Consider the following 266,611-nt stretch of genomic DNA (forward strand, 5'->3'; position numbering starts at 1 on the left):
ATGTATCAGTATTATTCTCTAGGTAATGCAGATGGCACAATTCTTATCTCTGACCTTGACCAAAAAGATTTCATTGCTTTATTGCTCATGATTGTAGAAGTATTCACGTGTCTGGTTTTCCTTAATTCAACCTTTTTTAAAAAATTGAAGTATAGTTGATTTACAATTTTCACATATACTGCAAAGTGAGTTAGTTATACACATACATGTATATATATATGTGTGTGTAAGTATACACACACACACACACACACACACACACACACAGAGGCTTCCCTGGTGGCTCAGATGGTAAAGCATCTACTTGCAATGGGGGAGACCTGTATTTGATCCCTGGGTTGGGATGATCCCCTGGAAGAAGGCATGGCAACCCACTCCAGTGTTCTTGCTGGAGAATCCAGCAAGAATCCCCACGGACAGAGGAGCTTGGCAGACTACAGTCCACGGTGTCACAAACAGTTGGACATGACTGAGAAATTAAGCACAGGATATAGGCAGATGCTGCTGCTGCTGCTGTTGCTGAGTCACTTCAGTCGTGTCCGACTCTGTGCGACCCCATAGACGGCAGCTCACCAGGCTCCCCCGTCCCTGGGATTCTCCAGGCAAGAACACTGGAGTGGGTTGCCATTTCCTTCTCCAATGCATGAAAGTGAGAAGTGAAAGTGAAGTCGCTCAGTCGTGTCCGACTCTTAGCGATCCCATGGACTGCAGCCTACCAGGCTCCTCTGTCCATGGGATTTTCCAGGCAAAAGTACTGGAGTGGGGTGCCAGTGCCTTCTCCGAGGCAGATATTAGATATTCTTTTTCAGATCCTTTTAAAAAAGTTTTATTTTATATTGGAGTAAAGTTGATTTACAGTGTTACATTAGTTTCAAGTGTAGAGCAAAGTGATTCAATTATATAAATATATACGCAAGTATCTATTCTTTTTCAAATTATTTTCCCATTTGGTTTATTACAGAATATTGAGCAGAGGTCCTTGTGCTATACAGTAAGTCCTTTTTGCTTATCTATCTTATATATAGTACTATGTATATATTAATTCCAAACTCCTCACTTATCCCTTCCCCTTCCCCCTTTGGTAAACATCAGTTTGTTTTCTATGTCTGTGCATTTTATTTTTTAAATTGAAGTAGAGTTAGTTTAAATATTATATTCGTCTCAAGGGTACAAGATAGTGACTCAGATTTTTTATATATTATAGTTATTATAAAATGTATATTTCCTTTGATCTAGCAATCTCATTATTAGCAATTTTTCTTGTGCACACACAGAAACAGTTTCCAATACACATGTAAAAGATCTTTACTGAACACAGTTTGTTAAAGAAAGCAATAAAAAAGATAAATAGAAATGTCCATTGGTGGGTGAATGAGAAAATAAGTTTAATCAATACATACTGTAGAATACTTTCTAATCACTAAAAAGAAAATAAGTAGATCTATCTGTACTAAAAATATACACACATAAATACATAGAATATATATATATATATTTAGAATAAATATGTACATATTTGGTGGCTCAGTGGTAACGAATCCATCTACCAATTCAGGAGATATGGTTTGATCCCTGGTCCAGGAAGATCCCCCTAGATGAGGAAATGGCAACCCACTCTAGTATTCTTGCCTGGGAAATCCCATGGACAGAGGAGCCTGGTGGGCTACATTTCATGGGGTCATAGAGTTGGACACGACTTAGTGGCTCAACGACAACAATATATACTTGTCGGGGACTGGGAGAATAAGTGCTGGAACTACTGCTTAAAAACAAAAGAGAAGTTGCTAATTGATGACCATTTATCTCTCAATCTGTCCACTTTTTCCTGGACAATCTTGGTAGTAAACGTCCTGGATTTAGTGGGCAATGTTGCTATTCCCCCAGATTTCTTGGACACCCTTTTAGGTCTTCTCTGAGGGTAGAGGGCATGCCCTGAGATCTGCATTCAGTGGCCAGGGTCCCCTTTCAGAGAGCTGCTCTGGGGCCTCTGGAGCAGATTTGCCAGCAGATGCTATGAGCAGAAGTACCTGGAAGTTTCCTACTCTTCACCCCAACTACTGGTAAACAGTGGCTGTTGAGTAGGAGAATTTATGAAAGCCTGGCTTCCTCACCTCTGGAATACCTTTTTAGCCATCACTTTCATTCCTGTTGGTCTCTGGGATCAGGCTAAAGCTTATCCAGTGGTAGGACTCAAGCCTCTGGTCCCCTCTGTGCTTGGCTTCCCCTTTTTACTCTGACCTGCTTCCCTCGTTTCCTTATCTACCCATCTCCCCCAAGTGTCCCTCCTTAAGGAATCCCTTGCAAGTGAATCCTGGTCTCAGCATGTGCTTCTGGGGAACCAGACCTAAGACCCTCTCCACTCACATGCTGGTCCCATGCAAGAGCTGCTTCCTGCCAGCCTGCCTTCCCTAAAATATGGTAAGACCTTGGACAATTCCAGATCTTTTTAAATATTTAATATGAGAAAACAAAAGTAGTTAATTCAGAGGAGACAGTGCAATTCTATCTTTAAAAGTATATGAACATTGTTGCCTACCAAGACAAGTTCCAACTTTAGATGTTGGCCTTTTCATGATATAATGCCAAGTTCTCATGAAGCGATGATACGATAGGACTGCTCAGACCAAGATGCTGGCCCCGCGCCTTCCTTTCTGGAATTGCTCAGCCAGTGGATCTAAGACATAGATGCCTTAGGCCCTTTCTTTGGGCTTTCTCAGCTTTCTCTGCCAATTATGCTTTGGTTTTGTACCCTTGTTCATCAGGAAGCAGTTTACCGCATTTAGTATCAAGCAAGTGCCAACCAAACTAAAGTGGATTTCTTCCCAGGGATGAGAGATGCGTGGTTAAGAAGAATCAATTTCATGAGTAATTTCTCAGCTCCATCTGATGACTTTTAGTAATCACAAATTGAGAGTGTGAAATGAGATTAGATTATAGGAAAAACAATTTTTGTTGCAGCAAGTTTGGTGGTCTCTGCTGACGTTTCTTTAATTATTCCAAACAGCTTTATCATGATCATATTTGATAGAATACAAGCTAGCACAAGAGCTTGTAGCCTGTATAACATGCTTGAGACTAAGCCAAACATATAATTAAAGTAGTTTCATTCTATGAGATTTCCATTCTATGGAAAATTTTTTTTCCACAGAATTTGTAATTTGGGGTGTTTTGCATTCACTACAGAAATTGTAGTGTATACAAACTGTACATTGTAACTTATTGTCAGTTACCACCTATTTTTTAAGGTAAAAGGTAAAGATATACAAAAAGGTATACAATACCCCAAAGGTAAAAGGATACAATTTCATGAGCTTTGAGAAATGCTTATACCCATGCGACCACAACCTTATCAAGGTAGAATGTTACTATTTCTGGAAAATTCTCCCATACCTCTTCTTGGAGAGTTACCACCTCTCCTCACAAACAGAGGCAACCACTGGTATGTTTGTTTGTCTCAGTTGTTGTTTATACCATTAATTAATTTTGTCTGCTCTAAAACTGCAAATCCCTGGACTCATACAGTACATACACTTTTGTATCTAGTGTTCACTTAACATAATATTTTGGAGAGTCTTCTATGTTTTCGAATGTAGAAGCAATTCATTTTCTTTTTTTTTTTTTTTTCGTTTCATACATGATATTTTACATGTTTCAATGCCATTCTCCCAAATCTTCCCACCCTCTCCCTCTCTCACAGAGTCCATAAGACTGTTCTATACATCAGTGTCTCTTTTGCTGTCTCGTACACAGGGTTATTGTTACCATCTTTCTAAATTCCATATATATGCATTCGTATACTGTATTGGTGTTTTTCTTTCTGGCTTACTTCACTCTGTATAATAGGCTCCAGTTTCATCCACCTCATTAGAACTGATTCAAATGTATTCTTTTTAATGGCTGAGTAATACTCCATTGAGAAACCATCCATTAAATGAAGATACTAACATTTGCTGATGCAATATGTTGTTGATGGACATTGGGGTTGTTAAGAGCATTTGTCTATTATGAATAAGCCTGCCACAAACAGTTTTTGTGGATGTGTGGTTTCATTTCTCTTGGATAAATATATAGGAATGCAATGGCTGGGTCATACTCTAAGTGCATATTTAATTGTGTAAGAAAGAGCCAGGTCTTTCCCCAAGTTTATTGTATCATTTTATATTCTTACCAGCCATGTATAAAAGTTCTGGTTGCTTGCAACATAGCATAAGATGTCGGAGAAGGCAATGGCACCCCACTCCAGTACTCTTGTCTGGAAAATCCCATGGATGGAGGAGCCTGGTGGGCTGCAGTCCATGGGGTCGCTAAGAGTCGGACACGACTGAGCGACTTCACTTTCACTTCTCACTTTCATGCATTGGAGAAGGAAATGGCAACCCACTCCAGTGTTCTTGCCTGGAGAATCCCAGGGATGGCGGAGCCTGGTGGGCTGCCATCTATGGGGTCGCACAGAGTCGGACATGACTGAAGCGACTTAGCAGCAGCAGCAGCATAAGACATGAGGATTTCCACTTTAGCCAATCTCATAGGTGCATGGTGGTATTTCACTGTGGTTTTAATTTGTATTTCTCTGATAACTAATAATTTTGACTCCTTTATAAGTGCCTTTTAGTCATTCATAAATTCTTTCTGAAATATCTATTAGAAGGCTTATAAAATGGAATTACTTGTCTTTTTAACTATTGAGTGGTAGAGGTTCTTTATGGGCTTTCCCAAAGGCTCAGTGGTAAAGAATCCACCTGCAATGCAGGAGGTGTGGGTTCGATCTCTGGGTTCAGAAGATCCCTTGGAGTAGGACATGGCAACCCACTCCAGTATTCTTGCCTAGAGAATCCCATAGAAAAAAGGAGTCTGGCGGGCTACAGGTCCATGGAGTCTCAAAGAGTCAGACATGACTAAAGTGATTTAGCACACACAACACAGGGGTTCTACAGTATAATTTTTTTTTTCACTTTTGAATTTTATGACTATGTTTTATGACTAAATTCTGTGGCTTGCTTGTTCATTTGATTAATAGAATCTTTTGATGAAAATATTTTAATTTTAATAGTATTTTAGTCATTTTTGCTTGATTGTTATTGCTTTTTATGTCATACTTAAGAAATCTTCACCTACCCATAGTCAAAAAGACACTCTCCTATGGTTTTCTCCAGATTTGTGACTTTAGCGTTTATGCTTAGGGCTATGATCCATCTCAAATTAAATTTTTCTGCTTAGTATGATGCCTGAGGGTGGAGTTGAAGTAAATTCTTTTTTTAAATTTTACTATCCTTAGAGGATAGTATTTCAACACTATTTGTTGATAAAAGGTTCCTGTAATTTCAGGATAGCTGAAGACAGCAGTTGCTGCTTTGGTCCCTGTCTTCCAATACTTCCTCCTCAAATACCACAGAAAAATAAAAGGATTTGAAAAAACTACCTCTTCTCAAACTTGAAGACAGAGAATGCTTATCCCACAACATAACTGGAGAATTTAAATGCAAAAGGGTAAAATTCTAGTGAACAGTCTGTCCTTTGCTTATCCTACTTTAAAGTTTTGTGGCAAGAAAAAGCAGGCCAAGAAACTGTGGGAAGAAACCGGGGAGAAAGGGATGGTCCTAGAATTGATCTTAACCATCACCAAAAAGAGGAATGCACTCTGAGTCTGAAGAAAATCAAAATACAAAATGAAGGAGTTTCTAGGACTTCCCTGGAGGTCCAGTGGTTACAGATTTGACCCCTTGTTAGGGAATTAGACCCCACACACTGTATGATGTGGCCAATAAAGTAATTAATTAATGCAATTACTTTATTTAAAAAATGAAGGCATTTCCTGGTAGACCAGACATGGAAGGGACGTAAACACATGCATGAAAAAAATAAAATTAGAAAATAAGCATGATGTAAAGTGACCTTTGAAGCACAACTTCTAGAGAGGAAAATTGTAAAACCCAAAGGGAGAAGCAGCACTTCAGAGTTCGGTGGTGAAGGAGGAAAAAGCAAAGGGAGAAATTTGGCAGGAGTCCCGCAAGAACACACGAGACAGCAAGTATCAGAAAACAAGCCATCCCTCTCTCTCTCTATCAGAATAACCCACTGACGAATCTTGACTTTGCCTCACTGAATGAAGTTAATACCTGTGAAGCAGGAATCTTGCAAACCTTTCCAGTGCTGTAGACATGAAGAGAAAAAGAAATAAATCTTTATAGAATTTTGAAAAATTAGAAAACAAATTCCAATACACCTTGATGAGGGACAATTCTCCCCTCTAAAAAGAATCATGAAGCAGAGTCACCCAATAATCCCTCAGAATGGTAGCTGACTTTATAGTTTGCAGACCGAAAGGGATTTACTATTTAGTACTGCTATGGTCTGAATGTTTGTGACCCCTCAAAATTTGGAAATTGAATTCCTAATCTCCAAGGTGATTAAATCATAAGGTAGAGCCCTCATGAATGAGATTAGAGCCTCATAACCAGTCAATCCTAAAGGAAATCAACCCTGAATATTCATTGGAAGGACTGAAACTGAAGCTCCAATACTTAGGCCACCTGATGGAAAGAGTTAACTCACTGGAAAAGACTGTGATGCTGGGAAACATTGAAGGCAAAAGAAGAAGGGGGCAGCAGAGGATGAGATGGTTAGATAGCATCACTGACTCAATGGACATGAATCTGAGCAAACTTGGGGAAATAGTGAGGGACAGAGGATCCTGGTGTGCTGCAGTCCATGGGGTCAAAAGAAGTCGGACATGTCTTAGCAACTGAACAACAATAAATGTTGGGCTTTAAGGAAATGGAAGAAGATAAGTCGCGGTTACTAGATACTAAATACCAAATATTTTCTAACAGTGATACCGAGTTTTTCTCAATGAATATCCAGACAAAATATTAAAAGAATGGCCAGAAAAGACTTTGATACTGGAACTAAAATCCAAGAGGAAATATCACACATATAAGGATAACAAGATTTTACATAAAATAGACTGGGAAGACTTCCACCTAAGAGAATTTAGAAACTTGTGCTACCATTAAAATTTAAAAAATGTTCATATTTCAAGGAAGATGAAAATCTAGGTTGCAAGTGATACGTGACTGTAAGTATAATATTGGGAATTGCAATATGATATTTTCAAAGGCAAACCAAAGAATGGTTTTCACATTGTCTGAGAGGATATGACTGTTTACTAAGAATTTGTCAGCATTATAGACTGCAGACATAACAACAGTCTCCTCCTGTTTGGAGGACACAAATATTCAAGTCATTAAGCAATATGCCCTTTGAGGAAGAAAGGCAGTTTAACACTGTCATGTTTCGTAATTAACTGTTCAGTTCAGTTCAGTCACTCAGTCATGTTCAACTCTTCGAGACCCCTGGACTCCAGCACACCAGGCTTCTCTGTCCATCACCAATTCCCAGAGCCTGCTGAAACTCATGTCCATCAAATCAGTGATGCCATCCAACCATCTCATCCTCTGTCATCCCCTTCTCCTCTCACCTTCAATGTTTCCCAGCATCAGGTCTTTTCCAATGAGTCAGTTCTTCACATCAGGTGGCCAAAGTATTGGAGTTTCAGCTTCAGCATCAGTCCTCCCAATGCATACTCAGGACTGATTTCCTTTAGGATGGACTGATTTTATCTTGCAGTCCAAGGGCCTCTCAAGAGTCTTCTCCAACACCACAATTCAAAAGCGTCAATTCTTCGGCACCCAGCTTTCTTTATAGTCCTACTCTCACACCCATTCATGACTACTGGAAAAACCATAGCTTTGACTAGATGGACCTTTGTTGGCAAAGTAACGTCTCTGCTTTTTGATATGCTGTCTAGGTTGGTCATAGCTTTTCTTCCAAGGAGCAAGCATCTCTTAATTTCACAGCTGTAATCACCATCTGCAGTAATTTTGGAGCCCTCAAAAATTGGAGAAGGCAATGGCAACCCACTCCAGTACTTTTGCCTGGAAAATCCCATGGATAGAGGAGCCTGGTAGGTTGCAGTCCATGGGGTCGCAAAGAATCGGACACAACTGAGTGACTTTCACTTTTCACTTTCATGCATTGGAGAAGGAAACGGCAACCCACTCCAATGTTCTTGCCTGGAGAATCCCAGGGACGGTGGAGCCTGGTGGGCTGCTGTCTATGGGGTCACACAGAGTCGGACACAACTGAAGAGACTTAGCAGCAGCAGCAAAAATAAAGTCTCTCACTGTTTCCCCAACTATTTAGCATGAAGTGATGGGACCAGATGCCATGATCTTAGTTTTCTGAATGTTGAGTTTTAAGCCAACTTTTTCACTCCCCTCTTTCATTTTCATCAAGAGGCTCTTTAGTTCTTCTTTGCTTTCTGCCATAAGAAACATAATTAACTGTTTTTTAAATTATTATATTTATATATAATATATATAATTTTAAGTTAATATAATTAACTGTTACTATTGTCTAAATGATGTGCAAACATAAGAAACATCCATCTTCCCACTGTTGATTCAACAACCAAAACTACACTGTAAGCATTTGAAGGTTGTGTTTCTCTTATCACTGCAACATCAGTGCCAGGACACTGTCTAGAAACTAAGAGACACTCAATAAAATTAGTTTAAAAAAAAAAAAAAACACAAAGAATAACACTCAGGTGCTCTTGTTTTCATCTTTTTACCTCCATTACCTGGCATCTGGTAGCAGTTCAGTAAATATTTATGGAATGATCCTAACCCGTTTTCCTTAAAATGGTGAACTGCTGCTGCTACAGCTAAGTCACTTCAGTCGTGTCCGACTCTTAGCGACCCCATGGACTGCAGCCCACCAGGCTCCTCCATCCATGGGATTTTCCAGGCAAGAGTACTAGACTGGGGTGCCATTGCCTTCTCCGAAAATGGTGAACTAGAAACTGTAGATTTAAAATAAGGATATACAATAAAATGTCAGGGGTCATTGGCCAAGAAAACCATGTTTTGATAGGAGCCCTAAAATATGACTTTATTCTGAATAATGCATTGAACTTATCCTACTGATGCTTTTTGATAATTATCTAATTTAATCTTTGTTAATAAAGGCCTACTTATTGGTAGAAATTATGTTGATGAAGGTTTCTACCCCTCAACTGTACATATAGTAAAATCTAGTGTTTTTATTAATAAATCTGACTTGTTTTGCTGTTTTGATAATAGAAGAGATGTAGATTTTGAGTGATTGCTCCACTTGTGTGGTTGTATGAACCACCTACAAGCTAATTGTTCTACAACCTGTCAATTTCTGCTTCTCTCAAGTTCTACACTTATCAGCCCAACAGACAAAGAGAAATTTTCACTTCCATTCTTTATGAAACACTCCAGATGAGCCCAATGTGGAATTTGCTGTCTTCTTCCCAATCATTGTCCAGGGTCTAGTATCCCCATGCCAATTCATGGCTTCAACAAATTCCCCAAGCTAGTAAGTTTCAGCATCTTTTCGCTATTTCCCTCAGGATTACCCTTCACTGGACCTGGAGTAAAACATATTAACAAGGTAATGTGGTACAGAGCTAAGTCAAGAGGTGTCAGATGTGGGAGTTGATAACTCCTTGTTCCTTCCCAATTTAACATTGACTCTTTATAAAAACCTCTCTTGGAGAGTGGATCAATACCTGAATTCATTTTGTTGCCAAATACATATGGAAGGACTGTGCTTAACAGTTAATTGCAAAAAAAAACTTATTACTGAAGAGGAAAATCCCTAAATTCTCTTTTGATCTGTGGGTTTGTGTGAACAAAACTTGGGTCTGCTCACCCACACACAGTAAAGCCAATGTACTGACATTAAGTTGTGATGAAGGAAAGTACAGCATTTATTGCAGGTACGAATACAAGGAGACCAGGATAGCTGGGTGCTCAAAAAGCCTGAACCCTCCAATGGACTTTGGCAAAGCATTTTTTTTTTAAACTTTTTATTTTGTATGGGTGTGTAGCCAATTAGCAACATTATGATAGTTTCAAGTGAACAGCAGAGTAACTCAGCCATACACATGCATGTATCCATTTTCCCCTATACTCACCTCCCATTGAGGCTGAAAGTGAAAGTGTTAGTTTCTCAGTTGTGTCTGATCCTTTGTAATCCCATGGATTGTAGCCACCAGTCTCCTCAGTCCATGGAGTTCTCCAGACAAGAATACTGAAGTGGGTTGCTATTTCCTTCTCCAGGGAATCTTCCTGATCCAGAGTTCAAACCTGAGTCTCCCATATTGTAGGCAGATTCATTACCATATGGCAAAGCATTTTTAAAAGCCAGGTGAAGGAAGGGGGTTTCAGGGTATATGATCAGCTCATGCACAGTTCTCTGATTGGTTGGAAGATGTGGTAACAAGACAGTGTCATGGGGGTCAGCATTATCAATCCTTAAGCTCCCATAGGCCTGGGGGCTACATGCTCATGGTCATCAAGTGGTTAATATCTTCCATTGGGTGGGAATTTCAGCATCTGTAAAACAACTCAGGAAATGCGCATCAGATACTATTAGGTGGGTACTTCAGGGAGGAGCTACAGCAGAGGATATGGGGGAGGAGGTCTGTCCCCCTAGGGTTCTGCTTGGGTACAGGTTTTTAAATATTTTTGCAATTTCCTCTCCCCTGATGATGGGATCTTCTCATTTTGAGGACCAAAGAGGACTGTTTCCTCTAACTACCGAAATCTGACTATTCCTTCAAGGCTTACTCAACCTCTGTCATGAAGCCTTGCTGAATTATTCAAATCTTCCCTGGGACTTCAATGCCAAAAGTAATCTCTACTACTTAAAAGACACCAATCATGCACCACTTCCTATTTCAAATTACTAGTAAACATTCTTGGATGTTAGGCTCCTGAATGAAGGGTTACATGTGTGTAACTCTAGGTGCCCCATGGCTGCAGAAAAATAATTTACACAAGATAAGAATTTATTCAATGCAGTGAATAGTTTGGTTTTTGTGTTTTTCCAGGGATGGCCGGAGGGTTTTTGTTTCACTGTGATTATACCTATCTTTTCTTGCATATTCCTTTCTATAAATTCTGTAAATTCTGGCTTGGATTTATTTGTTGGATAGTTTGTGAGATAGTGTCGAGGTTCAGAGGGAAGCAGGCTGTGCACATAGCATCTACAACTGGTTGTTGCTGTTGTTGTTTAGTCACTTTAGTGTCTGACTCTTTGCAACCCCATGGAATGTAGTTCATCAGGGTCCTCTGTCAATGGGATTTCCCAGGCAACAATACTGGAGTGGGTTGCTATTTTCTTCTCCAGAGGATTTTCCCAACCCAGAGATCGAACCCCAGTGTCCTGAATCTCCTGCTTGATAGGCAGGTTCTTTACCACTGAGCCAGAAGGGAAGCCCTCTAAAACTGGACTTTAGCAAAATGGTCTGTCCTTAAACAGATGGAGCTGCGGTGTCATAGTTAGGAAAACTGAGACAGAAATTCTCTCTTTGACTAAACTCAAATATGATTTTTGGAAGCGGAAGACTGTCTCTGGGTTGTCCTAGCCCCCGGCACCGCCTGGAGCTCCTGTCTGGAAAAGCTTAAGGCCACCAAAACAATTTACCTTTGTTCCAGCTCACACCTGAGGATAGGCCCCCAGAGCACTTATTAACAAAAACAAACAAACTGACTATAGTCAAGTCTTCCTCTGTCCCTTTGAGGTATATATATATATATATATATATATATATATATGTCTCCCCTACAACCAAAGGTGTCTTTTTCAAGGACTTGAAAGCCATTCCTTTGAAATGTAATCATCAGGAAGGATGGGGCCCCTGTCTGCTCTTTGTGGGAAGACAGGATCTCAACTTCAATAAGTGCTAGCTGGAAGGCACAGCTGGCCTCAAGGCAGCCTTGACATTGACCTCTTACCCAATTTTTAATAATGTTTCAATTCCCTGACTCTGCTTGGGTCTCTGCTTATCCCCACTCCACTCCCTCACTCTTCCTTTAAAATCCCCAGTCACCTCCCCACCAATCCAAGTAGAGCTAAACTTATTCTGCAGTCTCTCCAACTGCAGGAGTTATCACTATCGAAGATGTTTTTACCATCTTTAACCAGCATCTGGCTTTGTCTTTGACAGGCAGCTGTTGTGCAGCTTGTGGAAAATACTTTGCTGAATTGCTTGTGTGGTTAACTGTACAATCCACTGAGAGACAGTCCACTTTTTGTCCTCTGTGTATTTCATAGTCTTGCAAATACTGTCTACAATTAGCACAGTTTTAAATCTGTCCTTATCACTACTATTCGGACACTACTAGTCTAGTTAATCTTTCTAGTTACGGATTTGTAGAACTCTGAACTGGATGTAAAAATATTTTCTCTCCCCTTTAGTGATCAGCAGAATTGAGTTATTCTGCACATGGCTCATTTGGAAGCCAATTGTTTGTGTTCAAAATATACAGATTATTTGTTGCAGTCATGTGGTAGTTAGAGTGACTATTTCATGTCTGACACCCAATAAGAAACTATTGCTAATGTGATCAACTGTGATTTGTTCTGCCAACATAAACACGTGTATTTTGCAATTTTTAATATGACCCAAGAAAAATATATCTATATAGTATATATGTAGGTCTGTATGTTTGAGTGTGTTTTGTTTTAGTGAGGAGGTAAGCAGAATAGAACTTGTTAAGCTTTAAGATTTACAATAAAAACAGATGTTACTTATTATTTTTATACTATGAGTACATTATATACATTTATGTACATTATACTTAATCATTACAACAGAAAAGTAGGCAGTACTTTTCTGACTTCAAAATAAAGGCAGTGAGACACAAGAGAGGCTTGTAGCAAGGAATTTAAACCTAAATCTGTGCTCTTTCTACTATGCCTCTTTCTACTATCCCTCCCGACTAACGTATAGTCAGTAGTTTGGAAAGTAAGAACTTTTTGTTGAACTGTTCTCATGAATTTGCTGGCAGAGTCCACAGCACTGAAAAACTGTAAAGGGAAATCCCTGACTCAAACTTAGAAACCAAAAAAAAAAAAAAAAAAAAGAGCATTTATTGGCTGTTGCTTAACAAACAGAGCCAGAATAATTTCAAAAATAATTTAACTACGTTCTATGATGACTGTTTATTCCAAATTTAGAAATCCAGAGGACTGTGGAGAAAGGTGAAAACGTGGCTGTTTTGCACACTTAGAGTGAATATGTTGTATACTGTTTTTTAATGTTGTAAAGAATTTTCCTAGGAGGTATGTTAAAATTAAACAAAGGAAAAAACAGCTGTGACAAAGGAAATTGGTGGGAAAATAAAATAAAAACAAAAATATCATCCATAAATAGAAGTTAAATATTCAGCTTGTTAAGTTTTGACTCTTTTATAGTCGGTAATTTATTTTATTCTGAGATATGGTGCTAAAGTACAAATAACTCTGCCTTTTTTTCCCAGTGTGTTATCACTTATGTTTGCCTCTGCTGTGGCTTACAAGTCTCTGTAGTTAAACTTCACTAACCTACTGAGAGCAGTAACAAATGTTCCACACTTAATAAAATGAGTTTGCCTGTTTGATATAATAAGCTGTCCCTGGGACTTCCCTGTGGTCCAGTGGTTCAGACTCTGTGTTTCCACTGCAGGCAGTGTGGGTTCAATCCTTGGTGGAGAAACTAGGGTTCTCATGCAGCAGTTCAGCCAAAATAAATAAATAAACAGATACGTAAATAAAATACTCTTGAAACACATAAGAAAAAACTCAATTTTTTTAAAAAAAGTTGTTTTATCCAAAGAATTACTAGTCTTATGAATAAAATCAGAGAAGGCAATGGCACCCCACTCCAGTACTCTTGATTGGAAAATCCCATGGACGGAGGAGCCTGTTAGGCTGCAATCCGTGGGGTCACTAAGAGTCGGACACGACTGAGCGACTTCCCTTTCACTTTTCACTTTCATGCATTGGAGAAGGAAATGGCAACCCACTCCAGTGTTCTTGCCTGGAGAATCCCAGGGACGGGGGAGCCTGGTGGGCTGCCGTCTATGGGGTCGCACAGAGTCGGACACAACTTAAGTGACTTAGCATAGCATAGCATGAATAAAGTATATATTATATCAGAGTTTGTCGTAACTTTCTAAGGTCAAGTGTGACATAAACTTTTTTTTTTTAAGTCAGGAACTGAATTTTATATCTCTGAAGGCTTCTAGATGAGACCACTAGATGGGACTTAATTTTAAAGATCATATTAAAATTAGAATCCCTAATAAGAACTCTTTTAGACTTTAGAATTAAACATAATTCAGCACAATTGTGAAATTTCTCATTTTTGGCTTTGTTTTTCACCTGCCATCTTAGGTCCATCATCTGGAACTCTATACATTAAACTGGTGAAAAATAGATTGCTAAGAGAAAACATGAACAGAATTTTAGTAAGGTGCGTGACACATGTGCAAGTGAGAATACTCAGTGATGAGTAACCCAAAGGAGTGGTTAGAAGTTTGGTGTGTGTTTTTTTTAATCTTTATTGAAAATGTTGCAATAGTATTGTTTCTGTTTTATGGTGGTTTCTTTTTTGGGTGGGAGGGCCTGAGGCATGAGGGATCTTAGCTCCCCAACCAGGAATCTAACCTTCAGCCCCTGCACTGAAAGGAGAAATTTTAACCACTGGACCGCCACGGAAGTCCCAGAAGTTGCATTTGTACACCATCCTAGGCTAGAGGAAGTAAATAGGCTTTGAGGGTTGGGAATTCTGAGTAAGCACAAGTCATGGGAAGATGCCCAAGAAAAGTATGGTAAGTAAGGATCATTTAGCATTTGTAACCCAGACCCATCAGAATCTACTGGTGAGTTGAGCTGTCTTTTTCCTGGTACAGGAAAGCAATATACCTTTACAAATGGAAATTTCCTTTACACAGGGAAAACTTGTGCCCCATTTTTAGAGCACTTCCCCAGTTTCATGGTTCTCACTGGCTTTTAGCTGAAAATAAGTGAAAATGCGAAAGTGTTAGTCGTTCAGTCATGTCTGACTCTTTGTGATCCCATGGACTGTAGACAGTCAGGCTCCTCTGTCCACGGAATTCTCCAGGAAAGAATACCGGAGTGGGTAGACATTCTCTTCTCCAGGGGATCTTCCTGACCGAGTGATAGAACCTGAGTCTCCTGCATTACGGGTAGATTCTTTACTGTTGAGCCACCAGGGAAGCCCTGGCTCAAAAAATCTAAATGCTACAGAGGCAAATTTTGTGGTGGAATATTCTGGTACAGTTCAGTTCAATTCAGTCACTCAGTTGTGTCTGACTCTTTGCAACCCCATGGATTGCAGCACGCCAGGCCTCCCTGTCCATCACCAACTCCCAGAGCTCACTCAAACTCATGTCATTTGAGTCGGTGATGCCATCCAGCCATCTCATCCTCTGTCATCCCCTTTTCCTCCCTCCTTCAATCTTTCCTAGCATCAGAGTCTTTACTGACTAAACAACAACAACAATCTCTTTAAATAACCTAGAAAATCCAATTCGTTGTTGTTTTATCTTTGTGTACATAAAGGCAGAGCAGTAGAATGATTGATGAGGGAGTCTTGTATCTGTCAATGTTCTTTATTGCAGGACTCATGGGCATCATGGCAGCTTGGCTTTGGATGTCTAACTTTGGTTTGAGACAAGAAATATAACAGCACTTTTACTTTGCTTCTTTTATTATGATAATTTTTTTCATTTTCTCTGTTAATAAAGAGCTTCTGCTTAGTTTCATAGTTCTTCATCAAATGCTTTTTTAATTTCTCATGCTTTGTATCCTCTTATTGTATTTTCTAATCAACCTTTAAAGTGAAATCATATCATTCATGGTGAAAAACCCAAAAAACTGAAATAATTTTCACTACCAAGAAGGTTATTTTTTCAGTCTTGTTTCCTTCTTCCTCCTCTCTCTGCCTCCCGCTCTCCATTCTTCTGCTCACTTTTTTCCTTCCTTGTTTCTTTCCTTTCCCCATCTCGACACTTTTTTGAATATATTTCAAGTATATTGAATGTTAATGTCTTCTGGACTTTTGACTCTGTCCCCTCCTTCCCCCAAGTAATCTAGTTTCATCTTGAAGAGTTTTCCCAATTGTCCTGTTTCTCATTGCTCCCTTATTCAGCACGTGTTATAACTAAAAGAAGTCAGGATTAGCATTGTATGTGATATAAATTAGCTGGGTCCTCTAACTTGATTACTTAAAATATTCTCAATTATCTCTGCTCTTGACTTTTTTCCCTCCTGCCCTTGACCTTATTTTACTTTTCTTGCCCTATGAAGTTGTATGTAAACATATTGTAAAGAAGACAACTTTATTTTTAAACTTTCTCATTGTTGTGGTTTCTCAAAAATGGAAACAAGCCCTGGTCTAAAAGCCCTAGTTGGGCAGTGTGTGGACTCTTTGCTACCCCATGGACTGCAGTATGCTGAGTTTCCCTGTCCTTGACTATCTCCTGGAGCTTGCTCACACTCATGTTCATTGAGTCAGTGATGCTATCCAATCATTTCATCCTCTTCTTCCCCCTTCTCCTCCTGCCTTCAATCTTTGCCAGCATCAGGGTCTTTTTCATTGAGTCAGTTCTTTGCATCAGGTGGTCAAAATATTGGAACTTCAGCATCAGTCCTTCTAATATATATTCAGGGTTGATTTCCTTTAGGACTGACTGGTTTGATCTCCCTGCAATACAAAGGGACTCTCAAGAGTTTTCTCCAGCACCTCAGTCCCAATCTCCCAATTCAACCTGTCCCTCTCTCATTTTCTAGCTTTCTTATTTCTTATCTCTCCACCTTTGCAGAATAATGTGATTTGTTTACAGTGTGTTATATAAAGCTTCTTTTTTTTTTAAAAAAAAGTCTTCTTCACATATAGATATTCTTCTTTTTCCAATACTTATTTTTGGATTCTATTCAGTGGGATATATTTGACTTTATGCTCTCAGATTTCAAATAAATGCAGTCTTATAGACCACAAAGGAATAATTATTAATTATATCAAGTGACTTTGCAGGAGGGAAATACTTAGAAACCTAAGTGGAGCTTTTAAGGACCTTTTAATCTAATCTACACCACTTTGTCATATTTTTATCAATTCTCTTACAGAGATATTTACTGTACATTTGAGGAGATGGATAAATATAAACAGAAGATAGAGATTAACCTAACTTAGGTTGACTAAGAAAAAGAAGGGTTACTTGAATTGGTCTTTAAGGAATGACTGAAATTTCAGTAACTCCAAGTAGATTAGTACTATCCCAGGTGTGAAAAACTATATGAGTAAATTTTGTATGACGTTTTGTCAAGATATCAAGTTTCCTGGTATGGTTTGTTTTCAGGATATTTGTAGAGGTTGGGTAAAGAGAAATATTTATTGCTTTGGGTTGATCATAAAGAGCTTAGAAAACATGCTTAGAGGTTAAGACATTATTCCATTGTCTCCAGAAAAATCATCAAATATCTAGAATGAGGAGAATGATAAGATTAAATCTGTACTTTGAAAAAAAATGCTCTTTTCTTAAGCACTGCTGCTGCTGCTGCTGCGTCACTTCAGTCATGTCCGACTCTGTGCGACCCCATAGATGGCAGCCCACCAGGCTCCCCCGTCCCTGGGATTCCCCAGGCAAGAATGCTGGAGTGGGTTGCCATTCTTCTCCAATGCATGACAGTGAAAAGTGAAAGTGAAGTCACTCAGTCGTGTCCAACCCTCAGCGACCCCATGGACTGCAGCCCACCAGGCTCCTCCGTCCACGGGATTTTCCAGGCAGGAGTACTGGAGTGGGGTGCCATTGCCTTCTTAAGCCCTAGCAGCCTCTAAAAGACCATGCAATTTATTTATGTACTATGTTTATTTTCTGTTTTTCAGACTGAACAAAAATTTTTTTGTCTGAGTTTTAAAAATGCTTCCAAATAACTAGTACATGCATGGTTCAGAGAAGATACTCAGGAAATATTTGGTAAATGAGAGAACAGATACACAATTTGGGAACTTAATTCTGGTGATAAGGTGAAGGGCACGCACATACACATTGTCGGGAGATCCTGATTTTATTCAGTCTCCAGCTTGATAGGTTCACTTACTCACTCTTCAACTCACATCCTGCATTTCCTTCTTGCTAATCCTCTCCCTTTTACTCATAGGAAAATTTTCAATGGCCCAACCCTGCTCATCACCTGCTTGACTCTCACCCATGGGAAGGAATAGCTTGAACCTCGTACACCTGGGTCAATACTTTTTTTTTTTTTGCCTTCTTAGGGCAATTACTTTACCTATATGTGAAATGTGCACAGAAATACTACTTCATAGAATTTCTACGAGGCTAAAATGAGAAATCATAAAATTCCTAGGAAAGTATCCAGCATACTATATTATTATTGTTTGGTCTCTAAGTCACATTTTGTGATCCCATGGACTGTAGCTTCTCTGTCCATGGGATTTCCTAGGGAAGAATACTGGAGTGGGTTGCCATTTCCTCCTCCAGGGATCTTCCTGGCATTTTACAGATGCTCACTAAATGTTGGTTTCCTTAACTTTCCATCCTTCACGGACTCAAGTCTCTAGCAGATCCTTAAAGTCTTTCCCATCAGAGATCACAGCAACTGTTGTCAGTTTTGAAGTATTCAATACACCCTTCATCACACCCTCTGTGATCATGTCATTTGATTAGCATCTGACTCTCTTTGACTCAGAGCCGGGCACAGCCATGTATTCTAGCTGTTTCTGAATATGTGTGTGGTACATCACTTCATTCCTGTTTGAGTCTTTGAGATCCTATGGACTGTAACTCGCCAGGCTTCTCTGTCCATGGGATTCTCCAGGTGAGAATACTGGAATGGGTTGCCATTTCCTTTCCCAACGGATCTTCCTGACCCAGGGATCGAATGATTGTCTCTTATGTCTCCTGTATTGGCAGGCGGGTTCTTTACCACTGGTGCCGGGGAAGCCTGGTAGAAGAACAGAAGTAGCTCAGCTTCTGAATGTACACAGATTCAAAGTGTTACCACATCTGATTCTTTGTCTTTGGTCATCAGACTGGAACTACTAACACATAAGCTTATGCACAGTGAATGTTTGTATGTGTTGTGTCTGCCTGCATTGCACTAGTGATATTAGTGAAAGTTGTTCAGTTGTGTCCGACTCTTTGCGACCCCATGGACTATACAGTCCATGGAATTCTCCAGGCCAGAATACTGGAGTGGGCAGCTGTTCCCTTCTCCAGGGGATCTTCCCAACCCAGAGATCAAACCCAGGTCTCCTATATTGCAGGCGGATTCTTTACCAGCTGAGCCACAAGGGAACCCCAATACTACTGGAGTGGGTAGCCTTCCCTTCTCTAGGGGATCTTCCTGACCCGGGAATCAAACCACGGTCTCCTGCATTGCAGGTGGGTTCTTTACCAACTGAGATATTAGGGAAGCCCTGCATTGCACTCAGTTCAGTTCAGTTCAGTCGCTCAGTTGTGTCTGACTCTTTGCAATTGCATTGCTTCTGCTGCTGCTAAGTCATTTCAGTCGTGTCTGACTCTGTGCGACCCCATAGACGGCAGCCCACCAGGCTCCCCCGTCCCTGGGATTCTCTAGGCAAGAGCACTGGAGTGGGTTGCCATCCCCTTCCCCAATTGCACTACTTTATATTTAATCTTCCTAACATTTTGTTCTTTCAGTATTATCAGGTTGACCAAAAAATTCATTGTGGTTTTTTCATAAAATCTTACAGAAAACCTCAAATGAAACTTTTGGCCAACCCAGTATTTACTGAGACCCTACTATCTAGGTAATAGAGATAAAATATTTTCTCTACCTCATGAAATTTACAATACCATAGAATAATATATATATATATATTTTTTTTAGCTACTTACTCTTATTACTAATGTGACTGCTTTACCTACGTGCAAAGAATTCTCTGGAGAGCACACCATGAAATTTCAATAATTTCAATAAACCTCGCTGGGTTTTTATCTGAAGGACAACACAAGAAAGTTAGATTGTGTTCTTATCAATTTTTCTTGCATCTATATGCTGCCGTTGTTATATAGATTTCAGGTCTTCTGGGCTATTATATCAGTATTCAGTGATACTGGTTTTGTAGTCTCATTGTTTTTCAGTCACTCAGTTGTGTCTGACTCTTTGTGACCCCATGGACTGCAGCACAACAGGCTTCCCTGTCCCTCACTATCTCCTGGAGCTTGCTCAAACTTATGTCCAACCAGTCGATGATGCCATCCAACCATCTCGTCCCCTGCCGTCCCTTCTCCTCCTGCTTCAATCTTTCCCAGCATCAGGGTCTTTTCCAATGAGTCAGCTCTTCGCATCAGGTGGCCAAAGTACTGGAGCTTTAGCTTCAACATTGTCCTTCCAATGAATATGCAGGGTTGATTTCCTTTAGCTTTGACTGGTTTGATCTCCTTGCAGTCCAAGGGGCTCTCAAGAGTCTTCTCCAACACCACAGTTCGAAAGTATCAATTCTTTGGTGCTCAGCCTTCTTTATGAGTGTGAGATTATTTTGGCTTTCATTAATCAAGTCTTTAAATTATTCGAATAAGAGTATTAGATCTAATTCTGTCAGAGGTGAGTTGCTATTCTTATTCAAGATGCTACGTTAACATATATGTTGCTTTTTTAGTGTATTTATATTATGTGAATTTATGCATATACATATTTATACTGTATGCTTATTGCTTGCTATTTCTTTGTTAAATTATGAGCTACTTGAGAACAAGTACTCTATTACTCATTTTATAAATTATTTTAGCTTTCTGCATGATGGCACATTTGAAGTAGATGGTCATTTCCTCTTAGAAGTTGCTGATAATGAAAGATGACAGAAAATTTATTTTTCTCTTACTTGAGAATTCATATTTTAGTTCTGTACTTGGAGTAAGGAACATGAAGATGGGTATGGTTGTTTATTATAAAATTTGTATTTCTCAATGTTCATTTGGAATTTAAAATCTTAAGATAACAATTCCCATTTATTACATTGTATTTCTACACAATAAATATCTTGAATTTCTATATATTAGAAATTCAGAGAGCCAATCAAAATTGTTTTAAATATAGGTTATAATAAAGGAGAATCATTATCTAACTTTTAATGCAAGATAAAATATTCATTTCTGTTCTTTTAACCAGGTTTTAACACAAACTGTGCTTTGAAAAATATTATTATACAGTAGTATTAATAGCTCAATTTTCTTCAGTTCAGTTCAGTTCAGTTGCTCAGTCATGTCCAACTTTTTGCGACCCCATGAATCACTGCACGCCAGGCCTCCCTGTCCATCACCAACTCCCGGAGTTCACTCAAACTCATGTCCATTGAGTTGATGATGCCATCCAGCCATCTCATCCTCTGTCGTCCCCTTCTCCTCCTGTCCCCAATCCCTCCCAGCATCAGAGTCTTTTCTACTGAGTTAACTCTTCACATGAGGTGGCCAAAGTACTGGAGTTTCAGCTTTATCATCAGTCCTTCCAATGAACACCTATGACCGATCTCCCCTAGGATGGACTGGTTGGATCTCCTTGCAGTCCAAGGGATTCTCAAGAGTCTTCTCCAAAACCATAGTTCAAAAGCATCAATTCTTCGGCACTCAGCTTTCTTCACAGTCCAACTCTCACATCTATACGTGACCACTGGAAATACCATAGCCTTGACTAGACGGACCTTTGTTGGCAAAGTAATGTCTCTGCTTTTCAATATGCTATCTAGGTTGGTCATAACTTTTCTTCCAAGGAGTAAGCGTCTTTTAATTTCATGGCTGCAGTCACCATCTGCAGTGATTTTGGAGCCCAAAAAAATACAGTCTGACACTGTTTCCACTGTTTCCCCATCTATTTCCCATGAAGTGATGGGACCAGATGCCATGATCTTAGTTTTCTGTATGTTGAGCTTTAAGCCAACTTTTTCACTCTCCTCTCTCACTTTCATCAAGAGGCTTTTTAGTTCCTCTTCACTTTCTGCCGTAAGGGTGGTGTCATCTGCATATCTGAGGTTATTGATATTTCTTCTGGAAATCTTGATTCCAGCTTGTGCTTCTTCCAGCCCAGAGTTTCTCATGATGTACTCTGCATAGAAGTTAAATAAGCAGGATGACAGTATACAGCCTTGACGTAGTTCTTTTCCTATTTGGAACCAGTCTGTTGTTCCATGTCCAGTTCTAACTGTTGCTTCCTGACCTGCATATAGGTTTCTCAAGAGGCAGGTCAGGTGATCTGGTATTCCCATCATTTCAGAATTTTCCACTGTTTATTGTGATCCACACAGTCAAAGGCTTTGGCATAGTCAATAAAGCAGAAATAGATGTTTTTCTGGAACTCTCTTGCTTTTTCCATGATCCAGCAGATGTTGGCAATTTGATCTCTGGTTCCTCTGCCTTTTTGAAAACCAGTTGGAACATCTGGAAGCTCACGGTTCACGTATTGCTGAAGCCTGGCTTTGAGAATTTTGAGCATTACTTTACTAGCATGTGAGATAAGTGCAATTGTGCAGTAGTTTGAGCATTCTTTGGCATTGCCTTTCTTTGGGATTGGAATGAAAACTGACCTTTTCCAGTCCCGTGGCTACTACTGAGTTTTCCAAATTTGCTGGCATATTGAGTGCAGCACTTTCACAGCATCATCTTTCAGGATTTGAAATAGCTCAACTGGAATGCCATCACCTCTGCTAGCTTTGTTCATAGTGATGCTTTCTAAGGCCCACTTGACTTCACATTCCAGGATGTCTGTCTCTAGGTGAGTGATCACACCACTGTGATTATCGGGCCGTGAAGCTCTTTTTGTACAATTCTGTGTATTCTTGCCACCTCTTCTTGATATCTTCTGCTTCTGTTAGGTCCATACCATTTCTGTCCTTTATCGAGCCCATCTTTGCATGAAATGTTCCCTTGGTACCTCTAATTTTCTTGAAGCGATCTCTAGTCTTTCCCATTCTATTGTTTTTCTCTATTTCTTTGCATTGATCGCTGACAAAGACTTTCTTATCTCTCCGTGCTATTCTTTGGAACTCTGCATTCAGATGCTTCAGTTACCTTTAAGTAAACCCAAGTTAGAGAAATACTCTGGTACTTGAATGGTACTTTTAAAGCAAGTGCAATAAAAAAATCTCCAAAAAAAAAGTAATGATTAGGTGTTTTTAACGATGGCAATGTATACATCTTCTGACAGTTGGCATAAATATCTATTGTTCTATGAGAAAGTTAATGCAAAATCATATATGAAGACTTTTTTTTAATCAAACACTTATTTAAATAGTTAGAAAAAAGTTGTCTTAAAAATAAGTCTGTTAATTTGCTTCCCCAAATTTTATATATATATATATATATATATATATATGTGTGTGTGTGTGTATACCTTGTGTGCATATATGTATCTATGGGTACATCTGTATATCTACATGTATTTCTTTTGTGAGCTTGTCTATGATTTTTTCCAGACCTTGAAATAAATTCCAGAACCTCTGCCTTAGATGAAGCTGCAAAAGTTGCAAAGATGAAGAAATGTTCAAAACCAATATTTAACATCTGTGTAAGGAGATTGAGATGGCTAATTGAAAATAAAAAAAATTAACTGATTAGCAAAGCTGGTGAAAGTGGACCAGATGTTTTGGATATTCAGTTATTATGTCCTTGATTTTCTGTTTTGCTTGGAAAAGAAGAAAGGCACAGAACCATAGGAAAGAGAAGCCATGTGAAACAGAGAAATCAGTAAGCTTATGTGAAAAAACCTTTCTTATAAAATGGATTTCTGTTCAATCCAGCCATAACAGAGAGTTTTAGGGCAGCAAAGCATTTTTAACAGCAGTAATGGATAAAATTTGACAGACCTCTTTACAATGAGAAGCTGATAATACTTTTTTTATTGATCAGATGAACACTTAGAATAACAACAAACACCCATTTTTACAATAAGTACCCATTTTTGAGAAGATACCAACTTATTTGTGGGCATTCATGCAGCAATAAACTTTGCTAGGAATTATATATAATAGTTTAATCAAGCATTGATACTAAAGCTGGGAGGGATAAATTCAGAGTTTGAGATTATCATATGCTCACTACTATATAGAAAATAGATATCAACAAAGATATACTGTATATCACAAGGAACTAGACTCAATATTCTGTAATAACCAATATGGGAAAAGAATCTGAAAAAAGAGTGGATATACGTATAACTGAATCACTTTGCTGTACACCTGAAACATAGCATTGTAAATCGACTATATGCCAATATAAAATTTTTAAAATGTAAATTCATACTAACAAACTCTTAATTTTATGCTATTAAAAATATAAAATATTTTATCAAAATTAAACATTCTAAGACCTATTTTCCACCTCTCAAGAAAAAGTCTACTCTGATTTCCCAGGCAGTTCTAATCAGGTGGGTCTGCTTGGCCACCTTTGTGCCTTCGTCGCTTTTATTTCAAGAACCCTTTACTGAGTGTGAATTGTTTATCAAGCATTAATTAGATGCTACTGCTACAAAGGTAGCAAAGAACTTCTGTCTTCAGGGAGATCAGTCCAGGGCAGACAGAGGAGAAACACAATTACAATGCATTGCTGTAAGTGTGGGAAAGGAATATTGAGGATAATTGCAGGGATCTGGGAACCAAGAAGAGAGGAATTCAGCCCCCAGATGGAGCATGCTGTGACTGGTAGTGGGTGTGCCATGAGGAGGGGGCAGACTCTGGTAGGTGATGATGCCTGAGATGAGTTTAAGGAATCAGAACACCTGGAAAGTTCAGAAAGGGAGCAAATTTTCAGGAAATGGAAAAAAACACAAATATAAGGTGGTGTGAAGTGTATGGAAAATTTAAACATGGTAAGAATGACCAGGACGTAGGACATGGATAGTGCAACTGGAGTTGGAGAACTGGGAAAGTCGGACCACAATCTACCAAAGTTATTCTGCTGAAAAATTGTTGTGAGGCTTCCTGTTGTGTTCATGATGTTTTCCACAGTCCTAAGTGTGGCATCCAGACCTCACAGCCTCTCTGTCGGTGTCACGTCACTGATCATCACTGGGACCCTTCTCATCCCCATCTTTCTGCTTCCTCCCATTGGTACCTGAGGGGCATCCCTAGTGGCTCAGAAGGTAAAGAATTTGCCTGCAATGCAGGGGACCTGGGTTTGATCCCCGGGTTAGGGAAGTCCCCTGGAGAAGGGAATGGCAACCCACTCCAATATTCTTGCCTGGAGAATTCCATGGACAGATAGAGGAGTCTGGCAGGCTACAGTCCATGGGATCACAAAGAATTGGACACAACTGATCGACTAACACGGTTGGTTATCCATTTTAAATATAACAGTGTGTACATGTCCATCTCAAACTCCGTAACTATCTCTATCTCCCATCCTTCTTCTTTGTTATCCCCCATTCTTCCTCCTTGAAAACCCTAAGTTCTTCTCTAAGTCTGTGAGTCTGTTTCTGATTTGTAAATAAGTTCGTTTGTATCACTTCTTTTTAGATTCCACATATAAATGATATTATATGATATTTCTCTGTCTGACTTACTTCATTTAGTATGATCATCTCTAGGTCCATCCATATTGCTGCAAATGGTATTATTTCATTCTTTCTAATGGCTGAGAAGGAGAAGGCAATGGCACCCCACTCCAGTACTCTTGCCTGGAAAATCCCATGGATGGAGGAGCCTGGTGGGCTGCAGTCCATGGGGTTGTGAAGAGTCAGACACAACTCAGCGACTTCCCTTTCACTTTTCACTTTCATGCATCAGAGTAGGCAATGGCAACCCACCCCAGTGTTCTTGCCCAGAGAATCCCAGGGACAGGGGAGCCTGGTGGGCTGCCGTCTATGGGGTCGCACAGAGTCGGACACGACTGAAGCGACTTAGCAGCAGCAATGGCTGAATAATATTCCATGGTATGTATGTACCACATAGTCCTTATCCATTCATCTGTTGATGGACATTTAGGTTGCTTCCATTTTAGAAATCTCAGTAGTCAACTTGCCCAGATACTGGGCTTTGTTGTATTTGAAAGATATTAAACTGTTTGGAGAATACTTCTTTTTTTTAAATATTTAATTAATTTATTTATTTGGCTGAGTCAGGTCTTAGTTGCAGCATGCAGGATCTTCGTTGTGGTCCATGGACTGTCTAGCTGTAAGCAGATGGGCTCCAGAGTGCTCAAGCTCAGTAGTTGTGGTATGTGACCTTAGTTGCTCTGAGGCATGTGGGATCTTAGTTCCCTGCCCAGGAATTGAGCCTGCATTCTCTGCTTTGTAAGGTGGATTCTTAACCACTGGACCACCAAGGAAGTCTCTGGAAAATGCTTCTTTTGTCAAAGTTTTTTATTTAAGTCTATAGCCTATTGGGATCTCCAAAATCTTAAATCTCAATGTCTCAATAACGACAACTCTTACTTTACATTTCCATTCTTTGTCACCAATGCTGAACCACCTTGGAGCAAAATCGTGCCATTGGCAGAACAGAGATGAGGTGAGTAGAAGGAAATGCAAAGGAGGAAAAGCACGTTCATCCCATCCTGTACATCTTACCAAGCTGTGCTGATGAGGCTGTGGTGCTGGGAGGAAGGGCACAAGGTCCCAGGGTCTTGATCTTTTAATGATAGAGGTGGAAGTTCATGAGGGAACCACAGAGTGGAACTATAGCAGGAAATACTTCAAAACCAGAAGGGGCTTGGGGCTGTTGCCATAAAGCAGAGCAAGAAAGTCAACCATGAAAAGGAAACATTAAATTCAACTGAGAAACTAAGGAAGGGCAATGTCACAGCAGAATTACTAAAGGCACCCACAACTTCCCTGAATATTTTAGCTTCCTTTACAATCAATCAATGGTATTACTCATTTGTTTCTCTGTTTAATCAGAGGAAAGATTTATGGCAGAAAATAATTAGATGGTATGGTACTCCTTGGGCTTCCCTGGTGGCTCAGATGGTAAAGAGTCTGCCTGAAGTGTGGGAGACTTGGGTTCGATCCCTGGGATGGGAAGATCCTCTGGAGAAAGAAATGGCAACCCACTCCACTATTCTTGCCTGGAAAATCTCACAGATGGCAGGCTACATGGGTTCTCAGAGTCAGACACAACTGAGCGACTTCACTATATATGTATGATACTCCTTAAGGACGATAGGACGAAAGGTGTACATTGCTAGCTGGGATAATATTTCTTCTGGTTTTTATATAAGGAAAGCACATTGAGAAAATTTAGATTAGGTCTTGATAATAGCAAAGGCTTCCCTGGTGGCTCAGATGGTAAGGAATCTGTCTGCAATGCAAGAGACCTAGCTTCAGTCCCTGGGTTGGGATGATCCCCTGGAGAAGGGAATGGCCACCTACTCCAGAGTTCTTGCCAAGAGAATTCCAAGGCCAGAGGAGTCTGGTGGGCCACAGTCCATGGGGTTTCAAAGAGTCTGAGCCACTAACACTAAACACTAACTAATAATAAGCATATGCTATAGAATGAAAGCAAAACAAATTCTATGTCTTGGACTTTTGAGCCTAAAAGCCTTTGCTGAAATTTAAAATCAAAGTCAAAAGATTGATCCATGGGGAGAAGGTATAATGATGAATACCACAATGATTGTGTTGAAAGATTTCATTTGAATTCAAATCACCCGGGATTTTGTTAAAGTGTGGATTCTGGTTTGGTAGGTGGGGGCAGGGCTTGAGCTTCTGCATTCCTCATAAGCTCATGGCCTTAGTCATAGATAACTTTTGAACAAGATGCTGTAGAAAAGCTCTTGGAGAGACTTAATTGGCCTACCTGGGTGTCAAAATTGTCATGGGTGTCTTTGGACTTGCATTTTTTCAAATGCATTTTAGAATTAGCTTATGTAGTGAAGGTGGCAGAAAATGCTATCCTAAAATATGCCACTTGGCATCAGGATTATTTTGAGCTAAAGGCACTTGTAAAACAGTTACCAAAGGTAGCTCCCCCTCTTTCTGCCTGAAACTGGAAGCTAAAATTCCAATATGAGGTTTGCCTTCTCTGTAACAGGAGAAAAGAAACATTCTTATCACCAGAGAAGCTGAATTGAGCCCTAGAAAAATCTGTGCAAATAGACTTTGAAACATAATTCTTATTTTTCATTAACCTCCCTAATACATTTTAGCTACTTTTTTCTTTTTGTTTTTGGCTGCTGCTGCTGCTAAGTCATTTCAGTCGTGTCCGACTCTGTGCGACCCCATAGACGGCAGCCCACCAGGCTCCCCCGTCCCTGGGATTCTCCAGGCAAGAACACTGGAGTGGGTTGCCATTTCCTTCTCCAATGCATGAAAGTGAAAAATGAAAGTGAAGTCACTCAGTCGTGTCTGACTTTTGGCTGCTACTCTTTGTTTAATACTTCATGGCAAATAGATGGGGAAACAGTGAAAACAGCGGCTGACTTTATTTTTCTGGGCTCCAAAATCACTGCAGATGGTGATTGAAGCCATGAAATTAAAAGACACTTACTCCTTGGAAGGAAAGTTATGACCAACCTAGAGAGCATATTAAAAAGCAGAAACATTACTTTGTCCACAAAAGTCTGTCTAGTCAAGGATATGGTTTTTCCAGTGGTCATAGATGTGAGAGTTGGACTATAAAGAAACCTGAGCACTGAAGAATTGATGCTTTTGAACTGTGGTGTTGGAGAAGCATCTTGAGAGTCCCTTGGACTGCAAGAAAATCCAACCAGTCCATCATAAAGGAGATCAGTCCTGGGTGTTTATTGGAAGGACTGATGTTGAAGCTGAAACTCCAATACTTTGGCCACCTAATGCGAAGAGCTGACTCGTTTGAAAAGATCCTGATGCTGGGAAAGATTGAGGGCAGGAGGAGAAGGGGATGACAGAGAATGAGATGGTTGGATGGCATTACTGACTCAATGGACATGGGTTTGGGTGGACTCCAGGAGTTGGTGATGGACAGGGAGGCCTGGCATGCTGTAGCTCATGGGATCGCAAAGAGTTGGACATGAATGAGCGACTGAACTGAACTGAATATATAAATGTTTGGTTCTACTTGCTCCTTCTTTGGGTCTTTATTTTCTTATGGGGCTGTGATGTACATGGAAATATCTATATATTAATACTTTTCTCCTGTGAATTTGTCTTCTCAGCCCAGTCTAAGACTCTAAGAGGGTCCAGGGAAAGTTTTTCACCCTCTTTCAGTAGCTTCGTGAATAATTCCCTGGATATTTTGATTGGAGTTACATTTGATTTGTAGATATAGTGAGTAGAAATGGAAATATATATAACATTAAATCTTCCCACTCTATTAGTGTCTTTCTTGAATTATATAAATTTTATGTCCATCTGTGAGATTTTGTAATTTTTTGGTATAGCAGTTATATATTTCTTTTAATGATTTTTTCCTCTAGAAACACCATGTTTGTTGCTACCATCACAAATAGAATCTTTTTATATTATTGCATTTTCTAATGGGTTGTTGCTGATGTGTAAAACACCACCCACTTCTTCATATTGATCTTTTCCTCATAATTCATGCAAAACCCTTTAGTTTGTTCTCACAGGTGGTTTATATATTTTTTCAAAATTTTCCTATGAAAGCAACTGTTTACAGTTGACAGTTCTGTCTCTTCCTTTCTTCTCTCCTACCCTTTATTTCTTTAATTAAAGAATTTCTGTTTTTAACTGGTGAGGAATTCCAATCTGACAATTTTTGTTGATATAATCACAATAGACATTGTTGCTCATTCTTCTCTTAATGGATGATATAGCTATTAGTTCCTAGAAAAGTTAAAATTATTATCTACCCCAGGAAACTTTCACCTACCATTTCCACTGCCAAGGATGCTGTTTTGTACATATTCTTCCCAATTCTTTCTTTTTTTTTTTTTAATTTATTTTTTTTTGGGGGGAGGGGATTCAATTCTAATTTTATTTTATTTTTAAACTTTACAATATTGTATTGGTTTTGCCAAATATCGAAATGAATCCGCCACAGGTCTCACCTGTGAATAATTCATGACTCTTTCATGAATAATGATACAGGAACCCATGACAAGAACTAAGTAACTTAATCAATTGAGGGGCCACTTATTGGCCTCAACCTGAAAGGCACAGAGATGATTGTGGCTTTAGTCAGACTGGTATTGAAGATTTCCTTTTTTCTCTTTCATTTCTTAAACAAATTACTTCAGGGTTGTAAACATGACCACAGCCTGCTTTTTACAAGTTTACCAACTCCATGAGATGGGAACTTTTTCTCTTTTAAGGCATCTGATTCTGATTGCCCTCTTTGGGATTAGGTGCTCATCCCCAAGCCAATGACTGTTACAGGGGAAGAGGTCCCATCCTATCTCCACAGTAGGTGGAATAGGCACCTTCTTGGCAAATGGTCTGTCCAAAATTTTTCAGCACCAAGAATAAATAGCTCACAAATCAGGCTGGATAGACCAAAATATCTGAGGTCCACTAAACTTGATCAGAGGTATCTTTCCTGACACCAGCTCATCCTTTAATTCTTTCCCTAAGCAACCCCTGAATCTGGAAGATCCTCTGGAGAAGAGAATGACTACTGCAATCCGGTATTCTTGCCTGGAGAATCCCATGGTCAGAGAAGCCTACTGGGCTACAGACCATGGTGTCACAAAGAGTTGGACACGACTGAGCGACTAACACTTTCACTTTCCCTAAGCCCTTTATGACCTATATATCACCGATCCTGATTTAGAATTTCAATTTAGGCATATATCTTGAATTAGAATGTAAGCTCCATGACAAAAGGGACATGGAGTTCCTTGTTACCTGTTGCATCTCCAGGATATATGTTGATGGGTGTTACATGGGAGGAATTCAATAAATCTTTTGTTAAAAAGAATGACTTAACTATAAATAATAAGAATCCATGATTGAGAAGAATAACCTTCTAATACTGAGATGACTCAGTATTTTAGTTTTTTTTTTTTTTTAAGTTGATAAGAGAAAGTAGAACATTAGCATTTTAGTTCTCTTTTGAAAGACAATCTGTTGACAGTTAGATGTCTACTCTTGGCCTAGGAGAGCTATGACAGTCACCATGAACTTGAATAAATTGAAGGCTGATCTACATGCACAATTTTTAAGTTTTATTATTTTTATAGCTACATCTTGCTTTAAACACATATATTTAAATGTATGTGTTTAAGTATAGGTGCTCTTGCTGTTATCTTCAGTATGCTAACTTCTCTAAAAGCCTTCATTGTCATGTCTATAAAAATGGAGTCTTAATGCCCACTTCATAGAATATCATGAAGATTAAATGAGACAAAGTATTTTTTAAAACTAAGTGCAATACTTTGCAATAGTGGGATTTTTTGAAAATGATCATTCTTATTGTAATTGTTTCTTGCCTTTTGGTATAGAGTGTGTTTGGGGGTATAATTTGTTTCAACCATGATAGAGGTGGCTGGCTTCCCACATAAACCATCTTTGATATATAATCTTTGGCAAGTATAATGCTTATATATATAGGATTTCTGGTATAATCCTCTGTGTTTAGGTTAACAGCTTCTTTCATATGGCAATTTTAGTATATGTGCTGCCAAAGTGAGCACTAAGGATCATATTGCAGAGGACACAGTGACTAAGCAGAAAAGAAAAAAAAGAGTTGGGGTCATTTTATTCTAAGATGTCAGTGCTCAATGGCAGGCATTCCAGCCTCAGGAATTAGGATGTTCACATGGGTGGTGGAGGACAGGATACTAGGAGCTAAATTTCCATTTCCCAATCATCCAAATGTCATTCCTTTCATCTGGCTTATAAAATGTTTTCTAGGGTTATTACAAATCAACATATTAAATGGGTTTATCATTAAATCAACATATTAAATGGGTTTATCATTAAAGATATTGGCTTACATGTAGCATCATCTAAAACATGCCAAGCAAAACAGCAAGTAAAAACAAGGGCAAATTGTTCCAAGTAGCAGCAATAGTCTGAGCTGCCCGAATCCGCTTAATGGACGGTTTCATTTTGAAAGGTCCACTCTTTCACCTGAGCCAGATACATTCTTGCTCCCCGATTCACCACTTAGCTTTGCCCTTCTAGAACTTTCTAAGTGAAGACATAAAGTAGGCTGGAAAGAGAGCTCATCAGTGGAAAATCGTGGGATATCAATTTTACAGGGAGACCTTCCTGGATGTGAAAGTCCTACAGGAAGGTGAAAACTACCTGGAACCAAAAGCTAGAGAGGCACACAGTATTGAAGGCCAGGCTTCAGAGCAAAGACCTGCAGGACAATAGAGACAATCAGAGAAGCAGGTTAAGATGTTCCAGTCTATTCCTCAAAACAGATTTTGTTTTCCCAGGTGGACCATTGGTAAAGAATCTGCCTGTCAGTGCAGGAAACAGGGGGTCTATCCCTGGGTTGAGAAGATCCTCTGGAGGAAGAAATGGCAACCCACTCCAGTATTTTTGTCTGGAAAATCCCATGGACAGAGGGCCTTGGGAGTCTACAGCCTATGGGGTCACAAAGAGTAGGGCATGACTGAGTATGCAAACAGACACACACACAAAGTGTGCATTATAAGAATGAGAGAGACATACCAGCAGGAAGCAAATAAAGTAAGTCAGACTGAAGCATATAAGGGCTATCAGTCTGTAAGATCTGTCATTGGTGCTATGCACCTGTTGTCTGATTTTCCAAAGTTTGTGGATTTCCTATTTTTCTTTTTATCCTTATTTATCTCTAGCCACTTGGGTACTTTCCAACTGCATAAGGATTTGATGTATCTTCCTCAGAAATTTCACGTTTTTTCCTGGTCTTTTCTTGTTCATTCACTTTATTGCCTGCTTTTCAATTTAGTGACTTTTCTAATTTTCTTTTATTCCCATGCTTATCCGGATATGGGTTTCCTGTTCATCATGACCTTCAATGCCGGTTTCAGCCTGTTAAGTTTTGCCTGTGTGATGATTCATTTCCTGGATCATGGGACAAGGATAGGTGGACTTTTCAAACCCTGCAGTGGGCAGCCAGAAGGAATTGAGAAGTAGTGTGCACGGTCCCTAGGGTGGATGAAGAGGGAGAAGCTTCTGCTAAAGGGGGAAAGTAACTGCTTTCCAAAACTTTTGGCTCTTACATACTTTTATCCAAATCCAGCCTGGCTGATCATAATTTGTTTGAATTCATGCATTATCCTCCTAAGTGTCCTTTCTGTCACCACTCTTTGTAACTCATCTATCACAAAGAAGCCTGATGGTTTTTCCTAAGACAAAGGATGTGTGGTTCTCCTCCAACAACACGTTTTTCTTGCTTTCCATTATCTAAGAGAAAACTCTCTTATCTCTACGAAATCCAAGCTTGACTATCAGGATCTTCATAGTTTTATCCCAACACCATCTTTCTAACCTGTGAAAGCGAAAGTCGCTCAGTCGTGTCTGACTGTTTGTGATCCATTGACTGTATGGTCCATGGGATTCTCCAGGCCAGAATACTGGAGTGGGTAGCTTTTCCCTTCACCAGAGGATCTTCCCAACCCAGCGATCAAACCCAGGTCTCCTGCATTGCAGGCAGATTCTTTACCACCTGAGCTATCCGGGTAGCCTTCCAACCTGGAATCTCACCAAATCCATCATTATTCTTTCCACTCCATGAACTCACATCCAACAGAACTTCTCCAGGCCACTTGTGCTAGTTTCTGATTTTTCAACATCACACAAGTTTCCTAAACACAGGATAGCTTTCTTCTATTGCCTCACTTCATCTTTTTTTCCCTTATGTTTACTTACTGATTGATTTTTGGCTGCACTGGGTCTTCACTGTTGCTCTCAGGCTTCCTTTAGTTGTGGAGAGCAGGGGCCACTCTTTTGTTGTGGAGTACAGGCTCTAGGAGTGAGAGCCTGGGTAGTAGTGGTGCAGAGGCTTAGTTGTTCTGTGGCATGTGGGATCTTCCTGGATCGGGGATTTTGAGCCCATGTCCCCTGCATTGGCAGGTGGATTCTTAACCACTGGGCCACCAGGGAAGTCCTTCACTCATCTTTTAAACCTCAAAGATCACCTCTTCTTCCCACACTAACTATTTGAAATACTAATTCACATTTAATGCATTTTCTTCATACCTTCTCTGACAGTTGCTCTCACCCTTTTATTCTTCTCATCCTTCTCTTCCTTTCCATTTCCTTCTTTCAACTGTTGGCAAAAATAATTAATCTATAATTGATTATAATAGGAATAGAAAAGAGATTTATTTGAGTCAAACTGAGGACTATAGTTTGGAAGACAGCCTCTCAGATAACTCTGAGGAATTGCTCTGGAGAAGCATGGTTTTCAGCACAGTTTTAGATCTTGTCAGAACACAGAACATCAAACAAGTCAGGTGTACATTCCTTCAAGTTTTCATAAAAATAGAAAAGCATATATACAGCGAGTGAGTAAGACCAGTATGTCATATGAGAAGGGAGTCTTATCATTGAAGGAGGCCCAGTATTAGTGACCCAGGAAGGGAGGCATTTAATTTTTATTTTTAACATGAATATTCTTTGAAACAGTGAAAGTCAAAGTAAAGTCGCTCAGTCGTGTCTGATTCTTTGGAGACCCCATGGACTGTAGCCCACCAGGCTCCTCTGCCAATGGGATTTTCCAGGCAAGAGAACTAGAGTGGGTTGCCATTTCCTTCTCCAGGGCATCTTCCTGACCCAGGGATCGAACCCGGGTCTCCCACATTGTAAGCAGACACTTTACCATCTGAGCCACCAGGGAACATTCTTTACTTCTGCTCAATGCACTTTTTCCTTTAATTAAAGCAGAGGTACAGTGTATGTTTGATAGCCCACAAAAAGGCAATTTTAGTTAGCATAAAATTCTAATTAAATCATAAATAAACCAAAATTAGTTCCCCATACCTTAAAATGTGAAAACTGCTTTCATAATGACAGATATTTTTGGAGCATGTGCTCTGCCAGATGGTGTGTTAAACGGAAGCCTGCGATCCCCATCCTCAAGGAGCTCACCGTTTCAGCACAACTCATCATATATTACTTGTTGTCCGCCACTGGTTGTAAACTGCTTGCAGGGCAGGAACTGACTTGTTGTTTTCACATTTTCAGTAACACTCAGTACAGAAGAGGCCACAGAATAGATTGCCAGAAATATTTCTGGAAAGAATAACCAAAGAAGTTAATGGAGTTTTTAAAATAAAAAGTTTTTTTCTCAGACTCATAGACTTAGAGAATGAACTTATGGTTGCCTGTAGGAGGAATGAGGGGAAAGAATAATCAGAGCATTTGGGATGGACATGTACACACAGCTATATTTAAAATGGATAACCAACAAAGACCTACTGTATAGCATAGGGAGCTCTGCTCAATGTTATGTGGCAGCCTGGATGGGAGGGGGGTCTGCGGGAGAATGGATACGTGTAAATGTATGGCTGAGTCCCTTGACTGATGGTTCACCTGAGACTATCACAACGTTGTTAAACAGCTGTACTCCAATACAAAATAAAAAGTTAAAATGACTTTTTCTAGCTGTATTATGTATATTTAATATGTCTTTCTAATCAATTTGATAAAACAAACACAAACACTATCATATCATGTGTATGATCTCATTTATACTTCACAGCCCTCTGAAAAAGGGCATTATTATCCTTATTCTATAGTTGAGGAAACCAAGGTATAAGTGGTCACTTACAGAAGACTTTAGCTCCTGAGATCGCAATCTTTTGCTCTCTCAGTTGTCTCCAGGATGTCTTCTGGCTGTTGTTCAGTCACTAAGTCTTGTGTAACTCTTTGCCATCCCGGGGACTGCAGCACACCAGGTTCCTCTGTCTTTCACTATCTCCCAGAGATGCTCAAATTTATGTCCACTGAGTCGGCGATGCTATCTAGCCGTCTCATCCTCTGCCTCCCTCTTCTACTCTTGTGGTCTCTCTTTGTAATCACTGGAACTATTGAAAACAAAGTACTTTTGTCATATATGTACATTAAATCTCAAATGGCCTAATACTCATCTAATGTATTGTGATTTTTTATGAAAGAAGAAATGTCTCATCTCAGAAAGAAAAAAGGAACATGGAATGTTATATTACTAAACACACAAATCATTTTAAATATTGAAAACAAGAGTGGATAAACAAGGTCCTATTATAGAACACAGGGAAATATATCCAATATCCTGTGATAAACCATAATGGAAAAGTATATGAAAAGAAATATATATATATATTTGTATAACTGAATCACTTTGCCATACAGTGGTAATTAACACAACATTGTAAATCAGTTATATGCCCATAAAATAAATTTTAAAAGAATGTGTAATAAAGCTACTTTAAGGTGTAGACCAGAGTTATTATTTTCTTGAGATCATCTCAACCTGGTACAAAATGTTCCTACTTTAAATTTCAAACAGGTTCACAGTTAATTTCACAATAATTTGTCACCTTGCCTTAAGTAATGAGCTTCTGGAGGCTTACACCCACTAGGACACTGGGTGTGTCCTAATGATGAGGAGATGCCTAATAAAAGTACAATGAATCTGTACCAATAGAGGTTGGGTGTTGCCGAGGTACCATCACAGGAAGAGTGGTTTTACAATTTATTCTGCTATTATACTCTTCTTTAATTTGGTCTACATGCTGCTAGAAAGTTAAACAAATGCTATTAACACATTTTTAGCCTGTTTAGTGCTTGCATATACTGATTTAAATCTTAAAAGGAAGCACATGGCTTCAAACATATGGAAAGATTTTTCTGCTGCAAATATTAAATATAAATATTAATATTTATAAATATTATGAGTAAAGGCAAATGTATAATACAAATACAAAATACAGTATGAAAATGCCTATCTTGCTCAACCTTATGATCAGTGTTATAGTAAAATTAATATAAATATACATAAGTATATGTCAAGCCAGGCTTCAACAGTGTATGAACCATGAACTTCCAGATGTTCAAGCTGGATTTAGAAAAGTCAGAGGAACCAGAGATCAAATTGCCAACATCCGTTGGATCATAGAAAAAGCAAGAGAGCTCCAGAAAAACATCTACTTCTGCTTTATTGACTATGCCAAATCCTTTGACTGTGTGGATCACAACAAACTGTGGAAAATTCTTCAAGAGATCAGAATGCCAGACCACCTGACCTGCCTTCTGAAAAATCTGTATGCAGGCCGAGAAGCAACAGTTAGAACTGGACATGGAACAACAGACTGGTTCCAAATAGGAAAAGGAGTACGTCAAGGCTGCATATTGTCACCCTGCTCATTTAACTTATATGCAGAGTACATCATGAGAAATGCTGGGCTGGAAGAAGCACAAGCTGGAATCAAGATTGCTGGGAGAAATATCAAGAACCTCAGATATGCAGAGGACACCACCCGTATGGCAGAAAGTGAAGAGGAACTGAAGAGCCTCCTGATGAAAGTGAAAGTGGAGAGTGAAAAAGTTGGCTTAAATCTCAACATTCAGAAAACTAAGATCATGGCAACCAGTCCCATCACTTGATTGCAAATAGATGAGGAAACAGTGGAAACAATGTCAGACTCTATTTGGGGGGGCTCCAAAATCACTGCAGATGGTGATTGCAGCCAGGAAATTAAAAGACACTTGCTCCTTGGAAGAAAAGCTATGACCAACCTAGAGAGCATATTAAAAAGCAGAGACATTACTTTGCCAACAAAGTTTTGTCTAGTCAAAGCTATGATTTTTCCAGTAGTCGTGTATGGATGTGAAAGTTGGACTATAGAGAAAGCTGAGCGCCGAAGAATTGATGCTTTTGAACTGTGGTGTTGGAGAAGACTCTTGAGAGTCCCTTGGACTGCAAGGAGATCCAACCAGTCCATCCTAAAAGGAATCAGTCCTGAATATTCATTGGAAGGACTGATGCTGAAGCTGAAGCTCCAATACTTTGGTCACCTGATGCGAAGAATTGACTCATTGGGAAAGATCCTGATGCTGGGAAAGATTGAAGGAGGGAGGAGAAGGGGACAGACAGGGGATGAGATGGTTGGATGGCATCACTGACTCAATGGACATGAGTTTGAGTAAATTCCGGGAGTTGGTGATGGACAGGGAAGCCTGGTGTGCTGCAGTCCATGGCGTCGCAAAGAGTTGGACACAACTGAGTGACTAAACTGACTGACTGACTGATACATAAGTATTTATATATCTATTTAACATACAGATTATATGCTATAAGGCTGAATGAGGTGGGCATTATATATTATACTTTTGCCTTTCTTGAGGGCCTTGTCTCAAATATGTTCACAATTTTACTTGTTCAGAAATATTTATGGAGTATAACTAGCTATTAGCTGATGTTTTAGTCACAGGTATACTGATATAAAAAAAAAATTAAGTTTGATCTCAAGGAACTTGGGCTTCCTTGATGCTCAGTTGGTAAAGAATCTGCCTGCAATGTAGGAGACCCCAGTTCGATCCCTGGGTAGGGAAGATCCGCTGGAGAAGTGACAGGCTACCCACTCCACTATTCTGGCCTGGAGAATTACATGAACTGTATAGTCATGGGCTTGCAAAGAGTCGGACATGACTGAGCGACTTTCACTTTTTAAGGAACTCAGGAAATTTGGCGAGATGGTCAAGAAAATAATAACAGAGAAAAGCAGTTTTAACAGATGTATACACTGAGTATTCTGGAAATCAAGAAAAAGAGACTCAGAGAAAAGCCTTAGTTTACTATTAAACATATTCAACATGCTTCTATAATTCATTTGGTATCATTTTCCAAGGGGAATTTAGTATTATAAGATGATAATGACATGATATTAACCGCAAATATTGGAATGCCAAACTCAGAATGACAGGTATAAAAATGCCCTGACATCTGGTAACACTTGGAAATTTGTAAGTAATTTAATATTTTTGGAGCTAAAGATATGTATAAGTCCCAGGTGAGAGAGATGGCTGGAGTAGTAGGATGTCAGTGACAGAGTTCCAGCAGAGAATTTTAAGCAGTGATGTGACATGATCAAAGCGTATCTTTCTTTTTTAGAATTAACCTTTGAGACTGGTTGAGGGGTGACTAAAACCTGCAGTATGGAAATGATTTAGAATCCATATGAGAAAAGATCAAGATCTGAATGATAATCATGTCAGAGGGAATAGATACAAAATTACTAAAACACATGAGTGAGTGAAGTCGCTCAGTCGTGCCCGACTCTTTGCGACCCCATGGACAGTAGCCTGGCCCAAGCTCCTCCGTCCATGGGATTTTCCAGGCAAGAGTACTGGAGTGGGTTGCCATTTCCTTCTCCAGGGAATCTTCCCGACCCAGGGATCAAACCCAAGTCTCCCGCATTGTAGACAGACACTTTACCATCTGAGCCACCATAGAAATGAATAAATCAAAGAGTGGATGGTGAGAATGAAAACACTTCAGATAGCTTGAACATTTAGAGCACACTTTAGTGATGCTTATGAGAGAGAACGCAAGAAGTTGCGTAGTTTAGTTAAGTCTGGCCTTGTGCTATGTGTTCAGTCGTGTCTGACTCTTTGCAACCCCATGGACTGTAGTCCGTCAGTTCTTCTGTCCATGGAATCTTCCAGGCACAAAAATACTGGAGCCAGTTGCCATTGCTTACTCCAGGGGATCTTCCAGATCCAGGGATCGAATCCAGGTCTCTTGCATCTCCTGCCTTGGCAGGCAGGTTCTTTAGTGCTAGCGCTACCTGGGATGCCCAAGTCTGGCGTTAGAAATGAGTTTAATGTGAGTTTAATGAATTTGGAACCCAGGTCAGGAAACTGGGCCGTCAACAATGATCTGAGAGTAGTTATCACATGGGTGATAGTTGAAGCTGGTTTTTTTTTTTTTTGGATGGAATTTTCTGAGAATTACACATAATGTGAAATGAAATGAGAGTCACAATTGAAGACAGCAGCCATTGAAAGGTCCATGAAAATCAAGGATTAAAATGTCTATTCGGTTTGACCATGTTAAAATTGCCTTTGGGAGATAAATTTAGATAGAGTAAGTAGAGCTAGCACCAGATATAAGTGCGATATAGATATTAATTACTGATATATAAAAATCATTCTTTAAAATCTTTTATTTTAAGGCAATCTGATGATTTTAATAAATGAGAAAATTTATGAATAAATATGGCAATGCTATTATTTTATGTCTTGGAGATCACTGTCATGCTCCATGTAAATAATTGAATGACTCTCAAAAAATATTTATCACATAGGGACAAGAAGTTTTCCAAACTTTTATCAGTATTTCAGTGGTGAATTCACCATTGGCTGATTTGAGGAGCACCAAGGACTCTGTTTTGAAGATACTCTATATTACAGCAGGAAGCTTACCTCAAAATCCAAGAGTTTTCATAGAATTAGGGAGGAATAGGTCTCTGCTCCAGTGGAAGTAAAAATTTCCCAGTAGAACAGCAAGTTTCATCAGTGTTCCTTACCAATGAAAAAGTTAATAGATTTTCTAGTGGATGAGGCTTTTTTTTTTCCAAATCATAGAATTTGAGTAGGATTGCTGGTTGTGTTTATTTCTCATTATTTGTTTATTTATTTATTTTCTCATGTGTTTCTTGAGTTCAGCTCTTATTTCTCTTCATGAAACTTCCAAGAGCAATAACTGTGTTGAAAGTCTTAATTTATTCCATTTGGGTTTTTTTCCTGATGTTTTAATTCTTTGTTCTAAGCATATCTTTTCTTAGTTAACTTTTGTATCTGTTTTCATGGAAACTTTTAATTTCTCACTGGATATTCTGTACACTTAGACTCTTTCATCATTTATTTGTTCTGCTTTTTCTGATTTTGGATATTATATCCAAACAGACATGGAACAAATCTCTCACAGGGAAAAAAAAAAACCTTTTGCAGTCACTGTAATAGCATGGCAAGAAAGTGCAAGGTGATCAAAAATAAACCAAAAGATTGAATCTTAAAAACTTAAAGTATAAAGTTTGTAAATAAATAAAAACCTAAAGTAACCAGTAACTAAGTAATAAGAAGACTTAATGGGAAATAATTGGATTTACTTTTCTGGACTTAACACATGTATACCTGTGGCAGATTCATTTTGATATTTGGCAAAACTAATACAGTTATGTAAAGTTTAAAAATAAAATAAAATTAAAAAAATAATAATATTCAAGAGGAAAAATAAACTAAGTATTTATGTTTATGACCTATATACTTCTGGATCTCTAACAACAACAACAAAAAATTTAGGATAATTCAGTTCAGTTCAGTTCAGTCACTCAGTCATGTCCGACTCTTTGCGACCCCATGAATTGCAGCACACCAGGCCTCCCTGTCCATCACCAACTCCCGGAGTTCACTCAGACTCATGTCCATTGAGTCAGTGATGCCATCCAGCCATCTCATCCTCTGTCGTCCCCTTCTCCTCCTGCCCCCAATCCCTCCCAGCATCAGAGTCTTTTCCAATGAGTCAACTCTTCGCATGAGGTGGCCAAAGTACTGGAGTTTCAGCTTTAGCATCATTCCTTCCAAAGAAATCCCAGGGCTGATCTCCTTCAGAATGGACTGGTTGGATCTCCTTGCAGTCCAAGGGACTCTCAAGAGTCTTCTCCGACGCCACAGTTCAAAAGCATCAATTCTTCGGCGCTCAGCCTTCTTCACAGTCCAACTCTCACATCCATACATGACCACAGGAAAAACCATAGCCTTGACTAGACGGACCTTTGTTGGCAAAGTAATGTCTCTGCTTTTGAATATGCTATCTAGGTTGGTCAATTACCTTTCAGTATTTAAATTCTAATATTTTCAAACAACATAATTTTGCTTTCTTACTATATCACACTTGTTGTGTCACTAAGTCATGTCCGACTCTTTGAGACCCCATGGACTACAGCCCACAAGCTCCTCTGTCCATGGGACTTCTCAGGCAGGAATACTGGAGTGGGTTGCAATCTCCTTCTCCAGGTTATCTTCCCGACCCAAGGATCAAACCTGCATCTCCTCCTGAATTGCAGGCAGATTTTTTACCACTGAGCCACCAGGGAAGACCTTTCTTACATTAATGCTCAATTTTAAAAAGTTAAATAATAAGAAAACTCATCCTCTGAGCATAAAGATTGACTGCAACTTAACTATGTCATGTATATAGAGTACATGCTTAGTAATTTATGAAATAATTTTAATACATGACAATCCTATGTCACTGCCTTAGAATGGTCATACCAAGTAGCAGTGGATATATTTACACCATGGTCAAAGTCTAGTGCATCCTTAGGATTCAATAAATATGTTTTTTAAAACTTGAATGTATTACAGTCTTGTCATTTGACTAATAATGCACATATGACTCAGTCCCAAAGAATATGAGGAGCATGGTGACTACATTATGTCCAGATCACCACTGATAAGACATGTGAGATCCACAATAGTTTAGATTGTACTCATCAACTAGAAGCCTCTGTTTAACAAGGAAAACAAAATAAAACATAATTTTCAAAAATATGAGAAGGTTAAGAGTCACTATTATCAGAGATCTTACCTTTTGAACACAGTATGCCCATATTGAATGCATTTCTGAGATGTTTGCTCAGTTGAATCAAATTTTGAGTTGCTATTTTTAGCATCTTGCTAACTGAATTGACTGACCTTTTTAGCCCAAACAGCTGAGCCGTGTTTGCTTGTAGATGGCATTTTTACCAGCTATTCTTGGACTGAAAAGCGCTCTGCACTCTGTGGTCTCAGCAATTCTGTTTATTGTATTTCTAAATACTATAATAAAAAATCAACAAGTACCGTTCTATTTATACAATGAACTATTATTTTGCCATAAAAAGAAGTAAAATATTGATTCATTTCACAACACGGATGAATCTTGAAAACAGTGCTTAGTAAAAAAACTCAGACACCAAAGGTCAGGTGTTGTAAGATTTAATTTACACAAAATGTTCAGAATACACAAATCCACAGAGATAGATCACTGGTTGCCAGTTGGTAGGGGAATGGTAGGAGGAAATGGGGGAATGACTGATAGCAGGTATGGGACTATTTTTTAAGGCAATGGAATGTTCTGGAAGTAGATAATGATGGTGGTTACATAACTATGAATATGCTAAAGCCCAGTGAGTTGTACAGTTTAGTCTGTGGTATGGGAAAGATATTTCAATTAAATTTTATAAAAACTAGCTAGAGCTTTCAGTCTTTACCTTTTGACTATTAAGCACTGGTTCACTCAAAGTGTATTTTTAACCTGTTTTGCAATTTATCCTTAAAAAGTGTTTTTCCTAAAGGTAAATATGTGAGGTGGTGGCTCTATTAACTTGATTGTGGACCTCCTCTTACAATGCATATGCGTATCAGATCATCTTGTCGTAGGCTTTTTATACTTCAGTAAAGCTGGTGGGGAGAAGGATCTAATGAGACGAAAGACTTGGAAAACTGCAGCCAGAGCAGAGAGGGCTTGGAAAATATAGGTATATGAACAATAAGTAGCCTGGTGAAAAGTAATATGAAGGAAATAGAAAGATGATTTAGGGATTTCTTCTATGCTTCTAAAATGCCATCTTAATTATGAGAGCGTAGACCACTTTTATTTCCTCATATTAAAACTTCTCTACTCAGGGACTACTCTGGTGGTCCAGTGTTTAAGAAACCATCTTGAAATGCAGGGGACATGGGGTTGATTTCTGATTGGGCAACTATGATCCCACATGCCACAGAGCAACCAAGCCCACTCACTGCAACTAGAAAGGCCATGAGCCGCGACAAAGATCCCACTGCTACAACTCAGGCCTCATGCAGCCAAACAAATAAATATTAAAAAAACAAAAACAAAAACTTCCCTGCTCAAATCAGAAACATCCAGGGCACTTTAAAGCAACAATAACAACAACAAGAAAAAGAATGTATTTTTCTTGTGCTGATCATAGTACTAAAGTGGTATGAATTGAAAACCCTGTGGTCAGGCTGTAACTGATGTAATTTGAGGAAAGTTCAATTTAAGGGGCATCCCAAGAATGATACTGGTGGTAGTTTTGAGTTATCAGGACCTGTTTCAATAAGTGCTATGAAAGATGTAATGTATGGTGAAAAAAATAGAAGTGCTCTATTGAAGTGACCATGGTGGGAGTTTTAGTGGGCAAATGTGTGCCAGAGCTAGACTTGGTTTGTGTACCACATCTATGGAAATACAGCTCCAAATTCTACAGTTAACTCTGTTTGAGGGATCTTCATATGTACAAGACTGGATCAGCAAAGGGACATGCAATCCCTGACATCTGATGTTATTTCCACAAGTTTTTACCTAGTCCCATTTCATTTTGGTGACATGACTGGTGAATAACAGTATGCTGCTGCTGCTGCTAAGTCGCTTCAGTCGTGTCCGACTCTGTGCGACCCCATAGACAGCAGCCCACCAGGCTCCACCGTCCCTGGGATTCTCCAGTCAAGAACACTGGAGTGGGTTGCCATTTCCTTCTCCAATGCATGAAAGTGAAATGTGAAAGTGAAGTCGTTCAGTCGTGTCCGACTCTTAGCGACCCCATGGACTGCAGCCCACCAGGCTCCTCCATCCATGGGATTTTCCAGGCAAGAGTACTGGAGTGGGGTGCCATTGCCTTCTCCGGAATAACAGGATAAGTCCTCCTAAATGAATGTTTTACTTCTCTTAAAACTGGTGGTGGAATGATTTATAAACTTTTTCTTTACCCGTAAATGGTTGCATCTCACCAGTGACACTGTTCATCATTTAGAATACTTTCGGGTTTCACCCCCTTTCCTAAAAGAAACCTTAATGTTTTCTTGTCTTACTTTTTATGACTTCCCTGGTAGCTCTGCTGGTAAAGAATCTGCCTGCCAGTGCAGGAGACCCAGAAGCATGGGTTCAATCCCTGGGTTGGGAAGATCCTCTGGAGGAGAGCATGGCAACCCACTCCAGTATTCTTGCCTGGGAAATTCCATGGACAGAGGAGCCTGGCGGGCTACAGTCCACGGGGTTGCAAAGAGTCGGACATGTCTGAGCAACCGAGCACACATTAGCATTTCCAACTGTCTGGCATCCAGTCAGTTGTGGAAGAGTGAGTTGACATGAAACAAAGCACACAGAAGTGGAACTTGAAAGTTGAAATGCAGATGATGGTTAGACCCCTGCATATGTTCTCTTGTCTTCAGATTTAACATATATCCTCAGTGGTGCTGACTCTGTATTTATACTTCTTATATTAGCTCAGGAGCAACTGCATGGCTCCCAGCAAGAATCCCTGATAAAACTGGAATGGAGTTGAAAAATAAAATGGGTACCATGGCAAGTTTCTCTCTGTGACACTGGAATTTCTCTTCAACAGCTGATACTCATTTTAACTTTGTATTTCTTTCATGATATAGGTGTCTCAGACTCTATAGTGAAATTGTCACTCCAGAAAGATATTAGTATTTATCTTAGAACTTCTGATCACAGCAAACCAGGGTCTTCTTATCGCCATGTGAAGATCAAGAACAAGGACCAACTGAGAGGACAGGTCTGGTTTCTGAAGTTACTGGGATCCAAAGCATGAAGCAAAATTGCCTGTATCTTTAGGCTCCATTTCATCACTTGCAACATAGGGTTTTGAATAGGTTATCCCTCAAAACTCTGCTAATAAATCTGTTAAAGAGCAGGATTATACTGATTTGTACAATTTACTTTCAGTCTATATAAATACACTCTTGTATGAAAATATTGCCCTAAATACTCAATGAAATGACATCTAAAATTCCCAAACCAATGGGAGGGAGCCATCTTGTGGTTTAGACCCAAAGCAGCTTACATTTATAAATGGAAAGAATGTATATTCTTTGCAAATATAATAAATAACAAATATATATGTATGTATAATATTGTTATACATAATAAATACATTATGAACATAATCTAAAGTCTTCATTTACAGGAAATTTAAAGAAAATTCTGAATATGAGTAATTATTCTTTAAACAATTCTGGGAACTTATTTGAAACCAAGGGTACATAGGGCCTAGCACAAGATGGTTGTGATTTATTTTCTTATTTAGCAAAGACATTTCAGTATGTACTGAGTTAGTAGTTGTAATGCTTACTGAAGATGCCAAAGGTGTTTTGGCCATCTCACTTAGGAAATAATGGAGAATAATGATATTAAAACAGACAATTATATGTTACCTTTATATTCCGTAATTACTTTTCTGAGTCATAAAAATCAAGCACATTGACCAGTTAGAGAGTTAATTATGCTGATAATGGCATGTGAACTTTTGATAGTTTGTTGCTTAAGAAGACAATGTAAAACACATATTAAAGGCATACATGTTTATCATAAATAATACCAATGTAATGTAAAAGTTAATAAAATATGTTAATAATATTAAATACTATAATATTAATATTACTTCTTAAATTTCCCTTTTAGAAACTAAATTATATTGTCTGTCAGGTGAATAAGTCATATGAATATATTTTCCCTAGGTGTGTTTCTTTAAATAAATAAAATAACATTTTTTACATATCCCAATATTTTCACTAGTCAATTTTGCAGACAGTATGAAAGAGACATTTTTAACATAACCAATTTAGCATCAGCAAATAGATTCTGATTTTTCAGACTCAAAGTATATTACAAAGACTATATTATTTCTAGTTATTTCTCATGCTTCCTCTTTTTCATTCAACATGGAAAAAATGGCATCAATAATATGAATTGGAAAAGTATTTTAATTTATTAAATGCCACACATTAAGTTCCTTAATTTTAGAAAAGGTTGAGTCTTGTATAGAGATTACTTATTGCTCATAAACAGTACTAACATGAAGTGTGCATGAAATAAGCTTCTGATCCATGACACATGGTTCCTGCAAATGTTTTCTTTCTTGCTTTGCTCCTGAATGTGGAAGCAGCTTTCCTGATCACCACCGCTTGGGGTTTCCACTGCCTAATCAGGAGGAACTCAGGAAGATTTTTTGATGATGATGGAAACAAAGAAAGATAGTATTACTCAGAGATAATATTACCAACAGGTAGACTTCTGGTATTTATTAAATATGAAGCAACCAATTAAAACATTATTTCTTTCAAGGGATGCAATAAACCATTGTCAGCCTCCTAGCGGCAATTTCCAAGTAACTAAAAAAAAAACAAAACTATACTGTTGGATTTTCTACTCTGTTTCAAATAATTTGGAAATTGAATAAATTCCCTTGCTTTCTTATTTACATTTCATTCCATATTTTTTGACTAGTCACTTAGTAAATGCAAGGTTGCACTCACAAGAATGATCTTTCATAGAATAAATATTTCAAGCTAGGTCATTCTGTACAAAATTAGTTTTTTGGAGAAAAGTAACTGTTTCAAAAAAGACCCTATAAATCTATAAATATGATTACTTCTGTAACAATTTAAAAGAGTCTAATTTATTTATTTACTCTGAAGAAAATGAATCTGACATTATCTCAAAAGATTGAGCGATTATTTTTTGGATGGCTTAAACAGAGACCCATTTGGAAGACCAGGAGCCACGAAGCTAGACAAGCAGATGTTGTCATTAGATTTCTAATTAGTATACCTTGTTTGGAGAATAAGTCTTTAGTCCGCTAATGCCTCTTGTCACATCTGGGACCATGAGTGAGAAAAACCCCAAGTTCCCAGTGTCCTGAGTGGGCTTTTCAGAGCAGCACACCACTGGGGTAAAGACTGCTTGCTGAGAAAACGTGGTAAGACAACACACAGGGTCAAATATAAGGAAACAATAGCAAGATAGCTACATATTTTCAGTGTACCATGGTTCAGTGAATGATAGTCTCATTCCAATTTAATTTTTCCAAGAACAGGTAATTAGCAATGGAAACTGTACAAAGTTAGAAACAAGAAATACATATATGAGGGAAAATAAGTTTATCAAGAAAACAATTGTCAGCAAGAGTAAATTGGAATAAAATACCAAGAAAAAAACAAACAATTCAGTGGTACTGAAAATAGAAAATATAAGAGAATAATGAAAATATTTTAAACCATGAAAATACACATTGATTTTTTTAAGTTATAGTTTATCAATAAGTTGTGCACATGATGCTTATTCATATACATTTTGGTTAAACGTCTTTCACCCATGGATATCTCTAGCACTTAATACTTAGAGATGACCTTGCTTGAGAATAATGGGGATTCTTGAGAATAAATGGGGAGTTAAACTATAACTCATGTGGCCTTCAGGGCCAAAGAACAAAATGATCATTAATCATTGAGTAATTAGGAAACAGTAATCAATAACAAATCAGTAATATAACAATAACAAATCAGACTAATATTCTTATCTATAGATTTTCCACCAGATGCATAAAACATGTCACTCTGAGATGCCAGTTGAGAAACAGTCTGGGGTCGGTTTTCCAACCCCAGGATCATATCTTGTTTTCAGGATTATGAACTGTCCCCTCTGGACTTGTTCCAAGAGTCTCATGCCTGGTAGCATCCAGTTTATCAATAATAATACATTTATTTTTTGGCCCTTGCTGGGGCCTGCTTTTCTTTTATTCTTCCTGTCTCCTACAATGACAGCATTTCAGTCAAGAGTTTCCACTGACACTGTGGTGTGAACCATTCAACTGCAACTCAAGAAGTTAGGAAAGGCCAGGTCATTAAGGAAAACACAATGCCAACGTGGCAAGCAGTTTCCAGTCCATCAATTTTCCTGAACCTTGGGCATTCCATAAATACAAAACTACATTTAAATTATAAGTACTTTGAAAATGAGAGACCAATTATCATAGAGCATATCGCAATAATTTCTTAATTTCTGACATCTTAATTTTTCTTATTTCTTTGCCAACTATTGTATTATCACTAAACTCTAGCATCACTGTTTAGAGGAAAACACCACACCAAAATTCTAAAAATAGAAGAGACCAACATTCTATTCTGAAATGGTCTCTATGGGTAAATTAAATAGAAGTGGTTTATTCAACAAAGAGATTTTAAGGAAAAGACTTTCAAACAAACAAAACTTATTAAAAAATAATGTGAAATAATTTTTCTAGATAGTCATACATCTTCTCTCATTCTATTCTAAGTTGAAAAGTTCCATTCACCAGCCTCTTTACTGTACTTTTTCTGTAATGATATACATATTGTCTTCTCTGAATGGTGTATTACCAAGTTTGTAATCTCTGTATAATAACTTCCATCAGAAATGCAGAAAACATGACCCTTTCATAAAACTCAAAAAAATGGGACAAAAGAGTTATTCATATTGAAAAGAGTTAATTTTTATTGTTTCTGATCAAATTATCTACACTTACATGATAAATATTATATACTGCACATGAGCTAATGACTCTGATTTGAGAATTTGTAACTTTCAGAATTGAAGTAAAGATCATACAAAGAGGAACAAGTTGATAAAACAATGCATACAATTTTAAATATATTTTCAGCATAGTTTCCTGAAAAATATGATATCATCTGGACAGGAAAGTAGACAGACATCAGACTCAGGAAGACGTGTTTTAAATCTACAGAAAAAAAAACAACACCATAGAATAGCTGTACTTTTTTTGGTAGTCTTTTAAACAACTTGGCTCATGAATAATAAATCACTGTATATGACATTATAATAGTACATTGAAAATATATGGCACATTTTCTTTTCATTTTGTTTTCCACAGCAGGTTATATAATATTCATAGAAAGGCTGTCTAGTTCTATTTTTCCCAAGTATCATAATCTATCATACATTAAAATACAAATTTAAGGAAAAGCCATTGCATAATTCATAGAAATGAAAGTGAAGGAGTGCAAAATTATTCAAGCATGTTCAATACAGTTTCACTCTGAACCTTTCCTGACCTTTGATCCACAGGTTCTTACTCTTCATTTACATTACAAGCCAGACTAATGAATATGTAGTGGGTTTGCCTGAAGACACCTTGGCTAAAACCATTCCAAAAAAAAAAAAAAAAAAGTCAACAATTAAAACAACTTCATTCATTAAATTTTTACTACATTGATAGCTTTGCTCTGAAAATACTATGTTTGACTGATAAAGTGAAAGTGTTAGTCACTGAATCGTGTCTGACTCTTTGAGACCCCGTGAACTGCAGCCCACCAGGCTCCTCTGTCCATGGGATTCTCCAGGGAAGAAAACTGGAGTATGGGACTTCCTTGGTGGTCTGGCAGTTAAGACTCCCAATGCAGGGAGCCCAGGTTTGATTCCTAGTCAGGGAACTAGATCCCACATGCCACAACTAGGACCTGGTGCAACCAAATTTTAAAAAAGAAAAGAATACTGGACTGGGTAGCCATTCTCTTCTCCAAGGGATCTTTCCGACCCAGGGATCAAATCCCGGTCTCCTACATTATAGGCAGATTCTTTACATCTGAGCCACCAGGGAAGTCCCATTAGGGTTTTTGTTTTTTTTCTTAACAGATTCATATCATGAAATACATTGTTAACCACTTAATTGAAAATATTGCCACATTATAGGAAGACATTTAAAGTTACTACAAATGATTCACATAGAATTTTATCAATTTCTATTTATTGATAAAGATAATTTTAAATTTCATTGTTTTATGCACCTGAAGCATCTCATTGTTGAACACAAAGTATATCGATAATTTACTTAAATTAGAATAAAGCTAGTGATAGGGGATTAAAAAGGAATATTGATGAAGCCCCCACACAGGAAGTAGATATGAAAAAACACATGAGGCACTGTCCTTAAGGGGATGGGGGAGACTTAGTTGGAATATATTAAGTAAAAGTCATTTCTTGATAAACTTTTTTTTTAATCACTTAAAGCTATGTTACAGCAGAAGAGGTTGCATTCAGAGTAATGAACTCTCTGTTGCTCTAAGTGTTTCAGGAGAATGTAGATAATTTTGTACCAGGAATGTGCCAGAGATGGCGAAGATTCTGACACTGGAAGGAAAGCTGAACTGAAACAACTCAAAGGTTTATTTTTAATTTTTACTTGTAAGGACATAAATGAGAAATAATTACAGTGAATATGAAGAAAGAAACATTATAAAACATTCAGTGATAAATTGAGGATTATTAGAAGAATAGGTTTGTGTATGTTCATGTCAATTGTTCTCACTTGTGGAACTCTTGTCAATAACCCAGAATTCCATACTTACTCTGAACATACTGAATTCAACGCTCACAACAATGCCAGGTACCTAGAAGGTGCTTCAGGAATGTTTGTTAAACCAATGATTGAATTATAAACTCTCATGTTGAACACCAGCATGTATACATGTTTAAAAATGTGTGTAAGGGATATTAAGGTACAGCCAGGAATCAAAATCACCATTTTTTAAAATAATACTCTACCACCATCAAAACTCTTTTAGTGTGTTTTATGTGTAGTACTAGTTATTACTGATTGTCTTTCGGAAGAACTGATGACAAATATTTAGTCATTCTTCAAACACAGTCCAAGCAGTGTTTTAGAATTCTATCATTAATGGCTGGAGAAAAATTTGACCCACATAGCTTTGTTCTTATGTTGTTGAGCCAAAATATTCTGGTTTCATAAATAAGAGATGGCCAAATCAAATGACTACACTGCTCGTGTTTCCCACCAGAAATCACTGATATTGCAAAACACATCACAGAATTAAGAGCATCTTCCTAGAAAAGCTGACTTTCTTTGCATTTCCAATTTGAAAACATTTATCCCACGAACAGCAGCAATGATAAGTGTGTGTGCGCACACACACACACATATGTGTTAGGGAGAAGGGAAGAAAAGAGATGAGGGCAACATGAAAATTATAGAAGGAAGAATGAGTAAGAGTATCCTAGCAACTGGCTCAGGATTCTGTTTTTAGGCTGATTTCTGATAGAAGCTTCTCCAGAATATTTTCCCTGCCCGAGTTATTTTCAAATCCTCGGGGGCTATATTTTACACATGGACTCTAGGCATCCTTGTTATCAAAGAACATGTGCTTCACTTTTTAGGTAATTAGAACAACAGCCGTTTCCTTATGGAAGTTGAGTATATTTTTAAAGAGGAATGGTGGCTGGGATAAAAGTTTAATTTTAAAGTTATTGAATTAACAGAGTTCCTTCCTATTGTGTCCTACTCATTTATTCACAGAGAGTTTATATACCAATAAGAATAAAACGAGATTGCTGTATTTTATCACTCTTTGTTGGGCCTTCCCTCGTAGCTTAGATGGTAAAGGCTCTGCCTTCAATGCAGGAGACCCAGGTTCAATCCCTGGGTTGGGAAAATCCCCTGGAAAAGGGGATAGCTACCCACTCCAGTATTTCTGTCTGGAGAATCCTGTGGACAGAGGAGCCTGGCAGGCTGGCAGTCCATGGGGTCTCAAAGAGTCAGACACGACTGAGTAACTAACACTTCCACTTCACTTTTCATCACTCTTTGTAGTACTTGAACCAGAAAATAAAAACCAATGCATCTGCTGAGGAAGACAGATCAGATATTATGGGTATTTTATTTGTATTCAATCAAGGGAGAACCTGTGTGTTCATATACACTATAGTTTCTAAAATATTTAATTGAGAACACCCTACTGTCTTCCAGACACAGACTTTAACTCTTATCATTTTTTAGCATCCCTCATTAAAGAGATGAGCTGGTGAACTTCAAGGTCTAAAATACGTCATGGAAACTGAGACGGTGACTGTTTGCTTAGTTAAAGGTTGTTATTCACTGATCATTGGGATGGACAAGATTGTTTCTGCACTGCTATGAATGGTCCCAAGAAGAGGATACAGTAAGGAATTATGTAGGCATTGTGGAGAAGAAGATTTGGTTGCCGTTATATTCAAAATTTCAGTATTTTTTGGAATTCTAATCCTCATGGTCTTACCTTTCCACTGCCCATTGCTCAGCAAGGTTCAGCTAAGGAAAATGGTCTTGTCAAAAAATATTGGAAAAATGGCACCAGAAAATCCTTTAGTTTTGCTTGAGCAAATTAGACAGTTCAGGATACAGTTTTAAGAAATATTGAAATTTGTCACTTTAAAAAGTTGTGCAGTTTTTGCAACTCAATTCTTTTCTGAAATGCACACGACGGTGGCAAGTTTTCATAGTCTGCCGGAGCTGCTGCTGCTGCTAAAAGTTCCAACACCTCTATAATTGCATCTAACTCAGTCCAAAAGTCAAGGGGAGGCAATATAATGATCTAGTTTAAAAACTGAATACCCAAATGAACAAGCAAAATGTCATTATCATAATTGTGCTTGACAAGTAAATATAACTCAAAAGACAAATTTATAGTTACAAAGGTGCAGAAACTATTCTTTGAGTCACTGAAACAATTTCCAACTAATCCCTTAAATGAACTCACATAAATATTAATGCACAGGCTCAGTTTCATTGATGATATTTTCCTTGGATAGACTGTTAAAATTAAAATGCCTTGAGGTGGAACCCATATTTATTCTCTTAATGTGTTTCAGTCAAGTTCATTACCTTGCAGTCTTTGCCTTGTCAGCATTAATGAGTATGGACAGACAGACTATATAAAAGTCAGTGCTCTGTCCTTAGGGTGTTTTGCTTTTCTTTACTAGGTCAGCATCAACTAGATGAGAAATACAGATGGTATATGCTCGTAAATTTTGAGAACTTTTCCTGTTATCTATGTTTCAAGGTCTGTGAAATCTATTTAGAGTTGGAGACAGGACCTCAAAGATTACTAATGATTCATTGGTCTAAGAACTGTGGCTTATATGCCTTCTGAGTTTCATTCTGAGAGGGCTCTAACAGGTTGTTAGGGGACACCTGTGAATGTCCATGTTGCCCACTTCCTATTTATTTAATATTGAAAGAATTTTCTATGTTTAATATTGGCAAGTCCCATCTTTCCTTGAGTACTTTTCATGGAATGTGTACTTTGTAGATGAAAGAACAATTTAGCTGCCAATATAACTCAGTCTTCCAAAGTGAAGCAGGTTGAGGTATATCATGTTAAGAATAGAAAAGTATCTTTTTAAAAACAGGGTGAAAGTCATTCAGAAAAGAGAATGTATAGTATGGAGGGTACACTTATTTTTCTCTTAAAATCTTAAAAACTACATAAGTTGCACAGAGTGCTAAAACAGTTACAAACTTTCTCTCTTCCATCAAACATGCAGCCTCATTTTCTCACTGTTTTGCCCTAAAATGTCCATTATCTTCCGTAAGATCCTGGGAATTTATAAGCACAATGTATGTATCCATATTTTAGGGATATACAGATTGAAAGCATCTGTAATTTAAAATTAAAGTAAAAGTTTTTAGAATGAATAAACCTATAGAATAGAAATTGACTATAGGATAAGTAGGCAGAACAGTCCCTTAAATTCAGCAGCTGGGAGTAGCGTAGCCTCTCCAGGTGAGTAAGTGTTCTGGAGAAACATCCAAAAAGTATGGAGACGTTTTAGAAACCCTTGGCTTTCTGCTTCTACAGCAACTTTCTGGAATCTGTTTTAAATAGTAAAGAAAGTTCTACGTCCTCACTATAGTTAAACTCCAATTCTAATAGCTGGGAAAGAAAAAGATGTTACATAGTATATGTTGAGGTATCAATACAAGGTTTCCTAAAATTCACATGTAACTACAGATTTCAGTGGTTGAGATACAAAATTAGAAAAAAAGTGAAGCAAACTGCATGTAGAAAAATAACAAACTTCTTAATGTGACCATTTCAAAATGCTTCAGAATATCCATATTAGAATTTCAACCTATGTGTGGGTACCCAGGGCATATGCACACATTATAATTTTCACATCATTAATAGATTTGCAATTGGCTTAATTTGAAATATCAGGATTTGACACAGGGCTCATTTAGGCAAATACTGCCTTAGGATGCTAATTACAATAAAGTTTCACCATTTTAAAGGGTATCTAGGAGTTCATTTTAAAGGGTATCTTCGGGAGTTGGTAATGGACAGGGAAGCCTGGTGTGCTGCAGTCCATGGGGTCACAAAGAGTCGGACACAACTGAGCTGATCTGAATTGAGGAGTTCGTTAAAGGGGACAGGTTCCTTTAAACTTTTTGGATTCAGATATATTTGTGATGTCACTGTTGCCATAGGAGTGAAATATCAGAGTATTTTAAATTTTTTTGGCTGTACCATGCGGCATGTGGGATCTTAGCTACCTTATCAGAGATTAAACCTGTGTCCCCTGCATTGGAAGCACAAAGTCTTAATCACTGGACTGCCAGGAGCTCCATTTTAAATTAAAAAAATTTTTTTTTCAGAGTATTTTCTTTGCATAGGGAGATAATGTTAAGTACATATACCTAAGTAAAATTTAATTCTTTTGAGATAAAGAGATTTCTACCATATCAACACCCTTGCTTAAAAAGCTGTTTCATGGCTAGTATTTTTACATTCTAAGTTTCAAGCTTAAAAAAAGAGACACTTTTAATATTCTCAAATGTAAAAACAAGTGATGTTCATAAATTTCTTTAGGGGCATAGGTTCATTGCCTATGTCTATGCATGTCTAAGCAAACATTGTACATTTGCTTTTGGCAGAATTCAATTAATTTAGGCAATGATGAAGAACTTTAGAAATAAGATGTATGAAGTATAGAAAAATGTGTTCAAGTATTTCAGAGATATGTTGAGACAACACATAGTTTATCATCGATTCAAACCCACTAGCTTATCCTCAGAAAACACAAACAACATATCTACCTTTAATCTACCTTTAGTACAAGAATATAGTTCCATGGTTTTGGTTCATAAACAGTGAAGAAGGACATGTCGAGATGCAGAGTCCTCAAAATAAAGTACATAGTAGTATCTTCTGCTGTGGCATTTTCATTTAAGGGCAACCCTTTTTTCCCCCTAATTGTATTTTAAATTACCTACAAAATAAGAAACTTTGGAGTTTTAGCAACAAAAAATGCCAAATATACATTATTTTTAAATTTACTTTTTTTAAAGTACAATTAGGTAGACCAAAGTTCGATAACATTGAAACATTTCAGCTTTAAATGGCAGCTCTTGCTTTTAGTTTAATAATAAAGATCAGAAAATAGTTCTGGCTTGTTCAAAAGTGCCTTATTTATCCCTCTTAAATCTGAGTTAGTTGTTTTCTTCATGATTAAATCTTTCTCTGTCAGTAATTTGGCTTGAGTTTCCATCTAGAGAATCTGACCAGTAATTAAACATTTTTAAAAAGGATTGTAGAGCTTTTTAAAAATACAATACTAATGATAAAAATAATGCAAAAAATGGCAAAACTGGAAAAGAATCCGAGTCTGGTTCAATTTAACCCCAAAACTCTATCATATATTTTCACTTAATTACACTGCATGAAATGAGTTAATGCCCCATTGTAGTTGAAATAATTCCATGGGGTTGCTGATAAGTTTTAAGTAAAATTTTTATTTAGAATTATTCACAACTAATGGATGTATTATATATTGAAATTATTAATTCAGAAATACAAAGCAATCAATTCTCATTTATAGAAGTGACATTTATATAATTTAGAATTAAAATCTTCCTTCCTTATATTTAGGGCTACGATTTGGAACCCATATAACTTTGATGGGAAGTCTGTTCTTATTTTAAAAAATCTCCCTAAATTTATTTTGGTTTTTATTAAATTCATTTTTAAAAAAATGTAAATACTATAATCTCATTGAATTTTAAAGTCTCATTCTAAACTAAAATATAAAAGTCTTACTGAACTTTGTTCAACTATATCAAAACAATAAACATAATTACTTACAGATGATTAAGCAACTATTAAAAATCTAACAAAACAAAGATGCTGGCTTGAATTTTTTCAGTGTTTGGCAACAAAGAAAAATACATAGCTATAACACTTGTTAAAAACAATTGTGTTTTTAGTATATCTACATTCATTCACAGATATATAAAGTTAAGAAAAGTAGATTTTATGTATAATATGATTGCTTAGGCCATTAAAAACATTTCCAAAGAGGAAAATTTGATATTTCAAACAATTAAATTTAGTACATAAACAATAAAAGTTTTTTACTTTAATCTCCTGATTTTAATTTTCTATTACTTAAGTTGGTTCTATAGCATTTGTATGTACAATTTTCTATATTATTGAGTGAATTTGTCACTTAACTATCATATTTTTCTATTTTGTAACTACAAGTATAAGAAAATACTTTAAAGCCTCAAGCTACATTTTTAAAATCTTCAACATTTCCTGTTTTTCCTTTTTAAAAGTTTTCTGTGCAAATTTTACTTTTGTGTTATTTAATACTGAATTGAAAAATCAAAGAATTTCAAAGCAATTTTCACATGTACTGTTATGTGACATCATATTACATACAAACACATTGACAATAATATGTCCACTTGTAAAATTTACTGTGAAAGAACAGATAATCTTAATGAAATAGAATCCCAATAATACATATATTTTGTATTCATTAAAGGAATCATAACTGCCTCATGACTTTGCATAGCAAGTCATAATAACACCTTTCCATATGTCACTTGAGCACAATGGTCATCATTTGTATACCACACACACACACACACACAAACACCCTTATGGCAAAAAGCCTTCCTTCTGAGTTGACACACTGAGTTTGTACACTTGCACACTCCCCGAGACTTAATCTTGCTGCTGATGAATATCCTCATGCCTAAGAATTTTATAGATAACCCAGTAGAAAATATTAAAAATCAAAAAGGCTAATGGGAAGCAGGCTCGGGAGATGGTGTCAATCTTCTTGGCCCGGTCGATAAAGACCTTCCTCATCTCATCTGGGCTCTTCGGCATTACTTGGACAGGATGGTTGGGGCCCTTTGGGGTCACACCTTCTTTGGTTTGCAGACATGGCCCCATTCCATAAGCTGTGAAGCTGAACTGGCTTTCCCTTATCTCATCATCCTGTCAAAAGAAAAAGAGAAGCACTGAAGTCATAGAATAAGGCAAGGCATGTATAACAAGTGCTTCAGAACCATAACTAAGGCTTTATCATGATAAATGATAACATTACTATAATGAAAAGATAAAGCATATCAAGGTGAGTTGACTTTTGTTCCTATTCAAGTTTTAATGATTTATCCTGCTGTATCATATAGATGAGTCTATTCAATAAAACTCTCAAGTGTTATGTTTTAATGGAAAAACTAAATATTCTGGTATTCTCTACATATTGCCAGACCACCTAAATAAACTGGGCAAGGAAAAATTCTATGTGGCTAATAAGTTATCCAACATCTGTTGGGTCATCGAAAAAGCAAGAGAGTTCCAGAAAAACATCTACTTCTACTTTATTGACTATGCCAAAGCCTTTGACTGTGTGGATCACAAGAAACTGGAAAATTCTTCAAGAGATGAGAATACCAGACCACGTGACATGCCTCTTGAGAAATCTGTATGCAGGTCAAGAAGCAACAGTTAGATCTGGACATGGAACAACAGACTGGTTCCAAATCAGGAAAGGAGTATGTCAAAGCTGTATATTGTCACCCTGCTTATTTAACTTATATGCAGAATACACCATCATGAGAAATGCTGGACTGGATGAAGCACAAGCTGGAATCAAGATTACCAGGAGAAATATTAATAACCTCAGATATGCAAATGACCACACCCTTATGGCAGAAAGTGAAGAAGAACTAAAGAGCCTCTTGATGAAAGTAAAAGAGGAGAGTGAAAAAGCTGGCTTAGGGTGATGGTGGCCTCATAGAATGAATTTGGAAGTTTACCTTCCTCTGCGATTTTCTGGAAGAGTTTGAGTAGGATAGGTGTTAGCTCTTCTCTAAATTTTTGGTAGAATTCAGCTGTGAAGCTGGTCCTGGGCTTTTGTTTGCTGGAGAATTCTGATTACAGTTTCAATTTCCGTGCTTGTGATGGGTCTGTTAAGATTTTCTGTTTCTTCCTGGTTCAGTTTTGGAAAGTTGTACTTTTCTAAGAATTTGTCCATTTCTTCCAAGTTGTCCATTTTATTGGCATATAGTTGCTGATAATAGTCTCTTATGATCCTTTGTATTTCTGTGTTGTCTGTTGTGATCTCTCCATTTTCATTTCTAATTTTATTGATTTGGTTTTTCTCCCTTTGTTTCTTGATGAGTCTGGCTAACGATCTGTCAATTTTATTTATCTTTTCAAAGAACCAGCTTTTGGCTTTGTTAATTTTTGCTATGGTCTCTTTTGTTTATTTTGCACTTATTACTGCCCTAATTTTTAAGATTTCTTTCCTTCTACTAACCCTGGGGTTCTTCATTTCTTCCTTTTCTAGTTGCTTTAGGTGTAGAGCTAGGTTATTTATTTGACTTTTTTCTTGTTTCTTGAGGTAAGCCTGTATTGCTATGAACCTTCCCCTTAGCACTGCTTTTACAGTGTCCCATAGGTTTTGGGTGGTTGTGTTTTCATTTTCATTCATTTCTATGTATATTTTGATTTCGTTTTTAATTTCTTCTGTGATTTGTTGGTTATTCAGCAGTGTGTTTGTTGTTCAGCCTCCATATGTTGGAATTTTTAATAGTTTTTCTCCTGTAATTGAGATCTAATCTTACTGCATTGTGGTCAGAAAAGATGCTTGGAATGATTTCAATTTTTTTCAATTTACTAAGGTTAGATTTATGGCCCAGGATGTGATCTATCCTGGAGAAGGTTCCGTGTGTGCTTGAGAAAAATGTGAAATTCATTGTTTTGGGATGAAATGTCCTATAGATATCAATTAGGTCTAACTGGTCTATTGTATCACCCTAATACCAAAACCTGACAAAGATGCCACAAAAAAAGAAAACTACAGCCCAATATCACTGATGAACATAGATGAAAAAATCCTTAACAAAATTCTAGCAAACAGAATCCAACAACACATTAAAAAGATCATACACCATGACCAAGTGGGCTTTATCCCAGGGATGCAAGGATTCTTCAATATCCACAAGTCAATCAATGTAATACACCACATTAACAAATTGAAGAGTAAAAACCATATGATTATCTCAATAATCATATTCATAATCATAATCATAGAAAGCCTTTGGCAAAATTCAACAACCATTTATGATAAAAACCCTCCAGAAAGCAGAAATAGAAGGAACATACCTCAACATAATAAAAGCTATATATGACAAACCCACAGCAAACATTATCCTCAATGGTGAAAAATTGAAAGCATTTCCCCTAAAGTCAGGAACAAGACAAAGGTGCCCACTCTCACCACTACTATTCAACATAGTTTTGGAAGTTTTGGCCACAGCAATCAGAGCAGAAAAAGAAATAAAAGGAATCCAGATTGGAAAAGAAGAAGTAAAACTCTCACTGTTTGCAGATGACATGATCCTCTACATAGAAAACCCTAAAGACTCTGCTAGAAAATTACTAGAAATAATCAATGACTATAGTAAAATTGCAGGATATAAAATCAACACACAGAAATCCCTTGCATTCCTATACACTAACAATGAGAGAACAGAAAGAGAAATTAAGGAAATATTCCATTCACCATTGCAACAAAAAGAATAAAATATTTAGGAATATAGCTACCTAAAGAAACAAAAGACCTATATATAGAAAACTATAAAACACTGGTGAAAGAAATCAAAGAGGACACAAATAGTTGGAGAAATATATCGTGTTCATGGATTGGAAGACTCAATATAGTGAAAATGTGTGTACTACCCAAAGCAATCTATAAATTCAATTCAATCCCTATCAAGCTACCAACAGTATTTTTCAGAGAACTAGAACAAATAATTTCACAATTTGTATGGAAATATGAAAAACCTCGAATAGCCAAAGCAATCTTGAGAAAGAAGAATGGAACTGGAGGAATCAACCTGCCTGACTTCAGGCTCTACTACAAAGCCACAGTCATCAAGACAGTACGGTACTGGCACAAAGACAGAAATATAGATCAATGGAACAAAATAGAAAGCCCAGAGATAAATCCACACACCTATGGACACAATCAAAAAATGGGCCAAAGAACTAAACAGACATTTCTCCAAAGAAGACATACAGATGGCTAACAAACACATGAAAAGATGCTCAACATCACTCATTATTAGAGAAATGCAAATCAAAACCACAATGAGGTACCATTTCATGCCAGTCAGAATGGCTGCTATTCAAAAGTCTACAAGCAATAAATGCTGAGGAGGGTGTGGAAAAAAGGGAACCCTCTTACACTGTTGGTGGGAATGCAAACTAGTATAGCCACTATGGAGAACAGTGTGGAGATTCCTTAAAAAACTGGAAATAGAACTGCCTTGTGACCCAGCAATTCCACTGCTGGGCATACACACCAAGGAAACCAGAATTGAAAGAGACACGTGTACCCCAGTGTTCATCGCAGCACTGTTTATAATAGCCAGGACATGGAAGCAACCTAGATGTCCATCAGCAGATGAATGGATAAGAAAGCAGTGGTACATATACACAATGGAATATTACCCAGCCATTAAAAAGAATACATTTGAAACAGTTCTAATGAGGTGGATGAAACTGGAGCCTATTATACAGAGTGAAGTAAGCCAGAAAGAAAAACACCAATACAGTATACTAATGCATATATATGGAATTTAGAAAGATGGTAATGATAACTTTGTATGCAAGACAGCAAAAGAGACACAGATGTATAGAACAGTCTTCTGGACTCTGTGGGAGAGGGAGAGGGTGGGATGATTTGGGAGAATGGCACTGAAACATGTATACTATCATATGTGAAACGAATCGCCAGTCCAGTTTCGATGCATGAGACAGGGCACTCGGGGCTGGTGCACTGGGATGACCCAGAGGGATAGGATGGGGAGGGAGGTGGGAGGGAGGTTCAGGAAGGGGAACACATGTACATCCATGGCAGATTCATGTCAATGTATAGCAAAACTAATACAATATTGTAAAGTAATTAGCCTCCAGTTAAAATAAATAATTTTTTTTTAAAAAGCTGGCTTAATACTCAACATTTAGAAAACTAAGATCATGGCATACAGTCCTATCACTTCATGGCAAATAGATGGGGAAACAGTGGAAACAGTGTCAGACTCTATTTTGGGGGGCTCCAAAATCATTGCGGATGGTGACTGCAGCCAGGAAATTAAAAGACGCTTGCTCCTTGGAAGAAAAGTTATGACAGACCTAGACAGTATATTAAAAAGCAGAGACATTACTTTATCAAAGGTCCGTCTAGTCAAAGCTATGGCTTTTCCAGACTCATTTGAAAAGACCCTGATGCTGGGAAAGTTTGAAGGCGGGAGGAGAAGGGGATGACAGAGGATAAAATGGTTGGATGGCCTCACCAATTCAATGAACATGAGTTTGAGTAAACTCCGGGAGTTGTTGATGGACAGGGAAGCCTGGCGTGCTACAGTCCATGGGGTCACAAAGAGTTGGACACCACTGAGCGACTGAACTGAATTGATTAAGTTATGTTGTGTCTAGGAATGTTCATGTACTACATTTTTCCTCATCATGTGTTTAAATGGGTGCATATATGTTGTTAAAGGGAAAATACCAGGATCACTGACTGAATTTTTCTTTTTTTTGTGGAGGCAAGCTTTTTAATGCTTGTTTCCTACAACTTCATGTTACTTCATTGGGAAATACAGCTTAGATAGACAACACTGCTGGGTTATTGTTATTCTCCTTGATGTTTTATGCTAACCCATTTGGAATACTATCAGATGGTCAGATATCCTAGTTGATATACAATTACTTTTCAGGTATATTGGTTTAGTTGAAATTATGAAGGAAACCTGGCAGAAATTGGTTTCATGTTAAAGAAAATTATAACATGATAAAAAGTTATGTTCTAAAAAGTAATGTTAATTTTCTCCTAAATGCTCAAATTGAAGAGAATTCATCATGTATGTATATGAAAAGAAAATTTTAAAGAAAAATTACTTAATTAAAAGATGATAAATTAAATATTTTGTAAGAGGAAAATATGGTAATTAATCATTTATAATGAAATTCATTCATGAATAATTTAAAGTATTTGTTTAGAATATAACAGTAGGTAGCTGCCTACTTATTAAAAGATGACATCCTGTAAAGTTATTATATCTCTATCCTTATAGTAATAGAATGGTAAATTAAGAGTTAAAAGTAATTAATTGGCCCACATTCTCAAAAAATTATTTTAGGTCTATGAAAGTACAGTCTCAAAGAGCAGTATATTATAAAATATTAAAGTGAAAAACAGAAATTAAGATGAATTCCAAAATTAAGGAGATGATGTAATAATTCATGAAATAATTTCTTGGGGAATTGTTACATAAAACAATTTCACCTGTAAAAACAGAAACATTATTATTGGAAAATATCTCAACTGTAAGATGTATAAGCTGGAATCAAGACTGCCAGGAGAAATATCAATAACCTCAGACATGCAGGTGACACCACCCTTATGGAAGATAGTGAAGAAGAACTAAAGAGCCTCTTGATAAAAGTGAAAGAGGAGAGTGGAAAAAGTTGGCTTAAAACTTTATTTGGCAAAGCCAATACAATATTGTAAAGTTTAAAAATAAAATAAAATTTAAAATCTGAAAAAAAAAAAACAACTCAACATTCAGAAAACTAAGATCATGGCATCTGCTCCCATCACTTCATGGCAAACAGATGGGGAAACAGTGGAAACAGTGTCAGACTTTATTTTTTGGGCTCCAAAATCACTGCAGATGGTGACTGCAGCCATGAAATTAAAACACGCTTGCTCCTTGGAAGAAAAGTTATGACCAAACTAGATAGCATATTAAAAAGCAGAGACATTACTTTGCCAACAAAGGTCTGTCTAGTCAAAGCTATGGTTTTTCTGGTAGTCATGCATGGATGTGAAAGTTGGACTATAAAGAAAGCTGAGCACCTAAGAATTGATCCTTATGAACTGTGGTGTTGGAGAAGACGCTTGAGAGTCCCTTGAACTGCAAGGAGATCCAAGCAGTCCATCCTAAAGGAAATCAGTCCTGAATAGTCATTGGAAGGGCTGATGCTGAAGCTGAAACTCCAATACTTTGGTCACCTGATGCGAAGAACTGACTCTTTAAAAGACCCTTATGGTGGGAAAGACTGAAGGTGGGAGGAGAAGGGGACCACAGAGGATGAGATGGTTGGATGGCATCACCGACTCAATGAACATGAATTTGAGTACGCTCCGGGAGTTGTTGATGGACAGAGAAGCCTAGCATGCTGCAGTCCATGGGATCACAAAGAGTCAGACATGACTGAGCAACTGACCTGAACAAAAGATGTATAAGTAATTGACTTTTGAGTAAATAAGTGTGAAATGAAATTGATGACCCAAAGTACACATAACTGTTGTAATCTTACAAAAAAACTGGAAACTGATTTCCCAGTAGTCTTTAAAAAGGATGTTCATTTATACAGCCAATAGTTTCACTTCTGTGGGATTGTTAAGGCTAAATAACTGTTTTCTTTGATTTTTCTTTTTCTTTATGGAGAAATAATTGACACAGAATTGTATAAATTTAAGGTGTAGTGTGTAATGGTTTGACTTACATATATTGTGAAATGATTACCACAGTAGGTTTAGTGAACATCCATCATCTCACATAGACTAAAAAAGAGAAAAAAATTATCTTTGTGGTGAGAACTCTCAGGGTCTATTCTGTTAAAAACTTTCCTGTATGTCATATGTGCTATATCTTACAGCAGTGTTAACTACAGTTGTGTTGTACATTATGTCCCTAGGGCTTATATATTTAAAGCTGGAAGTCTGTACCTTCTAACCGTATTCTTCCACTGACCATCTGTTCTAGAGAACTGAGTATTTTCAAACCTTCAGAGAGCTCCCCACATAGACTCTTATCTCAAAACAGAGAAAATCCTCTTCAGATTTAACATATGTCATGAACAACTATAAGTTTCTCATCTGTGTCTTTGCAGTGAACTCTGAGTAAAGGGTTAATGCCAGGTCTCGCTGTTGAGGACTGCAGAGAAACACTAGTACTTCCAGCATCATTTCCTTGAAAACAATGGCCTAAAGGTAGCAGGAATGAGGAGCTTGTGCCCTGTGCTGTGGCTCCTGCCCTGGGGGAGCTGTGTGGTGGCCCGAAGACTGTGGGGCCAAAAACGCTCTTGAGTGGCTGCCCCCACTTCCACTCCCGAGATGGGGATGCTGTGTCTGGTGTGTTGCCTGCCTTGTCTGCTCCTAGAGGACTGAGTAAACACAATATCAGGTTAAAGTCTATTGTGTCTGGAGGGTCTGACTGACAGTTTGAACCCAAAACCTCAGCGGTGGTGACGGAAGGTGACCTGGCTTTCAGATCCTTTCAGCCTCAATGTGGCCCAAGTTTCTGGGAGGGAGTTCTGATGAGAACTTGACCCTGATCCTCCTTGAGTTTGAGATAGCAAACCCTGCAGGGAAAATACTGGGGATAAATCATACTGTTGGGAGATGGATGACACAGCTGTATGCCCTGTTGAATTGATCGTTGAAAGAAAACCAATTGGAAACTAGGTTATAAAACAGGGGAAAGTGGCTCAAGATACAATTGATAATTGATCATCTCTGTGCAACTTGGCTTCCCAGGTGGCTCTAGTGGTAAACAACCTGACTGCAATGCAGGAGACATAAGAGATGCGGGTTCCATCCCTGGGTCAGGAAGATTCCCTGGAGGAGGGTATGGCAGTCCACTCTAGTATTCTTGCCTGGGAAACCCCATGGATAGAGAAGCCTGGCAGGCTACAGTCCATGGGAGTCTCAAAGAGTCAAACATGACTTAGTGACTAAACAAAAATTAATAATAATAATAGAAGGAAAATAAATTAGATTCCTCAAGCCTTATCCTCTGACCTACGCTCTGGTAGACATGGTGATTCAGGGAATCCCCTAGGCCTGGGTTCCCAGGTGGCTCTTCTTTGGGCAAAGAAGGAGGGTATGTATGATTTGTGGAGAGGTTTAGCCTAGCAGCTGACATGCTGGGTTTCACTGATGGGAAAAAAAAAAAAAATCTGGCCCATTCAGAAGAAAGAGCTTGGCCAGAGGAGAATCTGTCTATCAGCTCTCTTGAGGTGACTTTTAAAAGAACAAAAATTGACAGGATTCCTATGAAAGTTTTCCTGACAGGTTGTCACCAGTCGGGAGGAAGGAAATGGTTTCAAGTTCCTGCAGCTGCTTCCCTTAAGGAACCCCGTTCAGTCTGCTGTTTTCATCTCAGAAGTTAATCCAGTGATGCCAATGGGAATGCAAACAAAAGGGGCTGACAGGACGGCTGAATTGACTTCATCTGCAAAGACAGAAAGGGTCCGAAGGCCAAGTTCTCCTTGCCCAGTTCTGAGTGGGGTCCCAGGCTGTGCCATGGTTAGCATAGAATAGCTGTGGGTGGTAAACACAGCTCTTTGGGACTGTGGAAACCGGTGTACCATGTGCAGTCAGACTGTTGAAAAATGAGAAGATGATATTAAGAATAATATTAAGAAGCTGGTGGGCACAGTGATGCTGGGTTCGTAGGCATCATGGTCATAGCAGAATGACCATGATGACATGCAGATAGCAAAATAAGGGACTAAGATATATCCACTGGGCTTCCCTTGTAGCTCATGGACAGAGGAGCCTGGCAGCCTATAATTGATGGGGTTGCAGGAGCTGGACACGACTTAGCAACTAAACCACCACCAAGATATATCCCTGATAGCTCAGTTGGTAAAGAATCCATCTGCAATGCAGGAGACCCTGTTTTGATTCCTGGGTTGGAAAGCTCCTCTGGAGAAAGGGAAAGGCTATCCACTCCAGTATTCTGGCCTAGAGAATTCCAAGGACTGTATAGTCCATGGGGTTGCAAATAGTCAGACTTGACTAAGCAACTTTCACTTTCACTTTCAAGATACATCCAGTAGGTGGCATCAGCCAAAGACTAAATGTATTAATATAATTGGAAAGGATGTGACCATAGATGAAGGACCTGGCCATTTTCTGTCTTGAGCCTAATCTTGGGCTGTTGTTCCTTGTGCCTGCTGCGTGCAGTCATATCCAACTCTTTGACGGCTGAACACTTGAGTTCACTAAGGAAATGCCCCCCCAACAGCCTCTACCAGGATGGACATGGCAAAAACTGTTTAGGAGTTTCATTATAGGAATTCCAGGGTAGAATTAATTAGGTGATAGAGTCCCCATCTAGTTGCTGGCTCAGAAGGGGACTATGTGCCAAGGCGGATATCTTACATTGGCCTTTGACATAGTCATGGTGGTCAACAAACCATGAAGCAATGGATATAACATGTCCCTCTGTTGCCCACTGAAGCCATTGATGTGGTCAGAGCTTGTCCAGAATATTAACAAGATTAAAAAAAAAAATTGCTCGGGATTGCTTTTGGATTGAATCTCCCGAGGACAAGCGCTAACACAAAGCTGACAGATGGAATGCCACTAGGGTCTTTGCCCAGGGCTCTTGGAGGAGTCAACTGACTATAGAAGAAATAGGGCTTCCCTGGTGGCTCAGACGGTCAAGAATCTGCCTGCAGTGTGGGAGATCCAGGTTCAATCGCTGGATTGGGAAGATCCCCTGGAGAAGGGAATGGCTACCCACTCCAGTATTCTTGCCAGAAGAACTCCACGGACAGAGGAGTCTCACAGGCCACAGTCCATGGAGTCACAAAGAGTTGGACACAACTGAGTGACTTTGAGACAGAGAGTCCATATTGGGCTTTGTTTACACTATAACAAAAGCCACAGCTGAAAATACTATTTATGGCTTGAAACAGGTCCTTTCATATCAGTCTGGGCCCCTGGAATAGATCTCTTTGGATAAAGGAACACATTTACAAATGATCAGTGTATAAAATGGCCCAAGAGCACAACATAATAAGGGTATATCAAATTCCATCAGCTCACAGAGCAGTGGTTGAAACAGAAATTAAAACCTTATTACTAGGGACTTCCCTGGTAGTCCAGTGGATAAGACTCTGATCATAAACAATAGAAGCTATATTGAAAACAAATTCAATAAAGACTTTAAAAATGGCCCACACAAAAAATAAAAATTAAAAAAAAAAAGAAAGAAACACCATTATCACTAAACACAGGATGGTCAGGACATGAACAGTTGCCTGGTTGGGTCACTGGACGAGTACGCAGACCACGCAGTGATAAGAAGAAGCAAATGCCTTTAGAAAGGTTTCTGGTTTCTGGTAGTGAATGTGTGTGTGTGTCTGGCAGTGGGGGGTTGGGGGATAGGAAGGCTATTACTTAACTCTGTCCCACCTCACAGATTTCCCTTTTGTATCACCTGATATCATGGTTTTGGGTCCACGATTGTATTTTCCAGTTGAAGGGCTCATTTCTACTCATCATACTATATGTATTTATTTAGATTAGAAAGCCATTCATGCACTCTGTGGAAGAGGGATCTAAACGTCCTATGTGCTTGAGTAGCTGGAAGGCCTCCCACTTAGATGAAGACACTTTATCTGCTGTCTCTCTTGTTTCTTATCCTACTGAAAAGCTGAGCAAATGACATATGAGATCAAAGCTTATTTCTGTCTTGAAAGTACAAATGCCTCCTCAAACCTGTAATCAGAGCTATGGAGCTGCACTGACAAAGCTACTTTACTTTGGATATTGATTTTAATAGAAAATGACACTTTTGAAAAACTGAAACTTCAACATCATCATGCAGCATTGGCCTAGCGTGAAAGCTGGCCACAATTTGTAAAACGACCATATTCTATGTGCATGCAATAATGACAGTCCAGGCCAGGACAAGACTTCGCACACTGAGGTCCATGCAACAGCTGTCTCAGAATCATTTGGAGGCATGGCTGAGATCCAGTTTTATGGATCTCAATTGCACAGATTTGCACTCATTAACATTTAGGTTGTCTCTGTCATCTGCATTTCCAAATTCTCCAGGTGATCATAATGCTCAAATATGTAGAAACAAAAATTCCCAAAAGACACAATGCAGCTATCCTAGTTAGCTGGAATTCATGGTGATGTAACATTTTTTGAATTCCTCTAACACTTTCTATTTTTTTTTTATTAGTTTTGCCATACATCAACATGAATCCGCCATGGGTGTACACATGTTCCCAATCCTGAACCCCCCTCCCACCTCCCAATCCCACTGCTGGGCATACACACCAAGGAAACCAGAATTGAAAGAGACACGTGTACCCCAATGTTCATTGCAGCACTGTTTATAATAGCCAGGACATGGAAGCAACCTAGATGTCCATCAGCAGATGAATGGATAAGAAAGCTGTGGTACATATACACAATGGAGTATTACTCAGCCATTAAAAAGAATACATTTGAATTAGTTCTAATGAGGTGAATGAAACTGGAGCCAATTATACAGAGTGAAGTAAGCCAGAAAGAAAAACACCAATACAGTATACTAATGCATATACATGGAATTTAGAAAGATGGTAACGATAACCCTGTATGCAAGACAGCAAAAGAGACACAGATGTATAGAACAGTCTTCTGGACTCTGTGGGAGAGGGAGAGGGTGGGATGATTTGGGAGAATGGCATTGTAACACTTTCTAATTTAAATTTAAAGTGGTAGTTTATGAAAACATACTCTGTAATGACATTTGATGCTTTTGAACTGGGGTGTTGGAGAAGACTCTTGAGAGTCCCTTGGACTGCAAGGAGATCCAACCAATCCATCCTAAAGGAGACCAGTCCTGGGTGTTCATTGGAAGGACTGATGCTGAGGCTGAAACTCCAATATTTTGGCTACCTCATGCAAAGAGTTGACTCATTGGAAAAGACCCTGATGCTGGGAGGGGCTGGGGGCAGGAGGAGAAGGGGACGACAGAGGGTGAGATGTCTGGATGGCATCACTGACTCCATGCACATGAGTTTGGGTGAACTCTGGGAGTTGGTGATGGACAGGGAGGCCTGGCGTGCAGCAATTTATGAGGTCACAAAGAGTCAGACACGACTGAGTGACTGAACTCAACTGAATGACATTTGGGCTAGTACTGAGATATTATTTTATTTTTCAACAATTCCTGTTTTTAAGTAAGGCTGTGTCTAGGAGAGGCTGAATGTAAGGCTATTTATGTGAACTATATCTTTATTCATTTTTAAATTTATGATGGACCAAAGAATATTTTAGGAATAGAATTTTGACAATTACATTTTATAATGTGATTTGGTGCTGTATTGTTTTCAAAAGCATCTGGGATATGATTTCACTAATAAATATATCACCAGTGGCTTTTCTATTAATTTTGGAGGTGAATAAATAGAAATCTTCCATTTCAGTAAAAATATTTCCCTTGTTAAAACCTGTCATTCAAACATTTATGGGGGGCTTTCCAGGTGGCACAGTGGTAAAGAACCTGCCTGCCAATGCAAGAGACGCAGGTTTGATCCCTGGGGCAAGAAGGTCCCCTGGAGTAGAAATGGCAGCCCCTTCCAGTATTCCTGCCTGGAAAATTCTATGGACAGAGGAGCCTGGTGGGATACAGTTGATGAGGCCGCAGAAAGTCAGACATGACTGAGCAACTAAGCACATAACTAAAAAGTACATCAAGTTATTTTACGACAACTAATTTTTCTGCTTTGTAAAACTCAGTCAAAAGATTATCCTGTGTTTATGTATGTTTACAAGTGCAGTGATATTCTTTATTCCAATTAGCACTCAAATATTTTTTTGAGATAATTCAATTTTCTGGAGCTACCTTCAGCTTGGCTTTCTAATAGAGTGAAGGTCACAAAAGCAAGGTTTAGACAAACATCTAAAACTTTTGACTCACTATAGGTTAGCTAGTGTTTAAAGTTCACGAAATTAAGCCCCTTTACAACTCAAAATATAGACAATAAGAAATATTAGATAGAACGAATTAAAAATGAACTAAAGAACATGGCTGATTCAAAAAGTAAAATTGAAGAAACAGCTTAGTTTATCCACAAGCCAATCGTCTCAATATGCTTCAAGAAAGTTAGAAGGAGAGGCAATAAAAAATATAAAAAGTCATTTTGTTGGTGTGTGGTTCTTTCTACTGGAGGACCTGTTTTCACTAAATATGGAAATGAGAAAAACTTTTCAGTAATTAAGCAACAATACCATACTGTGAAACATTCTCAGTGCTTTTCTGCCTTATTTAGAGAATTATGCCAAAGATTGACTCATGTAACATGCATATTATAACTAGAATTATTACAGAAAGAAAATTCATGGGCAGATATAGTAATTCAATTGAATTTCTTCATCTTTATCATCAAACATGATACACTATCATATATATGAGAAAAGAATTAATTTCCTATCCTCTTCTTAGTTTTAAAATAGCAACAAAAAATATTATTTATTTGCTGGCATGGTGAAAGCATGAAGATTGCTAGTGAGTAGTTACAAATCATTAATCATATAAGACAGCCTGAATGATGATTAATTATGACAATTGCTGTGAGATAAAACAGCATTAAACATGTTACTTTCATCCTGATGTTTCCCCTGGGCTGCTGCTGCTGCTAAGTCGCTTCAGTCGTGTCTGACTCTGTGCGTCCCCATAGACGGCAGCCCACCAGGCCCCCCCATCCCTGGGATTCTCCAGGCAAGAACACTGGAGTGGGTTGCCATTTCCTTCTCCAATGCATGAAAGTGAAAAGTGTAAATGAAGTCACTCAGTCGTGTCCAACTCTGTGTGGCCCCATAGACAGCAGCCCCCCAGGCTCCTCCATCCATGGGATTTTCCAGGCAAGAGTACTGGAGTGGGGTGCCACTGCCTTCTCCGTGTTTTCCCCCTAGTGGATACCTTTGAGATGTTCTTTATACAATGAAGATGCTAAGTAAATTATCTTAAAGGTTGTTTTGTTTAAATAACTTTCTGTAACTTTTAATTGTCAAATAGGAAAATGACAGAAGAAGGAAAAGTAAATTGATATTAATTCACATTTATATGATTTCAAAATATGTAGACTTTTAAAAAAATGTTTTTTAAATTTTTTGAAAATTGCTAATTAACAAAACAATGGCTTGTTTTTGTTAAGAGAAATAAGTATCACTTAGAAAATTTTAAGGCAAGGTGAAATATGTGAATGAATTAAAAGTTGTTCTCTAGAATAAGTATCAGCCTAAAACAAAAATCCTGTTTAATATATCTGTGTACATTTCTGTATCACCCACCCAAATATGGAAGGCTTAAAAGAATACAACTATGTATGATGTTAAAAATACTTTAGACTTACAAGTCAATTGTCAATATAAAATTCCTTGAAATTTAGCTTCCAGGAGAACCTTGCATTTATTATAGATGACATATGAATTAGCTGGGCTTCCCAGGTGGCTCAGACAGTAAAGAATTAGCCTGCAATGCAGGAGACCCAGGTTCAGTCTCTGGGTCAGGAAGATACGCTGGAGAAGGGGATGGCTACCCACTCCAGTATTCCTGCATGGAGAATCCCATGGATAGAGGAGCCTGGCGGGGCTGCAGTCCATGGGATCACAAAGAGTCAGATCAGCTGAGCCATACTGATACTACTGATACTACTTCCACTTTCATGAAGTAGTTATAAATTAGCCAAATTTATGCTTGGTGTATTGAATTTAAATTCAGAAATGGTTTGGAGAGTATTGAATGGTAAAATGTAAGCTTAAAAGGATGAATATTTTAGGTGAAACTTTATGAAAACATGATATGTATACATACATATGGGAATTGAAAAGTCAGTGAAATAATATTTTTTAAAAATCTGCATATCTGTCTCTAACTTAATGTTCTAGATTCTTTCAGTGCCAACTTATCATCATAGGGTGACATAAGATAATATTTTACAGTAGATAGCATATATAAAAAGCAGTGTGCCTATTCTATTTAACTGTGTGATGGAAGTCACTATACAGTGTGTGAACTGAAGTAGAGACTATATTATTGTATTGAATATTATTTTCCTAAACAAATATTTCAGAGGGGATAGAGCTCTAAGAAATAGTTGTATTTAACATACACTCGGAATACTTGTTGCAGGAAATAATCAAATTTCTATAATTTTTATTTTACATAAGAAGAAATTTCTAACCCCTGTGCCTCAGTCATTCAAGTAAAATTTAGTTTGAAATTGTTGAGAAACTACTTTTTTTCAAGTATATATCAAATACTTACCTATTGAAAGAATATCTTCTATTTTAGAATATAGCATAAACTGACCTCCAATGGAAACTTTAGAAAATAATTCCATGTATACAGGTACTACATTGCTTCCAACCATGAAGCCTCATCCCTTCAACCAAAATAGTATACATATATATTTATAATTGGGCTTCCCTGGTGGCTCAGTAGTTAAGAATCTGCCTGCAATGCAAGAGACCCAGGTTCAATCCCTGAGACAGGAAGATTCCTTGAAGAAGGGGATGGCAATCCAGTCCGATATGCTTGCCTGGAAAATTCCATGGACAGAGGAGCTTGGTGGGCTACAGTCCACGGGGTCACAAGGAATCGGACACAACTGAGCAACTAACACTTTTTTCATGTTTTTCATATTTATATCTGTCCTAAATTTATATTTATTTTCATAATTATATTCTAGACCTCACAAGGCAGAAAAATCAATTATTTGTTATTCTTAATAGTTACCTTGAGTTATTTTTTAAAGTAATACAGGACATAAATACATACATAAATAAGATTTTGTACAGATAATCAAAATACAGTCAATTATTTTAAAAAGAAAACAAGCAAAAATATACACTTGGCAATTAGTTTTTGAATCTAGAATTTGTGGTCCATTCTTACTTCATTTGCATACACAAGTAACAATTAATATACAAGAATAAGCAGGAAGATACACCAGAACACCATGTATATGTATTGTCGCTCAGCAAACTTTCATTATTACATTGCAAAGCAAAAGCTGCATGAAATGCATTAAAGCAATCCCATATCATCCATATTTCTCAACAAGTTACATATGTTCAGAAATATTTCAGCATGGGTTTAAACCCTCCAGGACTAAAGTAATGATATCATACATGGGAAGAGCAACTTCTAACCAAAATACTTTTGTATCATGCATACACCCACACACACACAGCACTAGGGATAAGCATTTATGGCAAGGTGCGGTGGTGTGTGATTGGCACACAGCAGGCTAGAACAGTGTGGGGTGGGGAAATTTGGATACAAGTGCGAACGTGTATTCTTTCACAGTATACAAAAAGGATCCCTTGTACCTTTACAGGGGAAAAGGTAAGGCGTAAAAGATCGCATGCAGTGCCTAGGCCAAATGCTAAACCAAGTTAAAACTTTCCCTGGAATAATATGTTTATCAGTGTAAAGCCCTTTGTTATGTGAAGTTTTCTATAATGGGGCAATTTTATTTACTGCCCCGTCTGCCAAATTAAAATACTATGAAAAACATGCAAATCAGTACTCATGAAAAGAAAGGATATTCGGTTAATTTTTAGACTTATCTTGATTATGTTAATTTAATGATTTAGATTGCTTAGACTGTCACTAAGCAAAGTATATACTTTGGTTTTTTTTTTTAATGATGAATTCATTTGGCCCAGAGGACTATTAGGTTGAGAAAAATTGTTTTCAAAAAGTGAAAATGATCAACCTTAATTATCATCAACCTGAATAATAATTAGAATGTTATAAAATAAATGTGATGCATATATTTCTAATCAAATGTATTTGCATTTATTGTATTTGTAAAATGTATTTGTATTTTCTTAAATAATACAGTTAGTAAACCATATTGTTTCTTTTTTAAAAAATAAGTATTTATTGACTGTTAGCAAAGGAAATCTGTATTTTCATCAGAGTTATTTTTGTACTGTTTTGTCAGGCAATATCTAATTGAATATATATTTCATACTAACATTCCTTATATACTATTTAGTTACTGAAAATTTAAATATATACCTCTCCCAAAGAGACAACTATGTGTTATGAAAATTCAAGGCAATGAATTTTTAAAGAAAATTAGTTAGGATAATCACATAAAACTAATTCGATCATGTGAATTTTCCCCCCAGGGATGAAAATTGAAGAAGTAGGTAGCTACAGTGGGAACAACTATGAATTTTAGTAGAAAAGAAAAATAGTTGAGGAAGTATTATAATATAGGAATATATAACATAGGAATATAATTAATAACTGCTTTAAAATAATCTTTGGTCTAGATACTTGTTATGAAATTAAGATCATTTCACTATTCATCTAACAGTATGTCTGTTGGGTATTCACCCAATTCTGTCTATTCTTAACTGAGATTTGTGGTAAAAATCATCTGGAGAGGTATTTTTAAATACACTTTATTCCAGAAATTTTAATTTAGTAGGCTGGACTGTTTGGATATGATTTCCTAAGCTAAATTCTTGGGTTTGGGTATATTTAAAATTTAATTAGAGTGATATATTATGGATCTCCAAGTCAAATTACTAATATGCTCTACTGTAGATTACATTTCTAAACACTTAGCCATTCTAATTGGAGGTGCACCCTTGTTATCTATTTTTAATCAAACATTTCCAAGGATGCTGAAATCAAAATAAAATAATAAAAAAAAAACAAAATCATTCATTTACTCTAAAGAATCTCAACATATATTAACATTAAAAATAGTTTGTAAAGATACATAAGTTAGATAAAGCATTTTATTTTTGCCTTATTTTTAGGCCTGTATTTTCTGGCAAGAGGAGCTGTTTTTAGAACTTATTTGTACAAATAAATGTCCCATCTATTTTGCAACTACTTTTGTCAAAGTGTATGATTATTTTCTCTACAGAGAATATTATAAGATACATGTGATATTTCTGTTTAATATATATTTTTAAATTATTTTGACCAAACAAATAACTCAGTTCATAGAATGAAAGATAACATTTCAAAATTTTTTTACTGAGTGAAGAGAGACAACGGGAATTGTTAGAAAAAGAGAATATCCTGAGCTGAAGGGGATTGGTGGCTGTTCAGCTCTAAGTGTGCAGGGCTCTGTGTTTCCCCACCCAACACTGCCTGAGTGCAGAGGATGCTGTCTGCTTTTTTTTAACTGATGACCGCATTCTACTTAAAGTTAAGAAAATGAATTTACCGTGTCTGAGAAACGGTAAAACTTCTCCAGTGCAAAAGCTTCTGTCTGTGGGAAGGTAAAGTGGACCAACAGGGATTGAGAAACCAGAGAATCAAGTCATAGATGGTTAAAATATAATTGCACAATTGGCTTTCATTGCACAGATTATCTTAACAAACGTATGTATCAATTAATAGTTTCTCACATACACAAGCTATCCAGCCCCAGAGTATGAACTAAAAAAAAAAAAATGAATTTCTTTACTGCACTATATCTTAATTATAATATATGTTCACTAAGTATTTCAAATGGTGATTAGAAATATAATCAGATGTTACTATTTTTGCACTTCGACACTTTTCTAGAGTGCCAATCACTAGAAAAATTAATCTTGCTGTCTTTCTGTGAGCTAAATAATAAAGGATGTCAAATATCTTTATCCCAATACACTTACAGGTGGTAAAACTGAATAAAGAGTTGCTGTGGTATGGATTTTTTAAGGAGGAACCAGAAATGAGTGTCTAAGTTTGTAGAGCATTATCTTATCCATTGGCTGCTCTGACTGCCGGATATGTGGTAGGTGCAGAAAAGGTCTGAGCTCTCATCTCCCCTTGGAACACCACCTGTGTACGACTCCTCATTTCTGGTGTTGGCAGCACGTGGCTGATACATCCTACACTGAAGGAAGGAGAATAAAGGCAGAAAAATGTAAAATAAATGTGAAAAAGTGAATCAAAATGAGAGGGGGATATAAGTATTGCTTTACTTTTGATTCATGATGTTGGAAGGAAAAATTGTCTTGATCAGTCATTCAGTGGGGAAAAAAAATGACCACACCTTCACTCCTGGGATACAGAATGCTCTGTCTTATCGCAATTTTTCAGCCTGTGCCAGGTATCATGAGAAAAAGGAGCAAATGAGAAGTAAGGGAGGTTAGAAAGAAGTGGAGGGGGAGAGGGGGAGGCAGAGTGAGAAAAGTGTAAGGACACCAGCAGACTAGGAGAGGTTGAGGGCAGGAGATAAAGTTCATCTCTCCACGAAAATATGTGTTAATATATAAATGATGTGCTTTAATGCTTATAAAAAATTGGTCAAATACAAGCTCTGGCACTGTTTTTCTGTCAGCCGTCTTACCCAGAGTATTGCAATGCTGAAATTTCTCCCATGCTACAGTGAATCAGGATGTTTACTGGAGCAGTTGACGATTCTGAGGAGTCAATTAGACACTACTGAATAAATTATTGCTTCAGATGTTCAAATTGAGTAGACTCAGCACTGAGAGATCATGGCTTAGGGTTTTTTTTAAACATTTTATAAATATATAAATTACAGTCAGTCCTTCAGAAACCATAAGAAATTCCCTAAAAATTAAATTCTTAAAAATGCATGCTATATATAAACCAGACTATTCATTTTAAGATTTGAGAATGTTTTGACTTAAGTATCTCAGTATATTGGATTCTGGTCACAGTTTTCCCTGTAATATATGACTTTGACATTTCTCTATAGCTTGAGACCATTTGCTTTTTTAAAATGTCAGCTGGCACATTCACATTAAATGTAAACTCAAAGATAGGTTGGCTGATAGAAACTCTTTCAGAAAAGGAAAAGGGTTGATTGAAATTATGTGCATATAAAGAGAGATGACATTATAAGTCTTATTAGAGGGGAACAACCTCATCCTGCACATCCAAATCCAATTAGAAGATTACTTCTACAGTTTCCTGTGGTCTCCCAGGGATGTTCCTGATTTATCAGGTGATAGCAAGGCAAAAATACACGTTACTGTGTTTCCAATGGGGATCCAGAAGAAATGTCTCAAAAACACAAAAATACATATAAAAAAGAGACCACATAGCTTTATGTGAACATCAGAGTATTATAAAATAAATAGATAATATTTGATAAAAAAAATTCAAGGAATTAGTTCAAAAAAAGAAAAAATTAATAGCAATAGTTGATGACTTGTGTCAAGTAAAGCCATCAGAAACATTACAGCATTGCAAATAAGAAATGATAGATTTTATTAGTTGAAGCAAAAAATGATGTTGTTCCAGGACAGATATTAGACAGAAGTCGATAAAGCTCTCATGTCACCAGATCTGCTGTGTAAAGTATTGGAAAGCAGCTAGATGTTACTATTTTCTCCCGGAAGCAATTTTTGACAACGTAAGTTTCAGTTGGACAAAATCAAAGGACAGTCATCTCTTTGAGTTTCTATCTCCATTTTCTTTCTGTACATCCCTATTAAACATAACAAATTTACTTTCCAGGGAGAATTGTATCCCAAGGAACTTCATGCATTGAATCACTTACCTTACTCCTTCTCTTTCGTCGAAATCTCAGAAGTTCTTTGTGTTGTCTTGATACAAAATTTACCGCTGCATATTCCAGAAGTGCTGAAAACACAAAAAGGAGGCACACTGCCATCCAAATATCAATAGCTTTGACATATGAGACCTAACCAGGAAAGAGAGAGTGAGAAAAGTGACTTGTTACGTCCATGGAGAACAAAAATGGACAGCTGTTCTAAATTATACCATTTATATACTAGTAATTTTTTACTTAAAATTTTTGCAAGTTTTATGTATTAGTCATACATTAAAATGTGTATTTCTTGCTAACAATTTTTTTTCAAATGAAGCACTAGACCAAATGTATGATGAAAGAAAATAAGATGAAAGGTAATTTTATCTTCAGAGTAAGATAGTATCATACTTGAAAAGTGTGCAGTAACATTGAAAGATACCTGCAGAGTAGCAGAATGCTTGAGAAAGTCTGAAGCAATATTGAGATATAGAAAATACTACTGAACTTGTAGCTCCATATTTTCTAATTAAAATTTATTTTTTACTTTGAAATAATTTTAACCTTACAGACATGGTGGAACAGTAAAAAGAACTCCCAAGTTCAACAGTTGCTAATGTTTACTTACATTTCTCTCCCCTCCCCTAATCTCGATCTATTATGTTTTTCTCCCTGAATTATTTGACTATAATATGCAGACATGATGCCCTGATACTTATGTGTTTTTCTAAAAGGACACTCTCCTACACACACTCAGTTGACCTTTCAGGGTTCAGGATAAATTTTGCCAAAATCTGATTCAGAATCCTATGACATCTGTGCTTACCTGAACACTCTGCGCTGTAATTGCTTATTTCTTGTTTTCTTTTTGGTTAGAGTGTGAACTCTTTGAGGACAGATGGCATTTGTTTTTGTTCACACCACAGTAGTGTCTGACTGATGTGTGCGTATTTGCTGACTGAATGAGCAGATAAATGAAGGTGCAAAATGTTAAAACACCGGGGAGGAGGGAGCCATAATGATTCATGTGGAAATTCACTATCTCGAGTGATGCTCTGTTAATACCTGGAACTGAATTGATTTTCTTTTAAAAAGAACTGTCAACTTACACCACTTTCAATGGTGTCAACTTACATGTGAGAGGTGCCAACATGAGGGCCCTCTGCATCTCCTCCTGTATCTTAAGTGTGATTTCTGCGGATCAGAAAGAACTCTACCGAGCAGAGACAGAAAGAACTCTACCGAGCAGAGAGATGTATGCCCTCAATTTATCCCATGGTTGTGCTAAGTGTCTGTATGTTTGTAAAGCATAGATTTAAATCTCATGAGTTCTGCAATTGTGTCAGAAATTTCTGGCTGCCCTCAAATGCATATGGTCCCAGAAGATGTAATACAGTTTTCACAGGCACCATCTCAAGCTACACCATTCCTTGGAAAAATAGGACTCATAAAGTGAGTGTGCATTTTTTTTCAACAACCAGGATCTATAATGACATGAACCAAGAGATCAAATAAGAAATTTGGTTTTCAAATGAACCTGACAACTGTTTTCCTATGACAATAGAACTATGCAAACATCATCTATGCAGCCCACATTCTGCTTCTTGTGATCAATACTTGATTGTTGAGACTGAAAAGTCAAGTCTCCTCATCCTCTCCTCTGACTCCCACCAACTTCAATTCTCTCTCTCCTCCATCCTCACTGACCCTCCAAGGACAGCAACCACAGGCCCTGGAAGGTTTGGGACTCTAGCATTAGTAACTTTAAAATAACACAGTAGTGGGACTTCACTGGTGGTTAAGTGGTTAAGATTCTGTATTTCCAATGCAGGGGGCATGGGTTTGATCCTTGGTCAGGGAAGTAAGATCCTATATGCCATAAAGTGTGGCCAAGAAATAAAAATAAATAAATAAATAATTTTAATAATTCTACCTGTTTAAAAAAAAATAAAACAGCAGTTTCCTCACCAACACATGGACAACATAATCATGACCTACGACACTAATCGCCTGTGATTCTGGTACCGCCTTGTTTCCACCCACTCCTGCCCCTGTCCTTTGTGGCAGCCTCATTCTAATCCAGCCCATCCCCCTGGACCACCTTGCCATGGCCCCATCATTCACTGTGCTATTGGAAACTTGATCTTAAGTAACAATCTCTCCTTGGTATTATTCCTTGGGTACAGGAGTATGAGAAAATGAAGCCTAAATGTTTGCTGACTAGACACTCTAGGCAGGAGAACCATTGTCTTGGAAACCAAACCAAAGCCACGTGTGGAAGACTGCTTCCTTCCTGAAGCTCGTTCTCCCCCTGGCTCCTTGACCTGCATTCTTTGGGTTTCCTCCCTCCACCCGACCCGACTCGGCTCTCTAGGCCTTTCCTCTTCTTCCTGAGATCCTCAGAGACAGGGCCTGGGCCCCGTCTGTTCTCACACTGAAACTTCTCACTTTCAGCCCTTAACTATTACTTTAGATCCAATTCCTCCTTTGCACTCAGGGCCCCCCGCCTCCTTTTCCTGACTAAACCTCCCACTAGCCAGTTTCTTACACGACTAGCTTTTGGATGTCTCAGGCTCCTCAGACTTCATTTGACTGAAAAAAGAAGCTAGGAATCTCTACTGGACTCAACCAGCAAACACACACAACTGCCTTTTCCTCCTCATTAAAGGCTAGGCTCTACTCATCTCCAAATCTCACATCAAAAAACCAAGTCCGGGAATCCCACCTTTTTGCTATTTCTGAAATTTATTCGTTTTCTGTCCTTTCTTACTGACATCGTATTGTGTATTGATCTCAACCACCATAATCTGTTTCTCAGTTTCTCTTAGGGCTGAAGTTACAAAGATAGTAAGACAAACAAGGTATATCTTTTTTAAAATTGGGGTATAATTGCTTTACAATGTTTTGTTAGTTTCTGCTGTATACAACAAAGTGAATCAGCTATATGTATACATACGTGTATTCTTTCCATCTGGGACCTCCCTCTTACCCCTCATCCCCCTCTAAGTCATCACAGAGCACTGAACTGAGTTCCCTGTGCTATTAGAACCAACATTCAAGAGGGGGGAAATAGACAGCAAAAGTAATCACATAAATAAAGATAATTTAAGAGAACTTCAATAATGAAACCCCTGTAGGGTCATGGGAAAGGGACAGTGTGAAGGGGGCTGTTAGGTGTGAAGGGGGCTGTTAGGTGGCACAGTTCCTAAAGGCCTCTCCGAGGGTGTGATACAACGACCATCTCAGGCCACTTTCTTACTTGCCCGTCATTCTTCACATTTCTTCCTCTAGTTCTTGGCAGAGACCAATGGACAAGCTCCATCCTGCCTCAGCAGCTTTGAACTCCCTCTTACTTCTGTCTGAAACATTCCTTCCTTTATGGAACCCTTGCTAAATCCTTCAGACTTTAGCTTAAAAGCCATGATTTCAGGGAAACCTTCTCCAAATGCTCAGATCAGTACAGCCCGTCTCACCTTCTTACCTCCACCTTCCTCCTAGAACCCATCTCTCAGATGACTCATTGCAGTTGCAATGATATTTATCTGTGGGTAGTTCTCACAAGGTGACTACGGCTGCTACTGCTGCTGCTGCTAAGTCGCCTCAGTCGTGTGCGACCCCATAGACTGGAGAGCATCATTTAAATGCCCCCCCTTCAGCTAATTACTCTGTTCCACAGCCCCTAAGGGCCATTTTCCTAAAACTTTGGGTGGAGGCCTGCAAAAATGAGCATGTCCCTGAGGATTTCAAGGTGAAATATCTATACTGATATTTTAGCAATCTATGTGTTGACAGCAAACACCAAATAATGAATCTTATTATTGACCTTGCCCCACTGTATCATCATTACATATTGTATATCATTACATATTGTATATCACTGTATCATCATTACATACTGTATATCATTACATATCTTTCTCCTTTTAGACTAATATATCCTGTGAGTCAAGGTAAGGGCCAGGTCTTATTCACCTTTGTGTTTCAAGGACCTAACACAGTGCCAGTTATATGACGGGCTCTCAGATAATAGTCAATTGATTGAACCATGTGGACTGACTTGCAATCACTGGCCATTTATTATTAGAGAAATAATTATAATAACTAGCACGCCAGGAATGTTTTTAGGAGTGTCTGTAGAACTACTGAGTGTTCTTAGTAATTGTCCAAAAGTAGCACTTTTAATCCGCACAACTATTCCTCTTTTAAAGGTGAGGAGACTGAGACATGTGAAATAACTTGTCATTGTATACACTCAGTTCAGTTCAGTAGCTCAGTCATGTCCGACTCTTTGTGACCCCATGGACTGCAGCATGACAGGCTTCCCTGTCCATCACCAACTCCCAGAGCTTGCTCAAACATGTCCATCGAGTCAGTGATGCCATCCAACCATCTCATTCTCTGTCGTTCCCTTTACACTACCCTGTGTAAAATAGATAGCTAGTGGGAAGCTGCAGTATAACACAAGCTCAGCTCAGTGTCCTGTGATGACCTGGAGGGGTGAAGTGGGAGGGAGGTTCAAGAGGGAGGGAATGTATATGTAAGTATAGCTGATTCACGCTGTTGTACAGCAGAAATTAACACAATATTATAAAGCAATTACAGCCCAATAAAAAAAATAACATCACATAGCAACTGCTATACACTGAATATGGTCCTTCAAAAATCCTGATGTTGAAATATACCTCTAAGGTGATGGTAATAGGAGGTGGGATCTTTGGGGAGTGGTTAGGTCATGAGGGTAGAGCCCTCACAAATGGGATTGGTGCTCTCATTAAAAGGACCCCAGAGAGTGTGTTGCCCTTCTACGATATTCTATCATAGAAACCTGGACAAACATAGAAACCTGGACAAACTGGATGCTACCAAGTTGCAAAGCTAGGATTTGAATACAGGTCATCTGGCTAAAAAAATCTGTAACTCAACTACTATTATACATCACCTGGTTATTAGGCTCCTTCTGTTTAAGCTACCACCATAAGTTAACAACTGTGAGCACACTAAGTAGAAGTAAGTATCTGTATCTTAATATTCCAGGCTCTTCAAATTTTACATGATAGTTAAGGGTGAAGTCATTACATAGTATACACATTGGAGGGTTCTGTATGTTTGCTGATCCTCAAATCCGACAATAAACTTGCTAGTAGACAATGTAGAAAAGGAGTTGTGAGAATGTAATTACCACATCAAAAACCAAATATTTGCTCTGCAGAAGCGAAACTCTATCAGGGAAACATTTTACCCTTTGAAATACAATGAGAGTCCCCTCAACAATATTCTTACATTAGTTAGGATGAAGTGTTTTTATGAGACAGTTGCCTACTTGCCACGTGATAATCCGGGAAGAGATCAACTTGATAAATTATCATTTGAATGTGCAGAGAGCTGGGTTACGGCAAAGCCTTATCTTTTTCATTTTAAAAAATAAGTTTTATAATGTGAGGAAGGAATATAAGCATCATTGATTCTACAGACTTCTTAGATCATGTGATTTTTTTTTTTCCAGAAAAATTCTCTATTTTAACCTGAATGAACTTTTTGGCCAACCCAATACTTTGCAATGTTATCATTAGAAAACAGAGAAAATCTGCTTCTGGAGTCCTGAAAAGATGCATATTGGATTTCATCATTATTACTTATCCTGATTGTAAAGATTGGAATCCAGTACCCTTGACCCTGGGAAGTTCAGGAAACATGCCTAAGCATGAATTTCTTTATATCTACTTCCAATGATACAAGAAAGTGGGCATAGGAGGAGGATTCAAGCTATGATTTGATAAGAATAACAAACAACCCCAAATCTCACTGGCTTGAAACAGCGAAGGTCGATCCATGTCCACTCAGAGCTGATGGTAACCCTGGACAAGTGCCGTCACACCGTGACCTCAGCTCCTAGTGTGGCCCTGTCTGGAACACTGCTGGGGACCACAGCAGAGGAAAACCAGAGCACGGGTCACCTCACATTTGGTATAAATACTCCAGGCCAGAAGAGGCACAGATCACCGGGCTCAAAACTCGCTGTGTATGTGTTTGTGCCTTTGTGCTCAGTCACGTCAGGTTCTTTGTGACCCTATCAGCTGCAGGCTGCCAAGCTCCTCTGTCTATGGGATTCTCGAGGCAAGAATACTGGGGTGCATTACCGTTTCCTCCTCCAGGGGATCTTCCAGACCCAGGGATGGAACTGAGTCTCCTGACTTAGCATTAGCCAGAACTATTTACAGTGAACACGACAAGAACGGACCTGGGAGGTGCAACCTCATCGTGTGTCTGGAAGGGAGACAAAGCCCACAGGTGGCAAAGTAAGTGAAGGCGGGGAAGGGTCTAATTTGTGCTTCTGAGAACAAAACAAGGATTCTGACAAGTCCAGGACTGAAGACAAGTGTGGACTGTGATCTGATCACTGTGATATCTTGAAGGGAGAACTAGAGAAGCTTTCAGTTCTGTTCAGTTCAGTCTCTCAGTCACGTCCAACTCTTTGTAACCTCATGGACTGCAGCACGCCAGGACTCCCTGTCCATTACCAACTCCCGGAGTTTACTCAAACTCATGCCCATTGAGTTGGAGATGCCATCCAACCATCTCATCCTCTGTTGTCCTCTTTTCCTCCCACATTCAGTCTTTCCCACCATAAGGGTCTTTTCAAATGAGTCAGCTCTTCACATCAGGTGGCCAAAGTATTGGAGTTTCAGCTTCAACATCAGTTCTTCCAATGAATATTCAGGACTGATTTCCTTTAGTATGGACTGCTTGGATCTCCTTGCAGTCCAAGGGACTCTCAAGAGTCTTCATAACACCACAGTTCAAAAGCATCAATCCTTTGGTGCTCAGCTTTCTTTATACTCCAACTCTCACACCCATACATAACTACTGGAAAAACCATAATCTTGACTACACAGACCTTGTTGGCAAAGTAATGTCTCTGCTTTTTAATATGCTGTCTAGGCTGGTCACCATCGGCAGTGATTTTGGAGCCCCAGAAAATAGAGTCTGACACTGTTTCCACTGTTTCCCCATCTATTTCCCATGAGGTGATGGGACCAGATGTCATGATCTTCATTTTCTGAATGTTGAGTTTTAAGCCAACTTTTTCACTCTCCACTTTCACTTTCATCAAGAGGCTCTTTAGTTCCTCTTCACTTTCTGCCATAAGGGTGGTGTCATCTGCATATCTGAGGTTATTGATATTTCTCCCAGCAATCTTGATTCCAGCTTGTGCTTCTGCCAGCCCAACGTTTCTCATGATGTACTCTGCATATAAGTTAAATAAGCAGGGTGACAATATACAGCCTTGACATACTCCTTTTGCTATTCAGAACCAGTCTATTGTTCCATGTCCAGTTCTAACTCTTGCTTCCTGACCTGCATACAGATTTCTCAAGAAGCAAGTCAGGTGGTCTGGTATTCCCATCACTTTCAGAATTTTCCTCAGTTTATTGTGATCCACACAGTCAAAGGATTTGGCATAGTCAAGAAAGCAGAAATAGATGTTTTTCTGGAACTCTCTTGCTTTTTCCATGATCCAGCAGATGTTGGAAATTTTATCTCTGGTTCCTCTCCCTTTTCTAAATCCAGCTTGACTATCTGGAAGTTCACAGTTCACGTATTGTTGAAGCCTGGCTTGGAGAATTTTGAGCATTACTTTACTAGCGTGTGAGATGAGTGCAGTTTTGCAGTAGTTTGAGCATTCTTTGGCATTGCCTTTCTTTTGGATTGGAATGAAAACTGACCTGTTTCAGTCATGTGACCACTGCTGAGTTTTCCCAATATGCTGGCATATTGAGTGCAGCACTTTCACAGCATCATCTTATAGGATTTGAAATAGCTCAACTGGAATTCCATCACCTCCACTAGCTTTCTTTATAGTGAGGCTTCCTAAGGCCAATTTGACTTCACAATCTAGGATGACTGGCTCTAAGTGAGCGATCACACTATCATGATTATCTGGGCCCTTAAGATCTTTCTTGTACAGTTCTTCTGTGTATTCTTGCCACCTCTTCTTAATATCTTCTGCTTATGTTAGGTCCATATCATTTCTGTCCTTTATCGAGCCCGTCTTTGCATGAAATATTTCCTTGGTATCTCTAATTTTCTTGAAGAGATTTCTAGTCTTTTCCATTCTATTGTTTTCCTCTATTTCTTTGCACTGATCACTGAGGAAGGCTTTCTGATCTCTCCTTGCTATTCTTTGGAACTCTGCGTTAAAATGAGTATATCTTTCCTTTTCTCCTTTGCTTTTTGTTTCTCTTCTTTTCACAGCTATTTGTAAGGTCTCCTCAGACAGCCATTTTGCTTTTTTGCATTTCTTTTTCTTGGGGATGGTCTTGATCCTTGTCTCCTGTACAATGTCTCGAAGCTCCATCCACAGTTTATCAAGCACTCTATCAGATCTAGTCCCTTAAATCTATATCACACTCCCATTGTATAGTTGTTAGGGATTTGATTTAGGTCATACATGAATGGTCTAGTGGTTTTCCATACTTTCTTCAGTTTAAGTCTGAATTTGGCAATAAGGAGTTCATGATCTGAGCCAGTCAGCTCACAGAGCAGCTTTGTTAGAGGGCAAAACTCACTGCTTTAGAGAGGGCAGCTATTAAGTACTGAGAGGACAACAGAGGGAAAAAAAATAGTACTGATCTTTAACTCCACATTTGTTCAAACCATGTCAGGTCAGAGTTCAGTAAAATTAGTCACAAGCAGGTTACAAAAGAGTCCAGGTAGTGCTCTGAAATGTTGATTTAATGTAGCAGAGGTGATAGATTATTCAGATTATAAAGACAGGCAGGCTGCCAGGCAAATTCAAGCATGGGAATGGTGTGCTTGTACTACACAGGGTCTCAAAAAAAAGAAAAAGACTGTGCCTCCAAGTACAGACCACACCTCAGCAGTTAATACTCCTCCTTGTCCCTTACTAGTTCCACCAGAGCCAACTGTTCACTTATGTGTGCATACACCCTCCAAAGTCATCTGGTTGTGTTCCTCTTTGATTCAGAGGAAGAGATGGCTCACACATATATCAGGCAATTCTTCATAAATCAATTTAATGTAAGGCAAGTTTTTGGTGAGATAATTAAGTAGCAACAATTTTAGATTATATTCCTTTACAAGATCATTGACTGAGCTAAACTATACGAGTGGCACCATCTGCTGTAGTTGAGAGGCTTCTTGTCAAGATACATAACTTCATCTTACTATGCATAGAAATGATCAAATGGATCGCCTTAGGACAAATACTGTCCTGCTGGTAGATAATAAGGCATGAATGGGTAAATATTGATTAGACTATAAGCCAGACTACTAAATCATAGCAAATTATACTTACTAATTTATAAGTTATAACCCAGACTACTATTAATCAAGAATTTCTAGAAATAGAAATGTATAGTGCACTTATAAGAAGCACAGCTTTGAAGGATAAGAAACTGATTAAACCAGAAAGTGGGATGAATCGCCAACTCCAATGCAAACCAACACGAAGGCACTCTACAAGGTTAATATCCCAGGACAGTGAACATTTTCTCAATTCTTCTCTCAGTCCAAATTTGCTTTTTATTTGAGAAAGAGGTATAACAAACATCACAGTATATTGCTTTTGATTAGTTAAAACAGTCCTTTCAGTAGGGTGATTCATTCTCCATTGGATGATGATTAATCCTGGTAAATTCTCCCAGTTCCTCTGAATTGTCAAACCGATGAGTAATTCTGGCTGTGGAATGGGCAAGGGGCTCAAAGGTTTTTTTCTGAGTTATGCTGAAAAATTTCCTGCTTGTGTCATGGCTTTTTTCCTAGGCGGGTTTGTTTCGATCACACTGGTATTTATTTATCTTTCGATCTGTAAAACCCAAATTGTAGTACACTTAATCCCTCATTTCTTCCAGTGTAAAAGCTGTATAAGAATTTTGAATATTGTAATGCTTATAGGAAAAAATATTATATTAGTTTCAAAATTATTTTGAGTTTCATTTAAGACTAAAAGCCAGAGAGATGAAGGGAAAAAATAACTTTTTTTTTTTATAAGTGTTAAAGTAAAATGAAGCAAACTGAAAAAGAAAATAAGCTGTCTGCAGGACTGTATTCTTGGAATTCTAGGTGGTGAATAACACAGATTTTGTGAACTCTGACGTTTATCATCCTGGAGGGCAATTCACAACCGCAGAATCCTACACGTTACGTTCATACTAATTACGATCCTCGTAAACTTAGTAAATGAATGATGCTTTGCATAGCGGCTTTATTTGCCATGTAAAGGCTTTTACTTTAAGAAATGAAATGTATCAGAGAGTCATAATGGCAGAACTGCATTATATCCTAAGTCATGAGCTTGACAAACCTTTCCAATCACCAGATGAGAAAAACACAATTAAAAAGGGTAAGGTATTTTGAAAGGTCACTCCGTTGTCCCTGACTTTTGCTTCAATTATGGGAGCTTTACTGCCATCTTTTCTAGAGGACATGATTCTTAAGACTAGCAAAAGAATCTAGATGTTGCTAGAAATGCTACTTAGGTGCACATTGTTACTGACATTTGTTAATATTTTTTGTGTGTGACCTGCTTAAGGAAACTTGAATTATATTTGTGACTTCTCTCCCCTGTGCATTCTTGCCCTGGAAGTTTTCTATTTCTAGAACATCATCTTTATTATACCTATATACCTTTCTAATACCTTTTCCCAGCACCTCAGGATCTGACATTTTCATATTTAACTTCAACCAGAAATCTGGAAGACAGATAAAGCTTGTAAGCTATGTCTAACACTGATTTGGGGACCAAATTCTTTATTCCTTTGGCAAAGGGGGAGTTTTACATCAGATTTTATCTGTCAGTGGGGAGGGTGGGTCATGATATGGACTATAGGATTTATGTGAATACAGAAAAGGGAGTTTAAGACATTAAATAGGGTAAAATTGGCTCCAAGTTGCATAAACACCTTTTGTTTGTAAACTTAGCTTGATGTTAAAGCCCCTGCATTATGTCATTTCAAAAATTTTTAAACTTTGTGATTTGATCATATATTTTCTCCAAATTGTGCCATCAGATTTAAGAACTTATGTCATGGCTCTGTCTCTATGTCATCCACAGAGGTTCTGCTTGATAATTGTTAAATTCAACTTAATGAGACCTAGTAAGCCTAAATTGTAAGCATTAAGATCAAATATAGAACCAGAGACAATTTTCAATTTCTATTCTTACTATACTCCTTGGAAGGAAAGTTATGTCCAACCTAGACAGCATATTCAAAAGCAGAGACATTACTTTGCCAACAAAGGTCTGTCTAGTCAAGGCTATGGTTTTTCTTGTGGTCATGTATGGATGTGAGAGTTGGACTGTGAAGAAGGCTGAGTACCGAAGAATTGATGCTTTTGAACTGTGGTGTCGGTGAAGACTCTTGAGAGTCCCTTGGACTGCAAGGAGATCCAACCAGTCCATTCTAAAGGAGATCAGCCCTGGGATTTCTTTGGAAGGAATGATGCTAAAGCTGAAACTCCAGTACTTTGGCTACCTCATGTGAAGAGTTGATTCATTGGAAAAGACTCTGATGCTGGGAAGGATTGGGGGCAGGAGGAGAAGGGGATGACAGAGGATGAGATGGCTGGATGGCATCTCTGACTCGATGGACGTGAGTCTGGGTGAACTCCGAAAGTTGGTGATGGACAGGGCAGCCTGGCGTGCTGTGATTCATGGGGGTCGCAAAGAGTCGGACACAACTGAGCGACTGAACTGAACTGAACTGATTCTTACTATGGGATCTACCTATGTTTAGGAATTACTTATTTACTGAAGACAGAAAATACAGTAATAAAATTGTATAATGTTTGTATGTAGTATATCTTTTGCTTTTAAAAGAAAGGGCAGGAGTAAATAATTTTTTAAATTTTTGCACCTTTTTTGTTTATCTTTTTCCTACAGGAATAAGGCAGGGAAAAAAAAAACTATTAACATATTCAATGAAAATACTTTTAAATTAAATATATTACTCACATCAAATACTGTATTATAAAATTAAATATACTTAATAACTATTGTGTCATGTTAATGAATTAAAAATGAGCCCTCTTGTATCATATTTATATTGAACTTGATTGAAGTAATTTTTGTTAACTATACTTTGAATAGATACTAGAATCTTTTTTCAAAAGATTTTTTTTTCTTTAATGTGGACCATTTTTAAAGTTTTTATTGAATGTGTCACAATACTGCTTCTATTTTATGTTTTGGTTTTTTGGCCCCAAAGCATGTGGGATCTTAGCTCTCCCACCAGGGACAGAGCTTGCACCCCCTTCATTGGAAGGTAACATCTTAACCACTGGACCTCCAGGGAAGACCCAATATTAGAATCTTATATTCAAATAGTGAGAATCAAAACATTATCAACAGTAATAGTTATCAATAGGAAAACCTGATTACTATACAACCCCTCTCCCCATTTAATTACTGCTGATATTTACAATCTACTCTCCTTTAAAACTGCAGGGTAGTTTTTTTTCTTTTTTTTTTAGAAGAATGAGAACTGGCAATAGTGAATATGAATACTTCATTTTCCTTCCCATCCCCTGCCTTTTCAGTGTAATGCCAATAGACCTCCGTGTGTCCACATAATCATGGTATCCAATTATAAATAACTCAGTTCAGTTCAGTTCAGTTGTTCAGTCATGTCCGACTCTTTGCAACCCCATGAATCACAGCATGCCAGGCCTCCCTGTCCATCACCAACCCCCAGAGTTCACTTAAACTCACGTCCATCGAGTCGGTAATGCCATCCAGCCATCTCATCCTCTGTCGTCCCCTTTTCCTCCTGCCCCCAATCCCTCCCAGCATCAGAGTCTTTTCCAATGAGTCAACTCTTCCCATGAGGTGGCCAAAGTACTGGAGTTTCAGCTTTAGCATCATTCTTTCCAAAGAACACCCAGGGCTGATCTCCTTTAGAATGGACTGGTTGGATCTCCTTGAAGTCCAAAGGACTCTCAAGAGTCTTCTCCAACACCACAATTCAATAGCATCTTCGGCGCTCAGATATCAGTTAGATTTATATTATCTAATCATCGTAATCACTTCTATAGCTGATGATTTCAAGAGAATAAAAGTTAATATGAAAGCTATTGTGATGTTTTCTAAGAACCATTGTTTTTATTATACTGCAAGGTAGACACATGCAATATTTAATACCTTTTTCATTAATTTGGTGATTCTCAGGGGCACATGATTCTTCATAAATAAAAAGTAATTCAACTGAGTTTTTACATTCTTTTTAGAGGGACAAAAAATGGCATATTCTTGCTTTTTAACTTAACTACTAAGCAAAGTTTAAAAACTCACGTTTACTCTATAGAGGTGTATCACATTCCGCATGACATTTACTCTATAGACCTGTATCACATTCTGAGGATAAAAATATGTAAAAAATAGACTATCCTCTCAAAAAGCTACTCCTGGTGGGTTTCACAGACAGACCGAATAAGGGAAGATACCACTGTATACCTAGACTTTCCTGGAATTTCCTAAAGCAGTTCTTTCTAGAATCATAGTTTATAAATTAAAATTATATTTTGTCCCTCTTATTATTTCCTCTATTCCTACCCATCTCAATACTGAATAAAAAATATATTGAATAATTCCCTGTGTCAAGATCTTAACAACATATTAGTATAAATCAAATATATACTCAAAATAGTTTAATGACTATCACTACTCTCTCTTTCACCTGGGTTAAAATCTAATCCTCCCAAGGAGTATTGCTTTTCCACATCTAAAAAAAAATTTCACAAAATGTTGGTAATCTCAAAGAGTTTGTGAGAAGGGTTTTGAGGTAAGTGGGTCTAGGCTGTAACTAAGCTGTATAACCTTTCCTTGTGCATGAGGGAGACAGAGTCCTAGAGGAAGAAAGGAGGGAAGACACTTTGAATATACAGTATATACACTAAAATATACTTTGAATATACTTCCTCCTCTTTCTGGACTTTCATTTGCTCTTACAAGAATCATCTCTGGTGTGCTTCCCTATCAATCTGTAGTTCACTCCTTGAAGTCTTAGGCCTGAATGTCCCTGGTCAGAACTTTGGAAGTTCTGACTTTTTGACAATTCAATGTGGCTATCATATACATCTCAAAGTTAACATGCTTAACCATAGAACTAATACCTCTTTGACCTTCCTCATGAGTAAATATTACCACTACATGCCATTACCCAGCAGAAAGCCACTTTTGACTCCTGATTTTCCCTAAATCCTCAAAATTCAGTTCAGAAGCAAATCCTGTCTCTTTCACCTGCAAATATATTTTCTCTAAAAAAAAAAAAAACCTACATCTTTCTAACTCCACCTGCGATGCTTCATCTCTGCAGGTAGCAACCTAGTCAGATCACCCTCGGCTCTGAGCTATCGTTTTCATGGTAGCACCTCTGCTTCCATTTTTACCTCTTCTATCTGATCTTCACATAGAAATGAGAGTGATCACTCCTCTCAATAAAATCCTCCCAAAATCCATCCAAAATAAGCTTTATGCTTACCAAGTTTTATAAAATCCCCCATGACCTGGCTCTGTGATCACCACCATTTTTCCTCACTCATTCTACTCCAAATAAATCATGTTAGGAAGCATTCCTAAGGTTTTCTAACTTTGAAAACTTGCTGGCAGTAGGATGCGTTGTTACCCTCTTCTGGCCACCTACTGCCGGCACTGCGGAAATGCCCGATTGCTCCAAGCTCCAAGAAATGAATCACAGGAGTTTTCTTGCTTTGGGCTATCATACTCCTGATTTATGAGACTGTTGAGGCCAGTGCAACAGGAAATTTCAGAGAGGAATCTCAGGTCTATGGTTCACGAGGTGCTGGCTCAAGTACATTCTCAGAGATTTTCTACTTTGACTTTTACTTGACATATTTCCAAGCTCCTTCTTATCTACAGGAGATGTACTGGCACAGAGCCTGACAAAACACTCGGTGATGATCATAAATTAGTGATTTATCATTTCTTCCTCCCACATCTGATAATCCCCTATTGTTTTCCTGAATTTAATTTTGCTTTCCTCCTTGCTAGATTTTGTCAGTAGGAGAATGGTGGATGTTTCCATGGCAAGATTTTCAGGCATCTGAGGGTTCTTTTGTGAGGGTGAGAATAGCAGATCTTAAGGGGTATGGCTTCACACTTCTATTCCTAAATCCAGTGTGAGCCCTTGCCCTTTGCCTTTCCAAATCACAATATCAGGAGTGCATTTTTTTAAGAGACATTCTACCCTTTTGAATGATCTCATTCAATAGGAAAATTTTTGTTTGCTCTCAGACTTCAGCGTATGCCATCCTGAATTCCAATGTACATAACTGCTGCACATAACCTGTGCCTTAAATATCACAAAGGCTAAGATAATTACTAACTCTTAAGATATCTGTTTGCTAATCAATTCTTTTTTATGGGTCAAGAATAAATCTGCTATCATACTTCCAGTGTCTCTATGATCTGAGAGATAGACTTTGTATACATCTATGTATGTAATGTAACTGACTTCATACTTGAAAATTTACTCCTTCCCTGAGATCATGATGAAATTAATGCCTTTAAAAAAATTTCTTGAGAAAAAGAATGAAGTCATCTCAGACCTTTCTTCCTTTAAAAAAAAAGAAAAACCTCATGTCTCCATTCTGTTTCTTTTTAATTTCTTTCTTTATTTATTTCTGCTTCACCCACTCACCCCTTCATGCTCTCCTAATTCTACCTTAATCTCTTTATCCAGATGTGTTTATGCTGTGCCTCATAGAATCTGTAGTTTCCTTAAACAGATCATTAAGTACCCCCACTTTCTGGATAAAAACTTATGGAATGAATGAGCTTTCATTTCTGTTTAGCTCAGTGAGGAAAATCAATGAGTAAACTGGTAATTTCATTTACAAATCGACTATGGAACTTCAACTATTACTCAGAGCCCTTGAGACATTTATACGTGTATAAATAAGCACCTAATATTATAAGCAGATTTACAGTTTTCACTTGGACAATATTTTATAAAACACTAGTTGATATGGATTATTTTGAAAATACAATTATATGTTAATAAAAGTAAACCTTATTTTGAAAGACAACCATTCAGTCTTAGCAAGGCAGAGTGAGCATTGCTAAATATTAATTCTTTCAATAGTAAGTAACATTTTTAATGATAAAATATTCTGCCATCAACTTTTACTTATTTAGATATTTAACTGAATAAATTAGTCAGAGATGCAATTCATAGTAAGGGGTAAAGGAAGCCATGACAGCAGATTTATAATTTACTTGGCATGGTGGGAAAATAGCATCAAGAAAAGTTAATATGATTTTTTTTACATTAATGTACATCATTGTAATGAAAAGAATAGTGGAGCTTGTTGGAGGCCAGACAGGATTACTTTATTTAGATAGTAGAAATTTCTTTCTTAGAAACCATTTAGGCAAAGAAAATAATTTTCTGTTGCTGTGCTGCTAAATGGATAAAAAGGACTTCTATGTTTTATTTCACCACATCTTAAAAAAAGACAGTACTGGGTCTTTTACAAACCTCATACAGGAATAGTTTTATTTTAATTCTGGCCGCTCAGCACAGACTGAAATATTATGTATTAGATAAGTTTTTCTTTTTATTGACCTATGGCTGCTCAAAAGCCAAAGCAAACACACGTACAAAAAAGTAAACACTGTATTTGGCCCAGGGTGTAAGACTACGGGCATTTTCATACAATACTTGTGGGAGTATAATTGCTATAAATTTTTCTCAAGGGAAATCTGGCAATACAGATCAATGCATACAGCTATCAGTGCAACAATTCCAGTTCTAAGAATTAATACTAAGAAAATAATACAAAATGCATGTAGAGTTATATATTCATGTATCTATATGTGTGTGTACACACTTGCACATATATATTCATGTATATAACAATTATATAAATGTTCACTATTTTTTTAGTCCTAATAGAGAGTGCATAGATTGTTATGACACATCTATACAGTGGAGTCATATACTGCCGTTTACTCTATAGATTTAACTTACATGCAAGTTTGATATACTTCTAAATATTTAAAAATCTATAGATAATAAATTCTATCAAGCATAAGAGTATTATTGATGTTTAAATAATTGGGGGTCATAACACAAACTATGGATAAGAGATATCATTGTTTGGTAGAATTTTTTCCTTCACCTATGTCTCTGTTTTATAATTTTTTTCTGCCTCGATTATATATTACTTTAAAAACTGGTGATGAATACAGATCTTCCTCAGTTTATGATGGGGTTACATCCAGATAATCCCACTGTAGGTTGAAAATAACCTTAAGTGGAAAAAGCATTTAATACACCTAACCTATGAACGTCATAGCTTAAGCCAGCCTACCTGAAACATGATCAGAACACTTAGTGGGCAAAATCATCAAACTCAAAGCCTGTGTGCTCAGACGCTCAGTCGTGTCTGACTCTTCGCGATGCCATGGACTGTAACCCACCAGGCTCCTCTGTCCTTGGGATTCTCCAGACAAGAATACTGGAATGAGTTGCAATTTCCTCCTACATGGGATCTTCCCAACATTTTATAATAAAGTATTGACTATTTCATGTAACTTATTGAATACTGTACTGTCAGTAAAAAAACAGAATGGCTGTCTGGGTACAGAAGGGTTGTGAGTGTATCCACTGTTTATTCCCCTGATCACATGGCTGGTGGGTGCTGTAGATGCCATAACCCAGCATCCTGAGAGCAGATACCATGCAACACTGGCCCAGGAAAAGATCAAAATTCAAGGCTGGAGGTGTGGTTTCTGCTGAATGCTTGTCACTGTCACACCATACAAAAGTCCAAAAAATTTAAGTCGAACTGTCATAAATCAGAGACCAACTGTAAATACACTGAAAAAGATCTGGCAAAAATAATGCCACATATACAAATGAGCACACGCATGAGTGTCTGCCCTTTCAGGGCACTCACCTTTGGTAAGGAAGCCCGTGATCCTGAACTCTGTGTGGTCATGGTCAACACAGTGGTTATTCCCAAGGCTACCCGGGCCGGGGCAGCATCCATGTTGATCCAGAAGGAAACCCAGGAGAGAATGACAATCAGGAGGCTTGGAATGTACATCTGGATCAGATAGTAGCCCATTTGTCGTTCAAGATGGAATCGCACTTCTATACATGTAAACTTTCCTGATTGGTTGCAAAATAAATGCAACAATTGGTAAAAACAGGTCTTCACTATTGCATCAAAGGTCACAATGTTGCTTTCATAATAATTTTGCCTTAAACATTATAATGTTATAATGAAATGGGGTCCTAAGTCATATATGCAAATTGGTTTCTGAAAAAAATTTTTTTATGTTTATGTTGGCATCTAGAAGCAATGTAATAGAAATGTGCTATTTCAGGAATAATATATAAAATTATTACTTCACATTTTATTAGCACTTCTTAGTTGTCTAGGTACTAAAAAGTCTATTACTTCCCGTGACTCATGTCTGCTTTTGTACCTTCTTTTAAACACTGTACCTTGAGATTCTAGCCAGGATAATTAGGCAAAAAAATAAAAGGCATTTAGATTGAAAAGTAAGTAGCAAAACTATCTCTGTAAGCAGAAGCCATTAACTTTGTATTTAGAAAATCCTAAAAAACCCATTAAAAATCGATTTGAGCAGAAAAGCTCATCGAGGTTACAAGATACACTACCAGTACAGAAAAAGCAATTATGTTTCTGTACACTAGCAATGAATAATCCAAAAATTAAATTGAGAAAACAATTCCATTTAGATAAGAACCAAATAAAATAAAATATTTAGAAATAAAGTTAACAAAAAGTGCAAAACTTATACAATAAAAAATAACAAAACAGTTGAATAAAATTAAAGAAGATTATAAAAAAAGGTCATCGTGTAGCCATTAATCAGAAGACTTATATGGTTAAAACTGCAATATTTCCCATCTTGATTTACAAGTTTATTGCAATTTCTATCAAAATCCTACCTGGTTTTTATGTAGAAATTGACAGGCTGATCTTAAAATTAGTATGAAAATGCAAGTGAAGTCGCTCAGTCGTGTCCGACTCTTTGCGACCCCGTGGACTGTACCCCGCCAAGCTCCTCTGTCCATGGGATTCTCCGGCAAGAATACTGGAGTGGGTTGCCATTTCCTTCTCCAGGGTAAAATGCAAGGGACCTACAATAGCCAAAAATAGCCTTGAGGGGAAAAAAGAACAAATTTGGTGAAGTCACACTTTGTAATTTCAAGACATGCTGCAAATTTACAATAATCACAAACCGTGGTACTGTGGAGAAAGGAATGGCAAACCACTTCAGTATTCTTGCCTTGAGAACCACATCAACAGTATGAGAAGGCAAAATGATAGGATACCGAAAGAGGAACTCCCCAGGTCGGTAGGTGCCCAGTAGGCTACTGGAGATCAGTGGAGAAATAACTCCAGAAAGAATGAAGAGACAGAGCCAAAGCAAAAACAACACCCAGCTGTGGATGTGACTGGTGATAGAAGCAAGGTCCGATGCTGTAAAGAGCAATATTGCATAGGAACCTGGAATGTTAGGTCCATGAATCAAGGCAAATTGGAAGTGCTCAAACAGAAGATGGCAAGAGTGAACATCGACATTCTAGGAATCAGCGAACTAAATTGGACTGGAATGGGTGAATTTAACTCAGATGACCATTATATCTACTACTGTGGGCAGGAATCCCTCAGAAGAAATGGAGTGGCCATCATGGTCAACAAAAGAGTCAGAAATGCAGTACTTGGATGCAATCTCAAAAACAACAGAATGATCTCGGTTCATTTCCAAGGCAAATCATTCAATATCACTGTAATCCAAGTCTATGCCTCAACCAGTAACACTGAGAAAGCTGAAGTTGAATGGGTCTATGAAGACCTACAAGACCTTTGAGAACTAACACCCAAAAAAGATGTCCTTTTCATTATAGGGGACAGGAATGCAAAAGTAGGCAGTCAAGAAACACCTGGGGTAAGAGGCAAATTTGGCCTTGGAATACAGAATGAAGCAGGGCAAAGGCTAATAGAGTTTTGCCAAGAGAACGCACTGGTCATAACAAACACCCTCTTCCAACAACACAAGAGAAGACTCTACACATGGACATCACCAGATGGGAAATCATATTGATTATATTCTTTGCAGCCAAAAATGGAGACGCTCTATACAGACAGCAAAAATAAGACCGGGAGCTGACTGTGGCTCAGATCATGAACTCCTTATTGCCAAATTCAGACCTAAATTGAAGAAAGTAGGGAAAACCACTAGACTATTCAGGTATGACCTAAATCAAATCCCTTATGATTATACAGTGGAAGTGAGAAATAGATTTAAGGGACTAGATCTGATAAATTGAGTGCCTGATGAACTACGGATGGAGGTTCATGACACTGTACAGAAGACAGGGATCAAGACCATCCCCATGGAAAAGAAATGCAAAAAAGCAAAATGGCTGCCTGGGGAGGCCTTACAAACAGCTGTGAAAAGAAGAGAAGCGAAAAGCAAAGGAGAAAAGGAAAGATACAAGCATCTGAATGCAGAGTTCCAAAGAATAGCAAGGAGAGATAAGAAAGCCTTCCTCAGAGATGAATGCAAAGAAATAGAGGAAAAAAAACAGAATGGGAAAGACTAGAGATCTCTTCAAGAAAATTACAGATACCAAGGGAACATTTCATGCAAAGATGGGCTCGATAAAGGACAGAAATGGTATGGACCTATCAGAAGCAGAAGATATTAAGAAGAGGTGGCAAGAATACACAGAACTGTACAAAAAAGATCTTCATGACCCAGATAATCAAGATGGTGTGATCACTCACCTAGAGCCAGACATCCTGGAATGTGAAGTCAAGTGGGCCTTAGGAATCATCGCTACAAACAAAGCTAGTAGAGGTGATGGAATTCCAGTTGAGCTATTTCAAATTCTGAAAGATGATGCTGTGAAAGTGCTGCACTCAATATGCCAACAAATTGGAAAACTCAGCAGTGGCCACAGGACTGGAAATGGTCAGTTTTCATTCCAATCCCAAAGAAAAGCAATGCCAAAGAATGCTCAAACTACCGCACAATTGCACTCATCTCACATGCTAGTAAAGTAATGCTCAAAATTCTCCAAGCCAGGCTTCAGCAATACATGAACTGTGAACTTCCAGATGTTCAAGCTGGTTTTAGGAAAAGCAGAGGAACCAGAGATCAAATTGCCAACATCTGCTGGATCATCGAAAAAGCAAGAGAGTTCCAGAAAAACATCTATTTCTGCTTTATTGATTATGCCAAAGCCTTTGACTGTGTGGATCACAATAAACTGTGGAAAATTCTGAAAGAGATGGGAATACCAGACCACCTGACCTGCCTCTTGAGAAACCTATTTGCAGGTCAGGAAGCAACAGTTAGAACTGGACATGGAACAGCAGACTGATTCCAAATAGGAAAAGGAGTACATCAAGGCTGTATATTGTCACCCTGCTTATTTAACTTTTATGCAGAGTACATCATGAGAAACGCTGGGCTGGAAGAAGCACAAGCTGGAATTAAGATTGCCGGGAGAAATATCAATAACCTCAGATATGCAGATGACACCACCCTTATGGCAGAAGTGAAAAGGCACTAAAAAGCCTCTTGATGAAAGTGAAAGAGGAGAGTAAAAAAGTGGGCTTAAAGCTCAACATTCAGAAAACGAAGATCATGGCATCTGGTCCCATCACTTCATGGGAAATAGATGGGGAAACAGGGGAAACAGTGTCAGCCTTTATTTTGGGGGACTCCAAAATCACTGCAGATGGGGATTGCAGCCATGAAATGAAAAGACGCTTAACTCCTTGGAAGGAAAGTTATGACCAACCTAGATAGCATATTGAAAAACAGAGACATTACTTTGCCAACAAAGATCCGTCTAGTCAAGGCTATGGTTTTTCCAGTGGTCACGTATGGATGTGAGAGTTGGACTGTGAAGAAAGCTGAGCACCGAAGAATTAATGTTTTTGAACTGTGGTGTTGGAGAAGACTCTTGAGAGTCCCTTGGACTGCAAGGAGATCCAACCAGTCCATCCTAAAGGAGATCGATCTTGGGTGTTCTTTGGAAGGAATGATGCTAAAGCTGGAACCACCTCATGTGAAAAGTTGACTCATTGGAAAAGACTCTGATGCTGGGAGGGATTGGGGGCAGGAGGAGAAGGGGACGACAGAGGATGAGATGGCTGAATGGCATCACCAACTTGATGGACGTGAGTTGGAATAAACTCCGGAAGTTGGTGATGGACAGGGAGGCCTGGCATGCTGGAATTCATGGGGTTGCAAAGATTCGGACAGGACTGAGTGACTGAACTGAACTGAACTGAACTGTGGTAGTGTTATAAGTAAAGAGGTACAGATCAATGGAATAAAATTGAAAGTCAAGAAATGATCATTTATGGTCAATTGATTTTTAAAAAAGGATTAAGACTATTCAATAGGGAAAGAATGATCTCTTTAATAAATGGTACAGGGCTTACTGGTGGCTCAGTGGATAAAAATCCACCTGCCAATGAAGAAGACAGGGGTTCAATCCCCAATCCTGGAAGATCCCACATGCTGTGGAGCAACTAAACCCACACAGCATAGCCAAAAATAAATAAGTAAAATTATGTTTTTAAAAAAGAAACTAAAGTAAAATAAAAAATAAATGGTACAGGAAAAACTTTGCTTTGTGGAACTTTCTGGAATTTTTTTTCCAAATATTTTCATTCCCAGTTGGTTGTATCTTTGGATATGAGCCCGTGGATATGGAGGACTGGCTATACAATGAAAGTCAGGTAACATTTCTGGAAGTGTTGAGCCCGAAAGGAATCACAGTTACTCTAAGGATGTTAGTGGAAGGGCATTCACTCACCACATGGGAGAAATATGTCAAATGTGGGCAGTTTAAAGGAACTTGTAAGAGTAGGTTAGGAGTTAGAATAGATATTACGGGAATATCCCATGCCAATTGAGAAAAGTGAACAGATAGCATGAATGTACAAGTTTTGCAGTCCTTGATGTTGATAACTGCATCTGATACTTATCCTCAAAGGTAACAGGCTACTGCATCAGTGTGAGTGGTAAGTGCTTAGTAAATATCTTGAAATGCATGACATTATGGCCAAAATAAAAAGTTAGGCAAAAGAAGCCTTCAAAAAAATGTATCTCTTTCCTTTTGTTAGCAAACACAATGTTTATGACCCAGGGAAAGTTAAAAAGTACATTTTACTGCTCACATAGAAATTAAAGGAACTTTTTTGAAAAGAGCATTATTATTTAACTATAGGTGTTTCAAAAAGAGAAATTATTTAAATATAATGGAATTCCAAGCATTTCTTTTGTTCCATACAAACTAATTATATAGCAACATGCAATGAGTCAAAACTTCTGCAAATTTCAAAGATGTCCATTTTCTGCTCGATGACTATAAATAGCATTCAGCTATAAACTGCTGAAATAATTAGCCTAGCACTATAAGAAGCATCTGGATAGCATATAACTACAAGTCATAAGTGTAATAAAGAACACTGAACCCCTACCTGTGTTGTAATGTTTAGTGCAGTATCGTAAATCTTTCTCTTCTTTCAACAGAAACTGGGGTAAAGTGAGTCCTTCTGCCACTTGTACAGGTGCCTCATCTTGCCATTCAAATATGAGATCATTCATTGTGTACCCAACTAGACAAAACATAATAAAAATATTTAGACTGTAACAGGGCATTCAAAGATGAGAAATTGTAACAAATCACTTGTAGATTTCCCATAGAATGAGAAGACAAAATAGTGTCATCTTAACTCTATTGACTGAGCTATGCATTGCACAATTTCAGGTTATGAAGTCTATTCATATGAAATGTTTATCAAATAACATAAGAAAATGTAGTGAGCTAATAAGTACAGCATATACATCCTTTCCTTAGGATAGGCAGATACTGCATTCACTCAATGATTCATTTTGGTTCCAATACACTAGGTCTCCCTCACCTTTTCTCAAAGTATTCAGGGCCCTTTCAAACAAAAGCTGAAATTGTCACTGGTTAGGAAATGATCTGAACTATAACATCCAGGGAGGGAATGTACAGTGCTTTCTTGGTTTAATCATTAACTGCTTTCGCTTATCACATCTGCTTCTCTGTCCCGAGTCCCAAAGTAGACAAAGGGTATTTTAGATAGAAATGTTTGCCATCCAGTGTACAAAAAAATACACAAGTTTGTGGAGAGATTAAACTCTTGTACATGCAATGAGTCAATTAAGAACAGAATTAAATAATGTATTTTGTAGTTAGCCGGCAAATTTTAGTAAATTAAAATGTCCTCTGTCTGTAGAAAGAAAAGAAAATGAAAGTGAAGTCACTCAGTTGTGTCCAGCTCTTTGCGATCCCATGGACTGTAGCCCACCAGGCTTCTCCGTCCATGGAATTTTCCAGGCAAGAGTACTAGAGTGGGTTGCCATTTCCTTCTCCAAGGGATCTTCCTGACCCAGGGATCAAAGGGATTGAACCCAGGTCTCCTGCAGTGCAGGCAGATTCTTTAGCAACTGAGCCACCAGGGAAGCCCTCTGTCTATAGTAGTGGTATCTTTTTCTTCCCTGTGAGTGAGAAGCTGTTGAAATGCACACATGAAGGCTGTTGCAGAGAAGGAGTCAATGTGAAATGCAACCTGTGGGGAAAGACGATTGCCAGCATTCACAATGGCCCTGGAGGTAGGGCTCTGAACTAAGTCAGTCAGTTCAGTTCAGTCACTTAGTCATGTCCAACTCTTTGCAACACCATGAACTGGAGCACGCCAGGCTTTCCTGTCCATCACCAACTCCCAGAGCATGCTCAAACTCATGTCCATTGGTCGGTGATGCCATCCAACCATCTCATCCTCTGTCATCCCCTTAGCCTCCTGCCTTCAATCTTTCCCAGCATCAGGGTCTTTTCCAATGAGTAAGTTCTTCCCATCATCTGGCCAAAGTATTGGAGCTTCAGCTTCAGCATCAGTCCTTCCAAAGAATATTCATGACTGACTTCCTTTAGGATTGACTGGTTTGATCTCCTTGAAGTACAAGGGACTCTCATGAGTCTTCTCCAACACTACAGTTCAAAAGCATCAGTTCTTCAGTGCTCAGCTTTCTTTATAGTCCAACTGTCAAATCCATACATGACTACTGGAAAAAACACAGCTTTGCACAGATGGACCTTTGTTGGCAAAGTAATGTCTCTGCTTTTTAATATGCTGTCTAGGTTGGTCATAGCTTTTCTTCCAAGGAGTAAGTGTCTTTTAATTTCATGACTGCAGCCACCATCTGCAGTGATTTTGGAGCCCAAAAAATTCTCCAAGCAGGCTTCAAAAGTATGTGGACCGTGAACTTCCAGATGTTCAAGCTGGATTTAGAAAAGGCAGAGGAACTATGACTTGACTTGACTTGACTATGAGGGCTATTCCATTTCTTCTAAGGGATCTTGCTGCAGTCGTAGATATTATGGTCATCTGAGTTAAATTTGTCCATTCCAGTCCATTTTAGTTCACTGATTCCTAAAACGTCGATGTTCATTCTTGCCATCTCCTATTTGACACCACTTCCAATTTACCTTGATTCACGGACCTAACATCCCAGGTTCCTATGCAATATTGTTCTTTACAGCATCAGACTTTACTCCCATCACCAGTCACATCAACAGCTGGGTGTTGTTTTTGCTTTGGCTCTGTCTCTTCATTCTTTCTGGAGTTATTTCTCCACTCTTCTCCAGTAGCATATTGGGCACCTACTGACCTGGAAGTTCATCTTTCAGTGTCCTATCTTTTTGCATTTTCATACTCTTCATGGGGTTTTCAAGGCAAAAATACTGAAGTGGTTTGCCATTCCCTTCTCGAACTAAGTCAAGGGGTCAGAAAAAGGAAGCAAAAGCTCTAGGTGAATGAAAACAGCAAACACGAGAAACTCCCAAACAAATTCTCTGCTAGTTAATGTTGTAGACAGGAGGCTGTGTGTGTGATAATAGTAGAAATAGCTGGTGATGCACAGATTAGACTGAACAGAGCAATGTGTCTGGAAGGAAACTGATCACCCTCCCTCCTCCCACAATACCTGGAGTGGGACGTCCCTGAAAGAGCTGAATCACATCCAGCTGTGGTGGTGGCAACTGGAGCCTGACACCTACCCCACTCACCTGGGCCGTGTGCACCCCTCACAGCATCCACTCCACTGGACATGGGGAAGGTGGTACCAAGGGCGTCTGTGGTGAGAGAGTCTGTGTAGACTGTCTGGGATCCTACTATCAAACATTGAGCAGCAGCTGCTGCCATGTGATAGCTTATTATGGAGCAAGTGTGATTTGGTAGAGGTTGTCAAGTCCTCTAGATTGAGGGGGACACACATAAATTCTGGTTCCCGAACACATATGAGAACCTGCAGGACTGTCTTCCAGATGATTGGACTTAGCACAGCAAAGACTCGTTTACACTGGGATATATTTCATTAAATCCTGCAATGAAGGATTTGGTGGATAATAATAGAAGGCTTTCAATTTTATTTGTAAGTCTCTTGATATAGCCATTGTAAATATCATTTCACCTAGAGAGAAAATAGATGCACATTTCTCAAGGATCAAGAATTAGCAAAATATGCCCTGATTCTCATCTATTTCTAGGTAAACAGGTACTTTATTCTTTCACACATGCAATCCCTAAGGACAAAATATGTGAGACATTTCCCAACTTAGATAAACGGAGAAATGAACTGAAACCCTGTTCTGTTTTTTACATTCTAAATTTTTCTTAGAGTCTTCTGTGAAAAGAAGGTAGCTCTCTGAAATTCACTCAAAGAGAAGCGTTAGTTAGTCTCTGATGCAGTTTATAGGCAACATACATAACTTGCTCTTATAATAATCATCCTCACTAGGTAACTTAATGCTTAGGTATATCCTAACCATGGAGCTTTCCAGGTGGCACAGTGGTAAAGAATCCACCTGTCAATAAAGGAGACACGAGAGACTTGGATTCGATCCTTGGGTCAGGAAGGTCCCCTGGAGAAGGAAATGGCAACCTGCTCCAGTATTCTTGCCTGGGAAATTCCATGGACAGAGAAGCCTGATGGGCTCTAATTCATGGGGTCGCAGAGTCAGACAGGACTGAGCACACTCTCCACATATCCTAATCAGAGTATGCTATTTCCTTAAACTATTTAAGTTTGAAATCAGAAGGAAAATAGTGAGATGGCAAGTTTGGGGAGGTAATACTTTTATTGAGTAATTTACTGGGTGTTCAAGGAAAATAACTGAATGGTAATTTTGCCTCAGTAAGCCTTCAAACGTAACTTTTAAAAGATCAATACTTTTCCACACAGTTCACAAGTGTTTTAGCATCCTTATGTTTTTGGCTGGCAGAACTTTATACAATTCTGGGAACTGCCAAGGTGAACAGACTGGCTAATGAGTTCAAGGCTGTGAGCTGAACTGCCTTGTATCATAGTGAGTTTCATAAGAAGAAATACTTTATTGAGGGAACAAAGACATTAACCCTACATTCAGCCAACAATCTCATAGGGGATTTGCAGGGAAGCATGGAAACAAATGACTCAGTGAAACCAAACACTTGTTTCTGCAACAAGTATTTATTGGGCACTGACAATATGTAAAAGCATCCTACTGGGGATGTTGAGCATATTACCAGGTACAAAGTAAGTGTCATGGGTGAGGTACAATGTGCTATGTGCATTCAGAAGAGGGATCTATGATATCCACGTAAACCTCATTTGAGTTGGACCTTGAAGAAAAGCAAGACCTGTATATAAAGAACATGAGAGAAAGTGAGACACTCATGCAAAGGAAATAGTATGATTGGTTGAAAGAAACCACAAACGTCCAAGGTTTATAATAGGAATATCAATAGAGCCAGTTTGTATGAAGAAGCATATGGAATGAAAAGATGAATTAATGTAAGATCATATAAAATTTAATCTCAAGGTTGAACGTTTGATTTTTTTAAAAAAATTCCCTGTGGGTAATGGTAACCAATTGGAATCTTTTGAGCAGGGGAGTGACGTGACAAAAACTGTGCTTTAGAAACATTACTCTAGTAGAATCTTTTCATGGGATGTACAAGATCCAAACCACTTTCATACTCATAAGACATTATCTGTCTTCTTCATTGTCTTGACATTTGCCCAGATGATAAAAAAAATAAATAAATAAGCAAAACTTCTAGTGTTTAGCATAGTTAAAAACAGCGGCACCAAATTATGCTAGTGGTTATTGTATTGTTTATGGCCACATCTTGCATTATAAACATTACCACTTTTATTTAAGGATGCCCTAAATCCTAGATAAAAACAGTAACAATCACCATCTCATTAAATTTTGACCCCTATGTCAATGTCCTTTTAATATTCTGTGTATCAAAATGGAAAGTATGGATAAAACACTCCAGCTGCACACTCTAAACACAATGGTTGTTTTAAGGAAAAGCACTGGTGTGACTGATTTGCAAGTAAGTCGGCTGGTTTTGCTTGAAATCCTATTTTTACTTGAAAAAATAAATGACTGGCAAACTGTGGTTATTAACCTAGAGGGATGGGGTGGGGAGGGAGGTGGGAAGGAGGCTTAACAGGGAGGGGATATAGGTATACCTACGGCCGATTCATGTTGATGTTTGGCAGAAACCAACACAATATTGTAAAGTAATTATCCTTCAATTAAAAATAAATAAATTTAATTATTAAAAGCTGTGGTTATTACAATTAGGTATATGACCAAAGATTTTCTTGAAAATAAAAGAAGCGAGTGAACCTCTCATGTTGAGGGAAACAGACACTATTTGTTGTCAGTGGTAGATTTTGAGCTTTTTATTCACCATTAGACTTTTGGTAAAATTGTTTTTCCATCCCCTAAAAAAATTTTTTTGATGAGCTCAATGGTGATATTAACAAATGTGACTTTTCAATATTGTATAATGTTATGTGTTAAAGTTTGGAATATCTGAATAACTCATTAAGCCACTGTTTTCCAAATGATCAAGGCATAATTTTAAAAATCATGCATATGGTAATGTCACTCTTTCCATACATCTGTAAAATAGATAGCAAATGGGAATTTGCCGTATGCCTCAGGAAACTCAAACAGAGGCTCTTTATCAATCTAGAGGCGTGGAGTGGGGAGGGAGATGGGAAGAAGGTTAAAAAGGGAGGCGACATATGTACACCTATGGCTGATTCATGCTGAGGTTTGACAGAAAACAACGAAATTTTGTAAAGCAATTATCCTTCAATAATAAATAAATCATGCATAGATAAGAGATCCATTTAATATTCAAGATGGACAAACATTTTAATTTACAAGAGTCTGAAGAGTTCATTACAAGTGTATAGCAAAATGATTCATACCAGTTTGAAAAATATATATGTATTTTTTCAGATTATTTTGCTGAATTTTACTGTACACTTGAAACTAATACAATGTTGTAAATCAGCTACACCTCAACAAAATGAATTCACTGCAGTGGTTTCCAATTTCACATTGCAACCAACCTTTAAGAAACTACCACCTCTAGAAACTAAAAGACTTTCCCCCATATTACAGAACTTTCTTCTTTTTAAAGGTTGAATAGTACCCCATTGTTATGTATATACTACATTTTATTTATCCATTCATCTGTCAATGGATATGTAAGTTGTCTCCACATCTTGGCTACTGTGAACAGTGCTGCAATGAACACAACAGTACTAGTATTTTTTCAAGATCCTGATTTTAACTTTTATAATAAATGTCCAGAAGTGAGATTACTGGATCATATGATAGTCTTATTTTTCATTGTTGCAACCCATGGATGAAGCTTGAAAATATTGTGTCAAGTGAAATAAGCCAGTCAGAGAAAGGCAAATAGGGCATGATTTCACATATATGCAGTATCTTAAATTATCATATTCATAGAATCAAAGAATGGAATGGTGATCGCCAGGGGCTGAGGAACGGAGAAATGAGAAAAATCAACAAGCATAAAGTTTTAGTCAAACAAGATGAATAAGCTCTAGACAACTGCTGTATGGCATTGTACTTATAGTCAACAATAATGTACATTTAAAAAATCTGTTAAAAAGCAAGATCTCATGCAAAGTGTTCTAAACACAATATAATACATTTTAAAAAGGTATATTTGCATTCTTGAGAAGGTAAAGAAAAAACTCTCATTCTTCCTCAATGTTTCTTCAGGAAGTCAGAGGTGATATTTTAGTAGACCATTTTGTCAAAATAGGGGGAAAATATAGAGATAACGGAAAATAAGAAGTTATAGAACTTTTCAGTTTCAAGTCTAAGTCACTGACACACAGCTATGCCTCAGTTCTTTGCTGACATAGAATGTGAGTAGAGTAGGCTTCTCTGACCATCTTAATAAATACTTTTCCTCAGTAAGTCTTTGCTGCTTATTTTTTCCATTGAACTTCTCTCTACCTGACAGTCATGTCTGACTCTTTGTGACCCCATGGACTCCATGGAATTCTCCAGGCTAGACTACTGGAGAGGGTAGCCTTTCCCTTCTCCAGGGTATCTTCCCAACCCTGGGATCAAACCAAGGTCTCCCACATTGCAGGTGGACTCTACCAACTGAGCCATCAGGGAAGCTCTGACATGGTAGATAGTCACCAACTTTTTATTTGGTTTGTTTCCTATCTAACTTCCTAGAATTTAAACTTTATAGAAGCAGAGATTATTCTGTTTTAATCACCGGCATGTTTTTCCAGTACCTAAAATAGTATGTAGCATATACCAGGAACTTGAATATATATATATATATATTTTCACTGACATATATACACTACCATGTGTAAAAAGCAGAAGAGCTCAGCTAGGTGCTTGGTGATGACCTAGAGGGGGTGGGATGGGGAGGTGATGGGGAGAAAGGCTCAAGAGGGAGGGGATATATGTAAATATATTTATATATGCACTATGGCTGACTTGCATTGTTGTAAGACAGAAATCAACACAACACTGTAAAGCAATTATTCTCCAATTAAAAATTTTTAAAAATAGAAAAGGGTTAATTACTGTTACAGAAGGGTTTCCCTGGTGGTTCAGTGGTAAAGAATCTGTCTGCCAATGCAGGAGATGCCAGGTCGATCCCTGGGTCAGGAAGATCCTCTGAAGAAGGAAATGGCAACCCACTCCAGTGTTCTTGCCTGGGAAATCCTCTAGACAGAGGAGCCTGGTGGGCTGCAGTCCATGGGGTAGCAAAGGGTCAGATACAACTTGGCAACTAAACAGCAACAACTGTTATAGAGACCGAAAGACTGATCAAAGGAACCAAAGATAAAGTTTAGAAAGATATCTAAGCATGTATAAACATTGAAAAGTTCTGCCACTTGCCTACAGCACTGTAAGAGGTAGGGGGTGTAGAGCATCAAGTGCAACATAGCCATATGAATGTCTATGGGTTGGGCTAAGATATAAGTGTAATCTTGAGAGATTCAGAAAAGCTGGAGCCTGAACTTCTTGAGTGGTACCTCTGGGGCTAGTCAAGAGTGGGCAATGCCAAAAAAATGCCCAATGTTCAGCGTTTGGTGGTTTATTGATACCCATATGGAGAAGCAGAACATGGCAGTAATAGTCTGATAGATTTGGGTTCAAGACTCTCATAGACCCAAGTCATGAAAGCTATCAAATCATGAAAAGATATGGAAGAAACTTAAATGGTTGTTACTAAGTGGAAGAAGTCAATCAATCTGAAAGGGCTATACGCTATATAATTCCAACTCCATGACATTCTAGAAAGGGTAAAACTATGGAGGTAGTGAAAAGCTCAGTGGTAACCAGGGCCCTGGGGCAAGGAAGGAGCGAATAGGCAGAACAACAAGGATATTTAGGGCAACGAAACTATTCTGTGTGTGTATGTGCAAGCTCAGTCAGTCATGTCCGATTCTTTGCAGCCCCATGGACTATAACATGCCAGACTCCTCTGTCCTTGGAATTTTCCAGGCAAGAATATTGGAGTGGGTTTCCTATTCTATACAATACTATAGTGCCATTTCCTATTCTATACAATACTATAACGGAATACAAGTCATTACATACTTGTCAAAACTCAGAGAATACACACCATCAAGAGTGAACCCTAGTGCAGGTCCATGGATTGTAATAAGTGCATCTCTCTGGTGTGGGGTGTTGACACTGAGGATGTACTTATGTGTGGAGTCAGAGACGTATACAAGAAATTGTTGATTTTTGTTCAATTTTGTCATGAACCTAAAACTGCTCTTAAAAAGTCTGTTCTTAAAAGAAGTTGTAGTTGTTAAATTGTTCATTTTTATATGAACACCAAGTGACTGAACTATAATTCTGTGTGTGTGACAAAGCTGATGTTGAACCAAAAATTGTATTTCATCAAGGCATAACATGTTGTTTTATTTACTGTTTTCATCAGCTAAATTTTTTTTTTAATTTGAACATTTGAAGAGTTACTTTATAAATCAGCTCCTATATTCTGCAATGGTATTCAACTTTCAGTAAATAGGTTCTCCAAATTTTTGCTGAATTTATTCAAAATCAGTTAGAAATGTTTAGCCAAATTATTTTACAAATGCAGCACTAAAATTTTAGATTCTGAAGCTTTTTAGCAAACAGGAGTTATAAATATGATGCTTATAAACAGTGACACATTGAGACGAATCCCTATAACAGAAAGAGAGAAACACTGAGATCTCAAATGTTGTACGATATTTATTTTTTATTTATGTAATAAATCTATTTTGGAACATCCTATGTGAAGATTATATTGATGGACTGTTTGTTTTTAACTGGATAATTTATATTGAAAGTCAATGGAATTCAGAAGGCATATTTTCCAGCAAGTAAATTAGGTGGAGAATTTGAAAAGATTCCTAAATAAAAGTGACTAATTTGACTGAGTTTTGTCCTACAAAAAATTTTTTATAAAAGTTACTCATTGAAGAAAAAGGCAATATCTGTAAAAATATATGGGTTGAACTAGTTAGCTATTAATATTTCAATACAAAGAAATTAAGTTCTGAAATTATCAAATACTTTAGCCATCTCAACTAGAGATTATTTTCTCAGTAAGACCATTATAGTCTATACAGTAGGGTCCACCAATGGCATCAACAATTACAAATTTAGTACAAAAATTGCAGCTTTAAAGATGGCTCTAAATTATTTTGATTTGCTTTTATATACTTTGTATATTTCTTTAGGAAGGATTATATTTTATACATTAGACCTATAGTCATCCACTAATATAAAAAACATCAGTTAATAGATATTACAAAGATACAGTAATTTAAATACTTGCAGTGCCCTTCATTTATCTTCATAAGCCTCCCCATTTTGATGATAAATTATAGGGTCACTCTGATGATAAGGAGAAAGATAGAGACCAAGCTGGATGTAATCCAGCTTGAAATCTCCTGTTCTTAACAAACAGCTGGAATTTTAAAAACTAAAGAAAGAAAATGCTCACATTTGGCAGGTGCTGGCAGTCTTTGGCCGGAAGAGATGTTACTCCATTAAATTTTATTGACCTGATATATTTGACTGCCATGTCAAAACGTATTTAACTAAAACATTGTAATTCATAATGTGTGCATTTCATTTGAATAACTTTACTATAAACCAGACTGTTACATGTGGTTTTAAGTTCTTAGCCTTGTTAAATTATTTTCACTAAAATTCCCTGGTATAAATAACCTATAATGATTATTCTGGGCTTCCCAGGTGGCGCTAGTGGTATAGAATCCACTTGCCAGTGCAGGAGACTTAAGAGATACATGTTCAATCCCTGGGTTGGGAAGATCCCCTGGAGGAGGGCATGGCTACTGCTAAATCACTTCAGTCGTGTCTGACTCTGTGTGACCCCATAGACGGCAGCCCACCAGGCTCCCCCGTCCCTGGGGGATTCTCCAGGCAAGAACACTGGAGTGGGTTGCCATTTCCTTCTCCAATGCATAAAAGTGAAAAGTGAAAGTGAAGTCGCTCAGTCGTGTCCGACCCTCAGCAACCCCATGGACTGCAGCCTTCCAGGCTCCTCCGTCCATGGGATTTTCCAGACAGCAGTACTAGAGTGGGGTGCCATTGCCTTCTCCGGAGGGCATGGCAAACAACTCCAATTATTCTTGTCTGGAGAATCCCATAGACAGAGGAGCCTGGCAGGCTACAGTCCATGAGGACACAAAAAATCAGACACTACTGAAGCGACTTAGCATGCACAACCATTATTCTACTAGTATTTTGATTACATTTGTCTTTGAAGACTTAAAATACTTTATCATAGATCATCTGTGTAAACTTTCTGCCTTTCTCTCTTAGGACAATGTTGGAAACAAAATTCCTGACTCCTAATCTGTCTTCTCAAATGACAATCACTCTGATAACTTTGTTCACATTTTTCAAAACTTCACAAACTTCACAAAAGTATCACACCGTGTTTTAAAGTTCTTATGAGAAATCTCAACTAGAGTCAGAAAAGGACCTAATTTTGATCCCATTTTAATGAGAAAAAGGTGTATAATTGGTTCTGGCCTGGGAGAGGTATGGGAGGGCTCTTTGGAAAAACACTGTCTGCCTAGTGTTGGAGATTCAGATCTGCTCAAATTTATGAATTGATTAGTTTATTCATCGGAGAAGGCAATGGCATCCACTCTGGTACTTTTGCCTAGAAAATCCCATGGACGGAGGAGCCTGGTAGGCTGCAGTCCATGGGGTCGCTAGAGTCAGACGCGACTGAGCGACTTCACTTTCACTTTTCACTTTCATGCATTGGAGAAGGAAATGGCAACCCACTCCAGTGTTCTTGCCTGGAGAATCCCAGGGACAGAGGAGTGGGCTGCCGTCTATGGGTCACACAGAGTCAGACACGACTGAGCGACTTAGCAGCAGCAAAAGCTGTGTAAGGTTTGAGTAAAGAATCGGAAGGCACTACAAACCTTTGATTGGACCAAAGTTTTCCTGCCGCCTAATATGTCAGTATAACTAATCATTCACAAGAACCAAAAGCTAGGTTAACCTTAGAGAAGGAAGTCTTACATGATATTAGCAAGAGAATCCATTTCAGAATCTTAGTTCCAGAAGCATTTGAAGAGTGTCATTACAAAATAGCAGAAAATTTTAACACGGCTAGAATAAAATTAAAAATTTTTAGTTCAACTTCTTTTCATGGTGAAATATTATAAAATGTCTATGACTACAATACATTCATTGAAGTACACAAGACAATATAACTAGCATTACGATTACCATAATGGATGTCAAATGTTGAAATTCACATTCAATACATAGAACAACAAAAATGAAATAATAGAATTATTATTTTACAATTTCCCATATAAACAAACTACATTTTTCCTCTCAGGTCTCTTGGAATTTATATATTTTTTTCTATTCTTAATCTTTTTACTTATTTTTAGAACTTTAAACATTGCCGAGTGAAGCAAAAGATAGCTGATGTTTTATTTGCAATAAAAGCCTATATGTGAAAAAAATTTCTATCTAAAATGAAACTGGAGGATATAAAATGAAGAATCTCAGGCATGTATCCTCAGAAAGGAACTTAAGAACTGAGAGACTGATTTTCTGCAAAAGTCTGATTTGCAGAGATGGAGACTTACTCCTGACCAACAAATATCCACCAAGAATGTCTCCCCATCCCCAAGACAATGAACTTCCTGCTTGGACTATGGCTGGACTTGTCCCTCTTTGCACTCCTTGCCCATAAATAGAATTCCAAGAACAGAACCCTCTATGGACGTGCTTGGAACTTGCTACAGCGTGGATTTCTCGAATTGCATTTCCTCTGCTATTTCAATAAACTCAATTTCAGGTCATTTGAGCTTGCTTTTGTTTACTTCTTTACTTAGGTGAACATCTATAACATCAAATATACCTAAGATGAAAGTGACATTTGTGCAGAAAAGTATCTGAATAACAGGAAGAGAATGACTTTATTCTTTTTCTCCTCAGACAAATTATGCAGTAAAATCAGCACTGACTCATATAAGATAGATTTATAGGAGCCATAAATACAGTTGTGAGAACTCGCAATAATAAAATTTCAACTAAATTAGTATGTTTACAAATGGGATGCACTTTTGATGGACTCATCATACCAAGAGGTGTTGAGGGCTTTGCTACTGAAAGTTGCATGTGTCTTAAATTGCTCATCACAAATGAACCAGAAGTTTAAAGCTTTACTCAGTGGGCAATATCTCTATATTATTTTAGATAATTAATATTTGCTATTTAACAAAATATTTTGTTAAATAATTCAGTTTTATTACAATCCATGCTACAGTCCACGGGCTTGCAAAGAGTCGGAGACGACTGACTGAAAGTGAAAGTGAAGTTGCTCAGTCGTGTCCGACTCTTTGCGACCCCATGGACTGTAGCCCACCAGGCTCCTCCGTCCATGGGATTTTCCAGGCAAGAATACTGGAGTGGGTTGCCATTTCCTTCTCCAGGGGATCTTCCTGACCCAGGGATTGAACCCAGATCTCCCACATTGCAGGCAGACGCGTTAACCTCTGAGCCACCAGGGAAGCCCAGGATAAGCCTCTTATCCTTACCCATAAGAGGGCAGACAGAATGAAAACCACAATCACAGAAAAGTAATCAAATTAATCACATGGACCACAGCCTTGTCTAACTCAATGAAGCTATGAGCCATGCTGTGTAGGGCCACCCAAGACGGACAGGTCATGGTGGAGAGTTCTGACAAAATGTGGTCACTAGAGAAGGGAATGGCAAACCACTTCCATATTCTTGCCTTGAGAACCCCATGAAGAGTATGAAAAGGCAAAAAGATATGACACTGAAAGATGAACTCCCCAAAGTCGGTAGGTGCCCAATACGCTACTGGAGAAGAGTGGAGAAATAACTCCAAAAAGAATGAAGAGGCTGAGCCAAAGCAAAAACAGCACACAAATGTGGAAGTGACTGATGATGGAAGGGAAGTAAAGTCTGATGCTGTAAAGAAAAATATTGAACAGGAACCTGGAAAGTTAGGTTCATGAATCAAGGTAACTGGAAGTGGTCAAATAGGAGATGCCCAAAGGGAACATAGACATTTTAGGAATCAGTGAGCTAAAATGAACTGGAATGGGTGAATTTAATTCAGATGACTATTATATCCACTACAGTCAGCAAGAATCCTTTCGAAGAAATGGAGTAGCACCCATAGTCAACAAAAGTCCAAAATGCAGTACTTGGGTGAAATATAAAAAAATGATAGAATAATCTGTTCGTTTCCAAGGAAAACCATTCAATATCACAGTAATCCAAGTCCATGCCACAACCACTAATGCCAAAGAAGGTGAAGTTGAACAGTTCTATGAAGACCTACAAGACCTTCCAGAACTAACACCAAAAAAAGACATCCTTTTTATCATAGGGGACTAGAATGCAAAAGTAGGAAGTCAAGAGATACCTGGAGAAACAGGCAAGTTTGAGGTAGGAGTACAAAATGAAGCAGGACAAAAGCTAACAGAGTTTTGCCAAGAGAACACACTGGTCATAGCAAACACCTTCTTCCAACAACACAAGAGATGACTCTACACATGGATGTCACCAGATGGTCAAATTTGAAATCAGATTGATTATATTCTTTGCAGCCAAAAATGGAGAAGCTCTATACAGTCAGCGAAAACACAGCTGGGCGCTGACTACGGCTCAGATCATGAACTTCTTATTGCCAAATCCAGACTTAAATTGAAGAAAGTAGGGAAAACCACTAGACCATTCAGGTATGACCTAAATCAAACCCCTTATGATCATACAGTGGAAGTGACAAATAGATTCAAGGGATTAGATCTGATAGACAGAGTGCCTGAAGAACTATGGACAGAGGTTCGTGACATTGTACAGGAGGCAGTGATCAAGAACATCCCCAAGAAAAAGAAATGCAAAAAGGCAAAATGGTTGTCTGAGGATGCCTTACAAATGGCTGAGAAAAGAAGAGACGCTAAAGGCAAAGGAGAAAAGGAAAGGTATACCCATCTGAGTACAGAGTTATAAAGAATAGCAAAGAGAGATAAGAAAGCCTTCCTCAGTGATCAGTACAAAGAAATAGAGGAAAACAATAGAATGGGAAAGACTAGCGATCTCTTCAAGAAAATTAGAGATACCAAGGGAATATTTCAAACAAAGATGGGCACAATAAAGGACAGAAATGGTATGGACTTAACAGAAGCAGAGGTGCTTAAGAAGAGGTGGCAAGAATACACAGAAGAACTATACAAAAAAGATCTTCATGACCCAGATAATCAAGATGGTGTGATCACTCACCTAGAGCCATACATCTTGGAATGCAAAGTCCAGTGGGCCTTAGGAAGCATCACTATGAACAAAGCTAGTAGAGGTGATGGAATTCCAGTTGAGCTATTTCAAATCCTCAAAGATGATGCTGTGAAAGTGCTGCATCAATATGCCAGCAAATTTGGAAAACTCAGCAGTGGCCATAGGACTGGAAAAGGTCAGTTTTCATTCCAATCCCAAAGAAAGGCAATGCCAAAGAATGCTCAAACTACCACACAATTGCATTCATCTCAAATGCTAGCCAAGTAATGCTCAAAATTCTCCATGCCAGGCTTCAAGAGCACATTAACCAAGAACTTCCAGATGTTCAAGCTGGATTTAGAAAAGGCAGAAGAATCAGAGCTCAAATGGCCAACATCTGTTGGATCATAGAAAAAGCAAGAGAGTTCCAGAAAAACATCTACTTGTGCTTTATTGATTATGCCAAAGTCTTTAACTGTGTGGGTCACAATAAACTGTGGAAAATTCCTAAAAAGATGGGAATACCAGGCCACCTGACCTGCCTCCTGAGAAATCTGTATGCAGGTCAAGAAGCAACAGTTTGAACTGGACATGAAGTTACAGACTGGGTCCAAATTGGTAAGGTTTAGGTTTAGTCACTAAGTCATGTCCGACTCTTGCGACACCATGTAGCCTGCCAGGCTCCTCTGTCTGTGGGATTCTCCAGGCAAGAAAACTGGAGTGGGTTGCCATTTCCTTCTCCAGGTTATCTTCCTGACCTGGTAATTGAACCCAGGTCTCCTGCATTGCAGGCAGATTTTCCAAATTGGTAAAGAAGTATGTTAGGGCTGTATATTGTCACCCTGCTTATTTAACTTATATGCAGAGTACATCATGTGAAATGCCAGGCAAGATGAAGCACAATTGAAATCAAGTTTTCAGGGAGAAATATCAATAACCTCAGATACACAGATGACACCACCCTTATGGCAGAAAGCAAAGAGAACTAAAGAACCTCTTGATGAAAATGAAAGGAGTGGAAAAAGCTGGCTTAAAACTCAGCATTCAAAAAACTAAGATCATAGCATCTGATCCCATCACTTTATGGCAAATAGATGGGGAAACAATGGAAACACTGACAGAATTTATTTTCTTGGGCTCCAAAATCACTGCAGATGGTGACGGCAGCCATGTAATAAAAAGATTCTTGCTCCTTGGAAGAAAATCTATGACCAACCTAGACAGCATATTAAAAAGCAGAGACATTACTTTGCCAACAAAGGTCCATCTAGTCAAAGCTATGGTTTTTCCAGTAGTCAGGTATGGATGTGAGAGTTGGAGCATAAATCAAAATCTGATGCTTTTGAACTGTGGTGTTGGAAAAGGCTCATGAGAGTCCCTTGCACTGCAAGGAGATCAAAACAGTCAATCCTAAAGGAAATCAGTCCTGAAAACTCATTGGAAGGACTGATGCTGAAGCTTAAGCTCCAATACTTTGGCTACCTGATGCAAAGAGCCGATTCACTGGAAAAGACCCTGATGCTGGTAAGATTGAGGGCAGGAGGAGAAGTGGACAACAGAGGATGAGATGGTTGGATGGCATCACCAACTCGATGGACATGAGTTTGAGCAAGCTCCAGGAGGTGGTGATGGACAGGGAAGCCTGGGGTGCTGCAGCCCATGGGGTCACAAAGAGTCGGACACAACTGAGCAACTGAACTGAACTGGTGTCCAGACTACTCACATCAGTTCCAAAAGAGTAATTTTGGAAAAATTTATGAAACTGCTGTTAACTTAGGGGAAAAAACTCACTATTTCTAGACAATGCTCTGACTTCTTTTGATGGCATGTGTGGCTTCAGTCGTGTCCGACTCTGTGTGACCCTATGGACTGCAGCCCACCAAGCTCCTCTTTCCATGGGATTCTCCAGGCAAGAATACTACAGTGAATTGTCATGCCCTCTTCCAGGGGATCTTCCTGGCCCAGGGATTGAACCTTCACCTCTTATCTCTCCTGCACTGGCAAGTGGGTTCTTTACTGGGTTTTTTATTAGCACCACCTGGGAAGCCCCTATTGATGGCATATTTGTACCATATTAATATATAAAGAGCATATTGCAGAAACTGCTCACATTTATGAACTCATTATAATGATTGTATTTATTAAGTCAAAAAAATAATAAGCAGACCTAAGAACTGGCAATGATATGAGTCCTTACTCCTAACAAGTGCTAACAATTTGATAGTGGGTTTGGCTTTTTATTTTTTTCATTTTGTTCTGTTTTATAGATTTGCATATGGACTCTCTTTCCAGTCTGATGCAGAAAGCAAAGAAATCAACAAATTTCTAGGGACTGGCTACCACAGGTGGGGTATTTCGTGAAAAAGACATAAGCTTACTTGGGACTTAAAAGACTCCAGAAATTTGATTAATCATTGTATAAATGCCTTAGAGACTTTAAAATCTCCTGAAATGTGAGCAGGATACGTACAACATGACACAAGCAACCCATGGCCATAGCTGCCCCAGAGGGAAGTGTGAATTTGTCAGCCACAGGCATGGTCATCACCACTGGTCCTGAGTTTTGACCTCAGCATCACATTAAAAATGCTTCTAAAGACCATCTCTATATTCATGTAAACTCTTTAATCACATTCTTGTGTTCCATTAAAAAAAAAAAACGGATTATTTTCTCCAAACTTTCACTTCATATTTTTTCTTTCTTTCATATTTTCATTTTCTTGTGTTTTAGTTTTGCTTGTTTTCCTCCTGATTTTCATTATAGATAATTTAAGTTATAATTTTTTTCATTGTTTGTTTTTTTTTCTCAATTCTTTTTTGTAGATACACCATGGTTTGTAGATGTGATGTTTTTAATGTTACATGTCAGATTTATGGTCTTGCATATTTGAAAAATGTATGGGATCCTAGAGTTGAGGGAACCTTTGTTGTCATCTAATGCAGTTCACTTATCTTACAAAAGAGAAAACTGAATATCTGGAAAAATACTAGATCTACATAGTTTACATAGTTTCTTAATGAAAGACAATGGCACAATGAATTTTCCTGAATTTGTTCTCTTATATAGGTAGTAGCAATGCATGGCACAGTTTAAGTTATTGAGATTGAACATGGGACAACCTCTGGAGAAGGGATACTCAAGTTTCGAAAAAGCATACTCTGAAAAGATCATTTGGAGTAGGTGGCAAATAGGAGGGCTGGAGGAACTGGGGTTATTGGGGGAATTAATTAACCAAGAAAGAAAACTGTGACACTCTGAGCTATAAATAGAAATGGTAGGATCCCAGAAAAATGACTTAACACTTTAAATTGAAGGTGATTTTGAATACTCCTTTTATTTTTAATTGATGGATAATTGCTTTGCAATATTGTGTTGGTTTCTGCCATACATCAACATGCACCAGCCGTAAGTATACATATGTCCCTTCCCTCTTGAACCTCCCTCCCATTCCATACCATCCCTCTAGGTTGATCTTGAGTATTCTAAAAGGATTACTGAAACTCCTACCCATTGGGATGGCTACCAAAAAAATGCAGATAACGACTGTCGGCGAGGATGGGAGTAATTAGAACACTTCAGCACTGGCTGGTGAAAATACAACGGTGCAGCTATCATGAAAAATGGGATGATGGTTCCTCAAAAAATTAAAAATACTGTTAGCTTATGATTCAGAAACTCTACTTCTGGATATATAGCCAAAAGAATTAAAAGCAAGGTCTTGAAGAGATATTTGTACTCCCATTTCATAGCAGCACTATTTGCAACAGCTAAAAGGTGGAAGCAATCCAAGTATCCATCAACAAATGAATGAATTGCATGTATAGATCACATGCCAAATGTGGCACACAATGGAATATTACTCACGATGAACCATGAGGGTACTATGTTAACTCACAACAAGACAAATACTGTACGATTCACATATATGAAGTATCTAGAGTAATCAAGTCCATGGAAACAGAAAATATAATGGTGGTTTCCAGGGGCTGCAAGGAGGAGGAAATATTGAGTTCTTTCATGGGTACAAAGTTTGTCTCACAAGATGAGAAAATTCTGGACGCTGGTTGTATAGCAATGCGATATACTTAACAATACTGAGCTGTACATTTGAAAATGGTTAAGATGGTGAATTTTAAGTATGTGTGTGTGCATGCCTGCCTAGGCACTCAGTCACGTCTGACTCTTTGCAACCCACTAACCTAGAGCCCGCCAGACTTCTCTGTCCATGGGATTTCCCAGGCAAGAATACTGGAGTGGGCTGCCATTTCTTCCTTCAGGGGATTTTATCCACCCAGGAACTGAACTCATGTCTCCCATGTCTCCTTCATTGGCAGGCAGGTTCTTTACCACTGAGCCATCTTGGAAGCCTTTATGTATGTGTATTTTACCAGATCAAAATTAAAAGTTAAAAAGAAAAACTCCTGAAAGTCTTAGGCAGAAGAAGAATGAGGACAGCATAGCTTACAGAAGACCTTAGTGGCATCATGGCATGAGTTAAAAGTACAGCCCGGGTAAGATGATGAGTTAGCCTCAAGGCATTCCCTGTGCTAGAGAGGGCACTTGTTCCACAGAGCTAATTGATAATCTCCTTAAAGACCTCACAGCAAGGAGGGGAGGGTGGGATAAATTGGGAAAGGAAGATTAACATATATACACTACCAGAGTACATCAAGGCTGTATATTGTAACCTTGCTTATGTAACTTATATGCAGAGTACATCACAGGAAATGCCAGGCTGGATGAATCACAAGCTGGAATCAAGATTGCCAGGAGAAATACCAACAACCTCAGATATGCAGATGATACCATCCTAAAGGCAGAAAGCAATGCAGAACTAAAAAGCCTCTTGATAAAAGTGAAAGAGGAGAGTGAAAAAGCTGGCTTAAAACTCAGCATTCAAAAAGCTAAGATCATGGCATCCAGTCCCATCACTTCATGGCAAATAAATGGGGAAAAAGTGAAAACAGTAACAGATTTTATCTTGGGGGGCTCCAAAATCACTGTGGACGGTGACAGCAACCACAACATTAAAAGATGCTTGCTACTTGGCAAACAAGCTACGACAAACCTAGAGAGCATATTAAAAAAGCAGAAAATTAACTTTGCCAACAAAGACCCATCTAGTCAAAGCTATGGAGAACGCAATGGCACCCCACTCCAGTACTCTTGCCTGGAAAAAACCCATGGACGGAGGAGCCTGGTAGGCTGCAGTCCATGGGGTAACTAGGACTTGGACACGGCTGAGCAACTTCACTTTCACTTTTCACTTTCATGCATTGGAGAAGGAAATGGCAACCCACTCCAGTGTTCTTGCTTGGAGAATCCCAGGGATGGGAGAGCCTGGTGGGCTGCCGTCTCTGGGGTCACACAGAGTCGGACACAACTGAAGCAACTTAGTAGCAGCAGCAGCAGTCAAAGCTATGGTTTTTCCAGTAGTTATATATGGATGTGAGAGTTGGACTATAAAGAAGACTGAGTGCTGAAGAATTGATGCTTTCAAATTGTGGTGCTGGAGAAGACTCTTGAGAGTCCCTTGGACAGCAAGGAGATCAAACCAGTTAATCCTAAAGGAAATCAGTCCTGAATATTCTTAGGAAGGGCTGATGCTGAAGCTGAAGCTCCAATACTTTGGCCACCTGACATGAAGAACTGATTCATTTGAAAAGACCCTGATGCTGGGAAAGATTGAGGGCAGAGGGAGAAGGAGGCAACAGAGGATGAGATGGTTGGATGGCATCCCTGACTCATGTCCATTGACTGGTTTGAGCATGAGCAAACTCTGGGAAATAGTGAAGGACAAGGAAGCCTGGTGTGCTGCAGTCCATGGGGTCACAAAGAGTCGGACACGACAGAAGGACTGAACAACTCCAACAATGTGTGACATAGGTTGCTGGTGGGAAGCTGCTGTAAAGCAGAGAGAGCTCAGCTCAGTTCTCTGTGATGTCCTAGATGGGTGGGATAGGGATGGGTGGGATAGGGATGGGTGGAGGGGGAGGTTCAAGAGGGAGGGGGATATATGTACACGTATGGTTGATTCACAATTGTACAGCAGAAACTCACACAGTATTGTAAAGCAATTATAATATTCCAATAAAATAAAGAATCCATGGTTTAAATATAATTACAGTGGGCCACCTTAACTCCTCTAGGTAAGACATGCACACATGTTTATCTATGGTTAAGAGAAAGAAAGAGAACATTATCTTAATTTTCATCATAATTTCTGGGAATAATAAATTACAAACAAAAGAGACAATTTCAAGGAGCTTGGATGTAGTGGCAGGGGTGGAACTCTTAGGTATTATTGTTGCTAAGTCACTTCAGTCGTGTCCGACTCTGTGTAACCCGATAGACAGCAGCCCACCAGGCTCCCCCGTCCTTGAGATTCTCCAGGCAAGAACACTGGAGTAGGCTTCCATTTTCTTCTCCAATGCATGAAAGTGAAAAGTGAAAGGGAAGTCGCTCAGTCGTGTCCGACTCTTCATGACCCCATGGACTGCAGCCCACCAGGCTCCTCCGTCCATGGGATTTTCCAGGCAAGAGTACTGGAGTGGGGTGCCATCGCCTTCTCCAATAGACGTTATTAAGGAAATATAATAGCTATTATTAAGGAAATATAGTTATAGTTATTATTAAGGAAATATAAAAATATAATTGGATAGAGACTGACTTGGAAGAAAAGGTGGTCAGAAGTGGCCTGAAGAATTGCAAAGCTATCATGAGATTAAAGCTGAGAATATATTCAAGTTTATTAACAGGTAGACCATGCATTAAAAATAAAGGAGCTTAACACCAAACCCACAAAATTCTGGAGAGGTTAAAATTTAGTCTGTGTGCAGGTAAGTTAGGAAGCCACCCATGGTCAGTAGATGCCAATAGCATCATAAAGGAAAAGCCATGCTTATTAACATCATGTAATGATCTTATGACCAAGTGTGCTGGAATTCTAAGGTAAATGTATATATTGAATGAATTTTTATGTTATCCTTATGAACAAGAATTTCAAAATACTGTTAAGGATAATATGCATAAGTGATTTATAACTGATATAAAGAGCAATTTTTAATTTTTTTCTTTTGAGTAGTACTCCATCTAGAAGAATACCTCTAGTGCATTGTTGAAGAATTTTCTCAGACCGGCCCTTTTTGGATTGTATAATGGCTCAGTTCAGTTCAGTTCAGTTCAGTCACTCAGTCGTGTCCGACTCTTTGCGACCCCATGAATCACAGCACGCCAGGCCTCCCTGTCCATCACCAACTCCCGGAGTTCACTCAGACTCACGTCCATCGAGTCAGTGATGCCATCCAGCCATCTCATCCTCTGTCGTCCCCTTCTCCTCTTGCCCCCAATCCCTGCCAGCATCAGAGTCTTTTCCAGTGAGACAACTCTTCGCATGAGGTGGCCAAAGTACTGGAGTTTCAGCTTTATCATCATTCCTTCCAAAGAAATCCCAGGGCTGATCTCCTTCAGAATGGACTGGTTGGATCTCCTTGCAGTCCAAGGGATTCTCAAGAGTCTTCTCCAGCACCACACAGTTCAAAAGCATCAATTCTTCAGGGCTCAGCTTTCTTCACAGTCCAACTCTCACATCCATACATGACCACTGGAAAAACCATAGCCTTGACTAGACAGACTTTTGTTGGCAAAGTAATGTCTCTGCTTTTCAATATGCTATCCAGGTTGGTCATGACTTTTCTTCCAAGGAGTAAGCGTCTTTTACCTTCATGGCTGCAGTCCCCATCTGCAGTGATTTTGGAGCCCAAAAAATAAAGTCTGACACTGTTTCCACTGTTTCCCCATCTATTTCCCATGAAGTGATGGGACCAGATGCCATGATCTTCATTTTCTGAATGTTGAGCTTTAAGCCAACTTTTTCACTCTCCTCTTTCACTTTCATCAAGAGGCTTTTTAGTTCCTCTTCACTTTCTGCCATAAGGGTGGTGTCATCTGCATATCTGAGGTGATTGATATTTCTCCCGGCAATCTTGATTCCAGCTTGTGCTTCTTCCAGCCCAGCGTTTCTCATGATGTACTCTGCATAGAAGTTAAATAAGCAGGGTGACAATATACAGCCTTGACGTACTCCTTTTCCTATTTGGAACCAGTCTGTTGTTCCATGTCCAGTTCTAACTGTTGCTTCCTGACCTGCATACAAATTTCTCAAGAGGCAGATCAGGTGGTCTGCCTGGGATGGGAAGGTAGTCCCATCGCTTGAAGAATTTTCCACAGTTTATTGTGATCCACACAGTCAAAGGCTTTGGCATAGCTTGGGGCTGGTGCACTGGGACAACCCAGAGTGAGGGTACAGGGAGGGAGGAGGGAGGAGGGTTCAGGATGGGGAGCACGGGTATACCTGTGGCAGATTCATTTTGATATTTGGCAAAACTAATACAATATTGTAAAGTTTGAAAATAAAATAAAATTTTAAAAAAAAAGGAAAAAAAATGAATAAAAAGACACCATTATGTTATAAACACACACACACAAAAAGCAGAAATAGATTTTTTTCTGGAACTCTCTTGCTTTTTCAATGATCCAGCGCATGTTGGCAATTTGTATAATGGTACGTCGCTGAATTCTCTAGACTATTAACTAGAAAAGATACAGATCATCAGGTAAGGATTATGGGCTGAATCTGACATAATGATGTTTAACTGGGGCAAAGGCAAACTTGTAATTAGTCAAGTCACCCAATTGGGTAGACATGAAACAAGATAAATAGAACTTATTGTGGTATCTACAGTAGCTGATGTAGATGTGGTCTGGGTCAAGAGTGTTTTGCAGCTCCCTGTGATCTTAGATCTTAGACTGCATATCATAAAATGATTGGCATTGTCAGCCAAGGTGGAAGGGGGGTGGAGGTATGTGCATGCTAAGAGGCTTCAGTCATGTCCAACTCTTTACAACCCTGTGGACTGTAGCCTTCCAGGCTCCTCTGTCCTCGAGATTCTCTAGGCCAGAACACCAGAGTGGGTTGCCATGCCTTTCTCCAGGGGCATCTTCCTGACCCCAGAATCGAACCAGCATCTCTTACATCTTTGGCATTGGCAAGTGGGTTCTTTACCACTAGAGCCACCTGAGAAACCCACATCTTGGTATAGGCCAATTGTAACACAAGGGAAGACATTCAGGGGAGGAGAAATAGGCAGAGGAAGGAACTTGAAGCCTTTTCATCTGAGAAAGCAAGTAAAATTACTGGGTATATTTAACTGTAGAGCTAAATTATGTATACCATAGTCACACACTATAAATATTTTGAAATTGTCAGATAGAGTTCAAAGTGACTGAATGAATGTTGCTTAATGGAAGTTTGTGGGCTATTAATTCACATGAATTTGTTTTGTCTACTTCTTAATTGTGTGACTTTGGGAAAGTCTCTTAAGATTTGTAAGCCTTAACTTGCTGATATTTAAATGGAAATAAAACCTATCTTATTAAATTGTGGTTAGGACTAAATCAGATAAGTAATGAATATAAAACAATTGTGACATTATCTTTTTGAAAGATTTTTAACTACATGGTCTTTTATTATATTGTCAAACACTCAGAATATCTGATAATTAGCAAAATTCAAATTACAAATATACGGACAAATTAGGAGAGTTAAATAGAATACGCTAAATAAATGTGTTAAATAGGATGGAATATTTAATGTTTAAGTGGGAACTGATTTTCCAAGTAGCTAGTTAGTTCATTAGTGAATATTTTTGTCTTGAGAAAACTTGCTTTCTAACCACCATTGTAACCACAGAGGATTAAGTAATAAGTACTCAGAAAATAAGAACAATTTGTATCTCTAACTATCCAGGCAAAAAGCATAATATTATTTTGAATAATATTCACACCTTTTTTAAATTATGAAAGAGTTTGAATAACAATAGAGATTATTAGGAAATAACTGTAACCTTTTTAAAAATTAGTCTTAACATAAATTCCGGAGTAACCAGTCTGAATCTTATCAGACATGGTTTCGAAATGAATCTGAAAAATTAAATAGCAAAAAACTCTCATCTATTTTAGATATATCTATTTGAAAACCTCATTAAAGCATATTTCAAAAGCTTCTTAAAATCTCAGACAGTAATTTTTATTCATTTTAACTCTTATAAGTAACTTTTACTGTAATTTTAGGGATTTAGGGTTTTCTTTGCAGAAAAGAATTCTTTCATCAATGAATCATTTCCTCATTTTTTCTTTTCCAACTTGAATAATTAAAATTTCTTTAACTTTCTCTGGTGATGTTTTCCTCTTTTGTTACCTACATTCTTCTTTAGATGTGAAACACAGAATTACACTGTTTATTGGACATAGTGATAGTTTGTGTATCCTATGTCACGCTGTCGCCAACTACAAGTTGGCACTTGCCATAAGCACTTGCTATTTACCCCTGAAAGAAAGTGTTAGTCACTCAGTCGTGTCTGACTCTTTGAGACTGCATGGACTGTAGCCTGCTAGGCTCTTCTGTCCACGGAATTCTCCAGGCAAGAATACTGGAGTGGGTTGCTACTCCCTTCTCCAGCAGATCTTCCCAACCCAGGGATTGAACCCGTATCTCCTGCACCTCCTGCATTGGCAGGTGGATTCTTTGCCATTCAGCCACCTGGGAAGCCCTCTACAAAGATTAAATCATGTGCTGCTGCAGCTGCTGATTTTCAACACCCATTGAAAGGAGTTCAGGGTGGAGAATGGGAATGAGGCATTCTGCGCTCAAGGAAAAACGGGCAGAACAGGTCCTCAGATAGATATTTTCAGGAGCCGATTTTATGAGCCCAATTCTCTTATTTTCTCATAACTAGAAAAGCACTACAATCCTTCATGGAGATGACTGCTTCTTGTGACTAACAGAAACCTTCTATAAAAAAAAATGTGTTTGATTGCATGTATTCCCTCTTCACCAAAATCACATACATACCCATTCTCCCCCTGCCCCTTTGGCTCTTCAGAACAGCGTCTCAGAGCTATCTGATATGTATCCTGGGCTAAGTCCTCATTTTGTCCCAAATAAAATTTAACTCACAACTCTCATGTTGTACATTTTTTAAAGTCAACATTGTCTTTTAATGAACAAGAAAGCTTTATTATGACTCAAAGAAAGTACTATCCAATATTCTTTCAAGATTAAAAATATCCTCTATTTCTTTTTTTAACTAGGGGGGAAAAATTGCCCATTTAGAAAGTTTCTTTATGACATAAATAAAAGCTGAAAATTAAATCTTTTTTTTTCTGTAACCCTATTTCTGCACATTGCTTTGCACTGTAAATTCCTTAGGGGTGTAGTATAAATTATAAAATAGCTGTGTTTCCTTCCCTCATAGATTAGCTGCTTATCAAGGAAATAAGTAAGATGCTTTTATAAGTAAAACAGCAATATCAATGAAAATTTATTTTTTTAAAAGATAGCACTGTTTTACTTCATACAGTCAATTAAAAAAAAATGAATCATGTATTGAATCTTGAACTTCAGTAAACTAAACTAGTAAATCTAATTCTGAGAAGCAAAGTTAGTGATCACTTTAATATTTAGTTCATCTTCACTAGAAATGCCACTCAGTTTTATATATTGCCAGCAAAAATTGGGGTGTAAATTACAGATTATTTTAAAAATTAAATAAAACGCTTAGTGAAAAGCAGGGCTTCATTGTAGAATGCTCTCTGTAGTATATATGATTTCATATTTTATTAGGCTTCTACTGATGTAAATTTTGGAAAATGCAAATTGTCAAGGTAATTGGCCTGTATTTTCTGGCTGGACTTGGAGAGTAAAAAAATGACTACTACAAAGAAGGAAAAATAAGCTAACACAATTTCTTTTCACCCCAAAGCAAGCATTTACTGTATTTATTTCAGATTTCTCTTCTGAGGTTGAAAGAAGGATATTCAAGACCAGAAGAAAATATTTAAGAAAATATTAAAATTTGGGGTAAATAAAAGCAGTTGGGTAAAACTCTGTTGACATTTGAGGAACAAGTAGACTATGGCAGTGGTCTCCAACCTTTTTGGCGCCAGGGACCATTTTTGAGGAGGACAATATTTCCACAGACCAGGGGGAGGAGGAGATGGTTTGGGAAAGATTCAAGCTCATTACATTCGCTGTGTACTTCATTTCCATTATTCTTACATCAGTTTTGCCTCAGATCATCAGGCATTAGATCCTGGAGGATGGGGACTCCTGGACTGTGCGACAGGCCTTTAGATTTCATAAGGGAAATATCTGAACCTGGGCCATATAAATGGACCACATTCTTCCTGTATTTCAGTGGAATTCTCAGTGATAGGATTTAGCATTCCAGGTTAATCTAAGGGTAAAGTTTCCATTTTTCCTTTTGATACTCTCCATGGGGTTCCCACAGCAAGAATGCTGGAGTGGTTTGCCATTCCCTCCTCCTCAGCATACAGTTGCGCTCATTTCACATGATAGCAAAGTTATACTCAGAATCCTTCAAACTAGGCTTCCGCAGTACACGAACCCAGAACTTCCACACATAGAAGCTGAGTTGAGAAAAGGCAGAGGAACCACAAATCAAATGGCCAACATTCACTGGATCATAGAAAGAGGAAAAGAATACAAGAAAAACATCTACTTCTGCTTTATTGACTATGCTAAAGCCTTTGACTGTATGGATCGAAAAAAAAAAAAAAAAAAAACTGGAAAATTCTTAAAGAGATGGGAATACCAGACCACTTTACTCATCTCCTGAGAAACCTATATGCAGATCAAGAAGCAACACTTAGAACCTTACATGGAACAACTGACTGGTTCAAAATTGTGAAAAGAGTAGGACAAGGCTATATATTGTCATTTTGTTTATTTAACATATGCAGCAAAGAGTCAGACACGACTGAGTGACTTCCCTTTCACTTTTCACTTTCATGCACTGGATGAGGAAATGGCAACCCACTCCAGTGTTCTTGCCTGGAGAATCCCAGGGATGGGGGAGCCCGGTGGGCTGCTGTCTATGGGGTCACACAGAGTCGCACATGACTGAAGTGACTTAGCAGCAGCAGAGTATATCATGTGAAATGCCGGGCTGGATGAATCACAAGCTAGAATCAAGATTGCGAGGAGTAATATCAACAACCTCAGATATGCAGATGATACCACTCTAATGGCAGAAAGCAAAGAGGAACTAAAGAGCCTTTAAATGAGAATGAAAGAGGAGAGTGAAAAAGCTGGCTTAAAACTCAATATTCTAAAAACTAAGATCATGGCATCTTCTCCCATCATTTCGTGGCAAATAGAAGGGGATAAAAGTAGACGCAATGACAGATTTTATTTTCTTGGGCTCCAATGTCACTGTGGATGATGGCTGCAACTATGAAATTAAAAGACACTTGCTCCTTGGAAGGAAAGCAATGACCAAATTAGAGAGTGTATTAAAAAGCACAGACATCACTTTGTCCACAAAGGTCCATATAGTCAAGCTATGGTTTTTTCAGTAGTTGTGTATAGATGTGAGAGCTGAAAGAAGAATTGATGCTTTCAAATTGTGGTGCTGGAGAAGACTCTTGAGAGTCCCTTAGACTGCAAGGTGATCAAACCAGTCAACCCTGAATATTTATTGGAAGGACATTGAAGCTCCAATACTCTGGCCACCTGATGCAAAGAGCCAACTCATTGAAAAAGACCCTGATGCTGGGAAAGATTGAGGGCAGGAGGAGAAGGGGATGGCAGAGGATGAGATGGTTAGATAGCATCACTGACTCAATGGACATGAACTTGAGCAAACCCTGGGAGATTGTAAAAGACAGGGAAGCCTGGCATGCTTCAGTCCATGGCGTAGCAAAGAGCTGGACACGACTGAGCAACTGAATAACAACAACCTCTAAATGTAGGTCTTTCTTAAGAGTTGGTTCTTCTTTGTGGGTTTGCTTGCATCTCTATACTCTCTCCTTTAAAAATTTCATTTTGTATATTTGGCAAAACTAATACAGTTATGTAAAGTCTAAAAATAAAAAAAAATTAAAAAAAAAATTTCATTTTGTTGAACTACTCTGTAGATGGCTCATAACAGTACATCTTCATAACACAGTGAGCTCAGCTTGGTGTCTGTGATGAACTTGAGGGATGGGATGGGACGTGGGAGGGAGGCTCCAGAGGGAGGGAAAATGTGTATACTTATAGCTGATTCACCTTGTTGCACAGCAGAGATCAACACAACATTGTAATGTAATTATCCTTCAATTAAAATTCAGTTACAAAAAAACAGTACATCTTCAGTGCTAACTCCTTCCTTTGGCTTTTTTTTTTCTTTTTCTTTTTTTTCCTTTTCTTTTTTTCCTTTTTTTTCTTTCTTTTTCTTTTTCTTTTTTTCCCTTTGGCTTTTTATGTACATTTCCCAAATCACAAATATATTGACTGGATTTATCAGTATTCCTTTTAACATTTATTTCTCATTCTGTTTTTTTCTCTGTCAGTATTTCCAAAATGATTCTACTTATCTAAGCTCTTTGTCTCTGACTAATTGGGCACTCAGAGACTTTGCATCCACTTTGTATTGCCAACAAAGGTCCGTCTAGTCAAGGCTATGGTTATTCCTGTGGTCGTGTATGGATGTGAGAGTTGGACTGTGAAGAAGGCTTAGCGCCGAAAAATTGATGCTTTTAAACTGTGGTGTTGAAGAAGACTCTTGAGAGTCCCTTGGACTGCAAGGAGATCCAACCAGTCCATTCTGAAGGAGATCAGCCCTGGGATTTCTTTGGAAGGACTGATGCTAAAGCTGAAGCTCCAGCACTTTGGCCACCTCATGCGAAGAGTTGACTCATTGGAAAAGACTCTGATGCTGGGAGGGATTGGCAGCAGGAGGAGAAGGGGACGACAGAGGATGAGATGGCTGGATGGCATCACTGACTCGATGGACGTGAGTCTGAGTGAACTCCAGGAGTTGGTGATGGACAGGGAGGCCTGGCGTGCTGCAATTCATGGGGTCTCAAAGAGTCGGACACGACTGAGCGACTGAACTCACTGTATTGAAGTAAATGAAAACAGTGGAATATGTACCTCCAAAATATGCCACTTTGGCAGAAGAATGATTTTAAGCTAAAGGCACCTAAAAAACAGCAGGTGTGAGAAGGGCATTCTAATCTCTCCTTTTCTTTCTGAAAACAGTAGACTAAAAACTTCCATGTGAAAGATGTATTCCTTATACTAGGAGAAAAAGAAACACTTTTCAACAGGGGATCAAAGCCAAGAGAATTCTGTAGAGATCTTGTTAAAATAATTCTCATCTTCCTTTCGCTTCCTCACATAGCATTACTTTTCCACAACTGCTTCTCACTTTTCTTTATTTAACCTGGTATAAAAGAATTTAGGCTTTGCCACTTCCTTGACTATTCATTTCCTTCTGTAAAACTTATATTAAATAAATTTGTATCCTTTTCTTATGTTCATGTTTTATTTCTGCTTAATTTTCAGGCCAAGGCTGAGGAGCCTAAGAAGGTAAAGATAACATTTTGCTTCCTCTACAGCATCAATCTGTATTGTATCTACCTTCCACACTGCTCCTCTTTGCTCCTACTTTTATTCTTTTTATTGGAATATTATGAAACCTTCTTAAATAACTTGGTTCATCTGTATGAGACAATATTCAAGAGCATAATATTAACCAACTCATGTTCTTGCTCCTAAATCTTCCACAGCTCCTCACTATTGGATAATATTTACTATTCTTAAATTAATAATTAGGGAACCAATCTGTCTTAGACTATTTTTCATATGATTTTTTTCCTCCATACTCTCCAATGTACCTAATTTTGCAACAAAGATACCTGTCCTCAGAATGCCTTCAAGGTAGAGTTAGAAATCAACACTGCTAGGAATCCTGTATTGCTTCCCGCTCCCAACTCCAACCTCCCATTTTTATTGCTAAATAGATCTTCCAATTAAAACTAAATTTTAATTTTCCTTTCATTTAATTTAGTAATTTATCCATGGGTGTGACTAATATTTAAGTTGAAAGTGAAAGTGAAGTCGCTCAGTTGTGTCCGACTCTTTGCGACCCCGTGGACTGTAGCCCACCAAGCTCCTCCGTCCATGGGATTCTCCAGGCAAGAATACTGGAGTGGGTTGCCATTTCCTTCTCCAGGGGATCTTCCTGACCCAGGGATTGAACCCAGGTCTCCCGCATTGCAGGCAGACACTTTAACCCCTGAGCCACCAGGAAAGCCCTATATTTAAGTTAATAAAATGTAAATATTGAGTAAATTAATATATTCACATTAATTAACTTATATTAATTAAATTAATCCACTTACTTATATAATGTATTTAAATTTAACAGGAAGATATTATATTATCTTCCTGCTAAATTTTATTATCAGAGAAATAGGTATTTGCACTTCCTTTCTTTAAGAGAAAACCAGTGTGCAGGATTGGCAAGGCAACAAGTCCCCCTACGAAGTAGGCATGCCCTCTAGTGGCAGATTCACCACCCTACAGGACTGGACTCTCATGCCACCAATTCTGAAGTTCCGGCTGCAATTTTTTTCTAAAGGAATATGTCAAACAGGCATTTTTTTCTAAATATGATGGAGTATCACAAAAATATTACGTAATGTCGACCAACCAAGTTTGGGGTAATAAACAGATAAGTTTAAAGAAATAAAAGGACCTAAAGTTTTCATGTGTTAATATTTTGGACAGAAAGAAGGAGGTTTCTGAGGGAAACCCGACGGACACAAGGAGATTTCTGACAGAAAGAAGGTCTTTTCTGGGAAAGAAACTTGACAGAAAGAAGGCATATTTTGTACTTACCACCTCAATAATTTGGGGTAAAAATACTCAAAGTAATGATTTACACAGGTGGAAATATGACAATAACAACAGTTCTGTTTTGTGTACGAGAAATAACACATAGCAATGTTTGGATTCCAGCACGCGCTCCATAAAAAAATACCGTATTTTCAAAGTTAGCATCCATTTTACCATTGATGAGTATAAAGAGAATAGATATTTCTTAATCTTCAAAAATGGCATTTCTAGTTTGAAACTTACTTTAAATAGCAGTATAGAGTGTAAGACAGATACAAATCCATAACAGGTGCAAAATAACATGTCTTTTCAGTAAATGTCAGAAAAAAAACTAAAAAACAAATAATATATATCATGCATTATTATAAATCTACTAATTTTTTACATTTTTTTTCTAGAATTTTTTGGGGGAAAAAAAAGAGAATTCAGATAGAAACTAGATAGAAAGGAGATTTCTGACAGAAAGAAAGTGTTTTCTGGGAAAGAAAACCGACAGAAAGAAGGCAATTTCTGACAGAAAGAAGGGTGCTTCTGAGGGAAACCTGACACAAAGAAGGAGATTTCTGACAGAAAGAACGTCTTTTTCTAGGTGAGAAACCTCACAGCAAGAGGGTGATTTCTGACAAATGGTAGAAAGAAGGACGTGTCTGAGGGAAACCTAATGGAAAGAAGATTCCAGAGAGAAAGAAGGTTTTTTTTCTGGGAGATAAGCCTGACAGAAAGAAGACAACTTCTGACAAAAAGGACATTTCTGAGGGAAATCTGATGGAAGGAAGGTGATTTCTGACAGAAAGAAGGATGTTTCTGAGGGAAACCTGACAGAAAGAAGGAGATATCAGACAGATAGAAGGTCTTTTCTGGGACAGAAACCTGACACAAAGAAGGGTATTTCTAACAGAAAAAGGTCTGTTCTCGGAGAGAAACCTGACAGAAAGAAGGCACTTTCTGACAGAAAGAAGGACATTTCTGAGTAAAGCCTGATGGAAAGATGGAGATTACTGACAGAAAGAAGGGTGTTCTGAGGGAAACCTAACAGAAAGAAGGAGATACCTGACAGAAAGAAGGTCTTTTCTCAGAGAGAAACATGACAGAAAGAAAGCAATTTCTGACAGAAAAAAAGGACGATTCTGAGAGAATCCTGACACAAAGAAGGGGATTTCTGACAGAAAGAAGGTCTTTTCTGGAGAGAAACCTGACAGAAAGAAGGCGATTTCTGACAGAAAGAAGGATGTTTCTGAGGGAAACCTGACAGAAAGAAGGAGATATCAGACAGATAGAAGGTCTTTTCTGGGACAGAAACCTGACACAAAGAAGGGTATTTCTAACAGAAAAAGGTCTGTTCTCGGAGAGAAACCTGACAGAAAGAAGGCACTTTCTGACAGAAAGAAGGACATTTCTGAGTAAAGCCTGATGGAAAGATGGAGATTACTGACAGAAAGAAGGGTGTTCTGAGGGAAACCTAACAGAAAGAAGGAGATACCTGACAGAAAGAAGGTCTTTTCTCAGAGAGAAACATGACAGAAAGAAAGCAATTTCTGACAGAAAAAAAGGACGATTCTGAGAGAATCCTGACACAAAGAAGGGGATTTCTGACAGAAAGAAGGTCTTTTCTGGAGAGAAACCTGACAGAAAGAAGGCGATTTCTGACATGACAGAAAAAAAGGAAGTTTCTGAGGGAAATCTGACACAAAGAAGGGTATTTCTAACAGAAAGAAGATCTTTTCTAGGATATAAACCTGACAGAAAGAAGGCACTTTCTGACAGAAGGATGTTTCTAAGGGAAACCTGATGAAATGGAGTTTTCTGACAGAAAGGTCTTTCCTGGGAGCAAAACCTGACAGAAAGAAGGCAATTTCTGACAGAAAGAAAGACATTTTTGAGAAAAACCTAACACAAAGAAGATTTCTGACAGAATATGTTTTGGGGGAGATAAACCTGAAAGAAAGAAGGATGTTTCTCAGGGAAACCTGATGGAAAGAAGAAGTTTTCTGACAGAAAGGTCTTTCCTGGGAGCAAAACCTGACAGAAAGAAGGCAATTTCTGACAGAAAGAAAGATGTTTCTGAGGGAAACCTAATGGAAAGATGGAGATTTCTGACAGAAAGAAGGGTGTTCTGAGGGAAACCTAACAGAAAGAAGGATATATTGGACAGAAAGCAGGTCTATCCTTGGAGAGAAATGTGACAGAAAGAAGGCAATTTTTGACAGGAAAAAAGGACGATTCTGAGGGAAACCTCACACAAAGAAGGGGATTTCTGACAGAAAAAGGTCTGTTCTTGGAGAGAAACCTGACAGAAAGAAGGCACTTTCTGACAGAAAGAAGGACATTTCTGAGTAAAGCCTGATGGAAAGATGGAGATTTCTGACAGAAAGAAGGGTGTTCTGAGGGAAACCTAACAGAAAGAAGGAGATACCTGACAGAAAGAAGGTCTTTTCTCAGAGAGAAACATGACAGAAAGAAAGCAATTTCTGACAGAAAAAAAGGACGATTCTGAGAGAATCCTGACACAAAGAAGGGGATTTCTGACAGAAAGGTCTTTTCTGGGAAAGAAACCTGACAGAAAGAAGGAGATTTCTGACAGCAAGAAGGACATTTCTGAGTGAAACCTGACACAAAGGAGGAGATTTCTGACAGAAAGAATGTGTTTTTGGAGGGGAGAAACCTGACAGAAAGAAGGGGACTTCTGACAGAAGAATGTTTGTGAGGGAAACCTGATGAAAAGGAGTTTTCTGACAGAAAGGTCTTTTCTGGGAGAGAATCCTGACAAAAATAAGGCATCTGACAGGAAGAAAAACATTTTTGAGCGAAACTTATCACAAAGATTTCTGACCGAATATGTTTTGAGGGAGAGAAACCTGAAAGAAAGAAGGATGTTTCTCAGGGAAACCTGATGGAAAGAAGAAGTTTTCTGACAGAAAGGTCTTTCCTGGGAGCAAAACCTGACAGAAAGAAGGCAATTTCTGACAGAAAGAAAGATGTTTCTGAGGGAAACCTAATGGAAAGATGGAGATTTCTGACAAGAAAGAAGGGTGTTCTGAGGGAAACCTAACAGAAAGAAGGAGATATTGGACAGAAAGCAGGTCTATCCTGGGAGAGAAATGTGACAGAAAGAAGGCAATTTCTGACAGAATAAAAAGAATTATTCTGAGGGAAACCTCACACAAAGAAGGGGATTTCTGATAGAAAGATGGTCTTTTCTGGGAGAGAAACCTGACAGAAAGAATTTCTGACAGAAAGAAGGATGTTTCTGAGGGAAAACTGCCAGAAAGGAGATATCAGACAGGAAGAAGGTCTTTATTGACAGAAAGAAGGACATTTCTGAGGAAAACCTGACAGAAATAAGGAGACTTCTGACAGAAAGAATGTGTTTTTTTTAGTGGGGAGAAACCTGACAGAAATAAGAATATTTCTGAGGGAAACCTGATGAAAAGAAGTTTTCTGACAGAAAGGTCTTTTCTAGGAGGGAATACTGACAGAAAGAATATTTCTGAGGGATACTGAAAGAAAGAAGTTTTCTTCCAGAAAGAAGATTTTTCCTATGAGAGAAACCTGACAGAAAGCTGATTTCTGACTGAGAAAGAGACTTTTCTGAGGAAAGCTGACTGAAAGATTTCTGACAGAAATAAGGTTTTCTTTGTGAGTGAAACCTGACAGAAAGAAGGCAATTTCTGACAAAAGGAGGGACTTTTCTGATTGAAGTAAAAGTTGCTCAGTCGTGTCCAACTTTTTGCAACCCCATGGACTATATAGTCCATGGAATTCTCCAGGCAAGAATACTAGAGTGGGTAGCCTTTCCCTTCTCCAGGGGATCTTCCTAACCCAGGGATCAAACCCAGGTCTCCCACATTACAGGCAGATTCTTTACCAGCTGAGCCACAAGGGAAGCCTAAGAATACTGGAGTGGGTAGCCTATCCCTTCTCTGGCGGATCTTCCTGACCCAGGAATCAATCCGGGGTCTTCTGCATTGCAGGAGGGTTCTTTACCAACTGAATATCAGGGTAACCCTTTCTGATTGAAACCTGATAGAAAGAAGAGATATGCCAGAAGAAGGACTTTTCTTTGATGGAAACATGATAGGAAAAAAAGGAGATTTCTGACAGAAAGAAGGATTTCTTTGTTATATAAACCTGATAGAAAGAAGATATCTATAAAAGTTATTTTATAGAAACCTGGCAGAAAGATGGAGATTTCTTTCTGTTTTTCTGTCTTTCTTTCTGTCTTTAGACAGACAGAAGGTCTCTTCTAGGGGAACCTGAGAGACAGGAGATTTCTGACAGAAAGAAAGACTTTTCATCGAGGGAAATCTGACAGAATGAAAGATTTCTGAGAGAAAGTAGGACTTTTCTTAGTAAATTCTGAGTGAAGTTTGTAGGAGGGAATTCTGAGTGAAGGAATTTTATATTTATTTCAGTCTGTCAGGTTTCCTTTGGTGAAAGGAATCCTGCTTATAGATGAGTATGAGGGACTTTTTACACCTTGAAATTGAAATTGAATTTTGAGAAAATGAGATTTGAGATATTATTGTGAAGAATGAGATTCCATGTAATTCTGCGAGAAAGATTGAGAGTAAGGGAAATCTGAGAGATAGAAGGAGATTCCAAGAGAATTCTGAGAGTAAGTAGAGTCTGAGGGAATTCTGAGAGAAAGAAGAGGGTCTGCACAATTCTGAAAGAGTCAGAGGTAATTTTTAGAAGAATGATAACAGGAATTACTTTGAGAAGTTTGGTGAAAGGATATCTGAGTGAGGGAGGGTTTGATTTCATTATCCATGAGAAAGAGTATAAGGGAATTCTAAGAGAAGGAGGGTGAGATGGTATTCTGAGAATGATATTCAGTGAGTATTCCGAGAGAAATCTGTATCTACTATTTTTTTTAAATATTCAGGAAAACTTGTGTTATTCTTACTTACAGCTTTCCAGTTGCATTATACATGTTTGTACATCCATCGGAAAATTCTTGAGATCCATTGGACAGGAGAGTGTTAATGTCAACCTGAAAGAATTCAAAGTAATCATTTTATAAAGAAATTTATAATATCATCAGACACGACTGAGCAACTTCACTTTCACTTTTCACTTTCATGCATTGGAGAAGGAAATGGCAACCCACTCCAGTGTACTTGCCTGGAGAATTTCAGGGACGGGGGAGCCTGGTGGGCTGCCGTCTATGGGGTTGCACAGAGTCGGACACGACTGAAGCGACTTAGCAGCAGCAACAGCATAATATCATATTAATATTCTATTGTTCAGGATACAATGGAAAACAATGCTGTTTTGGTTGTGGCTAACATCTACTCAAGAAAATTTGCTCCAGCTTGTATATATAGTGTGAAATAACTGTATCCTTTAAATAAATCTGGTTTTGGAGGGAAGAAAAGCTGTAAATATAAACATCTAATCACAGTTATTTATTTGTATATTTATGCTTTCCTTTAGATAGTACTGGAGATATCTAAGAGTGGTCTCTATTTCCAGAAAAGACCCTTTTAAAAAAGATATTTGAGAGTAAGCTTTATAAAATTAATACCAAAGACCAAAAGACAAAATTCCCCCAAATCATAGAGACAACATCATTGAGGCAAGTACTGATGACCAAAAAGTTCATTTGGGTTTTTCCAGAAGATGTTACAGAAAAACCCAAACAAACTTTTTGGCCAACCCAATAGATCCAAGGTTTGGAATCTGGATGTGAAAAGGCTGAGTGCCAGAAAGTAATTTCATGTGACATCTTTTACTGTCTTTTTAACTACACTGAAGATCTTCTCAGTGAACATCCAGTGAAAAAAAACTCTGGTCTAGAGGATTCCAAAATTCTCATTATTAGGGCTTCCCTGTTGTGGAATTAGACCATTTCACCACATTGTATTAGGTCCACAAAATAGCCCTCTCAAACATGTGTGACATATTCTGTGTTCAGCAAACAAACTTTTGATGTGACGTCACACAAAGTGAGATGACATGATGGTGAACCCTACTTTTCCTCATTTCCGAATGTATTGTAATGTTGACTTTCCAGGTAATTTACTACTCAAATATTTTTTTTCCTTTAAAGAGTACATGACATCAGGGATTACCTATCTTCATGAATTACCAAGAATTTGTAGTTTCTGGATATGAGAAAAAGAAGCCCATATCCAAATAAATCCAAATTTATTCAAATGAAGTTCTTTTCTAAGAACTCTCTAGCCAGCCCCTTTTATTGAAAGCTTTCCCACTGAAATGCAGTGTATTAGTGGATATCCTAGGCTGAGTCATTCATCTAAACTCTGTGACCAAAGAATTTATGGTCTCCAATTATGTCATTTCACTCTATTTCAGTTTTCACGTCTCCAAAAGGAAGGTAATAATAATAATAATACCTATTCTGGAGACAGGTTGTGAGCAATATATTAGTTAATCTGTGAAATGCTCAATCAAGTGCTTGACATCTAGTAAACAACCAACGTTAGTTATTAAGGATTACTAGCAATGGCACCCCACTCCAGTCCTCTGGCCTGGAAAATCCCATGGACGGAGGAGCCTGGAAGGCTGCAGTCCATGGGGTCGCTGAGGGTCGGACACGACTGAGCAACTTCACTTTCACTTTTCGCTTTCATCCATTGGAGAAGGAAATGGCAACCCACTCCAGTGTTCTTGCCTGGAGAATCCCAGGGACGGGGGAGCCTGGTGGGCTGCCGTCTATGGGGTCGCACAGAGTCGGACACGACTGAAGTGACTTAGTAGTAGCAGCAGCAGCAGCACATTCTCACTACCCCAGGCCTCCCCATTTCCTCCTCCCCCAAATTATACAGTATGCACACAAAGATGACAGAATTAAATCACTTATTAAAAAAATTAAGTTTTGGCAAAAAATAGCCATCAGCTCTACTAAATGCAACCACAGTCTCTGAAGTAGCATTTTTATGTAGGCCATAGACATAAAGCTATAATGATGTACATCTGACAATGAATACTCCTGGTAGGGTCCCAGTGACATCGTTTGAGAGGCATAAGCTGACAGAGGGTGAAGCTGCTGACTTTTTAAGAGTCCCAGGGGATCATCTGACAATTCTCTCAAGTTAGAGTCCATAGCACACTAAAAGAATCCACAGAATTGATTCTTCAAAAGCAAGTTTTCTCCTAACTCTGCTAGGTTAAGTGATCCTGCAAGTGTGATATTGTCCATCTGCAAAATTCTTTCTTCAAAAGGCAATTGTAAAATCTGCTGGACACAATGTTCTCTGTCTTGTGAAAAGGTTTATTAGAAGTATATGCACAAGTACAGTTTGAACGTACACTCATTAATTTCCCAAACATCCAAGACTCTCTAGCCAGCCAGTTTCAAATATTGGCTTAGAGAATTAATTCTGTGACCTTTTGCATGGAAGTAAATAGCATTCTTAGAATCTTTTCCAGGCTCTCACCATGCATGTGATGTCAAATTCATATCTTTGCTATTTTTCTGGTGTAAAAAAAATAGACATTGCATAATTCTTTTTTAAAAAAAAAAAAGATACTTGGAAGGAATTATTTGGCAATGAAAAACACTGTTTGTAGGATTTCTGTCATAAATCATATCCTGAATAAAAATCCATTTGTTGACTTTCTTTTTGTTTAAGGTATAATACAATAGCTTCTTTAACAGCACAGGGATGAAAAAATGTGTCACCTTGGTGAGTGTGATCCTGCATTTCTTTATTAAAACATATAAATTAAAGATTTGTCCTGACCACATCAAAAGAAAACTAAATCAAGATGTAATTAATCACATTCTACTGTTTAGGAAATACTGTGTAAGAGAGGACATGGAGTTCTCTTTTCTGAAACAAGACACGCAAACAGGATGTGTGTTTCTTTCATTTTCCCTTAAAACATCTTGGCTTAGTTAAGCAGCAATGTCAAAAAAATAAGACGATGACTGTAATCTATTTTAAACAATTCACCTCATTAAAATCAAGGTATTACCAATTTTCAAACAAGCATTGCTTGTTTGCCCAGAGTATGTGGTCCCAACCATTAACTGAAGTATTTTGTAAAAAGGCTTTTTGACGCCACTTTAGGCTTTATTTGCAAACAATAAGCATTTTATTAGTTTTTAATATTTCTAAATGTACTGTTATAAGGACAATTGCCTCAACTATAAGCATTGAAATATTATCTGTAATATCATACTAGGTAATGCTTTTTGCTTACTGTGTGGTAGGCACTATTTTAAATACTTCATATATGCCTTAATTCATTTATTTCTTAGTATGAATTTACAGGTAAGTGATGTTACCTTTACTTAGAGATGAGGAGATTAAGACTTAACTCTCCTGATATGTACAGCAGAAATTGATAGAGCTGAATCAATAGACCTGAGAGTCTGGCTGTAGATTCTGTGCCCTTAACCTTTAAGTCTACTGCCTTTCAAGGGCATTAGAATGCTTTTCATGAAAATGAGTTCTCTAATTAATATGACTTTGAAAATGTGCATTTATGTAACATAAAAATGATGATTTTCATACACTATGAGTTATTAAAGTAAAAGACATATGTGGTTTGTTCAAAAAGAAACTTAGTCATTAAACTTTAGAAAATAGAAGAAAGCTGCCTGTGGATTTTACATATTTACTTGGGTGATTTGACATTTCATCAAGAAAAATTCTATAAACAGTAAATAAGTAAATAACTCTCAGGTTTTCAGATTGTTAGAACACTAGATGGAAGATTGGAACTAGTGTTCTAATTGGAGTTTTGTTGTCCTCTGATTCTAGAGATGATCATAAAGCTTATTACCCCATCACCTGTGCAATCTCAATCTTGTTAATGGTCACTTTAAGAAGCTGATATAAGCTATGGGCCTCTTCAAAAGACTGTACATAATCAAACACACCAAAACATCCTTACAACATATATTTTATGGCATTGTAAATCAATTTCCCTTGAATAAACAGCATCTTAAATAGCATCAACAAAGAATGAAATTAGAACACTTCCTAACACCATACACAAAGATAAATTCAAAAGGGATTACAGACTTAAATGTAAGACCAGAAACTATAAAACTCTTAGAGGAAAACATGGGCAGAACACTCGATGGCATAAATCAAAGCAAGATCTTCTATGACCCACCTTCTAGTGTAAAGGAAATAAAAACAAAAGTAAACAAGTGGGACCTAATTAAACTTAAAAACTTTTGCACAGCAAAGAAAACTATAAACAAGGTGAAAAGACAACCCTCAAAATGGGAGAAAATAATAGCAAATGGAACAACTGACAAAGGATTCATTTCCAAAATATACAAGCAGCTCATACAACTCAATATCAGAAAAACAAACAACCCAGTAAAAAGTGGGGAAAAGACCTACATGGACATTTCTCCAAAGAAGACACACAGATGGCTAACGAACACATGAAAAGATGCTCAACATTGCTCACTGTTAGAGAAATGCAGATCAAAACTACAATGAGGTATGCATCACATCACACCAGTCAGAATGGCCATAATCAAAAAGTCTACAAACAATAAATCCTGGAGAGGGTGTGGACAAAAGGGAACCCTCTTGCACTGTTGGTGGGAATGTAAACTGATACAACCACTATAGAAGATGGCATGGAGATTCCCTAAAAATCTAGGAATAAAACCACAATATGACCCAGCAATCCCACTCCTAGATATATACCCTGAGGAAACCAAAATTGAAAAAGACACATGTACCCCAATGTTCATCCCAGCACTATTTACAACAGCTAGGACATGGAAACAACCTAAATGTCCATTGAGAGATGAATGAATAAAGAAGTTGTGGTACATATACACAATGGAATATTACTCAGCCATAAAAAGGAATGCATTTGAATCAGTTCTAATGGAGTAGATAAACCTAGAGCCTATTATACAAAGTGAAGTAAGTCAGAAAGAGAAAGAGAAATATCACATATTAATGCATGTATATGGAATCTAGAAAGGTGGTACCGATGAATTTATTTGCAAGGCAGCAATGGAGAAACAGACACAGAGGACAGACTTACAGACACAGGGAAAGGGGAGGAGAGCGTGAGATGTATGGAAAGAGTAACATGGAAACTTATATTACCATATGTGAAATAGATAGCCAATGAGAATTTGCTGTATGGCTCAGGAAACTCAAACAGGGGCTCTGTATCAACCTAGAGGGATGGGATGGGGAGGGAGATGGGAGGGAGGTTCAAGAGGGAGGGGACATATGTATATCTATGGCTGATTCGTGTTGATGTTTGACAGAAAACAACAAAATTCTGTAAAGTAATTATCTTTCAATTAAAAATAAATTTTTAGAAAAATTTTAAAAGCATCAATTGAAATGTTTGCTTTTTTATTTAAAAATTAATGACTAATTTCAAAAAATAAGTACATATTGTATAAGTAATCTTTAATTCTTTTCACCACCAAATTTCAAAGAAAGAGTGATAATAATAAGTCTTGTTGCTCAGTCACTAACTCCTGTTATGGACTGCAGCACACCGGCTTCCCTTTACTTCACTGTCTCCCGGAGTTTGCTCAAACTCATGTCCATTGAGTTACTGATGCCATCTAACTATTTCATCTTCTGTCACACCCTTCTCCTCTTGCGCTCAATCTTTCCCAGCATCAGGGTCTTTTCCAGTGAGTCGGTTCTTCACATCAGGTGGTCAAAGTATTGGAGCTTCAGCTTCAGCATCAATCCTTCCAATGAATATTCAGGGTTGATTTCCTTTAGGATGGACTGGTTTGATCTCTTTGCTGTCCAAGGGACTCTCAAGAGTCTTCTCCAGCATCACAATTTGAAAGTATCAATTCTTCAGCCCTCAGCCTTCATTGGCCCTCGACTCTCACGCCCATACATGACTCCCAGAAAAACCATAGCTTTGATTATATGGAACTGTGATCACAGTTAGCTTAAGTAAAAGTTGAAATTATGTTACTATCTTTGACAAGTTGCTGTGCGTGGTATTTTTGAGGTAAAGTTTCTTCCTGGTATTTGATGGTTAATACAATTATGTTTCTGCAGTATAAACAGTACAGTTGGATGTCTTAGTGTGCATTTGCAGTATTAGTAAAGGAAGCAGTAGATAGTACTGAACTGCCAATAATGTGCTTTCATTATCTTGTGATGAGGATTTACCATTCTCATTTCACAAGTGATAAAACCAATGCTTAGACTGACAATTTGCAAAAGTTCACAAATTTGCTCATTTATGGATTCTGGAAAAGACCAGAATTTAAACTTTTGGGGGTTTTGTTTTCTCTTCAGAAAGATAAAAATTAAAGCTTTAGTGCTAATTGTATGCCTGGCACTATCCAGGTGATTTGCATAGATGATTGCAAATATTTTCACCATCACGCATGTAAGAAAAATGAGCCTTTCACAGGTAAAGAGACCTGTCCCAAACCATAGCCAGTAAGTAAATTTACCTCCTGTTGGGTCTATTGAGAATGGAAGGCCTTGACAATACTTTCTCCTGAACCATTTATTTCTCAGGGTTGTTTGTGTAGCTGCTAATTCTGAGAGATGAGAGCACATTCCCGTGGACAAAGAAAAGGCTTGCTTGCTGCTTGCTATGAAAGCAGTGGATTCCCCAATCTCAGTGTTCCACGATTGTGTGGCAGATCCCTGGATGTGTTGTGTCCATCTGTGTCCGCTCTATTGTTCCCACGAGACCTGAGGACCGTGCAGAAGTTGGGCAAACGTGCTGAGGCGCCTGCTGCTTGGCTGCAGTGAGTAATTCCTTCCTCTGTCTCTGATCCCAGAGACCTGCGTCGGCAGTCAGCACCCATGAAGTACATAATAAGCTAACTATATAAGTAGAATAAAGTCAAATCCCAAACTTGACAATCCAAAATCATGTGTCTTCTCCCAACACCTTCATTTGAAAAGCATTTCACTTCAAGAGGGAGGGAATATATGTTTACATACAGCTGATTCACTTTGTTGTACAGCAGAAAGTAACACAGTCGTAAAGCAATTATACTCCAATTTTTTTAAAAATTTTGACATAAATGCAGAATTCTTCTCTTGCAAGTAAATGAGTAAAAATCATGTTAAAAAAGAAAAGAAAAATTATCAACATAATTAAAAATTATAATAGAAGTTATGAATATAGTTTACTTAAAATTTATCAATGTAATTCATGGATGTCATTTAGAAGCTTGACAATTACATAAAACATATGGAAAAGAGCTTTGCCCCACCCATCCTTACCCGCAGTTCAGTTCTAGCTCCTCAGAGACAGCCTTCTTTGGAAATCTGTTTGGGACTTATATTCTGTATCTAAATTGCTATCACGTTATGCTGGATTTTTAAAATATGTGAAGTTTCCTATTAATTTGCTACAAAGGAAAATAAGAATTTACTTCCCTTATACCACACTCTCTGTACACTTAACATTCCAGCAGAATTCAAAATTTAGTTATGTACAGATTAACAGTGAAATTAATATTCAGTGTTTACGCATTGTGAATATGCAATTAGTGTCCTTAGTTAAGTTTAGTTGTTTGCCATAATTACAGCTCTTGGATAGTGTTTGTTTACCCTAGTGTTAATAACTGTCTTACTTTAATGATCACTTCAGTTTCTATTCCTTGCTATTACTTCAAACTCAACAAACTCCTTATCAGAACCAAGTCCTTCTCAATGATTAAACAGACCAGACAGTGGATCTCTTTCTTATTTTTCATGGAAGTCTCTATTTCTTTTCAAGTCAGATATTGAACCTCTGTATTGATACTCTGCTTTTCATATCCTTTCTTTCCTATTTCCTATTTCTCAGTATCTTGATTCTGCTTCTTGGCAGATTTCTCCATTTCATCTTTCAAATATTCCACTAATGTTTTTTCCACTTCAGTTTACTATCTGTACTTTCATATGCTCTGAATGACTTCATTTCTCCTTTCCTGAAAGTCTCCTATTTCATTTCTGTCCAGAGATTTCTTTACATGGTCTCTTCTGCTTCTGGCATTTTCTCTTGAGTAATTTTTTTCTCTTTTTGTTTCTTTAATTTTCTTCTTTTTGCTCTTTATTTCCTCTGCATGTTTATTCTGACCTCTGCTTCTTTTTTAAATTACTGTTATTATTAAAGGATGTCCTCCAATGTCTGTTTATATTTAAGAATGAGGTAATAAAAACTAGTTGGAATTCAATGAGCAGAAGATGATTCATTGAGTTATGGCATGATTCATTCATCATAGGATGGCTGCTCAGATTTTTCACTGGTGGTTTCCCAGTTGTCTGTAGACCTTGCCTCTTAGACATTCTACAGAGAACAGACTATCAGCACTCAGTGTGCAGACCTCACTGTACCCTCATTTTCTTGATGTGATGTTTCTGACAGACTCAGCTGTGCCTGTAGCCCCTACTCCAGAAGCTCTTGGAACAACCTTGTTGGAGTTTTGTCCTCCTGCTTTCTGCACAGATCAGAAGGCATAAAAGTAGATCCTAGTCTGAGAAACATTGGGCATGAAAGTGAAGATAAAGGGCTCACTGTTGTTCCTGTAAAGTTTACATCAGATTTTTTTTTTAATTTTAAAGTCTTTTATTGAATTTGTTACAATACTTCTTCTGTCATTTATGCTCTGGTTTTTTGGCTGAGAGGCATGTGGGATCTTAGCTCCCCAACCAGAGATTGGACTCACACTCCCTGCACCAGAAGGTGAATTTTTAACCACTAGACTGCCAGGGAAGTCCCTCAAATCTTTGTTTTTTAATCTCCTTTCTAGCCCCCTCTTTCTGATATCCTAGCTACCTCAAATTTCTAAAAATTTGAGGATATTATTTTCTTCCTTTTAGGTTCCCCCATTTTGTCTTAGGTTTTAGCTATCTCTGTGAAGTCAGTTTTCACAAGTGCATTCATTTTCAAGCTTCCTAAAATATCTCGTCATCACTCATCTGTCACTCTTATTTCCCATTCCTTTCATCTTCCTGTGTGTTAATGTCATTTCATTCCTTATTCAGTTTATTTCTTTGTTTTAGTGGCTTTAAGGAGGAAGTACAGAGAAATTTTAAGTTCAACAGGTCGAGTTTGCCAGGACATTCTTCTTTCTTCGAACAAGCAAGAAAGCAGATCGCTCATGAAACATCACAGGTGCTCCATTTGTAAATCAAACAAGATTTTTTTTCCCAAGCACAACTTTTGTTAACAAAGAAACTGCTTGCCATTTGAAATTTCAAAGTCCTGTGAAATTTCCAAAAACAACTGAAAAAAACATGAATTTAGTCTTTGATCATGTGAGCCAGGATAGAACAAACAAAAACTAGATGCCAAGAGACATCATCTGTTTCATCTGAACTCATACTGAAAGAAGAAAGATGCAATTCTGAATTATTCTATAACTTTTCTCAAAATACTAGAAGAAATGTGGGCAATTTATAATGGATGGCACCATTTTCCAAGTCCATTAAGACTTGATATAAACAAGTAAATAGGCATAATCGTACAGGATACAATAAAACACACACATTGTTATTTCAACAAATCTAGATATTATAATTTTGCAAAATGATTTTCCAAGCTACTTGGTGATATATTCTTGCAACTCAAATTATATCTTCCACAAAGTTTATTTTCAAGTTAACAGGAAAAGAAGGAAATTTGTTTATACCTGTTATGGATCCCCTGATAACCATCACAAAGCCGCATCACAGAGGAGCCAAGGATCATGACTTCAGGTTAAAAGCCTCTGTCACTTAAAATATATGTATTTAATTCATAAGTAAAATATAACTCTTACTGAAAAATTCAAATACTATAAACTTACATATGGGGAAATTTATAGCTCACCTTTATTTCTACCTCAATTCTAAGGTTCTTTTCCATAATTGGTTATTTTTAACAAATTGTGGATATCCTTCTAAACTTCTTGTATGGAATTAGATATAGTGTATTTTTTTATATTTTATTTACTTTTTTTCAGTGAAGAGAACAATGTTAATTTGTTTTTTGTAACTGGAGGATAATTGCTTTACAGTGTTGTGTTGGTTTCTGCTGTGCAACAACGTGAGTCAGCCATATGTATACATGTATCCCTTCCCTCTGGAGCCTCCTCCCAATTCCCCCACCCCAGCCCTCTAGGTCATCACAGTGCATGGAGCTGAGCTCCCTGTGCTATACAGCAGCTTCCCACTAGCTACTTACTTTATCCATGTATATGGTAAGTGTATATATGTCAATACTGCTCTCTTAGTTTGTCCAACTCCCCCCAGATATATGTGTGTTTTTACATACACTGTTATGCTTACATATAGAGAATGTTTTAAACAAAAATAAGCATGAAACATTTCTAACCCTAAGGATATTTTGAAGGCATTTTCTTATGAATACATTTAGCTCTAGATCCTGCAGAGTATTTCATGATTTGGGGCTATCATTTTGTTCTGCCTTGTTCTCATTAGCGAATATACAGGGTCTTTTGTTGCTGTTTCAGTGGTGCAGTGTGTATCTTTGTAAATGTGTCTTGTTGTACACATGAACACATAAATAACATAAATTCCTAGAAGCAGCATTGTTGGGTTGAAGGATAAATGTATTTTATATTTTTCTATAACCCAACAAATCATTTTACAAAGTCATCTGCCTACAAAAGGGTATTAGACAGCACTAAATATTACATCTCATTAATTTCTGCCAATGTAATTATAAACAGTTCTCTTATTTCTTATTTGGCATTTTCCCTTATACCAATGTTATAATTCCTGCTTCAACTGTCAAGCATAATTTAGAAAATTCAAGAGGAGAAGAAAAGTCTATTATATTTGCTCATATTTCTGATGACAGTTTCCTTTCTTCTTTCTTGATGCTTCAATGTTTCTTCTCTTATTGGTTCCTTTCTGTTTCGAAAACTTCCTTTAGCTGTACTTTCAGGGGAGGTCTGCCCACCTACCTGCCTGCTAAGTCACTTCAGGCATGTCGTGTCCCACTCTCTTTGCAACATCAGGCTCCTCTGTCCATGGGATTCTCCAGGCCAGAATTCTGGAGTGGGTTGAAGTGCCTTCCTCCAAGGGATCTTCCTAACTCAGAGATCAAACTCTCCTCTCTTACATCTCCAGCATTGGCAGGCGGATTCTTTACCACTAGTGCCATGAGGGGGAGAAGGCAATGGCACCCCACTCCAGTACTCTTGCCTGGAAAATCCCATGGACGGAGGAGCCTGGTAGGCTACAGTCCACGGGGTCGCGAAGAGTCAGACACGACTAAGCGATTTCACTTTCACTTTTCAATTTTATGCAGTGGAGAAGAAAATGGCAACCCAGTCCAGTATTCTTGCCTGGAGAAACCCAGGGACAGAGGAGCCTGGTGGGCTGCGGTCTATGGGGTCGCACAGAGTCGGACATGACTAACATGACTTAGCAGCAGCAGTGCCATGAGGTCTATTTGTGACAAATTCTCTTAATTTTCCTTTATCCAAGAATGTCTCATTTCCCCTCCATTCCTAAAAGATATTTTCACCAGGTGAAAGTGAAAGTGTTAGTTACTCAGTCGTGTCCAACTCTTTTTGACACCAGGCTCCTCTATCCATGGAATTCTCCAGGCAAGAATACTGGAATGGGCTGCCATTTCCTTCTCTAGGGGATCTTCCCGACCCCAGGATGGAACCCAGCTCTCCCACATTGCAGGCAGACTCTTTACCAACTGAGTCGCCAGGGAAGCCCTTCACCAGGTACAAAGGTCAGTATAGTCAAACTTATGAATTTTCCAGTAGTTATCTATGGATGTGAGAGTTGGGGCATAGCGAAGACTGAGCACTGAAAAATTCATGCTTTTGAATTGTGGTGCTGAAAAAGACTCTTGAGAGTCCCTTGGATAGCAAGGAGATCAAACTAGTTAATCCTAAAGAAAATCAACCCTGAATATTCATTGGAAGAACCGATAGTGAAGCTGAAGTTCCAGTACTTTGACCACCTGATGCGAGGAGCTGACTCACTGGAAAAGACCCCGATGAAAGGAAAGACTGAAGGCAGGAGAAGAGGGTGGCAGAGGATGAGATGGTTGGATGGCATCATCAACTCAATGGATAGGAGTTTGAGCACGCTCCAGGAGAAAAGGAAGCCTAGTGTGCTGCAGTCCAGAGAGTTGTCAAGAGTCAGACACAAGTGAGTGACTAAACAAGATTCCAGGGATACCAGTTCCTTTCTTTCCGCACTTTAAAAATGCATGCCTTTTTTTTGGTTTCTATGATTTCTGATCAGAAATTAGCCATCATTTCAATTGTTTTTCCCCTACAGGTAAGGTTTTGTTGCTCTCAATATTATCTGTATTTTTATTTAGTTTTCAGAAATTTGCATGTGATGTGATTTGGTATTAATATCTTTGGGATTTAGGCAGTATCTTAAATTTGTAGATCTATGCCTTTTGCAAAATATATACATTTTAGCCATTAATTCCTTTAATATTTTTTGCAGCTCTATACCTTATTCTCTGTCTCCATCTGAGACTCTAATGACATGAATGTTAGATCATTTGTTATACTGCCACAGGTCCCTGAGGCTCTGTCCTCCACTGGCCCCCAGTCTATCGTTTCTGTTGTTTAGAATGTGTAATTTTATTATTCTTAGAGTTCACTGGTTCTTTCCTCTTTTCACATGGAATAAAAAAATATGAAAATCATATATATTGAGATAAAGAATTAGCATGATTTACAAAACAGCTTTGTATAAAAATGTTTTCAAAATCACTAAGGTACTAAGATTAAATTTTCATTCCTGCTATTTCTATTATATATTATTTCATGGCAAAAATAACAACTATCCCTGATATTGGGCAGATGAACTCAAAATCAAATATACCCATTCCTGGTGAGAAGAAAAGTTAAAAAATAGAAAATAGAGAGGTAAAAATCTAAGGAATTAACTTTCAGGCTATAGATCCAATGCCTAGTTTACCTTGATACTTTTAAAATATGTTACTGGTGATACACGTATTTTTGAAGCAATTGACTATTGCTATAAATAGAGTATATTGTGTCTTCTGAGAAATATGATATGAATTCTGATCCTAACCTTCTGTTCTTTTCAAAAAAAATTAACTAAGTCACTAAAACTAATTATGGAAAATCAAGATAAATTTTTTTAATTTTATTTTATTTTTAAACTTTACAATATTGTATTAGTTTTGCCAAACATCGAAATGAATCCGCCACAGGTATACCCGTGCTCCCCATCCTGAACCCTCCTCCCTCCTCCCTCCTCATACCCTCCCTCAAGATAAATTAAGAGAAAATTAAGATAAATTAATTTAAGAAAATTGAGATAAATCAAGATAAAATTAAAATAAATAAGACAGTCATTTTATTTTAGAATTTTTTCAGATGGAGCACAATTCTTCAAGTAGATTAGTGTAAGTACCTATTTACTGAATTTATACCTATTTGATATTAGGTATAAATAGCAAAGCTGAATTTGAATGAGTTTCAAAGTTCAACTGTCAAGAAATGTTACTACTAATGTTTGTATTTTGATATTATTGCTATGTTTTGGTATTAGCTTTGAAAGGCTACATGGTCTTCTGAGAAATGTATAGTAAATAACTAAAATGTAAATTAGATCTTTTTCTAAAGATTGACCACAGAAGTTCAAGGACATCTTTAAAAAATACATACACCTGATAAATAATTTATGTGAAATGGATCCCAGAGAAGCAAACCTAAATATTACCTCATGTATAAGTATTTAAAGGAAGTATGCATACATAAAAATATAATCACAACATATGATTCAAACTACATTGAATTTACCTTTAAACCACCCACCAGTTTGGCTGATGTAAGAACCTGGGCCATTTATTTTAAAAAGTGGATTTCCAAGAATCACTCATACAGTTCCTGGATCTGGAACTTGGTGTCTTAATGTTGATTAAATATATTTGGGAAATGGTATATCATAGGAACTTAAGTGGAACAATGAAAGCACTTACTCAAACATTTCAAAACACTCACTAAAAGCTAAAAAACAAACAAACCACTACTCTGTTTCACTGAAATGCTCACCTTATTGAATAAAGAACATTCCCATTCTTGAAAATTCGTAACAATTTGTTGTCTGTAGTCACTTCATGAAAGTTGGCTCCCTTTTCATTGGCAAAGAACAAATCAGGTTTCCAAATGGAATCCAACATGGAAGGGTCTAGGTCTAAGGAGTCATCAGGGTATTCACTGTATGCAAGACGCGGGTCATTCCATTTCTGACGAAGAAAAATATTCACTCTGTAATCCTGTGACAAAAGAAAGAAAGAGGGGGAAAGGCCTGTTTTTAAATGCTTTGAATTGTATGTGTTAGTCTTTCGGCTTCTCTGCTGCTGCTGCTGCTAAGTCGCTTCAGTCGTGTCCGACTCTGTGCGGCCTCACAGACGGCCTCCTACCAGGCTCCCCAGTCCCTGGGATTCTCCAGGCGAGAACACTGGAGTGAGTTGCCATTTCCTTCTCCAATGCATGAAAGTGAAAAGTGTAAGTAAAGTCGCTCAGTCGTGTCCAACTCTTAGCGACCTCATGGACTGCAGCCTACCGGGCTCCTCCATCCATGGGATTTTCCAGGCAAGAGTACTCTGAATTATAGCAAAAACTGCTGACATCCTTGTGAGATTTCCATACCCCTCAATCCTCAGTCATTACCACCAAGAGTCTCTAGTTCTGAGGCTTTGCCCATGTTTCTACATGCCTCCAGAGAAAAGGCCACAGAAGAGCATACTTTTATCATGCTTATATTTTGCTGTTCCATTCTAATTTTACTCTCTTGAATAAAATACTGAATTGCTATTGGACACGCAGAATAAAATATTTTAGAATCACTTCTTTTAGTAGGTGTCCATTAGCATCCAGAATGCATTTAGTAAAATTTTCTTGAAAGCTGCCTATTTTGTAAAAATAAACATATGTATTTTTTACAATAAAGCCCCTTTTTCTCATATTTAATGTATCACAAAGGTTCTATGAAACTGCTGAAGTGGTAAAAATAAAAGGTGGTTTTGAAATAATAAAGGAATGTTATTGCCAGTAATCCTTTAAGATTTGACTTATGAGATTTTCCAATTAGATCTTTCATAGTTGAAGGCAATGGCACCCCACTCCAGTACTTTGCCTGGAAAATCCCATGGATGGAGGAGCCTGGTAGGCTGCAGTCCATGGGGTCACTAAGAGTCAGACATGACTGAGCGACTTCCCTTTCACTTTTCACTTTCATGCATTGGAGAAGGAAATGGCAACCCACTCCAGTGTTCTTTCCTGGAGAATCCCAAGGATGGGGGAGCCTGGTGGCTGCCATATGTGGGATCACACAGAGTCGGACACAACTGAAGTGACTTAGCAGCAGCAGCAGTTATTAATGAAAGAAAAGTCAAAGATTCCAATCAAATTCTTGCTTATAGTTTCCAGACTAAAGTTCAGTTCAGTTCAGTCCTCACTTGTGTCTGATTCTTTGCGAACCCATGAACCACAGCATGCCAGGCCTCCCTGTACATCACCAACTCCTGGAGTTTACCCAGACTCATGTCCATTGAGTCGGTGATGCCATCCAACCATCTTATCCTCTGTCATCCCCTTCTCCCCTTGCCCTCAATCTTTCCCAGCATCAGGGTCTTTTCAAATGAGCCAGTTCTTCTCATCAGGTGGCCAAAGTATTGGAGTGTCAGCTTCAACATCAGTCCTTCCAATGAATATTCAGGACTGATTTCCTATAGGACTGACTGGTTGGATCTCCTTGCAGTCCAAGGGACTCTCAAGAGTCTTCTCCAATACCACAGTTCAAAAGCATCAATTCTTAGGTGCTCAGCTTTCTTTATTATCCAACTCTCACATCCATACGTGACTACCGGAAAAACCATAGCCTTGACTAAGGTACAGAGTGACAAAGATTGACAAAAATGTGTTTGTGTTGTATTTGTACACAGTATGTATGTACTATCTATGACCATAAAATTTTGAAATGAGCAAATAAACATGCAGACTTAGTACAAGCATAAGTAAAATGAACATTTTTAAGAAAGCTTCATTTCCATGGAAGATAGCTAAGGCTGGAGATATTCAGAGAAACAATATCTGTTTTCATCTATTTTATCATTCTTTACATACCAAATAACCAGTCACCAGAATTGAATAACCAAACAATCAGAAAAAATGCTTCCATAATATTAGACCCAAAGATTGCTTATCTTGCAATGAGGTCAAATTCAGAGTTTGAAGTGCATGTTACAAATACATATGTTCCCTTGATCATTATTTTTGCACTGGGACTCTTATATTCTAACTGGAGCTGAGTTACACACCAGATAGTACTTTTCTGCTTTCTAGTTGCCCCATGTATCTTCCAAAGTGACAATGGAGCAGAGATCACTTCAACTTTCTACCACAAAACTCACATTGATGTGGAAATCTCACAAGCCACTAGGATGGGTCATCCTCCCCTAGCATAGGGCTCAGAGCCTACGAAGTACAGTTTCATGGCTGGTGGTCAGCTCCCATATCCCTCACTGTCCTGTAGTCTGTGCCTCCACCCTAACTACCACCAAACGCATCAGTGATGGGACTAGCGTCAGCCTTCGCCTGATCTATAGGGAAAGACTAAAACAAGGCATGTTATGATGATATCTGCCAGGAAAAGTAACTGATTATTCCTTTAAGACTGATTTGTAAGACATTTTTTTAAAAGCTGACGTATTTTTATATTGTAACTAATTTATTGACGGACTACTCTGCGATGCTAAGAGTACTTTCAAGCTGCAGTGTATGTGATAAGGTGGCGCCAGTGGCAAAGAACCCACCTGCCAATGCAGGAGACTTAAGAGACATAGGTTTAATCCCTGGGTCGAGAAGATTCCCCTGGAGAAGGGCATGGCAACCCACTCTAGTATTCTTTCCTGAAGAATCTCATGGACAGAGGAGGGTCACAAGAGGAGGGTCCATGGGGTCACAAAGAGTCAGACATGACTGAAGTGACTTAGCCTGCCCCTATGTGATAAAATTTGATTGACTCTCCTCATCTTTATGTGATTGATTTAGTGATCAGTTTGATACATACAATCGCAGATTCTTCCAGAAACACTTTTTGCTCCAAGAATGAGCTGGAAAAAAAGACATCAAGTAGCCTTCAGTTTGTTTGTAAATCACACAAGGAAAACATCGACTGTCATCTGTCAACACAGCCAAATATTTTCCTGCATCCAGTGTGCTCCTTCTGTGAATAACCAGAACTATCTTTGTTTACTAACATGTCTAGGTCTATGGTTTAGAGCCAGAGTCCAAAGCATAACTGAAAAATGACCATTTCCTGAAAACCCAGAAACTTAGGTTTTAACAGTCCACACAGTTTAGGTTTTGATCTGCCTGCAAATGAACGTTGTGATGGGAAGCTTCCCTATCAAACAATCAGCTTCAGCTTTTTGAAAATAAACTTTTAAGCCCAACTCCTCAAGCCAATGTATCCCTTCTATGCTCAGCAACCTATTATATTCATTATTTTTGAATTCTGAAAGGAAGTGAAAGTGTAGTCTCTCAGTCATGTCCAGCTCTTTGCAACCCCATGAACTGTAGCCTGCCAGCTCCTCTTGTCCATGGAATTCTCCAGGCAGGAATACTGGAGTGGATTGTCACTCCCTTCTCCAGAGGATCTTCCTAACCCAGGGATCGAACCCAGGTCTCCCACATTGCAGGTAGGTTCTTTATTGTCTGAGCCACCAGAGAATCCCTTATGAATCCCGATCATATGTGAAAATGTGCAAAGACAAGGGTATAAAACAACATATTCAAATAACACCACTCTAAAAGAAGAGTAACAACTTGTTTTCCATGTAACTCAATTGAAATAAATTGCTTATAACAAAAGATCATAGATCAAAGAAGGAAACAGCTTTGCAAAACAGAGACAAATAAATGTGTATGCAGCCTATGGAGAAAAAGAAAAAAAAGTTAAATGGATTTACTAAAGTCAGTTTAAAAATTCAGTCATTCCTTGGATATACTTAAAGACTAAGTGTCTTTGTTTGTTTTGGGTGGTTTTCTGTTTTATTTATTTATTTTTATTAACAATTTTGTGGTAGTTTCAGGTGTATTTTATTAATGGGATTTTCCCTGTTCTCCTGGCTCTGCTTCTATAAGGGAGAAAATGTTGAAAGGTCATATGTGAGTTTTTTTAAAAAATGAGATAATACATCATGAGAGTAAAATCAATATTTTTATCTCACATTTCTAAAATCTACCCATTTATTAAATTCATTCCTAAGTCTTATAAGGCAGCTGAATTGACATTTACATGCCTAGAATCATATTTTAGGACAGAGACATTAATGATTCATTTTCCCTAGAAATGTCTTTTGCAGTAATATATATATATATATGCTTGCAAACTCTTAAGAAGTTAATTTTATTTTTTCATCATTTTGCATGTCATATAATTAATGAGTTATTTCTAAATGTTATACCAGTGTATTAATCTTACACAACAGTGATAGAAACATAATCATTATTTCATAAATATATAAAAACTAATTTTGGCATTTTGGAGTTCAAATTTATTATTATTAGAATAGAGTGTATCATGTTATTCTAACTACTTTAAATTAATTGTGCAGGAAAATATTCTGTTGACCAAGTAAAATTATATACCATGTTTGGATTTGAAAATAAGCATCCATTAAAATGTGGTTTAAATTCCATATGTATGTCATATAGTAAATAATTATAGAACCACACTACACTTTCTCTCCTAGTATTTCAAATCTTACATTACGAGATAAAAGTAAATAGTAATTCTATTAGGTAAATATTATAATGATTAATACACTAGGCTCAGGAGTAAATCTTCTTGGTATCAAATGTCAGCTCTCCCAGAGAATAGCTTTCTTTTTCTAAATTAATTTTTACTGGAGTATGATTGCTTTACAGTGTTGTGTTAGTTTCTGCTGCTGCTGCTGCTAAGTCGTTTCAGTCATGCCCGACTCTGTGCGACCCCGTAGACGGCAGCCCACCAGGCTCCGCCGTCCCTGGGATTCTCCAGGCAAGAACACTGGAGTGGGTTGCCATTTCCTTCTCCAACTACTATATAGCAAAGTGAATCAGCTATACATATACATATATCCCCTCTTTTTTGTATTTCCTTCCCATTTCAGTCACAACAAAGTGCTGAGTAGAGTTCCCTGAGTTATACAGTAGGTTCTCACTAGTTACCTATTTTATGTCAATCCCAATCTCCCAATTCATGCCACCCACCTCTTCCCCCCTTGGTGTCCATATGTTTATTCTCTACATCTCTGTCTCTATTTCTGTTTTGCAAATAAGATCATCTATACCATTTTTCTATATTCCACATATATGCAATATTTGTTTCATATACAATATTTGTTTTTACTTTCTGACTTACTTCGCTCTCTATAACAGTCTCAAGGTCCAGCCATATCTCTACAAATGATAATGTAGTACATATATACAATGGACTATTACTCAGCCATACAAAGGAATGAAATCTAGTGAATAGCTTTCTATTCTCTCTGTACCTTGTTTGATCAAAGGTGAGACAGGGATGATTATAACACCACTTCCTCTGATGGGGCTCTTGTGAGCACTGGATTGATCTACGTGAAGTACTTGGAACCCCATTCACTAAATGTTAGACTCTTAAAATTAACAGCTATAGTAAACAGAAATTTGCTTGTATTTTCTGTCTAAATTACTTTTGAAGTACTAGTGGCATTTTTATTTGAATTTGGGATAACTGAATTTTCCATGGAAGAATACGGGATGGATAACTGTAATGCTGAAATCTGGTGAATAATATCTTTGAAAATTTGCAAGACTATTATGATAAACATCATTAACTTTTGTATTTCAACATTTCTGTATTTTTATATTTCTGTGTTTATTCCATTGCCCCTCCTCTCCCTTTATATACAAACATAGATACATACACACATATTAAATTTGTTCTGAGTATATAAGGCCCTTTTCCATCACAGTAAGTACAGCTTACATTTCACTCTGTGCCGATGTTACACTAGGTGCCCCATGGATTACTTCTACTATCCTCAGGGAAAATCTGTAAGTGTTATTAGGTGTTCTTAGGTTCTATAGGTGTTATTAGGTGTTCTCCATAACTTCACAGGTATGGAGAACAGAACAAAGACGCATTAAGTAACTTCAGCAGGATTACAGACCTATCAATGGCAGAGCTGTAATTCAGGCCCAGAAGCTGTGTTTCCAGAGTTTTAATGATGTACTTACTGACTGTGTGATCCACAGCCATTTATGATTCCCCTGTATGCAAACCAAACATTTTATAAACAAATACAGATTCTGGTCTATGTGGTTAATGGTGGGGATTTTTTGGTAAGGAATTTGGGGATTTACTGATCAACATGCTCTCTGATGGGAAATTACAAGCACTAAGTCTAAGTATGCCCAGACTAAATAATAGTTGCCACTCTGTCATTTCTCCATAAAAGGTACCCTGGTGGGAGAACAAATTTAGTGGAAAACATAACCCTATGTATTAGATCAGCTAAAATGACATATAGAATATTATTTTCATCTTTTGCCTTCAGTTCAGTTCAGTTCAGCCCCTCCGTCGTGTCCGACTCTTTGTGACCCTTTGAATCTCAGCATGCCAGGCCTCCCTGTCCATCACCAACTCCCGGAGTTCACCCAAACTCATGTGCATGAAGTCGGTGATGCCATCCAGCCATCTCATCCTCTGTCGTCCCCTTCTCCTCCTGCCTTCTATCTTTCCCAGCGTCAGGGTCTTTTCAAATGAGTCAACTCTTCGCATGAAGTGGCCAAAGTATTAGAGTTTCAGCCTCAGCATCAGTCCTTCCAATGAACACCCAGGACTGGTCTCCTTTAGGATGGACTGGTTGGATCTCCTTGCAGTCCAAGGGACTTCCAAGAGTCTTCTCCAATGCCACAGTTCAAAAGCATCAATTCTTAGGTGCTCAGCTTTCTTCACAGTCCACCTCTCACATCCATACAGGACCACTGGAAAAACCATAGCCTTGACTAGACGGACCTTTGTTGACAAAGTAATATCTCTGCTTTGGAATATGCTGTCTAGCTTGGTCATAACTTTCCTTCCAAGGAGTAAGCATCTTTTGCCTTATAAGGATGTATATGATTGCTAGCAACTAACTGAAATGACCAATTAGAAAAAAAAAAAAAATAGTAGAGAGAAATAATAGCCTAATGTTAACAAAGCAAGTTAAGTGCTTCTCTTTCCTCTGATCCATAATTCAGTTCATTTTTAAATTCCCTGCTTCAGGAAATTTCTAACCCAGCAACTAAGCCTGCCTCCAACCCTTCCCTGCCCTCCTTCTCTACTCATTCCTGTGTCTCTGTCTCCTCCTTCATCTTTCTCATCCTGCCCCTCACTCACACACACGCACACGCCACACCCAATCTTACTACCTCTTTAGGACCTGCTGCCAAGTTCCTGTTTTGTGGTTGTGTGCAGGTGTTTTTACATTGTATTGTTACAGATCCAAAAAAAAAAAAAAGATGTCAACAATGCTAGCACTGTTGATAACTTGATACCTTTGCTTTTTTTTTTCTTTTTCCTACACACTGTCACACAGTTGAAATTCTATCCTTCCTGCACTTTTGCATCTTTCATTTCACTTAATGTATTTTAGCATTTCTTGGTATTCTTATTCATCATTCCAATGGCTATATGATGCACTTTTTTTACACAAATACTTTTTCATATGATTGGATAGGATCTAGTACATATGGAATTATGCAAGTTGTGAAAAAACTTAAGTGCTCATTTATTTTCAATAGCCAAATAAATTTTTGCTTTATGTCTCAATAAATCTGAGCAAGAATTAGTATAAAATACTTATAAAGAATCTGTGGAGCATATTACCAGAAGATAATATTTCTGAGAAGAAAGCATTTAAATAAGAAATTAATATCAAAGACACTTAAAAACTCCATGTATTTGGAAATTAAATGTTCACTTTTAAATGATGGGTTTATCTAAGAAGCCATAACAAGGAAAATTAGAAAATATTTGTAACAGAATGAAAATGAAAAAAGAATTTATCAGAATTTGTTGCATGCAGCTGAAGCTGCCCAATGCAACTAAATACAGTGTGGAATCTTGAATAAGGTATGAAAACAAATAATGGACACTAGCATAAATTTTTGTGAAATTTGAATAAAATCTGTACTTTAGTTAATAATACTGTATCACATATTAATTTCCTGGGCTTTTTAAAAACAACATAGTATTTATATTCTCAGAATTGGATTAGAAGCTTCAAGTCTTATTCAAAAATTTTTTTAATAAAAAATTACTTTTGGGAAACAAAAAGGCTTTTAAAAAGCTAAAATAATAAGCTTTCCACACTTTAAGCAGTAAAATTAAATGCCAGAGTCAATGGAAATATATCAAAGTTTTCAGTGAATATAAATTGGAAATCTAGGATTCTATTCATACTCGCGATTGTAGCTGTGGTTTAGTTGCTAAGTAGCATCTGACTCTTGCAGCCCCACAGACTGAAGCCACCAGGCTCCTTTGTCCGTGGGATTCTCCAGCAAGAATACTGCAGTGGGTTGCCATTTCCTTCTCCACTGTTCATACTTAGTCTAACTTTATTGAAGCGTTCAATGGCTAAGTCAAAGATCTCTCTTGGTAAATGTCATTTTTCACTTAAAAATATGTGGGTTATTCTCAAATATCTTTTGATATTGATTTTTAACACATTTCCACAGAGATAAGAGAACAGACTCTGTATGATTTCAATACCTTTAGACCATGACATTTTTGCACCTTGTTTTATGTCCCTGGATATGTTCCAGTGTCTCCTGGTATATAATCAATGGGAACTTGAATAGAATTTGTATTCTGCTGTTGTGTGAAACTGTATAAATCTTAATCATGTTGAAAAAAAGAAGATTTTTCTAAAACAAGACTTTGAAAATGGTATTGCAAAAATAGTCATCATGAAACAGAACAAGAAACACCAAACAGGGTATTTTTTTCTGGATCACTTGAATATTTCCCAATTGACTGTAAAACTTATCATCTAAAATTGGGTTTATAGTGGCAATTATTACTGCCTTTCTTATTTATAATTTGATTTAATGAGACTGGCTTGACAAATTATACATTTGCATACTAAATTTTGAAAAGGATGTTCTTTCCCAGGTTAAAGAGATGAGTTGCTATCCCATTTTTAAAGATATGATGATGTTATCAAAGATGTTGTTATAAAGTGGTACTTAGCTTGATTAAACTATTGGAAATTTATTTTACATTCATGTAATTTTTAACTTGATAAAAATTTTGCCCCAGCATATAATTCTTCAGTTACTTTCCGCAAAAAGTAAGATGTGAATACTTAATGGTACATACATGTATTTGAGCATGTGTATGTTGAAAAGTTAAGACATAATATATTTATTTTCCATATGTTGAAAAGTTGAGATAGAATATATAAAGATCGTAATGACCCAGATAACCATACGGGTGTGATCACTCACCTACAGCCAGACATCAAAAAGACTGTGAAGTCAAGTGGGCCTTAGGAAGCATCACTATGAACAAAACTAGTGGAGGTGATGGAATTCTAGTTGAGCTATTTCAAATCCTCAAAGATGATGCTGTGAAAGTGCTGCTCTCAATGTGCCAGCAAATTTGGAAAACTCAGCAGCGGTCACAGGACTGGAAAAGCTCAGTTTTCATTCCAATCCCAAAGAAAGGCAATGCCAAAAAATGCTCAGACTACTACACAATTGCACTCATCTCACACACTAGCAAAGTAATGCTCAAAATTCTCCATGCCAGGCTTCAACAATACGTGAACTGCGAACTTCCAGATGTTCAATCTGGGTTTAGAAAAGGCAGAGGAACCAGAGCTCAAATGGCAAACATCCACTGGATCACAGGAAAAGCAAGACAGTTCTAGAAAAACATCTATTTCTGCCTTATTGACTACAGCAAAGCCTTTGATTGTGTGCATCACAACAAACTGTGGAAAATTCTTAAAGAGATGGGAATACCAGACCACTTTACCTGCCTCATGAGAAATCTGTATGCAGGTCAAGAAGCAGCAGTCAGAACTGGATATGGAACAATGAACTGGTTCCAAATTGGGAAAGAATTACACCAAGGCTGAATATTGTCACCCTGCTTATTTAACTTATATGCAGAGTACATCATGAGAAACACTGGGCTAGAAGAAGCACAAGCTGGAATCAAGATTGCTGGGAGAAATATAAATAACCTTAGATACACAGATGACACCGCCCTTATGGCAGAAAGTGAAGAGGAACTAAAGAGCCTCTTGAAGTGAAAGAGGAGAGTTAAAAAGCTGGCTTAAAACTCAACATTCAAAAAACTAAGATCATGGCATCTGGCCCCATCATTTTATGGCAAATAGATGGGGAAATAATGGAAACAGTTGACAGACTTTATTTTCTTGGGCTCCAAAATCACTGCAAATGGTGAGTACAGCCATAAAATTAAAAGACACTTGCTCCTAGGAAGAAAAGCTATGACCAACCTAGACACCATATTAAAAAGCAGAGACATTACTTTGCTGACAAAGTTCCATCTAGTCAAAGCTATGGTTTTTCCAGTATTCATATATGAATGTGAGAGTTAGGCCATAAAGAAAGCTGAGTGCCAAAGAATTGATGCTTTTGAACTGTGGTATTGGAGAACACTCTTGAGAGTCCCTTGGACTGCAAGGAGGTCAAACCAGTCCGTCCTAAAGGAAATCAGTCCTGAATATTCATTGTAAGGACTGATACTGAAGCTGAAACTCCAATACTTTGACCACCTTTTGGGAAGAGATGACTCATTGGAAAAGACCCTGATGGTGGGAAAGATTGAAGGCAGGAGGAGAAGGGGACAACAGAGGATGAGATGGTTGGATGGCATCACTGACTCAGTGGACATGAGTTTGAGCAAGCTCCACGAGTTGGTGATGGACAGGGAAGCCTGTCATGCTGCAGTCCATGGGGTCACAAAGAGTCAGACGTGATGGAGTGACTGAACTGAACTGATGTTCAAAAGTCCAAATAGAATATATTTATTTTAGCCAAAAACTCAACAGAATTTATTCAAGTTAAAAATATTTAAAGATCAAAGTTATTTAGAGTTGTCCAATAAATATTTATTTATCATGTACTGCTAACCTGGAATTTAGTTAAATGCTGATGATACAATATTGAAAGATAATGGCTGCTGTCAATTTGTTCACTCTATTATAAAAGACAAACTGTAAACATAATTTTTTCCATTAAAAGTGCTATGTTGAAGTGCACAGCAAGCTATGGAAACACAGGGAAGAGATAGCTATTTTATTATGACAATATTTTACTAAAGACAAAAACAGACATGAGTATGCATGGACTTCAGTTGGAATGCTATATCAAGAATAGAAAATGAGCATATAGAATGCATTTTAAGAAATAAAAGATAAAGTTGATAATAGGAAGCTATAATACCAGATATATTTTTAAAATAATCAAGTAGAATAATAAATGAATGAAAATATACAATTGTTGATATTAAAGATATAGTGAATATGTAAAAGCATATAAGAATCATTTGAAAATAGAATTTGAATTGAATCTACAGCTAAAGAAATAGCCCATGTTAAAATAGACAAAAGATAGTTTCTTAGTTGAGGGGAAGCAGGGAGTGACATGAATTTTAGGGAAAAATAAATATCCGAAAATCTTTGTGATGATGGTTACACAACTGTGTGAATACTAAAAGTCACTTAAGTCTATACAATTTTAGCTATAGATTAATCATCTGGCATGTGTACAGTAAGCACTTATCACCTATACTGGAAAATACTTAGACCGGCAACAGACTTCTCAACATTAATAATGAAATTCACAATACAATGGATCAATTTACTCAAAATACTAAGAGAAAATTATAGTTAACTTTGAATAGTGTACTCAATAATATAATCTCAAAATCGAAGGTGAGTCAGTAAAGAAAAATACACATTTACAAAATGGACTTCTAATTAATTTACTTTAAAAAGACAGTACAAAACCCACAGAATTCTGTTCTGAAAGGCAAAAAGAAATGATGGATGAGAACTGGTCCAAGTGGATATAAATTTGACTAGTCTTTGAATTTATGGGGTTCAAATGAACTGAAAAATTGAAAAGATATTATCATATACTAAGACTAAAATCATATGTAGAGATACCTCTAAAATATGTTAAACTCTTTCATGCAGAACATTTCATAATTTCTTGACAATGTAAATATTTAAATGGAGAGAGATGCCATGATTATACAAAAAAGATTAAATATTATGAGGTGAGCAATTCTTTCTAAATTGATTGTTAGATCCAGTGCAACTTTTATCAAAGTCCATCAAGTTTTTTGAGGAAACTGACAAGCTAATCTTATAATTTGTATGATTATAGATTACAAGATCCAGGAATAGCCAAGACATGCTTATAAATAAAGAACAAACATGGAGAGATTTCATGTAATAGATGCTTAAAATGACTAAAATGCTGTAAGAGATTATGATATTGGTGCAAAGATAAACTAATAGGACTAAAGGAAGAGCCTGAAAACAGTCCTTATTTGACAAAAAAAGAAGTTTTCAGGTGAGAGCTGGGTGCTTAATAACTGATTCTACTTAGGGCAAAAATGTCACATTTTATGTCTACATGATACCATCCAAGAAAGCAAGTTTGGGTAGATTAAAAGTTCAAGCAGAATAGTAAAACTGAAAAAATAGAAGAAAATATAGCAGAATATTCTATGGCCTTGACATGAGGTAGATTCTTTAATAAATTCTATGATGTCAAAATTAAGAAATTCTATTCATTAACAGGCTACTTAAGGATAATGAAAAAAACAGACCACAATGGAAAAAGATATTTGCCACACTGGTAGAACTTCTGATTGGCCATTGCCAGAATATAAAAAGTCTCACACCAACATATGAGAAAAAGACAAACAACTGAGTAGAATACAGTCAAAAGAAGAAATGCTTCACTGGACAGAGATCACGAATGTCCAATAAATATGTGAAAAAATGTTCAGACTCATTTGTAAATAAAGATGTGCTAATTAAGATATTGAGATACCATTTTAACCTACTGGGTTATTAAAAATAAGAGGTTTGATGACACAGATTTTGGCAAAAATATAGAGCCAAATGATAGCTTATATACTGTAGCTGAAAATTGACACTGTAATTTTTTACAAAAACTGTATTGTAAGTTTGAATAATTTACAATTATTTAAGTATTTACAAGTATTGTAAATCAAATTTACAATACTCAAATTTTGGTATCCTGAGTATGTGAATACTCAGGACACCAAAATTTTAGTTCTAAGTATAAATCTTAAAGAAATCCTTCCACTTGTGCACCAGGTGATATTAACAAAATATTTATAGCAGCCCTGTTAGTGATAGTGAAAAACAAAACAAAAACTGGAACCAATCCAAATATTCATTGGCAGAAAAATGTATAAGATATGATAATATGTCAAAAAAAAAGATAACCATATAACAGTGAATATGAATTAATACCACTATTTGCAATGAGGATAAATCTTAGAAATGTTAAATTTAGTAAAAAATAAAATAAAATAAATGTTATAGCACCACTTTTGTAAAATAAAAAACCAAGCAATGTCTCTCTCTCTCATCTACCAACCTACCTACCTACCAATCTATCTATCTGTGTTTCTTTCCATCTCTCTAATGGAATTTTGAGGGCAAAAGAATTATAAACACAAAATGGTTCACAGTGGTAACCTAGGGAGACCTTAGGAGAATGGGATTTGGGAAGGGTTATATAGGTATGTTTAATATTGGTAACGTTTTAGTTTTGAAATTTGGTGATGGTAGAACAGTGTGTTATTGAATTATACACTGACACTTATATATATGATTTATGTAACTACTTACCAAAATATTAATATATGAATATGAAATTAATCACTGGAAATGCTCATTGGAACTACCATGTTAATTCAGGGTAAATACCCTACATATTGTAGCATGTTTCCATTTATATACTTTCAGTTCAGTTCAATTGCTCAGTCATGTCCGATTCTTTGCTACCCCATGGACTGCAGCATGCCAGGCTTGCCTTTCCATCAACAACTCCTGCAGCTTGGTCAAACTCATGTCCATCAAGTCGGTGATGCCAACCAACCATCTCATCCTCTGTCATCTACATCTCCTCCTGCCTTCAAATTTCCCATCATTAGGGTCTTTTCTAATGAGTCAGTTCACATGAGGTGGCCAAAGTATTAGAGTTTAAGCTTCAGCATCAGTCCTTCCAATGAATATTCAGGGTTGATATCCTTTAGGATTGACTGGTTTGATCTTCTTGCAGTCCAAGGGGATTTTAAAGAGTGATCTCCCAACACCACAATTCAAAAGCATCACTTCTTTGGCACTCAGCATGCTTTATAGTCCAACTCTCACATCCACACATGACTACTGGAAAACCATAGCTTTGACTAAATGGACTTTTGTCAGCAAAGTAATGTCTCTGCTTTTAATATGTTGTCTAGGTTGATGCTTTTGAACTGTGGTGTTGGAGAAGACTCTTGAGAGTCCCTTGGACTGCAAGGAGATCCAACCAGTCCATTCTGAAGGAGATCAGCCCTGGGATTTCTTTGGAAGGAACGATGCTAAAGCTGAAACTCCAGTACTTTGGCCACCTCATGCGAAGAGTTGACTCATTGGAAAATACTCTGATGCTGGGAGGGATTGGAGGCAGGAGGAGAAGGGGACGACAGAGGATGAGATGGCTGGATGGCATCACTGACTCGATGGACGTGAGTCTGAGTGAACTCCGGGAGTTGGTGATGGACAGGGAGGCCTGGAGTGCTGCGATTCATCAGGTCACAAAGAGATGGACACTACTGAGCGACTGAACTGACTAAACTGAGGTTCATCCATAGTTTTTCTTCCAAGGAGCAAGCATTTTTTAATTTCATGGCTGCAGTCACCATCTGCAGTGATTTTTGGAGCCCAAGAAAATAAAGTTTGTCACTTTTTTCATTGTTTCCCATCTATTTGCCATGAAGTGATGGGACTGGATGCCATATTTCATTTTTTGAATCTTGAGTTTTAAGCCAACATTTTCACTCTCCCCTTTCACACTCATCAAGAGGCTCTTTGGTTCTTCTTCGCTTTCTGCCATAAGGGTGGTATAATCTGTGTATCTGAGGTTATTGATATTTCTCCTAGCAATCTTGATTCCAGCTTGTGCTTCATCCAGCCCAGCATTTCGCATGATGTACTCTGCATATAAGTTAAATAAGCAGGGTGACAGTATTCAACCTTGACGTAATTCTTTCCCATTTTGGAACCAATATGTTGTTCCATGTCCATTTCTAACTGCTGCTTCTTGACCTGCATACAGATTTCTCATGAGGCAGGTAAGGTGGTCTGGTATTCCCATCTCTTTAAGAATTCTCCACAGTTTGTTGTGATGCACACAATCAAAGGCTTTGCTGTAGTCAATAAGGCAGAAATAGATGTTTTTCTAGAATTCTCTTGCTTTTTCTATGGTCCAGTGGATGTTGGCCATTTGAGCGCTGGTTCTTCCATCTTTTCTAAACCCAGATTGAACATCTGGAAGTTCTCAGTTCACATACTGTTGAAGCCTGGCTTGGAGAATTTTGAGCATTACTTTGCTAGTGCGTGAGATGAGTGCAATTGTGTAGTAGTTTGAGCATTCTTTGGCATTGCCTTTCTTTGGGATTGGAATGAAAACTGAGCTTTTCCAGTCCTGTGACCACTGCTGAGTTTTCCAAATTTGCTGGCATATTGACAGCAGCACTTTCACAGCATCATCTTTGAGGATTTGAAATAACTCAACTAGAATTCCATCACCTCCACTAGTTTTGTTCATAGTGATCCTTCCTAAAGCCCACTTGACTTCACAGTCTTTTTGATGTCTGGCTGTAGGTGAGTGATCACACCATCATGGTTGTCTGGGTCATGAAGATCTTTACTGTATAGTTTTTCTGTGTATTCTTGCCACCTCTTCTTACTATCTTCTGCTTCTGTTAGGTCCATACCATGTCTGTCCTTTATTGTGCCCAACTTTGCATGAAACATTCCCTTGATAACTCTAATCATTTTTGAAAAGATCTCTAGTTTTCCCCATTCTATTGTTTTCCTCTATTTCTTTGTATTGATCACTGAGGAAGGCTTTCTTATCTCTCCTTGCTACTCTTTAGAACTCTGCATTCAGATGGATATAGCTTTCCTTTTCTCCTTTGCCTTTAGCTTCTCTTCTTTTCTCAACTATTTGTAAGACATCCCTAGACAATTGTCGGGAGCCGCGTTAGGCATTACTGACAAAATGGAGGCATGGTCCCCAGCCCCCTCTCCTCATTCCGCAGGCTCGGATCCTGGATGAAGGAGCTAGGCCTTGTAATTCTGACTTGTCTTTTCCTCTCCTCGGCTGAGTTGACTGAAAAGGAATATTAAGGTGCTTATTGTTCTTCAGAGGAGCATGAGAAGGCAAAAAGCCTTCTGCAGATGTGCTCAGAAAATAATTCATAAAGTTAATCATTGACATTTGTTCAAGGACTTTTACAAAAGAGTGTTCCAGGATGAGCACATAGGCCGTAGCTTGAGGCCATGGGAGGGATTGATATCTGAAGCCTATTTGTGAGGAGAATGTTTATGGCAAAGGAGTTTACTGAATTTAGGGCTTAGAAATAATTAAAATAGTTAGAAGTTAAGGATTTAAGGAATGTTGTAAAGTTAGCATATTTTACTATAGCTTATAGAAGTTAGGAATTTTTAGAGATACTAGCTAGAAGCCTTTTTAAGAGATAGTGAGCTCATGATGTTAGGGGCAAAAAAGATTTAGGAAGATAAGTAGTAAACTGAGGAATGTAGTATGAGCTACAATGTAATCACAAGTTAACTATAGGACACATTAGAGGAGGTAGATAATAGATAATAAGGCTGATTACAAGAGAATCACTGAAGCAGGAACTCTGCTTGAAGAGCAACAATGATTTATGGAGATAATAAATCTGGGAGAGGGGGAACTGAAAATGTCAAACCTCTGGCCTAATGTTTTTGTAAAAGCATTAAAGAGAATCTTAAACTTGAAATAAACAGGCAGTCCATAGAAAAATGAGAGGCTGTCTCATTGCCGACACCGTTCACCTCTTCAGGTTGAATCCCTGGTTGCTGGAGTTGGACTCCGGCAGACAATCATTTTGCCTTTTTGCATTTCTTTTTCTTGGGGATGGTCTTGCTCACTGCCTCTTGTACAATGTTATGAACCTCTGTTCATAGTTCTTCAGGCACTCTGTCTATCAGATCAAATCCCTTGAAACTATTTGTCATTTCCACTATCATCATAAGGGGTTTGACTTGGGTCATACTTGAATTGTCACCCTGCTTATTTAGCTTATATGCAGAGTACATCATGAGAAATGCTGGGCTGGAGGAAGCACAAGCTGGAATCAAGATTGCCGGGAGAAATATCAATAACTTCAGATATGCAGGTGACACCAACCTTGTGGCAGAAAATGAAGAAGAACTAAAGAGCCTCTTGATGAAAGTCAAAGAGGAGAGTAAAAAAGTTGGCTTAAAGCTCAACATTCAGAAAACTAAGATCATGGCATCCGGTCCCATCACTTCATGGGAAATAGATGGGGAAACAGTGGAAACAGTGGCTGATTTTATTTTTCTGGGCTCCCAAATCACTGCAGATGGTGATTGCAGCCATGAAATTAAAGACGCTTACTCCTTGGAAGGAAAGTTATGACCAACCTAGATAGCATATTAAAAAGCAGAGACATTACTTTGCCAACAAAGGTCTGTGTAGTCAGGGCTATGGCTTTTCCAGTGGCCATGTATGGATGTGAGAGTTGGACTGTAAAGAAAGCTGAGCACCGAAGAATTGATGCTTTTGAACTGTGTTGGAGAAGACTCTTGAGAGTCCCTTGGACTGCAAGAAGTTCCAACCAGTCCATGCTAAAGGAGATCAGTCCTGGGTGTTCATTGGAAGGACTGATGTTGAAGCTGAAACTCCAAAACTTTGGCCACCTGATGAGAAGAGCTGACTCATTGGAAAAGACCCTGATGCTGGGAAAGATTGAGGGCAGGAGGAAAAGGGGACAACAGAGGATGAGATGGTTGGATAGCATCACCAACTCGATGGACATGAGTTTGGGTGGACTCTGGGAGTTGGTGATGGACAGGGAGGCCTGGCATGTTGCAGTTCATGGGGTCACAAAGAGTCATACACAACTGAGCGACTGAACTGAACTGAACTGAATACCTGAATGGTCTAGTGGTTTTCCCTACTTTCTTTAAGGCTGAATTTTGCAATGAGGAGTTCATGATCTGAGCCACAGTCAGCTTCCAGTCTTGTTTTTGCTGACTGTATAGAGCTTCACCATCTTTGACTGCAAAGAATATAATCAATCTGATTTCTGTATGGACCATCTGGTGATATCTATGTGTAGACTCTTCTCTTGTGTTGCTGGAAGGTATCTGCTACTCAGGGATCAAACCCAGGTCTTCCTCATTGCAGGCAGATTCTTTAGCAGTTGAGCCACAAGGGAAGCCCTTTATATACTTAATGCAATATATTTTATGATTTATAACATGTTTTTATAAAAACATGTTATAAATCATAAAATATATTGCGCATCTTATTGGAGAAGGAAATGGCAACCCACTCCAATACTCTTGCCTAGAAAATCCCATGGACGGAGGAGCCTGGTGTAGGCTACTGTCCATGGGGTCACAAAGAGTCGGACACAACTGAGCAACTTCACTTCACTTCACTTCATGCACATCTTATATTATTTTTTAGGTAGAGTGATGGCCCAAAGACATTTGAATTTCAATCCTCAGGACCTGTGAAGGTTTAACTTTATTTGGCAAAAGAGATTTTGTACATGTGACTAAGAACCTAGAGGTGAGTTATTCAAGGCGGGCTCAATGTAATCACAAGGATCCATAGGAATGAAAAAGAGGCAGAGTCAGTGTCAGAGTGATCTAGTGTGGGAATGGGTTGGTTTAGAATGAGGGAATGGGACCATGAGCCAAAGAATGTAGGCAGCCTCCAGAAGTTATAGAAGGCAAGGGGGTGGATTCACTCCTAGAGCCTCCAAATCAAAGCCCTTCAGAAGCCTTGCTTTCAGCCCAGTAAAACCCATTTTGGACTTCTGACCTCCAGAATCATAAGAAAATACATCTTTGTTGTTTTAAGCCACTAATATGTGGCAGTTTATTACAGCAGCATTAACAGACAGATATATATATATATATATATATATATATATATATATATATATACCGTAAAATCCCATACATTCTCATCCTCACTTTTTGAAGATGGTTCTAGAACAAGTTTTTCTATTTTTTTCAGGGTTTTTTTGTTAGTCATTCAAGAAGGTAGGACATGTAAGGCAAAAAAAATCACTGGATTTATAGCCAAATGAAAGAAATAACTCAGAATGTTTTCTGTTTATAAAAGTCCTAATCAGAGGCCCTAATTTCAAATAATCAGAAAATAGCTTTTCTTTCTAAAAGAAACAAGGATAAAGTGCAAACTCCCTAACAAACATTTCTCTAGTTTAGTGTTATAAGATTTTCTAATTCAGTATTGCCAACATAGGTTACCATGCTTCACAAAGTTGGAACACAATAGGCAATAGTGGAATAATTGCTCCTAACATAAGCCTTTGTTGCTGTACCATCTGCTGTACCATCTCTCTTACCACACGGGGGATGGTCATTTGGGGCCACTGATTCTGAAATAATGGCCCATTGGGAAAATGTTTCTCCATTTTCACTTGCTACACCAACAGGAAAGAAAGCAGTTTCATAAGAACTCTTTTAAGGCTCAGAAAGGTTATTTCTAATCTCCCCTTGGCTTCTTCATTATCCATATGTTTAGTTATATTCTAGAAAAGGGAAGAATTACTTAAAATTATAATTTTTAAGGAAACCTACTTATATACAATCCTGGAAACATAAAGTTAAGGGATTGATCTTCTTTGCAAAGCAGAAATAGAGACAGAAATACAGAACAAATATGTGGCTACCAAAGGAGAAAAGGGGGAATGAGAGGAATTGTGAGATTGGGGTGGACAAATATATACTGTTGATACTATATATAAAATAGATAACTAATGAGAACTTACTTTATAGCACAGGGAACTCTACTCAGTGCTCTGTGGTATCCTGAATGGGAAGGAAATCCAAAAGGGAGGGGAATATATGAATACATGTAGCTGATTCACCTTGCCTTACAGCAGAAAATGACACAGCATTGTAAAGCAACCTATACTCCAATAAAATTAATTTTTTCAAAAAAAGACTGCACAAAGTTAGTACTTCCAATAGTTGCTTCGTTTCAATGAAAACTAGTAATTTACGTTGATCTTTGGTTGTAAGGTCACAGAGGAATCTTTGCCTTCATAGCTCCACAAGGCTCTGTTTATCCAGCAATGCCCTTCTGTCCCCAGGGTTATCTTGCCTTCTTATTCTATCCCCTGGTATCTGCAAATTGTATGTCCAATGCTCAGCCTTCCCACAAATTGCGCCAGTCAAGCAGAATGCTTTCTCTCCTTCACAGCAAGTCATACCAACAAATCTACAGATGGAAGACAACGGCATCATTTCCTGCCTTATATTTCTGCCAAAATCAGCCCCTAAAATGTTTGTTCACTCCACTTTATACTATACCAAGTAGGAAGAGGAAGTCTGCTGGTTGAACGGCATGGACATAGAAATGTTGTCACTACCATTTCCATTCATGACCCAAAATTTCTATCAAAAGTTATACCCAACATAGAATGTGCTCATTTGTTTGTTGTATTTCTACTTAATGTTGATCCCAAAATTGGCATGTTAAAATTAACCTAACCCTTTACATATATCACTTCTTAATTTTCAATTTGTATATTGAATGACATGTTGGCAGTGACATTATTATTTATCTTCAGGTCTTCCATTAAGTAACTGTTTCACTACTAGAAATATGACTTGGATTACAAAAAAAAATCAAAGTTGGGTCCTCCCTGGCGGTCCAGCGGTTAGGACTTCATGCTTCCACTGCAGGGGGCCTGGGTTTCATCCCTGGTTGGGGAACTAAGTCCGTGTAAGACTCATGATGCAGTCAAAAAACGAACAAACAAAAAGATCAAATTCTCCTGGAAAATGAACTACCATTTGGTCTTCAGAACATCCTATTGTCAATTAACACTTTAAGAGCTCCTCAAATCAAGCAAGAAATTCTAAGTACCCACTAACAGGAAGAATACTTTTCCAAGGATAGCTGAAGGACACTTCACAGTCTAAAAGGTGGGCAACAGAACCATAGAATAATAATTTTCTGAAGATCTTCCATGTCTCCTTGAATATCTAATGTAAACTGTATTATATTTTATGTGTCTTTTTCTTTAAATTGTAGTCAAATAATACAATGTTTGACATCAGTGACGTAGTACATTCACAATATAGCATAACCATCACTCTATCTAGTTCCAGAAAACTTTGTGCCCACTAAGCGGTCACTTGTCATCTTCCTTCCCTCCAGTGACCACTAACCTGCTTTCTGTGTCTACAGATCTGCCTACTCTGAAGACTTCATACTAATGGAATTATACAATATATGGTCTTTTGCACCTGGTTTCTTTCACTCAGCATAATATTCCCATGGTTTATTATATAGATGTTTTAAAGTGTGTTTAAAAATATGTAGAAATTATCTGTTTAATTTACAGAGACCTGAAGAATCTCATTGAGATAATTATATTTGCTGCTGCTGCTAAGTCACTTCAGTCATGTCCAACTCTGTGCGACCCCATAGACGGCAGCCCACCAGGCTCCCCTATCCCTGGGATTCTCCAGGCAAGAACACTGGAGTGGGTTGCCATTTCCTTCTCCAATGCATGAAAGTGAAAAGTGAAAGTGAAGTCGCTCAGTCATGTCCGACTCTTAGCGACCCCATGGACTGCGGCCTACCAGGCTCCTCCGTCTATGGGATTTTCCAGGCAAGAGTACTGGAGTGGGATGCCATTGCCTTCTCTGAATTATATTTGCAAGGTGATATAATTTTAAAGATATAAATGTTTTTGGAAATGAATGCCATATATATATATATATATCCACATATATATATCCACAATCAACATAAAAGATGAAAACAGTAACTATGTAAACTGAATGATTACTAACTTTCAGGCTTGAAACTAGATGCCTTAAATAAAATTTATAATTGAAAATAAATACTGATTAAAATCTGCCTTGCATACAAGTCTTCAGGAATATATTTAACCTTGGAAAGGACTAACAAACAGTCTCACCTTGCATTTCAAGTATTTTTCCTGATAGCAGAGTCTAATGTTGTCAGAGCATTACCTAGTCACTTCCCAACAATCAGGTCTTATTTTACTGCTACCTGAAATTGGGGACTAATGTTACAAAACAGACTAACAAAGGAAGGAAGATTTATTCTGAACCTATATAGCATTAAACACTACCAAAGTAGATAAATTATGAAAATCCTTTCTTTACCTTAAGGTATTCCTACTTTAAGTATATTTAGATTTTTAGTTATGCTGCTGCTGCTGCTGATAAGTCACTTCAGTCGTGTCCAACTCCGTGTGATCCCATAGACGGTAGCCCACCAGGCTCCCCCGTCCCTGGGATTCTCCAGGCAAGAACACTGGAGTGGGTTGCCATTTCCTATACACCAACACAATTTTTACATTTATTATTTTGCAGTAATGTTCACACTTCCCCTCATAATTTTAATGAAATTTGAACACAGCTTGGATTTGGGAAAAAACCCAAATACATAAAAACATCTTATTGACAAAGGATTTTTATTTTATGGTTTGATACATACAAACTAATACATCTTATTGACAAAGGATTTTTATTTTATGTTTTTACACTTGTCCTAAGTAGAAAAAAATTGGTCATGCAAACAAATTATTCCAATAAAAAGTTTCAGTAATTTTAAATTGTTCTTAACATTGAAGCTTAAAATATAACACTTTTATATTTTAATGGATATTTAAATTTTCAGTGGTTTTTCTGAAAAACCTCCTATGACTTTGGTGAATCTTTTGATTCGTGAGGGCTTATATTGTATATTATTTAGTTTGAAATGGTAGATGTTGATTACTAAAAGAAAAAAATTTGAAAAAGTTTTAGTGAGACATATATTAAATGTTCAAGACAAAATTAAATTGTATTTAGAACAATGTTTTCCTTCTGAGCAATCCAGATAATTCTCCACTAGCTGTTTGATGATTTGGAGATTGGCCAAGAAGCTGTGCAGAGGCTATTAACTGCACTTTAAAGCTGTAGAGGAATTAACTTCTTTTTGAAATGATTACAATTACAGCCTTATTTAGGATAGTTCTTAAGAGTAACAGATGAAGTGTTTGCTTCTTCTGTATCAAATGAAACAATCCCTTAAAAAAATCCACAAGTTACTGCTGCTGCTGCTGCTAAGTCGCTTCAGTCGTGTCCGACTCTGTGTGACCTCATAGATGGCAGCCCACTAGGCTCCCCCGTCCCTGGGATTCTCCAGGCAAGAACACTGGAGTGGGTTGCCATTTCCTTCTCCAATGCATGAAAGTGAAAGTGAAATCGCTCAGTTGTGTGTGACTCTTTGCAACCCCACGGACTGCAGCCTACCAGGCTCCTCTGTCCATGGGATTTTCCAGGCAAGAGTACTGGAGTGGGGTGCCATTGCCTTCTCTGCCACAAGTTACTATTAAGGCAATTACCTAAATATTATAGCACACATGCAACCCATAAAAATCAGAAAGAAAATGTAGTCAATCACTAGGTATTTTGCTTCTTGGGCAGAAAACACTATAATTTCAATATTTCTATGTTTGCTGATATTTAGGATGATGCTTATATATTTAAAAGTATTCAGGTGTAGAGTAACATCACAGGCAAAATATAAATTGCCAAGTTTCCATGTGTTTTCACTTTGACAAAATATTTGGCAACTTGTAGGTAGGCTCTTCTTTTTGAATTTGTAAGCCCAAGGACACGCATTCTTTATTAAATGCAAATTCTGGAGTGGGTTTAGCACAATTTGGATGTGAGAACTTCCGGGAATACTTATTTATGATTATTTCATTTCCACATCTAGTTATTTCTTGGCTCATTTTTTAATCTACTGGTGTATTATTTTCCCTTTGAATTAGCTTGCTACTGATTCTTGAATACTTTCATAACAGGAAAATTATTTTTACTGGTAAGTATGCATGGAATAAATTGTCTTCACTGATGCCATTTTATAGGACAAGAACAAATGCTGAGCTCTCCCTCGTTTTCATTCAGGCTTTCAGCCCTCACTGCATGATTCTCAGTCTACTGCTTACTATAGACAATACTACCCCAGAGCCAAGGTGGTGGCTCTCTTCTATGGTGGCTGATTATTTTCTCCGCCTGGTCCATCCACCAGCACCATCCCACTGTGACTTCTGTTGAAATCATGTGAAAAAGGCCCAGAATAACTACCCCAAACTTTGTTGACAAAATTATGAAATTATTGTTTTTGTAAGCCACGAAGTTTTAGGAGAGTTTGCCATGCAGCAGTACATGAAATGGAGTTTGTTGTTCAGTTGCTAAGTCATGTCCAACTTTTTGCAACCCCTTGAACTGCAGCATACCATGCTCCTCTATCCTCCATTATCTCCCAGAGTTTGCTCAAATTCATGTCCATTGAGTCGGTGATGCCATCCAACCATCTCATCCTCTGTCATCCCTTCTCCCCATGCCCTCAATATTTCCCAGCATTGGGGTCTTTTTCATTGAGTTGGATCCTCGCATTAGTAGCCAAAGTATTGGAGCTTCAGCATCAGCATCAGTCCTTCCAGTGAATATTCAGTGTTGATTTCCTTTAGGACTGAGTGGGTTCATTTCCTTTAGGATTGAGTGGGTTGATTTTCTTGCAGTTGGGTAACTAGAAATGGGTGTTCCAGTGAGAAAAACTGTAAAATACATGTAATTGACTTTGAAACCAGGGACCAGGCAGAAGTTTCAAGGGTTTTGGAGATTTATGTGAGGGCTGAAAGTATGAGGAGGAAATTGTTATTATAGGATGAAATAAAAAACCTTTATTTTGTAGCAGCAGGATGTTTGGTAATGCTGTCATCTCAGTATGTGGGAAACAAAATGCAACTAATGAACTGTTGTGTTGTTTTTAAAGGAAAAATAGGAAGAAAATATTTTAAAATTTTGATAAACATTTTTATTAGGAAGCTGAGAAGCCAAAATTGAGTCAATGGTTCAATATCTACATTCATATTGACCAGAAGCATATCTAAATAATTTGAGGTTAAGACAAATCATTCAGTGTTTTTAATATATATGTGATATATTGAGAAATATGATTTGAAAAGTAAGAGCAGTGAAGCTTGCTTTGACTGTTGACATGGTCAGAATGGATTAAGTTTTATTACATAATCCTCAATAACTGTAGTACTAAAAATTGTCAAGGGCAAACAATTTAGCCCTAATAAGCAATAAGAAATCAAAGCCCCAGAAAAGAAAGAGGATTACAAAATATATTGCCTTTTGAATCTAATAGCCACTGGACTTTTTACAGGGCAAGATACTGCTTCAACTGATGCAGAAATTTAAGAAGGTAAAATATCTCTCTCCTGTTTGAAATATTTGACTTTTCCTCTCTGTTTCAAGAGTACAAAAAGTTAGGCAGGAATTCGGACTTGCAATGTAAGCTGTTGGCAAGTTGTAAAGTCACCATGATCACCCCAGGCGAATGCCAGCTCTTAGAGCCGTTTCAGCAGCTTTCCCAGAAGGACGTGAATTCCTAGAGGAGAATTTCTGTGAATGCATCCTCTTATTAAGACACCAAGTCCTTATGAAGCCCAATCCCCATCCGAAGGCACAGAGCTGGTGGGAAGGAACAATGCCGTAGAAGGGAGAAGGCAGATGACCAGAGGTCCACGCTGCTGCTGCTTCTCTGTTTGCCTGCATCTTTCTCATTTCACAGAAGCAAGAAAGAACAACCTGTTGGATTGTGCAAACCTCCATATATGTTGTTGGATGAAAACATTTCCTTAGGAAATCCAGAAATAAAGTAAATAAATAAATTCATTCTGATTTTAGACTTGCTGATTTACATAAGTAGTAGAGAGTTCCCTGTACACTTCTGATCCACCTTCCCCTAATGTTATTATCTTCTGACAACAGTATAGTGCTTGAAACCAGAAAATTAACACTGATACCATACTGTGCTGTGCCGTGCTAAGTCACTTCAGTAGTGTCCAACTCTTTTGCGACCCTATGGACTATAGCCGGCCAGGCTCCTCTGTCCATGGGATCCTGCAGGCAAGAACATTAGAGTGGGTTGCCATGCCTTCCTCCAGGGGATCTTCCCAACTCAGGGATCGAACCTGTGTCTCTTATGGCTCCTGCACTGGCAGGCTGGTTCTTTACTACTAGTGCCGCCTGGGAAGCCCCTTGATACCATACTATCAAACCTTTTTTAAAATTTCAAGAATTTCCCCTCTAATGTCTTTCTTTTCCCTGGCCTAGGATCCAATGCAAGATCCCACAATGCATTCAGCTATCCACAAGCTCCAGTCTGTGAGAGGCCTCCAGTCTTCTCTTGGCTTTCATATCCTTGACACTTTTGAAGAATACTGGCCAGTGGTGTTATAGAATGTCCCTCAATTTTGTCCGATACTGTTTCACAATTAGGTTGATATTGTTCATTTGTAACAAGAATATCCACTGAAAGAATATCGTTTTCTTCCAAGTGCATGCCATCAGGGACAGTCAATGTTCCCACACCTCATCGTTTGTAACTTTAAGCTGGATTACTTAGGTAAGTGGTGTCTGCCAGGGTTATTCCCATTAATGCTATAGTGAAGTTTATCTGTTACTGTGTGCATTATATTGGGAGTCTGCCCACCCCAAATCCTGGCTGATTTCAATTATTTGTCTGTTTTTGCTGAGGTAAAACATTTACTGTGAATAAACCTGGCAAGTAAAACAATATCTTATCTTCTACAGCTTCATGGGTGAGGGTTGCATGGCTGAAAAATAGACGCAAAGGATGAACCTGTGGGATACTAAACCAGAGCGCACACACGATTCACTTCTTTGCAGAGTGACAGATGTTAATGTTAGGGCCTTGACTGAGAAGGTGCGAAGCTTCAAGCATTGGAATGAGTTGGGAAAATTTAGAAACCTCCAAGTTCACTGAGCCACAAAACTCCACTGCTCCTGTGTTTGCAAAAACTTCTTCTGGCCAGTGTAATGAGGGGTATGCCTGTTCTCACTGGACTCTATCTCTACCATTCAACATTCCCCCCTTGATCTTGTAATTAAGATTAGATCTCAGAAAGCAGTCAGCAAGTCAGTTACAACCAATTCCAGGAGAAGTTTTACACCTCAAGGCACTGCTAGATGCTCCTAATTTATATGTGCATAAATATTTATATGTGGAATGGATTCTGAGAGTACTAGACCATGGAGTGTGAAATGAAATTTCAGAATCAGTTAAATTTATTGATCTGGGTGCACTTACTGAGATTCTGGATTTAGTGTGTTAGAGCTCAGGGAGTTAGGAGTGGTTCCAATTGCTTGCTGAGTTGGTTAACTAAACGCTAGAACCAGCAGGGACGTGTGCAGAATGAGGCTGGTATGCTATGCATTTCTTAGTCAATCGTCAAAGATCTCTAAAGACTTAAGAATTGAGATGTAGCCGGTTCTGTACCCTTGAAAAATAACAGCGATGAATGACAGAACAGGGTCTTTTTCCCACATTTTAGAAAGTTTAGTGTGTGTGTGTGTGTGTGTGTGTGTGTGTGTGTTGGTTTCTGCCAAACATTAGCATAAATCAGCCATATGTATACATATGCCCTCTCATTGTTGAATCCCACCCCCTCCCACCTCCCTCAGAACAGTTCAGTTCAGTTTAGTTCAGTCACTCAGTACTGTCTGACTCTTTGTGACCCCATGGACTGCAGTACACCAGGCTTCCCTGTCCATCACCAACTCCCGGAGCTTGCTCACACCCATGTCCATCAAGTTGGTGATGCCATCCAACCATCTCATCCTCTGCCATCCCCTTCTCCCCCTGCCTTCAATCTTTCCCAGCATCAGGGTCTTTTCTAATGAGTCAGTTCTCCACATGAGGTGGCCAACATATTTGAGCTTCAGCTTCAGAACGGGATCTGTTTAAAAAGCACTGTGATGGGTGTGCTCTGAAAGTTATTGCCATCATAAGATATGGCCACTGAAAAGGCTCCTAGAGTTTAGTGGTGAGATAGTTGCCAGGGTGACAAGTATCACTTAGCATTACTTATTACACTTAACCCCAGAGACAAAGCAGACTTAGTTCCCATAACTGGAGCAGAGTTGGAGTGCCTATTCAGAACAGGTGAATCACAGTGGTCTTTGATGGTAGATGGTTGATCACAGGGACAATAAGCTTGAGATATATGGGTAACTCATTAAGGAATATCCAATTTGCTCTGATTAATCAAAAGAACTTTAAGGCTGAGAAATAGAGTTTACTCAACTTATCGAGACACACAAATGTCATTTAATTAGAAGACGTGAGTGAATCAGAGTCAAGCTCCCTCGGAGAAGGACCTTTAGTACATCACAAATGCATGCTGTGTTTCTTATACAGAACTCAGAGGCAATATATTATGAATATATGCTGAGAAACAGGAGCTACAAGGATCAGTGCTTCTGAAAATGCTGGATGACAGATCTTAGTTAATTCAGTGCCTGGACATACAAAATACTACTATGTAAGCTGGTCAGAGTAGCAAGTTATGGGAGAGTCAGATAGTCATTAAATTTCGATGAGAGCTTGTCTCACATTGGTTTCAATGATTCTGTGAATTCATTTTGTTTTATGATTTTGTTTCCTAAATGAATGGCTGTGAGTTTATGCATATAAAACCCCATCAACTGCAGAATCCTGACATAATCTTTTTGACCTATGAAGTAAGAATTATTAAGATGAGAAGATGCACATGGATTCTTCTAAAGCTGTTTTCTTCTCAGTATAGCTAAGGAAAAGCAGCATGGAATTTCTGAGGGAGCCAAAGAAATGAGTGACTCCTTCAAAGATCTGTATCATGGTACAGCAGTGATTCCCTTCACTTCTCCATCTAACTTTCCTTTCAGACTATGGAAAAGAGACTTGAATCTTGATAAATGACAACAGACAATCTTAATTTCATTCAGCTATTACTTCCATGATAGCTGTTGTTCTATATTTAATTTCCTTATTGGAGCAAATTATTTTACATTCACTGGCACCTGCTTTATGATTGATGAATGACATATACTTTTTCTACATTCTACAGCAGAGAACATCAGAAGCATCAGCTTGCATCCAGTAGAGATATCTTTGGTGCTTTGCAAAAACAGAATAGAGCCAATCCTGCAGTCTTGTGCCATAACTAAGTCTATGAGAACACTGATCATCCAACTTCACAAGACACCCTACTGGTCTGCTATATTGAGATACCATGCTGATAGAATAGGTGAGCAGAAAAGAGCAGATGCCTTTGGAAGAGCCAGAGAATGGAAGATAGGCCCCAGAAGACTTCAGCAATGTTTTAGGGCATAGAGGCATTAGAGTATGACTGGATAACTCTAAAAATGAAGGACAATGGAATATTATTCGGCCATAAAAAGGAACAATACTGGGTCATTTGTAGAGATGTGGATTAACCTCGAGACTGGCATATAGAGTGAAGTAAGTCAGAAAGAGAAAAACAAATATCATATATTAACACATATATGTGGAATCTAGAAAAAATGATATAGATGGTCTTATTTGCAAAGCAGAAATAGAGACACAGATGACAAGAACAAATTCAAGAACACCAAGTAGGGAGAGATGGTGGGATTGGCTAGGAGATTGAGACTGACATATATATATATATATAAAACTGATACTATGTATACAATAGATCACTAATGAGAAGCTACTGTATAGCTCAGGGAACTCTACTCAACACTCTATGATGACGTAAATGGGAAATAAATCCAAAAAAGAAAGGATAAATGTATATGCATAGCTGGTTCACTTTGCTGTTCAGTACTCTTGCCTGGAGAATCCCATGGACAGAGGAGCCTGGTAGGCTGCAGTCCACGGGGTGGCGAAGGGTCGGACACGACTGAGCGATTTCACTTTAACTTTTTACTTTCATGCACTGGAGAAGGAAATGGCAACCCACTCCATTCTCATACTGGAGTGAGAATTCCATGATGGAGGAGCCTGGTGAGCTGCCATCTATGGGGTCGCATAGAGTTGGACATGACTGACACGACTTAGCAGCAGCAGCAGCAGAAACTAACGTAACGTTGTAAACCAACTATATAATCCCAGTAAAAGTTAATCTTTTAAAAAACGAAGGACAAGTTGTTTCCTTCCCACGAAGAATGAGAAGCAATACTGATTGATTGAAATGTTTTAAAATTTATTTTTACTGGAATACAATTGCTTTACAATGTGCCTGGGCATTTTTAAAAATTAATTTTTACTGGAGTATAGTTGCTGTATGATATGCCTGGGTCCTTTTGAATTATGGCAGCAACACATACCACATTGTGTATGATGTTTTGCACCATTCATTAAATAACCATGAGACTGCTAGTTCTGAGTGATGATCAACCTGGAGCTGCCTTTACCAATCCTTCCAACACTTTTACAAGAAATTTCATCTTTGCACTGTATCCATTTCAACCTAAAATAACTACAGTGTGCTTTGTTCTCATGCAATTTGATGTTGAAAGGAGACAAAGAGAGATTTGAAATTAACACCAAAGGTTGAGATGTCTGAATCTGTTCAAACTTTCAAGTAGATTTCATTTTTGACCAAGTCCTGGGTATCCATAGAGGTGGGTGATGGAAGTGAAAAAAATGCTTACAGAAGGTGAGGTCTGGGGGATGGAGGTGTTGGATGCTGCACCCACTCAGAACTAAGGCTGACCTGGAGACAGAGGACAGCTGCCAAAATCTTAGATGAATGGAGGGACCAGAGCCCTGGTGTATAACAAGCCTACATAGGGAAGGAGTGTGAATGGTCAAATATAGTAGTTTCAAAGCCAAATTGAAGAGGAAGTCTGGAAGTGAAAAATGTCACTGCCTAACACCGGTAAAGGGATGGAGGCAAGTCCAGAGGATAGAGAAGGAGATAAGAGCTCAGTAGGCTAAAGTGGTGGGGGTGGGGGGAGGGGATTCTTCATTAATTCCAAGGGAAAAAAAGAATGGAAAGAAGAGTCCTAGTTGGGCTGGAAGACTTAAGGAGGAAGCAAGCACTCCCAAATATCTTCCCTACCCTAAGGTGAAAAACAAGACTTTATTATCATCTACAGAAAAACTGAATGGGTTGGACAGATGATGGCTACCCACGACTGATTTGTGAATATCTGCACTTTATCTTCTTAATGTTGATATATGTTGTAAGATCAATTTTGTTCATTAAACCTCTTAATATAAATGCCATGAAGAGGAACACCATTGTTGTGAACTGTTCTTGGACTCAGATCATTTCTATGTCTTGTTAGGTGGCCAAAAAAAGTGCTTAATTGATCTTGTGACAGTAAATTCTATAGATTTATAGACATTCATTTCATAGAATGTCCTCCACTAGAGAGGACCACATGCAAATAATTGCCACTTTCCATTACAAATTAGTCTATAGTAAGGCAGAGAGAGCGGAGTTAAATTAAGTGACTTATGTCTTTGATACTACATTATAATCTTCTTCATTTTTCCCAACCCAAATATTTCAAAACAAAATATAATTAATCTTTCAATCTACTCTGCCAGAGTAAAAGGAAACCATTAATACAAGAACACATGTTCAAAAGAAGGAGAGAAATTACAGAATTATGTGCCCAACAACTCCCTGCTCTGAATCGAGTTTTCTTTCTGTTTTCTTGCATCCGTTTCTCTTCGGCACATCCCCCCACAGAATTGAAAATATGCTTTCAAACTTTGTGTTTGTTTTAACAATATTGTGGCACAACTGGACAATTGTATTCTTTGTGATATGCTTTATAAGAAAAATTTACCTGGGTGAATAGGATATGTAGACTGTCTTTTTTGGGGATACAGTAATTATAAGGATGGTTTGTAGATGACTACACTAGGCAGAGATTTATTCCTATTTCTATGGGGTCACCAGGATGTGTGACCTTCATGATACCTATCTTTCTGCAACCTTTCCCATAAATATGGCCTGTTTCTGATTCATGCTTATAAATGAGAGCTCAGAACACATTCATGCTGCCAGTCACTGGTTACTCATGCTTGAAATTAAAAATCTTTCAGACCAATGCCACTTCTGTATCTATTGAGGCTTTACCCATTTCTCAAAGTAAGGAAAAAAAGGCAGTGAGGATAAGATGTTAGCAGACACATTGTGAAAAAGATAGCAGGATGCTTTCAGGTTATTCTTAAAATAAGTGAAATAGCATTTGTCTAATTATACATTATATTCACATTATTACATTTAGAGATATGAATTGCAGGAAAAAATGGACTTTTCAAATTATACACACTTCATTCCTAGTGTCATGAAGAAAACATTACTGTGAAACCTAGTTGATACCTGAAATAATTGCATCCTGATATTTTTTATTTTTAAACATTACTCTTCAATTACCATAAGCACTATATAATAGCTCTTCTTTCTTATCATAGAGAACTTCTCACACTGTATTTTAGCATTCTTAATGAATTTATCTATCAATACAGCTAAAAAAATACATTTTGAGGAAAGATTATAAAATTCCATGGGAAGATGTGAATTAAAAAGTCAAGTTCATTTGGACAGTAAGAGCCAGCATTGTGTACAATAGTTACTTAGCTCCTGTTTTAGAAACTTTAGCACCAATTTAAGATGGTGACTAGGACTCAGACTGTAAAAACAGATCATACTGCAAAACAGGAAAAAATAACAATTTATCCACTTGTGTTAAGTACACAATAGCAAAGTTCTCTTTTTAGAAACAATACTTCTGGTTAGCCTATATATGTGTGTGTGTATATATATATGGGGCTTCACTGGTGGCTCAGATGGTAAAGAATCAGCCTGCAAAGTGGGAGACCTGGATTCGATCCCTGGTCAGGAAGATCCCCTGGAGAAGGGAATGGCTATCCATTTAGTTTCTTACCTGTAAAACCCCAAAGACAGAGGAACCTGGAGGGCATAGTTCATGGGATTGCAAAGAGTCAGACATGACTGAATGACTAACACACACACACACACACACACACACACACACACATATATATATGGAGAAGACAATGGCAACCCACTCCAGTACTCTTGCCTGGGAAATCCCATGGTGGAGGAGCCTGGTAGGCTACAGTCCATGGGGGGTCGTGAAGAGTCGGACACGACTGAGCAACTTCACTTTCACTTTTCACTTTCATGCACTGGAGAAGGAAATGGCAACCCACTCCAGTATTCTTGCCTGGAGAATCCCAGGGACAGGAGTCTGGTGGACTGCCGTCTATGGGGTCACACAGAGTCGGACACGACTGACTTGACTTAGCAGCATATATATATATATATATATATACACATTTATATGTGTACATATATTTAAGAGCTACTTTATGCTAAGATTAATCTAGTTATTAATGATATAATTATTAATTTATCAGAGTGGACTGTGCTCCTATAGCCTATAATCAACAACAAAAAATTTTAATGCCCATAGATTTAAACAAAATATTAAAAAGGAAAAGATGAATAAAACTTAAAAGTAAATTGGATAAAATATAGGATGTCAATGAAGTCAATTTGATAAATCAGTACAAGGAGTTAAATGACTTTCTAACAGAGACAAAGTAGCATTAAAACCAATCATCACTGTAGTGTGTAAACACATTGTCTTTGTGTAAGTTGTTGAGTTATTTGTACTGAAGGAATCTAAAATAGATTGATATGAAATTACAGCTTATTTGGGACTCATGAATTCCTTGTTATGTATTTACTAATGATAATCTTTAAAGACAGGAATTATGCAGCACAGAAATAAAAAGAGAAACTCTGATGGAAAGAATGAGGAATAGAATACCCAGTGTAACAGGTTTCACAGAGAACAAATGAAGGAATAAAATTTGAGTAGTATTATTCTTAGAAGGCAATGGCACCCCACTCCAGTACTCTTTTTTTTTTAATTTTATTTTATTTTTAGACTTTACATAACTGTATTAGTTTTGCCAAATATCAAAATGAATCTGCCACAGGTATACATGTGTTCCCCATCCCGAACCCCCCTCCCTCCTCCCTCCTCATTCCATCCCTCTGGGTCGTCCCAGTGCACCAGCCCCAAGCATCCAGTATCGTGCATCGAACCTGGACTGGCAACTCGTTTCATACATGATATTTTACATGTTTCATGCCATTCTCCCAAATCTTCCCACCCTCTCCCTCTCTCACAGAGTCCATAAGACTGTTCTATACATCAGTGTCTCTTTTGCTGTCTCGTACACAGGGTTATTGTTACCATCTTTCTAAATTCCATATATATGCGTTAGTATACTGTATTGGTGTTTTTCTTTCTGGCTTACTTCACTCTGTATAACAGGCTCCAGTTTCATCCACCTCATTAGAACTGATTCAAATGTATTCTTCTTAATGGCTGAATAATACTCCATTGTGTATATGTACCATAGCTTTCTTATCCATTCATCTGCTGATGGACATCTAGGTTGCTTCCATGTCCTGGCTATTATAAACAGTGCTGCGATGAACATTGGGGTACACGAGTCTCTTTCCCTTCTGGTTTCCTCAGTGTGTATGCCCAGCAGTGGGATTGCTGGATCATAAGGCAGGTCTATTTCCAGTTTTTTAAGGACTCTCCACACTGTTCTCCATAGTGGCTGTACTAGTTTGCATTCCCACCAACAGTGTAAGAGGGTTCCCTTTTCTCCACACCCTCTCCAGCATTTATTACTTGTAGACTTTTGGATCGCAGCCATTCTGACTGGTGTGAAATGGTACCTCATAGTGGTTTTGATTTGCATTTCTCTGATAATGAGTGATGTTGAGCATCTTAGCAAATGAAGCAACTGACAAACAACTAATCTCGAGAATATACAAGCAACTCCTACAGCTCAACTCCAGAAAAATAAATGACCCAATCAAAAAATGGGCCAAAGAACTAAACAGACATTTCTCCAAAGAAGACATACAGATGGCTAACAAACACTCCAGTACTCTTGCCTGGAAAATCCCATGGGTGGAGAAGCCTGGTAGGCTGCAGTCCATGGGGTTGCTGAGGGTCAGACACAACTGAGCGACTTCATTTTCACTTTTCACTTTCATGCATTGGAGAAGGAAATGGCAACCCACTCCAGTGTTCTAGCCTAGAGAATCCCAGGGATGGGGGAGCCTGGTGGGCTGCCGTCTATGGGGTCTCACAGAGTCGGACATGACCGAAGGGACTTAGCAGCAGCATTCTTAGAAAATTAACATTAATCATAGACTCAGAAAGCAGTGAAAATGCCTTCAGTTCGGTTCAGTCGCTCAGTCGAGTCCAACTCTTTGCAACCCCATGAATCGCAACACGCCAGGCCTCCCAGTCCACCACCAACTGCTGGAGTTTACCCAAACTCATGTCCATTGAGTCGGTGATGCCACCCAACCATCTCATCCTCTGTCATCCCTTTCTCCTCCTGCCCTCAATCTTTCCCAGCATCAGGGTCTTTTCCAATGAGTCAGCTCTTCACATCAGGTGGCCAAAGTATTGTAGTTTCAGCTTCAACATAAGTCCTTCCAATGTACACCTAGGACTGATCTCCTTTAGGATGGACTGGTTGGATCTTCCTACAGTCCAAGGGACTCTCAAGAGTCTTCTCCAACACCACAGTTAAAAAGCATCAATTCTTTGGTGCTCAGCTTTCTTTATAGTCCAACTCTCACATCTATACATGACCACTGGGAAAACCATAGCCTTGACTAGACAGACCTTTGTTGGCAAAGCAATGTCTCTGCTTTTTAATATGCTGTCTAGGTTGGTCATAACTTTCCTTCCAAGGAGTAATCATCTTTTAATTTCATGGCTGCAATTACCATCTGCAGTGATTTGGGAGCCTAAAATAATAAAGTCAGCCACTGTTTCCTCTTCTACTTGCCATGAAGTGATTGGACCAGATGCCATGATCTTAGTTTTCTGAATGTTGAGCTTTAAGCCAACTTTTTCACTCTCCTCTTTCACATTCATCAAGAGGGTCTTTAGTTCTTCTTCACTTTCTACCATAAGGGTGGTGTCATCTGCATATCTGAGGTTATTGATATTTCTCCCCACAATCTTGATTCCAGCTTGTGCTTCTTCCAGCCCAGCGTTTCTTATGATGTACTCTGCATAGAAGTTAAATAAGCAGGGTGACAATATACAGCCGTGACGTACTCCTTTTCCTGTTTGGAACCAGTCTGTTGTTCCATATCCAGTTCTAACTGTTGCTTCCTGACCTGCATATAGGTTTCTCAAGAGGCAGGTCAGGTGGTCTGGTATTCCCATCTCTTTCAGAATTTTATACAGTTTATTGTGATCCACACAGTCAAAGGCTTTGGCATAGTCAATAAAGCAGAAATAGCTGTTTTTCTGGAACTCTCTTGCTTTTTTGATTACCCAGCGGATGTTGGCAATTTGATCTCTGGTTCCTTTGCCTTTTCTAAAACCAGCCTGAACATCTGGAAGTTCTCGGTTCATGTATTACTGAAGCCTGGCTTGGAGAATTTTGAGCATTACTTCACTAGCGTGTGAGATGAGTGCAATTGTGGGGTAGTTTGAGCATTATTTATTTGCCTTGCAGAATAAAAATTCATGTGTAAGTTTATGAAGAAAAAGGAGCTAAAACCAAATTATCATTAAGAGGAATGAAAATGAAGACAGTATAAATATTCCTCAGATGAAAGGATTGTAAAGGACCGAGGTAGTAAGTAAGTTTATGTCAATAATTTGAAAGATGTAAAGAAATGGACAAGTTTCTTGGAAAACAAGACTTTTACAAAATGTATACAATAGAAAAACTAAATAGTCCAATATTTGTTCAAAGAATGAAATCTATCATTTAAAATCTTTCAACAAATAAAATGACTGACCCAGAAAGCATTATTGGTGAATTTTACTAAATACTTCTAGAAGAAGTAACACTGGTTTTATACAAACTATTTCAGAGAGTAGAAGAAGGAACGCTTCCTAATTGTCTGAAACACAGCATAATATTTTTACCACACTGTGCTCTTGGCACTGTAGAAAAAAAGAAATTCATAGTTCAATATCTTAAACCAGATGATATAAAAGTAAATCCAGGAATATACAAAAGGACAATCAATTGTGATCAAGTGGGATTTAACCAAGGAGTACAAGATGATATACTATTTGAAAATCAATTAGGTTATTTGTATATAGTCTATAATATTAACAGAATAAAAGAGAGAAGGCAATCATTTAAAAATGAATGCTGAGGTAGTGCTGAAGAAAATTCTGTGCCTCTTCACAGTTAAAGAAAAAAACCTCAGCATCCAAGTAATGGGAAAAAACTGCCTCCATATGATAAAGATCATTTAGGAGAAACCTAAAATTAATACCATTCTTCACTGTGAAATATTGCATGCAAACTAACTGGTATCACAAAAAAGACAAAGGTGACTAATCTCCATCCATTTTTTTTAGCATCATACGTAAGTTATGAATTAGTACAGTAAGATAGGAGGAAAAATGGAGAGGATGAGTAGGAAAAGGAGAAGGAGAAAAAAAGGAAGCGATATTTAAAGCATAAAGACTGGAAGGGAAGATGTACAAATAAAAGGTGTGTTCAAGAGATATTAAATATCAAGTCTAATTTAATGCTATATAAAATAAAAACAATATGACATTTATAAGCATAGACAAATTGATCACTGGCACAGAATTGAGAACTTTGAAACAGACTCATTCAATTTAGGAACATATAAAACAGAGGTATAGTTACGGATTATTGGAAATAATTACTCAATTGTGAAGTAAATGAAAATTAATTCTTCCTGCACATCATATACACACATAGAACTGCACAAAATTCCAAGTGAATTCAAACCTAAATAGGAAAAGCAAAAGCCTTTTTGGAGAAAATATAAGAAGAGATCTTTGTGAACTTAGGTGAGAGAAGAATTTGTTAAGACAAAGAAACACAAGTCAGTAAGTAAAACAAGGTTACATTTTGTTAACAAAAATTAAAATTATTTATACATCCAAAGACATCATAAACACATTGAAAAGAGCAGAATTGGTATTTATATGTATGCAACTGACAAAGTATTCACCTTTGGAATAATGCCTGTACATGTGTGGGTGGGCTGGAGGTTACATCTGTGTGTATACAATAAAAGCAAATAAATATAAATTGGGAAACAATGCATAGAGGCATTCTGGACAAAGAACACCAAAGTGACTCCAAAACACTCCAGAAAAATGCATAATCTCACTCTTAATCAAGGAAGTATATGATAAGAAACAATTAAATCCCAAGTGGGTAAATACTAGCTGTGGGAAACATAAAACAGGAAATCTCATAAATCTGCTAGTAGGTGTTTCAGACTGGCCACTTTAGAAAGCGTGTCTAAACCAAGTGATTTTACTCCTAAGAATATCAACTTGGGCCACATTATTCTAATTCTGGGTACTAATGTTGTAGAAGAGGGCTTCCCAGGTGGCTCAGTGGTAAAGAATCTGCCTGCCAATGCAGGAGACATGGGTTCAATCCCTGGGTGCGAAAGATCCCCTGGAGAAGGAAATGGCAACACACTCCAGTATTCTTACCTGGGAAATCCCATAAACAGAGGCACCTGGCAGGCTACAGTCCATGGGGTTGCAAAGAGTTGGACATGACTGAGTACACACACTCACATACACCCCTCACACATACCCTACAGAATATCCTACGCATGTATATTGGAAGATAACGTGCAATAATTTGGAAGGCACAGTTTTTTATAGGGGCAAAACATTACAAACAATCGAAAAGTCCAACAAATGTAAAACAGATAACTACATTATGGAATATTTGCTCAGATGAAAGTGAATATAATAGTAGAAGCCTAAAAACAAGGATTATCTCAAAAAATACACATTTGAACCCCCAAAATGGAGTTATTTGTGAGTATTATAGTATGGCAATCCTATTGGCATTTTCAGTCATGCAGAATGAATTTTAATATTAAATTCAGGAACAAAGCTTTCTTTGGGAAAGTAGAGAAATGTGCTTTGGGCAAGAGTTCATAGTCAATTTCAATTTGTATTTGTAATGTTTAGTTTCTTAAGATGGTGACAGTTGCATGAGCATTATTATGTTATTATTAATAGCTATGCAAAAAGTGCATAACTTTATTTGATAAAAATACACTTAGAAAAAAAGACAGCGTAGGAGTTTTAAAGATTCCATTAAGCACACATAAATGACACCATGAATTTTTTTATGCAATATTAGCTTAGATTTCTCTGAGGAATCTAATGATCCAGTGATTTGAAGTAACACCTACATCTGCATGATTACTATTGCAACTAAAATGTGAACCTATAATTTGTGTGGAAAATGGAAAAAGCGTACAGTCCGACCATTCTGTGAGATCACAGCAGACCCTCAGACATTCTCACCCAGTCCCACTATACGTCTCTATAGACAGGCATCTGAAAAAGCATTATACCAAACACCTTACCCTTTTTGTTTTTATTTTGTAAAATTACTTTATTCTATGGGCTCTGGTGAAAAGCTACAGTTCACTGAGTAAATATTGACTTAAGGCACACAGCAGAGCAATTCTCTCTCCAACATATGTGTGGCAAGATGGAGAGCCATCTGTTTGCTGAAGATAGGAGGTTATGCCAATACATCCACTTTGAAATACTATGCTATATACACACCCAAACTGTTGCAGAGGTATATGTGAGGCATTTTTTTTTGTTTTTTAAAAAAGCTCAACTTATGCATTTTTTTTAAAAAGCTCAACTTACAAATGCTGTCATCCTGGCATATAATCCTTATGCACAACTCACCACAGGTTTACAGGAGTATGCTTACCAACATGCACTTAATGCAAAGATGTTAAGCTTCACCTCATCATAACAATAAAAACAATTACTGTAAATACAGAATAAATTATTATTTGGGGAACTGAAAAAAAAACAAAAACAATTATGAGCTCCTCTTGTCACCACCATTTTAAAAGACAGGATAAATGCACCTCTCTCACCAAGGCCATGCTGTAAAATGGAAGGGTGACTCATGAGAGTAAACAAGTTATATTTTTAATTTAATCTTTTTAAGAACTGTGGTTTCTGACCATTGTTAAATCATTACCTGCTGAAGAAGAAAGTGAATTTGGTAGAATAGAGGCTGAACAAATCCTTAGAGAATCTCATTACATATAATGACCTCTGACTCTGAAAAAGTGAAAGTTCCTCAGTCGTGTCTGACTCTGTGACCCCATGGACTATACAGTCCATGGAATTCTCCAGGCCAGAATACTGGAGTGGGTAGCCTTTCCCTTCTCCAGGGATCTTCCCAACCCAGGGATCGAACCCAGGTCTCCCATATTGCAGGTGGATTTTTTACCAGCTGAGCCACCAGGGAAGCCCATCTGACTCTAAATAAGGGAAATAAGGAACTTCAGTATTTCCACTACATATGTAGAAAAATTTCAATGATTCTATCTCAAGAATAATAAAATTGTACTCAAGTGATAATGATTGGTAATGTATTATTTAGACAAATCAACATTGGGAAAGGATGAATTTCACAGTTAAAAAGAAGTTTGAACTTATGCTATTGGGAAGAAATGTACATAAATACTAAGAAAAACAAAGTTGGTGCAAGAAGTGGATGCAAAATAAGTTAAAGATTTGAATTAACTTAATTTTCCAAAAAAAAAAAAAAAAAGGCTAAATAAGCAGAATATCAGCTAAAGAGATTTTCTCAAAAATCAAATAATTACCTCAAATGGACTAATGTTTATTCTTTTTTTTTTAATCTCACTGTATTTATTTTTTTTCCTTTTTTTTAAATTATTTATTTTACTTTACAATATTGTATTGGTTTTGTCATACATAAACATGTATCTACCACAGGTGTACACGTGTTCCCCATCCTGAACCCCCCTCCCACCTCCCTCCCCATACCATCCCTCTGGGTCATCCCAGTGCACCAGCCCCAAGTTTCCTGTATCCTGCATCAAACCTGGACTGGCAATTCATTCCTTATATGATATTATACATGTTTTAATGCCATTCTCCCAAATCATCCCCCCTCCCTCTCCCACAGAGTCCAAAAGACTGTTCTATACATCTGTGTCTCTTTTGCTGTCTCGAATACAGGGTTGTCATTACCATCTTTCTAAATTCCATATATATGCGTTAGTATACTGTATTGGTGTTTTTCTTTCTGGCTTACTTCACTCTGTATAATAGGCTCCAGTTTCATCCACCTCAATAGAATGTTTATTCTTAAATGGGGAGAGATACAATAGGTTAGAGACTAGATCAGAGGAGGGAGCTTCATCTAGTTGGTTGGTAAAAACACTGAGCATGGTTAAGGTCTTTGTTAAGCAAAGACATAAAGATTGGGAGAATTATTTAGTTTTATTTTAGATATGAATTCTCAGATGCAAAGATATCCATTAACGATTATAGGTCATTTGAAATTCCATCCTCTCAATGTAATACATTGTCTTAGTTGAATTCAGTTATTTATTGTGAGAACAAAAGAAAAGTACATTTGTATAAAAAATGTGAATGTTGAGTAAATGTATGAACGACTTTAAAAATAAGTTAGTATTATGGCAAGTAAAACAATGGAATAAAGTTTAGTTGCAAATCAGTGATGTTGGAAATGATGCAAATAATACATCAAAGTAATTAGGGGTAGCAAAATATTTTATGATTTTAAAGTAAAAGATATAACAACAAATTCTAATTTCTTTCTATGCCTGTATAGATAGACACCATATTTCAGATACTATATTTAATACCATTAATTTTTTTAAAAAATACTGAATCTGATTATGTAGATAAAAATAATGTCACATATTTAGGGGTCTTGGAGACTAAAAGGAAAGATACTAAGGTGGACTTAGTTAATTTTATAATATTTTACCTCTAAGATGTTTCATTAGTATTCACTGATGTTGCTCATAACTGAAGAGGAAGATGATAGACGCTAAGAATAATTTGAAAACTATACATTATGATAGAAGATGAAGGAATTGACAGGATTTCTACACTAGAGAAGGGAAATAAAACTGAGTGTCCCTGAGAAGCTGTATTTGTAATATTTTTCAAGCTTTGGGTATAGTATTATTCTGCAAAGAAATCTGTCTAAAATTATTAAGGGTAAGAAATTCAGCAGGAACAGTCATCCTATGCAGCTTGTGTTATAACCACTTGGTGGTAGACTGATGAATTATGTCATAAAAAGCAGAGAACTTCAGGAACATGACAGTTTTTGATTTTAATGAGGAAATGTGGCCATGTTCTCTCTTTTTTTCCAAATCCCTTACTCCATCCCACAAAAACAAGTCAGGCTAGAAAACTTTCCAACTATTGCTGTTGAAACTGTTTTGCTGAAGTGATCTTGCAAAAGAGAAAGTATAAACATATGTCCAGGCTTTCAGGATGACACAGTGTTGGATAATAGCAATTAAAATGAGAAAGTTGCCAGGGCTAGAAATATAATTTGGGAAGTCTAGCTAGAAAAAAAAATCAGTAGAGTTTCCTTTATCTATGAATATGATTTGAATTGGGTATGGACAAATACAGGATTATAAATCAGGGCCATATATTCAATAAGAATCCATAATAGGTCAACTTCTGAAACGATTATAGTGACTTCAGGGTCAAAATAGCACCAGAACCACAGTATGCTTTTACAAGCAAATAATATAATTTTCTCTGTGCTTACACATATGTATATACCTAAGTGTTAACTTATATAGTCCTATGAAGATAATTCTATGCAATTTCCCCAAAATGAATTCAGTTCTTTTCCAGTGATGCTTTTCTTGTAATTATACTGTATTGAGTTTTAATAGAACCACAGAGATGGTGTTAAATGACTAAATGTTGTATACATAAGCAAAATAGCCTTTTAAAAAGTGGTGCCTGAATGAAATCTCTTCCTGTTGAGAAAGATCTTCTATATACACATATATAAACACATGTGCACACACACAACTCCACACAACTCCCCATAAAATAATTTACATATTAGATTATTTTTCCTTAGAAAATTTGCTATCAAGTCATTCTGATACATGTAAAATAAGAATAATTCTCTTAATAATAGTTTTAGCTAATAAATCTTTAAGTTCTTCATATCATATTTTAGCTAAAAGCAACTCTGAAAATTAATCTGGATTATATTTGCAAAATGTAGGAATGAAGTATAACTCTAGGTAATTTAAGAAGCACAGTACATAGTTTCAATTTTTAAAAATGTCCCTGATAATCTTAACAGATGTTCAGTGGTTCATGAGTCCATCTCTGCATTTTTATTTTCCCTAAAATGCACAATGAAAATTATAAGACAAAGAAAAGATACAACATGATCTTTACAGAAAGTTATAAAATCCAAAGCAGAATAAGTTGGACTTCGAATGATAATCTGTTGGGCTTTAATAACTTGATTAAGTTCTCAATCAAGCAGTAATGAAGCCTCAGTTCAGTGAGTTTAGTTAAATTAAAGCACACACCACAATTTGCAAAATATTTATGATATTTAAGCAGATACCATATTCATTTGGAAAAGTAATCAAAATACTTAAAATAACATTATAAGCACACTTAAGTATATAGAATAATTAAACATGACATTATTTACCCCTATGCTTATTTCTGCTTATTAAAGAGCATTGCAAATGAATAATTCATATGGTAAAATCTTAGGTTTTTTTTTTTATTTTAGTTTTAATGTGAGATCTAATAGTTACTTAAATGGGAGAGATCAATTGTGTTTTCACTTACATTTATTCTCTAATATATCATCTCTAAATGAAACATTATTACCTGACTTGATTGTAATTTAATTATACATTCAATTTTATCCTTTAAAATTTCATTATATGAATTTTAGCTTTAAATTACATAACATTAGCTGAAAAAAATTGACATGAACATTATTATAAATTACTCCAGTGTGCAATTCATTATAAAGTCACAGGCCTACCTACCATGGTTGTCTCAGCAATAGAACCAAAGCTGTTTATGAATATGTTGCATGTGACGTTAACTGCAGGGCCTGAAAGAGAGATTAAAACAGAAGGGCGATTGGATGCTTATCTAAAATATTTTCAAATAATTCCATGCATCTGATATGTCATTTTAAAAAAAGAATTCAAAGCATTTCATTATCTGGCTACAAACTCTGTTATTAGGCTTGATATTATATAAGCCTTGTTATTAGGCTTGATAGCAATATAAATAAAAAAACACTGAAATACTGTGTGATAGGAGTTAAAATAATTCAGTTCATCTTATCTAAGCTAGTCAGATAAAATCACAAAAACTGATACCTAACCCTAATTTCTTTTGTTAGTTCATTTTCAGTTCAGTTAGGCTCAGTCGCTCAGTCGTGTCCGACTCTTTGCGACCCCATGAATCGTAGCACCCCAGGCCTCCCTGTCCATCACCAGCTCCTGGAGTTCACTCAGACTCACGTCCATCGAGTCAATGATGCCATCCAGCCATCTCATCCTCTGTCATCCCCTTCTCCTCCTGCCCTCAATCCCTCCCAGCATCAGAGTCTTTTCCAATGAGTCAACTCTTCGCATGAGGTGGCCAAAGTACTGGAGTTTCAGCTTTAGCATCATTCCTTCCAAAGAAATCCCAGGGCTGATCTCCTTCAGAATGGACTGGTTGGATCTCCTTGCAGTCCAAGGGACTCTCAAGAGTCTTCTCCAACACCACAGTTCAAAAGCATCAGTTCTTTGGTGCTCAGCTTTCTTCACAGTCCAACTCTCACATCCATACATGACCACTGGAAAAACCATAGCCTTGACTAGACGGACCTTTGTTGGCAAAGTAATGTCTCTGCTTTTCAATATGTTATCTAGGTTGGTCATAACTTTCCTTCCAAGGAGTAAGCGTCTTTTAATTTTGTGGCTGCAGTCACCATACTAAACATAATTGAGTCTCTCAATCAGTTGTGAGAGCTGGACTGTATAGAAGGCAGAGAGCCAAAGAACTGATGCCTTCAAACTGTGATGCTGGAGAAGACTCCTGAGAGTCTCTTGGACAGCAAAGAGATCAAACCAATCTTAAGGGAAATCCACCCTGAATGCTAGTTGGAAGGACTGATGCTGAAGTTGAAACTCCAGTTGTTTGTTCATTTGATATGAACAGCTGACTCATTGGAAAAGTCCCTGATGCTGGGAAAGATTGAGGGCAGAAGGAGAAGAGGGTGTCAGAGGATGAGATGGCTGGATGGCATCCCTGATGCAATGGACACGAACTTGGGGAAACTTTGTGAGATGCTGAGGGACAAAGAGGCATGGCATGCTGCAGTTCATGGAGTCACAAAGAATCAGACATGACTGGAAAATTGAACAACAATGTGGGACCTAGTTCCCTGACTAGGTATCAAACCTGGGCCCCCTGTGGTGGGAACATGGAATCTTAGCCACTGGACCACCAGGGAAGTCCCCAGTTTTACATTATTATGACAAAGTAAATAGTATGCCAACTAACCATATAATACACTATGATCACTGTTTCTTTTCTGCAAAACATGTTCCTGAGGTGGATAATTGTTTTATGTATTTCATATAGTTTCTTCCATATGTATCATCAGATTATCCACAAGTTCTGAAATATCTAAAGTGTATTTCCATATCAGGTGCATCACATATTCTATTAACTCTCTCTTCCCTCAGGCTTACTCCATTCTAGATTTATTGTCCTGGAGCATAACAGTCACTCATGCTGTCCCATCATCCTCCTATAGGAGATAATGGAAACTGAGAGACTCTACTTTGGGGGGCTCCAAAATCACTGAAGATGGTGACTTCAGTCAGGAAATTAAAAAACGATTGCTCCTTGGAAGAAAAGCTATGACCAACCTAGACAACATATTAAAAAGCAGACAAAGGTCTTCTTTTATTTTGCTGACAAAGGTCCATCTAGTCACAGCTATGGTTTTTCCAGTAGTCATGTATAGATGTGAGAGTTGGACTATAAAGAAAGCTGAGCACCAAGAATTGATGCTTTTGAACTGCGGTGTTGGAGAAGACTCTTGAGAGTCCCTTGGACTGCAAGATCAAACGAGTCCATCCTAAAGGAAATCAGTCCTGAATAGTCTTTGGCAGGACTCATGTTGAAGCTGAAACTCCAATATTTTGGCCACCTGATGCAAAGAACTGACTGGGAAAGATACTAGGAAACGTTGAGGGCAGGAGGAGAAGGGGATGACAGAGGATGAGATGGTTGAAGGCATCACTGACTCAATGGACATGAGTTTGAGCAAGCTCCAGGAGTTGGTGATGGACAGGGAAGCCTAATGTGCTGCAGTCCATGGGGTCACAAAGAGTCAGACATGACTGAGCGACTGAACTGACTAAAGAGAAGATAAAGCAGAGATATTTTTTCTATGGTTAATTTATCCCATCATAAGAGAAATATGAAGTCACAATTAACAGTTAGAAGATACATATATATACAGTTATATATGTATATATGTATTTTACTTAATGTAAGTGGTGGTGAACTCTAAAATATATACACAGTTACAGTTACAGTTTAGTGGCTCAGTCTGAGCTCTTTGCGACCCCATGGACTGCAGCAAGCCAGGCCTCCCTGTTCACCACCAACTCTCAGAGCTTGCTCAAACTCATATCCATTGAGTCGGTGATGCCATCCAGACATCTCATCCTCTGTCTTCCCCTTCTCCTTACACCTTCAATCTTTCCCAGCATCAGGGTCTTTTCAAATGAGTCAGTTCTTCGCCATCAGGTGGCCAAAATATTGGAGTTTCAGCTTCAACTTCAGTCCTTCCAATGAACACCCAGGACTGATCTCCTTTGGGATGGACTGGTTGGATCTCCTTGCAGTCCAAGGGACTCTCAAGAGTCTTCTCCAACACAGTTCAAAAGCATCAATTCTTCGGCACTCAGCTTTCTTTATAGTCCAACTCTCACATCCATACATGACCGCTGGAAAAACCATAGCCTTGACTAGACGGACCTTTTTGGCAAAGTAATGTCTCTGCTTTATGCACAGGCTGACTGAAATCTTGAAAAGCTAAAAACCAATCTTTGATACTTTCTAAGTGTTAGTTGTTCAGTCATGTCTGACTCTGCAACCCCATGGATTGTAGCCTTCCAGGCTCCTCTGCCTATGGGATTCTCCAAGCAAGAATACTGGAGTGGGTTGCCATTTCCTTCTCCAGGGGATCTTTCTGACCCAGGGATCAAACCTCCATTTGCTGCATTGAAGGCAGATTCTTAACCCTCTGAGCCACCAAGGAAGCTAAGCTATTCTCTTTTTCTCTTGAGAACTCTAAAACTCTGATATTGTTCTTTGCTGGTGACAGCAATGTGAATCTAGGGGATACCCTTTTGCTTAAGATAAATTCTGTTGTGCTTTATTGACTCAAATCCATTGGAAGAGGGAAAACGCAAATGTTTTAGTATTGGGTTAATACACCTTCCAATAAAATGCAGCTTCAGGTACATCCATGTTGGGGAAACATGGCCCCAAATGTAACTGCTGCTACAGAACTGTCAGCTCAATCTAACTGCAATCTCTTTGGCTGAAACTGGAATAAATAAAACAGTGGGAAGATGATTTTCTTATTTTAACTTAGCAAGGAACAGGGGTTTTATTTATTTATTTGGTCTCATCCTCTAAATTAATTATTATGCATAGAATTGTAGGTAAAATTGGTGAAAACTGGATTAAAGTTGAAAATTCAGTGAAGGCTTCAGTAACCTGAAGTTAATAAAGTTGGTTCTGATGCATTCCTTGGGACCAGGTGCTGTTCGGTACCACCTAATGAATCCAGAAAAACTCTGAAAGGAACAGTATTAAGCACTGCGCTGGGAGATGGGCTCCTGGGGTGCATTTGTTTTTCTCTCTAAAATAGCACGTTTCCACAGAAGAGCCATGGTCACTTGTAGGAGAAGTGGCTACTGAGGACTGGCCTAACAGTTGGGAGCATGATGCCTCACATCGAATGAACAAGACTCCAGGTCTTGCTTCTCCAACATGCCTCCCACCAGATGCAATAAAATCTTCCTAACAACAGAAAGGCAACCTGGCTTCAAGATCTCAGTTTGATGTGTATTAAAGTAAATCCCAGTGCTTTCATGTCTAAGCTTTATTGTCCAATCCATCAGTTATCAGATGTGTTCCTCGCCTGGTTATTAGTACATACAAAAGAGCAGACCTGGTTTCTATTTTACTGCTTATTTGTTATGTGTTTTCTTCTTCAGCAGAAAGAAAGGTGAAGGGATTCAGGCACCAAATCTTAATTTCAAAAATAGAGCACTCACTTGAAAGATATACATATATATATCCACACGATATGTATATATGCATATACCTGAAATACATACCCATAATAGAATTTTTTAATTTTAAAAATATATTAAGATATGAAGCAATGTGAAAAAAAAAGTCTATTGTTTCTAAAGATAGTCTCGGGCTAGATCATAGAATTTCTGCCAAGTAAAATCACAGTATTTTGTAATTTACTTCATGAACATGAAGGAGTCATTACAAGATTCTTTATCATTAGAGTGAAGTAAACCAATACAACATGGTGAATGGTTGAATGGATAGTAAAAGCTTAGAGACAGAAAAAAACAGGGATTTACTGTAACTGTTCAGATGGGAAATAGAATGGCGCTGACCAAGGACAGTGACAGTGGAGACAGGTTACCAGGAACAAGATAGATACACCACCATAATATTTATAAAGCAGAATATTCTACATGTTAAGCTTATGGTCCATGTCAGATCAGGGCAGGTCATGGAGAAGTCTTTTTACCTTCACTATAAATATATATTGGAAGGACTGATGCTGAAGCTGAAACTCCAATACTTTGGCCACCTGATGCTATGAACTGACTCATTGGAAAAGACCCTGATGCTGGGAAGGATATAAGGCTGGAGGAGAAGGGGACAACAGAGGATGAGATGGTTTGATGGCATCACCAACTCGATGGATATGAGTTTGAGCAAGCTCTGGGAGTTGGTGAAGGATAGGGAAGGCTGGTGTGCCCCAGTCCATGGGGTCACAAAAGAGTTGGACACAACTGAGCAACTGAACTGAACTGAACTAATTATACATACAGCATTAGAAAGTTGTATAGAAAATGATGCTCAGAGAAGACTGTAGAACTTCTATTGCCATTATAGAGAGCACCTGTTTAGCAGTTGTTGGTCAATTTGTTACTTCTGTGCCAAAGCAAAAGCTATTACATCCATCTGATACACCTGCATGTTTAGCAACAGAACAAATAACTGCTATAGGATTTATATGGCAAGTTGTACTTTAAAACTGTTCACTGCATTAGCCATCACTGGCCTGAAAAGCAAATGACAGTAGCTGCAGATGTTTTCAGCAGCATGTTTTCTTTTAGATGTTTCTTAAATAGAATGTGGCTTTTAAGCTCAGAGGTAGACCAAGGCAAAATGGCAAAGTACAATACAAACCCTTGCCAGTTACATTATTGTGATTCATGTTGGGGAAAAACTGTTCACCAGGCAGATACAGAGCAAACAAATAGACAAAAAAAAAAAAAAATTCAAGTGTTCATGAATATGACTCTAAAAATTTTTAATATAATGTTTCATTAAAGCCTCACCCTTATTAAAGATATAAGAATGCAATCGAAAGATTAAATTTAAAAAAAATCTGTTTAGATTTTGTTTTTATGTTTAGATTTGTTTTTATATATATATGTATATATAGTAGTCATGTCATGAGGAAAGATATTTTATTTTGATTGACAAAAGCATATTTGATGACTTTAAATCCATATTTTCAATTATGTTTCAGATACTAGAAAAAAGGTTTGAAAAGGGTGGCCTAAATATAGGATCCAGTTTATTCTTCCCCTTACCTTTCATTCCTGAAAAACGTAGCTGAAAGCCATTCACTTGGGCAGTGCACAACAGGCTTCAGGCTGGGATGGCTGCAGGGAGTGTGGTCAACTAGAGCAGGGTGAGAAGGATTTCACAGCATCGGGTGTTGAAGCCTGAGTGAGGCAGCCAGGTGCGGGATATTAGAACCAGAGACAGGTAAGAGCATGTCCACATGGGGGCATCTTGGCAAGGGGAGTGACCATCTGAACAGGACTCTCGGGCAGAAGAGGGAGCGGCAACAAAGGAGATTCATTATGTATTGATCAAACATGTAATTATATTAAAGATAATGAGAGCCAAGGCTTCCCAGGTGGTCTGGTGGCTAACACTCCACACTCCCAATGTAGGGGGCCCAGGTTTAATCCCTGGTCAGGGAACTAGGTCTCACATACTGCAATTAAGAGTCCACACGCCACAACCAAGATCCAGTGCATTAAAATAAAGAAAGAAAATAGTGGGAGCCTTACTGTCAAATGAAGGAGTTAAAACATGGAAATTCAGAAACTAGAATAAATGTATGGTAGTATAGCTATCAGGGAGAATGCATGGTTTTCAATAGATAGAGATATAAATACATAGATGTAAATTAATATGTGTGTATGAATATTTACATGTATATGTGTGTATATAGGGACACATTCTATCAGGAATCCACTTATCCAGTTAATCAAAACAAACATCAGTCATGGTAAAAATTTACAAGGTCCACAATCTAATAAGGTGCAATTAGAACACAGCATCATTTCTGTGATATTCCTATCAAGATGCATTATCTAAACTGAATCATGAGGAAACATTGGGCTATTGCAAATTGAGAAACATTCTGTTAAATAAAGGAATAATATTTTTTAAATGCCAAGATTATGATAGAGGAAGGAGGGACTGCTCTGCCTAAAGGAGACAATGAGAAATGACCCATGAAATGTAAGATTCTAAACTGGATTTTTTTGCTATGAAGCCATTATTTAGATAATTGATAAAATCTGAATGGGGGCTCTAAATTAGATGGTAGCAATATATCCCCTAGAGAAGGAAATGGCAACCCACTCCAGTATCCTTACCTGAGAAATCCCATGGACAGAGAAGCTTGGTGGGCTACAGTCCAAGGGGTCTCAAAGAGTCAGACATGACTGAGCACAATATATCCATGTTAATTTGCTTGTTTCAGTGATCAGTCTGTGGCTATCTAAGAGAATATTCTTATCTGTATGATACACCCAACCATTGGGGCACCAGGTCATCAACTTACTTTCAAACGGTTTGGGGAAAAAATAGTCTGTGCTATCTATACTTGAAAATCTTCTGTTAGTCTGAGATTGTTTTAAAATAAAAAAGGGAAATAATCACTACAGAGAGAATATATTAAAGAATAATCAAACAAAATCTAAAAACATATGGTGCAGAATTTAAATCTGTGAATCTTTCAGGTGTTTGTCTACAACTTTATAAAGATTTATTATTAGGGATTTTTCTTGTTAAAATGACCTTGCATGATATAAAAATGCAAATAGAAAATACAGCTTTTTCAAAAGAAAAACTATGAATTTTATTCAAGAAAAGTAGTGCCTGGGTGGATAGGAATAATTAAAATGGATAAAGAGATTCTAACACTTTCCCTGAAAAAAAAAATGGGCAGAAATGAGTATTGGTACATATACCATTCTGGGGATAGAATGTGTTATAGTAGAATAGACTATATGAAAATTGGATTTATGAAATGGGATAAAAGGATTAATACAGAGGAATATCACAGATGAAAAGACAGAAAACACAAAGACATAGTGAAGGCAAACAATGTTATTCCTAGATAAAGGGAACGGCCACCAGAAACAATAAAAAAACAGCACAAATGCAGTAAATGTACAGGAGGAATACACAAACAGGTGGCTGCTGGCCGTCCTTTCTGCCTGGATCCAAATTAGATTTAAGGTTATAAAGACCAACTGAGGGCCTAAACAACAGAGTCAAAGAAAAGAAATAAAATCTAGAAAAAGCTAGCAAAATAGTCTGGTGAAATAATATTTTATTGCCTATGGACGTCCTTTTATTTGCTATTTGATTGCTTTTTAATCTGTTAAACTGGCTTCTAGTTTTAAATGACTCCTGGAAGCTTCTATTTCAAGATGGAAGATTGAGCATGGTTGTCCTCCTTTCTGAGGAATAAAAATGATATTAGTGAATAAAAATGAGACTAGGAGAGGATGACAGGAAAGTCAGCATTGGTTTAATGATATAAAGTATAGAAGGCAGAAGAAAACAGTTGATATATGAAACAGAGAAAAGCCTAAATAAGTGATGATTAGAACAACATGGAGAAGGAAGCTAACGTGCTAAGAGGCACAAAATTCAAAGTCACCATCAACAGGAAAGGAGGTGGGGCATTAGACAGAGTAGCAGAGGCCATGGACAGAGTACCTGTCCCCAGAAGCTCCCTGCCCCCATCCATTGTCTCCTAGAGCAGGGCTGGCCTGGGGTTTCCATGGGTTTGAAGGATGCACATATTTTTTTTCTTCTTTTTGCAGATGTTGGAAATAATATGAGTCTGTAAGCAATGCTAAAATTTTTAAGTGTTTTCTTTTTCCAGCTTTATTGAGATAAAACTGGCATACAACATTGTATAAGCTTAAAATGTATTAATATAATGTGTGGACTTGGTACACTTATATACTGCAATAAGATTATGACTTTAGCATTAGCTAAAGTATTCTTGCTAAAGTAGCTAGCTAAAGTAGCATTAGCAGTATTCTTGCCTGGAGAATCCCTGGGACAGAGGAGCCTAGTGGGCTGCCATCTATGGGGTCGCACAGAGTTGGAAACGACTGAAGCGACTTAGTAGCAGCAGCAATACCTCCATCATGTCACATACTTACTATTTCATTTTGTGGTAAGAACATTTAAGATCTACTCTATTAGCAAATAGTATAGATGAACTTGGGCTTCCCTTGTGGCTCAGTTGGTAAAGAATCTGCCTGAAGTGTGGGAGATCTGGGTTCGATTTCTGGGTTGGAACAATCCCCTGGAGAAGGGAAAGGCTACCCACTTCAGTATTCTGGCCTGGAGAATTCCATGGACTGTATAGTTCATGGGGTCTCAAAGAGTCAGACATGACTAAGTGACTTTCACTTCACTTAACATCATAGATGAACTTATTTGCAAAACAGAAAACATACGGACACCATGGGGGATTGTGGAGGTGAGATAAACTGGGAGATTGGGACTGACATATATACACTACTGATACTATGCATAAAATAGATAATTAATGAGAACCTAATGTATAGTACAGGGAACTCTACTCAGTGCTCTGTGGTATACTACAAGGGAAGGAAATCCAAGGAAGAGGGGATATTCTTATACAGACAGCTGATTTACTTTGCTGTACAGTAGAAACTAGCACACCCTTGTAAAGCAACTATACTTCAAAAAAATTTTAATAAATTAAAATGTACTTCAGGAAAAAAAAATTTTAAGTATATAATACAGTACTGTTAAATATAACCTCAAGGTTATGCATTAGATTCCCAGAATTTATTCAACTTCTCTTTACCAAAAAAAAAAAAAAAATGATTAGGAAAAAGAGAGTTCCTGACAGTACCTCAAAACTAAAGTCATCTCTATTCTGGCATTTGGAGAACCCCAGACCAAAGCCTAGCAACTCAGCCCTCACCTGAAACAAAGCTATGCCCAGGGAAGAACCATCTCTGTCACATGTACTTTCCCCGAGAGGGAAATAGCACAAAACCACCTCCTTCCACACACACAGAGCAGATAGAACATGTATCAGCACCCAGGCAAACGGACTTTGTCCCTCCTAAACTACAGAGCATTTCTATTACATGCAAGAAAACTAACAACTGAAAGAGTAAACAAGATGAATAAATATTGCTCCTGCAGGAAGAAAAATCACTGGCCAAAAAAAAAGTAAAACAGAAGAGGTGGAATGCAAGAATGGAGGCATCCAATTAGCAGTCTAGTTAGTGCAAAGAAAGGTCATAACACCTTCTTTGTAAGAGGCCATCAGAGATTAAACAGAGGCACACTGCAAATTACCAATTTTCCTTTTGGAGTGTTTGCCTCTAAGAAGTAGAATTGTGCCGAAGGACTGTTGAGGCTATTCATCACTAATATTTTTGGACAATTTAGCTTTTACCAAGTTCAGGTACATGATATTTACTGCTGTCATAAAACAACAAACAGATAAACATATAAAGTAGCACCTGCCTAGCAACCTGGAGCACCACCTTCCTGTAGTTTGTGTGGCTTCTGCCTGATAAACTGTGCCTCTTCCATTCCTGCTTTTCCCTAAATAGGAAGTTCTAAAGGAAACATTTCAAATTCCAGGAAAGAAGTACTAGCATCTACCTATTATTTTTGTTTTTCAAAATGGAAATAACTGCTTATATACACATCATTTCTTCTGCCTAAGACCAAATTTTTGAAATAATGATTTGTACAAAACTCTGATTTCTTTTGAATGATAACTAATTTAGTGAGATATGGAGCTTTATTTGCCAATTCTTTTTTAGCAGACTCCCAGATTATTTCTAAACCCAATTATAGTTATTAAATGCATTCTTTATAATAGTTCAAAATCATTATGTTTAATAAGTCTAAGACATAACACATTTCATACTCCAATTATGGTAAAGGCACAGAGTCTTTCTTGGAGAAACCTGATTCTCAGAAAGGTTTAAGATAAATTATGACTATCCTGGAGGGAAAGAGAATAGTTGATTAACCCATGGAAGGAAGAAAAAGAATAATCTTAGTAAGTTAGACTTCTAAGTGTTTTAATGTCTTTAAATATTTATTTTTATAAATAGCTAACATTCATATTTAATTATTTACTAAGATAATTTTCAATGAAAGAGACCATTCTATCTGTGCTCAGGACCAATTTAAAGTAATTTAAGAGAATTATTTATTTCTACTTTTGTGTAATGCATTTTAATAACATTTAAAATATTTAATCTCAAGTAAATCAAATTTTTTAAAATGTACTATATTTTAGAGAAATTACACACAATCATACAAATAAGTATCACAATTTTGTTTATGTCAGAGAGTGTTTTGCCTATGTTCTCCCAAGAGTTTTTATTGATTGTTAATTAGATTGAATATTCTTATTTAATTTTTGCAAATTGTCTGAGAAAGATTTTTTTGTTTTCCTCTTACAAAATTTATAAATTACTGAGAGGTCAAACACACAAGTTTTTCCCAAGAATTTTATATTTTAAAAACATTTCCTATTGCTTAACCATCTATCTAGGCATTTTCTAAGAGTTTTCTTTGTCACCTTTCTCCTTTAAAAAAAAATTATTTTGTATGGGGGTACAGTTATCAACAACCTCGTGACAGTTTCACGTGAACAGCGAAGGGACTTAGCCATACCTATATTCAATACATGTGTTCATTCCCCCACAAACTCTCTAAGGGGTTTTTTAACTAATGTCACTGTGACCATCACTTCATAATATATAAAAAATCAAATCATGACGCTGTACACTTAAAACCAATGTAATGTTGTACGATCCAAAGAAGACAAATTATGATAGCTATTAACACGACAATATATTTCTTCTTTGACCGACATGGTGCTTGGAGGATTATTGGAAATAAGTATTAGAATTTGGGGGGGAATCAGTTTGGAAATTTATCCTGCTTAATCATTTATATTGTAGTAAGCAGAACAATTACCTTTAAAATTGGGTCTGATTCTTGCATCGTACCCCGACGTCCTCCCCATTAATTTATCTAGAAAGTCAGAAGGCGACATCGGGGCACTTCGAGACCTTGCGCTGTCTGTTTCCTTTGTTGCAACCAAACTGCAAATGAGAAAAAAAAAATAGATTTTTACCAAAAAGTCTTCCTAACAGTTGTTACCTTAAAATGTAAAATTAAAATGCTAAGCAAAAAGTACCTTTGAAATCAAACCCCAAAAAAGGTCCATATACTGCAGAGTGAATATTATCATGACAGGTATTTATAGATTTACAGTCAGAATTCACAAGTTTTCACATGTACTTAGCAGTGACAATATTTGTGTTAAGTCTGGAAACAAAGCTACTCCAAATTATTAGGCTTTCAAAATTTGTATTTACCCAAACTTTATTTCTGATTGCAATGTTTAGCTAAATTACCCTGTGTGATTCAAGCATAAGAAAATGTGAATGTTCAGCTGTGAAATACAGCTCCTATAGCTTTTATAGAGGAAAAACACACCACCTTTTAGGTTTTAAGAATTTTTCTTAACAGCAACAAATCTTCTGCCCTGAATATTAAACAATAATGTTCTTTTCATCAACCAGAATGAATGCTTCCTATATTAGTAACATATTCAGTTAAATTTATTCTGCTTTCACTTTGTGTCTCTCTTCTACAGCACAGTTTGTTCAGATCTAAAATGTGTGCATGGAGATTGAGAAATTACCATAAATGTGGTCTGTGTACTTGGCTATTATCCAATGAGAAGCTGTGTCCGGGAAAGGTGGAGGGTTATTGCATTTTTTTCATTCAAACATGTTCCTTAGAAGCCCACAAGTGACTGCACCCCCATCCAGCTCCTCATTTTACCTAGGCTAGTCCCTAGAAGGTCTGGGCCTGCTTGCTAGTGTCAAATGAATCTTTTTATCTACAGAGCTTTGCTCAAGAAAGTGAAGCAGACTTTCTGAGGACACATGTGTTTGATATATATATATACATATATACACACATATATGTTTGACCTGATGTTACTTCCTAGATATTGTCAGTCATCGCATCCTCCCAGCTCTGTCACTCAGAGCATTATCAAACTCTGAACCTTTGTGGTCACTCTCAGAAGTATCAAGTTATTAAATTCCTCCTGCCAGAATTTCCAACAAGTAGTGAAAATGGGCTTAGAGCCATAACCATTAAATTACCTACTACACTCATATGAAAAGTGAAAGTGAAAATGAAGTTGCTCAGTCGTGTCCGACTCTTTGCGACCCCATGACCTGTAGTCTACCAGGCTCCCCCGTCCCTGGGATTCTCCAGGCAAGAACACCAGAGTGGGTTGCCATTTCCTTCTCCAAGGCATGAAAGTGAAAAGTGAAAGTGAAGTCGCTCAGTCGTGTCCGACCCTTAGCAACCCCATGGACTGCAGCCTACCAGGCTCCTCCCTCCATGGGAGTTTCCAGGCAAGAGTACTGAAGTGGGGAGTACTGGAGTGGGTTGCCATTTCCTTCTCCAGGGGATCTTCCTACCCCAGGGATCGAACCTGGGTCTCCCTCATTGTTTATATTCAGTAATTAATAAGCACAGCTGTAAAATCTAATATCAGTGATAGTGTGAGGATAATATTTATGAAAGTATAGTATCACAGCTAACAGCACCTATTAACTCTTGTCCTGTTCTAGAGGATGTATCTAGTTCTGGACAGTCTACATCACTTATCTTCCCAATAACTCTCATTCTGTCTCTCTTGCTTTCTCTATGCTGCTACTGCTGCAAAGTCGGTTCAGTCGTGTCCGACTCTGAGTGACCCCATAGATGGCAGCCCACCAGGCTCCGCCATCCCTGGGATTCTCCAGGCAAGAATGCTGGAGTGGGCTGCCATTTCCTTCTCCATTCTCTCTAAACAGAAGCTTCTTCTCTCCCTATTCTGTTGCCTCCATATTACTTTGTAATCCTTTATCTCTGATCATTACTGGTCAGTTGAACCCCTTGCCATGGTGATCTCTGGAAAGTTTATTCTAAATTCACAATAATCATCATAAAAAGAAAAATAAAAAACCTACTCTCTTCTCAATAACTCTAGAACTTTCCCCTACCATCTGGCTTTAAGAAACTTTTGCCTGTCCTTCAGCATTTGCTCATTTTCCATAGCCCAAGAGCAGTGGGCAGAAAAGGGCATTTTGGGGGCTCTCCTGGCTACATACTGCTGCTTTTAAACTATTTCCTGGGTTTCTTTTGCAAAACCCTTCCTTTCAGTTGTGAGAAAATAAAAATCTACATTTTTTACCAACAAATAAACTAACTTACCTGGATCTCGATACTCTGCCCATCAACTTTTAAAAAATAACACCCTGAACTGGCAAACACTCACATTTTGCATTTATGGAGAAGGTTGTCATAGGTTATCTGGGTCAGCTCTGTATGCAGTGACATGGAGCCTTACAAGAGAGATGCAGTGGTATGTTTAATTGTGAGTAGAAGAGGAAAGGCTGTGTGGCCACAGAGGCAGAGATTAGAGAGGTGTGCCCATAGCCAAGGAATTCCAGTGATCAACAGAGACTGGAAGAGGAAGGAACAGATTCTCCCCTAGTGCCTCTGAGGGAAGGTGGTCCTACTCACATCTTGTCTGGAGCCCAGTGAACTCATTTCAGACATCTGGACTCCAGAACTGTGAGCAAATAAATTTCTGTTGTTTTCAGCTACCCAATTTGACTTGTTACGACAGTCATAGGAATCTAATAGAAGCCTTCTGGTGAATTTTTTTATGCCACTTTTCAACTGAAGAATTACTCTTCTGTTCTTCCTACAATATTTATTTTCTTTATTACTTGCTTTAATTGTAGGATAATTACAATAGTGTGATGGTTTCTGCCATACATCATCATGAATCGACCATAGGTACACACGTGCTCCCCACATCCTGAACCTCCCTTCCACCTCCCTCCTCCCCACCCCACCCCTCCAGGCCATCCCACAGCACTGACTTCAGGTGCCCTGCTTCATGCATCAAACTTGCACTGGTCATCTATTTTACATATGGCAATGTATATGTTTCAATGTTATTCTCTCAAATCATCCCACACTCTCCTTCTCCCAGAGTCCCAAAGTCTGTTCTTTACATCTGTGTCTTTCTGTAATTTCCATCTCTCTGTTGGTATTTTGTATTTGGTGAGATACTATTATCATCCCTTTCTTTCCAGTTCTTTGGGCATGGTATTGTTTAGTTCTTTGAAAGTATTTAAAATAGTTGATTTTATGTCTTTGGGTATTAACTGATTTTTCTGAACTAATTCGGTAAAATCTACATTCTGTATAATATATGACTATGAGAGCTATTTCAAATCCTGAAAGATGATACTGTGGAAGTGCTGCACTCAATATGCCAGCAACTTTGGAAAACTCAGCAGTGGCCACAGGACTGGAAAAGGTCAGTTTTCATTCCAATCCCAAAGAAAGGCAATGCCAAAGAATGCTCAAACTACTGCACAATTGCACTCATCTCACACGCTAGTAAAGTAATGCTCAAAATTCTCCAAGCAGGCTTCAGCAGTACATGAACTGTGAACTTCCAGATGTTCAAGCTGGTTTCAGAAAAGGCAGAGGAACCAGAGATCAAGTTGCCAACATCTGCTGGATCATGGAAAAAGCAAGAGAGTTCCAGAAAAACATCTATTTCTGCTTTCTTGACTATGCCAAAGCCTTTGACTGTGTGGATCACCAAAAACTGCGGAAAATTCTGAAAGAAATGGGAATACCAGACCACCCGACCTGCCTCTTGAGAAACCTATATGCAGGTCAGGAAAAAACCGTTAGAACTGGACATGGAACAGCAGACTGGTTCCATACAGGAAAAGGAGTACATCAAGGCTGTATATTGTCACCCTGTTTATTTAACTTATATGCAGAGTACATCATGAGAAACGCTGGGCTGGATGAAACACAAGCTGAAATCAAGATTGCTGGGAGAAATATCAATAACCTCAGATATGCAGATGACATGACCCTTATGGCAGAAAGTGAAGAAGAATTAAAAAGCCTCTTGATGAAAGTGAAAGGGGGTACTGAAAAAGTTGGCTTAAAGCTCAACATTAAGAAAATGAAGATCATGGCATCTGGTCCCATCACTTCATGGGAAATAGATGGGGAAACAGTGGAAACAGTGTCAGACTTTATTTTGGGGGGCTCCAAAATCACTGCAGATGGTGATTGCAGCCATGAAATTAAAAGGCGCTTACTCCTTGGAAGGAAAGTTATGACCAACCTAGATATATTCAAAAGCAGAGACATTACTTTGCCAACAAATGTCCATCTAGTCAAGGCTATGGTTTTTCCAGTAGTCATGTATGGATGTGAGATTTGGACTGTGAAGAAAGCTGAGCACTGAAGAATTGAACTGTGGTGTTGAACTGTGGTGTTGAATTTGAACTGTGGTGTTGAAGAAGACTCTTGAGAGTCCCTTGGACTGCAGGGAGATCCAACCAGTCCATTCTAAAGGAGATCAGTCCTTCTTTGGAAGGAATGATGCTAAAGCTGAAACTTCCATACTTTGGTCACCTCATGTGAAGAGTTGACTCATTGGAAAAGACTCTGATGCTGGGAGTGATTGGGGCCAGGAGGAGAAAGGGACAACAGAGGATGAGATGGCTGGATGGCATCACTGACTCGATGGATGTGAGTTTGAGTGAACTTGGGAATTGGTGATGGACAGGGAGGCCTGGCGTGCTGCGATTCATGGAGTCGCAAAGAGTCGGACACGACTGAGCAACTGAACTGAACTGAACTGATGGGAATATCTGTTTAGTTGTCTTGCTGCTGCTAAGTCGCTTCAGTCGTATCCGACTCTGTGCGACCCCAGAGACGGCAGCCCACCAGGCTCCCCCATCCCTGGGATTCTCCAGGCAAGAACACTGGAGTGGGCTGCCATTTCCTTCTCCAATGCATGAAAGTGAAAAGTGAAAGTGAAGTCGCTCAGTCATGTCTGACTCTTAGCGACCCCTTGGACTGCAGCCCACTAGGCTCCTTCATCCATGGGATTTTCCAGGCAAGAGTACTGGAGTGGGGTGCCATTGCCTTCAGACAGTGATTTTTTAAACTGTTAGGGCCAGTAAATCTCCCAGTATTTTCTGGGGGCCCTAAGCTCATGGGGCGATTCTTCAACATTGAGTCATGTAGTTGATGAATCTGCTGTAGCCTTACTTCCTATTTGCACAAAAGATCCAAAGACACTGAAGGGAGCTCAGCATCTTCTTGGTATTCGACTTCACTTTCACTTTTCACTTTCATGCATTGGAGAAGGAAATGGCAGCCCACTCCAGTGTTCTTGCCTGGAGAATCCCAGGGACGGGGAGCCTCGTGGGCTGCCATCTACGGGGTCGCACAGAGTCAGACATGACTGAAGCGACTTAGAAGCAGCAGCAGCAGGGCTCTCTTAACAAAGTACCACTGGCTGATGGTTTAAACAACAGAACTTAATTTTCTCGCAGTTCTGGGAGCTAGGAATCCAAGATCAAGGTGTTGGCAGGCTTAGTTTCCTTCGACAGCCTCCCTCCCTTGGCCATCTTCTCTCTGTGTCTTCACAGGGTCCTTCCTTTCTGTGTGTCTGTGTCCTAATCTCTTCCCAGAAGGACACCAGTCACATTGGGTTGGAGTCTACCAATATGGCCTCATTACACCTTAATTATCAACAAATAAAGTCACACTCTGAGACACTGGGAGTTAGAACTTCAACATGTAAATTTTGGAAAGATGCAGTTCAGCCCACTATCCTGGATCTCATGACCACAGACATATGTGTGGACTTCTAGATGCCCAGGAATATGTGGGGCTTTTCAAAACCCCTAGGGATAGTTGTCATTCCAGTGCTTTTTCTTTCAAGCTCCTTAGTCAGTCTGTTGTTTGCACTCACTGTTCTCTACTGCCTCAGGTACCTGTGAAGTTAAGAAATACACAAACATCTTCAGGAAAAAGCAAACGGGGTCTCCCAGAAAACCTCCAGACAGGTAAAATCAGGGCAATTTTCCAAAAATATGATTTTAAAGAAATTCAAACTCCATTCTGTCCCCTCTGGTAGCTGCCAGGCTGCTGTTCTTACTGTGACTGTGTGCTACGGGCTTACAATGCTACTAAGGAGCTCAGGAAAAAGGAAGGGAATAGAGCAAGTTACAAGCCAGAAATCCCATTATTCTTACCAAGGTTCAAATGTTTTCCTTGATTAAACTACTTCGTGGATTACTGCAAGTCTCTGATTAATTACCAGAGTTCTGAAAAAGCTGACTGTCACTTTTTTTGGACAGTTTTCTCATTGCTTTCATGGAGGAAGGAGTTTACAGAAGTCAGTATTCCATTAATTTTGCTATCACCGTTCTGACAGTGTCTTCCCAGATTTCTTTTTGTATTTGTTTTATTGTATTTATGATTTAAAGAAACACACTGTTCACAGCTCCATCCATCTTTTTCTGCTTGGGACTTGTGTCTACTCCCATGGTAACAGCTAATTCCCATAATACTATTTTGTAGAACTCTTTAAAAACTCTTTTCTTGTAAGTAATGTAAAGATTTGTTTTTAAAAAAAAAGACACAGAGTTTACCTTTTGGGTTGCCCCATAATAAATAGTCAACAATTTTAATTAACTAACTACCAGTAAATATTCTACCAATAGGAGAGAAGAAAGGGGAATGAGAAAGAGAGAAATATCAACATGATTTAAATATCAATATCAACATGACAAATGTTAATTGATCATTTTCAAAATTTGGCTACATATATTTTCAGATATATTAAGTATTATATAGCATATTAAAGAAAAAAAACCATGAAGGGCAACAAATATAATTAAGATTCATACTGCATGCCTACAATTTAAACAAAATAGAAGCAATTTGATTTTTTTAGGCAGATAAATGTTAAATTTTAATGATAATTGCTTGCATTCATACAGTACCTACCTTCCAAAAAAGTCTGTCTTTTCCCAATACCTTTTATTAACCTACTTATAAAATAATTTTTTCAAATGTTATATCTAACATTAATCTTAAAATAGAATAAGAGGCTGGGAAGAAGATGGAAGAGGAGTAAGATGGGGAGATCATAAGCCTCCCCCCAAATACACCAAAAACTCATCAAGATACAGAACAACTCCTACAAAGCAACCGCTAGGTGACAGCAGAAGACCCCAGGCCTCCAGGGGGACAGGCTAAGCTCTCTGAAATGAGAACACAGGCACAAGTCACCCCCAAAAAGAAATCAACACAAACCACCCAACCAACATTTCCTTCCAAGGGCAAAAATCAAAAGGAAGAAGTAATACAATCCTAACGCCTGGGAAAAGGAGACTCCAAGTGGAGAAAGTTAGAAACAAACAAAAAAAAAAAAGATGAAAAGACAGAGAAATACAGCACAAATGAAAAAGCAAGGTAGAAACTCACAAGACCAAATAAACAAAGAGGAAATAAGTTATCTCCCTGAAAGAGAATTCAGAATAATGATAGTAAAGATGCTTCAAAGACTTGAAAATAGAATGGAGAAAATGCAAGAAGCATTTAACACAGTTAATACAATCACCAAGGACATGAAAGAAATAAAGAATAAGCAAACAGAGATGAACAACACAATTACTGAAATTAAAAATACTCTAGAAGGAACCCACAGCAGAATAACTGAGCCAGAGGAATGGATAAGTGAACTGGAGAATAGAATGGCGGAAATAACTGCTAAAGAGCAGAATAAAGGGAAAGGAATGAAAAGAATTGAAGAAAGCCTCAGAGAGCTTTGGGACAATATTAAATGCACCAACATGCAAGTTATAGGGGTCCCAGAGGAAGAAGATAAAAGAAAGGCACTGAGAAAATTTTTGAAGAAATTATAGTTGAAAACTTCCCCAACATGGGAAAGGGAATAGTCAATCAAGTCCAAGACGAGCAGAGAGTTCCCTACGGGTTAAAATCAAGGAGAAACACATTGAGAGACATATTAATCAAGCTAACAGAGATTAAGCACAAATAAAGAATATCAGAAGCAGCAAGGGAAAAGCAACAAGTAACATACAAGGGAAAACCCATATGATTAACATCAGATCTTTCAGCAGAAATGCTACAGGCCAGAAGGGAATGACAGGATATATTTAAAGTACTGAAAGAGAAAAACCTACAACCATGATTACTATACCCAGCAAAGATTTCATTCAAAATTAACAGAGAAATCAAAAGCTTTACAGACAAGCAGAAGTTAAGAGAATTCAACACCACCAAACCAGCCATGCAACAAATACTAAAGGGACTTACATAGCCAGTAAACACAAGAGAAAAGAAAGACCTACAAAAACAAGTCCAAAACAATCAAGAAAATGTTAATAGGAACATACGTATCAATAATTACCTTAAATGGAAATGGATTCAATGCACCAACCAAAAGATACAGACTTGACTGAATGGATACAAAAACAAGACTCATATATATGCTGCCTACAGGAGACCCACTTCAGACCTAGAGACACATTCAGACTGCAAGTAAAAGGATGGGAAAAGATATTCCATGCAAATAGAAACCAAAAGAAAGCTGGAGTGGCAATCCTTATTTTCAGACAAAATAGACTTTAAAATAAAAAATATCCTAACAGACAAAGAAAGACTATATAATGATCAAGGGATCAATCCAAGAAGAAGACATAACAATTGCAAACATCTATGCACCCAACATAGGAGCACCTCAATACATAAAGCAAACACTAACAGGCATAAGAGGAGAAACTGACAGCAACACAGTTTCTGTCACAGTCTTCTAATAGTAGAAGACTTTAACACCCTACTTTCATCAATGGACAGACCATCAAAACAGAAAATCAATAAGGAAACATAAATCTTACATGAAACATTAGACCAAATGGACCTAATTGATATCTTCAGGACTTTATATCCAAATGCAGAAGAATACACTTCTTCTCAAGTGCACATGGAACATTCTCCAGGATAGACCACATCTTGGGCCACAAATCAAACCTCAGTAAATTTAAGAAAATTAAAATTGTATCAGGTATCTTCTCTGACTACAATGCTATGAGACTAGATACCAACTACAGAAAAAAAAAAAAAAAAAAAACCAGCAAAAAAACACAAACTCATGGAGATTTAACAATACATTCAGTTCAGTTCAGTTGCTCAGTCATGTCCAACTCTTTGCGACCCCATGAATCGCAGCACGCCAGGCCTCCCTGTCCATCACCAACTCCCAGAATTCACTCAGACTCATCCATCGAGTCAGTGATGCTATCCAGCCATCTCATCCTCTGTCGTCCCCTTCTCCTCCTGCCCCCAATCCCTCCCAGCATCAGAGTCCTTTCCAATGAGTCAACTCTTCGCATGAGGTGGCCGAAGTACTGGAGTTTCAGCTTTAGCATCATTCCTTCCCAAGAAATCCCAGGGCTGATCTCCTTCAGAATGGACTGGTTGGATCTCCTTGCAGTCCAAGGGACTCTCAAGAGTCTTCTCCAACACCACAGTTCAAAAGCATCAATTCTTCGGTGCTCAGCCTTCTTCACAGTCCAACTCTCACATCCATACATGACCACTGGAAAAACTATAGCCTTGACTAGATGGACCTTTGTTGGCAAAGTAATGTCTCTGCTTTTGAATATGCTATCTAGGTTGGTCATAACTTTTCTTCCAAGGAGTAAGCGTCTTTTAATTTCATGGCTGCAATCACCATCTGCAGTGATTTTGGAGCCCCAAAAAATAAAGTCTGACACTGTTTCCACTGTTTCCCCATCTATTTGCCATGAAGTGATGGGACCAGATGCCATGATCTTCATTTTCTGAATGTTGAGTTTTAAGCCAACTTTTCACTCTCCTCTTTCACTTTCATCAAGAGGCTTTTTAGTTCCTCTTCACTTTCTGCCATAAGGGTGGTGTCATCTGCATATCTGAGGTTATTGATATTTCTCCCAGCAATCTTGATTCCATCTTGTGCTTCATCCAGCCCAGCGTTCTCATGATGTACTCTGCATATAAGTTAAATAAGCAGAATTCCTAGAAACAAATGACAATGAAAAACAGGGCAACCCAAAACCTATGAGACTCAGCAAAAGCAGTTCTAGGAGGGAGGTTTATAGTGGTACAATCATACCTCAAGAAGCAAGAAAAGCCTCAAATAGACAGCCTAACACTACATCTAAAGCAGCTGGAAAAAGAAGAACTAAAAAACCCCAAAGTCAGCATAAGGAAGGAGATCATAAAAATCAGAGCAGAAATAGCTGAAAGAAATGATGGAAACAATAGCAAAGATTAATAAAACTAAAAGTTGGTTCTTTGAGAAGATAAACAAAATTGACAAGCCACTAGCCAGATTCATCAAGAAGAAAAGGGAGAAAAATTGAATCAATAAAATTATAAATGAAAAAGGAGAAGTTACAACAGACAACACAGAAATACATAGGATCATAACAGAATATCATGATCAACTATATGCTAATAAAATGAACAACCTAGAGGAAATGGACTGCTGCTGCTGCTGAGTCACTTCAGTCGTGTCTGACTCTGTGCGACCCCATAGATGGCAGCCCACCAGGCTTCCCCGTCCCTGGGATTCTCCTGGCAAGAACACTGGAGTGGGTTGCCATTTCCTTCTCCAATACATGAAAGTGAAAAGTGAAAGTGAAGTCGCTCAGTCATGTCCGATCCTCTACGACCCCATAAACTGCAGCCTTCCAGGCTCCTCCATCCATGGGATTTTCCAGGCAAGAGTACTGGAGTGGGGTGCCATTGCCTTCTCCAGAGGAAATGGACAGATACTTATAAACGATCAGCCTCCCACGACTGAACCAGGAAGAAACAGAAATTCTGAACAACCCAGTTACAAACACTGAAATTAAAACAGTGATCAAAAATCTCCCCAAAACAAATGTCCAGGGCCAGATGGCTTCATGGGGGAATTCTATCAAACATTTAGAGAAGAGCTAATGCCTACTTTTCTGAAACTCTTCCAAAAAATTTTGCAGAGGAAAGAACACTTCCACACTCAATCTACGAGGCCACAATCACTCTGATACCAAAACCAGGAAAAAACAACACACAAAAAGAAAATGACAGGTCAATATCATGATGAATATAGATGCAAAAATCCTCGACAAAATTATAGCAAACAGAATCCAACAACATATTAAAAAGCTCATACACCATGATCAAGTCAGGTTTATTCCAGGATGCAAGGATTCTTCAATATACACAAATTAATCAATGTGATACACCACACCAACAAATTGAAAGATAAAAACCATATAATCATCTCAATGGATGCAGAAAAAGCCTTTGACAAAATCCAGCATCCATTTATGATAAAAAGACTTCAAAAAATGGGCATAGAAGGAACCTACTTCAACACAGTAAAGGCCATATATGAAAAGTCCATGGCAAACATTATTCTCAATGATGAAAAACTAAAAGCTTTCCCTCTAAAATCAGGAACAAAGCAAGAGTGTCCACTCGCACCACTATTATTCAACATAGTTTTGGAAGTCACAGCTATGGCAATTAGAGAAGAAAAATAAATAAAAGGAATATAGATTGGAAAAAAAGAAGTAAAACTCTCATTGTTTGCAGATGACATGATACTATACATAGAAAACCCAAAAGAAACTATCAGAAAATTACTAGAGCTAATCAGCAAATTCAGCAAAGTCACAAGATACAAAGTCAATACACAGAAATCATTTGCACCCCTATATACTAACAATGAAAAATCAGAAAGAGAAATTACAGAATTAATACCATTCAGCCTTGCAATAAAAATAATAAAATATCTAGGAATAAACCTACCTAAGGAAACAAAAGACATGTATACGGAAAACTATAAGACACTGATGAAAGAAATCAAAGACGATATAAACAGATGGAGAGATAGTCCACGTTTCTGGGTAGGACGAATCAATGTTGTGAAGATGACTATACTATCAAATACAATATACAGATTCAGTGTGATCCCTATCAAATTACCAATGGCCACAGAACTAGAACAAAATTTTACAATTCATATGGAAACACAAAAGACCCCAAATAGCCAAAGTAGTCTTGAGAAAGAAGAATGGAGCTGGAGGAATCGACCTTCTTGACTTCAGGCTATATTACTAAGCTACAGTCATCAAGACAGTATGGTACTGGCACAAAAACAGATATAGAGACCAATGGAAAAGACAGAGAACCCAGAGATAAACCCACGTACCTATGGGTAACTAATTTTTGACAAAGGAGGCAAGAATATGGAATGTGGCAAAGACAGCCTCTTCAATAAGTGGTGGTGGGAAAACTGGACAGCAACATGCAAAATAATGAAATTAGATCACTACCTAATGCCATGCTGCTGCTAAGTCGCTTCAGTCGTGTCTGACTCTGTGCGACCCCATAGACGGCAGCCCACCAGGCTCCCCTGTCCCTGGGATTCTCCAGGCAAGACCACTGGAGTGGGTTGCCGCCATACATAAAGATAAACTCAAAATGGATTAAAGACCTAAATGTAAGACCAGAAACGATTAAACTCTTGAAGGAGAACATAGGCAGAATACTCCATGACATAAATCAAAGCAAGATCTTCTATGACTCACCTTCTAGAGTAATGGAAATAAAAACAAAAGTAAACAAATGGGACCTAATTAAACTTAAAAGCTTTGCACAGAAAAGGAAACTACAAACCAGGTGAAAAGATAACCTTCAAAATGGGAGAAAATAATAGCAAGGGAAACAACTGATAAAGAATTAATTTCCAAAATATACAAGCAGCTTAAACAACTCAATATCAGAAAAGCAAACAACCCAATCAAAAAGTGGGAAATGGACCTGAAGAGACATTTCTCCAAAGAAGACATACAGATGGCTAACAGACATATGAAAAGATACTCAACATCAGTCATTATCAGAGAAATGCAAATCAAAACTACAATGAGATATCACTTCACACCAGTCAGAATGGTCATCATCAAAAAGTCTACAAACAATAAATGCCAGAGAGGGTGTGGAGAAAAAGGAACACTCTTTTATTGCTGATGGGAATGTAAACTGATGCAACCACTATGGAAGATGGTATGGAGACTCCTTAAAAAGCTAGGAATAAAACTACCATAAGACCCAGCAATCCCACTCCTAGGCATATACCCTGAAGAAATCAAAACTTAAAAAGACACATGTACCCCGATGTTCATTGCAGCACTATTTACAATAGCTAGAACAAGGAAGCAACCTAGATGTCCATCGACAGATGAATGGATAAAGAAGCTGTGGTACATATATACAATGGAATATTGCTGCTGCTGCTGCTGCTAAGTCGCTTCAGTCGTGTCCAACTCTGTGCGACCCCAGAGACGACAGCCCACCAGGCTCCCCCGTCCCTGGGATTCTCCAGGCAAGAACACCAGAGTGGGTTGCCATTTCCTTCTCCAATGCATGAAAGTGAAAAGTGAAAGTGAAGTCGCTCAGTGGTGTCTGACTCTTTGCAACCCCATGGACTGCAGCCTACCAGGCTCTTCCGCCCATGGGATTTTCCAGGCAAGCCTACTGGAGTGGGGTGCCATTGCCTTCTCTGACAATGGAATACTACTTAGCCATAAAAAGAAATGCATTTGAATCTGTTCTAATGAGGTGGATGAAACTAAAGCCCATTATACAGAGTGAAGTAAGTCAGAAAGAGAAATATAAATATTGTATACTGACATATATGGAATCTGAAGAGATGGCACTGATGAATTTATTTTCTCTATGACCTAGAGAACAGACCTATGGACAAGGTGGGAGGAGAGGAGGGAGAAGGGGGGATGTATGGAGAGAGTAACACAGAAATTTACAATACAATGTGTAAAACAGATAACCAATGGGAGTTTGCTGTATGACTCAGGGAACTCAAACAGAGCTCTGCAACAGGCTGAAGGGTGGGGTAGGGAGGGAGATGGGAGGGAGTTCTTGGAGGGAGGGGACATGGATATACCTATGGCTGATTCTTGTTGAGTATGACAGAAAACCACAAAATTATGTAAAACAATTATCCTTCAGTTAAAAAAAAATTTAAAGGGTTAAAATAGAATAAGAACATTAAAAAAAAACTTTTCATCTCCTATCAGGCAGTCATTTATCCCTTGTAATGGGTTATTATAAAAGTTTCATATTTGGACTAATGTGCAGAATAAGACAGTGAATATTTCCCAGTAGTTAGAGATGTCCACTGTATATTCTTTTTCTCTAATTATTACCCCACATTCAAGCTAGTGGTCAGAACTAACATGTTAAAGGCATGTTATGTGGTAGTTTGTATAATGTGTCATCACATTACTTAAGAACCCCAGGAATTCTGCACCCCTAGGGGAAGATAACAGGATTACACAATCAACATATAAGATTTTCTGTGGTTAATGTGTGATTCCACTAATGGTTATTTCTCCACTTGACTTTTAACATAAAGAAATATAGAGTAGCAACAGTATGCTGTGTTCTACTTGCTTCCTCTCTGTACGTATCTGAATAGAAGCAAGATGACTCACCACCATCTTACCAGATAGTAACTGAGCCTCTTCCACAGAACACACACACACATTATACCTGCACTGTCCCAAATTCCTGGTGGAATGTCTGAAACTCTATTACCAAGAACTATCTGTTCTCACCCATCTCAAATTATTTGAATAATTAAATAATAAAACCAAGATTATTATTTTTGAATAAGATGAAATTATTTTAATAACTGAATAATAGAACCAAGAATATTATTGTTTGAATAAAATGAAATTATTTGAATAATTAAATAATGAAATAAAGGGTACTGTTGTTTGAATAAGATGAAATAGTTCTCGATTCTTTTAGGATTAATAAATTATTGCTTTAATCTTTTAATATTAATTTAAATTAATTTTAATTTTAATCTTTTATTTCTAAAGATTCACAGTTTTGACTCAAAAGGAATTATCAGCAAAACTACATTGGTTAATTTGGCTTAAAAGCATTTCTACACAGGCTATCCCTTCGCTTCTGAAAGTGATGGAGGCTGTGCATATGGGTAGGCTTCCAATCACCTATTATTCTTGCTCTAGTAATATCTAAAACAGCACTGTAGACTGTAGTAGACTGTCTTCAAAGAACTGTAATCATTTAAGGGAGCTGATGGTAATAAATACATGCATACAGAGTGTAACACTCCACATGACCAATCTGGGATCTTATTTTAATTTTTAAATAGTCAACATCATCTCTACATACATATTCAAAACTATGTTTCTTAAGTTATTAAAACTCAGGGTAGAGGGAGCTGCCATATGATCCAGCAATCCCACTATTGGGCATATATTTAAAAGGATATTTGCACCCTAATATTGATTGCAGTGCTGTTAATAATTGAAGCAACCTAAATGTCCATCAACAGAGAAATGGATAAAGAAGATGTGGTACATATGCTGCTGCTAAGTCGCTTCAGTCGTGTCCAACTCTGTGCGACCCCATAGACAGCAGCCCACCAGGCTCCCCAGTCCCTGGGATTCTCCAGGCAAGAACACTGGAGTGGGTTGCCATTTCCTTCTCCAATGCATGAAAGTGAAAAGTGAAAGTGAAGTCGCTCAGTCCTGTACGACTCTAGCGACCCCGTGGACTGCAGCCCACCTCCATCCATGGGATTTTCCAGGCAAGAGTACTGGAGTGGGGTGCCATTGCCTTCTCCGGGTACATATATACAATGTAATACAACTCAGCCATTAAAAATAATGAAATAATGCCATTTATACAGCAACATGGATGGACCTGGAGATTACAATATTAAGTGAAGTAAGTCAGACAGAGAAAGACAAATATTATATGACATCACTTATATGTAGAATATTAAATAATGATACAAATGAGTTTATTTACAAAACAAAAACAAACTCACACAGGTAGAAAAAAAACTTATGGTTACCAAGGGGAAAGGAATGAGGGAGGGATAAATCAGGAGCTTGGGATAAACATACATCCTACAATAGAAAAAACAGATAACCAACAAAGACCTACTGTACAGCACAGGGAACTCTACTCAATATTCTGTAATAACCTAAAAGGAAAGAATATATATGTGCGTAACTGAATCACTGTGTTGTACACCTGAAACGAACATAGCATTGTAAAGCAACTATGAAAAGTGAAAGTGAGAGTCTCTCAATAGTGTCCTGCTCTGTGTGACCCCATGAACTATAGTCCGTGGAATTGTCCAGGCCAGAATACTGGAGTGGGTAGCCTCTCCCTTCCTTAAGGGATCTTCCCAACCCAAGAACTGGATTGAACCCAGGTCTTCTGCATTGCAGGTAGATTCTTTACCAGCTGAGCCACAAGGGAAGCCGAAAATAATCCAATGTAAAATAAAAATATTTTTAAAAAGAAATAAACTCAGGGTAAGGAGAGGCAGTAAGGAGAAATCTAAGATGCATTTAGAATGAATTTTGGATAGGAAACTTTTTTCTTTGGTCTAAACCTCATACTTTCAACACAACTGTTGTATTTATAGCAAGTTACTAAGTTGTTAGCAAATTACTCATGATCAATACTTCTGAAGGAAGCATCTTTGGATATTTTAAGAGTCTGTTGTTTATGAAAAATCTCTGCACTGATCTGCCTGCCTCCCACACTTGGCTTGTCTTTTCTATGCTGTACAAAACACTAAATTTACTATTAACTTTCTCAAAAATTCTATGTGGGCTCATACACATTCACATCAATGAACACTTTTTCACTTAAGAATCTTATATATTCTTATTTTTATAATGATATGTCACTTGAAAGTTCAGAGACTTCCATTTCTGAGAGACTGACAGAAACTTATTTTCTTAAGCATTAAAATCAAATATCAAAATTCATCAAAAAGATAAGTCTCTTTCCCTTCCTTTGTATTCCCTCCCTTCCTCTTTGATGAGACAAGAAAGTAAAATATATCCAAGTTTGGAAAACAGAAATAACCACTGCTGCTGCTGCTAAGTCGCTTCAGTCATGTCCAACTCTGTGCGACCCCATAGATGGCAGATGCTTTAAAGATGAACATAGTTGCCTGCTAAAATGCACCTTAAAATTGAGAGGAAAATATGAAAGCTGTAGCTAGGAAACATAACGTGGGTTTGAGACAAGTCTCGGCAGCTGGGGTCACAAAACTTTGTGCATGTGTTTTCTTGAGTTGGTTTGCACAGAAGAAAAAGTGATTTATTCCTGTGGGGAATAAATCAGTGCTCAGACTCCCGAGTAGAGAAGGTTTGGGGTATATGAGAGAAAGACAGTTGGACATGTATTCTCTAGCTTTAGAAACCCGCCCCATGGGATTACAATTCTTAGTGGGGGCAAAAAAAATATCACACATCATTACTTGGAAGTTTCTGAGTTGTCAGAACAAGCAATTGACACTTCAAGCCTCGGTTTGAAAAATAAAACCCAGAATGGAAGAGATAAGCCAGTTCTTCCCAGTTCTTTATGGTTTTAGTCTCTTTACAGGAGAACTAAAGAGAAACTGAGACATCGGAGAACACGTGGAGTTTTGAGCATTTTGCACTAAAGCATCATTTCTTCCTAAAGAGGAAGCACTGTTTGCTGTGATGACACAGGAAGTTTAGAAAATCTGGAAAACTCAGCAGTGACCACAGGACTAGAAAAGGTCAGTTTTCATTCCAAAGAAACGCAATGCCAAAGAATGCTCAAACTAGGGCACAATTACACTCATCTCACACACTAGCAAAGTAATGCTCAAAATTCTCCAAGCCAGGCTTCAACAGTTCATGAACCATGAATTTACAGATGTTCAAGCTGGACTGACAAAAGGCAGAGGAACTAGAGATCAAATTGCCTCATTGGAAAAGACTGATGCTGGGAGAGATTGGGGGCAGGAGGAGAAGGGGACGACAGAGGATGAAATGGCTGGATGGCATCACTGACTCGATGTACGTGAGTCTCAGTGAACTCCGGGAGTTGGTGATGGACAGGGAGGCCTGGCGTGCTGCGATTCATGGGGTCACAAAGAGTCGGACATGACAGAGCGACTGAGCTGATCTGATTGAATCCTCAAAAAAGTGAAAGTTCCAGAAAAATATCTATTTCTGCCCTATTGACTATGCCAAAGCCTTTGACTGTGTAGATTACAACAAACTGTGGAAAATTCTTCAAGAGATGGCAATACCAGACCACTTGACCTGCCTCCTGAGAAATCTGTATGCAGGTCAAGAAGCAACAGTTAGAAATGGACATGGAACAACAGACTGGTTCCAAATCTGGAAAGGAGTACATCAAGGCTGTATATTGTCACCCTGCTTATTTAACTTATATGTAGAGTACCTCATGAGAAACTCTGGGCTGGAGGAAGCACAAGCTGGAATCAAGATTGCCAGGAGAAATATCAATAACCTCAGGTATGCAAATGACACTACCCTTATGGCAGAAAGTGAAGAGGAACTAAAAAGCCTCTTGATGAAAGTGAAAGCAGAGAGTGAAAAAGTTGGCTTAAAGCTCAATATTCAGAAAACTAAGATCATGGCATCTGGTCCCATCACTTCATGGCAAATAGATGGGGAAAGAGTGGAAACAGTGTCAGACTTTATTTTTGGGGGCTCCAAAATCACTGCAGATGGTGATTGCAGCCATGAAATTAAAAGACACTTACTGCTTGGAAGGAAAGTTATGACCCACCTAGATAGCATATTGAAAAGCAGAGACAGTACTTTGCCAACAAAGGTCCGTCTAGTCAAGGCTATGGTTTTTCCAGTAGTAATGTATGGATGTGAGAGTTGGACTGTGAAGAAAGCTGAGTGCCGAAGAATTGATGCTTTTGAACTGTGGTGTTGGAGAAGACTCTTGAGAGTCCCATGGACTGCAAGGAGATCCAACCAGTCCATTGTAAAGGAGATCAGTCCTGGGTGTTCTTTGGAAAGAATGATGCTAAAGCTGTAACTCCAGTAGTTTGGCCACCTCATGTGAAGAGTTGACTCATTGGAAAAGATTCTGATGCTGGGAGGGATTGGGGGCAGGAGGAAAAGGGGATGACAGAGGATGAGATGGCTGGATAGCATCACCAACTCGATGAACGTGAGTTTGAGTAACTCCGGGAGTTGGTGATGGACAGGGAGGCCTGGCATGCTGCAATTCATGGGGTCGCAGAGTCAGATACGACTGAACGACTGAACTTAACAGTAAAAATGGAGTTGCTTCCTGATCTTTCAAGCACAAGATCCATATAAATATGGTATCATTTTTTTCTCATAACAACTTTTCTAGCAAGATATTATTACTTGTGTATTACAGATGAAGAAACTGCAGGGTGTTTTCTCCCCAGGCCAATAAGACATTGAATTTATAGGCCAATATTTTAAGTCAAATTAAACTTTGCACTGAAAACACTAGACTAGGTTCAAAAGAAAACAAAACAAAACCATGCATCAGAGAGCTAAAAACACAGTGAAAAAAAATCATGTGGCTAAGATCTAAGACAGGTTTCTCTGGTGGGTGACTTAGCAGTAAAGAATCTGCCTGCCAATGCAGGAGACATAGGAGACGGTGTTCAATCCCTGGGTGGGGAGATCCCCTGAAGGAGGCCATGGCAGCCCACTCCAGTCTTGTTGTCTGGAGCATCCCATGGACATAGGAACCTGATGGGCTCAAGTACAAAGAGTTGGACACGACTGAAGCAACTCAGGATAGCACAGCACAAGATCTAAGACAAAATAAACTTACAGAAGTAAACCAGGTACTTTAGGGATGGCAGCAAACTTCAGAGTATCAGCTGAGTGGTTAACAATCTGTGCACGCATTTTGAAAGCTTTATGGATTTTAGGGACATAAAAAGGAGTGAATACCTATGAGCTGGTTTGAAAGCCCAAAGAATTACAACTGTTGAGTAAGAATGAATCAAAAATACAGAGGTCTTAGCAGGAAGCTAAGCATCCCTTGAAATCCTCACTGTTTCTGAAACTGGAATAAAGTAGTCACAGATTGCCAGCAGCCTAGCTCTCTAATAAAAGCAAACATAAAGCAAACTCTTACTATTCTCACATAAGCTTATTTCTCTTCCATTCTCCCCAAACTTTGCTAATGGTAACTCCATCTTTACATTTTTTTGGGAGGAAAATCTTTGATAACTCGACTGTTCTTGGGGTCCACATATCATATTCATATCCATCCAGTTTGCCCTGCTTTCTGATTTTATCAGTAATCCAACCACATCTCTATCTTCTTCAGCTCCTTTTGTACAACCTACCAATCTGTTTACTCAAATTTTTTGACACTCTTCTCTTCAAGGGTGGAGCTTAATCTTCCTCCTCTTGAATGTTCCCTATGCAAAGTAACTGCTTGATGATGCGAATCCTGTAATTCAATCAGAAAATGTGTTGCTATTTCCACTCAGCTCTCTTTTGGATTATTCACTCTTCCTCAGCCACTGAAGTAGCTACGTGGAAGAAAATGAGAGTTACTATCAGTAGGATTCACCAACTCACCAGTTATCTGACTGAGACACCTCAAAATCAGATTCTCTACTTCAGTCACGCCTTCATGAGCTACAACCAAGGTTGACATCTTGATAGTAGCCTAATGAAAGACTCTTACCTAGAATATCTGTTAATACTTAAGCTGTTCTTGAATTTCTGACCCATGGACTAAATATTCATTTTTATTTCAACCCACTACATTTCAGGATAACGTGTTACACAGCAGTAGTTAAGTGACATCAACTCTTAGCTTTCTGGCTTGGGCAACCAAATGGATGGAAACACCATTCACCAATATAGGACAGTGTGTAAATGGAGACCAACTTTGAAAGTTATGATCAGATCAGATCAGTCACTCAGTCGTGTCCGACTCTTTGCGACCCCATGAATCGCAGCACGCCAGGCCTCCCTGTCCATCACCAACTCCCAGAATTCACTCAGACTCACTTCCATCGAGTCAGTGATGCCATCAGCCATCTCATCCTCTGTCGTCCCCTTCTCCTCCTGCCCTCAATCCCTCCCAGCATCAGAGTCTTTTCCAGTGAGTCAACTCTTCGCATGAGGTGGCCAAAGTACTGGAGTTTCAGCTTTAGCATCATTCCTTCCAAAGAAATCCCAGGGCTGATCTCCTTCAGAATGGACTGGTTGGATGTCCTTGCAGTCCTAGGGACTCTCAAGAGTCTTCTCCAACACCACAGTTCAAAAGCATCAATTCTTCGGTGCTCAGCCTTCTTCACAGTCCAACTCTCACATCCATACATGACCACAGGAAAAACCATAGCCTTGACTAGACGGACCTTTGTTGGCAAAGTAATGTCTCTGCCTTTGAATATGCTATCTAGGTTGGTCATAACTTTCCTTCCAAGGAGTAAGCGTCTTTAGTGGGTTCAATTTTGGACCTGTTGAATTAAAGTATGGTTTTAAAACATCTAAGAGAAACTTACCCAGTCTAATAGGTTATCTCCATTGAGAAACAAAAATTTGTGATGATTTTTTACTGGATGGTTTCTTTGAAAAGTTTTAATATGCATGCTGGCATCTAAGGGCCCTCACACTTGCCACTTCTTCTGCTAGGACAGTTTCATCTAGATCTACCATATTGCTCCTTCATCACCTTCAAGTCTTCACGCAAAAGGTCTCCTTGAAACTGTCTTCCCTTCTGCATATATACACTACTATATGGGCTTCCCTGATGGGGGTAAAGAATCTGCCTGCAATGCAGGAGACTTGCAGAAGACCCAGATTCAATCCCTGGGTCAGGAAAATACCTTGGAGTAGGAAATGGCAACCCATTCCAGTATTCTTGCCTAGGAAAATCCCACAGACAGAGGAGCCTAGCAGACTACAGTCCATGGGGTTACAAAGAGTCAGACATGACTGAGTGACTAAGCATACACATATAAAAAACAAACAACTAATAAAAACCTACTGGATAGCACAGGGAATTCTACTCAATACACTGTCATGGGCAATATGGGAAAAGAATCTTTAAAATCATGCATATGTACATGTATATGTACAACTGATTGATTCTGCTGTACACCTTAAACTCACCCAGCATTGCAAATCAACTATACTCCAATAAAAATTCATTTAAAAAAAGAAAATTCACATATTCTCCTTCCCTTTCTGTTTCTGTTTTACTTTTCTCCATAAAATATATCATGAGCTAAAATTACTATTTATTCCCTCTTAATTTGATGTTTTCCTCTATTAGAAGACAACATCATAGGGATCAGAGCAGGGATTTTTGCTTACTTACTACTGTATCCCCAAATCCTGGAACACTGATTGGTAAATAGGAGATATTATATAATTTTTTTTGGAATAAATGAATAAATAGTACTTGAAATATGTCATAAGACAGATAAACGATATATATATATATATGTATGTGTATATATATATATATATATATATTTAACCGAGAAGACTTGGAACTCAGTAAGCTTTCAATAAATCATATAATGTGTTATTATTTTCACAGACGTTAGGTTTTCAAGAGAGCAGTTCAAGTAAGGATATGTTTTCCCAATGATGTTATCTGATAAAGTCAGTGATTCAGCTCTTTCAACTTTACTGTAGCTCCAGAGAGCAATAAAAACACCCTTTATTTGATTTAGAATATTGCTGTCTCTTTGGGAAGTAGAACACATAGAGCCTTTGTCCAGATGCTACTTTGTATATTCTTTCAAAAAAAAAAAAAAAATATCTTCCTTGAAAAGATCAGGAGCAAGCTACAGCAAAAACTTCTGAAGATTATAGTTCATGCTCTTATTCCCTTTAAATATTCCTGGTAAATCATTTTATTTAACCTGAGAAGTCCAAAGTTGTGAATTGGGCATTTATAATAATTAAGTTTAAAATTATAAACTTAAGTCTTTAGTTTTATACACATATATCATTACACTAATCACTGTAGGCATAAGTGTTTCAGTAAAAGTACACTGAATTTCCCAAATAACAACAAAAGCACATTTTCAGGAATCTAAGAATAAATCAACAAAAAAATTTCAAAAATGTTATACAAGAGTAAAATGAGCAGGTTGCCAAGTTAAGACAAAGAAGAGGATTTGTTCTTCTATATTTTATTTAATATGTAACATATAAATGTATGTATGTAAACAGACAATAAAGGAACACATAAGTAATCAAGGTGATTAGAGATTGCTCTAAGTTCTCAAGAGAAAATAGCCAGGACGACAAAACAAAATAAATGAGAGCAGCCATGCTGGATGGTTGATAAAGACTTTCTAAAACACTGAAATGTGAGCTGAGTGGGAGAAAAGGCAAGGATGTCTCGGGCAGAAGGAACAACTTCAGGCCATCAACACAGCAACAACCAACCATATATTATTGGCAAAAATAACATAAATTTGATCTATTTCATAGCATGAATATAAACTACTTTCAGATAGTTAAAGCTCTAAGTATAAATATGTAAATAATGAAATGTATATTTTTAAATAGTTTAAGAGCAAGCATGTGTATTTATTCCCTCTTTCTTGTAATATTTTTTAAAATAATACCAAATATACCAAAAGAGGTATAAACGTTAATTAAAAGACAACAGGAAGGAGATGTCAGCAAATAAGAGATTCCTACAAGTTCTGCAAGATGAGAAAAGAGGAACAAATAGAGAGATAGATGGAGAGACAGAGGTGAGGGAGAATTTTCAGAAATAGATAAAAACAGAGTGAAGTAAGCCAGAAAGAAAAACACCAATACAGTATACTAACGCATATATATGGAATTTAGAAAGATGGTAATGATAACCCTGTATGCGAGACAGCAAAAGAGACACAGATGTATAGATCAGTCTTTTGGACTCTGTGGGAGAGGGCAAGGGTGGGATGATTTGGGAGAATGGCATTGAAACATGTATATTATCATATGTGAAACGAATCACCAGTCCAGGTTCGATGCATATACAGGGTGCTCAGGGCTGGTGCACTGGGATGACCCAGAGGGATGGGATGGGGAGGGAGGTGGGAGAGGGGTTCAGGATGTAGAACACATGTATACCCATGGCAGATTCATGTGAATGTATGGCAAAACCAATACAATATTGTAAAATATTAGCCTCCAATTAAAATAAATAAATTTTTAAAAAACATATATTTTCAAAATGAATGGGCCCACTGAGTCCAAATAGAGAATTATTATAAGACCTATTATTGAAAAATTGCCAAACATTAAGATTTAAGAGAAGATCCCAAAGGAATTTGAAAGAAAAAGAAAAACACAAAAGAATGTGACAAGACTAGCTTTAGGCAAATGGGCATTTGTATATGCTACCAGACAACAAGAAAACGCCAGCAAAGTTCTTGCTGGCTTGTTCTTCCATTCCATATATCAATCCAGTATTACAGCCAATCTATGAATCAAAGGAGAAGTTGTTAAGCAGCCACAAATTCAAGGAATGGAACAGTATACCTGCATAAATGTTCTCTTGAGAAAATCATGGAGAATATACTGTAGTGAAATGAGGAAGTAAACCAAGAAATAGAACCCTGGAAGGAGCTGATACAACTTAGAAAGTAGCTGTGGGATTTCTTCAGATGAGTTCTCTGTGAAAAACATCAGAAAACAATCTCATTTTTATTGGAAGAAAGAAATTTAGGAAGGTCATTTTGCTATCAGGCTCACAGGGGCATGAAGTTTAGAATATGTGCATAGAATTAAGAGTGTGAGGGAAAAGAAAGTGAGTCTTTGAAGAAGCATTTCTTGTAACTAAAGGCAAAGGAAAGAAAACATAAAACAGTAATAATAGAAGAATATTGTTTAGGTTATAGAAAAGGCCTTCAGAATAAGTAAAACACATTTAAAACTGATTGTTCTTAAGAAGGACAATTAAGTGCAATGAAGAAGGGATGGAGATGGGCTATGAACAACGTTTCAGCTCTCTGTCCCATTTGATTTTTAATCCATGTGCAAATTATACTTTGAAAAAAAAGATTATAGTAGAGGATTTTAAAAATTCAAGAATTTGTTTAAAACTTGTCATGGACAAGGCAAGACAAATAAGGAAGGCTGATGCATTTAGTACCCACACTTACTCTTTGTCTTAGATAGATGCTGAAAAATGTACAATATGCCTAGCATTGTTTGGAGGCTTTGAATTCAGCAAAAACCAGAACAGACCAAAAGCCTTTATTTCCATGAGCTTATATTTCGGCAGACTGGAATATAATTAACAAAAACTAATACAAAGTAGTAAATTCTTTACTATTTTGAAAGGAAGAAAAAATTAGAGCAAAGCAAAAGATAATCAGAAGTGACAGGACTTGGGGGACCTGTGAACATTTTACATAGAGTTGTGAGGGTAAGCTTCACTGAGGAAGGGTCGCTTTATCTAGGTGTTGAAGGAGGTCACGGAGGTGGCCAGCTGAAGCAAAGTGTCTATTCCAGGTACAGAGAGCAACGAGTGCAAAGGTCTAAGCCAGGGACACACTTGATATATTCACAGAGCCAAAAGGGACCAGAATCAAGTTAGAAAGGGGGATAATAGCGAGAAATCAGATCAAAGGATTAAATGGAACGACAAACCATTTGTGAACGTAAGAGTCTTTATAAGGAAATTGCTTTTACTCTGAGTGAAATGGAAATTGTTAAAGCAATGGGTAGGCACATGGAATGGCTTGCCTTTCATTTGTGAAGAATCACCATGACTGATCTATTAAATCAGACTAGAGTGGGGCCCAGGTGTTTGGCAGAGATCAGTTAGATTATCGTCAGAGTTCAGGTGATGGTGACTCAGACCAGGTTGTCATACTGGAGGTGATGGAAATTGGTCATATTTTGGATGTACTTTGAAGCTTGAGGTAAGATGATTTTCTAACAGATTAAAGAGAGTAGTAGTCAAGGAGAAGTTCATATTTTTGGCCTAGACAACTGAAGAGATTTGAGGAACTGAAATGGGGGAAACGGTGAGTGAAGCAAGTGTACAGCAAGACGCCAGAGACTGATTTTGTGAGGACATCTTTTTTTATTGTTTGGGAAATGCTATAGGCAAATAGATGCTATTTGAAGCCTTGCGACTAGAGGAGGTGACCAAGGAAGTAAGTACAAATGGAAAGAGAAGAGATGGGGAAGGAGAGAAGAAAGCAGCAAAGCTGTTTAAATGCAGTCTATACAATACATTGAAAGGCAGCGTAAACAGTCATTGTAAGAGGGAACTTTATGGTCTGTATTTAAATTACTGACACATCTTCCTTATGTCCCACCACTATCTGATGTAGCATTGTTGGCATCAATAAAAATTTAAGATCACCTAGATAGCTATCAATGTGTTTTTTCTTAAATCTCTAATGTAATCCCACTTTAGATTTGTACAGCAGTAAGAAAAATAGTTATTGTACATAAAGTGTTTAAAGACATATCATTGAGTGAAACAAATAGCAAGTACAAAATGATAGTTAGTTATTATTAAATATAACTCTCGGGATCCAAGAGACTTCAAATTAGCATCCTCTCCTCCGCTCCTCAAAATACGAAACAACTCAAGAAATTTTTTCAAAAGGATAAAAAAATTGGGATCAAATTGATGTTACAAAGATGACTTGGGGGAAATTATCTGATATCCGAAGACACACTGGCTTCCTAATTTTGAATTGAAAATGATGCCTCCATGCCCCACATCACTCAAAGCCCCACGTAAAAAGGACAAAGGCGGGCGCCAGGCTACACCTGCCCAGATTTTCCTTCCAAACTCTTCAGACAGAAGACTGTTTTCTCCTCTAGGGTAGAATGAATAAGAGGATGGTGAGAGGTCAGAACAAATTCTCAATGGGACCTCTCACCCCCTGAAAGAAAACATACAAAGTGGGAAAACTGTATAACTCCTCGAAGTAAAACTTTTTTCTTTAAAAAATGTAAAAATCACTCTGTGTTTCTTTATGTGCACATATGTTTATATAAATATATGGAATATGATCTGGGGAAAAAAACACACCAAATCATTTCAATCATTCATCTAAGGAAAGACTAAGAGCAGTGGTGACGAAGGTGGGAGAGGGTGTTGATTTACCTGAAATATTTGACTTTTCATAGTGAAAACACAATCATGTATTACTTAAGTAAAATGAATTCACATAAACACCTGGAAACTGGTTTTAACTAAGTGTCTATAATGATTAAATTCATAATTATAAATACAGATGTGTGGGTTTTGAACATCAATTGCTACAGCAGTTGCATACCTAAGCATTTCAAAAAAAAAAAACACTAGTTGCATTCTAAAGTCCAATAGCAAAGTTCAATGGAAAATATGTTAGCAATATCACCTTTTCTTTGTCAAATCAGTGAAATACCACTTGATTTCTTCAAGCCAATCATGAATCTCAAAAATAATGTTGACCCTCTCTTCCTTCTGGGAATGGGTATTTTTCCTTTTCACTCTGACTTATCCTAAAAAAACTTCCTCCTTTAGCCTGATTCTAAACCCTAATCTCTACAAATGATCTTCTGAAACCCTCTTATTTAAATTGTGTCCACTCAACACACACACACACACACACACACACCCAGGAGGCATAAAGCACTTCACCACCTCTAAACATTATTTTTTGCAACTGAAAAATGACCAGGGATTTTTATCTGACTCTGCAGTATGGTGTACTCTTGGACGATAAAGCCAATAAAGACACTGAGTCATCAACAAAATCAAAATTAGAAAGGTAAAGTCTTCTTGGAAGAACAGACTTAATTTTCCTTCAGTCAGGAAAGACTCAGGGCACCCTAGGCGTTTCAATGGTAATCCTTCAAAACCCAGAATGTGCCCCAATCACGTGTTTGTCTTAAAGAACTTTATTAGTTATTTTGCTTAAATGCCATGTCCTCCTCATTGCCTTTATTAGCTTAACTGAGTGGGATCTGGTCTCTTCTCCACTGGATTCTTACAAGCCATCTGTTTTTATCAATCACTGGTTTCCATTGTGGACACCTGACACTTTGATGCCATGATCTCCTCTGCTAGCTGGAAACTTCGGGGATGAGGCGGAGACTGGATCCCATCGCTCATCATCTCACTGGAGCTAAATCAACAAATAGCACTAATACACAACTTCGCTGGCTTCCCTGGTGGCTCAGTGGTAAAGAATCTGCCTGCCAATGCAGAAGACACAGGTTACATCCCTGGGTCAGGAAGATCCCATGGAGAAGGAAATGGCAACAACTCCAGTATTCTGGCCTGGGAAATCCCATGGACAAAAGAGCCTGATGGGCTGCAGTCCATCAGGTCGTGAAACAGTTGACACGACTTAGCAACTAAACAACAGCTCAATTCGATAAAATGTGAATATTCTGAAATTCAATCCAAGAGTATATTGTCTCTTATATTCCAAATATACCTCAACCAGTTTAACTTGTCCAAACATCACTGCATGTGGTTTCAGAACTATTTTTCTAGTGATAATTAAGAAGTGATTACATCAAACCAATGTGGGGGGAATGTTAAGAACTGTATTTCTCTTCTGAATCTTATTTGACAAAACATTTATTAGACCTTTAAAATGTACATAAAACTTGTTTTATAAAATTTCATTTTAGTCTATGTCGACTGTACCCAAAATTTCAAAAAATTTCGTAAAAATAAGGAGGTAAAATCCCACCAGCCAGAAGTGAGTCATACAGAAATCATCCTTTTACTTGAGATGTTTAGCTGAGTTATACTTACAAAGGAAATGATACAGCAGAAAGAGTACTGCTTGATTTTGAACTGATCGTGCTTGCGTCAATGAATGCTTACTAATAAAATGTGTTTTTATAAATCCCCATATCAATCAGATTGAGGGCATAAAAAATGATATTTTAAAGCACCAATCTCTGGGTCTCTGAATCTGAAAAGAAATGTACACAGAATATTAAAACAGAGCCATACTCAGGTTTTTTCCGTAATAATATTGAACCAGCAGAGCGCTGACTTATTCAGGTTATGGTAGCTATTCCCTTTTGTGTGGCTACCAATGTTTATGCTAATGTCACCTTTTGGTGGAATGTGTTCTGACTTAAGCATATCTGAGTTATTGGACACTTTTCTTCCGTGGTGAGGGAAGCCCTACATTTACCTGATGGTTACGTTCCTCTAAGGAGAGAGAAATGATGCAGAATGAAGAAGGGAATCAACAACACAGCAAAAAGGAGTTTACAACTGGAAGTGGGGAGGAAAGGTAAATATAGTGGTGAGTATGTTGTTGTTCAATTCCCTCTAGTGAAAATGAGACTATATATCAAGGTTTTATTGGATTATATTTTTTTTCAAAATTAAGACAGGGTGTACACCCTTGGCTGATTCATGTCAATGTATGGCAAAAACCACTACAATATTGTAAAGTAATTAGCCTCCCATTAAAATAAATTAATTAATTTTAAAAAATTAAGAGAGGGAAGATCTTAGCAAGATACAATCAGTGATTGTACCTTAAATCAGTTGGTTGTTGTTGCTAAGTCGCTTCAGTCGTGTCCAACTCTGTGCGACCCCATAGACGGCAGCCCACCAGGCTCCCCCATCCCTGGGATTCTCCGGGCAAGAACACTGGAGTGGGTTGCCATTTCCTTCTCCAATGCATGGAAGTGAAAAGTGAAAGTGAAGTCGCTCAGTCGTGTCCCACCCTCAGCGACTCCATGGACTGCAGACCACCAGGCTCCTCCGTCCATGGGATTTGCCAGGCAAAAGTACTGGAGTGGGGTGCCATTGCCTTCTCCAATCAGTTGGTTACCTTAAATCAATTAGTTATATCAATTAGTTAAAGCTACTATTCAGCTGAAGTTGTATACATACATCCTTCTGCCCTTTTTTCACTCAGCCTCATCTCCAGTCTTTCTTTCCCTTTCCATCAATCATTCTGGGCAAAACATTTACAGTTTCTCAGGAAACAAAAAGATATAAAAGCTTCTGGATTATAGACATTATTTCCTTTTCCCACAAGAATGTATGTTTTCCTTTAATCAAGCATAACAAGATCCCTGGAGATAATGCCTCATGGGAAAAGACTACCTATTTTCAAGATGTAAAAGAAAAGGGTCAGAGATGTGAGTGTACCCTCCTACACTGTGTGCATGTACAGATCTCTGAGAGGAGCAGAAAGTTTGAAAGTGGGTCTCATTCTTAGATTTTTTTTTATGAAACTGTTAAAAACTTTTACTGTGATTTTAACTGAATGAGTCACATTTCACCTTTTAAAGAAGGGTATGATCTTTTCTTTTTCTACAGTAGGAGAACATAAATCACTGTGCTCTTTTGGAAAAATAAGCAGTTCATTTGAATTAGGTGATGTGGGTTCTGTCTCTGGCTTTGCCACCTAAATGAGTGAGGCCTGAATAAAGATCACATCCTAAGTGGGGAATGCATATATATGGAATCTAGGATGGTACTGACGAATCTGTTCCCCTGAGCAGCAATGGAGATGCAGACATAGAGAACAGACTTACGGACAAGGGTAGGGAAGAAGAGAGGGTGAAATGAATGAAGAGTAGCATGGAAGCATATACACTAGCATAGGTAAACAGACAGCCAATGGGAGTTAGCTGTATAGCTCAGGGAACTCAAACTGGGGTTCTGTGATAACCTAGAGGGCTGGGAACGAGTGGGAGGTTGGAGGGAGACTCAAGAGGGAGGGGACATATGTACACCTCTGGTTAATGCATGTTGATGTATGAAAGAAATCAATATTGTAAGCCCATCATAAAACCAATTAAAAAAAAAATAAACATCACGTCCTAGAATTCATTCCACTCTTCTGCAGGGTGAAGAGGGCTTCTGCTGCAGCAGGCTGGACCAACCCTTCTAAGAGAGCTGGGAGCACAGCCTGCCTTGTAGCAGAAGTAACATGGACTTGGCTCTATTCTATGTTTTGTAACCACCAAATCAGCCTAAACCTGTCTGCTTTGTTGTTCATCTTTATCCCAGACTAATGACCTTGTCTCCTCCTTCAAAGAGATAACTGAGTGCTCAGCCACTGAATTACAAAATCGTAGTTCCGTGTCTACTCCTGTCACATTCTGCATCTAGTCCCAGAGAAAGACTTACACTCTTCTGGTTCAAAAGCTACCCTTCAACTACTGCTCTGAAAACTCTTTCTTTTCATCTCATCACTGACATTGCCTCTTCTCTTCTAAACCTTCTCTTGTGTCTTTGGAAGTATTTCCTAATCTACTGACTTCTTTCTCCAAGATGTAAGCAAGCTCAAATTCCCTTTCACTGTCAACACAAAATTAAACAAGCAAATCAGGAACTGTCAATCTCACTGTGTCCACTGTTACTTTCCCTTGTTATAGCTTCTTGGAGATAAGGATTAACATACTTACACACTTGATACTATGTATAAAAGAGATAACTAATGAGAACATACTGTATAATACAGGAACTCTACTTAATGTACTGTGGTGACCTGAATGGGAAGGACGTCCAAAAGGGAAGAGATGTGTGTTTACATATGGCTGATTCATTTTGCTGTACAGTAGAAATTAACACAACAATGTAAAGTCGCTATACGCCAATAAAAATTAATTTTTAAAAAGGGAATCTTTTTGCCTTTTTCTTTAACTCACCATTCATGTTATGATAACATATTTGCACATGTACTTTTGTACCTAGAGTGTTCTTGAAAAGGTGACTAATAGTCTTCTATACTTTTTTTTTGTTTTTATGGCATTTGATATTGTATTACTGATTATTCTTTTATTTCCAAACAGACTCTAGGGTGAAAATTTTTATTCTTCTTACATGTAAAGCACAGATCCATCTCTATGCGTTTGTATCTATATACCACACATGAACAAATATATAACACACAGTGATATTATAATTTCATGCAGTCAATTAGAAAGCCTAAAAATATCTCTTAAAAAGCTCTTTAGGAGGCAATGATGGGGGGAAAAGGTTGAGAAATAATGCATTATACAATAGAAATTTCAACTTTTCATGGTGATAAGGAGAAGTAAATCCATTATTTTTCCACTGGGTTCTGACAATTTTTATCTGTTTTACAACTTCTTCTCAGAGCAGGTAATGTCTTCCAAGCCATTTATTTGATTTTATATCCTTTATGGTGTCTAAAACACAAGATTCCCTTCTCACTCCAAGTAACAACACAGATTTAAATAAAATTCAAATCTAAAATTATAGATAAAGAGAGACGACAGATGTATCATCTTGGTATTTATTTGTTGTTTATGGAACATCTACTCCATGCATGACATTGAATTAAATATTATGGCAGTAGAGCAAGATAAAAACAATCCAATCCTAAGAGGGAGAGACAAGACCTGCATGAAAATCTAAAACATACGTGTGAAGGTGATGTGCACACACACACCCCACCCTGCACAATGGTATATTATAGAAAGTTGAGATTCTGTTGCTCCAGCACATTGCACTCTTCCTGGAATGTAGTAATTGCTGAATAGATGTTTATAATGTTACAAAGAGATTCTAGAGCTACAGGCACTCTAGACCTGGAGCATATAAGCTTCATGCAAGGAGCAACAACATGGAAAAGGCTATTTACTCAAAACATGCCTCAAATAGAAAACACACTCTCCATGGGTCATTTTCAGTAAAGAGGCAAGCATTAAAAAAAGAAGAAGAAAAAAATACACAAATATCAGCAGGAAGGGGGAACCACAGGTGGCACGAAAAGTTTCCTATGGCCAGGAGAAAATAACATGACATTCTGTTTTCTATTTATTATTAAAATGGCTTGATAAATATTTTCCTTTTCAGGTAAAGAGGCCCTTATTGCTCGAAATTTAAATGTCCACAGGATGACTACCTGTTGTAGATATTTTTGAGATATTTTCAAATTTAGGTAGGATATTGAATGAACTAGTTATCTCTGATGTTAGCCCAACCATCCTATATTGGCAATGTTTGTAAAACAGGATCAGAAATATCTGAGTTTATCATTCCTAATTCGTTATCTTTGTATGTATGCAAATTTTGCATGAACTCCTAGGAATTCTTCATCATTCGCATTGGAACTTATTCCATCCAATAAACTATTTCAGAGGATGTTGATAACATTTCCATTTTATGATATTCTTAATTGTTCCACTGAGGTTATTGCCTCTGTGTATTAAATTGTCTGAGAGGTAACTGCTAATCCTTCTAAAAACATCTCTAGTATGGAGATTCTGAATTTCAGGAATGCTTTATAGTGAGGCTGCTTATTAACTATTTTACTATTGTTTCCTCTTCTGCCAACATCTAAGGATTTCAAACTTTGTTTCCTAAAGTGTGTGTGGCTGCCTTGCAGTTGTTAGAACAGCTTCATTTTCTGTGGCTGAACAGCTCATTCTATTCATATGCTTTTTGCTTGTTACCAAACAGTTGGTCCTGTCTTAGAATGCCTGCCTTCACTCCAGAACCAGTTCTCTGAAGGTGACTCACTTGTCTCTCTGCTTGATGTATTTCCCTAAGCAAAACAAAGCTATAGCTTTCTTCTAGTGGAGAAAGACAAACTATCCATGTTTCAACATGGACATTTGCATGCACAGGAGTTCATTTTCAATAAGTACGGTTAATCCAAGTAATCAGGATAGGAGAAGAGTTTTAGAGAAGAGTTTAAGAGACAGGTTTGCTGGGAAAATCAAAGAGGCTCCATGTTATATGCTTCATGAAGTAAGGAAAAGTTAAAGATGCATCTTCACCAAAATAATTCCTTTAAAAATCTCCTCAGAGAACTTAAGTGGGCAAAATATACCATCCATGATTGTGGACTAGTTTATGAGATTAGTTGAAATTAGAGCATTTATTCCCTGGTGGCTCAGACAGTGAGAATCTGCCTGCAATGTAGGAGACCTGGGTTCGATCCCTGGGTCAGGAAAATCTCCTGCAGAAGGGAATGGCTACCACTCCAGTATTCTTGCCTGGAGAATCTTCCCTGGACAGAGGACCTTGGAGGGCTACAGTACATGGGGTCACAAAGAGTTGGATATGACTGAGTAAATAACATACCTACAGAGCATTTGAAGGCTCTATAGAAAAGTGATAGATACACGCTATTGATAAAAGCAAGTCCTTGGGATCGACAGTATAAAATTATGATAAATCTGTTTCTTTGTCACTTGTTTATGATCAGTCCCATCACCACAGTTTAGCTCAGAACTTTCTCTGAGTATTTCTCTGTGCCTGCTCTAAATGTTCTGCCATCATTTCAGAAAAGTATTTTTTCTGTTTTTTTTTTTTTTTTCTTTTTTGCACACAGTGTGATCACCTTTGTAACTGTTCAATCTACAGTTCAAGCAGGGTCTCTGCATTCTCAGCTGACAGCAAGATACAACAGATCTACTGCTATCATCTCAGACTCAAACACCCCAAACCCAGTTCACTGGCATCCTTTCTTCCAACAATCCAAATCCTCTGCCTGATAGTCTTTTTTTAGAGAGATCATATTTGGATGATAAATTCAAACATGATCTCCGAATTCTAAAACAAGCAAACTGTCATTGCCTTCTAGTAGTTTTGTCATTGTTGTCTGTCCACATATTATAGTGTTTACTATTCCTGATGGTTATGAGCAATCTTCTTATTAATTATAATTTTGAGGTAAACACTACCTCTGAGAGAGAAGGACTTGTAGAGCCTTTTTGAGCCAAATTACAAAGCCATTCCTATAATGATAACTACTCAGTTATAATTAAATTATTTGCTTCTAAATTTTATCCATATTCCATTATGAAAGGAAGCTGCAACTCCTCTACCTTTCAGCAGGTTTATTATTGTAGTGAGCTCTATAGCTGTTGCTAGCAGATATGAAATTAAACAATGAACTGGAGATATTTCAACTGAATTTGACCATCACCATTCCCTCAGCATACTATAGGATTGTATCATAGGAATGATTTTACATTCCAATACGTTTCCTAATGATAGGAAATAGAATAGAAAATAGAATATTTTCTTTATATCTCACTTCTGCCCATTGAACAAGCATCTTATAAGATCCAGCACAAGTACCAATTCTCTGGAGAACTTCCCTGTTTCACAGTCCCTAAAACGTTGCCACTTCTGTTGCTCTCTGTCACTTGGGCCTTTGTATTTTTTTTACTTCTAGGCTTTAAGTTTCACGATGAAAAGGTGATAATTTCTCGATCACCCATGGCCAAACTGTCCCTAGCACAAACACGCGTGCACAGAATGTGGTGAAAAATCTTGCTGAATTGCTTGACATTACACATTAAACACATACTTGGTGATTGACTGGCCTCAGTATATCAAGGGATCAAGGGAGAGAAAAATTATATACAAGAGGAAATATTTCACAAGCTGTTTCCTGAATCAGCAGGGCAAACTGCTTGAGGCATTGACTAAAGAACTGGGCCATGAGCCTTCTATACTTAGGAAAATGTATGATTATTTATAGAAACAAAGGAAAAAAGCATATATTATGTTTAGTGTATAGCATCCTGCTATGGTACCTACATACAAGAAATTATCATAACAGTAGGAATTTATTCCTTAAAGTATATTTTTCTTCAAAGTCTTACATAAGAAAATAGACCCAACATTAAAAAGAATTTTCCCCATCTTCCAAAACATACCAAAAGGAAAAAAACAAGGCATTCTACGCCAAAATCTTTTTCCAAGACTTTGAAGTCAATCAAGAAAATATTTTATTTGTGATTATCATAAAGCCTGAAATTCATACATTCAGTTTTTGACACAATGTACCATAACTTATCCAAATAGCAAGTCTGTGTTGCTATCAAACTATCAAGATGAAAAACAAAATTGCATGTTGTGAAAATAATTAATTTAGATGGAATACTTTTGGCACTTCTCTTGCTTTTGGAAATTGCTCTGCAAGCTCTTCATAATCATCACTTATTTACATTTCAAAGAAAGCTGAACACTGGTGTTTTGTTCTTTATTTCACTAGTATGGGAACTAGAATCCAAAAGCCAAAGAAAATTTTTTTTCAAAAACTGCAATATCTCTATAGAACAGTCTTATGGACTCTGTGGGAGAGGGAGAGGGTGGGAAGATTTGGGAGAATGGCATTGAAACATGTAAATATCATGTATGAAATGAGTTGCCAGTCCAGGTTCGATGCACGATACTGGATGCTTGGGGCTGGTGCACTGGGACGACCCAGAGGGATGGGATGGGGAGGGAGGAGGGAGGAGGGTTCAGGATGGGGAACACATGTATACCTGTGGCGGATTCATTTTGATATTTGGCAAATCTAATACAGTTATGTAAAGTTTAAAAATAAAATAAAATTAAAAAAAAAAAAAACTGCAATATCTGAGCAAAGGGTGAAAATTTTAAAAACTTCACTACTAAGAAATTTAGATTTCGTATGTCTGTATTTATTAAAAGAATTATCCTCTTTAATAAGTCCCTTTTAAGCACTATTTTTCTAATACCTGGTATATTCTGATAATGAATACACCTAATTGTACTATAGTAGTAAATATTTTTGTTCTGCTGTTTGCCTTAATAAAACTCATTTACTAAAATGTATAAATTATGCCAAAGTAAAAACTTCAATTGCATCTGTGGGTTTGCAATAATAGTCTGAGAAAAATGTTTAAAATAATACTTCACTGATAAAATTTTTTACTAGTAATAGCAATAGGAAGTTTCATATATTACTAACAGAAATGTAACTAGGTACAACTGTGTCAGAAAACTTGCAGTATCTACTAAAGCTTGACATACTCATATCCATCCTGCTGCTGCTAAGTCGCTTCAGTCGTGTCCAACTCTGTGTGACCCCAGACGGCAGCCCACCAGGCTCCCCTGTCCCTGGGACTCTCCAAGCAAGAACACTGGAGTCTGTTGCCATTTCCTTCTCCAATGCATGAAAGTGAAAAGTGAAAGGGAAGTCACTCAGACATGTCCAACTCTTCGCCATCCCCTGGACTGCAGCATACCAGGCTCCTCCGCCCATGGGATTTTCCATGCAAGAGTACTGGAGTGGGTTGCCATTGCCATCTCTGCACATCCATCCTATATTACAGCAATTCTTTGCCCAGTGAAACTCTTGGACCCAACTCACATAGTCTCCAAAATGCACGTATTCACCAAAAAAAGCAAGCTCAAGGAGGTTCATGGTGGCACTAACCAAAAACTTTTTTTAAATACCCAAATATTCCTCAGTAGGACAAGGGATAAATTGTTATGTCTTCATATAATGGAATGTGCTGGGCTGGGCTTAGTAATTCAGCCTTGTCCGACTCTTTGCAGCCCCATGGACTGTAGCCCACCAGGCTCCCGTGGGGATTCTTCAGTCAAGAATACTGGAGTGGGTTGCCATGTCCTCCTCCAGGGGATCTTCCTCATCCAGAATCGCATGCAGGTCTCCTGCATTGCAGGCAGATTCTTTAAAACCATTTGAGCCACCAGGGAAGACCAAGAATACTGGAGTGGGTAGCCTATCCCTTCTCCAGGGGATCTTCCCAACCCAGGAATTGAACCAGGGTCTCCTGCATTGCAGGAGGATTCTTCACCAGTTGAGCTACCAGGGAACCCCCCACATAATGGAGTACCATACAGAAATGAAAATAAGTTATTGCTACGTGCTACAACATAGCTAAAACACATACAATTCATAAAATAAAGCAGACCCAAATAAGTATTTATAGAAAGTTCAAGAGCAGGAAAAAATGTTATTGTTACATAAGCCAGGATAGAGATTATCTTCAGGCAATGTGATGCTTAGGAAGGGATATGGTGGTAAGAGGGAGCAGGGTGAACACTTCTGTGATACTGAGAATTCTGCTTCTTGATCCATGGTCTCTTTACATGGGGGTGTTACGTTTGTGCCACTTTATATAGAACTTTGCTATTTTTGTACTTTTCTGTATGTTTATAATCTCAATTTAAAAGTTTTAAACTAAACCTATTTAAAAAAAAAATGCTTCTACTAATATGCTATTTAATTATAACTATCTATGGTTTCTGGTTGTTGTTCTTACTTCCAAATTTCCCTGGAAATAGTATTTTTAAATTAAAAAGATATATTTGTGAACTTAAAAAATACTTGTTTGAATTTATTTTTTCCTTTACATGTTTTCCTTTTTTGCTCAATACCTCACAAATAGGCTCAGTGAGCAAAGAGTTTCTGTAAAGAAACTGTATTTTATAAGATGTTTCCAGTAGAGGGAGCTTCACTTTCAAAAGGAAATTTCTATAGGAAATTTTCCTTCAAGGACCATCACTGAAAAATTAAAATATTTGATTTTTTATGTATGATTAAAAATTCTTCAGAGTGATGGGCTACTTTTATCTAAGAAAAAAGAGAGAAAATTTTTATTTGATTTGTGAAAGAAATTGACAAAGAATATATGTATTGCACAAACTTCTATACTGGATATATCTTTTTTGAGTGATTACATTTCTGAAGTATTCATAAGAAGGATTTTAAACTAAATTATTTAATATTAATTAACATGAATTATTTCTAAGAATATATTATAGCAAATATCATGGTGATTTTCTATTATACAAATTTGACCTCATCAATCAAAATATTTTAGTTATCGACATTAAATCTAAGTATCAACTAAGCTCTTCTGATTTCTTTGAGAAAATAAGTATGCATATTATCATCTAAGATACTAAAAGATAATTATAATAAAATAATCAACTTATCTTATGACATGAATTTTGCACTCTTTTCCATAAAATGTACATAAATGTAAAAGCTCTACATTCTTTGCTTTATCACTATATATGAAATTTGTACCAGTTGTAAAGTTACACAAAAATTGACTATGTTAAAATATTTTTCACTGAAAATATTCTGATTTACAATGGTTCAACTCTTTACTTCAGGAAAAACCAGTAATTTCAGAAATATAGTAGCCTTCACAATTAGTTCCTGGTTACTAAAGGTAGTTTTTATGAGATATGCTATATTTTTCAAGGTGCCTAAAGATGAAAAATTGACATAGCAACCCAGAGAGAATATTTACATACATCAAATGGAAATCATTATACATATAACTTAGCACTCAAATTTTTTATTTCAATCTTTTTGAAAAGCTTGTGAACCATAAAATGGAAATTTTAAGGTAATTATAATAATAAAATAGAATTTACATTGGCTTGTATATTGTTTCATTAAGAATGGGGTTAAATTAATTAATCTTGTGCTTAGTGTCTCTTCTCTTTTAATTAAAAAGAAAAAGAGCTTACCAAATATGACTGGAGATGATAAGAAAATAGCACGTCATAGAACAATTTTACTGTTCAGTAGGCTTCTTATTACTTTCTACAAAATGATTTTTCTTGGCATAGAACATACCTAGTGATTTATTTATCACTTTGTCTCCACAAACTAAGTTCTTTAGGAAACAGTACTTTCAAGGCCTTTATTATTTTATTCATTTAAACTTAACCTCTGGATATATAAATAATATTCAGAATTTCTCTGATCACTAAATGCTTATGTTCTGGATATTTTTTGTCTTCTAAAATGTAAGTAGTGTTCCACTTCTAATTACTAAATGTTTTTTAATTTTCAAAACGAGAGTAACACCCAGAATTTATAATTCACTTAGAAAAAAAGAAGCTATAAATGCAATTTGAGAAGGAAAATCCTAGGCTTTGGAAATATTTTTTTCCTAGGGTAATCTCAGTTGCAAATAACAGAAGATGCCAGTTAATAAAATACATTAATTAGTGAAAATAAAGCAAAGTTATATATTTTAGAGGTCTCAAGAGACAGACTGCTAGATAGAAAACAGACTGTTAGATAGAAAACAATACTATTTAAGGGATAATTTCAACAAGTCAACCTCGAGTTGCATCCTTGGTTTCATCAATGACAAGTGGTTGTAAGGCTTGAATGAGTTCTCCAACTGTTAAATACAAGTGGACTCACCTGAGTAGCAGTGCTGCTTCCCAGAAGTAAAATCCCGAAACTAAAGTCCGAAAATGTCTCAAGTAGGCCATGATACGGAGGGATATATTCACGGCTCTAAAACGAGTCTTATCCAAGGCATGGGGAAGCCGTGAATGAGCCGGGAATGAGAGTGTGCTGCCTGACTCCGTGTCGTGTTGGCAGGGACCAACGACTGGAAAGCTTCAGCACCTGAGACAGCTCCCCGTGGTCCAAGGAGACCCTCTCTTTCAAACTCTTGAAATTCCCTTTCGACACCTTCTCTGAGCATTGAGCTGCGGGGAGACTCACGGGATTACAAATGTGCAGGTGATTTATTTATACAGGGACCGCGGAATAACGGATGAAATGAGATGTCTGAGGTGCCTAGGTTCTGGGCAGCAGTTCACTGGAGCTCTAGCGGCAAAGGAAGAATGCTAGTCCTTTCCTGACTCAGACTCACGACTAGAGGAGAAAAAACAGCAACTGCGGGAACAGGAATGCGTCTGCACCTGCTCCAAGCGCCGCCCGCTGGAATCCCACTTTCCACCTTTGGGTAAATCCTGAGCCACTAGCGCGGCAAAGGGAAGCGGGGACGGGGCCAATCGACACCGCCTTGCCAGCCAATCACAACTGCACAGCGGGGCAGAGTGACGGGCCACTCACGACGGAAGGCGGTGCTTAGCTAGCCGGACTTCAAAAAAAGCATTGAGTAACTGGTGCAGAGCCTAAAGCGCGACTGGAGGGAATTGGGGGAGGGAATCCTCAGCGCTGAGAACTGAGGGAGTCAGCAGCCTTTATGGATTAGGTAGCAGAATCGCACTTTGAGTGACCCTCCATTGTTGCCTTCCGGGAGAAGGCACAATTTAGTAATAAAAGGTCTTTTCGGATGTGACCCTGTCTCTTTGACCTTACATCAAAATGCAAGAGTCAGCAGTAAACCCAGACCCTTGGAAAGAGCTAAGGAAGAGCAGAGAACGTGGTGCGGAATCAGTTGCTTCTAGAATCATCTCACAACCCTGGCCAGCTTCTGGCTGAGAAGCGTTGCTGACTTGTCAGTTGAGTTTCCTTCAGACACAATAGGGGTGCAAAAAAGGTGAAGCTGGGAAATCTAAAGAGATGGCTGCTAGTGGGGAACGACGCTACACACCATTTTTCTTATGCATTTTCCATGTCTAAACATTAAGTTCAAGTGAGAGGAACAACTAGATCATATGGTACATCTTTTCTTGTGTCATCTTTCTCTTCCCTCTCTCCTCCATGCCTATTTCTATAGGAACTTGGATTGGAAGACTGGAAGGAGAAAGAGCGTGTGTGTGTGTGTGCACGCACACACACGTGTGTGTGTGTGCAAGTGTGTGTGTGTGCAAGAGTGCACATGTTTCTATGTTTCTTCATGCATCTCAAAATGATAGGATTTTTAATAATTAAAACATGCTGTTAGAACCTTATAGTGGCTTTTATTTACTATCAACTAGGGTCAAAATATTCACTCCTTGAATCCTAGCTTTTTCCCAAAACTCCCTCAGGTATTTATTCTGAAAGTCCTACTTTAATCTCTTATCTTTCTCAATGACTAAACTACACTCCAAGAATGTTTTCTTCTTTCTCACAAACCTTTTCTTCTCAATTAAATCCAACAACAATGGATGTATCAGTTATCCCATAATTCTCTATTTAGCCGGAAAACTATGTCACCACCTTTTAACCCTCTCAAATGAGGGCACCATGAAGAAAAGTCTTTACCCTTTAGTAGAAAAGCTTATTTATATTCAGTATAAGTAAATTCTGGATTTATTTCTATATGTTATTACTAAACCTGTCTCTGTTCACATTTGGTTTTCTAAAAAAAAATCTCAAAACTTCCAGAAGCTTCTTAGGGAATATCATTGATTCAGCCTATGGATGTTTCCATCTTGAGAAGTTTCAGATAATTTTATTCAACTCAGTTTTTCAGTGAATCTTTTGAAAGTTAAGTGCAAACACTCTTTAGTTGGTCATTTTTGAATAGCAGCAATCATTTCAAAAACCAGAACCAAAAAAACAAAACTTACCATATTTCAAGAGGATCTGGGTTCCTTGCCTTGCTTCATCATTATCTTTGGAAAAGTAATGTATCTTTTAAAATATATTTACTTAATATGCATTTGAAAATAAATTGAGGTAATTGAATTAAAGAACCTTTGAGATTCATTCCCTGGCCCAAAAGAGAGAGCCAATGAATGTTTAAGTGAACAAATTAATGGATAATATTTACAGTTCTGTTTACATTAATCTGGATAGTTATGTTACATGATAGTTTAAAGGCAGGATAGTTTGCTATTTCATCTCATCATTATCATGAAAACACTGGAATGCTATACTTTATCTAATTAACATATATGTAGTGAATCAGCTTATTGGATATAATGTCATATAAGAGGGTGGCTGGAATCCCCATATTACTTGTTTTTCATATCATCGTGATTACTTCCTTCAAATTACTTGTAGCAACCTACTGTTTCCCTCATTTGTTTGTTTGGCTTTTGCACCAGAGTGAAGTAATGGCTGTTATTTAGCATAGCAAGTAGCATACAGTTGATAAGCAATATTTGTTAAATGAATCCATGATCATATTAGAAACATGATACTTTTAATTAGTAAGCAAATAAGCTTGTTACAGTGCATTGGTTAGTAGATTAACTTTGATTAAATAATTAGAAATGTATCAAAGTGGGTTGTAGTGACTTGCTTAACATTTGATGACTAATTTACCAGTTATTTAGCAATTTCACTTGTTGCCTATAGATTTTTATATTGTTTGTTCTTAATTTCTATAAAGTCAAAATAAATTTTATGCAACTACATATGTGATAGCCATTCTTGTAAATTTTACTCTTTTGAGACTAATATTCCTGATTTTTTGGGTAGGTGAAGAAGTATGTTTGTGGGGGAAAAGAAAAAGCATTTTATGGCTGATGAGTAACTGACCAGCCCATTCATATAAAATTAAACTGGATTCTGATATGGCCAAGTCTCTACTCTTCTTCTTCAAGTCTTTATTATTTCTTTCTTGCACTAATAGATTTTATTTCACATTGGACAAGACATGGGACTTTTTGAACTAAATGAGATATTAATCATCATATTGAATATCTTCCTTTTACAAAGAAGTAATTATAGCCCAAAGTGGTCAAGTGATGGTTACTAACCTTTGTACTCAGCAAGTTGACAATATCAAACTTGAATTTGGTGCTTCTGGCCCATTGTGCACTATTTTGCATACTATCACAGAGCTATCTTTAATGTTGTATTTTCACTACTGTGTCAAGATACAAGCATATTACCTAAATTACAGAAAAGTAGATCGATTTTGATGTAAAGATAAAGCTTTTTTCATATGCTCATTTGTTACTACTAATAAGCTAAAATATACATAATATTTTGTACATATTGCTAAAATGACCTATTTAATGAAAACTTTATTTTTTGAATAAATAATAAATATTTTTTCAATGTAGTACAGGGTTAAAAACATTTACTGAGATTTTATCAGATTCAGTAGAATTAGGTCATTCTACCATCTCATCAAAAGCTTGTATATGAGTGAAATGTCAGTTTTTAAACTTATAAAAATCAATGCCATTTTTAGAATAATTAGAACAGTCATTTCTTTGAATTAACACTCTCTGGGAAGGTTAAAAAAGTCTTAATTTTAAAAATCAATCAGAAAGTCACTTGTTTAATACAAATTAGGTAGAGGAAAATTAATCTTATGGTGGTGATAGATATCACCTCCAAGTATGTGTGTCTAGTGAATTTATCTTTGCATAGAGATCTACCTACTGAACAGACTAATTGTGACTGGCTAGCTAATCAAATGACCCTCTTTTTTTTTTCTGAAATAGTAACAGAAACATCCAATGATTTATATCCATTTTTTTGTTCAGTCCACAAGTTTTTTCACATAGATCTCAGCAACAGTCTCCAAATAGTTTCTCTTGTTTGATCTCTTAGTCCCCTTGATTATCCCTCCATTGTGAATATTAAGGGATTTTTGTTTGCTCTTTGTTAGTTTTCTACATCAAATGATGCCTCGTCTATTCCTAAAACACTGCAATGCCTTTCCATTACAACAGATTGAAATACACATTCCTTTTCACAGCTGGTTCTAAAAGACTGACATTCTCCTCAGCCTCACTGTTCACTGGTGCCCTTTTTCCCCATAATGCACTAGTCACATGCGCTGTTTCTTATCTCACGATTTCTCTATTTAAAACTTCTTCCTTTGCACTTCCTATGTCCAGTCTCTTTCTAGCCATTAACTCACAGTTTAAATATCTCTCTTTCTCTCTCCTTTCAATAAAATTTCCCCCATTCACATTTATATCAGGATTTATTTCCTTCACAGATCAAATTATAATTTGTCTTTGTTTAATTCTGAAAGATGGGAAACTTGTATCTTTATGCCTGGCACATGTCTGGCAGATATTAATGATCAAGAAATATCTGTTGAATGAGTGAACAAAAGCAGACACTTTCTCTGCTCCTTAGTTCTTTCTTTTCTAGATGTCATTCCTACTAATCTCTTTTAACCTATTCTTTTTCTATAAAATTATTTAGATTATACTGCCAGACATACTCTTTGGCCATCTAAAAGTAACCTTTGAGTTTATAGGTGTGTCCTTGGTTCACTCTGAGAGTGCCTTATTTATAAATAAGACAATATAACCCACTCTATTATGATATTTACTTTTTTAACTCTCAGACTGTCATCTTTTCTCCAAATTACAGTGATAATTTGCCATAATCCCCTAAATGACTTCAAATATTGAGATATTTGAAGCACTTAATTGATTTAGGTCATACCTGAATGGTCTAGTGGTTTTCCCAACTTTTTTCAATTTAAGTCTGAATTTGGCAATAAGGAGTTCATGATCTGTGCCACAGTCAGCTCCTGGTCTTGTTTTTGTTGACTGTATAGAGCTTCTCCATCTTTGGCTACAAAGAATATAATCAATCTGATTTCAGTGTTGACCATCTGGTAATGTCCATGTGTAGAGTCTTCTCTTGTATTGTTGGAAGAGGGTGTTTGCTATGACCAGTGCGTTCTCTTGGTAAAACTCTGTTAGTCTTTGCCCTGCATCATTCTGTACTCCAAGTCCAAATTTGCCTGTTACTCCAGGTGTTTCTTGACTTCCTACTTTTGCATTCCAGTCCCTTATAATGTAAAGGACATCTTTTTTGGGTGTTAGTTTTAAAAGGTCTTGTAGGTCTTCATAAAATCATTCAACTTCAGCTTCTTCAGTGTTACTGGTTGGGGCATAGACTTGGATTACTGTGATATAGAATGGTTTGCCTTGGAAATGAACAGAGATCATTCTGTCGTTTTTGAGATTGCATCCAAGTACTGCATTCCAGACTTTTTTGTTGACTATGATGACTATTCCATTTCTTCTAAGGGATTCCTGCCCACACAAGTAGATATAATGGTCATCTGAGTTAAATTCACCCATTCCAGTCCATCTTAGCTCGCTGATTCCTAGAATGTCGATGTTCACTCTTGCCATCTCCTGTTTGACCACTTCCAATTTGCCTTGATTCATGGACCTAACATTCCAGGTTCCTATGCAATATTGCTCTTTACAGCATCAGACCTTGCTTCTATCACCAGTCACATCCACAACTTGGTATTGTTTTTGCTTTGGCTCCATCCCTTCATTCTTTCTGGAGTTATTTCTCCACTGATCTCCAATAGCATATTGGGCACCTACTGACCTGGGGAGTTCATCTTTCAGGGTCCTGTCTTTTTGCCTTTTCATACTGTTCATGGGGTTCTCAAGGCAAGAACACTGAAGTGGATGGTCATTCCCTTCTCCAGTCGACCACATTCTGTCAGAATGCTCCATCTTGAGCCATCCAACTTGGGTGGCCCCACACAGCATGGCTTAGTTTCATTGAGTTAGACAAGGCTGTGGTCCGTGTGATCAGATTGGCTAGTTGTCTGTGATTGTGGTTTCCGTGTGTCTGACCTCTGATGCCCTCTCTCAGCGCCTACCATCTTACTTGGATTTCTCTTACCTTGGACGTGGGGTATCTCTTCATATCTGCTCAAGCAAGGCCCAGCCACACTCCTGACCTTGGATGTAGAGTAGTTCCTCTCTGCCACCACTCCCGATCTTGGATGTAGGATAACTCCTCCCAGCCGCCACTCCTGACCTTGGACGTGGGGTTGCTCCTCTCCGCAGCTCCTGCATCACTTCTACTGCCTAAGTCAAATCCCTTATGATTATACAGTGGAAGTGAGAAATAGATTTAAGGGACTAGATCTGATAGACAGAGTGCCTGATGAACTATGGATGGAGGTTTGTGACATTGTACAGGAGACAGGGATCAAGACCATCCCCAAGAAGAAGAAACGCAAAAAAGCAAAATGGCTGTCCGAGGAGGCCTTACAAATAGCTGTGAAAAGAAGATAAACAAAAAACAAATGAGAAAAGGAAAGATATACCCATTTGAATGCAGAGTTCCAAAGAATAACAAGGAGAGATAAGAAAGCCTTCTTCAGCGATCAATGCAAAGCAATATAGGAAAACAATAGAATGGGAAAGATGAGCAATCTCTTCAAGAAAATTAGAGATACCAAAGGAATATTTCATGCAAAGATGGGCTCGATAAAGGACAGAAATGGTATGGACCTAACAGAAGCAGAAGATATTAAGAAGAGGTGGCAAGAATACACAGAAGAACTGTACAAAAAAGACTTTAAGATGCAGATAATCAAGATGGTGTGATCACTCACCTAGAGCCAGATATCCTGGAATGTGAAGTCAAGTGGGCCTTAGGAAGCATCACTACAAACAAAGCTAGTGGAGGTGATGGAATTCCAGATGAGCTATTTCAAATCCTAAAAGATGATGCTGTGAAAGTGCTGCACGCAATATGCCAGCAAATTGGGAAAACTCAGCAGTGGCCACAAGACTGGAAAAGGTCAGTTTTCATTCTAATCCCAAAGAAAGGCAATGCCAAAGAATGCTCAAACTACTGCACAATTGCACTCATCTCACACAGTAGTAAAGTAATGCTCAAAATTTTCCAAGCCTGGCTTCAGTAATACATGAACTGTGAACTTCTAAGTGGTTCAAGCTCGATTTAGAAAAGGCAGAGGAAAAGAGATCAAATTATCAACATCCACTGCATCATCAAAAAAGCAAGTGAGTTCCAGAAAAACATCCATTTCTGCTTTATTGACTATGCCAAAGCCTTTGACTGTGTGGATCACAATAAACTGTGGAAAATTCTAAAAAAGATGGGAATACCAGACCACCTGACCTGCCTCTTGATAAACCTGTATGCAGGTCAGGAAGCAACAGTTAGAACTGAACATGGAATGACAGACTGGTTCCAAATAGGATAAGGAATAAGTCAAGGCTGTATATTGTCACCCTGCTTATTTAACTTACAAGCAGAGTACATCATGAGAAATGCTGGGCTGGATGAAGCACAAGCTGGAATCAAGATTGCCAGGAGAAGTATCAATAACCTCAAATATGCAGATGACACCACCCTTATGGCAGAAAGTGAAGAACTAAAGAGCTTCTTGATGAAAGTGAAAAAGGAGAGTGAAAAAGTTGGCTTAAAGCTCAACATTCAGAAAACGAAGATCATGGCATCTGGTCCCATCACTTCATGGCAAATAGATGGGGAAACAGTAGCTCACTTTATTTTGGGGGGCTCCAAAATCACTGCAGATGGTGATTGCAGCCATGAAATTAAAAGATGATTACTCCTTGGAAGGAAAGTTGTAACCAACCTAGACAGCATATTAAAAAGCAGAGACATTACTTTGTCAACAAAGATCCATCTAGTCAAGGCTATGGTTTTTCCAGTAGTCATGTATGGATATGAGTGTTGGACTATAAAGAAAGCTGAGTGCCAAAGAGTTGATGCTTTTGAATTGTGATGTTGGAGAAGACTTCTGAGAGTCCCTTTGACTGCAAGGAGATCCAACCAGTCCATCCTAAAGAAGGCCTGTCCTGGGTGTTCATTAGAAGGACTGATGTTGAAGCTAAAATTCCAATACGTTGGCCACCTGATGTGAAGAACTGATTCATTTGAAAAAAGCCTGATGCTGGGAGGGATTGGGGGCAGGAGGAGAAGTGGACAACAGAGGGATTAGATGGTTGGATGGCATCACCGTCTCAATGGACATGAGTTTGAGTAAACTCCGGGAGTTGGTGATGGACAGGCAGGCCTGGCGTGCTGCAGTTCATGGGATCACAAAGAAGTGGACATGACTGAGAGATTGAACTGAACTAAACTGAACTGAACTGACTTGATATTTCATTCTTTCTCTGAATGTTTGGTTTGCAGTAGACACAACTTGTAAAAGTACTTCCAAATATTTTCCTTAAGCAGTTTCTTCACAAACAAATACAAGGTTTATAATATTCACAATTTTAGGAGCTTTCTGTGATACACATGTGAATGGGAAACATCTTGTCTTAAAGACTACAATTCCACATAGTGTGTAAGATATACATGAATATTCATAGTAGCTCATAGAATGTAAGTATTGAAGGAAGCAAAGAGAAATGCTATGGGAATTCAAAAGCATTATTTCAGAATAGAAAGCATGAGGAGATTAGAAAATGTGGATAGAGTGGGGAATATTTAACAAAGCTTTGAAACCAGTTCACTGTTCATTTTTAGAATTTGAATATATGAGAAATATACTGGAAAACTTTGTAGAGGGGTGAAAAAACTTCAAAGCATAGAAGCAGAAAAATTGGGGTGAATAGGATTTTAGTAATAATATTTGTGCAGTTACCTATTGGATGTTGTTATTTATAGTTGCCAAGTTGTGTCCGACTCCTTGCGACCCCATGGGAAGTAGCCCACCAGGCTCCTCTGTCCATAGGATTTTCCAGACAAGAATCCTGGAGTGCTTTGCCATTTCCTTCTCCAGAGGATCTTCCTGACCCAGGGATCTAATCCACATCTCCTGCATTGGCAAGCAAGTTCTCTATCACAGAGTCACCTGGGAAGCCCTACTGTATTGGGTACTTTACATCTTATTTCTGCTCTCAAGATTCTAAGGTATACATAATCCTACTCATGTTTTAATCATGTGTTCCCATGAATTTAAGAAGCTTTTCCAATATCACACTATTATTATGTTAAGGCAGAAATTACATTCAGATTTTATCTAACTTCTAAACAATTTATATTATTGTTAGGGAAAAAAGATATGACTGAAGGAAAATAGCAGGAAATGGGTTTCAGGCGTATCATGGAGGACTGTAGATGCTGGATCAAATAATGAACAAAATTAAAAATTGTTACTAAGGAAATGTGGTTGTAATGTCAGGAGATACCTTCATTCACTTATTAGTGTGTGTGTATGTGCTGTCACTTCTGTTGTGTCCTACTCTTTGCGACCCTATAGACTATAGTCCCAGAGAAGGCAATGGCACCCCACTCCAGTACTCTTGCCTGGCAAATCCCATGGATGGAGGAGCCTGGTAGGCTGCAGTCCATGGGGGTCGCTAAGAGTCAGACACGACTGAGCCACTTCCCTTTCACTTTTCACTTTCCTGCATTGGAGAAGGAAATGGCAACCCACACCAGTGTTCTTGCCTGGAGAATCCCAAGGACGGGGGAGACTGGTGGGCTGCCATCTATGGGGTCACACAGAGTTGGACACGACTGAAGCAACGCAGCAGCAGCAGCAGCAGCAGACTATAGCCCACCAGGTTCCTCTGTCCATGGGATTCTCCAGGCATGAATAGTGGAGTGGGTTGCCATGCCCTCCTCCACCTCTTATTAATACATCAACCAATGAAACCTCCCTTTCATATCTGCACTCCTGCAGAGGTTTCCCTATCATGTAGATTTTTTTCATCACAGGCCTCTTATATAAATATAAGAAAAATAGAAGAGCTTTAAAATATACAAAACCCCAAATGCCACAACCTTGACTGTTCTTTTCATTTTTCACCTTAGGTGAATTTTGAGTCTGATACTCATTCTCAGTATTATATATGTGTCTTATACGCTAAATGGATTATGGCCGTCAGCTGCAGATTGGAGTATTTTACCATATGTTATTTCTAAATGAAATAACAATACTACTTTCAGAAAGATTCAATAGAATATTTTCTCCAAAACTCTGACTTAATTAATTTGAAAATGAATACTCATATATAGTGTTAAATTTCTAAGCTAGAAAAAACTGAAAATTTTAGCAATCCCTTCAGTTCAGTTCAGTCCAGTCGCTCAGTCATATCCAACTCTTTGCGACCCCTTGGACTGTAGCATGCCAGAATTCCCTGTCCATCACCAACTCCCTGAGCTTTCTCAGACTCGTGTCCATCAAGTTGGTGATGCCACCCAACCATCTCATCCTCTGTCATTCCCTTCTCCTCCTGCCTTCAATCTTTCCCAATATCAGGGTCTTTTCCAATGAGTCAGTTCTTTGCATCAGGTGGCCAGAGTATTGGGGTTTCAGCTTCAGTATCAGTGCTTCCAATGAATATTCAGGACTGATTTCCTTTAGGATTGACTGATTTGATCTCCTTTCAGTCCAAGGGATTCTCAATAGTCTTCTCCAACACCACAGTTCAAAAACGATCATTCTTCAGCACTCAGCCTTCTTTATGGTCCAGCTCTCACATCCATATGTGACTACTGGAAGATCATAGCTTTGACTACATGAACCTTTGTTGGCAAAGTAATGTCTCTGCTTTTTCATATGCAGTCTAAGTTGGTCATAGCTTTTCTTCCAAGGAGCAAACGTCTTTTAATTTCATGGCTGCAGGCACCATCTGCAGTGAGTTTGGAGCTTGTCACCTTTTTATAAATGCTCATTTATTTTTCAACTGGTAATACATAGGATGTACATGAAATTTTAGACTTTCTTATGATAATGATCTTATGGTTCTCACGATCCCCTCAGGTCCTTTGGAATAGGACCCTTTTGTTATTCTATCTATCTCCAGAATTTCGTGCTGAAACTTGCCCTCCTTAATGGCATCTGAGGTTGTCACCAATCTAGAGCTTCACTAATATCTTCAGTAGAGTATCAGGAACAGACAATTGACTTAAACATGGCCATTGTGGACTGAACTAAACCCCCTGAAAAGAGGTATAGTTGAAGTTCTAACCCCTAGCACCTCAAAATGTGACCTTAATTGGAGATAGGGTCTTTATAGAGATGATCAAGTCACAATAAATTATTTAGGATTCTAATCCAATATGACTGATGTCCTTTTAGAAAGGAGAAATCTGGACACAGAGATTAGACTCATTTAGAAGGAAGATGCAGAGAAGGCAATGGCAACCCACTCCAGTACTCTTGCCTGGAAAATCCCATGGATGGAGGAGCCTGGTAGGCTGCAGTCCATGGGGTCGCAAAGAGTCGGACACGACTGAGCGACTTCACTTTCATTTTTCACTTTCCTGCATTGGAGAAGGAAATGGCAACCCACTCCAGTGTTCTTGCCTGGAGAATCCCAGGGATGGGGGAGCCTGAGGGCTGCCATCTATGGGGTCACACAGAGTCGGACACGACTGAAGTGACTTAGCAGAAGGAAGATGACGTAAAGAAATACAGGGAGAAGATGACCATCTAACAATTCAAGGAGAGAAGCCTGGAACCAATCCTTCTTTGTCAGCCCTCAGAAAGAACCAACTCTGCTAACACCTTGATGCTGGAATCCTACCCTCCAGAACTGTAAGACTATAAATTCTGGTTGTTTAAGCCACGCCATTTGTATCATGTTTTTATGACAGCCCTACAAAACTAATAATATGACTCCCTACACCTTTTCTCCAAATTTCTGACTACTTCTGTTTTCCAAGTCAAATTGCTGTTGAAATTGATTTATATGGGGGAACAGGTGAAGGTTTAGTCTTGGAGGAGATCTTGATGGAAAGAACTGGTACAGAGTCTTTCTTCCTTTGTTTCTACAAAGCAAGGGATTTGTTGTTGTTGTTGAGTCATTCAGTCATGTCCAACTATTTGCAACCCAATGGATCACAACACACCAGGCTTGGGATAGAGTAAAGTTAACCACAGTCTTGGAAAATCCTAGTACAGAGATTCTCAGAGGAAATTTTGACATTGCTGGAAATTTGTCCAGTAAGTGTGACCTTGAGGATCAGGGAGGAGCCGGACTAGGTCCTCTGCTCCTGAAGTTGAGAATATGCTTATAGTTCTGGGAACAGGAAAGCTTCATCCCACTATTGCTTCTCAGCAGGGGACCTGCAGCCCTTCTGCGCCACATAACTAGCTCAGTGTTGTAAAGCTCGCCAGACTGTCTCCACTTGTTTACTTCCACCAGATCTGAGGGCTAATATAGAAAACAAACTATCTAAGGGGTTCTAACAGCCAGAAAGAGGAAGATCCAGTCAGTACAAACACATTTCATGCCAACAAACTAGAGCTGCTGCAAGAGACAGAAAGCCACTTGAACTAACAAATAACAAAACACTTAAGGAAACTCAAGTGTATCCCAATCACAAACTGTTTCTGGAACTAAAATCACATGACTTTCCAACTAAATACTTCAGTAGGTAAACTGATAGAATTAAACTGTGAACCCATTTATAGATATGAAAGATCTAGTAAAGAAATGTTTCAAACACAGACAAATAATGTAAACAAGTATAAATTATAATGGAAAAAAACTAAACAATTCTTCATTTTGAGGCTGCTATATCCATGGAATTCTCCAGGAAAGAATACTGAAGTGGGTTGCCATTCCCTTCTCCAGGGGATCTTCCTGGCCCTGGGATCAAACCCAGGTCCCCTAATGCACACAAATTTTTTACCACCTGAGCCACCAGGGAAGACCAAAATTAAGGGGAAAAAAAGGACTTCCACCAAAAAAAAAAAAAAAAGATAGAATTTAAGAAAGTAACAAATATATGAAGGAAATTCCAACTGAGTTGAATAAAGAATCAAATTATCACCAAATTATCAGATTGATGAATCTAAGTTTGAGGCAGATTTCTAAAGAAAATAAAGTTAGGCATGCTCTGCTATAGTTAATAAGTTTCACTTCAGTCTCTCAGTCATGTCCACCTCTTTGTGACCCCATGGACTGCAGCACGCAAGCCTTCCCTGTCCATCACCAACTCCCTGAGCTTTCTCAAACTCATGTCCATTGAGTTGGTGATGCCATCCAACCATCTCATCCTCTGTCATTCCCTTCTCCTCCTGCCTTCAATCTTGCCCAGTATCAGGGTCTTTTCCAATGAGTCAGTTCTTCGCATCAGGTGGCCAAAGTATTGGAGGTTCAGCTTCAGCATCAGTCCTTCCAATGAATATTCAGGACTGATTTCCTTTAGGATGGACTGGTTGGATCTCCTTGCAGCCCAAGGGATTCTCAAGAGTCTCCTCCTACACCACAGTTCAAAAGCATTAATTCTTCAGTGCTCAGCTTTCCTTATAGTCCAACCTACTCTCACATCCATACATGACTACTGGAAAAACCATAGCTTTGACTAGATAGAACTTTGTTAGCAAAGCAGTGTCTCTGCTTTTTCATATGCTGTCTAAGTTGGTCATAGCTTTTCCAAGGAGCAAGTGTCTTTTAATTTCATGACTGCAGTCACTATCTCCAGTGATTTTGGAACCCAAGAAAATAAAGACTGTCATTGTTTCCATTGTTTCCCCACCTATTTGCCATGAAGTGATGGGACCAGATGCCATGATCTTAGTTTTTTGAATGTTGAGTTTTAAGGCAACTTTTTCACTCTCCTCTTTCACTTTCATCAAGAGGCTCTTTAGGTCTTCTTCACTTTCTGCCATAAGGGTGGTATCTTCTGAGTATCTGAGGTTATTGATATTTCTCCCAGCAATCTTGATTCTGGAATTAATAAGCTTAAAACCAAGAAATAAGTTTAAAATCAAGAAAAAAAAAACACTATGAGCTTTCAGATTCTAATGCAGAAACCTAAATAAACTATTAGGAAAAAAAAGAACTCATTAATTTATCCAAGAAAGAAGTTCTTTATAACCAAGTGGAGTTTATAGGAAGAAGACAAGGGTCTTTCTGTACAAGGAAATGTGCCATTGTAATCAATTATCAGCAAATTTAAGAAGTAAAACATATCATTAATGGAGTTTGGCAAGATTTGATAAAATTTCTGAGTTTAACAAATAAAGCAGTATGCTTTTTTGAATGCAATAAATATCACCAAACATGCTGCAAAAATATTATGCTAAAATTAAAACATTACACCATTTTAATGAAATTGGTAAATTAAACCTATTATAGAATTTATCATAAGTATGTCAAGTTTTTATTTACTTGCTTGGTTCTTCAGCTGAATTGAGAGTTCCTTTAAGGAAATATTCAATATATTTTTTGGTCTACATCACAGCTTTGAAACTTACTGATGTACCTGACACAGAATAGAGGCTAAACAAAAATTTTAAATGAATGAATGAGCAAAATATGTATTTTTATTAACAGTTATATAGCATCCTTTTGTAATTTGGAATTTTTAGCTAGGATGACTGATTTGCCTTCACTTAGTAGTAACAGAACTAATAAATGGTCTAAATATCAATTCAGCCTATTCTCATATCAAAGGATATTTTTCATACTAAACAGATTCTATTTAAACAGGTGTTCCTAAATTAGGTGCCTAAAACAAATGAAACAGAGCTTTGATGCCACAAAACCAAACAATTGTTTCACACTTGCAGTTTCAGATCTATGGTCATGATAGTTAGTATTCTATTTGTGTGCAAAGACTTTTTATTAGTCATTTTCTGGACATTTGAGAAATGTTAATTATCTAAAATACTTAATATGCATTTTCCCTTTCTTATGCCCTGGAGGAAATTTGTGAGAGGTGTAAATATTTTAAAAGGATTTATTTTTAACATCTTATAGATTTTTTTATTATTTGTATTCTAGAAATATGATCTTTTTTTTTTTTTCTTTTTACATTTTGGCCTTGCTGCGTGGCATTTGGAATCTTACCTACCCACCAGGGATTGAACCCAAGCCCCCTGTGGTGGAAGCATGAAGTCTTAACTACTGGACCACCAGGGAAGTCCCCTAAAAATATGACTTAATATGAAAAAGGTATTTACTTGCTCAGACACTGGAATTTTAAGGAAACTTCAAGATCAAAAAAAAGATTTTTAGCAATGGATACTCAGATCCCAGGACTGTCACTTAACCTCTGTGTTATCTTGGACCAAGTCCTTTTGTTACTTATTATAAAATTAAAGTTACAATGATTTATATATTTTCCTTTACTCTTCAGTTTCTCCAAATAATTCTGACTTCTTTAGAATTTCTCTTGAAACTTCCATACTTATTAATGGAAACTTTTGTAAATCTATATTATTATTTGATTTTATCTACTTGAAAGGTCTTCCCTGGTGGCTCAGATGGTAAAGAATCCATCTGCAGTACAGGAGACCCAGGTTCAATCCCTGGATTGGGAGGGTGAAGGAAATTAGCTACCCACTCCAGTATTTTTGCTTGGAGAATTCCATGGACAGAGGAGCCTAGTTATTAACTGAAAAGTTTGTAAATCTATGTCACTATTTTATTTTACCTACTTAAAAATGTTTTAATGTTTAAAGGTATTTCTATTTTATTAATCTTTTTAAAAAATAGCTTTATTGAAATATAATTTATTGTAAAGTAAATCTAATTTACTGAAATATAATTCATATTTTACAAATTCATCCTTTAAAATTACATACCCTTTAAAATGCACATTCTTCTATGTGCATTTCAGTGGTTTATAAGTGTATTTATGTAACTATGCAACCATTTCCACAATCCAATTTTAGAACATTTTAACCACCTAAAACAAAACAAAAATCCATACCTATTAATAGTCACTTCCCATTTTCCCCAGTCTTCTGCCATTGGGAGCCACAAATCTACTTTCTGCCTCCATAAAATGGCCTATTCTGGACATTTCATATAAATGAAATAATACAAGATGTGTGTTTTTGTGACTAATTTCTTTCATTAGCATAATGTTTTTCAGATTTGTTGTATACAATACATTGACCCTAATATCTTAAATTAGTTTGATGTCTAGCAAATATAAGTACTTATGGTTCTCTTTTTTTTATTTAATAGATTTAATTATTTAATAGACTTAATTTGTTTTTATTCAATAGACTTTGTATTTAATAGAGTTTATTTTTAATAGCTTTATATTCACAGCAAAAATGAGCAGAAAGCACAGAGATTTTCCATTTACCTCCTGCCCGTACAAGTGCACAGCCTCCCCATCATCAACATTCCCAGACTAGTATACTTGTTATAATTGATGAGCCCACATTAAGCATTGTTGGCACCCAAAGTCCAAAGTTTACCTTAAAAGTTCTTAAGATTTTTTTGATGTGGATCATTTTTAAAGTCTTTACTGAATTTGTTACAATAACGCTCCCATTTTATGTTTTTGCTTTTTGGCTGTGAGTCATGTGGGATATTAGCTACCTGACCAGGGATTGAACGGATACCCTCTGCTGCTACTGCTGCTAAGTCACTTCAGTCGTGTCCGACTCTGTATGACCCCATAGACAGCAGCCCACCAGGCTTCTCCGTCCCTGGGATTCTCCAGGCAAGAACACTGGAGTGGGTTGCCATTTCCTTCTCCAATGCAGGAAAGTGAAAAATGAAAGTGAAGTCGCTCAGTCGTGTCCGACTCTTCGTGACCCCATGGACTGCAGCCTACCAGGCTCCTCCGTCCATGGGATTTTCCGGGCAACAGTACTGGAGTGGGGTGCCATTGCCTTCTCGGATACCCTCTGCATTAGAAGGCAAAGTCTTAACCACTGAACCACTAGGGGAAGTCCCTACATTAAGGTTTACTCTTGGTGTACTACATTTTATGGACTTGGACAAATGTCTTAAGGACATGTATCCACTATTATAATATTATACAAAATAGCTTCACTGTCCTAAAAATCAACTATGCTCCACCTATTCATTCTTCCCTTCTTGCCTCCAAATCCTGGCAACACTGACCTCTTGTTGTCTCTAGTTTTGCCTTTCCAGAACTTCACACAGGTAGAATCATGCAGTATGTAGCCTCTTCAGAATGGCTTCTTTTGCTTATTAATACACATTTAGGTTTCCTCCATATCTTTTCATGGCTTGATAACTTATTTCTTTTTAGTACCAAACAATATTCCATCACCTGGATATACCATAGTTGATCTATTCATTCACCTACTCTTTCAATTCCATTGATTTCTTCTCTGATTTTTATTATTGCATCTGTTTTGCTTACTTTGAATTGAATTTGCTCTTCTTTCACTACTTTCCTAAAGTGGAATCTTTAGGAATAGGCCTTTTAGACCTTTTTTTCCTAATATATTCATTCAGTGCTCTAACTTTCCCTGTAAACATCACTTCTGCTGTGTTCCACAAATTCTGATAAATTGTGCTTTTACTTTCATTTAGTTCAAAATGGTTTTTAATTCCTCCTAAGATTTCTTTTTGACCCATGAGCTATTTAGAAGTATGTTGTTTCATCTTCATGTATCATGGGGCTTTCCTATTATCTTTCTGTTATTGATTTCTATTTTAAATTCCATTGTGGTATGAGAAGAGATAGGGCTTCCCAGATGACTCAGTGGTAAAGAATCTGCCTGCCAATGCAGGAGACCCAGGTTTGATCCCTGGATTGGGAAGATCCCCTGGAGAAGGAAATGGTGACCCACTTCAGTATTCTTCCCTGGGAAATCCCATGAATAGAGAGATCTGGTGAGCTAACATTCCATGGGGTCATAAAAGAGTCGTACATGACTTAAGGATGAAACAACAACGAGAAGAGATATGTGATTTTTATTATTTTTAAGTTTGTTAAGAAGTGTCTTATGGCCCAGAATGTGGTCTGTCTTGAGGATTGCTTCACGTGAACTTGAAAAAAAAAATGTGTATTTTGCTTAAGTTAAATGAAGTAGGCTATAGAATCCACTATATACAGTTGATTCATGAGGGTGTTAGTTCAATTATGCCCTTGCTGACTTTCTCCCTGCTGGAACTATTTTCTGATAGAGGTGTGCTGAACCTCCAAATATGACAGTGAATTCAGCGGCAATAGTGGAGCTACTTGTGCACAAAACTCCAGTAATGTCATGAGCTGGGGACACATTTCAGTTCTATGCTTAGTTCTCATTCTCAGTCTTTTAATGAGCCTATGCCTGTGGATGGTGAACTTCACCAGTGCTTCTCATTTTTTTCTTTACTCACCCTTGAGGTGGTACAAGATGGCTAGAATGGTCTGGAGTTGGACATCTCTCCTCCCTCAGATCAATTAGGTTCTGATAAAACCCAAGCAGCTTAAGTTAGGCAATACTTAAGTAGTGTCTCCTGAGGACAGACCTTGATAAGAAGTACAGAATGCTGTGGTGTATTTCAAAAAGGTTCCTTTCCCCATTACCCTGCTGAAAGCATGAGAGGATTTTTTCTCTAATCTTCACCCTAAGAACCTGGTAGAGCTCCAGGTTGTAAACTTCACAGAAGTGTGAGACCCCACCAATGACTCTGGGTCCTCTGGGGTTTCACAGAGTCTCCATCAATTCATCATTGAGCAAATTCAGGCTTTCCTTCCCTGGCCCTGGTTCCTGTGATGGTGTCTACTGGTGGGTTTCTGTCTGAGTAAGTTGTGATCCTCTGTAGTTGTCTATTAGTCTATTCAATTTGATGGCACTGGCTTGCCTTGTGACTTCACTTTTAAGAATTTAAGAAGAGCTGTTGATTTTTCAGTTTACTCAACTTTTCACTTATTGTTGAGATGAAGTGATAGGCTGCACAAGAAAACTGAAGTTTCTTATAGTTTTAAAGCATTTTAAAAGTCTGACCTGATCTTAGGTTCTGGGGATTTCCATATCTTGGGGAATTTCTTGGCTTTTTAATTACTGCATATTTTGGCCGGTAGAGAAGACTTCACTTGAGAATAAATCATATTCACTATAAGATGTAGGTATATTTAGGACATTTCAAGAAGGTAGTAGGGCCTACATACATGTGTAAGTGAATACCAAGGGGGAAAAGAAACTTATTTTAAAGTCAAGTCATGTAGATTCAGTGATAGATTAGCTTCATTTCAGTTCTTCAGTATAC

The 266,611-nt window shown here is 37.9% G+C and overlaps 1 protein-coding gene and 1 long non-coding RNA gene across 6 annotated transcripts; one reads left to right on the plus strand and one right to left on the minus strand.

Moving 5' to 3' along the window:
• Window positions 1–18,612: 18,612 nt before the first annotated feature.
• Window positions 18,613–23,481, plus strand: LOC129651810 (uncharacterized). Its single transcript, XR_008714327.1, has 2 exons — window positions 18,613–18,723; window positions 23,336–23,481. It is a non-coding gene; the product is annotated as an uncharacterized LOC129651810 (long non-coding RNA).
• Window positions 23,482–55,187: 31,706 nt separating this feature from the next.
• Window positions 55,188–207,833, minus strand: GLRA3 (glycine receptor alpha 3). 5 transcript variants are annotated; one of them, XM_055577689.1, is made up of 11 exons: window positions 207,740–207,833; window positions 207,540–207,547; window positions 199,313–199,349; window positions 199,214–199,216; window positions 196,129–196,196; window positions 151,938–152,161; window positions 137,890–137,972; window positions 101,518–101,655; window positions 95,932–96,146; window positions 78,001–78,144; window positions 55,188–57,621 (listed from the first exon to the last, which is right to left on the minus strand). In XM_055577689.1, the coding sequence occupies exons 1-11, from the start codon at window positions 207,816–207,818 to the stop codon at window positions 57,343–57,345; spliced, it is 1,278 nt and encodes a 425-aa protein (XP_055433664.1). In that variant the 5' UTR covers window positions 207,819–207,833; the 3' UTR covers window positions 55,188–57,342. The 5 variants fall into 5 exon arrangements, with proteins under 5 accessions (XP_055433664.1, XP_055433665.1, XP_055433661.1 ...); XM_055577686.1 differs by lacking the exons at window positions 199,214–199,216; window positions 199,313–199,349; window positions 207,540–207,547; window positions 207,740–207,833 and adding exons at window positions 75,706–75,750; window positions 202,021–202,642 and having other exon boundaries at window positions 55,189–57,621; XM_055577690.1 differs by lacking the exons at window positions 199,214–199,216; window positions 199,313–199,349; window positions 207,540–207,547.
• Between the last annotated feature and the right edge of the window lie 58,778 nt (window positions 207,834–266,611).

Source organism: Bubalus kerabau, chromosome 4 (genome assembly GCF_029407905.1).
Source record: "Bubalus kerabau isolate K-KA32 ecotype Philippines breed swamp buffalo chromosome 4, PCC_UOA_SB_1v2, whole genome shotgun sequence".
Taxonomy (NCBI): Eukaryota; Metazoa; Chordata; class Mammalia; order Artiodactyla; family Bovidae; genus Bubalus; species Bubalus kerabau.

Excerpts from the sequence above, each read along its gene's own strand:
- GLRA3 (XM_055577689.1), bottom strand. The coding sequence starts at position 207,818 with ATGTCGCCTTCTGACTTTCTAGATAAATTAATGGGGAGGACGTCGGGG. Across the intron at positions 101,656-137,889 it reads TATAATGCAACTGGAAAGCT|TTGGGTACACAATGAATGAT; the intron begins GTAAGTAAGAAT and ends TGTTTTGTCTAG. Across the intron at positions 57,622-78,000 it reads GACGAAAGAGAAGGAGTAAG|GATGATGAGATAAGGGAAAG; the intron begins GTAAGTGATTCA and ends TTCTTTTGACAG.